The sequence below is a fragment of the Ursus arctos genome, unplaced genomic scaffold (genome assembly GCF_023065955.2).
Source record: "Ursus arctos isolate Adak ecotype North America unplaced genomic scaffold, UrsArc2.0 scaffold_14, whole genome shotgun sequence".
Taxonomy (NCBI): Eukaryota; Metazoa; Chordata; class Mammalia; order Carnivora; family Ursidae; genus Ursus; species Ursus arctos.
The window spans coordinates 13,834,326-14,109,567 of NW_026622808.1; the positions used below are offsets into that span (position 1 = coordinate 13,834,326).

At 47.3% G+C, this 275,242-nt stretch overlaps 7 protein-coding genes, 2 long non-coding RNA genes, 1 other non-coding gene and 1 pseudogene across 22 annotated transcripts; 5 read left to right on the plus strand and 6 right to left on the minus strand.

Annotated features, from left to right (window-relative positions):
* Positions 1-2,703: 2,703 nt before the first annotated feature.
* ZNF556 (zinc finger protein 556) lies at positions 2,704-15,555 on the plus strand. 2 transcript variants are annotated; one of them, XM_048227003.2, is made up of 4 exons: positions 2,704-2,860; positions 10,876-11,002; positions 11,659-11,842; positions 12,639-15,555. In XM_048227003.2, the coding sequence occupies exons 1-4, from the start codon at positions 2,858-2,860 to the stop codon at positions 13,849-13,851; spliced, it is 1,527 nt and encodes a 508-aa protein (XP_048082960.1). In that variant the 5' UTR covers positions 2,704-2,857; the 3' UTR covers positions 13,852-15,555. The 2 variants fall into 2 exon arrangements, with proteins under 2 accessions (XP_048082960.1, XP_044233861.1); XM_044377926.3 differs by having other exon boundaries at positions 2,720-2,860; positions 12,636-15,555.
* An 803-nt stretch (positions 15,556-16,358) lies between these two features.
* LOC113243038 (U2 spliceosomal RNA) lies at positions 16,359-16,549 on the minus strand. The gene has a single exon (XR_003312056.1). It is a non-coding gene; the product is annotated as a U2 spliceosomal RNA (small nuclear RNA).
* A 529-nt stretch (positions 16,550-17,078) lies between these two features.
* LOC123000187 (zinc finger protein 77-like) lies at positions 17,079-93,830 on the plus strand. Of its 3 annotated transcripts, none has more exons than XM_048227002.2 (4): positions 17,079-17,219; positions 82,952-83,078; positions 90,495-90,675; positions 91,092-93,830. In XM_048227002.2, the coding sequence occupies exons 2-4, from the start codon at positions 83,045-83,047 to the stop codon at positions 92,485-92,487; spliced, it is 1,611 nt and encodes a 536-aa protein (XP_048082959.1). In that variant the 5' UTR covers positions 17,079-17,219; positions 82,952-83,044; the 3' UTR covers positions 92,488-93,830. The 3 variants fall into 3 exon arrangements, with proteins under 3 accessions (XP_048082959.1, XP_048082957.1, XP_048082956.1); XM_048227000.2 differs by lacking the exon at positions 17,079-17,219 and adding an exon at positions 70,746-71,418; XM_048226999.2 differs by lacking the exon at positions 17,079-17,219 and having other exon boundaries at positions 81,194-83,078.
* On the minus strand, positions 30,940-43,647 carry LOC113242786 (zinc finger protein 627-like). Its single transcript, XM_044377813.3, is given in 7 exon segments — positions 30,940-33,763; positions 33,765-34,226; positions 34,228-34,800; positions 35,278-35,338; positions 36,199-36,325; positions 41,138-41,623; positions 43,477-43,647. Coding segments are annotated over 7 exon segments (1,974 nt in total). The 3' UTR covers positions 30,940-33,669.
* On the plus strand, positions 57,755-57,866 carry LOC113243048 (small nucleolar RNA U3; annotated as a pseudogene).
* LOC113242785 (14-3-3 protein zeta/delta-like) lies at positions 62,440-66,465 on the minus strand. Its single transcript, XM_044377923.3, has one exon. The coding sequence runs from the start codon at positions 66,218-66,220 to the stop codon at positions 65,483-65,485; it is 738 nt and encodes a 245-aa protein (XP_044233858.3). The 5' UTR covers positions 66,221-66,465; the 3' UTR covers positions 62,440-65,482.
* A 2,458-nt stretch (positions 93,831-96,288) lies between the features above and the next one.
* On the plus strand, positions 96,289-134,656 carry LOC113242775 (zinc finger protein 77-like). 7 transcript variants are annotated; one of them, XM_057312016.1, is made up of 6 exons: positions 96,289-104,538; positions 114,630-114,689; positions 117,830-118,746; positions 125,510-125,636; positions 131,309-131,489; positions 131,905-134,656. In XM_057312016.1, exons 3-6 carry the CDS (start codon positions 118,459-118,461, stop codon positions 133,346-133,348), a joined length of 2,040 nt encoding a protein of 679 aa, XP_057167999.1. In that variant the 5' UTR covers positions 96,289-104,538; positions 114,630-114,689; positions 117,830-118,458; the 3' UTR covers positions 133,349-134,656. The 7 variants fall into 7 exon arrangements, with proteins under 7 accessions (XP_057167999.1, XP_048082951.1, XP_048082953.1 ...); XM_048226994.2 differs by lacking the exon at positions 117,830-118,746; XM_048226996.2 differs by lacking the exon at positions 117,830-118,746 and having other exon boundaries at positions 131,908-134,656.
* An 11,220-nt stretch (positions 134,657-145,876) lies between these two features.
* LOC113242771 (zinc finger protein 57-like) lies at positions 145,877-184,275 on the plus strand. Of its 4 annotated transcripts, none has more exons than XR_007191768.2 (5): positions 145,877-146,535; positions 179,698-179,824; positions 180,257-180,440; positions 181,008-183,413; positions 183,700-184,275. XR_007191768.2 is itself a non-coding variant. In XM_048226991.2 (4 exons), the coding sequence occupies exons 1-4, from the start codon at positions 146,080-146,082 to the stop codon at positions 182,614-182,616; spliced, it is 2,376 nt and encodes a 791-aa protein (XP_048082948.1). In that variant the 5' UTR covers positions 145,877-146,079; the 3' UTR covers positions 182,617-184,275. The 4 variants fall into 4 exon arrangements, 2 of the variants coding, with proteins under 2 accessions (XP_048082948.1, XP_057167998.1); XR_007191767.2 differs by having other exon boundaries at positions 181,008-182,688; XM_048226991.2 differs by having other exon boundaries at positions 181,008-184,275.
* LOC125283775 (uncharacterized) lies at positions 157,952-207,174 on the minus strand. Its single transcript, XR_007191769.2, has 4 exons — positions 206,944-207,174; positions 196,502-196,567; positions 184,340-184,477; positions 157,952-160,943 (listed from the first exon to the last, which is right to left on the minus strand). It is a non-coding gene; the product is annotated as an uncharacterized LOC125283775 (long non-coding RNA).
* A 10,339-nt stretch (positions 207,175-217,513) lies between these two features.
* ZNF77 (zinc finger protein 77) lies at positions 217,514-244,175 on the minus strand. Its single transcript, XM_026481010.4, has 4 exons — positions 243,218-244,175; positions 221,417-221,543; positions 220,199-220,379; positions 217,514-219,776 (listed from the first exon to the last, which is right to left on the minus strand). The coding sequence occupies exons 1-4, from the start codon at positions 243,218-243,220 to the stop codon at positions 218,081-218,083; spliced, it is 2,007 nt and encodes a 668-aa protein (XP_026336795.2). The 5' UTR covers positions 243,221-244,175; the 3' UTR covers positions 217,514-218,080.
* A 5,788-nt stretch (positions 244,176-249,963) lies between these two features.
* On the minus strand, positions 249,964-261,156 carry LOC113242790 (uncharacterized). Its single transcript, XR_008959152.1, has 2 exons — positions 256,984-261,156; positions 249,964-255,872 (listed from the first exon to the last, which is right to left on the minus strand). It is a non-coding gene; the product is annotated as an uncharacterized LOC113242790 (long non-coding RNA).
* Positions 261,157-275,242: the final 14,086 nt, after the last annotated feature.

The window sequence follows — 275,242 nt, forward strand, 5'->3', positions numbered from 1 at the left end:
ATATGGAGTTTTCTTATATAAGAGAAAAGAGTAAGCTACAAAGGAAGAGAATGAGAAATGAAACTCAAACCTACAGACCACTGAAATGAAGAATAAAGGGAGTACAAAGATAAACACAGTCTGGGAGACAATATTTGCAGTACATACAAATGAAAAAGATTCATGTCCAGAGTATATAAAGATATCAGAGGAAACCGATAAACATACAAATGAATTAAAAGTAAGAAAATGACTGATAAATATTTCACAGATGAAAGACAAAAAGTGCTCAATATCATTGATAATTAGTTAAGAGGAAAAGGTAACCACAAGGCAATCCTCTTTCACATGTACTAGAGGCAAATATTCAGCAATTGCCATGTTGTAATCATGGAATAAATGAACGTATGCAAGAATAGTGGGAGAGTCAATTCACTCATTTCATTGGCATTTCCTATAAATTTGAAAATATCCACAGTCTCCAACTCAGTTATTTTTCTCCAATGTATAGAGAATTTCTTATGCATGGTCATTTGGAAACTGAAACAGGAATGATATGAGCAGCGTTTTTCACAAGAGGAAAATAAACTTGAAACAGGACCCAAACCATAAACACTGGAATGGATAAGTAAATTGGGTGACCCGCAGCCTCATATGCCTGCCAGTGTGAAAACAGACTGAGGCAAAGAAACCGGTGAGACCATGTTCCAGGTAAGTCTGTAAATATCCTTTCATGAAAAGCTAAAAAAAAAGGGGGAGGGCAGAGTTAAACAAAACACTACTTAGTGATGAATAAAAGATGGCAAAGCTATGAAGAATAACTGTAAAATTCTCAATAGTCTTCACATCAGGGAGTAGGAGGGAAATGAAGAAGGACGGACACATTGGGAGTCTAATATCTGCCCAAAGGCTATTGAGGATTATGTCTAATCTACGGCGTTTATACAGTATTAATATTTAAGCTTAAGGTAAGACATTTATGCAATGTTTTCGAAGTATGAGATACCACACTATAAAAATTTAAAGGATTATTTACATGTGAAAAAAAGTACAATTTAAAAATATTTGTTTTATCCTATTATCTGACCACCTATCTAGTTTTGGTTTCAGTCAATTTGGAAGTATTCACAAGTCTTTTAACTGGGCCCGTTTAACTTGCCTTTACATTCATTTGGGTAGCAAAATTGGGTGTGGGCCCAGCTCTAAAAAGAACTGGTTGCACAAAATTATACCATCATATGCACCTTGCTATGAAAAGGGCTGCAGGAATTTATTTCCAATTGAAAAGAATCAAAGCATATATCAGTTGTAAACCATTTGTATGTCTAAGGGGCGAAAAAAATGTAGTTGAAGTTGCTTCTCTCTACGTAAAGAAATGCTGACTATGTACAAGAACTAATAAAATTGAAATTTGGAGAGGGCAAATGGACGTGAATGCTAAAGGGTGTGCTAGGAGAGAGTTTTAAGGCAGATTTTTAAATCTCAGGCTGATTTTTTTTTTAAGATTTTTAAATTTATTTGACAGAGAGAGACACAGTGAGAGAGGGAACACAAGCAGGCTTCCTGCTGAGCCGGGATCATGATGTGGGGCTCGATCCCAGGACCCTGAGATCATGTCCTGAGCCAAAGGCAGCCACTTGACTGACTGAGCCACCCAGGTGCCATGAGTAATATATTTTTAATGAGAACCCTCTTTTCTACATGCTACGTCTCTGAGCACTATTTTTTTTATGAAAGTGGACAATACTTTTTAAAAACCATAAAACATGAACTTTTTCAACTTTTAAATAAAATAAGCAATAGAGTTTCCGTCCGCTGGCTTTTAAACTGGTAAGTATTTTCTTCACAGGGAAGCATATTAAATGCACTAGGAATTTTGACTCAATCTGTTAAGCATATTAAATTTCTGGGTCCATTCCAAATTTATTTAAGCTTCTGCTATTTTCTTCTAAGAGTTAAGTGGCCTGAGGGATATCATAGCCATTCACATTTCAGAGTCTCTAGGGACATACTAAAACATGGATCTGCAATTAATTTCTCTTTACTGTGAAATGTGAGCCCGAGAATGTTAATAAACACATCTGGTAACTTGTGGTTGTTCTGAGAAAAGTTCCTGTGCCCAGGGTTCGAATTTCCCGCTGGCGCCGGCTCTCCTCGGCCGGACTTTCCTGATCCGAAGCAGCAGGTGAGTGGGGCTGGGGCAGCACAGATGAGGCCTCCACAGGGTCAACCGCCAAACATCAGAACGTACCCAGACCCTGCGCCGCACGCGCTGAAGTCACTGTCAAATGCCTGTGTGCTTAAAGAACACAGACGCGTGGGTGATCTTGCAGTCCCAAGCCAACCTCTGACCCCTGGAAGATACCAGGCCCTCCCGGCCCGGGCCGCCTTGTCCCAGCCCAGCTCTGCTCAGTCTGTCTCAGCCCCGTTGCTCCGTGGGGAAACGGGGTCTGGAAATGCGGTGCCACCGAGCTGCGGGAGGACGCCGAAGTCCTCCTCGAGGAACTGGAGCTAGCTCTACTTGGATACCAACGTCCCTACTGTGACCAGCCGGAAGAGGCCAGCCACGTGTGTTCTAGTTGTGCCGAATCGTCCCATCGGGGGCCCTGCCGCAAGGGTGTTGGCCTGTCCAAGTGGGAGGGCTGGGGCGGGGTTCGGAGCACTATCCAATCAGGATCCGTGGGCTCGGAGCACCGTCCAATCAGAGCCGGGGGCGGGCGCGCTCCCCGCCTTGTGGCCTAGGCTCTCAGATTGCCCGAGGCCCCAGTGTGCACCTGCCCCTTGCGGCCGCATGTGTCTTGAATCCGCTTCGCTCTCACCTGCACGGGCCGCGGGGTCACGGCGAGGACGCCGAGAGAGCCAGGAGCGGGGCTGAGAGATGGTGAGTGCGCGGGGTCGGACCGACACCCGGAGGGGCTGGTTCCCCCAGGCCGGTACCCGCTGGAGGTGGCCGCGGCCCGGGTTCCTCCCCGCTCCACCCCTGTCCAGGCTCTGACCCGAGTTTCCACCCTTGGCCGCGAGCTGAGGTCCCGGCGTCCTGTCCCATCCGCGCGTGGGTCTGGGTTCTCCGAACTTCCCGGGGTGACCAGATGAGCGCAACTGCTCTCCACGCGGGGTCGGGGAATCTCAGCCCCGGGTCGGCTCCACCCTGAGGCCAGCCTTGGCGGGGCGGGCGAGGAAGTCTGGGGAGACCTGCTTAGGGCCCTGGGCTCGGAGAGATCCCCTGGTAGGTCCTCGATCCCTAAGTGACCCAACCCCAGTTCTCGTTTCCTGGAGGGACTTTAGTCGTCAGCCGACCAGATGCTGCCACTGAGGGGAAGAGGAAGGGTTCCTGCCCTCTGGGTTTTCACAGTGAAGGAAGCAAAACCGAAGGACGGAGAAAACCCACCCAGTGAGCCAGTGCAAGTCTGCAGAGCAAAATGCACTGGAGACCTGCAATGGGACAGGAGCCAGTGCCCTCTGGGAGGGTGTTCCGGGAGCGTTTCAGAGAACAGGTGGTGGGGGGTGGATGTCCCACGTGGTAGGATGGCCGTGCTTGACCCTTGAGTCATCTATGTCTGCGTTCCAGTTCTGCACTGCCCCTGCCTGGGGTTTGTCACCTTGAAAAGATTTATTTGGTTATTCAAGCCTCAGATTTTTCAGTAAATGTAAAATACACTTAACTAATAGACTTTGAAAGATTAGATAAGATATTTGCAAAGAAACAAGGGAGGGGTCAATTTCAGAGGAGGAAAGAAGATCTAGTCTTACATTGCATTTGTTAAAAATTCTTTTGTGTCTTTTTTCTCTCCGGGAGCACGAGTGGTTAAGTTTCTCACATCTGTTGTTTTCTTTTTGGTGATGACAAGTGGAGTTCCAGACCTTAGCCTTGAGGATGCTACTGGGGAAAAGAATCTATGGGAAATAGAGAAACCCTCTGCCCCATTATGAATGCATTTCCACACACACAACGTCTGGCGTATTAATTGGTTAATTACAAGGACTCACCGAAAATGTCAGCTGTTCCTTTACAGGGTGGGGAGTTCATGACCATGGATCATTCTAGTCTGTCTGGTATTACTGGACTTCAGAGATTCACGCTACCGGCTGACTAGCTGGAGTGGGGGTGGGGGCCCTGCCCAGTGACCCCAAGCTAAGCAAGGCCAGCCAAGCAACGGAGGGGGGGGGATGAAATGGTTTCTTTCTGGAGATTCTCTCCGGTGCCTGTGTCCCAGGCTGCCCACACCATCTGGAGGAGGAGCGTGTGGGCCTAGAACCGCTTCAGGGCACCGAAACACGTGTGTGGCTGGAGGAGATGCCCTTTCTGAGGTTGTGCTTGCCACTGCCTTGGGGCTGTTCCTAAATGACATATTTGGGGTGGGCACGCACGGAGGTTGTGCGATCGGAGCGTGGTCTGTGCACACTGAGAGGCCATCGAGGTCAGACTTAGAGAAAGACTTTTTGGGGGTCTGTCTCCTGGAGAAAGAGTTATGAATGTGGGGGTGCATTTGGGGTAGAGTCTTAAACTGACTCCAGCCAAGACTTTCCTGGCTGCTGAGCACTGAAGCCTGGAGAGGGAGCACTCCACACTGCAGGCTGGAGAGAGGAGGGTGTGTGGGGCTCCAGAGTTCATCCCTGCATCTGCTCAGGTCTCCCTACCCTCCGTCACCGGGGACTGACCAGCAGAAGACTGGTATTTCTGCAGTGAAGTCTTGGCCCCCAAGCCTGTGAATGAATGGGTCACCTTCTGAACTTGGAGGGTTTTCTTTGCAGACAGTGGATCAGTGAGTGGCTTTATCTGAGCCGATGGAAACGTTCGGTTTTCTTCCCTTCTGATTTCTGTATCGAATATTGCTGCTGTATGACTCCAGTCTCCCTAAACGCTTGGCCTTTTCATTTCCCTGTTTGAGTGTGTAAGATTTTTATTTTCTTGTGTGAGTAGAAATGGATTGAGAGATAAAATAGAAGAGAAGAGCATTCTGGAAGCATATGACATTTTTCTTCCTTTTTTGACAAGACAACATCCTGATAGGAGATGGGTGTATTTAAACTCTCAGGTTAATTTTTCACTTTTTCCATAGTTTTTTTTTTAATCAGTGATTGTCTCTATAGAGTTATGAAATTTAAAATGTACTATTCCTAAGACAATTCTTATTTTAACCAATATGAGGACAATTACCTTTGCATATGCAAATCCTTGAAAATCATAGTGCATTGAATGGGTTAGGTCCAAACCCCTAATGTGCGAAGTATCCTACTCATTCTTGAAAATACTCCCAAGTGTGAGGGACCCCTTGAGGGTGCAGTTGGTTAGGTGTCTGACGCTTGGTGGCAGCTCAGGTCATGATCTCAGGGTCATGAGATTGAGTCCCCCAGCAGAGTCTAAGTCAGGCTCCAAGCTCAGCATGGAATCTGCTTGCGATTCTCTCCCCCTCTCCCCTCCCTCGAGTGCTCTCCCTTTCTCTCTAAAATAAATAATTTTTTAAAAAAACAAAATACAATTTATGTAGATTTCTTTTATGTAAAGTAAATAATGTATGCAAAGGTTTAAAAACTCTGCAGGGGCGCCTGGGTGGCACAGCGGTTAAGTGTCTGCCTTCGGCTCAGGGCGTGATCCCGGCGTTATGGGATCGAGCCCCACATCAGGCTCCTCCGCTATGAGCCTGCTTCTTCCTCTCCCACTCCCCCTGCTTGTGTTCCCTCTCTCGCTGGCTGTCTCTGTCTCTGTCGAATAAATAAATAAAATCTTTAAAAAAAATAATAAAAACTGCAAAACATTGACCATCTAACATAAGGCAACTCCCTGCCCGCATACCCTGGTCCACGCCAGTCCTACCCAGCCACCCTCAGACAACCAGTTTTAATCATTTCTCATGCATTTTTATCAGTGTTTCTTTCTATAAAAAGAAAAGTGCCAAAGTTTTTCTTTTGTTATAGGAAAGGTAACATGATGTACACAAGGCAACATACTTTTCTTATTTGTTCTAATGATCGTCCTGCAGACCTTTTCATATGTCAAACGTCTTTAATTTTCAAGTTTATGCGACCAGTTCTCTCTAATTAGGCACTTGATCTGATTCTAATATTTTTCTACCCAAGTTTATTAATTAATACTGACTTTTTCTTATTACATGGTAAGCAAACGTACAAAGAGTGTTATTTTCCAACCTTGATTAATGCTTTAACTGTCATGGTGAACTCTATTCTATTTAGAATGTATGCAAAGTTTTATTGGACACTTAAAAACTAATCACAGAGTAAACATCTGTGGATTCACCACCTAGATTCGTAAGTGGACGTTGGGTAGTGATAAGAGACTCCGGACATGACCCTCCCTGAACGCACCACTGTCTTGTTCCATCAATGACCACTGTTTGCTTCTTTGCTTAATCTTCAAACCTTTACCTTTTACGATTTTTTTTTTTTTTTTTTTTTACTAAGTAGTGTCCTGCTTGGTTTTACTTCTTTGGGAAATGCAATAAATAAGTGTTAACAGAATTACACTGGAAAGGCTTTCCTCTGCTTCTTTGCCTTAGTCTGTTTCTTACATTCTACTGAGAGTGCAGTCATTCAATTGATTCTTCCATTCCAGTGCTTATGGGGTTTGGGTCTTTCAAGTTTGTTTTCTTGCTTTTATGAAAAATGCCACTCCTACGAGTCTTGTTTCAGTGTCGGAGGTCAAATGTGTAGTACATTTGCCACATATTGGAGGAAAACTCTAGATTGTAGATCATGGCCACGTTCAAATTCATGAGACAATTCCAGTGAAGTGCACCAGCTGACTCTCCACACACGTGTGCATAACTGCTTGTGTGTTCCATGTGACCGTCCACACCTGCGATCATCTAATTTAGTAATTTTTGCCCTTCTTGGTTTGAAATGGGATCTATTTGAGATTTTATTTTGCTATTTGCTCGTTACCAATGAGGTCGACTCTTTTCTTGTATGTGGTCTTACATCTTTTGTGATACATGTTTTAGTCATTTCCTATTTTTTATTCATTTGTTTGACCATTAATTTTTACTCTGCGTGCATACTTTTATATTTGTTCATGTTGCAAGTATCTTTATCTCAAATTGTGGTTTACCATTTCAGTTTCTTAATCTTATTTTTTTAAGATTTATTTATTTGAGCGGAAACTGGGTGGCTCAGTCAGTTAAGCGTCCAACTCTTGATTTTGGCCCAGGTCATGATTTTGGGGTCCTGGGATCGAGCCCCATGTTGGGCTCCCTGCCCAGCAGGGAGTCTTCTCCTTCTGCCCCTCCCCCCACTTGTGTGCTCTCTCGCTTTCTCTCTCAAATAAATGAGTGAAATTTTATTTATTTATTTATTTATTTATTTATTTGAGAGAGAGAGTGTGGAGGTCAGATCAGAGGGAGAGGGAAAGAGAATCTCAAGCAGACTCCCCGCTGACCGCTCCATCTCACAACCCTGAGATCATGCCCTGTGCTGAACCCAAGAGTTGGGCGCTTAACCAACTGCACCACCCAGGTGTTCCTGTCTTTCACGTTTAAACATAGAATAAAGTGGTTCTTGTTCATGGACTAGATGGGAATACAGTGCATTTTTCCTGGTTGGGTACCAGTTTCTCCCTGCCCCATGTATTATGTGTGCATCATTCCTGCCACTGCTCTGTGATGCTTGTTCTGTCATTTATCAAATTTCCATATACATGGGCGTCTCTTTAGGATTCTTTTCCTTTCCATGAATCTATTTGTTTATCCCTATACTAACAACATATTGCCCTGATTATTGTGGTTTCGAATTCCTTGATGTGTTTGGAGAGCCCCTACTTTGTTCTTAAGAACATTTTGTCTTTTTTGGACATTTGTTCTATTCGGTTTGGAGAAGTTGTTTTTGTGAGGCCCTGGAACATGAGGTCTGAGGATTAACTGGAATTTTATAAAGACTACAGATTTCTTTTTGGGGAGATGACATCTTGGTGACATTGAGTTCTAATTTAGAATAATTCAGAATAATTTCTCTTTATTGACATTATTTGGGGTATCATTGTCATCATATATTCCTTTACATCTTTAATCCTGATTTCCTTTAGTTCTTTGAACGTATTTGAAATAGTTACTTCGAAGCCTTCTTCTGTTGAATCCAACATCTGTTTGCTCTCAGTTTCTGTTGCCTGCTAATTTTTCCGCCGTAAGGATCACAATGTCCTTTTTATTGCATGCCTTGTAATTTTTTATTGGAAACTGGAGACTATAGGTAATATATTGTAGCGACTTTGGGGTACTAGCCCCTATCCTCTGGGGCCTGTGACTGTTGTTTGTGTTTGCTTGGTGACTGGCTGGATTATTTCAATCAAATCTATTTCATTCCCTTCCCAGCCCCTTCAGTGTTAAGCCTCTGATACTCCTCCTCCTCAGTCACCCTGGGATGGCAGTAGTGTTGGCAGGGTTTTCTTCTTTTCTTTCCTTGACTATCCACGGTTAAGCCGTTAAGCTCCACTAATTGTCGCCTGACTGCTTTATTGTTTTGAACCTGCCAGGGTGCATACATTGGTCTATAGACTAATCCAGTCAAATTTGGACTCCTTCGAAGGCATCGTTTCACAGGTCAGTGTCTGTTAATTGTTCAGACCCTTGGAGGGTTCCTCCCAGCTTCCTCTTTCCCTGTTTCTCCCTTGCAAACAAGGTGGACTACAGTTTTGCCTGTATCTTGAATCTCTCCCCTGTTGCCTTTCAGTATAGCTTGGACTGTTTTCGAGAGCACCCTTAGGCTTAAGGTTCTCCATCTTCTGTTGCAAATGAAGTCAGCTCTTTGGGAAGAGGCTGAGAGCTATCTCTTTTACTGCCTGCTTTTCCGCCTTGTCAAAATCTCTGAGCCAGGGAACTGCAGTGAGATGGGGACAATGGTACACTTCTTTCTGAGTGACACGCCAATTTAAGAGCTGAGCATTAAGTGGAGGAAGGGCAGTTCCCTGATGTCTTCTCAGCTGGCCTCTCTTGCATGTGGAACGTCTGCCTTACGAGGCAGAACAAGAGCAGTCAGGTCCGCAGTATTCTCATCAGCCCTGAACCCACTGTAGAGCCCGCATTCCACAGATGGGGGCTGGTGAAGTGGAGAGCCCTCACTGTCAATTGTACCTGCTTGGAGCTTAAACTCAGTAACAGCTAACTGGGGCAGGACGAGAAATGCTGACATCCTCCTTCTCTGACTAGGAACTGTGGGGACAGAGAGTCTGTGTTTTTGGCTGCAGCCTGGGAAAGAAGTCTAGGGAGAGGGAGAGTGCTCTTGGTTCAAATACCAGACTGTTAACTTTTCTTACTGAATTCTCATAGTTTCTTGAGTACCTGTTTCCTCAGCTGTATGCCCTCAGGACTCTTTCCAGAGCTTGAAACGATGGTTTTAAAAGTAATTTCACCAGCTTCACTGGAAAGCAGGTGCACAGGGTATTTCATATTGCCATACAGTCGTGTTTGCTTTTTAACATGACTTTTCCAACTTTGCGTTGTTATTAAATGGAAAGGTAATGAGTTATATTTTCATCTTGTGTTTTTATTCTAGAATCTTGCTAAAAATCTTTTTCTTTGGTTCTTTTTGTTCTGTTGGGGCCCTATGCATATGCTTGTTAGTGCTAAGGATAACAATGATCTTCTGGGGGCGCCTGGGTGGCGCAGTCGTTAAGCGTCTGCCTTCGGCTCAGGGCGTGATCCCGGTGTTCTGGGATCGAGCCCCACATCGGGCTCCTCCGCTGGGAGCCTGCTTCTTCCTCTCCCACTCCCCTGCTTGTGTTCCCTCTCTCGCTGGCTGTCTCTCTGTCACATAAATAAATAAAATCTTTAAAAAACAAACAAACAAACAAACAATGATCTTCTGTTCTTTTGTAATTCTGCATATTTGTTTATTTTCAGGCGGCACTGGTTTGGATTTCTAGTACAATGCTGACCAGGAGTGAGGCAATGGGAACCTAGTTTTGTACTTCTTTTGACAGAAAATAATGAACTTCACTCTATTTGTATGTTCCTTTTTGAATAATCTTTTTTTAACTACACCCTTTATTGGGCTATGCATCTTACCATTGATTCCCCTATGGTATGTGTTTTTCATGTGTTTCATTGAGTATTATAAAATCGCTTTCTATAATTCTTAAGATGATTTCAGGTAAATTATATTAATTGATTATAGAGTTTCATTGTAAAGTACAACATACTGCAGAAAAGCACATAAGACATCTTGGACAGTTCATAGAAATAATAAAAAAAATAAACACCTGTAGGGGCGCCTGGGTGGTGCAGCGGTTGAGCGTCTGCCTTTGGCTCAGGGCGTGATCCCGGCGTTATGGGATCGAGCCCCACATCAGGCTCCTCCACTATGAGCCTGCTTCTTCCTCTCCCACTCCCCCTGCTTGTGTTCCCTCTCTCGCTGGCTCTCTCTATCTCTGTCGAATAAATAAATAAATAATCTAAAAAACAAACAAAAAAAACACCTGAAAAATAAAATCCAGCCCTAGATCTAAAACAGTTCTTGACACCAGACACTCCACTGGAAGTGATTCCCTCCTCTCCGGATGTAACCAGTATCTTGAATCATGTGATGATAATATCCATGCTTTTATCACCTGTGTGTGCATCATTAAATAAAGACACTATAACTTTGGATGTTTTATAAGGCAGGTAAATGGAATCACAGCGTACATGCTATTTTATGTCAGACTTTTTTTGTTTAAAGTTATTTCATGGTCTTCTACGAAGAATAATAGTTAATTAACCTTTACTTCTCTCTTGTATTCACTTGTAAGGATATAGCATTATTTTTTATTAACTCTATTACTAGTGGCTATTTGGGTGTTTTCAAATTTTTGCCAGTGCTCCTAAAAACATTATTATACATGCGTTTGAGTACACCTTCCCTGTGTTGTCAGTGTCACCCACTCTCCTACAATTATGTGGTTTGTTTTAGGACTCGGTGGTCTTCGAGGATGTGATTGTGGACTTCACCCAAGAGGAGTGGGCCCTGCTGAATCCTGCTCAGAGGAGGCTCTATAAAGATGTGATGCTGGAAACCTTCAGGAACCTGGTCTCAGTAGGTAAGGAGGCATCAATCCTTCACTTAGTTATTTAAAGAGTAAGTATTTCTTATTCATTAAGCCTATTTCAAGATTTGGAATAAAGAAGGAAAACACATTGATAAATAAAGCAGGCATGATCACAGCTGTCATGGATCTAGAATCTAACAGTTTCTCTGACAGTAAAAATCTATATATTAACCTGTGTTTTCCTAACCTGTGTATTTCCTTCTTTAAAATACTTAGGGTTCTTCAGTGTCATCAGTCTGGGTATATATTCGTGGGTCACTTTGTGGGCATGGAGAAATTTGTTGTTTTGAAACCTTGTGATTTTTCTGTGCATATTAAATCACCTCCAGGGGCATCTGGGTGGCTCAGTTGGTTAAGTGTCTGCCTTCAGCTCAGGTCATGATATGGTCCTGGGATCGAGCCCCATGTTGGGCTCCCTGCTCTGCATGGGGCCTGCTTCTCCCTCTCCCTCTGCCTGCTGCTCCCCCTGCTTGTGTTCTCTCTCTGTGTCAAATAATAAATAAAATCTGTTAAAAAATAAAAAATAAATCGCCTCTATTTTGACCTCTTGTGCCTCTTAGTAGTGAAGTTTTGAAACAGCTAAACTGAATGTATTTCTTTGGTCACAGGTGCCTTCCTTATAAGATTTATTCACTGTTTTGTTTTAGATGATGACACTCAACTTAAAACCAATGGGTCCATTTCTCAGCAGGATATTTTTGGGGAAAAATTATCCAATGAACAGAAAATAGCAAGCTTCATAAAAAATGATTACTGGACCTCCATTTTTGGAGAAAATTGGGAAGACCAGTGCATAGAAGATAAGCCCAACAATGAGGGGAGACATTTGAGGTGAGTTGCACTTAGGAGAAAACACAATATCCCAGTAGAGAATCTTACTATTTCATGAAATTAAAAAAAAAAAACAACTGATAAACCTAGCTCCAGATTTGTTTATTCACAAGTCATTCCCTCCCTTTTTTCCTTCATGTGACTCAGACACTGAGCATTTGAAAGATAATTTAGTGGGAAACAATGATCAGGGAACCCTATATGAGAAATGCTGTTGTAGTAATGGGCTGTGCTTAATCCCATTCCCAAAGCAGATAGTTTATTCCACTTTGAAATAATTCAAACGAGACAGAAAATCTACATTTATGGGGCACCTGGGTGGCTCAGTTGGTTAAGCGTCTGCCTTCAGCTCAGGTCATGATCCTGGGGTCCTGCCCAGTGGGGAGTCCGCTTCTCTTTCTCCCTCTGCTCCTCCCTGCTATGGTACTCTGTCTCTCTCAAATAAATCAATAAAATCTTTTTTTTTTTAAGATTTTATTTATTTATTCGACAGAGATAGAGACAGCCAGCGAGAGAGGGAACACAAGCAGGGGGAGTGGGAAAGGAAGAAGCAGGCTCATAGCAGAGGAGCCTGATGTGGGGCTCGATCCCATAACGCCGGGATCACGCCCTGAGCCGAAGGCAGACGCCCAACTGCTGTGCCACCCAGGCGCCCCTCAATAAAATCTTTTTTAAAAACCCCTACATTTATACAGAAAATGGTAGAAATGTAATCCTAGCATTCATTAACAAATATTAATAAATGGTAAATACACAAACCATTAACAATGTGCTCCTCCCACCCTGTTTTTAGCAGAAGTCATATAGTGGAGAGACTCTGTGAAAGTAACAAAGGTAATACATGTGGAGAAACCATCAGCCGTATTCCAAATATTAAGCTGTACAAGAAATCTGCAAGTGGAGTAAAACTGTATGAATGCAGTCAGTGTGGAAAAGTCTTCAGGCATCGTTCATCCCTTAAGAGACACAAAAGGAGTCACACTGGACGCAAACTATATCAGTGTGAGGAATGTGGGAAAGCCTTCAGTTGTTCTTCATACCTAAGGAATCATGTGAAAACCCACAGTGGAGAGAAGCCCTATGCATGTAAACTTTGTGGGAAAACATTTATTCGTTCCCATTCCCTCACTGGACATATAAGGAGTCACACTGGAGAGAAACCCTATGAGTGTAAGCAGTGTGGGAAAGCCTTCAGTTGTCCTAAATCCTTTCGAGTACATGTGATGATGCATAATGGTGGGAAACCCTATGAATGTAAGCAGTGTGGAAAAGGCTTTAGCTGTCCCAAATCCTTTCGAGTACATATGATAATGCACACTGGAGAGAAACCCTATGAATGTAAGCAGTGTGGGAAAGCCTACTGTTGGCTCACATCCTTTCAGAGACATGTGAGAATTCACAATGGAGAGAAACCCTATAAATGTGAAAAATGTGGGAAAGCATTTGGTTGGCCCTCATCCTTACACAAACATGTCAGAATGCACACTGGAGAGAAACTTGTAAATGCAAGCAATGAGGAAAGGCCTTCAGTTGGCCCTCATCCTTCCAAAAATGCAAGAATGAAGACCGGAGAGAAACCTTATAAGTGTGAAAAGTGTGGGAAAACATTTGGTTGGTCTTCATCCTTACACAAACATAACAGAAAGCACACTGGAGAGAAACCCATAAATACAAGCAATGTGGGAAAATTTTCAATTGGCCCTCATCCTCCCAAAAATCTAAGAATGCAGACTAGAGAAAAACCCTATAAGTGTGAAAAATGTGGGAAAACATTTGGTTGGTCCTCATCCTTACACAAACATGTCAAAAAACACAGTGGAGAGAAGCCTATAATTGCAAGCAATGCGGGAAAGACTTCAAATGGCCCTCATCCTTCCAAAACAATAAGGATGCAGACTAGAGAGAAACCTCATACATGTGAAAAATGTGGGAAAACTTTCAGTTGTCCCAAATCCTTTCATAGTCATGTGAGAACTCATAGTCAAAGGAAAACCTATAAATATAAGTAACATGAGAAAACCTGATGCAAATTAATTTGTGTAAAACAGTTTGGAAAATTCACACCAGAAGAGAAATCTTATAAAGGTTACAAAGATGGTATTGCTCAGTATCTCATCCTTAACATGAACCTCTAGCAAGTGAATTTCCATATCTTTTTCAACTAAACATTGACATGAAAATTCTCAAGTATTCTAAGTACATCTATATAGAACATGAATTTTGATATATTATGGGTTTTTTCCCTCATGAATTCAGGTAATATTTCTGTTTCCATTTTGAAGTGTGATACAGCCATGGGTGATTTGATGTGTGTTTTGAATATGCATTGGGTTTAATTTTATATAGGTTTTTAAAATTGTTCGTAAGTATGAGGCCTTTAGACTAATGTAACATTGGTGTTTGTTTGGATTTTCTTACTGGCCCAGTGTGTTCCAAACTGGGTGTCACTTTCCCATTACATATATTCCATCTTATTATCTTCCTGAGAGAACCTACAACTTTTAAAGCTGGCACTTCTTTGCTTACATAAGGTATGTATTCTCAACACCCCCCCCTTTTTTTTTTTTTGCCAGAGTTTCATTATTCCATTTTGCTCGCTTGCAATTTTGTAAGTATGTAAGTTGGCAGAAATTTGTAGGGATGCAATGGTCTTGAAAGAGTATAGTTTCAGATGCACTATTATTTCCATCTGTTGCTGTATGCTCTTTGTCCTGGGTTCTGGTTAGGAAGTGGACAATATGTTTGAATTAAGAAAGAATGAAATCTAGAGGTGGAAATGGTTCTGTTGGATTGTGTTCCATCAGCATAGGTAAGGCTAGGAACCACATTTCCCAGGATGCCTTCTCTATATGGTTCCATGATAGAATTCTGTAAGAGCCCAGCTTGCATGAGATTTGCAAGAAGCAATTTTCAGTTTATTGAGCCACCAATATTTAAGGAGATGGGCAGATACACAGGGACTTTGTGGGCACCATCTCCAGCCTATTTTCTTGATTGCCAGTCTTGCCAATCAAAAGTATCCTCAAAACAAATACCAACTGCATGACTTCCATTTTGTCAGAGGGGTGGGCATTCACAGACACCCTACCAGCTTTCCCATCTTGGATGTACCTCCATGGTTAGATGTCCACAGTTTGCATTTTCCTGCAAGCCCTATACTGTCCACCAGGCCACTGATTAGGATGTCATGGCTGTGGATGTTACCTAATGCTCTGACCTCTTTTCTCTAGATCTTAACATATTCGAATAACGTCTGATTTGTATGGTGAACACCTCATTCTCTTATTTCTCATGCTTCTGTGTTTCTGATCCCACTAGAACAGATGCAACGGTGCATCCATAACAACATATGGGACTGTGTCCTCGCAGCATCATTGAGCAGGTGCCCTGACCCAGTATTTCTGTGAAATAAAGAAGCATTACCGACATATTGGGCAGACTGTGTGGGTTTTCTGTTATCAGCACTGAATACAACCCCTCAGGATATGTCGTTATTAAGATTGAGTATGTGTGGTTAGACACAGTGTGTTGTTTTTGGTTGAACAAATGCTGTGTTTCTGAGAAATATTCTATTAACCGTTTTCATATGAGTTATGTACTTTATAAATGTATAAAATGTTTCTGAGAAATATCCTATTAATTGTGTTTTCAAATGTATATTAATGTCAATCTCTTTAATTTACTGAAAAGATATTAAAATATTTCAACTATGAGCTGGCAAATCAACTTTGTAACTGGGAACGTAAGAATTATACATTCTGAGTCGATCTTACCAGGTGCATACAAATTTAGGCATTTTTCATGCTAGTAAATTTTATTTTGTATGTTGTTACAATTTTGTCAATATAACATCTTATTCATAATAGTAAAAACTTAATAGTTTTAGCAATTTGAGTAGTAAATAAGTCTAGCAAATGATATAAAAAGATTCTTATGGGAAAATATTTTAAGCTTCATTGCATAATATAAAAGCAAATGAAGTAAAATATAAACTATGACAAGAGAGATAAAAGGGGATGAAGAACGAAGGATGGAGGCCTCAGTGAATGAGGATATCATCCATTCATGTATACTTACGCCACCTAATATGCCTTAGATCTTTTCTGGAACTGTTCAAAAGTGTTAGTGAATAGTGGGTGGTGATGCAGAAACAATTCTCCACTCATGGAATGAACATAAATATTTCCCATAAAAGTGAAGATATAGTTCAGCCACATTTTTGCAATGGTTAAAAATTTTAGGGCATGTCATATGTTTGTGAGACTGGACATGGATATTTGGACATGGACAGTTCGCATGGATTTGAAGCATATTGTATAGGTGTTTGTATTGAACATCCTCGTGAAATAATTTGAAATGGCCTCATATATTTGGTATTATCATTTTGGAGCTCCTACCCATTGGCTGAGATTTGTTCTACAGAAAAGCAGACTTCCCCATAGTTTAAAGAAACTTTCTGGTGGGTTTTTTGTTTTTTTGTTTTGTTTTGTTTTTGCCTGCTGAACCTTTAATTAGGCTGGGGTGCACCATTCCCAGAAGTACTGCAATACCAGGTCGATAGGTGGAGTGGAAGGAGCAAGCTCCTATTACATCTCCCTGTTCCAGAAATCCATTTAATATATTGTCCTTGGATAGAGGACATATCAGATATTAAACTGATAAGAACAGATACTACACTTGATCTTAGCCAAAAGGCTGAGAAGCGATAGGAAGCTTTATGGTTATCCACACAGTTCTAACCCCTCGATGAGCATAGTGATATCTATGCAAGTCCACTATGATTTCCTAATAGAAGCAAAGAGAAGAGGTATGGGTGGTAAAAAGGAAAACCACCCAAGGAATAAGTGAAGTAAGCTGCAGGCTAGGGGTATCCTTTTGAGTGACATCCCAATTTATTTATTTTTTTAAAGATTTTATTTATTTATGTGACAGAGAGATAGCCAGCGAGAGAGGGAACACAGCAGGGGAGTGGGAGAGGAAGAAGCAGGCTCCCAGTGGAGGAGCCCGATGTGGGACTCGATCCTGGAACGCTGGGATCACGCCCTGAGACGAAGGGAGAAGCTTAACGACTGCCGACTAGCCGGGCAGCGTCGCGCATGCGCTGTCACGGGCTTCCTCGGATCCAAACTCAACAGCTCCAGATAGAACCTTCCCGCTGCAGACCGTATTCACTTCCTGACCGCGAGCCACCGCGGATCCCGCGTCCTTTGGGGAAACGTAGTTTAGAGTAAGAGCCTCCTCAGACACAATCATCCTGCTGCCCAGAGTGTTCCCAACATGCAGCGCGGTTGGCTCCTGGGTCCCCGAAGTCTTCGCTTGCAGCCCAGAAACCGGATGCCCGAGATTGAGAGACCTTGGCTTTCAGCCGCGGGATGTGGTGAGTACGCTGGGCTGCGACCGCCGGCAGGCGAGGCCGCAGGGTCGGCTGCGGGAGCCGGCCCTGGGAGACCGGGGCGGGAATGCGAACCCTAGGGGAGCGCGGCAGAGAACCCTGTGGCTGAGCGGGAGTGCGAGGGGCTCCCCTCGCCGCTGGGCATGCGGGGGAAAGCGGAGGAACGAAGGAGGAACCCCCCTCCAGATGTCAGGGGGTGAGGAGCCCTCTCCCAGCAGAAACCTACAGCACAGCGAGGCCCTAGAGGCTGTTTGGTCTTGACTGGGGGGGAGGGTCGCCGGCTCTTGGGTAGCAGAGGCTGAAGACACACCGCCCGCCGCAGGTCGTGGAGACAAACTAGGGTAGGTGCAGGCGGGCTTTGTAGACAGTGAGGCTTCTGCGTGTGATCGCCACTTTCCAGCAGGTGAGCTGAAGGATCCTTTGGGAATTCCTTTGGGGGCCAACGGAACCCTATAGTGTTTGGTATGGGGAATGTAATCCTTCACTCTGGGCAGATCAAATGGATGTGAGCCCCTGGGTATATTAGGATAAATTGTGAAAGCCCCCAGGGGAAGGTGTGTGTGACTGTGAACCTGGCCTTGCAGTAAGCATTTAGGTTTTGAACTGGGTGCTGTTGATTTAGCAGTCATCAGGACAGAGGGATTATCTATTCCCACTTGGAGCTGAAATTCTAAGGAAACAGAAGTGAAATATAAGGTGTATGGGACGGTGATAAGTTCCAAAGGGAAAAAGAAAGCCAGGGAAGTGTGCAAAGGGTCTGGGCTGTGTTGATGCCTCTTGGAGGTCAGTGTCCGTTATTTCTGAGAGTGTGTGTAACTTTATCGCAGGTTTCAAAGTCTAGGTGATTGCGTCTGTCTCGGGGGCCACGTGGGTTATGGCTGGGATTGTCTGTGTGGCAGAGTTGTGTTCAGGCAAGAGTGTCTGAGTCTCCTGCATTACTGTATGAAGACAGTTCTTTCTCACTGTGTATGTTTCGCATTCTGTGTGTGATAACCTAATGTTGGCCGTTTGGATTTCTTCTTTGGAAAAGGTGTCTATTCAATTCTTCTCCCATTTTTAAATTAGATTGTTTGTTTCTTACCCTCTTGAGTTGTGTGAGTTCTTTGTCAGATACAGGACTTGCAATTATTTTCTCCCATTCTGTTGGTTGCCTTTTCATTTTGTTGATGGAGAAAAGTTTGTGGTAATTAAAATTGCAACTGTCTTACCACCTAACACCCATTAGGATGGCTACTTTAAGAAACCCAGAAAATAACAAGTGAAGATGTGAAGAAATTGTAAGTCTTGTGCACTGTGTGTAGGAATGTAATGTGCGGTTGCTAAGGAAACCAGTATGGCCGTCCTCAAAATATTAAAAATAGAATTACCATATGATCCACTAATTGTACTTCTGAGTATATACCCAGAAGAATTGAAAGCAAAAAAAAAAAAAGAAAGAAAGAAAGCAGGGACTAAGAGACATATTTGTACATCCATGCTCGTAGCAGCATTATTGAGAATAGCTACAGAATGGAAGCCACCCAGGTGTCCATCAATGGACGGATGGATAAATGAAATGTTGTGTATATATACAGTTGAATATTATTCAGCCTTAAGGAAGGAAACTCTAATACTTGCTACAAAATGGATGGGTCTTGAAAACATTATGTTAAGTGAAATAAGCCAGCCACAAAAAGACTGATGCATGGTGGTTGCCAGTGGTGGGGTGGTGATGGGGGGCACTGGGGAGTTCTTCTAAAATGGGTGTAGAGTGTCACTTTTGCAAGATGAAAACAGGTCTGGAGGTGAATGGTGCTGATGGTTGCATAACAATGTGAATGTACATGGTGACCCTGAACTGCACCCTTAAAAATGGTTAACATAGTATATTTTATGTTGTGTATTTTACCACAATTTAAAAAATATGTAAGTATCTCAATTTAAGAACCAAATTCATGCTTCATACAATAATAATCTCCTCTGGAATGAAGGAAAGGGCGTGTCATCTTATGCTAGAGTATTTGTTATCTGCTGCTGCGTAAGATCACTTCAAAAGCTACGGATCAAAACAAACATTTACTTTGCTAACAAATCTGCTATTTGACCAGGACTGGGTATTGACATATCTGCTCCACTCCACCACCACAGTAGAACCAGTTGCAGTGTCCTTTTGGCCAACTACTTTTTACAGTTCCTACCATCTCTTTTTTTCCTGGAGATCATAGGGAACTTTACAGCAAATAGCAGTGTTGACACATAAAACATTACAGTATCAATTTTCATCCCTTTTAGCAAAAGTGCCCTTTTTAGTTCACCATCAGTAAATCTGGTCTTTATCGATTCTGAAAGAAAATCAAAATCAAGTCATAAGAGACAAGGTTATTATCTTTGGTTGGACTCTGGAAATCACTGTTGATTGTCTTTTCCTATCTTGTAAAACAGTTTCTTTAGTTTCATGTTCTGGGGTTTGAGGGTATATGTTATTAGTAGATGGTAGAGAGAGCATCAGTCAGATTTCAATAGAAGATTAAGCCAGTTCAGGTATATCCAGACAGCATATGTTTTTGGAGGCTTTAGGATGCCACTTAGGCCAAGGCTGCTGCTGAGGCACCTCCCCCTTGCATACAGGAGGGACTTGTGAGCCCCTACAAAAGCCTCTACCTATGACGCTTGGGTTCTGCCAAATGGCTGCTAGTGTATCTAATGCTTTTGTGGACAACAGGCTACCATTTTGTGCTTCGGGATCACAGCAGTTTCCCCATTTTTACATCCCTTTCTGTATATGGACCTGAACCAAGCCAACTTGGTGGCTTCATTCCCTTTTTCTGAGAGCATTCCTAGCCATAAACATGGGTCTGCTAGGTCATGTGTTTACCTCTGTCCCTTAGGAATTTTATATGGAAGTGAAATATATGTAAATTGCCATATCGTGCCCTACATATAACTTCTTTCCAAACAAACTGAAGATAAATGTGAAAACTTAAACAACTGAAGAAGAAACCACAAGAAATCATCTTCATGAATTTGGAATAGGCAAAAATTTCTTTCTTTTTTTTTTTTTAAAGATTTTATTTATTTGACAGAGACAGAGACAGCCAGCGAGAGAGGGAACACAAGCAGGGGGAGTGGGAGAGGAAGAAGCAGGCTCATAGCAGAGGGGCCTGATGTGGGGCTCGATCCCATAACGCTGGGATCACGCCCTGAGCCGAAGGCAGACGCTTAACCGCTGTGCCACCCAGGTGCCCCTGGAATAGGCAAAAATTTCTTAAACAGAACACAAAAATAGGGGTGCCTGGGTGGCACAGCGGTTAAGCATCCTCCTTCGGCTCAGGGCATGATCCCGGCGTTGTGGGATCAGGCCCCACATCCGGCTCCTCTGCTATGAGCCTGCTTCTTCCTCTCCCACTCCCCCTGCTTGTGTTCCCTCTCTCGCTGGCTGTCTCTGTCTCTGTCAAATAAATAAATAAAATCTTAAAAAAAAAAACAGAACACAAAAATAATCATGAAGAATAGACTGTGCTGTAAGTAAGAAGTATATATAAAAAAGACAGCAGTGGTAGAGTAAAAGAACAGCCCATAGAATGGGAAGAGGAACTTTCAATTTATATATATATGGCAAAGGACTTGTACCCAGAATATATTACATACCCCTATAAGTTAATAAGAGAAGGGCAGGCAATGCAAGAGAAAATGAATCATTTACAAAGGAAGATATTCAAACAACTAATATAGATTTAACTCAGCTATAATTAATAATAATTATAACATAGATGTGTAACTAGAATAGAGGTGTTCTATTTGGTTAGTCAGCAGGAAAATGCAAATTAAAAGCACAGTGAGATACCAGTACCTCCCCACCAGAGTTGATAAAATGAATATGTGTGAAATGCTTGTAGGAGAATGCCAGTGAAGATGTAGAGCAACTGGAATTCTCCTGCACTTGTTGTGGAGTGTAAGTTGATACAACCCCTTTGGAAAAGTGTTTCCAGTATCTACTAATGCTGAGAATATGCACTCCCTTTGTCCCAGTGTATATATAGAGGTATATATCTCAAATAAAAAAAGCATATATACTTTTACCAAAAAGGCACTTGCTCGAATGGACAGTGCATTACTATTTATAATAGCCCTAAATTGGGAACTACTCAGATATCCATCAACAATAGAATTGATATTGTGGGGTAATAACAGGATGAGAATCAAAACAAAACAAACAAACAAAAAACAACCAGAGACTGACTTAAAGTGTTGCTTGGAAACCCAGATACACAAAAATACATGTTGTGCAAATCTAATTAAAGAAAATACAAACTAGTCACATGCAGAAGAATGAAACTGGACCATTTCCTTTCACCATACACAAAAATAGACTCAAAAATGGATGAAAGACCTAAATGTGAGGCAGAAATCCAACAAAATCCTTGAGGAGAACACAGGCAGCAGCCTCAACCTTGGCCACAGCAACAGCTTGATAGACATGTCTCCAAAGGCAAGAGGTTCAAAGACAAAAATGAACTATTGGGACTTCATCAAGATAAAAGGCTTTCGCACAGCAAAGGAAACAGTCGACAAAACCAAAAGACAGCCGACAGAATGGGAGAAGATATTTGCAAATGACATATCAGATAAATGGCTGTTATCCAAAATCTATAAAGAACTTACCAAACTCAACACCCAAAGAACAAATAATCCAATCAAGAAATGGGCAGAAGACATGAACAGACATTTCTGCAAAGAAGACATCCAAATGGACAACAGACATATGAAAAGGTGGTGCCCATCACTCAGCATCAGGAAAACACAAATCAAAACCACAATGAGACACCACTTCACACCAATCAGAATGTCTAAAATTAACATGTCAGGAAACAACCGATGTAGATACACACACACATACACACACACACACACACACACTGGAATATTATGCGGCCATCAAAGAAAAATGAAATCTTGCCATTTGCAACAACATGGGTGAAACTAGAGAGTATTATGCCAAGCGAAATAAGTCAATCAGAGAAAGACAGTTATCATATGATCTCACTGATACGTGGAATTTAAGAAACACAGCAGAGGATCACAGGGGAAGAGGGGTAAAAATGAAACAAGATGAAACCAAAGAGGGAGACAAACCGTAAGAGACTGTTAATCTTAGGAAACAAACTGAGGGTTGCTGGAGGGGAGGGAGGTGGGGGGGATGGGGTAACTGGGTGATGGACGTTGGAGAGGGTATGTGTAGTAATGAGCACTGGGTATTATGTAAGACTGATGAGGGGGCGCCTGGGTGGCGCAGTTGTTAAGCATCTGCCTTCGGCTCAGGGCATGATCCCCGCGTTCTGGGATCGAGCCCCACATCAGGCTCCTCTGCTAGAAGCCTGCTTCTTCCTCCCCCACTCCCCCTGCTTGTGTTCCCTCTCTCGCTGGATGTCTCTCTCTGTCAAATAAATAAATAAAATCTTAAAAAAAAAAAAAAAGACTGATGAATCACAGGCCTGTACCCCTGAAACAAATAATACATTATGTGTTAATTGAATTTAAATTTAAAAATTAATTTTAAAAAATTTAAAAAAAAAAGAAAAGAAAATACAAACTAGGTGAAACTCATTCATGCTCTTATCTTTTGAGGATAGTGACCAGAAGGGAGCACAAATGGAGCTTCAGGTGCTGGCAGTTTTCTGTTTCTTGATCTGGTGCTGATTACTTAGGTGTATAACAGTTTATAACTTTATAACAGTTCAGTGAGCTGTTTTATAATATGTTCATTTTTCTGTATGCCTGTTGCATTTATATAAAAAGTTAAAAGGAGCAAACGGAAAACATGACTCTGAATAGATCAGCAAAATCAAGAACTCCCAGGATGAAGTACCAGCAATTTACATACACCTGAAGAGAGACTTAGTGGAAAGCAGGAGAACGTAGAAGAAAATGTCAAGGTTGAAGCCCACAGAGTCAAAATTGGTGGCAGGTACAGAGGAGAGAGTATGAGATATTATGGTATTCAAAATTATGGACCCTGGAATGTGGCAAAAGGGGATAAAATTATACTTATGGCAGAACTCTTTTCCAATAACTATGTAAGATATCATTTAAATGTTAAAACTGTATCCAACTTCAGTAAACCCTGCAGCTCACTCTGTCCTCTCCCCCTGGAATACAAAATCTTGCCTGTGAGGAGCCTGGAGTACAAACTGTCTTACTTTCAGTAAACAGGTCAGTCCAGCAGGAGGATTCTTACCGTTCACAATATCATACTGTTCCCTATATGCCTTTCTTCTAAGGAGCCAGGTCAACAGTGCTGTTATTTAAAATAGTTCTTCCTCAGAGGAAGTGGAGCTAAAAACAGATGCATAATTTGTAGTGGAAAATGAACTCAGGAAAGCAAAACATTTCAGATGGAGGCATAACTTTGAGATATTTCATCTGGTGCACCAGGCGATGATCACTTCCTTCCAGCAGACTCAAGTGTAAAAATATCTAATATCCATACTAGCTACAATGTCCAATTTTTGTGAAAGTCAAATGAGACAATATAATAAATGCATGATAAACTAACGTGGTACATATCAAACACATGAAAGTAGAGACATTAAATTTATATCTATGTGTTAATTGAAATGCCATGTACTCTCTCTAATGCTCCAGGACCATGTGTAATCTATGAATGTCATGTGGTTTCATAAAAATCTGTATTTGAAATCTAGGCAAACCTGTGAAATGGGCCTATGATATTGAGTTAGTTGAATTACTCCTTTTAGTTTCAGTGTCATCATCTATAACTGGAGAAGGCCATTACCTATCACTGATGGTATAGGATTAAGTGAGGCGGAAATGGAAATTAGTCCACAGAGTGTGTTTCACAGAAGGGTTCAAAGAACTCAACTTTTTTGTGGAGTCATTGAAAGACATCATAGGTAGGATTGGGAAATTAATGACGTTGGGAAAAGGTTTGGCTACACTGGGCAGTGACTCCTCCATTAAAAAATTGCTCCAACTGGTGATATATTCTATTTGGTGAAAATTCCAACATAAATGAAATAAAGTTAAAGCTACTCATGTTCTTGGGAACTTTTTACATTGTGAAACATGTACGGATACAATTGTAACACTGGAGAGAGGACATCAACCTATTTTACCTGAGCTCTTCGAACTTTTCAGGACTTCAGAGCGAGGATCATGTACCCAATAAATTATAGACCTGGGGCTACAGAAAATAATGGGAATCATTACCTGTCAGGGAACAAACTGTAGACTCTTAGCATTCCCCACATATTCTACTTCTGCTTCAATGAGGAGCGTCTCATGAAGGACATTGTAGACCGTGTAACTGGCATCCACAATGGTCCTGTGTAAAGGGTACAAAGACATAATCCTCAAGGAAGCAGCAAGTGAACATTGCTCTAAAACTTCATAGTCAAAACCAGAAAAAAATAGCACTGGAAACAGAAAGGCCATAATTACCCCAAGAAAAAAATCTGGATATTTAGAACAATCAGCTGTCTATAGAAATGTTTAAGCCAGGAGTGTCATGGTTCAGGCATGAAAATGTGAAAGTCCTTTTGAAAATGGCATGAACTCTTTCTTGCTGGTAGAGAAATCCCACAATGCAGTCATAATCTACACCTCTCATATTATTACAGTGTTCAGTGCAGCTGTATGGAACCTGTTAGTGTTCTAGTGTCCCCGTAAACAGGGGTCACATTGGTTGGTGAATCTATGACTTTGGAGAGTGAAGTTCATTATAACAATGATTGGAATCACTCAGTAACTCAGGCATCGTCTGTAAAGTTGTACTGTTTTGCGCCTAACCATTTCCTCCCTCAAGACCCAGAGAACCTGCTTGTATCATCTGAGGCAAACAGCCCAGCCAGGTACAACTAAAATGCAGCAATAATACCATCATGTCCAGGGGCAACGAAACATCCCTGAAAGCCGTCAAATACAGAGATGAAAACTGACCTTTGGCAATCAGAAGGTGACAAAAATCACAGGTGATCTGAATGAAAAGGAAAAGGCAGGGTCCGTTTTTCAACTGGTGTTGATCATGCAGTGGGGAACATTGTAGGTAGTAACATCATCGGATAATCACCCACAAGAACTCCAGGAAAAATTTGTTTGTATGTGTATATTGTGAAATCACTAAAATAAGTCTAATTAACATCCATCTCCATCCATAGATTGGAAATTAAACACTTTTTTCTTGTGATGAGAACTTTTAAGATCTACCCTCAGCAACTTTTAAATATACAATACAGTATTATTATCTGTAGTCGTCATGGTGTACGGTACATCCCCATGACTTAGGGGTGTGTGTGTATTCATTGCTGCATCTCCAGCATGGAGATGTCCAGCACAGGATCTGGCATACAGGTGATCAAGAAATGCTTGTTAAACAATCAGGTTTGGGATACCTACACATTCACACACAAACAATGGGGGTTTCATTCAAATCTCATAAAAGATGCATACCTACTTGCACTTTAAAAGGGGACAGATCTCACCCCTCTTCCCATGTGGCTACATGGTGTCCCCCAGCACCCAAGACAAATCACAAGTGAGTGTCTTTTAGCTGACCTGGTGGGAAGGGACCTCACACTACTGAGTTCACGTTGTGCATACAATTTGACCGAACCTTCCCCATCCCTAAGAAGCTGTCAAGGGGGGTGTCACCACTACATGACAGGAGCCCGAGGCGCTGTAAGTCAAGGGCCAGTATCCTCGGTGGAATGCTCCAGCCGGTCACTCTCTTTTCAGTTTCTTGCACTGATGCGCCGCTCACTATCTGACAGGAGAGTTTCGGATGTCCCTTTGCTTTCAGTAGGGAACCGCCGGCAGGCTGTGGAGTCTGTGGCCTCCTCAGCCATCGTGTCCTCCGCTACGTCTCTCCGAGTCCAGCACTTGGCCGCCGTTCCCTTCGCACCTGGCGGGCTTTGCTGTCTTCAGACGCCTTTCCCGGGCATCCAGTCAGAGAAAGGGAGAAGGTTGAAGCTGGGAAATGGCCCAGAGCCCTTCTTGGGCACCCACCGGAAGTGGCTGTGAGTTCCCTGGGGCGGGGATTTCGCCACTTCCGGAGGCCCTCCGTCTCTTCCGGGAAACCCGCGGGCGCTGCTTCCACGACAGGAAGGAGATTCCCCCCTGTGCCGGGGCACTGGCCAAGGTCTGAGCTGGCAGCTGCCTCCGGAAACAGCTGGTTTGGAGGGGGCGCTTTGTTGCCGGGAGCAACCCTGGGGCAGAGTCTGGCCTTGGAGGCCCATCTTTCTTTGAACTGCTTTTCCTAAGGGGCTTGGGATCCCGGGGGTGTGCCCCAGGAAGTGAGAGAGCAGGGCACGAAGGAGGGGGCTCTGCAGACATAGCCTGGAATCCACGAGACTAGGGAGCCAAATGACAGCGCTGTGGTTCCAGGCGTGGATTGCACATGTGCCGCCATGAGTCTCCGGCACAAGGGCCCAGCCAGGAGACAGTGGGCTGTGGCCCAGTGTTGTGACTGCACGTGTACATCTGCGCGGAGGGATGAGGTGGGGTGAGACCGTGAAGTAGGCGTGGCGGCGGGGTGTTGTGCTGCTGAGCTGCGGGTGCTGGAGAGCCGGTTTCTCCCACCGAGGGGTGTAGGTCACTGTCTGAGCTTTCACTCCCCGTTTTCTACTCCCTCTCGCAGCACTGCCACGTGGTGCTGCTGCAGGGAAGTAGTTCCAAGATGGGGAGAGATTTGGATCCCTCAGTGAACTCTTTCAGTAAAAAGCACAAAAGTGGGTTTGGGATGGGGATTCCAGAGCTTCAGTGGCCTCAAGACAGGCCCTGGATTATGATGCAGATGGACAAAGATTTGAATCCTGCCCAGGAGAGCCCTCCTTGAGAATTCTAGGTCCACCTTTGTCTCAGACCCACAATTCTCCCAGAGCTCAGATTCCCAGGACTCTGTAGGACAAATGCTGTGTCCTTTATGATGTGGGGCTATGGAGTGGGCAGGCAAGAATGAATTCTTGTGATGTGCACAAATTTTCAGTGCAAAAAGGAGTTCTTTTATTAAGGCACGGGGACAGGACCTGTGGGCAGAAAGAGCTGCACTGGGATTTTGAGGAGTGACTGATCATATACTTTTTAGTTAGTGGGGTTTAGGGATAGCGTAAGTCTCTAAGGAATTTGGAGGCAAGGCTTCCAGGACCTTGAGGGGCTAGCTGTTGTTAAGATAAGGTTATTTACTTCTGTCTAATAAAACATTAGTCATAAGACACTTCAGATATACATTAATGGGCCATATGTGAAGGATGACTGCTAGCGTATCTTCTGGGTGGGCGGGGGTGCAGTTTACAGGTATCAGAGTGAAGTTACAATAACCAGAGCAAAGCTGTAGCGGTAAAACATTAAAGGACGTCCTTGACAGAGGTGCAGGACTATTCTGATCTTTATGCCTAAAGAGTCCTGCCTGGAGACTAGGAGCCACACACAGTCTGGCCTTTGCTCCTTTTCTGCCATCACCTGCCCTCTGGCTAAGTACCTGAGGTGAGGGCAAGCATGGCCCAGGGGGGCGTGACTAATTTCCAACTGGATGCCGAGAAAGGCCTGATGGCTCAAGATTCCTTCTTTCCTTTATCTGCCATTCTTTGTAACATTGTCGATGTTACAGAATCGTTTTGCTTACCTAAAAATTGATTCTGGTGTTTGTTTTCTTCCTTAAAAATAAAGATTTTATTTAATTACGAGAGAGAGAGAGCACACACGAGCAGGAGGCGGGGGACTAGGGGGAGAGGGAGAAGCAGACTCTCCCGTTGAGGAGAAAGCCCCACTTGGGGCTCAATCCCAAGACCCTGGGATCATGATGTGAGCTGAAGGCAGATGCTTAACTGACTGAGCCACCCAGGCGCCCCTGGTGTTTGTTTTCTGCTGTTGATTTAGGAATATGCTTAACAGTAAAATTCAGTCTTTTTAAGTGTAGTTCTGTGAGTTTTCACAGTATACAGTGGTATCAAAATCATAATACAGACTAATCCGTCACCCCAAATAATCACTCTTGCTGCCCATTTGTATGTAGTTAAGCCCTTCCTCACCCTTACCGTCTGATCTGTTCTAGATTCCAAAACCATAACTGTTGAAAAAGCCCTGTAATGAAATCAGACATTATGTAGTATGTTGAGTCAGATATATTTGATGTCACATTTATAAAACTGAGCAATTATACTTGCCTTTCAGTGTTGTTCTGAGGTTTGGATTTCTACAGTGTCAGTATGGTCATGAAACATATAAAAACTTCAAAACTGAGATTCCATTCATTATAAGTTACATAAGCTGATGTCAAACCATGCTCCCAGTGCTCAGCTTTCTTCTTTGGAGGTTGGTTGGGAAGGGGGGGATCAAATAAGATAATGATGGTCAAATTATATTGAAATATCTGCAATATTATAAAATATTAATGTTGGAAAAAGTGGACACAGATTTGACTTCATTTGTTGTTTAAGCAAGAGGTACTACATTTCTTCTCTGCCCTAACACACTGGAGGACTTACATGGAAGTAATACCTGCAAAAAACTTTATGATCACTGAAACAAAAATTCTGCATCTCTTTCTATACAAGGGCATTAAAATTTTCCATGTTTAAGTGTACTAAATATACCTTCTGGGGCGCCTGGGTGGCACAGTCGTTAAACGTCTCCTTCAGCTCAGGGCGTGATCCCGGCCGGCGTTCTGGGATCGAGCCCCACATCAGGCTCCTCTGCTGGGAGCCTGCTTCTTCCTCCCCCACTCTCCCTGCTTGTGTTCCCTCTCTCTCTGGCTGTCTCTATCTCTGTTAAATAAATAAATAAATAAAAATCTTAAACAAAAAAACTAAATATACCTTCTTTCACACTAAGTTGGATAGTACTCAAAAGGACATACTGTATTTGCAGCTCACCTTCATTTTTACTAGGAAAAATCTCCTCGCAAGCTACAGTTCTTTTCCTTGCATCTACCAGATCACCAAAAGCTTGCATAGGTATCATTCTGCTTATAGAAAAGGACATATGATGGGGTAAAACTATGCAGATGATCCTATCCCTTTTTCAAACTAGGGACAACTCTATGATTTCCAGGATACAAGTTCTGTTATTTGGACTATAATAGCATTGAAATGATAATGCCAAACATATAGTGCAATTTAAAATTTTTTAAAAGATTTTATTTATTTATTTGACAGAAAGAGAGAAAGAAAGTACGAGCAGGGGGAGCATCAGGCAGAGTGAGAGGAAGAAGCAGACTCCCCACTGAGCAGGGAGCCCGACATGGGGCTCGATCTCAGGATCCTCTGATCATGACCCAGGCAGAAGGCAGACGCTTAACTGAGTGAGCCACCAGGCACGCCTACAATTCTTAGAAGAGGATTCTTAACAGCTACATTCTCTAGCCCAGGTACATGTGGACTCTGGTGACTGTTGAAATTCTCAATCATACAATTACATTCACTTCTTGTATAAGAAGCCCCCAAGAGCTTTTTCTCAGGCTTGATGATTCACTTGAAGGACCAATAGGATTCAGAAGAACTATTATACCATAATTACGGTAAAAGGATAAATTAAAATAAGCAAAGGGAAATAGTACATAGGGTGAATGAAGCCTAGGGGAAATCAGGTGCAAACTTTCAACTGTCCTCTCTCAGTAGTGACACAGACAGCACTCCCAGCAATGATGGGTGACAACACATGGGAAGTGTTGACAAACAGAGCACACCTGACCTTGGTCTTCAGGGTTCTTACTGGATGTCAGTCATGCAAACATGTAACATCCACATAACTGAGCTTAGCTACTCAGCCTCTAGTCCCTCGTCAGAGGTCAGACTGGTACAGCGTCATCTAAGCCTTACGCGTACAAAAGCAGGCATTCACCGTAAGTCACAGCGTTAGCATAAACTACGCAAACTGTTACAGTGTGGCTCAAGAATGTAGGCATACAAAACACTCTTATTTGGCAGAATATTCCAAGGACTCAGAATTTATCTCCCAGGAGCTGGTCAAGGACCAGTGTTTTCTTTGTAAAGTGCACAATTCGAGTAACCAAAGCCTGCTGAATTAACATTCTACGGTCCATTTCCTGGCGATGTCCAACCCAGTGCAAAGACTGCTTCTTTGATGCCCCCCCCCAAATCAACTGAAATAAATCCAGTTCCTGTAGGTTCTTTCTACTCTGCAATTTCTGAGATGTTCCATTGTTCCTCATGCTAAGCAGTCTCCCTATTGCAGGAAGTCCACAGATCTAATTTTCTTCAACTGCATGTGTTTCTCATGGGTTCTGGCCGGTGGGCATTGACCTAGGCAATTTGTAAGTTTTTATTCTTACAAATGGATTAAGTCGTTTTAAAGGGGAAGCTGCTTAACATTATAAGAATATGAAAATTCACATTAAAAAAACCCTAAAATATGGGGACACCTGGGTGGCTTAGTCAGTTTAGCATCTGCCCTTGGCTCAGGTCATGATCCCAGAGTCCTGGGATCAAGTCCTGCATCGGGCTCCTTGCTCAGTGGGAAGCCTGCTTCTCCCTCTCCCTCTGCTGCTCCTCCACCTGCTTGTTCTCTCTCTCTCTCTCTAACAAATAAATAATCTTTTTAAAAAACTCAAAAAACTAAGATATGTATTATGGCTTCAGAATGTATGTTTAAAAAGACAAACTCACAGTATTGTTTTGACAATACATAATTGTATTGGAATATTTTAACATATCCTTTCAGTACATGAAAGACAATATTTTAAGTATACAGAAAATATAAAATCAGTTTTACTAGGATTTTTCCAAGAATTTTGTACCAAATATTTGTTGGACCAAAAAGCACAAATTATTCTGCAAATGTAGAAATTGTAATTGAACACACATTATCATTTAGAGATTGCACTCGGCTGTAAGAGAAGACTCCCGCAGTCCGCTTCATGTATTTACAAGGTACCTATTTCTCATATACGACTGTCCAGAAACAAAAAGCACAGCGTAAATGCTACCACTCGACAGTGCAATCAGGAAACAAAGTCCTTGTGTTTTCTGACACAATTATACATTTCAGAAGTTCCTGTGGAGTCAGGTACACAGGGCCACTGGACATATTATAGGAGGATGTTTATGACAGAAATTCAACTTAACACAAATATAGTAACATGGGAGAAATGAGGGAGTGTCAGAAAAGGTCACCAACCAAAAAATAAATAAATCAGTGGTCTGGGTGGATGTGTTGGAGCTTGCAGGAAAATCTAAATTGTGGATATGTGAGAATGGAAGTGGGTCCATGACAGGAGAGCTATGGGAGATGCCTGTGGATGGCACCAACTCTGATGAAATGAAGTCAAGTAATTGAGGTTTGGTTTGTAGACACTTGATTACCCAGAAGGCAGGAAAACCTGCGGGACACTGGTGCTCGCCAAGCTCTGATGCACACGCTTTACTGTATGATAGTTCCCCAAACGAAGTATGACATATTGTTTATTTCTACCTTCTTGATCTCATGCAAAGTTTGCCTCTTTGCCATCTCTAATCTGGGACAATTCGGCAAAAAGATTCTGGGAAATCTGGTTCCCAGGTTTACCCACACTGACACATCACAATCTATCACAAAATAGCTACTGTAGTTTTTTGTTGTTGTTGTTGTTGTTGTTGTTTTAGCTACCCTAGCTTTATCATATTCAAGTAACAAGGTCTCTCTTTTCTTTTTTTTTTTTTTTTAAAGATTTTATTTATTTATTCGACAGAGATAGAGACAGCCAGCGAGAGAGGGAACACAAGCAGGGGGAGTGGGAGAGGAAGAAGCAGGCTCATAGCGGAGGAGCCTGATGTGGGGCTCGATCCCAGATCGCCGGGATCACGCCCTGAGCCAAAGGCAGACGCTTAACCGCTGTGCCACCCAGGCGCCCCCAAGGTCTCTCTTTTCAATTCAAAGCCCTGTATCCAGTTTCTGCCAAGAACTAGGGTGAGCAAAAACGGCAAAAGAGGAAAGTAAGTTAGATGAGGGTGTCTTCGTTCAACAGCTTTACACTGGGGAATCTCTGCCAGAAAATAAAATATTGTGTCCACTAACTAGAAGAAATGCCAAACATACGTTTTTAAAAAAATACTGAAGACTGAGAACCTCAAAAATACTGTTTTTCTTAGAAAGGAGGAAAGAGCATTGATGTAAATAAATCCCAGTATGTGCAAGAAACAAAATTCCACTGACACCAAAGCATCATTATCATAATAACCACATGCTTGAAACCTAATGAAAATTAAGACTAAATAAAATGGATCTAAAACCCCAAAGATTACAGATTTAAATATACACTTCAAGAGCTCTGTTGGTCCAAAAGACTTTGTAGGGTAAATAATTTCTATATAAGAAATTCATAATTAAAACACTGTATATCAAAAGGTATGTAATTTGGCTGACAGGGTATATAGTGGGTAAAATTGTGCCCCCCCCAAAAAAAAGATATGTCCACTCTGAATCTGTGAATGTGACTTTATTTGAAGAATCCTTGCAGATGTAATAAAGATCTCAAGATGAGATCATCCTGGATTAGGGTGGGCACTGAATCCTATGGCACATGTCCTTAAAAGAAAAGGGGATAAAGCAGGTAGAAGTGGTGGCATTAAGAGGGGCAGAAATTGGAGTGTCTATAAGTCAAGGAACACTAAGGGTTGCTGGTATAGCCACCAGAAACTTGTAAAGTGGCATGGATCAAGTTCCTCCTCAGAACCCTCAGAAGGAACTTTATATATATATATAAAATATATTTATGTAATTTATATAAATTACATATAATATAAATTAATATACATATAAATATAATATATTTATGTAAATAATAGAGCATGAGCAGACGGTAGGGAAACCGAGGGGGAGAGAGACTCTTAGGCAGGCTCCATGCCCAGCGTGCAGCCCCATGTGGGGCTCAGTCTCACAACTCTTGAGATCATGACCTGAGCCGAAATCAAAAGGCAGACGCTTAAACAACTTAGCCACCCAGGGGCCCCAGAAGGAACCAATCATAATGACACCTTGATTCCCAACTTCTAGCCTCCAGATCTGGAAGAGAATAAATTTCTGTTTAAGTTACTAACCTTGTGGCAATTTGTTAGGGCTGCCTTGGCAAAGTAATACTTAAAGGAATTATTTATCTCCTAAATGTTTTTCTCAGAAAGAATTGGAAATAATGTGGGGCGCCTATGTGGCTCAGTCGGTTAAGCATCTGCCTTCGGCTCAGGTCATGATCCCAGGGTCCTGGGATCAAGCCCCACATTGGGCTCCCTGCTCAGCGGGGAGCCTGCTTCTCCCTCTCCTGCTCTCCCTGCTTGTGCTCTGTCAAATAAATAAAATCTGAAAAAGAATTGGAAATAATGTGATAGGAGTCTATTTTAAGAACAAGGCACCAGTAAAGCCAACAATATAAGATGCTTATAAAAATTTTCTATTAGTATGCAATTTTTTGTGCACAATATGTGATGTAATTTACATGAAGGTTTTTTCACATTTACTGACATCGGGTTTCCCTCCTGTGGGAGTTGCTGTCTTTTTTTAAGGATAGGGGACTACAGAAGTCTTTCCCACACTGCTTACATTTAGAGTTTCTCTCCACTGTGAATTCTCACATGTCTTTGTAAGGATGAGTGTCTACTGCAGGCTTTACCACATTCCTTACACTCATAGGGTTTCTCTCTACTCTGAGTTCTCAAATGTCCTCGAAATGACAACGACCAACTGAAAGCTTTCCCACATTGCTTACATATATAAGGCTTCTCTCCAGTGTGAATTCTCACGTGTGTTCTAATGTACGAGAGACTGCTGAAGGCTTTCCCACATTCATTACATGTATACGGTTTTTCTCCTGTGTGAGTTCTCAAGTGTTCCTTAAAGGATGAAGGGGAACTAAAGGATTTCCTGCACTGTTTACATTTGTAAGGCTTTTCTCCAGAGTGTGTTCTCATGAGAATCCTAAGGTCCGAGAGCCAACTGTAGGCCTTCCCACATTCCACACATTTATAGGCTTTCTCTCCAGTGTGCATTCTTGCATGTATGATCAGGTAAAAAAGAATGAAGAAAGGCTTTCCCACATTCCTTACATTCATAGGCTTTCTCTGTACCGTGAACCTTCGCATGTTTCCTAAGAGACGAGGGAGAAGAGAAGGATTTCTTACATTCTCTACAGGTATAGGGTTTCTCAACAGTATGAGTCTCCCTATGTGTCCAGAGGTTTGAGGGAGATCTGAAGGTTTTCCCACACTTCTCACATTCATAAGGCTTCTCTCCAGTGTGGGTTCTTATATGGACCCTAAGTTTGGAGAAGTATATAAAGGCTTTTCCACATTCTTTACATGGGTAGGGTTTCTCTTCAGTGTGAGCTCTTAAGTGTGCCCTAAATGATGAGTAACAAATGAAAGTTCTCCCACATTCCTTACACTGATAGGGTTTCTGTCTATGTTGAGGTGATGTTATGGGACTCTGAAGGGATTTAGTATCCATGATGGCTTTTTCAAACTTAATGTATTCATAGGATTTTACTCCAGTAGACAGTCTCTTGTGCATAATAAAATTTGAAATCTGGTTGGTTTCTCCACACTGATTACTTTTAATATTTTCTGAGGGTATCTCCACCGCATGACACCTGTTAAAAATAGGCATCATGTTACCAGTGGTTAGCTCACAATTCATTGATGGCTTTTAATGATTAATAGGATTACATTTTTACCATTTTCAGTGAATGTACAGTTCCTGCCCTGTCAGAATTGTTGTAAAGTGGTATATAAACTGAATGCTCTGAGGGCTCAATCCCATGTACCATTTTCAGCGTTTTCTACAGATTGGGTTTTGTTTCCCGAAAGCTGTTTGCAGTGGAACTGTCTCAAATAATCAACATGTGCACCACATTTATAAAATTGGTGAAAATTCTCTGTGAATACCTAACATCTGATGTATACCTACATGTACACACACACACACCAACAAACCCAGACACACACACACACACATTAACACACACCAACAAACAGACACACACACACACACACACACACACATATTTCTATCATGGCATACGCAGACTCTCCCAAGACCTACTTTCTTTCAAGTCTATGCCACTCACCTCATACGTGTCCCCTGATTCTTGTGCTGATGTTCAATGCCGGGGCATTTCCAGATTTTACCTACAATGAAGAACCAGGAATATTCCTTCTGAATCTTTCTATATTCCATTCATGTCATATGTCTTCCCTAAACATATGCTATAAAGGATCTGACCTACTGATTTTAAGTTGAGTGTCATTATATGAAAAATAGCAACAAAATTTACTTTCTTTCTTTGGAAAGAACTGGTGAGATGAAGGCAAAAAAATACGTTGGAAACGTACATTTCCTTTCAAATAGTGATCCAAAAATTAAACAAATTTTATAAGGAAGAATGTCGTTTTGAGCAAAAAAAACCACAACAAACGTTGAAGAGCTTTGGCTGTTTCAGGACATTGACAACAATAAGGACAAGAGGCCAAAGTGGTGGGCAATTTACTGGAAATGCTTCCATGAAGATCGGGACCTATGGTGACATAAATGCCCTGTTGTTAGGAAAGCAACATGGGAAGGAATTGGACAAAATGCACATGCTCAATACTGTAAAAGAGAAAACATGAAAGGTTTTTCAGTGTGACCAAGGACATCTGTGAGGATGGATGAAAAGTAAAAAAAAAAAGATGCTGAGGTATCTGAAACAATTCAACGTCCTCAGGAAGAAGAGTAAGTTATGTTCTAATCAACATTTCCAAATGTAATGTTTATTCCTCTTAAGGCACAGAGTTATAATCCTTATAGAGGCTAAAAACACTTAGGAGAGAAAGTAGCAGGTTCAAATATGTACATTAGAAAGTTATTAGACTATATGCTCTAGTGATGTGACCGTGTCTGTCTTCCTTAGCAATAAAGTCCCATTGTTCAGCTCAAGTTCTGGAACAAGCTCAAAGCTTGCAGGAACTTATAGTCTAGAGAGTACATGAAGGGGTGGAGCCATGCTTACCCAGGGAGGCCAGGTTCCTGCAGGTCTCCAGCATCACGTCTCTGTAGAGCCTCCTCTGACCACCGTCCAGCAAAGCCCACTCCTCCGGGGTGAAGTCCACCACCATGTCCGCAAAGACCACTGAGTCCTGAAACATCCCACAGATTCTGGTTCAACAAGGTACCATTCTCCACTGGTGTGTGCAGGAGGAAGGGAGAGGTTGACTGGGGAACCAAGACTTGATTCACAGCAAGTTCACACATAGTTCTGTGGCCTCCCATCTACTCTCGGGCTTTGTCATTCTATCTCCTCCCCTGTATTAAGCACTTGAACCTTCAGGGGTGCCAGCTGGCCTTATAGATTTAATAGCATCTCTAATGATCTCATCCTGCCACAATTTGTGACTATTTTCACTCTTCTGAAGGGTCCAGAACAGTCCACAATATATCAGAGATATGAAAGAAATACTATACAAATAAAACAAGGATTTCTTGTCTTTCTTCACTGTCCACTACAGGCCTCAGCACTAACATCGGACCTAGATGAGGTTTTAATGAGTGGAAACATGTCAAGGGCCTGGGAGCATTTCCGCTTTTCTGCTCACCAACCATTTGATTCTTAAGGAGCCTGGTTATGCCCAACCTTCAGCCCAGGCCTGAGATAGATCTATGTCCTTGAACTCCAACGCACTATAAACTGGCAGGTCCACCTAGTGGAATAATATTCTGTATGAGAGGCAGTAATATTTATCTGTCTCCTGTTTTTCTATGAAACAGCAATCCTTCCTGTCCTACATCCTCTCTAGGAGACAGGCAGTGTATCGACAAACTGGAGCTAGACAGGAGTTCAGCCCTCACCACGGGGCCTGCATTCATGGCCTGGGTGCTGATAACCACCAGCTCCGGGCGATGGCTCTCCCTCAACACACAGACTGACCTCCCAAGATGCCAGAGCAGCCTTGTCTGTCCCAGAGAAGTGTGCCCTGGTTCTCTCTGCCTGTGAAGAGGCAGTATGAGTTCCACTGTAGAAGTGAATTAACCGAAGTCCACAAGGGTTTGCCTGTGAATTTACTGAGATCATAAAATGCATAAAGGATCAGGCAGCACCTTCCTCCAGAACACGGATTCCCACTGTCTGAAAATCCAGAGGCACTGACTTATACACCAGCCTCTTGGGTCTCTCCACATAACAAGCATTCCACACCTTTGGCATGCCGAAAGGATAACTGCCCAGCCCCGGAACGTGGATTCCGCTGGCCTGCAGGATCCCCAGAAAGCCTGGCCTTTGAGAACGTGCATCATTTCACTGCTTCCACAGGCACAGGTGCGCAGCAAAACCAGAAGGCTCAGCACACTGCTATCCAGTGCCGCACAACAGATTTTTATCCACAGACAAAATCAACTCTTCCACTGCTGTGTGGCAGGTGATATTTTGTTTGTTTGTTTTTAAAGATTTTATTTATTTGACAGAGAGAGAGAGACGGAACACAAGCAGGGGGAGTGGGAGAGGAAGAAGCAGGCTCCCAGCGGAGGAGCCTGATGTGGGACTTGATCCCAGAACGCCGGGATCACACCCTGAGCCGAAGGCAGACGCTTAACGACTGAGCCACCCAGGGGCCCCATGTGTCAGGTGATATTTTAAAGCCATCAAAGCCCACAGCAGTCTCAAGGCAATAGTAACAATACTATGTACTACTGAGCATCCCTGATGTGTGAAATACTTTATACAGAGATTTCCAACCATTAGCGTATTTGTTTCTCATAAAAATCTCCCAAGTAGATATCATTATAATTAGTATATAACAAGGGAAAGCTAAAAGGACAGTCGGTAACACACTCAGTGTTACCCAATTTGAATGTCGTAAGCCTGGTTCCCTTTAAAGCCTAAAGTCCCAGTAGCGGCATTTCTGTACATACATATACCTTACGATATGATTACGGCTGTTACTCAGCAGAGGTCCGCAGGCTGTATATAAAGGTCAGACAGTACGTCATTTAGGCTTTTCCAGCCACGTGGTTTCTGTTGCAACATGCTCAGCGATGCCTTCGTAGCACAAAGGTAGCTACAGACAACAAGTAAAGGAATGGCTGTGGCTGTGTGCCAATAAAACTTTATTTATAAAATAAGCGGCAGGCTGGATTTGGCCTGTGCTCTGCCAGCCCCTGATCTAGAGCAGTGCCATCAGACAGGAAGACAATACAATGTATCTAAATTTGAATTTTCTTGTAATCACCTTATAAAAAGGAAGATGTGTTGAAATTTATTTTAATTATATATATTTAAAGATTTTATTTATTTATTTGAGACAGTGAGAGAGAGCATGAGCAGGGGGGGGGGGGGGCAGAAGGAGAGGGAGAAGCAGATTCCCCGCTGAGCAGGGAGCCCGATGTGGGGCTTGATCCCAGAGCCGAAGGCAGATGCTTAACCAGCTGAGCCTCACCGGCGTCTCAGGAGAGTTGCTTCTCTATACACCTGTAACTCTGATTCATTCATTTGCTAACAGTCTGTTCAGGCGGTAATTCCTACTGCGTGAAGCTACAGAGGTGCAGTGCTTTAAAGAAAGAGGAACATTCTGAACCACCTGTGTCTTAAATTCTCATGGGGGAGGAAATAAGGAAATCTATAATCTAGGTGAAGGGTAAGTGCTGCAAATACAATACAGACAGTGAAGCCATATGGAATGAGAGGGTGAGCAAGTCAAACTGGAGCAGGGTAAAATCAAAACAGTACAAGTAACAGATCCATAAATCCAGAGAACAGACTGATGGCTGCCAGAGGGGAAGGGGTAGGAAGATGGGCAAAATGGGTGAAGAGGAGTGGGAGGTACAGGCTTCCGGAATAACTCATGGGGTTAGAAGGTACAGCATGGGGGCTCCTGGGTGGCACAGTGGTTAAGCGTCTGCCTTCGGCTCAGGGCGTGATCCTGGCATTATGGGATCGAGGCCCACATCAGGCGCTTCCGCTTCTCCCACTCCCCCTGCTTGTGTTCCCTCTCTCGGTGGCTGTCTCTATCTCTGTCGAATAAATAAATAAAAATCTTAAAAAAAAAAAAAAAAAAAAAGGTACAGCATGGAAATACCGTCATTGGTATTGTAATAGCTTCATATGGTGACAGATGGTGGCTACACTTGTGAACATAACCTCATGCACAGCATAACGTACAGACTTGTAGAATCACTATGTAGTAAACCTGAAATTAACGTAACATTGTGTGTCAACTATACTTCAAGAAAACCCATGGGGCGCCTGGGTGGCTCAGATGCTTAAGGGTCTGCCTTCAGCTCAGGTCATGATCTCCAGGTCCTGGGATCAGCAGGGAGTCTGCCTCTCTCTCTCTCCCTCTCCCTCTGCCCTCCCCCCACTAGTTCTCTCTCTCTCTCTCTCTCTCTCTCAAATAAATAAAATCTTTGAAAAACAACAACGAGTGCCTGGGTGGCTCAGTCGGTTAAGCGTCTTGCCTTTGGCTCAGGTCGTGATCCCCGGGTCCTGGGAGCAGGCCCCACGTTAGGCTCCCTGCTCAGTGAGAAGTCTGCCTCTCCCCCCCACCTTGTGCTCTCTCTCTTCTCTGTCTCTCTCAAATAAATAAATAAAAATCTTTAAAAACAACAACAACAAAACAAAAACCCCCCAAACAGTAAAATAACCATGTGAGTAACACGGGAAATGGATACCTTGGCTTGATTGTTGTTTTGGGGGGCTTGATTTATTGTTAAATACCACTGCATTTTTCAACTCTTAAGAATTAGAAGCTGAATGTCACAATTTCACAAGGTCTCAAGAAAGATCACAAGTGCTGGTCAACTTCACCATGTCCCAGTGGAGAGACACTGGAATCATAGAAGTCTGGTCCAAGGAGGCACTGGAATCAAAGTGTCCTGAGCCAAGAGCAGAAAGACCATCTGTATCAATGGGCTACAAATGAGCTTCTGGGTTTGAAAAAAGAGCAGCTGCATTAAAGAAGAAAGAGTAGAAAGAAATGTGAAGGGCAAAATTAACAATATAAAAAGGAGGCAAAAAATATATCTCCTGAAAATGGATCAAACTGACAAACCTTTGACAATTTTCTTCACGAAAAACAAAGCATGGGCAAATAAAGTTATGAATGAAAACGCAGGCACAGGTAGGAATGTTCTAGGGATTAAACATAAGAAGAGGGGAATGATCTAACATTTCAAAATTATGAGTACCTCCAGGGGCACCTGCGTGGCTCAGTTGGTTAAGCACCCAACTCTTGATTTTGGCTCCGGTCATGATCTCAGGGTTATGAGATCGAGCCCCATGTCGGGCTCCATGCTCAGTGCTGAGTCTGTTTGTCCCCCTCTCTCTGCTCCTCCCGCTCACAGGCGCACTCTCTCTCCCTCAAATAAGTAAGTGAATAAATGAATAAAATCTTTAAAAATAAATACATAAAATTCTGAGTACTTCCATAGTATTCAGTTGTTGAAAGTTTAAAGTAGCTTAAAGAAAATAAAAGTGTTTTAAAATATTTACACAAAGAAAACAAAAATCCCAAACTGTTTTACAGGCCAGCTGTACTAAATACTAAAGGGGTTAATGATTCTACATATAGAAAATAATTCCTTTTTCAGAGATATGCCAACAGCAGAGCAATATAACTAGGGGGGGAAGTTAAATATAACAAATATAAGTGCAAAAGTCTATAAAAAAAAATTCCACATGTTACTGCCCTACATAGAGTAATGAATAATGTGCATAATAAACACACCTAAGCTCCAAACTCGTTTTATTTCAGGAAATGCAAGAATGTCTAAAAACTGATCCAAAAATTAGTACATTTTACTCAATTAATAGAAAATATAGAAAAATCAAAATTCATGTCCTTGCATCTTAAGCAATGAGCGATATAATATTAATGTATAGCAATATTTAATACACCGCGGCCGCCGCCAGCCGGTTCGAGTCAGCCCCTCTGGATCTCGGCCCGGGCCGGCGCACTCACCATCTCGCGGCCCCGCTCCCGGTCCCCCTCCCCGCGCCTCCGTGGCTCAGGCAGGTGAGAGCCAAGCGCACCGGACACCTGGGGCCGCGCGGGGCACGTGCCCAGGGGCCCGCCGCGGGAGGAGAGCGTCGTCCCAAGCCAGGGCGATCGGACAGTGCTGATTGGACAGTACTCCGGGCACACCCTCTTCCACGGCTCCTGATTCGACACTGCTCTAGGTCCCAGTGCCTGTGATTGGGCAATGTTCCTGTGTGCACCGCCCCAGTCTGAGTGACGGGAGGGGGCGGAGGTCACGTAGCCAGGCCGGGCAGAAACGCCTTTCTGCTTCTGAGCCCTAACCCTGCCTGGCGTGATCTCCGGGATGCGCGCTCTGAGCAGAATCAGCTCACAGTGCAGCGCTCCCGGCGTCTCCCCGCAGCGGGGCGCTCCGCCTGCGTCCTCCTCCTGGGCCGGGATGTCCCGACTCAAGTCCCCGCGGAGCGCCCGCTGCGTGGAGCCGGACAGGACAGGAGTTGATTCTTAAAAATGTGTATTAAGTGCACTTAAAGCATCTTACTCTGATAGGCTGCTTTAAGATTTCATTTCTGTCGTTTTAATGTGTGATCAGGGTTTTTCCTGCGAGTGTTCCATTTATATTCTTTGTCCTTCCCTCGGTGATTTTCTGGGCAGTCTGTGTCCGCAGCAACTCAGATCTCAAGCCTCTGCATCCGTAAGGATGATCAGTGTACACAATAGGACAGAAGCAGGGGTGGTGGTTAGAGGTGATAGCTTTGCTTTCTTCAGGAAACTAAAGAGAAAACTATAAAACCGTGAGAGCTGATGAAAGAGTCAATTTAGTAGATACCATTAAATATTTACAATATATGATATATTATTGGACTAAAATTGCATTTTCATGATATATACGCACACACATGTATATATGTATAAAATATTGAAGAATAGGCTTAACACCACGTGCAGGATCTGTGTAAGAACAATTCCAAGTGTTCCTGATGAAGTGACAGAGGTGTCATTTTCATGGTACATAAGCAACTTTGTGGGATTGAAGACTTCTCAATGCAAAGACGCACACAGTCATAACATTTAGAGAAATTTCCAACGAAATTTTCATCAGGAACTTCTCTGTGCCTCATAATAAATTAATTCTAAAAGAATCTCTGAAAAGTAGTGCAAGGAGTAGCTAGGCAACTATTGCAAATGAAGAATGAAGAATTTTCTGATCAGATGTACCAATTAAAATAATGAATGAGTACAAATAATTGAAATGGTCTATTGCCATTATAAGAAGAGACCAGTAGTTCCCAAGCAGGGCTGATTTTTCCCCTCGGGGATATATGGAAATATCTGGAGGTATTTTTGGTTCACTGCTGGGGATGTGAAGAGGGAATGATAAACGCATCTAGTAAGGAGACACCAGGGACGCTGTGAACATCTTAAAATACCCAGGATCAGCCCCCCAGAAGAATTATTTGACCCAAAATGCGAATAATGCCAATGTTGAGAAATTCTGTAACAGATAGCCCTTGGAAATGTATAAACAGATGCAAGAATATAATAAAATATATAATTTGGGGGCGCCTGGATGGCTCAGTTGGTTAAGTGTCTGCGTGTGGCTCAGGTCATGATCCCAGGGTCCTGGAATCGAGTGCACATTGGGCTCCTTGCTCAGTGTGGAGTCTTTTTCTCCCTCTGCCTGCTGCTCCCCCTACTTGTTCTCTCTCTCTGCAAATAAATGAATAAAATATTTAAAAAATATAAAAAATATATAATTTATGGCAAGAGATGATTCAACCTATAGCCCTCTCTTCTAGTACAACCAAGTAAATTCCAGATGGACTAAAAAATTAGATATAAGAAAACAAAAATCCTAAAAGAAAACATCAGTGTTTCTATATACTTAGGAAGTGAAATTTATGACATCCAAAAAATATAAATAAAATGATTATTTGAAAAATAAAAAGTTAAAATGTCTAATAGTAGAAGATGAAAGAAATGCCAACTGGGAAATGTTTTTAATTATATTATAGTAAAAAAGGACACTATCATTAATATTTTTAAGAGCTATTCTAAATCAAATGCAAAATGTAGAAATCCAATAAAATGTGCAAAGGCTATGCACAGAAAGTTAGAAAAATTATAAATTACAAATGCCTAATAAAAACGTGAGAATAGGTTAGTTCCTCGGGCCCAGAATGGATAATGGGAATAGGTGGACATATTAACTAGCAAAATAGCAGTTTTGATTTCCTAACTGATTCCTTGAGGCTTATTACAAGGAGAAGGTCAAAGGGATGCTTCTACAATTGCTCCCTAAGATCGTAAAGCTGAAGCAGCACCTCATTCACGGAGGGGTTGCAGATATTAGTACTGCCATCCAGATACTCAGAGATGCAGGTTGGTGTATTTCTCACAGCTATGTCTCGAATGCGGCATCTCTGCTGGTGCAGGTGAACCAGCTCCTGGCGTCCGCCAGGTGGCTTTCGGGTTAGCAAATGCTTTCTGCCCATTCTGCTAGCAGATACAGTCAGGATCAACTTCCCTTTATCTGGCAGGCACTTCACTGCACTTGTCTGTGTTGTCTTCCTGCTACATCAACAGTCCTGATCTTTGTCCAGATAGAGTACAGACAGGTGCGTGTCTGACACTGGGAGTGCAGGGGAAATGCAGGGAAAGTTGGTGAGCCTATTATATTATTGAATTGTTCCATATATCCTATATCCAGTTTGTCCTATGGTTAATATTTTATCTTATTTTGGCATATTGGTTACAATTAATGAACAATGTTGACACATAATCATTAACTAAAGTCCATGCTTTATTCATACTTCCTTAGTTTCCACCTGATGTCCTTTTTCTGTCACAGGACCCCATCTAAGACCCCACATGACATTTAGTCATCATGTCTCCCTAAGTTCCCCTGGGCTATGACAATTCCTCAGACTTTCCTTGTCTTTGATGACCTCGTTATGAGGAGGACTGGGCAGGTATCTTGTCCCTCTATGGAATATGACGGATACTGTTCTTCATGACTAGAGTGGGGCTATGGGGTTTTGGGAGGAAGACCATACAGGTAAAGTTTTAGCCGTTTTCATCCCATCATGTCAAGAGTACATGCTACCACCATGACTTATCACTGTCATTGACCTTGGTCACCTGGCTGAGGTGTGTTTGTCAGGTGTCTCCACTGTAAACTTTAAGCCCTTCCATCCTGTACTCTTTAGAGGGAAGTCACGTGGCTTTCACTTAGGAGTGGGGAGTTGTGTTGCATTTCCTTGAGGGCTGAGTATCTTAGTAAGTTTTCTTGAATTCTTCTGCATCGGAGTTTTGCCTATTTACCCCCTTTATGTATTTATGCAATTAGTTATATCAATATGAACTCATGGATATTTATTTTATACTTTGGGTTATAATCCAAAACGTCATGATTTATTTTGTTGCTCAAGTTTTTCCAGCTTTGGCCACGGGGGGGGGGGGGGCTCTTTTGTTCGGCTCACACATCCTTCTGACATGCCTCCAACTTTGTGGGGGGTTTTGTTTTGTTTTGTAGCACTTGTATAATTTCTGGCTGTACATGCTTCTCCAGGTTCTCCTCATCTTGTGTATTTCTAGTCCTAGCCCCAGTCCTAGAATCAATACTTTCTCCAGGGAGCCCTGGTTCTACTGGAGAATGGTTTGAGAAACCAGGATCCGGGCCCTGGGTGTGCTCGTGGCTATCCGAGTGCCGTTGGCTCTAGGCTGTTGTAACTTTTTATAATTATACATATTTTGTATCATTTGCTATGTGTCTTCCTCAACCAGAAAGCTGTACTTCGCTCTTTTATTAATACTCCCTTTTTGCTATTTAACAGTGTTTGTAATTTTGTTCTGTTGTCTTTGTACTTAATGCCTCTTTATTTTTTTTTATTTTTTTTTTTTTTTAAAGATTTTATTTATTTATGTGACAGAGAGACAGCCAGCGAGAGAGGGAACACAGCAGGGGAGTGGGAGAGGAAGAAGCAGGCTCCCAGCAGAGGAGCCCGATGTGGGACTCGATCCTGGAAAGCCGGGATCACGCCCTGAGCCGAAGGCAGACGCTTAACGACTGCGCTACCCAGGCGCCCCTTAATGCCTCTTTAAAGCACTTAGTTCTGTGTTTTTTTCTTTATCTTTTTACTGTCCAGTTTATCGGGGTCGCTTTTGTATGCTTTAATGTCTTCCCATTTCCTAGGCGGCAGTGAGTCCACTGCTTCCTTTTCTCATCTTCCTTCTCCCATTCTAGTTGCGTTCTTTCTACTTGGTCATGATCCATAACATTTGAACCTAGTCTTCCACCCCCTTTCCATCTTTGCTCTATTATTAGATGTATATTTATATTTTTTTAAAATGCTCACCATCAGTGCCTTGGCTGAATTTTCTCAGATATCACTTGCTTAGATGAAGTTCCTGTGCTAGTGGGTCACAAGAGGGGCCTAAGGGGGCAGATTTCCCTAAGTTCTTGTACGTTGAAATGCTTTTCAGTAGCCTTGGTATTTGAAGGACAGGTTGGGTGGATATCGAATCCTTGGCTCACACTTACTTTCATTAAGCTGTTCTTTTAAAAATGGTGTCTCGCTGTTTGCTTTTTTAGCATGTTAGTTTGAAACTCCCGATTTCAGTTCCTTTCGCTTTTGTAGGTAAGCTAATTGTTCTTTCCCCTCCACCTCCTCCCCTTCCTCCTCCTCTGTCTCCTCCTCCTCTGTCTCCTCCCCCTCCTCTGTCTCCTCCTCCTCCTCCTCCCCCTCCTCCGCCTCCTCCCCTTCCTCCTCCTCCCCCTCCTCCTCCTCTGTCTCCTCCTCCTCCTCCTCTGTCACCTCCTCCTCCTCCTCCTCCCCCTACTCCTCCTCTGTCTTCTCCTCCTCCTCCTCCTCCTCCTCCTCTGTCTCCTCCTCCTCCTCCCCCTCCTCTGTCTCCTCCTCCTCCTCCCCCTCCTCTTCCTCCTCCTCCTCCTCCCCCCTCCTCCTCCTGTCTTCTCCTCCTCCTCCTCCTCTGTCTTCTCCTCCCTCTCCTCCTCCTGTCTTCTCCTCCTCCTCCTCCTCTGTCTTCTCCTCCCCCTCCTCCTCTGTCTTCTCCTCCCTCCTCCTCTGTCTTCTCCTCCCCCTCCTCCTCCTCCTCCCCCTCCTCTTCCTCCTCCTCCTCCTCCTCCTCCTCCTCCTCCTCCTCCTCCTCCTCCTCCTCTGTCTTCTCCTCCTCCTTCCCCGTCTTCTTCTGCCTAGAGTCTTGGGGATTTAAATTTGTCCTTGAAATCTAATGTTTTTTTCTTGGCTGTGTGTTAGAATTCATTGCTTTAAGTCAATTTACCCAATGGCCTTTTCAATTTGTAGATTCATATCCTTCTCTATTTCTGGAAAAGTCTTTTTGCATTCTATTAGCTCTGTTCCATTGTTTATTTTCCTTCCTCAGGGATTCTGGTAATATGCATATTTTTTCTTGTCTTTCATTTCTGCTACCTTCTCTTTGATCATTTTTTTTCCATTTTTAAAATATCATTTTCATTCTTTGTTTCTCAGCCTATCTTCATTGAAACTATGAAAATCCTGTGTTTCTTCAACTTTTTTTTTTTTAAAGATTTTATTTTTAAGTTGTCTCTACATCCAACATGGAGCTTCAACTTACAACCCTGAGATCAAGAGACCCATGCTCCATCGACTGAGCCAGCCAGGCGCCCCTCTTCAAACTATTTTCAATAGTTGTTGATGGCACTTGCCTGAATCCATTATGAGTATGACATGTATGAAGGAATTTTTCTAACACCATTATTTTTTTTCCATTCTTTAGTTTGCTTTCTAGTGTGTAGAAGACCTTCCTTTTCCCCTATTTATTTATTCCTATTGGATTTTGGCGCATGGTTTCTTATATTATTCAATGGGCTGTTGCTCTCCTTGTTGATTTTGACACTTAAAATTTTACCAACCTTCCCAGTGGAAGCCCTTTCAAAGTAGTTTTTATTTCTGGGGCACATGGCTGGCTCAGTCGGTACAGCATGTGACTCTTGATCTTGGGGTTGTGAATTCAAGCCCCACATTGAGCATAGCTTTACTTAAAAGAAAAAAAATAACGTCTTATCACTAGCAGTAGTAGTTAGGGAATAACTGTTCAGGCATACCTCAAAGATACTGCACGCTCAGTTCCCGACCACCACAATAAAGCAAATATTGCAATACAGTGAGTTAAATTAATTTTTTGGTTTCCCAGTACATATAAACGTTATGTTTACAGTACACTGTACTCTGTTAAGTGTGCAATAGCATCATGTCTAAAACCATCCACATGACTTAATTAAAATTACCTTACTGCTAAAAATGCATAATCTGAGCTTTCAGCAAGTCCTCATCATTCTACTGCCAGAGGGTCTCTTCCTGATGTTGATGCCTGCTGACTGAGCAGAGTGGGGGCTGCTGGAGGTGGGGTTGGGGGGTGGCAATTTACTGTAATAAGACCATGAAGTTTGCCACATCCGTTGACTCTTCCGCTCATGAATGATTTCTCTGTAGCATGCAATGCAGTTTGATAGCATTTTACCCACAGAACTTTCAAGTTCGATCTAAATCCTCTGTTGTCCCGTCAACAATCTTTCCAGCATCTTCACCAGGAACAGCTTCTGTCTCAAGAAACCACCTTCTTTGCTCATCCGTAAGAAGCAACTCCTCAGCCGTTCCATTTTTATCATGAGGTTGCAGCAATTCAAATGTAAGAGTAATGACGAAGTTTGAAATATTGTGAGAATCACCAAAATGTGACACAGAGACGTGAAGTGACCAAATGCTGTTAGAAAAATGGCACCAACGCACTTGCTGGACACAGGGTTGTCACAACACTTCAATGTGTAAAAGCATAGTTTCTGCAAAGTGCAATAAAGCAAAGCAAAATAAAACGAGGTGTGCCTATATATAATGAATGCTAAACATACTGTGTCTTAGTTTGTCAGGCTACTTCCATAACAAAACAACACAGTCGTCGGTGGCATAAATTTATTTCTTCACAAATCTATTTCTTCCTAGACGCTGGAAGTCCCAGACCAAGGTATGCATAGGGCTGGTTTCTTCTGAGGCCCCTCCTTGGCTATCAGATGGCTGTTGTCTTGTATCTTTTCATGGTCATGTTTCTGTGTCTGTATGGCCTTATCGCCTCTTTTTATAAGTACACAAGTCACATTGGATTAGGGCCCACCCCGGTGGCTTGTTTTAATGTAATCTCCTCATTCAAGGCCCTGTCTCCAAATACAGTCACATTCTAAGGGTCTGGGGGTCAGAGCTTCAAATTTTGGGGGCAAACACAATTAAGTCCATATCGTATTCTAATGAGGCATATAAAAAACCACAATGGGATAATAAAAACTTTCATTGATGTAGGAAAGACCTTAAGGTTCAAAGCCCACAGCCAGGAAAGAATTCTTGAGGCATCCTTGGTGCAAAAAGGTGGTTCTATTAGAGCACAGGGACAGGCCCTGGGGGCAGAAGGAGCTGCACTGGGGTGATGAGGAGTGGCCCATTATATACTTTCAAGTTGGGAGGGGTTAAGGACAGCATAAGTCTCTAAGGAATTTTGGAAGCAAGGTTTCCAGGACCTTGAGGGGGTAGCTGTTGTTGGGAAAGCGTCATTTACTATTGTCTAATAAAACCTGAGTCACGAGACCCTTCAGATATCATATGCTTGGGGGATGATTGCCAACATGTGTCTTGGGGGGTAAAGGTAAAGGAAGTTTCCAAAGGAATTTTTATATGTTAGAGTAGCCGTACAGGGTCATGTGTCTTGGGGGGTAGAGATAAAGGAAGTTGGGTTAAGATTGCCTCTTGCCCTAGAAACAACAATTGTTGGAGAGGATGTGGAGAAAGGGGATCCCTCCTACATTGTTGGTGGGAATGCAAGTTGGTACAGCCACTCTGGAAAACAGTGTGGAGGTCCCTTAAAAAGTTAAAAATTGAGCTACCCTATGACCCAGCCATTGCACTACTGGGTATTTACCCCAAAGATACAGACGTAGTGAAGAGAAGGGCCATATGCACCCCAATGTTCATAGCAGCAATGTCCACAATAGCTAAATTGTGGAAGGAGCCGAGATGCCCTTCAACAGATGACTGGATTAAGAAGTTGTGGTCCATATATATGATGGAATATTACTCAGCTATCAGAAAGAACGAGTTCTCAACATTTGCTACAACATGGACAGCACTGGAGGAGATAATGCTAAGTGAAATAAGTCAAGCAGAGAAAGACAACTATCATATGATTTCTCTCATCTATGGAACAAAAGAACTAGGATGATCGGTAGGGGAAGAAAGGGATAAAGAAAGGGGGGTAATCAGAAGGGGGAATGAAACATGAGAGACTATGGACTATGAGAAACAAACTGAGGACTTCAGAGGGGAGGGGGGTGGGGGAATGGGATAGACCGATGATGGGTAGTAAGGAGGGCACGTATTGCATGGTGCACTGGGTGTTATACACAACTAATGAATCATCGAGCCTTACATCGGAAACCGGGGATGTACTGCATGGTGACTAACATAATATAATAAAAAATCATTAAAAAAAAAAAAAAAAAAGATTGCCTCTTGCCCTTAGCATGGTATTAACATTGAGGCAGCTGAGTCCCTAGAGGAAGGTCACTCTGCCTGTCTCGAGGACTTGTCAATGGGCTGTTAAGTAGTAAGGACATTTAATACTTCTCTTCTGCCTTTGTTTCCCACATCATCAGGACATCAAAGCCAACTGAAAAAAAAAATAGAAACATGAATAATATTCTTAAAAAAAGAGAACTCAGGGGCGCCTGGGTGGCTCAGTTGTCAAGTGTCTGCCTTCAGCTCAGGTCATGATCCCAGGATCCTGGGATCGCCCCCCCCCCCCCAATCGGGCTCCCTGCTCAGCGGGCAGCCTGCTTCTTCCTCTGCCACTCTCCCTGCTTGTGTTCCCTCTCTAGCTGCCTCTCTCTCTCTGTCAAATAAATAAATAAATAAATAAATAAATAAATAAAATATTTAAAAAAACAAAAACAAAAAACAGAACTCAACGCTGCTGATGCGGGAACAGAAGGCAAGCTGGGCACACACTGGAAGCTGACATCCCACAACTTCTGCCCCCAGATGGGGTATGTGTGGCATTCCTCAGGCACTCCTGGCTGCCGTAAAGGAAGAACAAATGGTTGACTTGTAGCGATCACAATCCTGCAAGACCTGAGTTTCTCCCTCAGGTTACAAAGGTCTTAGCAATCTCCAAGAACAAAGCATCTCTATCAATAACCCAGCTTCCAGAAGGAAATGTAGATACAATTAAATGTCCTTATAACTGGCAGCCCATTGGCAGATACTGGAAAGGGGGCAGAGTGTAACGTTCCTCCAGGAAGCTCCCAACTATCTTCAGGTTAATGTCTCTCTAGAGGGGTAAACAACCTTAACGTGACAATGGCAAGGCCTCCGGTGTCCTGGGAGGCTTCTTTAACAAATGAAAATCCTTTTGAAACCTCCCTTTTCCTCACCTCCCCCAACCCCATAGTATACAATCAGCCACCCTCACAACCCGGGGCAGCAGCTCTTCCTGCCCACCCGCCCTGTCCCCGGGCTTTCATAAACCACCATTTTGCACCAAAGACGTCTCAAGAATTCTTTCTTGGTCGTCGGCTCCAGACTCCACCCCACTGAACCTCCCCTATACTCCAAAACCACATCACTGCCATGGTATCAGTTCTAAACAAATAGATCTGTAGTTTTCATTAAATTTCATCAAAACCCCAGCAGGGAGTTTTTGGTACTTACAAAAACTCTCTACAATTTCCGTGGCAGAACAAGTACCCAGGAATACCCAGAAGCATCCGAAGAACAAGGTAGTAGTGATGAGGGAACAGAAGGCAAGCTGAGGACAAAGGAGAAACTGACACCTTGCACCCCCCCCATGGGATGTACGGGTCCTTCCTCAGGCACCCCTGGCTGCCCTAAAGCGAAGGAAAGGAAAACAAATAGTTAACAGAGATCACAGTCCCGCAAGACCTGAGTCTCCCTCCGTTTACACATGCCCTGGTGGTCGACAAGCAGCTGAAGTAGAATCGTTTCACAGGAAGTTACAAGAAGCACTTTTCTCACTTGAGTTGGGAGTTCCTTCTCAGAAGAAGAAAAAAATGTAAGCAACAAAGAGATTGGTCAACTCAATGCTACTGAAGTTAAGACCAGTCCGTCAGGGTGTAGAATAAAAGGCAAGAAAAGAGAAGCCACCATTTTAGAGGAGATATTTGCAGAATCAAGAAATGAAAAGGATCCACACCCAGAGGATGTAAGCTCAGGATGGAGGTGAAAAGATGACTGAAGGCTTCAACAGCTGGTGAAAGACAACAGAGGAACAATGCTTGATCGTTTCAGTAATGAGTTAAAAACAATGTAAACTGGAAGAGGGAAACTGCCCAGAGCAGGCCCAGGCCAGGAGGCCCCAGAAGACGGAAGGTTACTAACGATAAGCCAGAGATAACCAGAAGCCCTACTGCGAGCAAGAGAGAAGCAGCCCTCGCTGCCGCTGTAAACAGGCTTCCTGCCGCAGGCTCCCTGCGCTCCTGTTCCCGCCTACAGCAGCCCCCACTCCCCCAGTTCAAACCCATCTACCACCGGTCAGCATGGCGCTTGGAGCCTGACTGCCTGGGGTCCCCTATAAAAGCCCTGTAACCCCGTTGCCCGGGTCCCAGAATTTGGAGCACGAGCTCCCTTGGGTCCGCCGGCGTAAAATAAATCCGAGGTCTCCTACTTCTCCGAGCGTCACTCGGTCTCTCCCCGGTCTGATTCTTATTTTTCCGCAACAAAATCACAGAGATCCTTTTTCCCATTCTCCATGGGCAAAAATTCACACATTAGGTTATTCTGCAAGTGGACAGTCCTAGGAAGTTAGGGACGACATATACATAATGGTAGGGGGTCAAATCACAGATTCCACTGGCATTTCTTAGTAAATGTGAACGTTACTGATGGGGCCCGGAGTGGTGGTGGGGTCCAGGGCTGATGGCCAAGAAAGAATTCTTGAGACGTCTTTGGTGCAAATAGGTGATTTTATTAATGAACAGGGACAGGACCTGAGGGGCGGAAGGAGCTGAATTATAAGTGAGGGATGACTGATTGCATACTTGGGAGGTGGGGCAGGTAAGGAGAAAGGGAGGTTTCCAGAAGGACTTTGATATGCTAAAGACGACTCGCAGGATCCCCGAGGCCTGGCTATTGTCACGCTAAGGTGGTTTTCCGTTCTCATGCGGCATTAACGTGAAGACCATTGGCGGGTCCGGGAGGAACGCTACCACCTGCCTCTCTCCAGTATTTGTCGCCGGGCTGCAGGTTATAAACAGATTCTATTTTATTTACATTCCCTCCTGCTTTTGTTTCCCACATCACTACGGAGGGGAGGGTGATGTTAGGACTCCAGGAGATGGTCTGTGGGTCTCAGGCTATTGGTACGAATGCTTTTTCCTCGTCAGTCACTAAGACGTTGGTGAATTGCCGGAGACTCAGGCCTTGCAGGACTCTGATCTCTAGCCGTTAACCATTTGGGTTTTTTCCCTTCCCTTAGTTTTAGGGCCGGCAGGAATGCCTGAGGAATGTCACCCTTATACCACGCGGGAGTCAGACGTGGGGGCGTGGCGTGGGGAGGGGGGTGCTGGGGTGTCAGCCTGTGCCTTGCCCTCCGCTTGCCTTCTGCTCCCTCATCAGTTATGGTTCTCCAGTGATGAGGGAACGGAAGGCAAGCAGAGGACAAAGCAGAAGCTGACACCCTGCAGCCCCTCCCCCCGGGATGTATCCGACATTCCTCAGGCGCTCCTGGCTGCCCTAGAGGACAGGAAACAGTTAACCTATAGATACCACACTCCTGCAAGACTCGGGTCTCCCTCAGTTTACAGATGTCTTAGCAGTTGACAAGAACAAAGCCATCAGTAACGTAGCTTCCAGAAGGGAATGTATGTAGACACAGTTAAGTTTCCTTGCTACCTACAGCCCATTGACAAGTCCTTGAAACAGGCACGGTGACATTCCTCTAGGGACTCAGTGGCCTCGATGTTAATACTTTGCTAAGGGCCAAAGGCAGTCCTAGCCTGACCCCCTCCCCTCCACCAGGATCCTGTAAGTCTGCTTTAACATATAAAAATTCCTTTGGAAACTTCCTTTATCTCTAACCCCCACCCCCCAAGATACATGTTGGCCATCATCCCCCAAGCATATGGCCCACCGATACACATCTGAAGGGTCTCATGACTGAGGTTTTATTAGATGTTTCCCAACAACAGCTAGCCCCCTCAAGGTCCTGGAAACCTTGCTTCCAAAATTCCTTAGAGACTTACGCTATCCCTAACCCCCTCCCAACTTGAGGGCATATAATGGGCCACTCCTCATGACCCCGGGGCAGCAGCTCTTTCTGCCCACGGATCCTGTCCCCGGGCTTTAATAAACCACTGTTTTGCACCAAAGACGCCTCAAGAATTCTCTCTTGGTCGCCGGCTTCGGACTCCACCCCGCTGAACCTCACGTATAGTCCCCAACCTCATCATCCAGCATGTGGGAAAACTAAAAATTGTTCGCTCTTGGATACAAAACCAGGAATGATCGTCGCAGCAAGAGTCCACAAGAGTGTAAACAGTTTTGAAAGAGCGCACGCTGCAAAGAGCTGGGATAGAGGAGTTCGGTGGGTGACCAGGGCCTCAGACACCAGCGAGACAGACCAGGCGGAGGGGCTGCAGAACAAGCTTCCTTGTATAATTCGACTCTTTTCCTGCAAGTTCGAGAGTCAAAATTAAGCCAAACCCCACTTCCTGATAAGCAGTAGGTGGCGAAGATACAAGAACTAGGCACCACACACAAGGGAGTCCTCCCCCGTTGGGGCAGGAGGGGGATGGGCTCGGGGTGAGAAACACCTGTGAGGTGGGGCCACAAGCGAATGGTTAAGGAAGAATTCTTGAGACATTCTCTGTGCAAAAAAGGGTGCTTTTGTGGGTGCCTGGGTGGCTCAATTGGTTAAGCATCTGCCTTCGGCTGAGGTCATGATCCCAGGGTCCTGGGATCGAGTCCCACATCGGGCTCCCTGCTCACTGGGGAGTCTGCTTCTCCCTCTCCCTCTCCCCCTCCCCCGGGTTGTGCTCTCTCTCGATCACTCTCTCTCTCTCAAATAAATAAATAAAATCTTAAAAAAAAAAAAAAGTGCTTTTGTTATAGCACCAGGACAGGACCTGTGGGCCAGAAGAGCTGTGCTTTTGTCTGAGGCTGCGGTTATTGATGAGGACAAAGGCAAAAGAAATGTAGAGAAGATTACATGTTCTTACAACCTGCAGCCCATCCACACCTGGGGCAGGGAGAGTATGACATTCCTCGAGGAACTCACAACTGCCTTAATGTTAATGCTTTAAAAACACTGTTTATCTGACAAAGTGAGAGCGTGAGTGGAGGGGCAGAGGGAGAAGCAGACTCCCCGCTAAGCAGGGAGCCTGATGCAGGGCTGATCTCAGCACCACGGGGATCATGACCTGAGCCAAAGGCAGCCGCTTACCGACTAAGCCACCCGGGTGCCCCAATGTTGATGCTTTGCTAGAGGCAAAAAGCAATCTTAGCTTGACTTTAGTCATTCCTCCAGGATCCTGTAAATCCTCTTTAGCGTATGAAAATCCCTTTGAAAACTTCCTTTATCTCTACTCTATATGCTCCCCCCAAAAGATATATGTTGGCAATCATCCTCCAAACATATGGCCCACTGACAGACAGCTGAAGGTTCTCGTAACTTCTGTTTTACTGGACAGTGGTAAATAACCTTATCTTAACAGCAGCTAGCCTCGCAAAGGTCCTGGAAGACTTCCTTCCAAATTCCTTAGAGGCTTCCGCTATCCCTAACCCCCACTAACTAAAAAGTACATAATCAGTCACTCCTCAAAATCCCCGGAGAGCTCTTCCTGCCCATGGGTCCCATTCCTGTGCTTTCATAAAAACACCTTTTTGCACCGGAAATGTCTCAAGAATTCTTTCCTGCCCTTTCACTCCCAGACCCCACATGACATCAGTCCTATGCTTCGTCCTCAAGGGGGAGGGGACAAAAGGGAGCATTAGATCATAAATGTCTTTGAATTTTTACTCATAAAACTACTTTGCAAGATTTCTCTGGGGCTTATCATTCATTCGGTATTAACAGAGGTGAGATGTACAGCTGTCGGTAGACCTCTGGAGAATGTAGCGCCCAGTGAGTATTTGATCCTTATCCGCATGATGCAGGCTGTGGGCCAGCCTTCTGGGCTGGAGATGAACTTTTGTTTGCTTCTATCCCTCATCATTTCCCCCCTGATCAGTTTTCAGTCCTTAAATCTTTAAGGTTGTTGAACGGTTAAGGGCTCATCTTTTGTAACTTCTTCAAGCCAATAGAGGTCAGAGATGTCCCTATGATGAGGGAGCAGAAGGCAAGCCGAGGACAGAGCACAAGCTGACACCGCAAACCAGCCGCCTGCCCAGGAGGGACATGTGTGACATTCCTCAGGCACTCCTGCCTGCCCTACAACTAAAGGAATGGAAAAGCTAACGGTTAACAGATAGAGATCACAGTCTTGCAGGACTCAGTCTCCCTCAGTTGACAAATGTTTTAGTGATTTACAAGAAAAAAAAAGCATTCTTATCAATAACCTAACTTCTAGAAGGAAACTCCCAACTCTCTTAATGTTAATGCTTTACTGGAGGGAAAAACAACCTTAACTTGACAATGGCAAGTCCCCCAGTATCTTGTAGGTCCTCTTCAGCATACAAAAATTCTTTTGAAAACCTTTTTCCTCACCCCCAACTCCCAAGTATATCATCAGTCACCCCTCACAAGCCCGGTGCAGCAGCTCTTTCTGCCCATGGGTCCTGTCCCCGTGCTTTCATAAAACCACCATGTTGCACCAAAGAGGTCTCAAGAATTCTTTTCTTGGCCATCAGCTCTGGGCCTCACCCCACCAAACCTCACCTACATTCAAAAACTACATCATCTACCTCGGGGCCAAGATTGGTCACTATCTGTCCCAACAAGTAACTATCACAGAAAGCCATTGCTGTAGAGCTCGGAGTAGACATTGGGGTGAATTTGTTTCCAGTAGTAAGGATCGTGGTTGCCTGGGCAAAGGACTCAGGAACTGCTTGTATCTTGACAACAGGAGGGAACAAAGGGAAAGAGACCAATTGGGATTAACATTATAATAAAAAACAGGAAATGTGATGAGAAGACCTCAGTCCACCTCCTGATCAGGATTGTGACCAATCATGAAGAGACAGTGTGGGATCTGTAAGAGCACCGATTTGATTATTCACACCCGTAGGTAATCCTCTTACATTTTTGTTACGATCTGGAGTGTAGATGCAACATACAGCTTCAGTAATGCCACACGTTCCTCCTGTGTCGCGTGAAGACATTCGGTGTCATCCTATTTTGTAGAATTGCTTTATGCGTTTGGGTAATGTTAATGTTTACTAATGTAATGCTATTTTGAGAGTCATTTAAGGCCTTATTTGTCTATTTATCAAGGGCCTCCATGTGCCACATGACATCTTCTAAACCTACTGGTGAAGAAAAATAGATACCACATGCTCATACCGATGGAACGTGGATCTTGTCCACTGTTAGAGGCCCATCTGTGGGTTGGCATATTCAGTTAAAATTTTAATAGCTTGAGGGGCGCCTGGGTGGCGCAGTCGTTAAGCGTCTGCCTTCGGCTCAGGGCGTGATCCCAGCGTTATGGGATCGAGCCCCACGTCAGGCTCCTCTGCTATGAGCCTGCTTCTTCCTCTCCCACTCCCCCTGCTTGTGTTCCCTCTCTCGCTGGCTGTCTCTCTGTCTCTGTCAAATAAATAAATAAAATCTTAAAAAAATTTTTTTTAATAGTTTGAGCATAAGAGAAGGGCCTCTTATGACCTGGAGAGTCCCATGTAACGTTTACCATGGGCCAGCAAGAAACGTTCTTTTTAGTAATAGAAATAATTGTTGACAACAAATACTTGTTGTCAGACTTGCCGGCGATACCTGTAGACGTGGGTGAATTCCTCTTCATGCCGCCCCCAGGAGCCCTGAGGCTCCTGCACCTGCAAGGAAGTCACACTCTCCTCACCTGGTAAAGCCGCTGGGAACTCGGTCAGCCAAGCAGCAGGCCAGTATCTCCAAGGGTCCACAAAGTCAAGCTTAGTCCCTTAAAGCTGTCTGGTCATGTCTCTCTCAAATATGACACATCCTTGGTAGGATAACCTGTGTTTCCAAGGGTGTCCTGTAGCAGAGAGAACAGAGTCTCATTGAATTTATGCAAATGATTATAATATAGTCATATATAACATATATGTGATATATTATATATCATACATACACAATCATACACATATGTGATATAATCATATATAAGGATTATAATATAATGCTCACTGAGGGTTTCTGAATCCTGGAGGGTTCAGATAGGGAGAAAATTAAATGTTTCAATTTGTTCATAAAGGAATATTTTATCATCTTCCTCATTTCATTCAGTCCTATGTTAATTTTTGTTCTGTTTGGATGCAGCTTTTTCTGTTAGTTCTGAAAATTTTCATTCAGCTTAGTTTTATGATTTTAAAGATAGCAGAAACCTGGATGTGTCAAAAGTCCTTCTTATGAAAGACTATACTTTCAGGGATCATTTCTATAGTTTGTTACTAGAGAAGTTAAGGGATAAAGAAAGGGGGGTAATCAGAAGGGGGAGTGAAGCATGGGAGACTATGGACTCTGAGAAACAAACTGAGGGCTTCAGAGGGGAGGGGGGTGGGGGAATGGGATAGGCTGGTGATGGGTAGTAAGGAGGGCACGTATTGCATGGTGCACTGGGTGTTATACGCAAGTAATGAATCATCGAACTTTACATCGGAAACCGGGGATGTACTGCATGGTGACTAACATAATGTAATAAAAAAACATTAAAATTTAAAAAAAAAAAAAGTCCTTCTTCTGAATCTCCTTGAGGAGGAAACACAACTTGTAAGAACATCAGAACAATAACGATAAATGACAAAAAAGCCCTCAGAGATGGCCATGATTAACGAGCTGAGAGAAGAGTTCATTATAATGCAATTGCCAAGGAAATCGGGTTATTTCTGTGACACACATTTCAATAATTCAAGTACTGATCTTATACCAGGACACCTTAAAGTTTCAGGAATTTCATATATTTTCTAGAATAGTTCTAGCATTTACCCATACAATGCAACCTAAGGCTTATCACCTAAGGCTTGACAGTACTATCCAAGTAACTTAACATGCAAAATAGACAAGCCTAATTAACTTTACCATTTCAATCTCAGGAGGTTTGTTAATAACCTTAGACAATTTTAAAGCACAAGCCTAAATAGGATTACAGATCATTATAAATTTAATATTTGTATTTAACCAAGGTGGCAATAAGGGTTTTATAGGAAGCTATGTAATTGTTGGCAAAGTTTAGCTCCTTTAACACTGAGAAGTTTTAACTTTTTCTTTTCTTTTTTTCTTTTTTAAGATTTTATTTATTTGACAGAGAGAGAGCACAAGCAGGGGGCGCAAGGCGGGGGGGGGGGGAGGCTCCCCGCTGAGCAAGGAGCCCAGTGTTGGGCTCCATTCAAGGACCTTGGGATCTGACCCAAGCCAAGGCAGACGCTTAAGGGACTGAGCCACCCAGGTGCCTCCGAGCAGTTTTAACTTTCTTAAGTAATTGAAGACCTGATAAAGACAAAACAAAGCTTTGGTTTTCTGGGCAGATAAAGAGAAGAGAAAATTTTTAAAACTTCGCTAATCAAGAGCAGACCAACAATCAAAGAAATCTTTGTCTTTTTAACCCAGAGAAGAGCAGAATTTCAATGTTAGACTAGTGTACTTTTAATATCCATTCATTTCAACCTGAGCCCTGACCACACATAAAATTCTTTTCCAAAGCTTTCCCTTCACAAACCTTCTACAACTTTCTTTTTCAATCAGATTTTGTCGTATGCCTTTTCTCTCCAAACAACCGGTCTCATTTTAGGGCAAAATTACTTTCTTTTTCCCTCAAGAAAATGTATTCCAAGTTCTGTACCTTTCCTACACATCTACTTTCCTACAGAGTTGTTTTCCTCATCGTTTCCATCAGGCTTAATTACATTTATTAGAATTTTAACTCTTGGAAACCTTAGTCTCCGGTGAAAACTAACCCATTGTGAGCAGCTGGTTAGGCCAGAATTCTTTAGTTGGCAAATTTAGAAACCACTCCGTAATTTCTAAAAACACACATTTTCCCGTAGTACACACTTTCAATCAAGCACAAAGCGTATTTACTAACAGACCCAAGTATCCTCAGGTTCTCTACAGTAAGACGCCAAATGTGCAGACCTGCGTTCAATAATCAGTTCTTCAGTAGTTTATCTTATTTGGAAAAGGCAGGTAACCAGTCCGCTTAACCCAGTTGGACATCTCATGGAGCAAAACCTCAAGGTTTCAGGTTACCGAAGACTTTGAAATCTAGCCTACCAATCACCCGTGAGAACTTTATGAGACAGACAAAATTAACCGTTATTTCAAGTCCATCTGTTCGCTGACTCGTTGCAACAGAGGTCAATAAGCTTCTCTGACCTTCCGTAAACCTTGGCGGAATAAGCTTTATGTCTGATGCTGGCAGCTCTACCTTAATGAAACTAAGAAACTTAGCTTCAATCAGTCTGTTCCCCGTTGTCAGTTTTTTCCTGGGGCACCCGTCGGGAGGTCTGAATTGGGGGGTGTGCGTCCGGGGAGGGATGCTCTAGGCTCCTTCGCAGCGAGGGCACGAGCTGGAGCCCATGGTGCCGGAGGCGCTGAGCCCGCCGCACCCCGGGTGTTGCAGAGACAGGAAGGGGGAGGAGGGGAACAGCAGGGGGAGGAGGGGCAGAAGCGGCGGGCGGCCTACAAGCCCGGAGGGCGGAACGAAAGACTTCCCTGCCTTAAAGCTCCTGGGCTCAGACAGATGAGCGGGCCCCTGTTTTTCCCCCAAAGTGGCAATCGGCAGCCCGCGTCAGGCGGGAAGAGACAGGCAACTTCCCTGAAATCAAAGGACCTTGGGCAGCTGTTTGGGAATATTCCTTAAAGCCCCCATTCTGAGACGGACCCCGGGATACAGCTGGCTGCAGTCATCACAGCCAGGAACTCCCGAAACGAATGAGGGAGAAGCCCCCATGCTGAGGTTGTGGGATATCGGCCAGGTTCAGTGGGGTGGAGTCCGGCGCCCACCACCAAGAAAGAATTCTTGAGGCGCCTTTGGTGCAAAATTGGTGGTTTAGGGGCGCCTGGGTGGCGCAGTCGTTAAGCGTCTGCCTTCGACTCAGGGCGTGGTCCCGGCGTTCTGGGATCAAGTCCCACATCGGGCTCCTCTGCTGGAAGCCTGTTTCTTCCTCTCCCACTCCCCCTGCTTGTGTTCCCTCTCTCGCTGGCTGTCTCTGTCCAATAAATAAATAAAATCTTAAAAAAAAAAAAAAGAAATTGGTGGTTTATTAGCATGGGGACAGGCCCCATGGGCAGAAAGAGCTGCTGCACTGGGGCTGTGAGGGGTGGCTGATATATACTTGGGAGCGGTGGAAGTGAGGATAAAGGGGGTGTCCAGAAGGACTGTCTTATGCTAAAGAAGACTCCAGGATGCTGGAGACCTGGTCATGGTCAAGCCAAGGCTGTCCCTCCCTCTCATATGGCGCTAACCGGAAGACAGTTGCGAGTCTCCCATTCCTCCCATCACAAGTCCTTGTCAATGGGCTGCAGGTTTAAAAGAAATTCTATTTTATTTGCTTCCTTCTGCCTCAGCCTCCCTCAATTTTATGGAGGGGATGGTCATGTTAGGGCTCCAGGAAACTGAATTATGAGTCTCTGGAAGTCAGGCTATTGATAAGAAAACTGCTTCCTTGCAAATCACTAGGACATGCGTAAACGGAGGGAGACTCAGGTCTTGCAGGACTGTGATCTGTTAGTTAACTATTTGTTTTTCTTTCCTTAGCTTTAGGGCAGCCAGGAGCCCTGAGGAATGTTCCGTACATCCCATGGGGTGGTGGTGCGGGGTGTCCGTTTCTACTTTGTTCTCCGCTTGCCTTCTGTTCCCTCATCACCCATATGCAAGAGTAACCTGGGTCTTTCAGGAGGAGGAACAGTGAGAGAGTCAATGTCCCCTTCGTTAGGGATGGCCTGGGTTTCCTCCGGGTTTATTAGGAGGAGGCCTGTTTAGACAATCACCCAATAAATCAGGAGGGGGTTCATGGACAAACACATTCTGCAAGAGGCCCTACGGTTGGGGTCCTGATTTAGGGCCATGCAGGGCGGGATATGTGGTCCCTCCACCCTGTTTCCTGCGGAGGAGATCTGACTGATGGGTCATATTGAAGTTTATCGTCTCGTTCATGGGCCATTTTTCCTGGTCTGCTAAGCAGTGCTGAGGCCATGCAGAGTCACGGGAGATCAGTCCTTTCTTGCAATCTGAGTGGTTTCCGGTGGGTTAAAAGGCATTCCAAGGGAGATCCGTGGGAACTGAGAGAAGGTCCATTATCAAGAAAATCTCCCCTGAATCCCAGGTGGCGTCCAGTGCAAAACATGTCAGAGGCTCCTTGGTGTCCAAGTGACTAGAGGCGTCCCTCTAAGAAGTGCTGTGATCGCCCTTGCCCTGTAGGAGGGAGGCTGGTGTCCCTCTGCTTCTCCATCGCATTCTAGACTACAAAATGGGTGCCGGTGAACAGACCAAAGAACCCTGCCGTGAAGAACCCGCCGTTTTTAACCCACGGAAAACACTAGAAAAGTTTTACAAGGGGAAGTTACCGGATGTTGTAATTTAAGTAGTCAGTAGGGGGCACTAGTGAAAAATAGTCACGAGAGAGGTCCATCACGGCCTGAGCCATGTTCCAGCACATGTCGTCCTTACAGCCAACTGCCCTAGGAAACCGTCCCCACTGGGGTTTTAGTCCAACCGGGTACTGGTTTCGGCTTCCTCTGAGTGGAGTTCTCCCGGCCAGAGTGGCTATGTGGAGGGGATCCCATTACCCCAACGAGGAGGAAACCTCACACGGGAGTCTTAAGATTGGCAGCCGTCCTGGGAACTTTGGTGGCTGTCCCCTGCCCAAGACAGACAACTTTGTATAAGGACAGGAATAAAGAGAGGGCATTACGTTTCTGGGTCCTGTTACCATCCCAGCCTTGGTGCTCACTTCCAGCCAAAAGTCAGGCTTTCTCCTCCCCGCAGCCTGAGCGCTGGGCAGGGGCTTGTTCCAATAAGACCGTAGGCCTAGCAGAGCCCCTAAAGTGAAAGTAGAAGAAGAGGGGGGTCACTCACCAAGTTTGCACCAAGCCTCGAAGTCCAGTGAGAAGACAGGCCCTACGTTGGGTGCCAAAATGATGTGGGGCCATGAGCGAACGGTGGAGAAAGAATCCTTGAGACATGTTTGGTGCAAAAAGGTGCTTTTATTAGAGCACAGGGACGGCCCGTGGGCGGGAAGAGCTGTGCTTTTGCTGCACGAAGCTGATGATTATGTGCTTAGTGGAGGGGAGGCACGTGCCGGGAGTATTAGATCATGGATGCCTTCTTTGAATTTCTACTCCTAAAACCACTTTTGCAAGATTCCTCTGGTGCTTACCATTCAGTTGGACATTACGGATGGTGCTTATCGTTCAGCTCGAGATGTATGGGTAACCATGAGACCCTTTAAGAATATTGTAACCAGCACATATGTGATCTTTGTCAGAAAGATGCAGGCTGTATATGGTCAGCGTTCTGGGCTGCAGGTGAACATTTTTCTGTCTCTACCCCTCACTGCTAGGACACTAACAGCTGCCTGTCTCTGTTCACAAGTGCGGGGGCCCAGGCTAAAAGAACGTTACCCACTTTTATTAAACTGAACACAAAATATCTAACACATTCTTTTCTGAGTATGACGCATGTCACAATAACCTTTAGCGAATTACATAAGCATGTACCAATATGCAATTTTTACATAATCCAGCAATTCTGAGTCTGTACCCAAAAGAATAAAGAACAGCGTTTTGAAGAGAGACACTTGTACACCCGGGTTCAGAGAAGCATTATTCAGCCGTGCTCAGGAATTTCAGACTCAGTTTCCCCGTGGAGTAACCCCTCGTCCAGAGCAGAGGGGCACCCAGGCCAATGCAGGCTGAAACAGGAGGGCCTGGTGTCCAGGGGGTCAGGGGTTGGCCTGGGAGGGAGGCCGCCAGTGGATCTGTGCTCTTTTATGGGTCTGTGGCCTCCTCGGGAGCTTGCTGGGTGTGATCTGAAATCAGCCCCTGTGTGCGGAGGGCAGAGAGACCAGGAAAGAGGCAGGTCCCTCGAGCTTGGTAGGTGGCAGTTTTCCCAAGCAAAGGGACCTTACATACAGGGCTTGTGCTGGGCGGCAGCAAGGTGAGCAGATCCCCTCACCCACCCACCAAATCTTCACAGTTTATAGGGAGGCCTTAACTGCGCTCAGTCATGGGGCCACGTCACCATCGAGGCTCTGGGGACAGGGGAGGCAGGCGGAACCCACACTCCAAGGACAGAGGAAGAGGATGAGCCTCTGAGTGCCTGCGTCCAGTTCGTGGACCATTTGGAGGTCATGTCTTTTTTTTTTTTTTAAGATTTTTTAAAAAAGATTTTACTTATTTATTTGGGAGAGAGGGAAAGAGAGAGCACGAGCAGGGGGAGGGGCAGAGATGGAGAAGCAGACTCCCCACTGAGCAGGGAGCCCCTCGATCCCAGGACCCCAAGATCACAACGTGAGCTAAAGGCAGACGCTTCACCGCTGAGCCCCCCAGGCGCCCCTGGAGGTCTGTCTTTTTGACGATTTCCCGCAACACTTTTGTTTAAGAATAAACACGTGAGCAGTGATGTCACACAGGCAGTGGAGGTGCCCTGAAAGGAATCTGTTAAAGTCCCCTCTCCTCCCCTCCGCCTGGCTTGGCCCTGACTCGGGTTTTCCAGGTCACGGTGCCCGACATTCCCAGGAAGTCAACCCCAGCTGCGAAACACACTCTCCCCTAGTCTGAGCACCCCTGCTTCCCAGCGGAGCCCTGCACAGAGCCCCTCGGAAACCTGCCCCCTCCCACTCTACCCTGCCAAGAACCGACCCCCTCTGCACCCCCCCACCACGGGCACAGCTGCAATCCTGTCACACCCTTAAATGGCCCTTCCGTGTTTCTCTGCTCCCTCTGCCATTCTTTGCCACCCGCGTCACGGCCCCACCTAACAGGGATAGCATACCTTTTACACTTCAAGTCCTTTAGGGACACACTCGAAAAGTGATCTAAAATAAATTTCTTTTTTTTTTTTTTTAGTTGAAAAGTCCATTCATAAAACTTTTATTCCACTTACATGAACTTAATACACGTGTTCTTAACAATTATGCTTGGATTGTTCATGAAAATTTCATAAGACATTAAACAAAGCTAGCCATCATCTCAAGTTATTTCCCTGTTAACTATTTTTACAGCACATGCATGTTAGGCAAGTATCAAAAAAAAAAAAAAAATCACAAAAGCAAAAAAACCCCCCAAAAACAAAAAACCCCCAAAACAAAAACAAAAAAACCCCAAACAAAACCAAAAACCAAAAAAAAAAAAAAGTTAAATACATGGGATTTTTATTTTGCCGCTGTGCTTGATATACATAAAGTAATGGATATCAAGCAATTCATTTTTACTGCATCTTTACTTGTACATTTGTTCTTAGGTTGCCTAAAACATTTAAATACAAATAAAAGGAGTGTAGCAAAAATAATGAAAGCAAACAGCAGGTAACTTTACAAATAATGGAATGTGAACCGTTTCTGCCCTTATCCAGAGTAAATTGGGTCACGACTAAAGGAACACTCCTGCAACTGTAGTCAAAGGTGTGCACATTGAGAGTGAGTTTTCCACAGATACTCATGGTTCAGTATGTGGTATCTACAGAATACCCATTTCTACTACAGCCTCGTGAGTGCTCCGAACCTTAAAGTACCCGCAAAAACTACACCTGTTATCTGGAACCAATTATCCCTTTTATTCCCCGCCAGGACAAACCAATATGTAGGCAGTTTTCTTTGCTTAGACATGGAAGCAGTTTTAACACTGGCCCTCGTGAAGCCACAATGTACCAAAAGTACTATGCCAAACATTTATAACTAGTATAAAAATTCCACATCCCCATATTGGCCACCTCAAGATGAAAACAGATAACTCCCTAAATGTTAACTGGCTCTACTCCCCTAATATTCAACATAAAACCACATGGGAAATACAGAAATTCAAATAGAAGTAACATAAACCTGTCGTAAATCGTAAACAAAAAACTATTTGTGGGACAGCATGGATGACAAATGGTCTACTGTGTAAATTTTAGAATGAGGCAGACAAAAGTTGGAAGGCCGGTTAATTTTCCCCTCCTTCTCCTGCTTCAGCTTCGTCTCCCTGGGTGTCCGATGTCCACAATGTCAAGTTGTCTCTCAGTAATTGCATTATTAGCGTGCTGTCTTTGTATGACTCTTCACTTAATGTATCAAGTTCAGCAATGGCTTCATCAAAAGCTGTCTTTGCAAGAGAGCAAGCTTTCTCCGGGGAGTTCAGAATTTCGTAATAGAACACAGAGAAGTTAAGGGCCAGACCCAATCTGATAGGATGTGTTGGTTGCATTTCCTTTTTGCTGATCTCAAAAGCTTCCTGGTATGCTTGTTGTGACTGATCCACAATCCCTTTCTTGTCATCACCAGCAGCAACCTCGGCCAAGTAACGGTAGTAGTCTCCTTTCATTTTCAAATAGAAGACTTTGCTCTCTGCTTGTGAAGCATTGGGGATCAAAAACTTTTCCAAAAGAGACAGTACATCATTGCAGATATCTCTTAGCTCGGTCTCAATTTTCTCTCTGTATTCTCGAGCCATCTGCTGTTTTTTCTCAGCACCTTCCGTCTTTTGCTCAATACTTGAGACGACCCTCCAAGATGACCTACGGGCTCCTACAACATTTTTATAAGCAACTGAGAGAAGATTCCTCTCCTCATTGGATAATTCAGCTCCTTGCTCAGTTACAGACTTCATGCAGGCTGCCATGTCATCATATCGCTCAGCCCGCTCGGCCAGTTTGGCCTTCTGCACCAGCTCATTTTTATCCATGACTGGATGTTCTGTGTCCGGAGTGGGTGGCGGCGGACGGACGGGGCTCAGCAGTCTCTGGGCGGCAGCGGCGAGGCTGAGACTCTCCTAAAATAAATTTCTTTCCAGTCTAAAATGTCCACTTGAAACCCTTAAGTACATCTCACGTCTGTGGTTGTCCGAAGAGTTCCTGCTCCCAGGCCTGGGTGCTGTTAAAAGTAAGACAACGAGGCCAAAATGGAGCCACTTACTTAGCTCCTTGTCACCAAACCAAGACTTAATTGCCATTTCAGCCTCTCCCAGCAATGGAATCTTAAACCCGTCCATCAGGAGTGAGCTGGTCAGCAGCTGCGGGGTCGTCCGGCTGCTAGACCCCTGCCATCTCGGAAAGGAAGGTGACCTACCACGACCCATCCATTATTTCTGTTCTAACTTCCTTTTTTTTTTTTTTTTTTTAAGATTTTATTTATTTATCTGACAGAGAGGCAGTGAGAGAGGGAACACAACCAGGGGGAGAGGGAGAGGGAGAAGCAGGCTCCCCGCTGAGCAGGGAGCCCCATGCGGGCTCGATCCCAGAATGCCGGGATCATGACCTGAGCCGAAGGCAGATGCTTAATGGCTGAGCCACCCAGGCGCCCCCTGTTCTAACTTCCTGCTCCCGCTCCTGATGCCCGAAGTCTTTGATTTTGTGCAGCTCCTCCGAGCTGCTTTCTACCCGCGAGATGGCACTCTGCCGGATTCCTGAATTACTGAATAAAGCCAACAAGAGGGGTGCCTGGGTGGCTCAGTTGGTTAAGCATCTGCCTTTGGGGGCGCCTGGGTGGCACAGCGGTTAAGCGTCTGCCTTCGGCTCAGGGCGTGATCCCGGCGTTATGGGATCGAGCCCCACATCGAGCCCCACATAGGGCTCCTCTGCTATAAGCCTGCTTCTTCCTCTCCCACTCCCCCTGCTTGTGTTCCCTCTCTCGCTGGCTGTCTCTATCCTGTCGAATAAATAAATAAAATCTTTAAAAAAAAAAAAAAGCATCTGCCTTTGGCTCAAGCCATGATCCGGGGGTCCTGGGATCAAGTCCCACATGGGACTCCCTGCTCAGCGGGGAGCCTGCTTCTCCCTCTCCCTCTGCCTGCTGTTCCCCCTGCTTGTATGCTATCAAATAAATAAGTAAAATCTAAAAAAAAAAAAAAAAAAAAACCAACAAGATCTTCAAAGTATTCAGTTGGGGGCGCCTGGGTGGCTCAGTCAGCGAAACGTCAGACTCTTGATTTCAGCTCAGGCCATGATCTCACGGTGGTGACATCAAGCCCCATGCCAGGCTCAGCGCTGGGTGTGGAGCCTCCCTAGGATTCTCTCTGTCTCTCTCTACTTCTTGTCCCACTCTCTCTCACTCTCTCTCTCTAATAAAAAAAGTATTCAGGTGAATTTTGCTTTTTTTTTTTTTTAAGTAGATTCCGCACCTGGCATGGAGCCCAATGCGGGGCTTGTACTCAGCGACCCGAGCTGAGATCGTGAGTCAGATCCTGAACCGACTGAGCCACCGAGGCGCTCAGTTGAATTTTGCTTTTTAAATAGTTCCAACTTCCCATCAGCACCAAGCTCTCCAGAAGCAGTGTGTTCCTGATTTAAAATGCGTGTCTGTCCAATAACAAACAGATCTGGATTTGGTATAAGGAGAAACTTGACTCAAGTAACAACAAACTGATCCGAGAGGTACAAGGATGTCAAGTCAGACAGAAAGGGTCTTGTCTTTTCCACGTAAGGGGAAGTTGGACTGATGGGGGCGTCCAGCGGGCTGCAGGACCAGCGTGGCTGGACACAGTAGGGCCTCCTGTGGTCAATGTGTCCTCATTCTCGGGAGAAATGGACTGATGTGGGAAACAAAGGCAGAAGAAAAATTATTACATTTCCTTCCTACCTACAGCCCACTGACAAGCCCTTGAAACAGGCACGGTGACATTCCTCTAGGGACTCAACAGCCCCGATGTTAATACTTTACTAAGGGCAAGAGGCAATCTTAGCCCAACCCCCAGGACCCTGTACGCCTACTCTGACATATAAAAATTCCTTTGGAAACTTCCTTCATCTCTACCCCCGAAGATACATGTTGGCAATCAGACCCCAAGCATATGACCCAAGGATATACATCTGAAGGGTCTCATGACTGAGGGTTTATTAGACGGTAATAAATGACGTTTTCCCATTAATAGCTACCTCCTCAAGGTCCTGGAAACCTTGCTTCCAAAATTCCTTAGAGACTTATGCTGTCCTTAACCCCTCCCAGCTTGCAAGTATATAATGGGCCACTCCTCATGACCCCAGTGCAGCTCTTTCTGCCCCCAGGGCCTGTCCCTGTGCTCTAATAGAACCACCTTTTTGCACCAAAGCTGTCTCAAGAATTCTTTCTTGGCCGTAGGCTTTGAAGTTGTCTTTGAACCCTAACGTCTTTCCTACATCACGGACCAGGAGCTGGGTTCCAGTATCAGTGTTTCCTCAGTCCTGAAGGCGACCCAAACTTCAGGTCTCCTGAGTGGAGAGAGCCTGGTAACCGTGGGGTAAGAAAGGGGTTGCAGGGAACCCTTGGTCAAGCCCCAGAGCTGCAGGAGGGGAGGGCGAGGCCTCAGCATAGCAAAGGTCACAAGTCAAAACAGAGGGGCCTGCCTTGCATGCGGTGACATCACTGCTGAGTGTCTTTGTTCTTAGAGGAAGGGCACAGAGCCATAAGGACCTCATCCCCAGACTGACTCCCAACACCAGAAGTCAGCAGTCCCTCTTGTCCCATTCAGGCCTATCCCCTCTTGTCCCAGCTCTGGACAAGGGGGCGCTCTGTGGGAAAACTGAGTCAGGACATCCCAGTCCAGGAGGAGGATGATGCAGGAGGGGCTCTGAGCTGTGGACAAATGACGGGTGCGCCCACTGGGCATTCTGCTCTGAGCCTGTGTCCTTGTGGGCAGGAGGGTCCTGTCACAGCAAGGAGGCCTGGCAGGGGAGGCGGAGGCCAGAACCCTCGTGCTTGCAGGCTCAGCCAAGTGCCCCACCCCTGCCTGTCACTCAGGATCCACGGAGCACTATCCAATCGAGTCCGACACTTGAGGGGAGCCAGGAGCCCTGACCAAACCAGCGCCAGTGCCCGAGGGCTGCCCCATCAGGAGATGTGGGGCCGCGGTCCCAAGCTCTTTCAGATCACAGGTTCTAGCAGGGGAGCTCAGATCAGGGTGCGGGGGGCCCAGGACACCATCCAGGGAGGATCGCTCCTCGCCTCTTTTATGTGGCTTTGGGTGGGTCTTACTTTCATGTGCACCTGCCCTTGGGGCCCTCACCAGGGATGGCTGTGAGATGGTGAATGCATAGGCAGGCAGGAAAACCTCGGAGGGGCTGGTTCCCGCCCAAACGGGGCTGGACGTGTCTGCAGGCTGGGTCTCCTAGTACCCTTAGGGGTCCCCACCCCAGTCTCCACCCTTGGCTGTGGGCTGGGGTCCCGGTATTCTGATAGGTCCCCACTTTCCCCAGGGGTCTGCACCCTAGTCCTTGGCCAAATGGCATCAGAGGGACCAGAGGGCCAGCAGCACTGCAGCCAGGGTTTGGGGGGCCTTGGAAGGACCCACTGTAGCTAAGCAGGAGGTAAGGGAGGGGAGGCTCAAGAGACAAGTTGACCAACGTAAAACCATTTTGGTTTTAGGCTAACCCTTAGCCTAAAAGTCATCAGGTCATAAAAAGAGAGTCACAAGATCTGACTCAAGGAAAACCACTAGACCCCACTCCCTATAGCAGTAAAAACCACAAAGCCTGGACATACTCAAAATTGCTCCCTGTGGGTATATCCACAACCCAAGACAAAGGAAAAACTCACTTCAATGTAAATGATGAACCCAAAATTAAAGAGGAAGCACCTCCCTGTAGGGTTAGCTAATTAAACATAAAAAACAGGGGTGCCTGGGTGGGCTCAGTGGTTAAGCATCTGCTTTCCGCTTGGGTCATGATCCCTGGGTCCTCGGATGGAGTCCCGCATCCGGCTCCTGGATAAGCAGGGAGTCTGCTTCTTCCTCTGCCCCTCCCCCTGTGTATGCACTCTCAAATAAATAAATAAAAATATTTAAAAAAAAAATGCAGAGTAGGCAGATCCATAGAGAAATAAAGTATTTCAGTGGTGGCAAGAAGGCATGGTTTCCTAGCTAGTTTGGCCTTTCAATTCATGTTGACAAATGTAGATACAATTCACATACCATATGCTCCCACTTTTAAGAGTAAAACTAGGTTTTCAGTTTTTTGTCTGTGGGCTGTTCATAGCTGTGCCATCCCGACACCATCTGAAGGAAATAGATCCCTTTACATTTCACATTCTCGGGGACTGACTACAAACTAGCTCTGCCCTGACCTTCCTTGCAGAATATAACGCACACCTGAGTTTTCTAACGTGTCCCACCTGTGGCCATGCCCACCTGGGGCCGCGGGGTTCCACGCGGAGACTCAGGGCACATTTGTCTGACCTGAGGCCAGTGAAGGGGGGGACGGAGGGCAGGGCCTCGTGGTGTCACATCCGGTCAAAACCCAGGGAGACCTTGCCTTCCCTGTGGTGACGTCACCGGTTCTTGAGCTGTGCTTAAACACGGAACAGGTGCTCCGTCCCTCCCCCCGTGGTGACCACGGACGTAAGGACCACCGGGTCCTTCTGTCTCATCCCCATCGGGCGCCGCACAAGGGAGGCTCCGCGGAGAATCTGAATCAGATTCCCGGGACAGAAGGATGACGCAGCCGGTCACCCGGCCAGGAGAAAACTGTGCTGGGAGCCCAACTCCTAGTATGCAGATGAGACACGTGTGTAGCGCCGGCTGTCAGTCAGGATGCAGGAGGCGGGGCCTGGGAGAGCTGCCCAATCCAGGACCACGGGGCGGTGCCGGGACTACCGTCCAATCAGAACGTGAGTGGACCCAGGCTGTCCTATCACGGTGCGGGGAGCTCGTAGTCCGGGACGAATGTCCAATCAGGGTCGCGGGGCGTTAACTCCGAAACCCCATGCAATCAGCTGGCAGGACCTGAAGCATCGCCCAATCGGAGCGCGGGGCCTGTAAACCGTCCAATCAGGCCTGAGGGCGGTCCCTGCTAGCCCGGTAGGTGTGGCTCTCCGCTGGTGCCGGCTGCCTGGCCCCAGTCCTGAGCAGCCAAGGTGTGGGTCCGCGCTGCGGGTTAGGACGCCCGGAGGTCCCGGAGCAGGACCCCCGAGATGGTGAGTGCGGGGGCCGGAGGGGTGGCTCGATGCAGCCAGAACTAAGTGGAAGCGGCGGCGGCGGGGGACTCCGCACCCGCACGGGCCGCACCTGAGTCCTTGGCCGGTGGACCTGGGGAGGGAGGCAGCGCCGGGGGGCGGGGGGAGGGGGAGGCCTGGGGTTCGGGAGGGTGTGCGGCCTGACAGGAGCTCGCTGCTTGGTGAGTTGCAGGTAGAGACTAACCGGGTGAGTTGTACAAAGGAAGCTTGATTTGCAGCAAGGAGGAGACCACAGGGAGTAAGGTCACAGGCGCTGCGCCCCTGCGGGGGGTGAGTGGGTTTCTTTGGTTCAGGGTTAGGGCGAGTATTCACAGAGGGGAGCCCGGTCGTCGTCTGTAAAGGTGTTCTAGCATTTCTTTTCCTTTAGTGCCTGTGGTTCTTGGTCACGTACTTGGAAGAATGAAGAGGTAGACCAGACGAAGAGTGGTGGGCAGCAAAGCAGTATTTCTTGAGCGAGAGTATAAAGCTTCCAGAGAGGGCGGGGACCTGAGCAGGTTGCCCTTGGAGTTTCTGAGTTTAGGGGTTTTTTAGGAACTCTTTTGCGGAACTATCTTAAGCAACGAGGGTGTCCCGAGTGGTGCCAGTCCGGGCTTTGATCAAGGCATCTGTCTACCTATTAGGTTCATGTTTAGGTGCTGATATCTCTTTGGGCTGACACCTGCGGGCTTGCGTCTCAACTGCCTCTTCGTCGTAATAGTGACAAATGCTTTGTAGTTAATTGCTTCGTTTTGGGACATTTTGCTGAAGTCATTTCTGCAAAGGCTGCAGAACAGAATGCTAAGGCGGTCCTGTCTAAGCTGCAGAACAGGACGTTCGCGTGGTTCTGTTTTAGCAGTCCCAGCTCCCATCTTCTTGTTGGGGACCCTGGCTGTGACTACCTGACTGTGCAGCTAACTCCTAACACTAACTCCTAACAAGGGCAGGCATAAGGTTGCGCTGGGGTAGTTAGAAAGCGTTCCTGGAAAACCTGCGTCCGAGGTGATGGTAGTGAAGCCAGTGCTCCTCTGGGGGCTGAGACTCCAACATTATAACCCCGCAGAGGTAACTGTTGGGAGTGGGGAAGGGGCAAAGGGCCTGCTCCGGGAGCCGGATCCACTGGATACCACTGGTCTTGCGCTGTTATATCGGGGGCGGGGGAGGTGAAATCGCAGATGTGGGTGCAGCACGTGCTTCCCCCGTCGGGGCTGATTCCCGTCGCTCCAGCGCGGGGAGCTACCCGGCTTAATTTTGTCCGGCTCGGGTGCGGGACACGGGATCCGCTTGGGTCACACGTGGGTTTCTCGGATCCCCGCTGAGGTGCCCCATTGTCACGTGTGGGGCTCCGCCTTCTGTGGAAGCATTCCCAGCGTGTTGTCGCCTGTAACCTGGGTGCCTGCTTCCCGAGTTCCCGTGCGTTCTTCACACGCTGTGGACGTCCGTGCTCTTCCCTTTCTACCTGCTGTTGGTGTTTTCTCCAGGCCAGGGGCTGTCATGTCTCCGTTGTCCGCGTGGATGGACTCTTCACATTTGCAGTAAACTTGCACTTCCCCGTCGCTTCCCGTGCAGATCACGCTAGTTTTGTTCCAGCGGAAACCTCTTCCTTGGCTCAGGTCATAACCTGCTGGGTCTTCCTGCTTGAGTGTTCTCCTTGTTCCCGTGACTGCGAAATCCGCAGGACTCAGATCTGGTCCACAAAGTTGACAAGGGAAATGATCCCCTGTAGAGAAGCAGTCTTCCCAGGGCCCTGCGCCCAAATGTCTCCATCGCTGCCCCTGCCCCGCAGTACCTGCTTCCCCTTCCCTAACCAGGGGGGCCTGTGCCTGCATCCGCTGGTTTCTGACAGGGTATTCGTCCATCCCTCTCTTAATGCCAACTGTTCTAATTACCAGTAACTTGAAAACTAAAACGGTCAGTTATTTTACCCCCAAACTGAGTTTATTCTGCAGTTGCAGAGAATTGCAATTCTGGGCGTATAAGGCCCCACAAAACCGCAGGCAATTTGGAGAACAGAGGGGAGGTAGGCTCTCTCAGAGAGGAAAGGAGGGGCCGGGGTGGCTGTGCGAACACAGGGGTCTTGGAGGAAACTGGGAGCTGTGCTCATGGGCTGGGTGGTGCTGGAGCTGGAGGCTGGCTTCCTCCCACTGGGGCAGTGAAGTCCCAGGGAAAGTAGTGTAGACTTGCAGGGTGCTGGACCTCCTGCTGGGCGCCCAGTGAGGACCAGGGCAGGTCCCGAGGGCGCCCCCTGCTGGCCCCCACTCCATCCCAGATGGGCTTTCCTTGTGTGAATTTCTACCTTTCCTCCATTTGACTGAAATGTTTCCTAGGAAACATCTCTGAGTAAGAGGGAGGTTTGCGTTACTTAGTGGGTTTTCCCTCAGCGCGGGGAAGGACCTCTCCTGGTGGTGTGTCTTCTGTTGGAGGGAACGTTTGTAGCGGTGGAAGCCAGCGGAGGCCACCCCTGAGCAGTGAGGAGGACGGGAGGGCGACACTCTCAGGCGTTGCCGTCTGGTCTGCGTGTTTATCGGGAGTGTAAGACGGCAGAGAATCTGCTCACTGTCTGCATCGTTCTCACAAATTCACAGGCGGTAAAAGACAAAACAGGAGTAACAGTTCCAAATCGTGTGGTAGTTCTAACCCAGGACCCTGGGTGTGGAGCAGCCGACTGACATGTTTCCTGGCCCCCATTCCAGCCTGGGGGACATTCTCGCCGTGGAGGCAAAGCTGTGTGGCTCCCGGGGGTCCCTGCTGCAGGGAGCTCAGGGCGAGGAGGGAACTGGGCCATTTGGGAAGAGGCAGTGTGGGTCAGAACACGGGCTTAGCCGGTCAGGTTTTTGGAAGAGTAGCAGAACTTCGAAGATGTTTCGAAAGGTGTTGTTTTGCACAGAACTGTTTGGAACCAAATGTTGCCCGGTAAGACAGCCTGTGCGGTTGTGCGCTGAGAGACACGAGTTCAGGTAATAAGCCCGCGTCCCCTAGTAGTTCAGGGGAGGGAACGACTGTGATTTCAGAGCCTGACACTTGAGAAAAGGCAAGAGGACGATGACTTTGTCACGGGTGCCAGTGAGCCTGTCCCTGAAAGGCCAGAACCCCAAGAAAGGGTCCCCCGCCTCCCGCAAGGGTCTTGAACATGCAACAAGGGCGTGTGTCTCCGTGGAGGAGGGAAGATGCAGCGTGAGGGAAAGGAACCCGGGCCAGGGCCTGACATCCCGGAAAGCCTGGGGCGCGGGTGTCGTCGGCTGCCATCCAGCAAGACAGAAATCTTGACTGTCCCCTCGCACGCGGTGTGCAGGGCAGGCAGGCTGTGCTGTGAGTCTAGACGTGTCACCTGCATCCAGGAGCCCCTTCCGTGGAGCGTGGCCACACCAGGGTCGGGGGCAGATCCTGACGGGGGCCCTTCCAGCGCGACTGGAGAGAACCTGGAGGTGACTTTTCAGGGGACGAGACTCCAGGTGGCGGGAGTCCCGCTGTCGTCTCCCTCCGCTGAGTGGGCGCCGTGAAGGTCGCTCTCCCAGAGCTCGGTGGTTCTGAATCGAAGCCACCAGTCTTCTCCAGTATTGAAGCCTAGGGCGTTTTGTCTGCTGCAGGTCAGAGGAGGGGGCCCAGGGCCGTGGACGTCCTGCGAGGTCTCCGTGCTGGGAGTAGGGGGGCTCCGGAGGGGAGGGAGTGCGGCTGGGAAGGACCGACCATGGGGCTTGCAGACACCGTGTTCGGGGGGGATCTCTGCACAGCGTGTCAGTTGAGTGTCAGTAATGACGCGAGTGTGTCCCGCTGGGTCCGAGGACCGAGGGTGGTGCGCACTGTGACTGTGTTAACGCGGCCTTACAGAACAGAGCTGCTGAAGGCCCTGGCTGGTGACACGGGCGCCCTGGTCACAGTGACGCGTGCGAGCTGTTACCCAGGTAGAGGTGACGTTTGCTCAGAGAATTGCAGCCACAGGACCGCACTGGCCTGTCGACACGAAAGGCTTCGGTGCAGTGAGAAAACCTAAAACCGTGCCTAAAACATCCCGCCCTCCCTGACGGAGGGAGCTGTGTGACACCCATTTGTGCAGACAGGCGTCCCTGGATTGTCGGTGCACAGGGGGGACCCGGCAGGTGTGCACTCTGTGTGGCTTATTAACGTTTCTGTGCTCATACCCGTTAACGAGCACATGTTGTTTCAGGCCCGTGGGTTCATGACGTCCAGTGGTGACTTGTGGGAATTGTGAACTCCCTGGTGGGGCCAGATTGTTTTTACGTCCAAACCAGACTTCTCTTTTTTACTGGACTAAGAGGTACCAGATTTACAATATTGTGCGTCCTTTTCTGGACCCAGTTGTTGGGTATCTCTTATCAATTTTCTAAAATATCATTTGGGCAAAACATACCTTTTTACCAAGACAGATATTTGCCTGTGGTTTCCTAGAGCAGTGTTTCATTTTTGTTTTTTTTTTGGTTTGTTTGTTTGTTTTGTTATTTTTCAGAGAGGGAGAGAGAGTGGGTGCGTGTGAGTGTGGGGGTGTGGGGAGGGGCAAAGGGAGAGGGAGAGAATCTTAAGCAGGCTCCATGCTCAGCGCAAAGCCTAACGTGGGGCTTGGTCTCCCGACCCTGAAAAATGACCTGAGCTGAATACAATCAGGAGTTGGGACGCTTAACTGACTGAACCACACAGGTGCCCCTTTTGTTCTTTTTTTTTTTTTGAAGAAATATCAGCAAAATGGTTTCTTTTGGCCTCCAGGTAGTCACATCTGGAGCCAGAACACTTCATTTTTAATTAATTAATTAATTTGTTTGTTTGTTTGTTTGTCCGGGGGGGGGGCACAAGCAGGGAGGAGGGGCAGAGGGAGAAGCACACTCAGCGCTGAGCCGGGAGCCCGATGTGGGATTCGATCCCGGGACCCTGGGATCATGACCTGAGCCGAAGGCAGATGCTTCACCGACTGAGCCCCCCAGGTGCCCCTGGAGCCAGGAAACTTCATGATGCCAGAGCAGACAGTTAAAGCACAGCATCTAATAAGTTTGGGTCATAGGCGCCATTTTTAGTTGATCCCCATTGGAGGTAAGAGCACCTCATTGTCTCCGTAATAATCAGGTCATGGGCTCCCTGGCAGGCATGCTGCCTTTCTGCATGAACGTTTGTGGTCTTACACGTGGCGAACGGACAGAGCCCGGACTAAGGGCACGTAACGCAGCGTGTTGCCTTCCAGGGACTTGGAATCACGATATGTACCATTTTCAGTTTCATTTATTTTATCTTTATTTTTATGTGTGTATGTATGTATTTAGGTAATCTCTCTACCCACGAACTCCCCACCCTGAGACCGAGACTCGCATGGTCTGACTGAGCCAGTCAGGCGCCCTGCTGTTTTCAGTATTTAAATAAGACCCATCCATAAGCCACAGGCACTGCGTCAGTGAGAGGCACTCGCCGCAGGTTACACAGGGAGTCGGAAGCTGAGCCGTCAGCGTTCAGCAGTCGTGGGAGTTTCATGTGGGTCTGAATGTAGTGCTCGTTCCCGGATCAGACGCCCTGTGTGTCAGTCCTGAGTGTGAGAAAGTGCAGTTTTTCCTTAGGGACTTTATGTCCTTGGAAGGCAGAAAGCTGTAACAGGTGGATTCTGTCTTCCTGTGAAGAGTCTGGGAAGGGAGCAGAGAATGAAGTCATCCGTGATTCATAACAAAGGAGAGCCTGCAAAATTCTCCATCACCCAGATGGGCTTCTAAGATTCAAGGAAAGTCAGAACGACTGTGCAGCCCTGGGTCTGAGCGCCCCAGTGTATTTCTGTTACTTTCAAATGAAAGCAAATCACATTCGCCATCCTTACAACTGAAATACGAAAAATGCACTGCGTAGTTCCATTACATTGAAAATTTGCTTTCAGTGGGAAGGATGTCAGCGTGTGGGAGTTGGGAACAGCAGGGTGCCAAGAGATAAATAAACCATGTTCAAGAGGCCTTTTCATCCCCTGATGAGGTATTTTGAGTCCCTTCATCCAATTCTAGAGTGACTTTCCCTTTTTGGGAGACTGAAGTCCTGCATGATCCTTTCTGAGGGAAGAGAGCAGGAGGTGAACAGAGGCGCAGGAACTCACGTGGAAATGGTGTCGGTGTCCCAGGATCTCAGTGAAAGGGAACCGGTCCAGACACAGGCACCTGTCGAGGTTCATGAGACCCCCCCCACTACGGGAGCAAAGTGAGCTCCCTGTGACGGGGGCTGCTTGACACCAGGGGCTCGGGCATCAAGAGTGTAGCTCCGGGGTCAACAAGGACGGTCAGAGTCCTTCCCCATCTGGGGAGAGGTTTCTCCAAGCCCATCAAGAGGGAATCGGGGGAAGAGCCCCTGTGGTCGGTGGAGCCCCGCCGGTGGGAATGCGGAAGGACTGGGAATGGCTGGGAGGAGGGCTCCGGGCACCCGGGGCATCGAGGCAGGTAATGATCTTTTCTCAAATGTCCTGGCTTTTTGCAAGAACAGTGCAAACCAGTGGACATGTGGGTTTTTAGGGGGTTTCAGTTGCCAGAGGTGAAAGTTAAGAATTTCAGCTGTCTGTCTTGTGGGCTCTGAGTGAGCTAGTTTCCCAGAGTAACGACATACGCGGGGGACACGGTTTCCCATTCCATCCTGGTGCTTTTAAGTAAAAAGAAAGATCCCGGCTCAGCCCGTCAGCTGCTGCCTGGGTAGATTCCACATGTGAAGAAAGACCCGCGGTTACATGGAAGCCAAGCTGGAGTCCCTTGTAGCGGCCACGTACAGGTTCACGGGCTTGGTGTGCAGGACTGCGTGGGAGTCTGCAGTGTTGGGAAAAGCTTCTGTAATTGCTCCACGGGGATTTCCAGCGAGTGTCATCATGTCTTTCCAGAAGAGAGGCGTCTGTTCCTCTCTCCTGGGTCAGTGTCATCCCTCGCGTGTCCTGGCCTGCACCAACACGCATGGGGAATAACGTGTATAAATCAGGGAAACTGTTGGCAGGTTGCATAGCTGTGTTATGGGGGTGCCTGGGTGGCTCAGTCGGTGAAGCGTCTGCCTTCGGCTCAGGTCATGATCCCGGGGTCCTGGGCTTGAGCCCCACATCGGGCTCCCTGCTCAGCGGGGAGCTTGCTTCTCCCTCTGCCTGCAGCTCCCCCTGCTTGTGTTCGCGTGCTCTCTCTCGTTAAATAAATAAAATCTTTAAGAAAAAGAAAAAAAAGAGAGAAAAGCTGTGTTATGTTCTTCAGCAAGATATGGGGGTTCTCAGTCACTCAGGACACTTCTGCCTCAGTCCAGGGAACGTGAGACATTTGGGAGAAGCCTTATCTTTAAAGATGCTCGGATTTAATAGACAGAGGTGAGGAGGGAGCAAGGGCAGGGTCAGAAGACCAGGGAAGGTCAGCGGAGTTTCTAGAAAGGTGGTTGGAGGCAGAGCCCGGTGCGGAGCCGCTGCTGCGTATCTGCGGACCGTGAAGCCGGGCAGGAGAGCAAGACGCTTCAGAAGCCATTTGTCTTCTCTCAGTTGTTTGCCTCAGTTAATTTCAAATGTCTTTTGTAAGGAGGCGAACTTAGATTCCTGAAAATATTTGCAGGTCTTGAGGTACGATTAAAATGTGTATCGTATTCAGTGTTTTGGAATCGTGACTTCCTAATTTAGTTATCAATTACAAGTTCGGGGAGATCGGAGGTTCCCCATAAAGGCTGTTGTAACTCTTTCTTTCTTTTCTGTGTTAGATTTATTTATTATTTTGGAGGGAGAACGCTGAAGCGAGTGGGGGAGGGGAGAGGGTGGGAATATTGGAGCAGATGCCTGCTGAGCGGGCAGCCACTGAGAGGATCTCGGACCCAGGAGGTCGTGACCTGAGCCAGAACCGAGAGTAGGACACTTAACCAACTGGGCCCCGAAACACCCCACGGCACTTTAGTTCTAAATTACATTTGGGTCAGTTGGTTCATTTTGTTAGAGATGCATGTGAGGAGGGACCATGGTTTTGAAACCTAAAACTGGCCAGGGTCCCCGTCGGGCGCCCTCTCACAGCGCTTTGATGAGTGGAATCCATTTCCTGGTGGTTTTCTCTAGACCCAAAAGAATTTTCTAAACACGGTTTCTAGAGGAGTAGCCTCGTTACAGAAGAAATCACACCAAGGCCCGCGCATTTCCGTCAGGCACGGACCCAAGAGCAACCGCCCAGTTCTATCCAGGCGCTGGAACAAAAGCCAGATGACTAGTCAGAGAGGACAGGCCCCTGACACGGGTCCCCAGAGACCCTGCAGAGCGCAGGCGGGGAGCGGGCTCTGAGCCCAGGGCGACACTTAAACCCCCCCGGCTCAGGGTCGGGAGAAAGCAGTGAGCGCGGTGGGCGCTGGGGGACCCGCACCGGTGCGCTCAGCAGCTTGGAGAGGCTGGGGTCTGCTCTGGTCCGTGCTGATAGTCAGGTAACACTGACCTTAAAGGTAAAACCGTCAGTTACTTTTACGGGAGAAACGCTTTATCTGGGGTGAGTGTGTGGGTCAGTTGGTTAAGGTCGGACTCCTGATCTGGCTCATGGCTCAGGTCGTGATCTCGAGGTCTTGAGACGGACGCGTGCTCCGTGCTCGGTGCGCGGTCCGCGGGCGCCCCTCTCCGGCTCGCTCCGCCCCTCCCCCATGCACGCTCCCGTCCAGACAGACAAGCAGTCGTAAAGAAGAATGCGTCTCTCCGGGAGTATCAGAGAACTGTAATACAGTCTGAGGAAGCCCCCGCAAAACCACACGCAAGGCTGGGGAAGAAAGGGACCACGCTTCCTTTTAGAGGAGAGGGGGCCTGGGGAGTGCCTGCCCGACAAAACATCCAGTGGAGCCAACTGGAGGGGCCACGTGTTGTGGCTTCTCATTGGCTGGCCTGTGGCTGTCTCTCATGGGCTGGCCTGTGCCTGTCTCTCATGGGCTGGCCTGTGAGTGTCTCTCATGGGCTGGCCTTTGGCTGTCTCACATTGGCCGGCCTTTGGCTGTCTCATTGGCCGGCCGGTGGCTGTCACTCGTTGGCCGGCCGGTGGCTGTCACTCGTTGGCCGGCCGGTGGCTGTCACTCGTTGGCCGGCCTGTGGCTGTCACTCGGCTGGCTTGTGGCTGTCTCTCATGGGCCGGCCTGTGGCTGGCTGGCTGTCTCTCATGGGCCGGCCTGTGGCTGGCTGGCTGGCTGTCGTGGGCCGGCCTGTGGCTGTCTGTCGTGGGCCGGCCTGTGGCTGGCTGGCTGTCTCTCATGGGCCGGCCTGTGGCTGGCTGGCTGTCGTGGGCTGGCCTGTGGCTGTCGCTCGTGGGCCGGCCTGTGGCTGGCTGTCGTGGGCCGGCCTGTGGCTGTCTGTCGTGGGCCGGCCTGTGGCTCTCTCTCATTGGCCGGGCTGTTGCCACACAGGGAAATAACCTTCCTCCCTCCTGTGTAGGATGTAATGTAGTGTGGACTTGCGGTGTGCCTTTCTCCCTGTTAAGTCTGCCACTGGTCGTAAGGGAAGGGTTTGGGTGCTTTCTCTGTGCACTCCTGACTCCATTCTAGTCCTGTCTCCTTTATTTTCAGGGTGTTGATGGTCTTCTGGGTGGTTTACATTGTTGGCTGTTAGGAATATGCTGCCGAGGGTACGTGGGAGTTGGTGTTGGTGTCGGCGCTCCTCTAAACTCGTCTGGGGGGTGGGGGATGGGCTGGGCCGGTGGTGGGTATTAAGGAGGGCACATATCGCATGGAGCACTGGGTGTTATACACAAACGATGAATCATGGAGCACCACATCGGAAACTAAGGATGAACTGTATGGCGACTAACATAATATAATAAAAAATTATTACTAAATAAGAAGTAAACTCGTCCTGGGTAGATTGATACTCGGCGTGCATTGCTGTATTGCACGTAACTCGACGTTCATCGTTCCGACCCTTCCCCGGTGACTGCGCGGTTCTCCATCCCCAGCAGCATAGCTGCCTGAGAGTCCCCCTTCCTCACGTCCTCACCGGCACTGACTTGTGTGACTTTATAGCCATTCTACTGGGTTTGAGGGGGTATCTGCTTGTAGTTGGACGTCCATTTCCCTGGGGACTAAGTCTAGCATCTTTTCCTGAACTGTTGGCTGCTCGCATATCTTCTGTGGAGACGTGTCTGCTCTGTTGTTAGCTGTGGGCTTTCCTAGCTGCCCCTTATCAGGACCAGGAGGTTCCCCTTTGTGCCTAGTTGGTTGAGTACTTTCCTTATGACAGGGTCTGGGTTTAGTCAGATGCCTCTTCTGTGCCTGTCCAGGTGATCGTGGGTTTTTGGTTTTTATTCTGTTCATAAGGCTTACGACTACAGTTTTGCTTGCTGAACCAGCCATTTTATTTCCTATAATGGGAAAGACCTGCTGCTGATTCCCAGAGGGTGTCCCACCAAGGAAGGGTTGCAGCACATGGCGGTAGTAATCCCTGCTGGGTTGTCTGCTGCAGTAGGGAGAGCCAGACACCGGGTGGCCAAACCGGGTCAGATACAGAGGAGAGGACTCGCCGTTCAGACAGGTAGGAACGTGTTTGCCTATAGGTCAAGATGGCAGCTGAATATAAGGGAACGAAGAAATCAGTGGGTTGGTCTCAAAGAAGCAAGGCAGCTGAGAGTCAGCAAGCATCCGGAAAGGGTCTCACAGAGTACATAACATGTGCGGATTCACTTCGCAGGAGCTGCCATTCCCACATGTTGGGAATGGGGGCCTCAGGCAATGTAGTGGGAGGGGAGAGGACGGGGCGTGCACAGGCATGCACGGTCCCATCTGTTCGCCAAGACCTTCAGTTGACTGAGGAGTACTAGGGATACACCAGCCGAAGGGCCAAAAAGAGAAAGGAGGGAGTTAAGGATCCCTCTGAAGGGCAAGAGGGGAAATCCCTCACCATTTTGGGCAAGGGCAGTCCATAGGGCTCCCCCTGGGCCTTTGGATCTTCTCAGAGGAATAATTCAGCTGGTGGTCCTCAGTTGCCTAAGGAGTACTAGAGTTGGTCCCCAAGGGAAACTCCCACGAAATTCCTGAAGAATCCGGGGATATGATGGCACAGCAAAGTGTCCCCCATGAAGGCCACCAAATGTGGGGCGACTGGATCACAGTCCACCTAATCCGGGGAAGGGGTCACGTCTGCCTCTGCCGGGGTAGAGGGCACTGCACCAGGCTCCTTGACCCTGTTGCCTCCCAAGGAGAGAGCCGCTCAAGTCAGGTGTCCACAACATCCTGACCTTCTGGTTCCAGTTCTTGGGCTGACAAGGCAATAATCATCTCTGGGCAAGTCAAAGATGTGCTGTCTGATTTTTCATTCTTTACCGAACCGGAGTGCTCAGATCCGCTGTGTCTCAGTAAGAACAGCCTGTATTGGGGTGTATGTAAGTCTGTATCAGCCGTCGCCATCACCCTGTGCTTCGGGTTCCCAGCCCTTCCCGTCAGTGGGGGCATGGCAGTGGAGGTGTTGTCACTTCCCACACGGGTGTGACTCGGGTCCTAGGAGTGGAGTGCAGTTCCCTGCCTATCGCCCCCACCTCCCACACACGTGGGTGAGGAGGGAGCGTTGCTGAGTAGAATCTGTGGGATGTTTCAGGAGGCGGTGGTCTTTGCGGACGTGGCGGTGGACTTCACCCCGGAGGAGTGGGCTTTGCTGGACGGGGGTCAGAGGAGGCTCTACAGAGACGTAATGCTGGAGACCTGCAGGAACCTGGCCTCCCTGGGTAAGCATGGCTCCACCCCTTCACCAGAGTTTTAGGGAACGAATGTTTCTTACGAGTGTCCGATCTTACTGGGGCCGAGGAATGGGGATACGTTGGCGAAGAGACAGACGTGGTCCAAGCCTTCATGGAAACTACGCGGGGTCACAGACCTTTCCCGTGAAGACAAAGTTTCATGTGTTAAATTGACTCTCTCTTAGTCTTGATCCAAGTGGGAGAGTCCCTAGTTGTGTAAATGTGAATGTGGTCTCCGGTGTCAGTTTGGGGCAGGGAGCGCTGCTGAGTGGTTTTCACTTCTATGAAAGTTACACAGCGGTTACTCCATGTTGGGTTCGGTAATGTTGCTCCAATGAACCCCTCACTTAATGAGGAGGGGAGATGACAGCGTAGGAGCACCCTGAGCTCACCTGCTCCCCTGGACACTCTGAGGCAAGAACTACGTGTATTCCAACTCACTCTGAAAATGACCTGAAGACTGCTGGAACAGATCTTTGGCAGCTAGTCACAGCGAGAAGTCCTCATGGAAGAGGTTGGGTGGAGCAGAGATGTGGTTGGAAGCCAAACCCACGTGTGCGGAGGCAGAAGTGGGTGGGGCATCACAGGTACAGAGAAGCGGGGAAACCAGTCCCCACACCAGGCACCCCTGGCCCTGGGGACCGCAGTGCAAAGACCAGGGCCCAGAACACCTGCCTTTGAAAAGCAGTGGGCCTTAAGTTTGGGAGCTGAGACACCAGCAGGGCTCGACAGGGAAGATGGAGGGCTATGGAAAACAGAGTCTTTACTCTTAAGGAGTTAGCTCACTCTTATCGGTTTGCACAAGGCCAAGCACAAAGATGCATTTTGAAGATTTATTGCCTAATTTTAGGGCACACGGTGGAGGCCCAGGGAGCTTTCTCTAGGAACTGACATGCTGGCAGGTGTCATTTATCTTGCCCTCCTTCACCCGAGATAGCCGGATACATCTGGGAGCCAGTTCTGACCCGCTTTATCTACATTGCTTATACTGGTTTCCCCCACTCAGCATTTCCCACCGACCCACCCCATCTAACCCACCTGCCTTAGAAGGTACCCATCCAGAGTCAGTCCCATCCGGCCACCCTTGGTGGCAGCCTCACTCGGGGCCAATGTCTCCCTATTGGGGCTCCTGTCCTACTGCACCTGTCACGCAACCCCAGTTGTGATTATCCCCTCTCCAGCATTACTTCTGTCCCAGGGAGTGAAGGAGCTAACCACACCGACCAGTGAGCCCGCACTAGCTGCAGCCGGGTGTTTCCATCACCTGGCCCCTCAGCTAGCCGAGCTGGGGGCAACCTGCCCACGACTGCACCCACAGCAGTCACCATCCATCATTGCAGGCGGCCATATTGAGGATCACCCCCATCCATCAGTGCATCCAGCACGGCTACAGCAGGACTTCCCAGCCAGCCATGCAGGGCATGAAGCCCCACACACCAGTGTGCATATAGCAGCCGGCTCTCAGGCACAACAGGAGGGCGCACACAGCCCGCACCAGGGCGTGATTGTGGCGTAGGGCACCATAGGATGTCTTCTATGTAAGGCCCCTACTCTGAAGACCCCGAGATGTAGCTGGCTTATCTAATACATGCCAACACAGTGAGTGGACAGAGGAATCGGTTGCAAAGAAAGTAATGGGACAAAAGCACTGAGAGTGAGCTAAATCATATAAACATAAGTAATCTGTCAGATAAAGAGTTCAAAATAACGGTCATGTAGATACTCCCCAGACTTGAAAGAAGAGTGAATGAACATAGTGAGAACTTCAACAAGGAGATAGAAAGCATAAACAAGGGGCGCCTGGGTGGCACAGCGGTTAAGCGTCTGCCTTCGGCTCAGGGCGTGATCCCTGTGTTATGGGATCGAGCCCCACATCAGGCTCCTCCACTATGAGCCTGCTTCTTCCTCTCCCACTCCCCCTGCTTGTGTTCCCTCTCTTGCTGGCTCTCTCTATCTCTGTCAAATAAATAAATAAAATCTTAAAAAAAAGAAAAAAAAAGAAAGCATAAACAAGAACCGACCACAGCTAGGAAATACCATAACTGACATGAAAAATACAGTAGAGGGAATCCATAGCAGACGAGAGGATGCTAAACAGCTACCCTCAGTCTGGAAGATGAGGTGGTGTGGGAAGCAGCCAAGCTGAATACCAAAATTACAATAATGCTGAGAAGGAAATAACTGAGGATAAGTTCAGGGACCTCTTTGACCACAGCAATGATAATAATTGCATTATAGGGATCTAGGGAGGAGAAGGGAGAGAAAAGAGCAGAAACTTCTTTGAAGAAAGAGCCTGACGCTGGGCCGGATCCCAGGATCCTTAGATCTCAGATCCGGGCATGGAACAGATATCCAGGTCTGGGAAGTACAGCAGGCCAAACTGGAAGGAGAAAGGGGATCCACACCAACATTTATACTAAAATGGGAAAAAGTGAAAAATAAAGAGTTTATCTTAAAGCAGCTAGAGAAACCAAACTTTAAAAACTACAAGGGAAATTCCATAAGGCTATCAGCTGATTTTTCAGGAGAAAAAGGGCAGGCCAGTGGGGAGTGGCATGAAACATTCCGAGTGCCAAAAGGAAAAAGCCTACAACCAAGGATATTCTACTCAGGAAATTCATTGCTCATTGAAAGAGATAAAAAGGTTTCCAGACAAATAATAATGAAAGCACTTCATCACCATGACACCATCTTTTAAAAAAAATCTTACTTATATGAGGAGAGAGAGAGAGAGCGTTTGCACACACACAATGGGCGGGAGTGGCGAGGGGGGGGGAGAATCGAAGCGGACTCTGCCCCAAGCACGGAGCCCGAGGTGGGGCTCGATCTCAAGACCCTGAGATCATATGACTTGAACCAAAATCAAGGGTTCGGTGCCCGAATCACTGTGCCACCCAGGTGTCCTGCCATTAAATCAGCCTTACAAGAAATCATGAAGTACCTCTTTTAAGTGGAAAAGAAAAGGTGGTAACTAAAAGCATGAAAATGATGAAAGGAGATATAAATTTGGTGGTAGTAGGAAATATAAAGTTAGTGGATAAACCACTTAGAAAGCGGTTACGAAGGTTAAAACACAAAGGTAGTAAAATCCTTAGTATCTTGAGGTTAATCCATGGATACAGAGAAACAGATGTGAAATATGGGGTGACTGGCTGGCTTAGTCAGTAGAGCATGGGCCGCTTGATCTCAGGGTCATGAGTTTGAGCCCCGTGTTGGGCTTACATATTACTTAAAAACAAAACAAAGAAAAAAACCGCTATGGGGGCACCTGGGTGGCTAAGTCAGTTAAGCATCTGCCTTTGGCTCAGGTCATGATCTTAGGGTCCTCGGATCCAGCCCTGCGTCAGGCTCTCTGCTCAGAGGGGAATCTGCTTATCCTTCTACCTATGCCCCTTATCCAGCTCCTGCTCTCTCACTCGCTCTGTCTCTCTCAAGTAAGTAAATCTTAAGAAAAAAAGCATTTAACAGACTAGCATGAAAAACGTGCTCCTCAATAATTACTTTCAATGTAGGTGGAGTAAATGCTCCAATCAAAAGACATATATTGACTGAATGATTAAAAAAAAAGAACCCATCTATATTCTGCCTCAAAGGGAGACACAAAACAGACTGAAAGTCAAGTGGATTAAAACAGATCTCCCATCCAAACAGAAGTGGGGAAAAAAGCAGAGACTGAAAACTTACATGAGTTACAATAGATGTCGCAGCAAAGAATGTAACTGGAGGGGCGCCTGGGTGGCACAGCGGTTAAGCATCTGCCTTCGGCTCAGGGCGTGATCCCGGCGTTACGGGATTGAGCCCCACATCAGGCTCCTCCGCTATGAGCCTGCTTCTTCCTCTCCCACTCCCTCTGCTTGTGTTCCCTCTCTCGCTGGCTGTCTCTGTCTCTGTCGAATAAATAAATAAAATCTTTAAAAAAAAAAAAAGAATGTAACTGGAGACAGAGACTGCCATGACATGTGGACAAACACATCAGTCAGACAGGAGCAGTGTAACGATGGGATAGATCTGTGCACCCAGCAGGGAACGCCTGAGTATATATAGCAAATATTAAGAGAAATAAAGGCAGAAAATGACAGTAGTAAATAATTGTAGGAGGATTTAACGCTCCACTAATGTGCCTGCATATTTCAGATTTACTGAAAATCAGTAAAGAGGGGATTTCAATGACACATTACACCAGGTGGACATAATGAACATTCCATCCCAAATGGCAGAATACACATTCTTTTCAAGTGCACGTGGAGCATTCTCCAGGATAGTTCAGACATTAGACCACAAAGGAAGTCTCAGTAAGTTTACAAAGACTGTAATCTTCGGAGGCATGTTTTCTGTGCACAGCAATATGAAATTACAAGTAAATAGTAAGAAAAAGAAGAAGCTCAAACATGCTGAGGCTAAGCAGCTTGCTACTAAAAACCAGTGGGTCAACAAAGAAGTCAAAGAGGAGTCACAAAATACTTGGAGCCAAATAAAAATGAATGCATGGTGGAACATTTTTGGCCCGTGCATCACAAGCAGTGGGAAAAGGGAAGTGTATAGTGATACAGGCCTGTCTCAGAAAACAAGAAAAATCTCAAAACAATTGAACCTTATGCCTAGAGTAACTAGCAAAAGAAAAACAAAGAAAGCCCAAATTTATAAGGAAGGAAATAATAAAGAGTGGAACAGAAAGAAATGGAGGTTAAAAAAATAGAAAAAGATCAGGGGCGCCTGGGTGGCTCAGACGTTAAGCATCTGCCTTCAGCTCAGGGCCTGATCTGGGATGGAGTCTCGCATGGGGCTCTCTGCTCAGCGGGAAGCCTGCTTCTCCCTCTCCCGCTCCCCCTGCTGGTGTTCCCTCTCTCGCTGTGTCTCTCTGTGTCCGATAAATAAATAAAATCTTAAAAAAAAAAAATAGAAAGGATCAGCGAAACTAACAGCTGGCCTTTCGAAAAGATAAAATTGGGGGCGCCTGGGTGGCGCAGTCATTAAGCGTCTGCCTTCGGCTCAGGGCGTGATCCCGGCGTTCTGGGATCGAGCCCCACATCAGGCTCCTCCGCTGGGAGCCTGCTTCTTCCTCTCCCACTCCCCCTGCTTGTGTTCCCTCTCTCGCTGGCTGTCTCTCTCTCTGTCAAATAAATAAATAAAATCTTAAAAAAAAAAAAAAAGAAAAGAAAAGATAAAATTGATAAAATCTAGCCAAACTAATCAAGAAAACAAGAAAGAAGAAATGAAAGAAAAGTTACAGTTAACACCACAGAAATACAATGGATTATGAGATTACATGGGAAGTTGTATAGCAACAAATTGCCCCACCCAGAGAAATAGATAATTTTTAGGAACTCATCTGTCAGGATGGGGTCAGGAAGAAACAGAAATGTAAACAGACTATTACTACTAGAAACAAGAGTGAATTACTCATCAAGACACATACGGGAGAAATCCGGGACCAACCACGGGACCTCACAGGTACATTCGACCAAACTGATAAGGAAGAGTTAATACTTGTTATTCTCAACTACTCCAGAAAATAGAACAGGAAGGAATACTTTCAAATTCCTTCCAAGACGTCAGTATCACCCCGATACCGAAACCAAAGATGCTACCCCCCCAAAAAATAAATAAATAAAAATAAAACTACAGATGAATAACCCTGAGGAACATAAATGCAAAAGTACTAAACAAAATATTAGCAAACTGAATTCAAAATACATTGAAAGGAGCGTTCACCATAACAAAGTGGGATTTATTCCAGGGATGGAGGAGTTACTAATATTTATGCACACCAATCAACATGGTATATACCACATCAATGAAGTAAATCCTAAAAATCATGTGATCATCTCCATAGCTGTAGAAAATCGTTTGACAGAATTCAACCTCCATTCCTGATAAACGCTCTCAAAAAGGTATGTACAAGGAATATACCGCAGCAGAACATAGGCCATATATGACAAACCCACAGTAATATACTCAATGGTGAGGAGCCAGAAGCTTCTCTTCGAAGATCAGGAACAAAACAGGGATGTCCGTTCGCACCAGTTTTTTTTTTCAACATAGTGGTGGAAGTCGTAGCCCTACTAGTCAGACAGCGTAAAGAAATGAGAAACATGCAACTGTTTAAGAAGAGAATATTGTCGGGGCGCCTGGGTGGCACAGCGGTTAAGCATCTGCCTTCGGCTCAGGGCGTGATCCCGGCGTTATGGGATCGAGCCCCACATCAGGCTCTTCTGCTGTGAGCCTGCTTCTTCCTCTCCCACTCCCCCTGCTTGGGTTCCCTCTCTCGCTGGCTGTCTCTATCTCTGTCGAATAAATAAATAAAATCTTTAAAAAAAAAAAAAAAGAAGAGAATATTGTCCATATTTTCAAATGATATCAATGTAAACATAGAAAATCCTTAAGACTTCACCAAATACTACTAGAACTAACATGAATTTAGAAATGTTGCAGGATACAAATTTAATATACCCAAATCTGTTGCCTTTGTATAACTCATAAAAAAACAGCAGAGAGAAATTAAGAAAACAATCCTATGTTCAATTTCTTCAAAAACTATAAAATACAGTAAATAAATGTAACCGAGGAAAGTGAAAGACCTGTACTCTGAAATCTATAAGACATGTAATAAAGAAAGCACTCTACATGTTCAGTGATATCCCCATCAACATACTAATAGTATTTTTGAAAGGATTAGAGCAACAGATTTAAAAATTCGTATGGAAACAGTAGAGATTCCAAATATACCAAAGCAATGTGAAAAAAGTAAGAGCCCATCCTCCAGATTGCTGGTTACCCTTCAAATCCTCCCTCATGCTGCACTGTTCTCCAGGGGCTGGGCAGCAGCCGCACGCACATCCGACCTCCCAGGGGCAGGTGGGGCAGTCCAGGCAGGCTTCACAGGGGGCCCTGTGCCTTCAGAACAGTCCACCAAGCCTCGGTTGGACCAGGTTCCGGAGAAGGGAATGCATTTGCACATGTCCATTAGAAACGTGACTCAGTTTTGTTCGAGAAGGGTGATTTTGTCATTTACCTGGCTTCCAAGTTGGACCGTTCATCCATCCTCACCCACGTGGCAAGCCTTTCTGTATTCCTCTTACAGAGGTAGGGTGCGGATGTGTGTGTCTTGCCCAGTTCCTTTCTGCTTTCCTTTCTGATAATACTGATCTCCACATTAGTCTCCATCGCTTTTGACGTATTTCTGAGTAAACGGGCTGCCCTTCATACGCTTTTCCTCTTACTGCCAAAGTCCCAAATCACTAGGATCCTCAGAATTTTTCTTTGGTCGCTTATCTGTTCTTCCTGATGAACCTCATTTCCACTTTGGGATCAGTATATGAATAGAAGTCAACATAGGATCCATTTTCGTACCTTCAAACATCAGATGGTTCCCAAGAAATTAAACTACGCTACCAATTTTTGCAGTTTGTCCCAGTCAGGATAAAAGGAGCGCACCAAGGCCTCAGTGGAGTGTTTTGCAGAATGAGCTACCCAGTGAAGAGAAAACAGGCCTATTTGCAAGAAATGATTCGTGTTCTGTTTTTGGAGAAAATGGGAAATTTCATAGCAGCGGAGATCAGACCCAGACCCAGGAAGGGCATTTGAGGTGAGTGACACTCCCGCAGGAGAAGGACGGGGTCTGGGCAGATTGTGAGACTAACTTGAAATCAAAGGATAGCTGAAAGCACGCCTCAGTAAATGTATAATGATAATTTTCACAAGGTGAAGTTTTCAATGAGCGCATTCTAGATATTGATCCTCTGAAAACTAATTCAGTTGGAAACAGTGGTGAGAAGAACTATATCTGAGAAACCCAGAGTGTTATGACTATATTTGAGTCCTCAGCCAGTGCATTAAGCTTGTTTCACTTTGTTACCGTGGAGACAGTGCCACAAACATGCCCATTCTTTGGAAATGGCCATTATGTAGTCAAATAATGACTAATAAGTATCAGTAGATCATTAGTAAGGAGTTGGGTTATAATCATTATTCCCTAACAGTGTGCCTTCCTGTTTTGACCAGAAGTCATTGGGCGGAGCGTGTGTGGGAGAGCAATGAAGGTAATCAGTGCAGAGAAACCGTAAACCAGACTACAGGTCTTACTGTGCTTGAGGATTGTCCTGCTGGAGAGAAATCCTGTGAATGCGCTAAGTGTAGGGAAGCCTTCAGAGATGGTTCTTTCCCTGAGAATCCAGGAACATCTCAGCAGTGGTGTCACAAACCTAGTCCCTGTGCGGAATGTGGGCCGGCCTGCAGCTGTGTCTCGAGCCACAGCCCTCATGTTGACATAGACCTTGTCGGAAAACCCTACGAACACCAGGACACTGGGAGAGCGTCAAAGACAGACTTGAAGAGTTTCGGTAGTAAAAAACCTTTAGAGTGCAGGAAATGTGGGAAAGCTTTCAGTCGCACCTCATCCTTTCAGGGTCATGTGTGGGGTCACTGTGGACAGAGTGTCCATGAGTGTGACGTGTGTGGGAAAGCCTTTCCCTATAATTCCAATCTTACACGTCATGTGAGAACTCACAGTGGGGAGAGACCATATAAATGTAGGGAGTGTGGGAAAGTCTTTGGGTCTACTTCAAGCCTGCAAAGACATGTGAGGACACACAATGGGGAGAGACCCTATAAATGTCAGCACTGTGGGAAAGCCTTCATTCGTCAATACACCCTTGCAATACATACTGTGAGAAGGCACACACAGGGTGGACACTTGGAATGTAAGGAGTGTGGTGAAACTTTCAGAAAGCATCGACCTTTTGAACGTCACATGGCCACACACAATGTCCTGAAGCCCTATGAATGTAAGGAGTGTGGCAGAGCCTTCAGGTTTCAGAGAGGCCTACAAGACCATATGAGGACACACACTGGGGAAAGACCCTTTAAATGTCAGCAGTGTGGGAAGTCCTTTAAGTCTTCTGCAAACCTGCGAGCACATGTGAGGACACACAGTGCAGAACGACGGTGTAAATGTCAGCAGTGTGGGAAAGCCTTCACCTCTACTGGAAACCTACAAGCCCATATGAGGACGCATGGTGGAGAAAGACCCTGTAAGTGTCAGCAGTGTGGGAAAGCCTTTACCTGTACTGCATCCTTGCGAGTACATATGAAGACACACGCTAGAAGGAGACCGTATGAATGTCAGCACTGTGGCAAAGCCTTCAGCAGTCCATCACACCTGGAAGAACACATGCGGACACACACTGGCGAGAGACCTTTTAAGTGTATGGAGTGTGGGAAAGCTTTCAGTCGTTCTCAGTGTTTTCAAGATCATTTGAAAACGCACATCACAAGTCAACCCTATGAATGTAAGGAGTGTGGGAGAGCGTACAAGTTTTCCTCATCCCTTCGAGTGCATATGAAGAAACACGCCGGGGAGAGACCTTCACTAGTCGCCGCTCCCTTCAAGAACACGTGAGAAATCGCAGTGGACAGTATCCCTTGAACCTAAGGCTCTGGTAAGACCTTCCAGTGTCCCTTATGCCTGCAGGTACGTGTGATGACACGGGGCAGAACCGTGTGAATCTCCACACTGTGGGAAGGCGTTCAGTTGTCCCTCTTTCTTTGAGGACGTGTGTGAAAGCACCGTGATGTGAAACCCTGTGAACTTAAGAATCGTGGAAATGCCTTCAGGTGTCTCATCCATCTGTGAGCACAGACACAATGTGGGAAAGCACTTAATACTCCCTAAAATCGTTTTTAAAATACAAGCCAGTACCTGGAGACAAACCTGAATGGACACAATTTTGGTAAATATTCCAGTATCAGCTTTATGTATTTTGTTCATGAAAATGTCAATGGGCAGAAATTGTTTCATTGTTACAAACTTGGTTTTGTTTTTGCAAGTGCCTCTTCCTTAATAGAGGCGGGAAGTGTCCTAATTCCCAGTTCATGTCACTGGTATGAACACTAATGGTGGTAAGTGCCCTCCTTTGTCCTCTACATCTGGACAGCATACACTTTGTCATCTCAGACTTGAAGTAATCACGTGGTTACGTAAAACATACCTCTTTTCCGTTACAATGTCTCTTGGACTCAGGTCGATAAGAATGTGTCTGTGGGAGGGGTCTGTTGTCTGTCGTGAATACTGGAATTTCCTGACTCTGTATCCCCTCCACATTTCAGTCTTCATATTGAAACACACGTTTTCACGTAAGTCTTATCTTTTTATTGGATGAATAGTTGTTAAATTTCTGATGTTGGTTTATCTTTTGAGAGTCATTTTTTGGTGTCTGTGGTTGGTTTTGTTCTAAATGTGACTTGGAAGAACGTGCCTTTTGACCATGACTCAAGATTGCTTATTTTTTTCGTGATCAGTGATCGTGGTGGAAATATCCATGAGGTCCTTTCTGCTGGCCCCCGAAGGTCAAGTCTGGTGTGCACAGTGCCATTAATAGGAGACGGAACTCCTGCCAAAATACAGTATATGGTAAATTTTGGACATAGGAGCCTTTTCAGTTTTATCCACATTGGATGTAACTACATTTCATGGTTTCCATAATATTGCATAGTCCCGAGGTACCCCAAAGGCATACCAATTGGACCAAATGTTTGTGGTTTTACCCTTGGCAAAAGTAGGGTGTGTAACTCATCCTATTGGGTTGGACGTCAAACAGAAAAGTGTTGGTGTCTCAGTACCTTCAAAAGAGTTTGCAGGTGCTTGATGACTCAGTCAGTGGGTTGTGCAACTCTTGGTCTTGGTCTTGGGGGTTTGATCCCCACATTCTGTTTAGAGCTAATGTAAAATAAATAGTCATAAAATCTTAAAGAAAAAGAATTTGCAGTGGCACACCCAAGATAATATTTATCAGTTTTATCCTTTTAAAAATACCCACCAGTAAACTATGAAAAATCTTTCTTCCTTAGAAGAATGATGTAAAATGCCACAGGGACTCAAAACATGACGCGTCAGCATTAAAAAGTCATGAGGGGTTTTGTCTGGATCCCAGTATGGTCTCATTCCAAGATCAGATGCCCTAAGTATTTATCTTGAGTCCATGCAAACTCTAATTTTTTGAGACTTTATGTCCCTTTAAGGCCAAAAGTTTTAATAAGTAGATGACGCCTCCCATTGAAGGGAGGCCGAGAATGAAATTATCTCCATAGTTTGAAAAAGTAGAGATGCAGAAAACTCTGCCACCCAGAGCTGCCATAGGGGTTTGTCACAAGTACAGAAGACTCTGTGGGTCCCTGGGGCATGACTGTCCATGGGTATTATCCAAGTGAAAGGAAGAACTGGCTACACTTACCAGCTGGAATACTAACAGAGCACTCCGTGGATGAATTACAGTGGAAAGTTGGCGCTAGTGGCAGCGGATGTCAGTAGCCTGTGGGGTTTGGAACAACAGAGTGCGGAGGGATGGAAATGTTGCTTATTGCTGCGCGGTCCTGGACAGACTTCCGTTGTCAGCCGTTGGGCTTTCTCACCAGGAAAACGGGGGTGTTACAGGGCATAGTGCAGGGGATCATGAGATGCTGAGGCTTTTAATCTTCTCTCATGGCTTTGATGCCCTGAGGGCTTCTTTATGTATGGAGTATTGTCTCATTCTGCCAAGAGGTTTTGAAAACTACGGTTTTATCTTGATGGGAGGTACGCTGTGGATTCTGCCTATACCAGCTGGACGTGCTGCCCGTGAAGAACAAGGTCGCTGACCCAGTGGGAGTAAGTGAGCGGTGTCCCCGGTCTCTGCTGTGGTGCCGTCAGAGACAGCATGGAAAAGAGGCCGTGGGGTCGTTTCCTTCTCCTGGTTGGCTGTTTTGGTTACTGCTGCCAAATTCTGCAATTCTTTGCCCGTTTGGGGGGAACCAGATTCTGCCATGTTACTTTCCTAAGAAACGTCAGGTGCACACATGAATAGAGGAGAAGTAACTAAGGAGAAGGTATCTCTCCAAGGGCCTAGACAAAGGGCATAGGCTGAGAGACAGGAAGCTGTGGAGACTTTCAAGAGGCCCCCGCCGTTGGAGCTGTTCTGGTCCTTGTAGGCAGGGGCTGCTTCCCATCAGGGAGTTGGCCACCAGGAGTGTAGTTCCGTCAACAAGGACGGAGACGCGTTCCCAGTGTGGAGGTGGTTCCACAGGCTGATTGAGAGGGAGGACTGGGGTGCTCGCTTCGGCAGCACATATACTAAAAAAGAGGGAGGACTGGGACGAGCCCCTGTAGTTCCTCAGAGCCCTGTCTCTGGGAAGGACGAGAATGTTGGAACGTGCGGCCGAGGGGATGCAGGGGCCTAGAGCGCTTGTGTTTGCAACAAGCTTTCTTCGATATCCTGGCTCTTTGTAATAATAGCAGAAAGTGCAGGTTTGTAAAACTTTGTTTCATATGCTGTAACTGAAAATGGAGAGTTTCTTTAAAGGCAGTTTGGAGTCAGCGTAATCATGAAAATGCCCATCAGGTTTTTGTGTGCAAAAATTTGAATTCTGTTCCACTCAGCAGGCTGAAAGGAAGATAGTATAATTGCTCAGTAGTATTTCCAGGGAGTTTACGGCAATCCTGCATAAACGTGCTGTTCCCCTAATACTTAAGATGTTCCTATCAGGCCAGATTCATCCAGTGTTTGCCCTGGCCCTCACCAAGAAGCATGTGAGCTAATTGTTAAATATCTGAGAAACCAGACTGATAAGCTTGAATAACTACCAGATTCTTCGGCACACCTGTGGGGACCCTCAGTCACGTTGGATAATGCGAACTCTGACTCACAGTTTAGTCTTTTTAGGAGAAGGCAGGAAATTGAGGTTTATTTGGATCCCCAAGTCAGCCTGTGGAAGGATTCGGGAGAGAATCAGGAAAAGGGACCTTCAAGAAGGAGGGCAGGGGTACACAGGAGGTGGGGATGGGGCAGAGGGAGGAGAGGAAGAAGGCCCTGGAGGCCTGGTCTGCACACCAGGTGGCTGCCACCTGTTGGAGACAAAGAAGATGGGGAAGGGAGACAGAGGATCAGAAGTCACTTTGACACCTTTCAGTGGTTTGCCTCTTAATTTAGAAGCAGTATTTCCAGAGAAGCAGCATCAGATCCTGATAGTGTTTGGAAGCTTCAAAATACCCATTGAAATAAGCATCCTATCTGAGTTTGACAATTGTAGAGCCATGGCTGTCCAATTTAGTTTTGATAAGATTCAGTTTGGGGAGACCAAAAATTCCCCATAAGGACCATTGACGCTAAGTCCTGGTCAAGTTAGTCCATGTAGTTAGAAATATGTGAGGAGAGACCCAGCCTTTTTTTTTTTTTTTTTTAAAGATTTTATTTATTTATTTATTTGACAGAGACAGCCAGCGAGAGAGGGAACACAAGCAGGGGGAGTGGGAGAGGAAGAAGCAGGCTCCCAGCAGAGGAGCCTGATGTGGGGCTCGATCCCAGAACGCCGGGATCACGCCCTGAGCTGAAGGCAGACGCTTAACCGCGGTGCCACCCAGGCGCCCCAGGAGAGACCTAGCTTTTAAACAACTACAGAGGGCACCGCAGAATGGGGACCGGGTTCGGGGGCGGGGGGAAGCCCTCAAAGCATTTCAATGTCTGAGATCCCATTTCTAAGCTTTGTCTTTAGAACAAAAAGAGCAATTCTTAAAAACCACTCTATACAGAAACAAAAGGAGTTGGTCCAAAGGCCAGCACAATTGCAGGTAGGAATGAAATGCGGCCTGGAGGCTCGTGGTCAAGAACGAATTTGGAATTGTCTTTGGTGCAAAGAGGGTAGTTTTATCAAAGCACAGGGACACGACCCGGGCAGAAAGAGCTGCTCTGGAGTTGTGAGGAGTGGCTGCTTACGTATTTTCAAGTTGAGAGGCACTTAGAGATAGCATAAGTCTCTAGGGAATTTGGTATCAAAGTTTCAAGGACTTTGGGCCAGCTGTTATTAGAAAAGGTCATTTATTACTGTCTAGTAAAACGTTAGTCCTGAGACCCTTCAGGTGTATATCAGTGGATATCAAGATACCACAGGTTAGAGCCGCACAGCCATTGGGCCCTCTTGGGAGCCAGCCATGTAATTCTGGGCCTGCTTGTCCAGTCAGTAGCAAACCCATCAGTGGCCTGGAGAACAATAATTTGTGAACATACTTCTGATGATAGCCATCGTAACTGCTGTGTGCCGTTTGTTCACGTGTTGTAACTATGGTTTCTTTTTTCCCCAGCCTACAATTGCCTTCTGGCTTAACTTTCCCATTGTGGTGCTAAGCCATAACTCTTCATCCCGGATTTGATATATTCCATCAAGTGTATACCTGGGTTTGGTTCAGGTGGCTGCTGTATGCTTGGCTGAAGCCTCTACTTGCAGTTTTATATCACTAGAGGCAATGCCTGGGACAAATACGGCTAAGGGGTAAAACCATCGAGAAGCCCTCTTTGTTTGAGGTCTAGCCTAACCAATATCCTAATTACGAGGAATCACTGGGAAGTGGGAGAAGACTTGTTGCAGACATGGGGCATCCCCAAGTGCATCATCCAATCCAATCATAAGTATAATGAGGCCACCCATTAGCTCCATCAGACTGTAGCTAGCCACGTGGAGTGGAGTACACTCTGGCTTAAGGAGTGATTTTGCCCTTCCAGCCACAGAATTGGTCAAGGATTCCTTGAGTCATACAATTGTTGGGGGGTTCGTTCCACTTTCCAGCTGTTCAGACAGTCATATGTCCCTCGGGTACTGTTACGATCCTCCCAGAATAACAAGAAGATTGTCTGTTCATGAGCTGTTGTGGATATTTTTCTTAACTTCACCTCAAGTTGACTAGCTTAGGCAAACAACAAACATTCGGAGACAATCAGAAGTAGAATTTAACATCTGTAAAGGTGTGTTACTGAAACACGATTTTTCTTTACTCTCTAAAATCAGCCGCATTTCCTGGGTGATTATTGGCCAAATCAAGACTAACTCATTTGCAATACAAGTCCAGTTTTAACAAATTTGGCCTGATTATTTACATAAGTTCAGTAAGAATGGTGATTGGCCATATAAATCTTTTAAAATTGCTTCACTGGAACTTTTTATATGGAATCTAGATTGAACTTTTAGTATCCTCTCTAGGACAGAAGCCAAGCCACGTATCTGCCATCAGACATGCCTGTAATACCTGTAGATTTGTGTGAATTCCTCTTCTCAGGGTCCCCAGAACATTTCTGAGGTTCCTGCACCTGCCAGGAGGTGACATTCTTTACTCACCTGGGGAGGCTCCTGGGAATTCTGTAAGCAGGGTGTCGGGCCAACATTCCCAAGAGGCTGTATGGCTCCACGTTTTATAAAGTCAACCTCAGTTCCTTAAAGCTGTCTGGTCATATGTGAGTCTACGCACGTCTCTGTCAAATATGACATTCCAGTCAAAGGCTTGGGAAGATAACCAATGTTCCCGATGGTGTCCTGTTACAGGAAGAACTGATTCTTATTGAACGTATGCAAATGACTCATTGCCATGGAAGAAAGAATACTTACTGAGACTTTTTGAATTTCAGGGGGTTCAGGTAGAAAAGTTAAACGCTTCATTTCATTCAGAAATGAACACTTTATCATATTTCTGAGAGTGATAGATACCTTAAGAGAAAGTTTCCTTAAGTCTGGAAGAGCAAACAGTAGAGAACCAGGAATGTTTCAGACAAGAGTCACAAAACTTAACCGGTTGTTTTCTTCAGTTCATTTCGTTCTGTGTTTCTAATTCTCCCTCAGTTTGAACACAGCTTTCGAATTCCCAGAATTCTTACCCATTTCAGTTTTAGGATCTGAAAGATATCAAATACCTGTCTTTGCCAAAAGCCCTTTTTATGAATCTCTTTGATGATGAAACAGACTTTGGAAGAGCATGGGAACAATTATAAATGACAAAAACTCGGAAATGGACATTATTAATGGCCTGAGAGTTCATTATGATGCAGTTGACGAGGAAATTCAGTTATTTCTGTGACACAGCATTTCAGTAGTCAGAATACCAGATGATGTCCATGTCCTTATACCAGAATGTAACATACCAAATAACAAGCCCAAGTATTCAAAAAGACTTTATAGTTTACATGTTGGAGACGTTTGTTAAAACCTTAGGGAGTTTTAAAGCACATGCCTAATAGGATTAGTTTCCATCAAAGACCTGATGAAGACAAAATATGGAAACTGTTTTTTTCTGGGCAGACAAAAGAGTAAACAACTTCATTTACATTTTCTTATCAAGAACAGACCAATAATCCAAGAAGAGTTTGTCTTTTTAACAGAAGGCAGAATTTCAATCTTACATCATCGCCCATTTGTTCAATCTTTGATCATCTTCACCACACATAAAATTCCTTTTCAAAGATTTCCCTTCACAAACTTTCTACAACGTTCCTCTGCATCCAGATATTGTTCAAAGTCATTTCTTTCCAAATAACCAGTCTCACTTGAGGGCAGAACTACTTTCTTTTTCCTTCAAAAAATCAAGAACAAAAACAAACTCTATCCTTTTATCTTCCGTACGTATCTCCTACTTTTCTACATACACAGCTGCTTCCCCAATTTCTATCAGTCTTCGTTACATTTAGCAGAATGTTAACTGTTAGAAACCACCTTGGAAGAAAACAAAGTAGTAACCAATTGTGACCTGTTAACGCTAGAGGTCTTTAGATGGCAAATTTATGAATACTGTTAAGCACTACGCACATTTTCCAGCAGACCCAAATATCCTCCATTTCTGCAAAAAGCCAAAAGCACAAACCTATCTACAGTAATCAGTGTGTTAGGATTTTATCTCATTTGGAAAAGACTTAGATGTCCAATAAATTCAATCCAACTTAGCATCCAAGCAAAATTTAAAGTGTCAGGTTATCAAGGACTTTGAAAGCTATTTTAACAATTACCAATGAAAACTTGGGAGTCAAACAATGTGAACCATCATTTTAAGTATTTTTTTTTAAGATGTATTTATTTGAGAGAAAAGAATGCACAGGGAGGGGCATAGGGAGAGGGAGAGGGAGAAAATCAGACTGCGCTGAGCAAGGAGCCTGATGCTGGACCCTGAGATCATAGTCTGAGCCCAAATCAAGAGTCAGTCACTCAAGCAACTGAGCCACCCAGGTGGCCCTGAGTCATCTTTTGGCTTATAAATGGCAACAGAAATCACAAGCTTATTTGACCTTCAGTAAATCTTGGTAGAATATAAGTTTCATATTTAATGTTGATAACTGTAAAGACATTATCTGTCTAGATTAAACCAACGTTAATTTAGTTGCAATACCCAATTATGTTCCACCTGGGTCCACTTAAAAATCACTGTGTTCCCCACTGTCAATGTTTTTACCTGGGGCACCTGTGGGGAAATATGAAGTGGGCGGTGTTAAGTCCAAGGGGCTGCTCTTCGCTCCTGGATAGCAAGGATAGAAGTAGGAGCTGATGGTGCTGGAGGCACTGAGCATGGTATGGGAACCAGTTATGCAGTCCATACCCAAGCTGGTGTATAGACGAGGAGGGGGAGGCAGAAGAGGTGACGTGCTGCTAGAGGGCAGAGAATGAGGGTTGCTGGTTCTCAGCCTCATCAGCTCAGACAGATGACCAGACACCATGTTTTTCCACCAATGTGGAAATATGTAGTCCATGTTGGACTGGAGAAGACTGGGAACTTCCTTGAAATGAAGGGAGTTTCAGTAGCTAGTTGGGAATATTCCCCAAAGTCATTGCCCTGAGGTTAACTAACCACAGTTGGCTCCAATTGTAGCCATTAACCTGGGAAATGAATGAGGGAGAAGGCCCCACATCTATTAGGAGGTGGAACAGAGAGAGGGTCAGCATGCCTCTCCTTCGGGATGGCTTGTGGTGCCTCCAGCAACCTGGCCTATTTAGGTCATCATTGTCCAATATGTCAGGAGGGAGTTTATTAACTTGGGTAGTAATCAAACGCATTCCACAAGAGGCCCTTAGGCCCAGGTCCTGATTCAGAGCTAGAGGGCCTGGACATTGGGTACCTCTATCTGATTGCCCTGTTCCTTGCAGAAGAGATCCAACTGATAGATCATACTGAGGCCGTGTAGTGTTACAGGAGATCAGTCTTCTCCTAAATTTTGCAATCTGAATCGTTTCCAGGGAGAAATCTTGAGAACCGAAAAAGATGATCCCATTTTCCTAGAAAAGTACAGAGGTCCATTACCAAAACCGCCTTCCCTCACACAGCTCTTGGGGTGGGGTGCCACGCAGGATATGTGAGAAGTTCCTGGTGTCAGAGTGACCCGAGGCCTCCCTTAAATCACTCTGATCACCGCCCTGCTGTGAAGGCCCTGTAAGAGGGATGCTCGTGTCCCCCCACTTCCCCATCCCATCCTAGGCTACAAATGGATGCCGGTGAATGGACCGTAATACTGTGCTGTGCCATGAAGAACCTGCCATTTGTAACCCATGGAAAACACTAGAGAAGTTTCACAAGGGGAAATTAGAAATTTAAGACACAGAAAAGACACAAATCCATCATGGTCTAAGCAACCTTCCAACACAGGTAGTCTCTTACGGCCACCTTTCCTAGGAAACTTCCCTGGTTGAGTTTTAATTCAATCGGTTGTTGGTTTTGGCCAGCTCTGGGCGAAGGCGTTGTGGCCAGAAGTAGCTAGAACAGGGATGTGAAGGGGATCACATTAGACCAACGAGGATAAAACCTTACACGGGAGTCTTAAGATCGGCAACTGTCCTGGTGAGTTAGGGGGCTGTCCCGTGCCCAAGATAACTTTGTATAATGACAGGAGTAAAGAGAGGGCATCAAGTTTCTAGGTCTTATTACCATTCCAGCCATGGTACTAACTTCCAGCCAAGAGGCAGGTTTTCCCCTCCCCAAACAGTAGCCATGGGCTAAAGGATTGCAGCCAGGGCAGTAGACATGAATGTTTTCCCAAAGGACCATACTCCTTGAAAATTTGATGACATGGACGTAAAGGAAGAGTAGAGAAATTACCAAGTTTGCACCGGGACTTGGAGTCTAGGTGGGAAGACTCAAGCTCCATATTTCGGTGCCAAAATGATGTGAAATGTTGGGATCTGGAAGCTAATGGTCAAGAAAGAATTTTTTTAAAAAAGATTTTATTTATTTGAGAGAGAGAGCATGAACAGGGAGGAGAGGGAGAAGCAGGCTTCCCATGAGCAGGGAGCCCGACGTGGGGCTTGATCCTAGAACTCTGGGATCATGACCCAAGCTGAAGGCAGACACTTAACTGACTGAGCCACCCAGGTGCCCCACGAAAGAATTCTTGAGATGTCTTCGGTGCAAAAAGTGTGGTTTTATTAAGCATGGTGATAGGAGCTGTGGGCAGAAAGAGCTCCAATAGGGTTTTGAGGAGTGATTGACTATATACTTTTAAGTTGGGAGGGGCTTAGGGGTAGCATAAGTGTCTAAGGAGTTTGCTACCAAGGTTTCCAGGACCTTGAGGGTCTAGCTGTGGTTAGGAAAAGGTCATTTATTAGTGTCTAATAACACCTTAGTCAGGAGACCCTCAGGTGTGTATCAGTGGGCCATACCCTGGAGGATGATTGCTAACATAGATCTTGGTGGGTAGAGAGGAAGTTTCCTAAGGAATTTTTATATGTTAGAGGAGACATACAGGATCCTGGAGGTTGGGCTAATGTTAAGCTAGGGTTGCCTTTTGTTTTTGGCAAAGTGTTCACATTGAGGCAGTTGAGTTCCCAGCGAAAATCCGCAAGCATGACAGCCTAAAGCAGTGGCCTGGTGGACACAGTGGGGCTGGGTAGAAAACCCAGAGCTGTGGACCTGTGATTACAGAATCTGATCCAGGATGGGGGAGATCTGGAGATAGAATTGGAAGACGGGACTGCTAAGAAAACAGAAGGGAAACAGATGGTATTTGGTTTGAATTCATGCCTGATGGACAGGTTACTCTTTAGAACAATGGGCTTCAGTCTGTTGCCAAAGAAGCCCCTATGCATCAGTCCATCTGTATGGTGACCCCAGCCCTAGATTAGGGCATCTTCATGTGTACTCTCAGTACTCATGCTAGTTACACTGCTGGTGAATTATCACCTCGAATGATCAGACAGGAATTCTGGGACATATGATCAAGCCGTGAGACGGGCCCGCACTCAGTGGGCAGTCGGCCTGAGATTTTTTTCTCTCCCTCTGCCCCTCCCACCCCCTCATAAAAGTAATAAATCTTTAAAAAAAAATACGAGTGAAAAGACACTCAGAAAATGAGAGAATATATTTTTAAATCACATGTGATAAGATTTTATTATCCAGAATACATAAAGAACTCCTATCTGAATAACAAAAACTCAAACGACCCAGTTAAGCACTGAGCCACACTTTGAATAGATACTACTTTTAAGATGACACAGAAATGGCTATAATAAACACATGCAAAGATTCTCAACGTCACTAACCGGTGGGAGACCACTTCCCACCCACTAGGATGGCTAGAATCCAGAATCCAGAAAACAAGCGTCAGTGAGGACGTCCAGAAGCTGGAACACTTGTGCAGGGCTGATCGGAATGTAAACCGGCAGCTGATGTGGAAAAAAAGTTTGTTTTTTCTAAACCAGTTCTAAATTCTAAACACGAAATTACGGTGTGACCCAAGTATCCCGGTCCTGCCTAAATTGAAACAGATCGTGTGCATGAGTGCTGGGTGCAAACCTATTCAATACCCGCAGAAGAGGGAAAGCCCTCCGCTGTCCACCAGCATGGATGCGTGAACAGAGTGCGGCGTCTACACAGGACGGGGATTATTCAGCCTCAGAGAAGAATGAAGAGGGACACGTGCGGGACCCAGAGTTCGTCTGACCTGAGGCCAGAGGAGTCGGGGTGGGACGGAGGGCAGGGCCTCGCGGTGTCAGGTCCGGTCAAAACTCAGGGAGACCTTGCCTTCCCTGCGGTGACGTCAGCAGTTCTTGAGCTGTGCTTAAACACCGTACGGGCGCACGGTCCCTCGCCCCCGACCCGACCACGGACGTAAGGATCACCGAGTCCTTCTCTCGCATCCCCATCGGGCGCCTCACAAGGGAAGCGTCGCGAAGAAACTGAGTCAGATTCCCGGGACAGCAGGAGGGCGGAGGCGGTGAGCCAGCCAGGAGTCCATTCTGTCGGGAGCCTAACTCCCGGCAGGCAGATGAGACACGTGGGTAGCGCCAGCCTGTCAGTCAGGATGCAGGAGGCGGGCCCTGGGAGAGCTGCCCAATCCAGGACCACGGAGCGGTGCCGGGGCTACCGTCCAATCAGAACGTGAGTGGGCCCAGGCTGTCCTGTCACGGTGCGGGGAGCTCGTAGTCCGGGACGAATGTCCAATCAGGGTCGCGGGGCGTTAACTCCGAAACCCCATGCAATCAGCTGGCAGGACCTGAAGCATCGCCCAATCGGAGCGCGTGGCCTGTAAACCGTCCAATCAGGCCTGAGGACGGTCCCTGCTAGCCCTGTAGGTGTGGCTCTCAGCGGGCGCCGGCTGCCGCGCCCCAGTCCTGAGGAGCCCAGGTGTGGGTCCGCGCGGCGGGATAGGACGCCGGGAGATCCCGGAGCAGGACCCCCGAGATGGTGAGTGCGGGGGCCGGAGGGGTGGCTCGATGCAGCCAGAACTAAGTGGAAGCGGCGGCGGCGGGGGACTCCGCACCCGCACGGGCCGCACCTGAGTCCTTGGCCGGTGGACCTGGGGAGGGAGGCAGCGCCGAGGGGGGAGGGGGAGGCCTGGGGTTCGGGAGGGTGTGCGGCCTGACGGGAGCTCGCTGCTTGGTGAGTTGCAGGTAGAGACTAACCGGCTGAGTTGTCGTACAAAGGAAGCTTGATTTGCAACGAGGAGGAGACCACAGGGAGTAAGGTCACAGGCGCTGCGCCCCTGCGGGGGGTGAGTGGGTTTCTTTGGTTCAGGGTTAGGGCGAGTATTCACAGAGGGGAGCATAAGGTTGCCCGGAGGTAGTTAGAAGCGTTCTTGGAAAACCTGCATCCAGGCTGATGGTAGTGAAGCCAGTGCTCCTCTGGGGGCTGAGACTCCAACATTATAACCCCGCAGAGGTAACTGTTGGGAGTGGGGAAGGGGCAAAGGGCCTGCTCCGGGAGCCGGATCCACTGGATGGGGTCTTGGGCTGTTATCTCGAGGAAGGAATGCAGGACTTTGCTTACTTTTGAAGCAGCGCTGAGAGATTTATCAGTGATTTATTTTCTCTTGGTCTGCCCTTTCCCGGCCTGGTAGAGACCGTTAGTCTTTGTGATGCACTTTTCAAATGTAGGTGACGTTTGGTGGGGTGATGGGAGTCGAGGACCAAGAAAGAATCCTTGAGACATCTTTGCTGTGACATTGTGATTTTATTAAAGCAGGAGGACAGAACCCATGGGCAGAAAGGGCTGCAGCCCCGGAATTGTGAGGGGTGGCTGATTATTTTCTTGGGTGCTGGGGGAGGTAAGGAAAAGGGAGGTTTTTAAGGGAACTTTCATATGCTAAAGAAGACCCACAGGCCTTGCTATTGTCAAGGTTGTTAAAGTTGGCTGTTGTTAAGGTTGGTTTTCCCTCTCGCAAGGCATTAACATTAAGACCGCTCATCGCTTCCTGAAGGAATGTCACACAGATCCCACCCAGGAGTAGTGGGGGAGGGGTTTGCAGGGTGTCAGCCTGTGCCTTGTCCTCAGCTAGCCTTCTGCTCCGTCATCATTTCCCCCCTCAACAATTTTGACCTTTCGGTCTTTAAGGTTTTGAAGGTGGATGGTCTCATCTGTAACTTCTTCCTGATGAATAGGGGCGTAGAAATGTTCTCCCTGTGGGTCAGGATTGGTCTGTTGGGGAACATACAGGGGAGTTACTGAAGGGGGAGGCAGCTGAATCCAACGCGCACAACATATATGAACCTCCTTGAGTAGAAAGGATTGTCCGTGGGTTGGACGCTATGGTAGTGAAGGAGTCTTGGCACTAGGCAGGGAGACAGCAGAAATGATAACAAAATAAGGGTAATATTATAATGAGAAAGAGAAGTTTGAATAAAAGACCTTTGATAGTTGACCTTTGATAATTTTCCTCCCATCCAGGAGTTTGAAGCAATCACTAAAGGAAGGAAAGATCATTTAAAGCATCAATTTGAGTATTCATGTCAGTTAGAAACCCAGAAATATTTTTGTGGTACTCTGGCATGTATGCATAAGCATTCTGTTTTTATCATAGCATAAGTTCTATTTCTTCAAGTTAAAACATCTACTGCCATTCTATTTTGTACAACTGCTGTACGCGTTTGTATTACTTTAGTATTTAATAGAGAAATGCTACTTTGGGGGTCATTTAGGGCTTTGACCGTGTACTTGTTATTAACAGAGCTTCCATGTGCCGCACAGCAGCCTTCAGTCCCAAGAGGGGTGGATGCTCGGTGGCCATATCAGTGAGACACAGAACTTGTCCACCATCATTTTAAATTTGGGAGGTTGGCTGTGTTGGCAATGGTTTTAATAATGCGTCTGTGCATCCAGGCAAAACCCCGAGTACAGCGGCCTGTCCAGCCTGGGGGAAGCCATGGACACAGGTTAGAGCCCCATATAACCATTGGGTCCGTTAGGAGTCAGCCATCTAATTTTGGGCCTCCTTGAACTGCAGTCAGGGTTTCAAGGGCTCTTCAGTTTTTAGGGCCATCCTTTGAATTTGTGTAATAATTTCAGGCCCATTTTGGGGGAGTTATGGCCCCTTTTCTTCAAATTGGCCCATGGGCATGTAGGAGTAGGAAGGCATATTTGGAGTCCGTATAAATACTAATTTTTAAGGCTTTTGCCAATTGCAAAACACAGGTGGGCGCTATTAATTCTGCTCTTTTGGGTCAGATGTATTTGCTGACAGGGCTTTGGCCTCAGCAGTCTGATTGAGAATGACTGTAGCATAGCCATCGCATTCCCTGTTCCGTGAAATACCGCCACTGGTAAACCAGCTGTCATCTGCATTTTTAATAGGGCATCTTAAATCCAGTCGACTAGAATAAACAAGATCGATAACCTCTGAACAGTTATGCTATACAGAAGTACGACGGTCAGGTCCAGGCGTAAGGGTAGCTGGGTTTAACGCTTGACAGGTTTTACGTATAATTCCAGGCATATCTATAAGCATGACCTGGTACTTAATAAATCAGCCTTCCATCATCCATTGGTGGCTTTTGGTCTCTTAGACACTCTGGACCTGATGTGATGAAGTCATTACAGTCAGGGACTGTCCCCTAATGAGCTTGAAGGCTCCTTTTACCAACAGGGCTGTTGTATGCTTGGCTGAAGCTTTTGTTCGTAATTGTACCCCAATACAGGTGGCTTCTGGGATAAATGTGACTATGGGGGATGAAACCATCAAGAAGCCCTTTTTGTTTGAGGTCCAGCCTTAACAATATCCTAATTATAAGGAATCACTGGCAAGTGTGAGAAGACTTGGCTCAGGAGATAACAGCCTCCCCAAGTGTACCACCCAATTCAATCATCAAGAAAGTGGGGTCATCCATTATCTCCACAAGCCCATAGTTAACGCCATGGAGTGGGCCGTGCTCTGGCTTTTAAGGAGTGATTTTGTCATCCCAGCCACACAGAACTGGTCAAGGTGATAACTGAGTTACACAGCTGTTGGATGAATCAATCCCATTTTCCAGTTGTTGAAATCATCATGTGCCCATGGGGTCCTGTTGTTATCCCCACGGAGCACCGAGATTGTCTGTATGAGCTATTGTGGCAATTTCTCTGAAGTTACCTCAGGTTGTCCAGCTTAGGTAAACAACAAACATTTAAAGACAATCAGAACTAGGATTTAACATCCACAAAGATGTGTAATTGAAACATAGTTTTTCTCTGAACTCACCCTTATTTCCAGAGATAGCCAAATCAAGACTAATTAGTTTCCCTAAACAAGTCCAGTCTTAACAAACTTGGCCTGATCATTTACGTAAGCTCAGCAAGAATAACGATCGAGCATACAGATCTTCTAGAATCTGCTTTGCCAGAACTTTTAGTAAGGAATCTCTAGACTGAACTTTTAGTATCCTCTCCAGGCCAGAAGCCGGTCCAAGTACTTGCCATCAGACATGCCCGCGATACCTGTAGATGTGGGTGAATTCCTCTTCTTGAGGTCCCCAGTGTATCCTGAGGTTCCTGCACCTGCCAGGAAGTGACAGTCTTTACTCACCTGGGGAGGCTCCTGGGAGTTGAGTAAGCAGGGGATCAGGCCGACATTTCCAAGGGGCTTTATGGCTCCAGGTTTCATAAAGTCAACCTCAGTTCCTTAAAGCTGTTTGGTCATATCTGAGTCTATGCACGTCTCTCAAATCTGACAAATCAGTCAAAGCCTTGGGAAAATAACCCATGTTTCCAATGGTGTCCTGTTACAAGGAGAACGGATTCTTACTGAACTTACGCAAAAGACCATGGTTGCCATGGAAGAAAGAATACTTACTGAGACCTTTTGAATTTCAGAGGGTTCAGGTAGAGAGAAAAGTTAAATGCTTTACTTTGTTTTATTATTGTTTCTGTGTATCACTGATGTCTTTTTTTTTTTTTAAGATTTTACTTATTTATTTAACAGAGATAGCCAGTGAGAGAGGGAACACAAACAGGGGGAGTGGGAGAGGAAGAAGCAGGCTCATAGCGGAGGAGCCTGATGTGGGGCTCGATCCCAGAACGCTGGGATCACGCCCTGAGCCAAAGGCAGGCGCTTAACCGCTGTGCCACCCAGGCGCCCCCTGTATATCACTGATGTCTTAAGAGAAAGGTCCCTTAGCCTGGAAGAGCAAATATTAAAGAACCAGCAATGTTTCAGCCAAGAGTTACAAAAAAGCTAGAATCAGTTTTTCCCAATTCACTTAATCACCTGTTGGTTCAGTTTGAATGCAGCTTTTGTTAGTTCTGGAAGTTCTTACCCATTTCAGCTTTAGGATCTTAAAGATATTGAGTACCTGAATTTGTCCTAAAAGCCCTTTTTATGAATTTCCTTGAAGAGGAACCATTTTACAGGAGAATACGAACAATAACTATAAAGGACAAAAGACTAAAATGGACATGGTTACAGATCTGATGAGAGGTTACAATATGGCTGGCAAGGAAATCCGGTTATTTCTGTGACACATAACCCTTTAACAATCAAAATATTATGTAATGGTCTTTTACCGGAACATATTAAAACTTTAGGACTGTATAGCTTCTCTAGAATAGTTATAGTATTTACCCAAATGTAACCTAAGGCTTATCATGTGTTTAACGGTGTTTCCAGAGTAACTTAACATACCAAATAATAAGGTCTAATGAGTTAAAGAGACTCCACTTAACATTTTAAATTTTGGGAAAATTGTTAAAACCTTAGAAAGTTGTAGCACATGTCTGAATAGGATTACAGATCATTACAAAACTCAATAATTTTTTTTAAAGATTTTATTTATTTATTTGACAGAGATAGAGACAGCCAGCGAGAGAGGGAACACAAGCAGGGGGAGTGGGAGAGGAAGAAGCAGGCTCATAGTGGAGGAGCCTGATGTGGGGCTCGATCCCAGAACGCCGGAACACGCCCTGAGCCGAAGGCAGACGCTTAACCGCTGTGCCACCCAGGCGCCCCAATATATATATTTTTTAACCAAGGTGACAGTAAGAGATTCCAAAGGCAAATATATAGGGTTACATAGTTGTTAAGAAAAAGCTCTTCAATATTGAGAAAGTTTTTTTTTTTTTTAAAGATTTTATTTATTTATTTGACAGAGATAGAGACAGCCAGCGAGAGAGGAAACACAGGTAGGGGGAGTGGGAGAGGAAGAAGTAGGCTCCCAGCGGAGGAGCCTGATGTGGGGCTCGACCCCATAACGCTGGGATCACGCCCTGAGCCAAAGGCAGACGCTTAACCGCTGTGCCACCCAGGCGCCCCGAATATTGAGAAAGTTTTAACCAAGTAATCGAAGACGTGATAACAGCAAAACATAGAAACTGATTTTCCGGGCAGACAAAATAGAAAAAACCTTTGTTTGCATTTTCTTATTAAGAGCAGACTAATAAATCAGGAAAACTTTGTCTTTTGAACAGAGAGAATTTCAGTCTTATACCACTGTACTTTTAAAATCACTGTATTTTCATCTTAGTCTGTCCTGACCACACCTAAAATTCCTTTCCAAAAATTACCCTTCACAAACCTTCTACAACTTTCTTTTGCATTCAGATTTTGTCCCAAGCCATTTCTTTCCAAACAACCAGTCTCGTTTAGGACAAAATTATCTTCTTTTACCTTCAATACAAACGTATTCCTATTCCTTCAATCTTTCTTACATATGGCATTGCTTCCCTTATTCCCATCAGTCTTAATTACATTTAGTAGAATTTTGCATTCTTTAGAAACCTTAGTCGCCAGTGAAGACTTCGTAGTAACTAGTTTTGAAATCCTACAGCAGAATTCTTGAGATGGCAAATTTATGAATCTATAAAGCACAAAGCATGTTTATCAACAGACTCAAATATCCTTCGTTTCTTTGCAATAAGAAGTCAACAGCACGATCCTAGGTTCAGTAATCAAAGATTTAGCACCTTATCCTGTTTGGAAAAGACCTAGATACCCCATGAATTTAATTGCATTTAACTTCCAAGCAAAACTTTAAAGTTCCAGGTTACCAAAGACTTTGAAAGCTATTTTAATAATTTCCCATGAAAACTTTGAAACCGACAAGATTAACCATCATTTTAAGTCATCTTTTTTTAAAGATTTTATTTATTTATTAGAGAGAGAGAGTTCGCGCTCACATGACCCCCAAACAGGGGGGAGGGGCAGAGGGTGAGGGAGCAGCAGACTCCCCGCTGAGCAGGGAGCCTGATGCAGGACTCAATCCCAGGACCCAGGGATCATGACCTGGGCCGAAGGCAGACACTTAACCAACCGAGCCACACAGGTGCCCTTAAGTCATCTTTTTGCTAACAAATTGCAACAGAGATAACACGAGCTTTATTTGACCCGCAGTAAATCTTAGTAGAATAAAAGTTTCACATTTAGTGGTGATAACTTGGAAGACATGTCTATCTTAAACCAACAAACTTAAATTAGTTTGGGTACTGAATAACATCCACACGGGCCCAACTAAAGGTCAATCAGTTTGTTCCCCATTGTCAGTTTTTACCCGAGACACTGGTGGGGACATCTGGAGTGGGTGGTGGTAAGTCCACAGGGTGCTCTCCTTTGCTCCCTGACAGCGAGGAGAGAGGGAGAAGCCAGTGGTACAGGAGGCACCAAGGATGGTACAGAAGCCAGTTACGCGGGCTGCACCCAAACTGGTGCCAAAATGGGGGGAGGGGCACTCGGAGGTGGCGTCCCAAGCGCAGGATATGTCAGAGGTTCCTGGTGTCAAAGCGACCTGAGGTGACCCCAAACAAAATCGCTATGAACACCACCACCCTTAAAGGCCCCTGTAGGAGGCCTGCCCTCCCCCCGCTTCCCCATCGCATTCTAGACTACAGTGGGCGCCTGGCATATGACTGCCTTGAAGGTCGTACCACAGAGGGACATGCCTTATTTTACCTTGCCTTGAAGAACCCACATTGTTTTATTTAAGATTTTAGTTTATTTAACACAGAGAGAGTGTGCACATAAGCAGGGGGAGCGGCAGGCAGAGGGAGAGGGAGAAGCCGACTCCAGGGCCCCCGACGCGGGACTCGATCTCAGGAACCTGGGATCATGACCTGAGCCGAAGGCAGATGCTTCACTGACTGAGCCCCCCAGGCGCCCAGAACCTGCCGTCTTTAACCCATGGAGAACACTAGAGAAGTTTTACAAGGTGAAATTACCTAATTTTGTAGCCTCAGTAGTTATCAGAGGACGTTGACAGAAAACAGTGAAATCCATCATGGTTCTAAGCGACTTTCCAACACTTGCAGTCTTCACAGCCAGCTTCCCAAGGACACGGCCTACGGTTGGCTTTTAGTTCATCCGGGTACTGATTTCGGCCGGCTCTGAGGGGAGGTCCCATGGTCAGAAGTGGCTAGACCAGAGACGTGGAGGGAATCACATTAGACCAATGAGGAGAAGACCTCACGTGGGAGTCTTAAGATCGGAGGCGTCCTGGTGACTTAGGTGGCCGTCCTGTGCCAAGACAGACAACTTTGTACAAGGACAGCAGTCAAGAGAGGGCATCAGGTGTCTGGGTCTTACTACCATCCCCGCCAGGGTGCTCACTTCCAGCCAAAAGGCAGGCTTTCTCCTCCCCGTGGAGTAGCCCCGGGCTAGAGGACCGCAGCCTGAGCGCTGGGCAGGGGCTTGTTCCAGTAAGACCGTGCTCCTTCAAGAGCCCCTGGAATGAAAGTAAAGAAGAGGAGGGAGAGTGCTCAGCACGTTTGCACCAAAGCTCAGAGTCCAGGTGACAAGACTCAAAGCCCCGTGCTCGGGCGCCATACGAGTGTTTGAATGTAGGTGAGGTTTGGCGGGGTGAGGTCCAGACCCAGCCACCAAGACAGGATTCTTGAAACCTCTTTGGTACAGAATGGTTTTATTAAAGCACAGGCACAGGATCTATGGGCAGAAAGAGCTGCTGCCCCTGGGGTTGTGAGGGGCGACTGATTATAGACTTGGCAGCTGGGGGAGGTAAGGAACAGGGAGGTTTTGGTGTTTTGGTTTTTTTTAAATGTTACTTATTTACTTGAGAGAGAGAGCATTCGAGAGAGGGTGTGAGCACCTGAGAGAGAGGGAGAGGGAGACTCCCCGTTGAGCAGGGGGCCTGACGCTGGTTTGGATCCCTTGATTCTGAGACCAGGACCTGAGCCCCAGGCAAACGCTTAACCCACCTAGCCGCCCAGGCGCCCCAGAAAAGCGTGGTTTTTAAGAGAATTTTCATACGCTACAGAAGACCGTCGGGGTACTGGAGCCTTGCCGTTGTCCAGTTGGGGTCGGTTGTCCCTCCAGCAAGGCTCTAACATTAAGGCAGCCCCAGGCTTCCCGGGGGAATGTCTCACAGATCCCACCCAGGACGAGTGCTGGAGGGGTGTGTGGGGTGTCACCTCGTGCTTTGTCCTCAGCTAGCCTTCTGTTGCCTCATCATTTGCCTTCCCTTTGTTCTCTTAAAATTTAAGGACTGAGGTTTTCTCGTTCTTGCTTGTTTTTCCATTTCTTTGTGATACTAACAGCACTAGGAGGTTGTGCAAGTGTGTCCTACGGCAGTTGGAGCGGGCAAGGCATAGATGGAGGAAAGTAGCTGGGGGCCTAAAATGATCTTTCGCGGCACCCCCTAACCCGCTGAGCCCGTCCAGCCTGAGTCGAGTCCTCGGTGAGTCAGAAACTGCACCGGTTGGGTTGTCCCACGGGGACAGCCATTTGCGGAGATGAGGAGATCTCGGCGAAGGCTTCCGGAGCCCTGACTGCTGGGGTGGCAGGTGGATCCTCACGTGGGGGAGCCTTGGCCCGGTCAGTTGGGGCAGGCGGGCCTGCGGTGGGCCTGTACCCTAAGGAAGCAGGCCTGTGCGCACGCTGGATGTTATGTAAATGGGGCCTGTGCCTCTCCTTGGGTGGAGGGCTCAGTATTCTACTGAGGAAAACGTCATTGTTGGTCATTCCAGAGGTCCCTCGTTGGTCAGTCTGTGCAGGGTGAGTCGGGGCTCCTCGCAAACGGGTCTGGGTGGTTTGGGGCTCTGGAGGTCTGCTCAGGGCAGACTCTGGATCCAGGCCGGTTCCCTTTCATGGCCTGAGTGAAGAGATGAGATGGAAAGGAGAGCTTCAGGGACAATGTGGCCGGGAGGCACACACGTGGGCAGTGGAGGTCAGGTCTTGGGTTCTAGGTGCTGACATTATCTACATGTATATTCATTGACCTTTCACAGTAGCGTGAAAAAGTCTAGTACAGTGAAGAGATGAAAGGGAAACGTATTTGGAGATAATATATATATTTCAGAAATATACATGTATATAGACCAAAATATCCGAAGGACAGCTGGAGGCCAGGGTGCCCATGGCAGAGTGAGGGGGAGGAGGAACAGCAGAGGGGAGAGGACGGTGACGGGGGTGGGTCTCCTGCGCTGGCTGCAGAGACTGACGTTGGTGGTGGGTGGCCTGGACCCTCAGGAGGAGCTGCGAGGCAGCCTCACAGGATCCCTCTGTTACCATGACAACGGGCACTAGGATGGTGATGTCAGCCAAGGTGCTGGATCAGACTGGGTTGGGAGCAGAGGCGGTGATGTGGAGGTTGGACCCCAGATGCAACGTGAAGTTAGAGCCGTCAGAATGTCCTTGCTTGGAGGTGGGCTGAGAGAGAGTCCAGGGAGACTCGTCGTTTTGTTCGGGAAACTCTGGCATGATGGGGCTGCATCGGCCGAGATGTAGGTCTTCACACACGGAGAAGCGGCAGGAGAGCACCTTGGAGCCCACTGAGCGGAGGTGAGAGCACACATGACAGGAGAGGGTAAGCTCTTTACAATGTTAATCGAGGTCACTAGATTCAAAACAAATGTGAAAAGTGACGTACTAGAAACATCAGCTTTACAGGCCAAAACTGTGGGATCACTAGAATAGCTGCAAGCAGTGGAATCAGCCCAGGACGGCGGCTGAGCCCTAGAAGGGCAGCGCAGCCCAGGACACGACAGTGACGTGTCGGGTACAGAAGACCGAGCATGTTTGAACAAAGGAGGTTTGATATAAAATGACATGAACCTTTTGACTCTTTTTCACATGCAATATAAAACAGGAACAGGTGTGCACACAGGTGATGAAAATAAGGATCCCGAAGGAAAGGACATTTTCGAAGGTGAGTTATCGCTGTCTGCAGTGGGGCGGTGGGTGGGGGTGGGTTTTCTGACAGGACATCAACCCAGGTAAGATGTGGGGTGTCGCCGCCTCTTTCTCGTCCATGTGGTGATGTCATGGATGTTTATTTTGTTACATTTCTGTCAAATGTACATTTCATGCACTTTTCTCTGTGTATAATTTACAGGAGAGAGGGGGAGGGGCAGAAGGAGAGAGAAAGAGAATCTTGAACAGAATCCACACTGAGCTCAGAGCCCCACACAGGGCTCGATCTCCCAACCCTGAGATCATGACCGGAGCCGAAATCTAGAGTTGGACGCTTAGCCGACTGAGCCACCCGGGGCCCCCAGTGCCGCATGTTAAATAACCTCTCTGACGTGGTCTTAGTGGGCGGGGGCATGTGATAGTACTCAGCCTTCCGCAGGACAAATACACTTCCTAATGTAGGCCTGCGTGAGAGCTCTCACATCCTCTCGCAGCGCATCTCCAAAATGTGGTTCGTGAAAGAATCCGTACGTGGTGTAGACTGACTTGTTCGGTAGAATTGTATACACACCACGAATACCCAGCACTCTGGGCCCGTCAGCAGGATCGAGGATCTCCCAGCCAGCACTAGGCATGTGGGTGTGAGAGTGACCGTAAGAATGAAGGACCTTGTCCTGTTTCATAGCCAAAGCCGACGTGTATATAGAACCTGAAGCCTAAGCGGTAATCAAAGAAGAGAGATAATTAACAGGTCTTGAGGGTGTGTTCAGGTGTCCTTCCATCCATTTCTTTTCTTTCTTTTTTTTTTTAAATGCAGGTTCTGAGTCAGTAACACAGGGGTGGACCAAAGATTCTGCATTTCTTTTTTTTTTTTTTTTTAAAGATTTTATTTATTTATTCGACAGAGATAGAGACAGCCATCGAGAGAGGGAACACAAGCAGGGGGAGTGGGAGAGGGAGAAGCAGGCTCGTATCGGAGGAGCCTGATGTGGGGCTGGATCCCGTAACGCCAGGATCACGCCCTGAGCCGAAGGCAGACGCTTAACCGCTGAGCCACCCAGGCATCCCCTTCCATCCATTTCTAATCACTATCAAAAAGATAGTATTGGAAGGATAATGTTTAAAAGTCAAAGTAAGTTATTCAAGTATCACAATCAGCCTTACAAAGACTAGAGGGAAAACCTAATGTGAAAATTGTACAGTTATAGTCACTGACATCGAATAAGACCAGAACAAATGCAAATCTGGTGCATATTGTAGGAAATGAAAATCAGTGTTGCCATGATGTGCATAAAACCAAATAGCTGAATCATTTTAATAGAATTCCATCAATATTATAAGCAATTTTTTCTTGGAACTTCACAAATCCCATTTCAGAATTATATATATAACAAATGTTGAAACATAGCTATGCTTTTCGGAGTAGTGAAGTGGAGGGACTTACTCTAAAATGATCAAGCATTAAAAACTTGCCATGTTGTAATAAGCAGAATGATGAAAGTATGGGAGCATAGAAGTACATTCACATAGAAACTAAAGGTCATCAGTTAAAATAGAAACTCCGTTACCTTTAAGTTCTTGGCCTTTCCCAAAAAACAGTTATGTAGGGACATGGCGTTATCAGGAGCATCTCGGGTCCAGGCCTTAGAGACAGCTCTGCTGAGAATCCCCAGCCCTGACGAGCTGTCCTGGGAAACCCAAGAGTGAGAGAAGCACAGGGAGACATCTCCATGAATCCTCATTCAGTAAGGCCTTCAATGTGATGGGAAATCACAAGCAGCTTAAGAAAAAGTAGGTAGATCAGGCTTCAGCAAGATAGAATCGTTGGGGCATCAAAGGTCACTATCGAGAGATTGAAAGGACACCCAACGATGGGAGAGCATATTCGTAGATCCCCTACCTAAGATTTTAGTATCCCGAATACACAAAGAACTCCTATCTGAATAGAAATCCCAAACAGTCCAGTTAAGCACTGAACACAAACTTACAGACACATTTCCTTTACGATGGTCTACAAATGGTCATAGACGCTGAGGTGACCCTCACCGTCCAGGGAAACGCAAGGCAAAACCATGATGGGAGACCACTTCCCACTCCCTGGGATGGCTAGCATCCAGAATTCAGACAACCAGGGTCAGCGGGGATGTGGGGAGCTCGGACCCCTTGTGCATAGCTGGTGGGGATGTAAACTCGGGCAGCTGATGTGGGACAAAGTTTGCTGGTTCCTCGAAAAGTCAAACACAGAATTACAGCGTGACCCAAGTATTCCAGTCCTACCAAAATGGAATAAGATACTCAGACATACGTGTGGGAATGCTAGGTGCAAAACTATTCAAAACCTGCAAAAATGGGCCACTTCTCCCCTGTCTACCAGCCTGGATGCATGAAGAGAGTGCAGCGTATACCTGGGAGGGAGGATTATTCAGCCACAAAAGGGAGTGAAGCAGGGACACTGCTGCACTCTGACTGAATCTTGAACGTATCATGCTATGTGTGAGACACCAGACATGCAAAGCCACAGAGTGTGAGTCCACTTAGAAAATACACAGAACTGGCAAATTGGTAGAGACAGAGTTGCTCAGTGGTGGCCAAGAAGCAGGGTTTCCTGGCTGTTTTGGCCTTAAATTTGTTTTTCCTTCTTAAGATTTTATCTATTTGTCAGAGAGTGAGAGAGAGGGCACAAGCAGGGGGAGTGGCAGGGGGAGGGAGAAGCAGGCTCCCTGCTGAGCAAGAAGTGGGAGGCAGGACTGGTCCCAGGACGCTGAGATCCTGACCTGAGCGGAAGGCAGACACACCCAACTGACTGAGCCATTCAGGCATCCCAATGCCTTTAAATTTGTTTTGACAAATGTAGATAAAATTCCCATACCAATAATAATAATAATAATAATAATAATAATTCCCATACCATATGGTCACACTTTTTTTTTTTTTTTAATGATGTTGTTTTACAGACAGCGAGAGCCTGGTAGGGTGGTACGCGGGGAGGGGGTAGGGAGAGGAACAAGCTGATTCCGGAGGCCACTTGCTATGGATCCTGAGATCTTGATCTGAGCCGAAATCAAGAGTCCGCAGCCTAACCCACTGAGGCACCCACGTTCCCCCATATGTTCACACTTTTTAGAGTAATAGTGTTCTGTTTCTGTCTGTTCACAGCTGTGCCATCCCGACACCATCTGAAGGAAATAGAGCCCTTTACATTTCACAGTCTCAGGGACTGACTACAAACTTGCTCTGTCCTGACCTTCCTTATAGAATATAACGCACCCCTGAATTTTCTACCGTGTCCTACCTGTGGCAGTGCCTGGCTGAGGCCGCGGGCTCCCCGGTCCCACCGGGGCGGGGTACCCAGGGTACCTTTGGCTGACCTGAGGCAAGAGTGGGGGGGTGGGTGGATGGAGGGCGGCCTCGCGGTGTCAGGTCAGGTCAAAACCCTGGGAGAACTTGCCTTCCCTGCGGTGACGTCACCGGTTCTTGAGCTGTGCTTAATACGGGGGACCGTTGCACTGTCACGTCACCCCCGTGTCACCACGGACAAATCTGTTCAGTCGCATCCTACTGGGGCTCCGCACAAGGGAGGTTCCGCTGAGAAACTGAGTCAGAGGAGCCAAGCTCTGGGCAGGCGGATGAGACACCTGTGTAGCGGCAGCCTGTCAGTCAGGATGCTGGGGGCGGGGCCTGGGAGATCTGCCCAATCTGGGACCACAGGGCGGTACTGGGACCACTGCCCAATCAGAACGTGAAGGGCAGCAGGCTGGCCTATCACGGTGCGGAGTCTCGGAGCCATGTCCAATCAGGGCCGCAGGGAGGGCTCTGTGTTACCGTCCAATGAAGTCGCAGGGCCTGAAGCAAAGCCCAATGGGAGCGCGGAGGCGCGTATCGCGGTGAAAGGCTCATCCTCCGGAAACTGCCAATCGGGCCTGGGGGGCGGGATCCCGCCCTCGTGGGCCGCGGTCTGCGTCCGCCTGGGGCCGTGCTCACCTGCCCCGAGTTGGCCCAGGTGTTGTGTATGCGGAGCGCGCACTTGTCCAGGCTGCGGTGCCACGGAGAGCACGGAGCGGAGCGGCGGGATGGTGAGTCGCGGGCCTGAGTGAGACCGGGAGGGGCTCGGCTGGAAGTGGCCGCGGGTCCGGGTCTCCCAGACCCCGGGGCCCCGTCCGGAGTCTCCGCCCTCGGCCGCGGGGTGGGCTTCCGGCGTCCTGTCCGTCCTGATGGGGGTCCCGCACGTGCCGACCGGCGTTTGTGCCATGGGCCGCGGGGTTGGGTCCGGCGTCCTGTCCCCTGCCCTCGTGAGAGTCCCGGTGGTCCCACCCGATAACCTGTGGTGGCCGTGGTTACCGGCGACCTGTCATATCCCCGCGTGTGGGCCCAGGGGTCCCGTCCCGCGTCTCTGCCGTGGGCCGCGGGGTGGGGTGCCGGTGTCCTGGTCACGTGGCCGCATGGCGTCCTGGGGACCGGGGAGTTCCATCCTGAGCCTCCAGTCTCGGGTGCGGGGTGGGGTCCCGGCGTCCTGTCCCCTCCCCGCGTGTGGGTCCCGTCCCGAGCGTCTGTCGTGGGTCGGGGGTGGGGTTCCGACCTCCTGTGACATCCCCGCGTGCTGGGTATCCGGGGAGCACCACCCGCGGCGGCGGTAACGCCTGGGCGTGGGGGTCAGGGGCCCCATGGTGGACCTGGGAGATGAGCTCAATCAGGACTTGGCTGAGGACACTTTATTACAGAGAACTTCCAACAGCGACAAGGTCCGATATCAGAGAGCCTCCGGCGTCTCCAGTGACACAGAAGCAGGGCTTTGCTTTTGTGTTGGGGATGAGCAGCAAGGCCCAGAGTCAGGATGGGGCCGCTGCGCGGAAGGAAGGCCTTGTGGCTCAGGTCCCCAGGGCCTTGTTCCCCAGCTGGGTGGATGGTCACAGTGCGGCCCCCACAGTCTGGGGCCTGTGGGCAGGACAGTCTCCTGGGGAAAGTGTGGGCGGGAAAGGGACAGTGTCGGACAGTGGGTCACAGCAGTGTCGGATGAAACATGCGAATTCAGTGAGGAGAGGCTTGTATGGAGAAGGATGAGGGCAGAGGCTGGGGGGCAGGGGCCGTGTAGTAGGGCAGGGGGGCTACATCAGAAGGGCCAACGCTGTGAGCCTAAGACCTGCAAGTGTCTCCAGCGTTGTGTAAAAGGGGTTTCTTTCTTCCAGAGAGGAGTAAGGAGGAGCAGGCATGACCAGGTGTGATGATGCCCCCGGGTTTCCGCCAGGCCAGCCTGTCCCCAGGAGGGGCTGTGTGTGGCCCGGGCAGAGGGCAGGCCCACCACGTTCAGGGTCAGGAGGAAGGAGAGAAACCAGACCAGCGTTGGGGCAGCAGGCATTCTGTGCCCGTGGGTCGGTGGGGACAAGCAGCTGAGCGAGTCGTGGATGAGGCACAGTGTGGCTTTGGGGGGTCTGTGCCCAGCCCTGGCGTGGGTGAACAGGGGACACTTCCCTGTGAGTCCTGGGGTTTCTTGTGCTGTGTGGGCACAGCTGGCTGCTGACCGCTGGCTCCCACTTGCTGCTCCTCCCATACGTTCTGGGAGAGGCTCTTGGTGCCCAGTGAGCCCAGTGTGGTGGCAGGACTTTTGTCTTTGGGCCAAATCTGCAGGAGTAGGCTCTTAGAGTCTCAAGTGTTAGTGTCTGCCACTGTGCTGACCCAGGGTGATCAGTTTCCTGCCCCTTGCAGATGGTAATAACTGCCATGCAAGAAAAAGTACTCGCTGAGGGTTTCCAAATTTTAGAAGGTTCACGTAAGGAGAAAAGTTAAAAGTTTTAACTTGTTCAGAAAGCAATACTTTAAAATAAGTTATAAAGACTATAATCATCTTTAATTCATTCAGTCCTACTTTATTTGTTTATTTGTTTATTTATTTATATTTTCTGTTTGAACACAGCTTTCCCATTAGTTCTGGAAACTCTTATCCAGTTCAGTTTTTTGATCTTAAAGATATCAATAGCTTTATTTGTTACCACCCCCTCGCCAGAAAAGCCCTTTTCATGAATCTCCTTTAAGACCAACGTCATTTTGCAAGAGCATCAGAACAATAAGTATAAGTGGCAAAATTAAAGCTCAGCCACGGCCATGGTCAATGAGCTGATAGCAGGCTTCATTATCATGTCGCTGACAAGGAAATCTGTTATTCCTGTGACATTTGCATTTTAATAATGAGAATGTCAAGTGATGTCCTTCTGCCTTAGCGTAGTAAAACTTAGGGGTTTTATGTAATCTCTAAAGCAGCCGTGGCATTTACCGCACAGTACAACGGAAGGCTCATCATCACTGGACAGCGCTCCCCAAGAACCCTAACAAACGAACACACAAGCCTCGTTAGTCAGAAGACCTCATTGACCATTTCTGTCTTGGGGAAGTTTGTGAAAACCCTCAAAGTTCTAAAACAAATGCCTAAATAGTATTATAGATCATCGTGTATTCTGAGAAGTATTAACCCTAAGTAATGGAAAACCTGATAAAGACAAAACATAGAAACTTTTGTTTTTCTGGGCAGAGAAGGAAAGGAAGAAACTGTTTCTTTTTTTTTTTTTTTTTTTTAAAGATTTTATTTATTTATGTGACAGAGAGACAGCCAGCGAGAGAGGGAACACAGCAGGCGAGTGAGAGGGGAAGAAGCAGGCTCCCAGTGGAGGAGCCCGATGTGGGACTCGATCCCGGAACACCGGGATCACGCCCTGAGCAGAAGGCAGACGCTTTAACGACTGCGCTACCCAGGCGCCCCAGGAAGAAACTGTTTCTTTACACTTTCTTATGAGGAACCAAGTGACAGTCTAACAAAACTTTGTCCTTCTGCACAGAGAGCAATGCATAGTTTCAGTCTTAGACCAGTGTATTTTAAAAATCCATTTATTTCCATCTTTGTCCATCCCGACCACACACACATAAAATTATTTTCTAAAGCTTTCCCTTCACAAACTTTCTACAATATTCTTTTGTGTTCAGATTTTGTCCTAAGGTGGTTCTCTCTAAATAACCAGTCTCATTTTAGGACTTCCTTTCACCACAACGAAATGTATTCCCGTGCCTTGTGTCTTTCTTACACATCTCCTACTCTCCTATGTATACAGTTGTTTTCCTTATTTCCATCAGTCTTAATTACATTTAGCAGAATTGTAACTCTTAGAAACCTTAGTCTCCAGTGACGACCAATTGTTGACTGTCTGATACACCAGGATTCTTTTTTTTTTTTATGATTTTATTTTTTATTTACTTATTTGACAGAGAGGAGAAGCAGGCTCCCCGCTGAGCAGAGAGCCCAATGTGGGGCTCGATCCCAGGACCCCGGGATCATGACCTGAACTGAAGGAAGACACTTAACTGAGCCGCCCATGTGCCCCTATACCATGATTCTTTAGAGGGCAAATTTATGAATACATTCCATACTTGTTGGGAATGGGCAGTTTTCCTAGTTTCTCGTGAGGCAGAAAGCATGTTTTCCAAGAGACCCTAGTATCTTTGGTTTCTCCACAACAAGAAGCCAAAAGGAGATAAGGCTTATGTTTAGTAATTAATATGTCGGTATTTTATCTTACTTAGAAAAGACTTAGATACCCAATGAATTCAACCCAATTTATTAATAAATTTAGCAGAACTTCAGTAGGCCTTTTCTGTGCGGAAGTAAACCTAGGAAGCCAACCTGCTGTTGAATAAATGTTATTTTAAATGGAGAAAAAAAAATTAGCAAAACTTCACAGTTTCAGGTTACCAAGTGTTTTGATAGCTATCTTAACAATTAGGCAAGAGAACTTTCTGAGACAGACAAGACTAAGTATGATTTTAAGCTATCTTTTGCTGACAAATTGCAACAAAGATAACATGAGCTTATTTTACTTTTGGTAAATCTTGGTAGAATACAAGTTTTATGTGTAATGTGAGTAACTCTAAAAACGCATGTTTTGATTACATGAGCAACCTTAAATTAACTTAATACTAAATGTGTTGCAACTGTGTCCCCTAAAAGTCAATCACTTTGTTCCCCACTGTCGATTTTTACTTGGGGTACCTGTGGGAAAATCTAAAGTTGGGGGTTTAAGTCCAGCAGAGTCCTCCAGGGGCAGGGGAAAGATGATGGGATGGAATAAGAGAGAGACCATCTCAAATGTCCACAGGAACAGAGGGGCCATGAAACTAAGCAAGATGCGTCCTACAGGTTTTGTGGAGGTTGGGATTTGGGGGACACTGCCATGAAGCCTTGCAAATATGGTACCTCTGACCATTTGGAGTTCTAGGAAAAGAGGTCAAGCTGAAAAATAGTATAAGAAAGGGTTCCATGGGGGCGCCTGGGTGGCACAGCGGTTAAAGCGTCTGCCTCCGGCTCAGGGCGTGATCCCGGCGTTACGGGATCGAGCCCCACGTCAGGCTCCTCCACTATGAGCCTGCTTCTTCCTCTCCCACTCCCCCTGCTTGTGTTCCCTCTCTCGCTGGCTGTCTCTATCTCTGTCAAATAAATAAATAAAATCTTTAAAAAAAAAAAAAAAAAGAAAGGGTTCCATGGAGGGGCCATACCCTTTGATCTGAGGCCAGGACACATGACATGAAAGGATGAGATGTTTTTCCTCAAGTATCAAGGGCCAATGTTACTCCACTTTTAATACATCCCAAGGGAGAGTCCAAAGGAATAGAGGGGGTTTGTTCCATCGTGGGAAAGCACTTCTGCTGGTTTCCGAAGGGGCATCCCACCAAGGGGAGTGGGGCTCCAACCCAAGGTTGTGATTTCAGTCAGGGTGTCTATTGACCTGAGGAAGGACCAGATCTTACACGGGGTGACTGACCCTACTAGGGTGTCCCACTAAAGAGAAGGTCAGGACAAATAGCACTAGTAATCCTTGCTGGGGTGTCCCCTGCAACAGGGAGAGCCAGACCCTGGGTGGCTTTAATCTGCGTCAGAAAAAGGAAGGGAGGACTCACCACTCAGACGTGTAGGAGCGTGTAGGGCTCACTGTGGCAGCTCGTTGCATGGGAATAAAGGAATGAAGTGGAGGGATCAGCCCGGATCAGGAAAGGCCCCCAGCCAAGTCTGTAACATGTGCGGATTAGCCCTGTACCAGCTGTCCTTGCCAGCTGGGCCACACGTTGGGAACAGACCTTGGGAACAGAGAGAGAATGCAAGGAAAAGGGTCCCTTCACCCTCTCAGGTGTGGGCTATCCCCCTGTTCCTTCTGAGACCTTCAGTCCACACCAGGTTGCCGCCCTGGCCAGAGACCTTCAGTTGTCTGAGGAGCACTCAAAGAGTCTGAAAAGAGAAAGGAGAGGGAGGGAAGGGTCCCCCTCTAAAGGGTAAGAGGGGAAATCCCTCACCCTTTCAGGCGAGGGTGGTCCTGTGGGTTCCCTGGGGGGCTTCAGATCCTCACTGAAGAGTAACATTACCCAAAGGTCATCAGTTCCCCAGTGAGTACTGGAGTCAGTTCACCAAAGGAAAGTCACGAGAAATTCCCGTAGGATAGGGGCACAGCCCTTCAAGGTAGAGGGTCTCCGTAAAGACCACCAAATGTGGGTGCTTGGGTAACTCAGTTATTTAAGTGTCTGCCTTTGGTTCAGGTCATGATCCCAGGCTCCTGGGGTTGAGTCCCACATTGGGCTCCTTGCTCAGTGGGGAGCCTGCTTCTCCCTCCGCCCTTCACCCTGTTTGTGTTCTCTGTCGCTCACTCGCTCTCTCATTCTCAAATAAATAAATAAGATCTTTTTTAGAAAGAGAAAGAAAGAAAGAAAGAAAGAAAGAAAGAAAAAAGAAAAGGCCACCAAAGGGGGGCGACCGATTGGGTGGAGCTGGTGGCATGGGTGGGGAAGAATTCCCCAAGGCAGAACAAGGAGATAGAAGTCTATTGAATACACCACAAGGGAGCCGCACACAGGACAGCAGAGGAGAGTCTGTCTGCTACAGGCGCTGGTGGGGGGCTATAGTAATGGGGGATTGTGAGGGAGTATGTGATCCTATGGAATTTTCCCTGTTTGGTAACTGTGCCTGGTTGTAAGAAGTCCGTTGGTTACTTAGGGCCTCTGGGCCTTTTGAGGTGGGTCCCTTAATGAGCCTGTTAGCGGTCAGCTGTGTGGTCATGTGGGCCCGTTGCCTTGCTGCTTGTCTTTCCATTGCTCAAGCTCATTGCCTGAAAGCGGCCCCTACATTATGTTCCCCCTTCTGTCAAAGTCACCCTGGGCTCTGTTACCATCAGTCTCTCAGGGACTCCTCTTTCTGGTGCCCTTCTCCCTGAATTCTGGGCACTGGGGTGTATACTTGAGGCCCCTCTAACTTCCATGATTCTTCAAGAACCAGAACTCCTCTTATGAACCAGGTGTGTCGGGCCCCTGGGCCCTGTGTCCGTGCTCACAGTCCACCTAATCCGGGGAAGGGGTCACGTCTGCCTCTGCCGGGGTAGAGGGGACTACACCAGGCTCCTTGACCCTGTTGCCTCCCAAGGAGAGAGCCGCTCAAGTCACGTGTCCACAACATCCTGACCTTCTGGTTCCAGTTCTTGGGCTGACAAGGCAATAATCATCTCTGGGCAACTCAAAGATGTGCTGTCTGATTTTTCATTCTTTACCGAACCGGAGTGCTCAGATCCGCTGTGTCTCAGTAAGAACAGCCTGTATTGGGGTGTATGTAAGTCTGTATCAGCCGTCGCCATCACCCCGTGCTTCGGGTTCCCAGCCCTTCCCGTCAGTGGGGGCATGGCAGTGGAGGTGTTGTCACTTCCCACACGGGTGTGACTCGGGTCCTAGGAGTGGAGTGCAGTTCCCTGCCTATCGCCCCCACCTCCCACACACGTGGGTGAGGAGGGAGCGTTGCTGAGTAGAATCTGTGGGATGTTTCAGGAGGCGGTGGTCTTTGCGGACGTGGCGGTGGACTTCACCCCGGAGGAGTGGGCTTTGCTGGACGGGGGTCAGAGGAGGCTCTACAGAGACGTGATGCTGGAGACCTGCAGGAACCTGGCCTCCCTGGGTAAGCATGGCTCCACCCCTTCACCAGAGTTTTAGGGAACGAATGTTTCTTACGAGTGTCCGATCTTACTGGGGCCGAGGAATGGGGATACGTTGGCGAAGAGACAGACGTGGTCCAAGCCTTCATGGAAACCACGCGGGGTCACACACCTTTCCCGTGAAGACAAAGTTTCATGTGTTAGTCTTGATCCAAGTGGGAGAGTCCCTAGTTGTGTAAATGTGAATGTGGTCTCCGGTGTAGCTCTGGGTGTGGCCGGCACTTGCTTTATCCCTCCTTACTCCTGTCATGCTAACTGCCTGCCATTCCCCCCTCAAGAGATTGGCATCCAAATCATTGGGAATTGGGGTGATGACCACTCTGCCTTTTTCAAGCTTGTGTTGTGTGGGGTATTGTGAAGATCTGGGGAGTCCATCACCTCCTGAGTATCGAGGAGAGAAGGTGGTGGTGTCTGTTGGTGTCCTTTCAAGGAACTTCGGAGAGGGAAAATGTCGTAGGCATCTAAAGGTTGATATTCTTGGATAAGGACCAGTTGGAACTTGATGGCCTATAGCCTGGAGGAGACAAAGAATCGCAACATATTGATTAGTTTTGGTCCAAACAGTAACATGAGGAGAGCTCCTAGAGTGAGGGGAACAGAGGGAGTAAGGGTGTAATTGTAAGCACTTGCGGACAGATTACCCAGGAAGACAGGTGTTCCCTTGTTATTGAATCTTTAATTTTTAAGGCAGAGAGGGATGTGAAGACCCTGGATGTAGGGATTAGTAACCATTGGGCCAATGGGTGAAGAAGACAGTTGAGTTATAAAAAGCAAAAGATGGCTATGGCAAGCCCTATTTCTGATAAGATGACACAGGGAAGAAGAAGAAGAAAAAAAAAAAAGACTTGTCTTTCATGGAATCTTTTTGAAGAGTGGTGTTAGATATTTGATGAGATCACAGGATAGGCATCCGTGGTATTTGCCAGGGGATAATTCCAGGATTTGACTGTGGAGCAATGGATCCAGCAGGGACTCCTGGTACCTTGATGGCTGTAGGGGAAGATAAAAGAACCGGGAAAAGCCCTTTCCACATAGGCTTTAGTTGGTAATTAGGGAAGCCCTCTTTTCAGACCTTGATTAGACCTTGATCAGACCTTGGTCATTAGGTTCATACAGAGAAGGTGCCTCTTGTTTGAGAGTGGAAACTGTTAGGCTGTATTTTTTAAAACCTGTTGAAATTTGGATAGAGAGATAATATGACTTCGTATCCTTGAGTCTCTGGATGTACCAAGAGGTCTGTAGTTAGGGAGGATTGCTCACAGAGGACTTCCAAAGGACTCAAACCCGGGGCCCCCCTGGGAACTGCACGACTACAGAGAAGGGAAATGGGCAAGGCTTCTTTCTGGTTCAGTGATGTTTTTTTGTGTGAGTTTTTAAATAATACCTTATAGGTAGTGGCTGGCCCTTTCCTCCTTCCCAGAGGACAGTGGCTTTCAAACACAGTGGAGCTGGTATTTGATACCTCGTCCTTTGGCGACAGATTGAGCTATGGTGGCCACAGCAGAGAGTCCATTGTCACTTCAGATGAGGCCAGATCAGGGGATACTTGCATGCAGAAGTTTGCTGACCGCTCAGTTGCCCTTTCAGTCCATGTCGGGAATGCGTCTGTCCACCCTGGGAAGGTGTCGACAAGCATGAGAGGAGGTATCTGTATCCCTGCGGGGTGGCATCTGAGGAGAGTGTTGGTTGGATTCATTGAGGTTGGTGGACACCGGGGCTGGTATATGTGCAGGGCGAGGGGAGGCTATTTGTTCAGCCACCTGGGAAAGTCCTTTACCTTGAAATATTCTGGAAATGACAGTTCATAAGGCATCTTGTCCTAAAGAGACAGAGTTATGAAGGACTTTAATTAGTTCCAAGTGACTGTTTTGAGGAATGGCCATCTCTTCAGTGGGGGAGCAAATGAGCAAAATGTCCACATGTTGGAGGGTAGTTCCCCCCTCAAGTTGTGAGTTTTGTGACTCTTTAGAGATGGCTTGGCCAGACAGATGGGGGCTGTCCCTGAATCCCTGTGGGAGTACTGGCCCACAAGGGGTTCCCATTCAGATGCAAACTGAAGTTGCAGAAGACGGTGTCTTTTAGGTCCAGGAACATAAAGTGGAGGCTGTTTGGAAGAATGGTGCCAGGATGACATAGGGATTCAGCATGGTTGGGTGTAGGGGTGTGACGCCTTGTGAATGGCTCACAAGTCTTGGACTAGATGATAGCTGTTGTCCTGTTTTTAACTGCTAGGCTGGGAATGTTGTAGGGTGAAGTTGTGGGGATAAGAAGTCCATGTTTTAAAACTTGGCTCAGGTTGTGATCTCAGAGTTGTGAGATTGTGCCCCACGTTTGGCTCTGCACTGGGCATGGAGTCTGCTTAAGATTCTCTCTCCTTTCCCTCTGCCCCTCCCCATCTCTCTCTCTCTCTCTCTCTCCACCTCACTCTCTCCCTCCCCCTGTCCCTAAAAAATAATAATAAAATAAATCCTTAAGACTTTGCAAAAGACTATTTGAACTAAGAAATGAATTTAGAAAAGTTGCAGAACACAAAATGAATACACCAAAATCTGTTGCATTTCTTTCTTCCTTTCTTTTTAAAGTAGGCTCCGTGCCCATCATGAGCCCAACATGGGGCTTGAACTCATGACACTGAGATCAAGACCTGAGCTGAGATGAGGAGTCAGATGCTTAACCGACTGAGCAACACTCTGTTGCATTTTTTATAAAGATTTTATTTATTTAGTTGTCAGAGAGAGAGCACAAGGAGACAGAGAAGCAGGATCCCCGCTGAGCAAGGAGCCCAATGTGGGACTCGATCCCAGGACCCTGGGATCATGACCTGAGCCCAAGGCAGATGCTTAATCTACTGAGCCCCCCAGCATCTCCCTCTGTTGCATTTCTATAACTAATAACAAATGTCAGAAAGAGAAATTAGGAAAACAATCCCATGTTCAATTCTTTAAAAAATAATAAAAAACTGTGAATAAATGTAACCAAAGTTGAAAGGCCTGTACTCTTAAAGCAATAAGACATTTAATGAATAGAATTGAAGATGACATAATAAATACAAAGATATACTTTGGTCATGCCTTTTAAGTATTAATATTGTTAAAAAATCCTCAGACTGTGAAAAGCAGTCTACATATTCAATGCAATCCATATCCTGTACAAAGAAATAGTGTTTTTCAAAGAACTATAGCAAAAAAACCCTCAAATTTGGGGTGCCTGGGTGGCACAGTGGTTAAGCGTTTGCCTTCGGCTCAGGGCGTGATCCCGGCGTTACGGGATCGAGCCCCACATCGGGCTCCTTCGCTGTGAGCCTGCTTCTTCCTCTCCCACTCCCCCTGCTTGTGTTCTCTCTCTCGCTGGCTGTCTCTCTGTCAAATAAATAAAATCTTTAAAAAAAACCAAAAAACAAAAAAAACCCTCAAATTTGTATGGAAAGAGAGAACATTGCACATAAACAAAGCAATGTTGAGAAAACATATTAAAGTTGAAGGTAAAACAATCCCAGATTTCAAACTGTACTACAAAGCTAAAAAATCAAAACAGTGTGGTACTGGCACAAAAACAGACCCAGAAATCAAGGGAACAGAATAGAGAGTCCAGAAAGAAACCCATGTTTATATGGTCAAATTATCTACCAAAAAATGAGCTGAGAATGTACAATGGGGGAAAGACTGTCTCTTCAATAACTGGTGTTAGGAGAACGAGGCCGCGACCTGCAGAAAGCACGAAACCACCTTCTCACAGCTCACGCAGAGGTCAGCTCTGTGGGTTACATCCCCACGTGTAAGACTTGAAACCATACACTTCTTAGGACAAAATAGAGGCATTAAACTCGTGGACGTCGGCCTCAGCTATGTTTTTGTGGAATTATCCCTTCAGTCCAGGGAAACAAAAGGAAAAATATAAAATGGGGCAGAGGAACATAATAGACATTTTCCCAAAGAAGATACACAGATGGCCACTTAGGCAGGTGAAAAGCTGCCCAATGTCACTAGTCATCAGGGACGTGCAAATCAAAACCACAGTGCGATATCACCTCACAGCAGCCAGAACTGCTGGTGTCAAAAGGAAGAAGTAACAAGTGTTGGTGAGAATGTGGAGAAAAGGAAACTCATCTTTGCTGGTGGGAAGGTATGTTGGTGCAGCCACGGTGAGGGAAACAGTATGGAGTTTCCACAAAACAGTAAACACAGACCATATGGTCCTTAATTCGATTTCTGGGTAGTTCACCTTAGGAAAAAAACTAACATGAAAAGGTATGTACGTGACCACGTTCACTGTGCCGTTCATTACAATACTCAACATACGGAAGCAACCCACGTGTCCATCGACAGATGAATGGATAATGAAGACGTATGTCTACATACAAGGGACGGTTGCTCAGCCATATAAAAAGGATAAAGTCTTGCCATTTGTGACAACATGGATGGACCTAGGGGGTATTCTTCCAAGTAAATAAATCGGAGAGAAGGACAAACACCATATTTTATTTGTTTGTGTAATCTAAGTAACAAAATGAACAAGCAATAAAAGGAAAATAGAGACTTTAAAGTATAGAGAACAAATCGGTGTTTACGAGATTGGAAGGGGAAGGAGAGATGGGTGAAACAGATGAAGGGGACTAGCCGTACAGAGCTGCACTTGTTAAATATCATGGGGGTGGTGCCTCACTGGATCTTACCCGCTCTGCCCCTCCCCACCCCGGGTACTCCCTGGCTCTCTCTCAACATAATGAGTAAATAAGTCTTAAGTCATGGGAATGAAAAGTACAGCAGAGGGAATATGGTCAATAATACTGTAGTAGTTTTTTATAGTGACAGGTGGTAATTATACTTAGTGTGGTGGGCATTTTGTAATGTATATAATTGTCGAATCACAATGTTGTACACCTGACACTAATATTATAGGTCAATATACTCCCACTAAAAAGAAAAAAAAGAAAAGAAGCCCACACTCACCATCGTCAAAGAAGTTGAACACTAAAGTAAGAGCCCATCCTCCAGATTGCTGGTTACCCTTCAAATCCTCCCTCATGCTGCACTGTTCTCCAGGGGCTGGGCAGCAGCCGCACGCACATCCGACCTCCCAGGGGCAGGTGGGGCAGTCCAGGCAGGCTTCACAGGGGGCTCTGTGCCTTCAGAACAGTCCACCAAGCCTCGGTTGGACCAGGTTCCGGAGAAGGGAATGCATTTGCACATGTCCATTAGAAACGTGACTCAGTTTTGTTCGAGAAGGGTGATTTTGTCATTTACTTGGCTTCCAAGTTGGACCGTTCATCCATCCTCACCCACGTGGCAAGCCTTTCTGTATTCCTCTTACAGAGGTAGGGTGCGGATGTGTGTGTCTTGCCCAGTTCCTTTCTGCTTTCCTTTCTGATAATACTGATCTCCACATTAGTCTCCATCGTTTTTGACGTATTTCTGAGTAAACGGGCTGCCCTTCATACGCTTTTCCTCTTACTGCCAAAGTCCCAAATCACTAGGATCCTCAGAATTTTTCTTTGGTCGCTTATCTGTTCTTCCTGATGAACCTCATTTCCACTTTGGGATCAGTATATGAATAGAAGTCAACATAGGATCCATTTTCGTACCTTCAAACATCAGATGGTTCCCAAGAAATTAAACTACGCTACCAATTTTTGCAGTTTGTCCCAGTCAGGATAAAAGGAGTGCACCAAGGCCTCAGTGGAGTGTTTTGCAGAATGAGCTACCCAGTGAAGAGAAAACAGGCCTATTTGCAAGAAATGATTCGTGTTCTGTTTTTGGAGAAAATGGGAAATTTCATAGCAGCGGAGATCAGACCCAGACCCAGGAAGGGCATTTGAGGTGAGTGACACTCCCGCAGGAGAAGGACGGGTCTGGGCAGATTGTGAGACTAACTTGAAATCAAAGGATAGCTGAAAGCACGCCTCAGTAAATGTATAATGATAATTTTCACAAGGTGAAGTTTTCAATGAGCACATTCTAGATATTGATCCTCTGAAAACTAATTCAGTTGGAAACAGTGGTGAGAAGAACTATATCTGAGAAACCCAGAGTGTTATGACTATATTTTAGTCCTCAGCCAGTGCATTAAGCTTGTTTCACTTTGTTACCGTGGAGACAGTGCCACAAACATGCCCATTCTTTGGAAATGGCCATTATGTAGTCAAATAATGACTAATAAGTATCAGTAGGTCATTAGTAAGGAGTTGGGTTATAATCATTATTCCCTAACAGTGTGCCTTCCTGTTTTGACCAGAAGTCATTGGGCGGAGCATGTGTGGGAGAGCAATGAAGGTAATCAGTGCGGAGAAACCGTAAACCAGACTACAGGTCTTACTGTGCTTGAGGATTGTCCTGCTGGAGAGAAATCCTGGGAAGCCTTCAGAGATGGTTCTTTCCCTGAGAATCCAGGAACATCTCAGCAGTGGTGTCACGAACCTAGTCCCTGTGCGGAATGTGGGCCGACCTGCAGCTGTGTCTCGAGCCACAGCCCTTATGTTGACATAGACCTTGGCGGGAAACCCTACGAACACCAGGACACTGGGACAGACTTGAGTCTCGATAGTAAAAAATCTTTAGAGGGCAGGAAATGTGGAGAAGCTTTCGCTCACACCTCATCCTTTCAGGATCATGTGCAAAGTCACTGTGGACAGAGTGTCCATGTGTGTGACGTGTGTGGGAAAGCCTTTACGTATAATTCTGATCTTACACATGATGTGAGAACTCACGGTGGAGTGAAACCCAGTAATTGTACAGACTGTGGGAAAGCCTACATTTCCCTCTCATACTCTCAAGATTACTCAAGTAATCAAACTGAGAAACGACTTTTTGGATGTGGGCAGTGTGGGAAAGCCTTCAGTCGTCAGGCCTACCTTCTAGTACATGTGAGGACACACACTGGGGAGAGACCCTATGAATGTCAGCAGTGTGAGAAGACCTTCACAGATGGTGGAAATCTGCGAGAACATGTGAGAACACACACGGGGGAGAGGCCATATGAATGTCAGCTGTGTGGGAAGACCTTCAAGTATAACTCAGGCCTGCGAGCACATATGAGGGCACACAATGGGGAGAGACCCTATAAATGTCAGCACTGTGGGAAAGCCTTCACTGGTCACTATTCCCTTCTAGTACACGTGAGAACACACACAGGGGAAAGGCCCTATGAATGTGTGGAGTGTGGGAAAACTTTCCGGAAGTGTGAACATTTTACCCGTCACATGACCACGCACAGTACAGTAAAACCCTTTGAATGTAAGGAGTGTGACAGAGCCTTCCGGGATCGCACAGACCTTCGAATACATATGAGGACACACACTGGGGAAAGACCCTATGAATGTCATCAATGTGGGAAATCCTTCATACATCTTGGAAATCTGCAAGGACATGTGAGAACGCACACAGGGGAGAGACCATATCAATGTGAGCACTGTGGGAAGACCTTCAGGTATAACTCAGACCTGCGAGAACACATGAGGACGCACACTGGGGAGAGACCCTATAAATGTCCGCAGTGTGGGAAAGCCTTCATTCGTCGCTACGCCCTTCTGGTACATGTGAGAAGACATACAGAGGGTGGACACGTGGAATGTAAAGAGTGTGGGAGAGCGTATAAGTTTTCCTCATCCCTTCGAGCGCATATGAAGAAACACGCTGGGGAGAGACCTTCACTAGTCGCCGCTCCCTTCAAGAGCACGTGAGAAATCGCAGTGGACAGTATCCCTTTGAATCTAAGGACTCTGGTAAGACTTTCCAGTGTCCCATACACCCGCAGGTATGTGTGATGACACGGGGCAGAACTGTATGAATGTCCACACCCTGGAAAAGCCTTCAGTTGTCCCTCTTCTTTTGAGGACGCGTGTGAAAGCACCGTGATGTGAAACCCTGTGAACTTAAGAATCGTGGAAATGCCTTCAGGTGTCTCATCCGTCTGGGAGCACAGACACAATGTGGGAAAGCACTTATACTCCCTATAAGTGGTTTTTAAAATGCAAGCCAATACACTAGAGGTGAGCCTGAATGGACACAAGTTTGGGAAAACTTCCAATATTTAACTTCATGTGTTTTGTTCATGAAGATTCTGACAGGACAGAAATCGTTTCATTGTTACAAACATGGCTTTGTTTTTGCAAGTGCCTCTTCCTTAATAGAGACGCGAAGTGTCCTAATTCCCAGTTCATGTCACTGATATGAACACTAATGGTGGTAAGTGTCCTTCTTTGTCCTCTACATCTGTACAGCATACACTTTGTTATCTCAGACTTGAGGTAATCACGTGGATACGTGTAACATGTCTCTTTTCCATTACAATGTCTCTTGGACCCAGGGGTGACAAGAATATGTCTGTTTGGGGCAGGAGGAAGATACATACAACTTCATATAATTTTAGAAAAGGATTTCTTGAATTGTACATTCCAGCATGTTCCTAGTGTATGATCATGACATGAGACTTGTCCTGTTGAACGTTCTTTTCTGTTGTGTGTTGCGGATACTGGCATTTCCTGATTCTGTATTACCTCTTCTTTTCAGTCGTTAGTATTGAAAGCTATATTTTCAGGGGGCCTGGGTGGCACAGTTGGTTAACGTATCCAACTCTTTGGTTTCAGCTCAGATCGTGATCTCAGGGTTGTGAGATCGAGCCCCACATCAGCTCCGTGCTCAGCTCGGAGTCTGCTTGAGATTCTCTCTTCCTCTCCTTCTGCCCCCTCCCCCCAAAATAAATAAATAAATCTTAAATTTAAAAAGAAAGATATTTTCACTTCAGTTCTCTCTTTTCATTGAATGAATAATTGTTAAAATTCTCATATTGGGGGGCGCCTGGGTGGCACAGCGGTTAAGCGTCTGCCTTCGGCTCAGGGCGTGATCCCAGCGTTCTGGGATCGAGCCCCACATCAGGCTCCTTTGCTGGGAGTCTGCTTCTTCCTCTCCCACTCCCCCTGCTTGTGTTCCCTCTCTTGCTGGCTGTCTCTCGCTCTGTCAAATAAACAAATAAAATCTTTTAAAAAAAATTTCTCATATTGGTTTATCTTCTCTGGGCCTATCTTTTGATGTCTGTGGTCTTTCTTGTTCCAAATTACAACTTGGAAGAAATCCCTTTGCCCTATGTCTCAGGTTTGCCTATTTATTTCCATGGTCAGTGATTCTGTTAGAAATACCAGCAAAGTGTTTTCCTCTAGCCCCCAGGAGATCATGTGTGGAGTGCCCAGTATCCTTAGTATCAGCCAGATCACCTGGCCAAAATATGGTACCTGGTAAATTTTGGACATAGGAGCCTTTTCAGTTTTATCCACATTGGAGGTAAAAACACTTCATTGTTTCCACAATATAACAGTCCTGAGGTACCCAAAAAGGCATACCAGCTATGGGACCAACTGTTTGTGGTCTTACCCTTGGGTAAGGTACATGGCCAAGGAAGGGTGTGTAACTCCTCCTGTTGGTTGGCTGTCAGAGGGACCTGTAGTGCTGCCTTAGTACCTTCCAAAGAGTCTGCAGGGCGACTGGATGACTCAGCAGAGCGTGCAGCTCTTGGTCTTGGAGTTGTGGGTTTGAGCCCCACGCCGGGTATAGGAATAGCTTTAAAAAAATGATTATAAAATTGTAAAAAGAATTTGGAATGGCATTCCCAAGTTAGTACTTACTACTTTCATCCTTTTTAAAAGGTCCATCAGGAAACTATGAAAAATCTTTATTTTTTCGAGGAGTGACGTGTAAAATGGCACAGGGACTCAAGACATGATGTGTCAGCAGTAAGCAGTCATGCGGGGTTTTGCTTGGATCCAAATGTGGTCTGGCTCCAAGATCAGATGCCCTAAGTATTGATCTTGGGTTTGAGCAAACTACACATTTTTGAGACTCTGTCCCTTTAAGCCAAAAGTTTAACAGGGAGATGGTGTCCTGCGTTGAAGGAAAGCAGAGAATGAAATTACCTCCATATTGTAACAAAGTTGAGATGCAGAAAACTCTCTATGACTCAGAGCAACCTTAGGGTTTGTGAAAAGGAAGAAAGATTCTCTGTGGGTCCCTGGGGGCATGACTGTCGAGGGGTATTTCTATGCTTCCAAGTGAAAGGAAAAACTGGCTACACTTAGCAGCTGGAATACTAAAAATGCACTAAAAATAGCCACACATGCACCCCAAAGTTTTCTATAAGGACAATTTGGAGTCCGCTATGATCGTCATGAAAAGGGCCTTCAGGTTTTTGCATGCAAGTCTGAATTTTGTTCCACTCAACAGGCTTAAGGAAAAAACTACAATTGCTCAGTAGTATTTCCAGTGAGTATTCTAGCATCCCTGGAGAAACATGGGTTTCTGTTTCCCTAACATTTTCATATTGTTCCAGTTGGGCCAGCTCCATCCAGTGTGTGTCTGGCCCTCACCAACAAACATGGGAGCTAATTGCTATAAATCTGAGAAACCAGGTTGGTAAGTTTGAATAACTGTTAAATTCCTCAGCACACCATTGGGGACACTCCATCACTTTGGGAAACTCTGGCTCGCAGTTCAGCCTTAGTCCAGGTATTTATTCGGATCCCCAATGGGGCCCATTTTAATAGGTTCAGGAGAGGAAGGACTGGGGCGGGAAACATAGAAAAAGGGAACTTTAGTGGGAAGATTCGAATGAGGGTGGGGGGTACACAGGAGGTGGGGACGAAGCAGAGGGAGGAAAGGAAGAGGACCCTGGAGGTCTGCACATCATGTGGCTGCCACCTGTCTGTAGACAAAGAAGATGGGGGAGGTGAACGTGGCTCAGAAGCCATTTTGATACCTTTCAATGGTCTGTTTGCTTCTGTTAATTGAGAAATAGAACTTTGCAGAGAATCAACTTTAGATCCCGGTAATGTTTGGAAACTTCAAAATACCCATTAAGATAGGCATCCGATTTGGTTTTGACAATTCTAGAGCCATGGCTGTCCACTTCTCTTTAGCTAGGAGTCCGTTTGGGGGGATCAGAAGTCTCCAATAATGGCCATTGATGTTCTAAGTTCTTTGTGATGGAATTAGTCCAATTACTTAGAAACACACATGAGGAGACGCCATAGTTTTTAAACATTAAACTAGAGGGGTGCCCTCAAAGCGTTTCTATGACTGGGATCCCATTTCTTGGGTTTTTCTTTCGAACAAAAAGAGAAATTCCTAAAAGCCACCGCTTCAGTAGGAACTGGCTGTTTCCAAAAGGACTTGTTCCGAAGGACAGCACAGTTCCAGGTGGGAACGGTCGCAGTCCACACATTCGTTGGACCAAAGGCCAGCACGCTTCCAAAAGGCACAGTTTATGACACCAAGTAAGTTAACCTTAACTGTTGGTTATCGTACCAGCAAAAATGGATTAATACGGAATAACAAGCATTGCAAATAAGGACATGCAAGAAATGGCAAATCCAGAGAACAAAAAAGAGGCCGCTTGTTTGGAGGAAAGGGGAGAGTTGGGAGGGCTTATTGTCAAGAAAAAGACAATTTGGGGAAACTGGTCTTTTGAAGATGGTGGCTTCTCATTGGTTGATCCGTGACCATCTCTCATTGGCTGGCCTGTTGGTGCAGGGAGTAAAGCTTTCTCACTGTGGCAGGGGCAGTGAAGTCGGGTCCTCTTGCACCACGTTCCCTGTTGTGTGTGTCCAGCTGGCACGGGGTTGGACAGGAGAGCACCCACTATGGCCTCCTGCCTTCGTCTTAGCAAGGGTTCCCTTTAGCTACCACCTTTTATTCATAAAAGCTATTTAGTCCATCCTAATGGTGAAACCCTTCATATTGCTTATGTAGTGGCTTCCGACACGGGGCACCAGGAGTCATGGCCTTGCCCCTCAAAGACGGGGGGCCTGCCACGCTCATGTTCCCTGCTTGTGGGTCAACAACTAGAACCAACTGCACTCCTGCTGAGGTGCGTCTTAGTAGTGGTGGGAATGACTTACATCTCAGGGCGCCTGGGGGGCTCAGCGGTTAAGCGTCTGCCTTCAGCTCAGGGCATGATCCTGGCGTTATGGGATCGAGCCCCGCATCAGGCTCCTCTGCTGGGAGCCTGCTTCTTCCTCTCCCACTCCCCCTGCTTGTGTTCCCTCTCTCGCTGGCTGTCTCTCGCTCTGTCAAATAAATAAAATCTTAAAAAAAAAAAAAAAAAAAAGGAGTGACTTACATCTTGGTGCTCCAGGCATAAAGGAAACGTTGAGAAAAATAGTTTCAGGAAATGCTGCTTCTCATTGTTGTCCAAATAGCTTTGAAATGATTATGTGAACGTCGATACCAGAACAAAAACATCCCCATCTCTCACTTCCTCTTGCTAGTAATTGTGCTAAATAACCACAGGACATTTCTTCCCGTGATGGATGGGTAAGTGGTTGGTCAAGCTTCACCCAGCATGTGAGGCTCCTTGTATTAATTCCCGTGGAGGAAAGATGGGCCCTGCCTTTCTCTTTCCTTCAGACAGTCGTGCTTCTGTTGATCTGCCCCCAGTCGACACAGGTCAGTTTCTGTCTCCGTCAGATGGCCCCCGGGATGCTTCTCTGGCCGTGGGTGTGGGGTGAGCATGGTTGTATTTTGGGTGGAGCCGGTTGGGCTTCGTGTCTGAGAGGGTGTGTAAGGAGAGCAGTCCCACTGGGACTTGGGGAAGGAAACGTACAGGAGTGTGGTAGCGTGAATGGACGAGAAGGATACCTGTGCATCTTTGCAGAGAGGACTGCTTCTGTCTAATTATTCCAGCCACTGTGGGAATGGGCGTTGTGTGCTCGGTTCACCAGTGTGACCAGTGACCGTGTGGGTCCCACACACGAACGAGGGTCGGTGTAGGTGCACTGCACTGGAACAGCATGGAAGGCGTGCGTCACAACCATGTTTGGATGTCACTACTGGTGGGAAGGAGTCCATATGAGTGACGTGTTCCACGGAACTCTTTTTCGTACTAGTGCCATGAAATCCAATTTCAAACTTTTTTTTTTTTTAACAAATTGTTAACCTTCCATGTACCCAGAGATAGTTTTCCTTGTGATTTTGGGGTCCTTTTGTCTCCAGGTCTCTTCAGGATCTGAGAGCGATGTTGTGCAGGGTGCCCACGTGACGTTTCTTTGTAGGCTGTGAATCTGCCCTGTTCTGTGTCCTTTAGTGGTTGACCAGTTATATGTGGCCAGACAAGGGACTCAGGAAGGTCCAGGGAGACAGTTGCTTATACTCAGGTCCCAGAGGGACAGTCAGTGCTTGTAAAGAAGGGGTGACATTGGGGAGCGCCACGAGAGCGAGCACGAGCAGGCAGGTGGGAAGCGGTGAGCATGGGGACACGTGCCTGCAGTGCCGAGGTCCGTGTGCAGCGTGACGGTTTGCTTTGAGCCGAGTGTGTGGCACACGAGGGAGGCTCGGTATTTGGCACCTGACACCAAGTGTAGAGTCTGGGAAGGGAAGGCTCGATTGGAATCATGACCCTGACTTGGTTCCTTTCTTGCTCTGCGGCCCTTGGAAAATCGCCTGCATCTGTCCGCCTCAGGTCGCTTCTACAAGGACATGGAAACAGTACCTACCTGGTAGAGTTTGCTGAGGAGCAGCCGGGTTGATGTGCGCTGAGTTCCTCTGTGGAGAACACTTAGCGCAGTGCCAGATGTGAGTAAGCAAGATGTCAGCGTTCACACGGTGAACGAGAACGGCAGACATGGCCTCACACAGGGGAGGCCGGCCTGGCGCTCACTCCGGGCTGTGGCTTTCCCTCACGGAGCAGAAACAGTTTCACCCACTTGTCCTCAGACGAAGCACTTTGTCGTCTGTGATGAGTCAGGACACATGGAGACCATGTCACGGTCATGTCGGTAGGAGGCTAAAGAACAGTCCAGTCTGTAAGGATCAGCAAATACTCCGTGCCTCTAGTTGCTGTGCCTGGTGCCTCTCTGTTCCCGGTTCCGCGGCGCTGCGTCCTTCCTGCGCCCCAGATGAGAGCGGTTAAGATCTGCGGGGCGCCTGGGGGGCTCAGTCGGTTAGACGTCTGCCTTCGGCTCAGGTCAGGATCCCAGGGTCCTGGGATTGGGCCCCACATGGGGCTCCCTGCTCAGCGAGGAGTCTGCTTCTCCCTCCCCCCTGCCCCCTCTGTGCTCTTTCTCTGCCTTAAATAAATAAAGCTGAAGAGACTGTTAAAAAGAACTATTAAGATCTTCGGTCATAAAACTGCAGGTACCTCCTGACGGCATCTAATCCAGAGTAAAGGAGCACTTTGCGCTCAGTCCTCATCACACGTCTAATGTTCCATGTCAGAACGTGTCCTCATGCTGTACGTGTCACAGTGTGTCCCCCACACCCACAGCTCTGCAGCCCGTCCTGAGCTGTGTTCATCTGTCACTCTGAGCAGTAGGCTTCTCACCGCAGGTGTGGTCCTGGTGCTCGTTGGCTGGGGGACATTGGCCAAGTTTATCTCACTCTTACTAATGTTCTACAAGTGACGGTAATGACAAAAGTCTTAATATGTAAGATTTTTCAAAATTGACCCAGAAGAGAAACCGTCCATAAAATACTATGTCCCTGGTACCATGACTAAGAACGTGTGACAGTGTTGACCAAGAATAACAGCCAGGCTGATGTGACAACCCGTTCAATGCAAAGGGACAAGTTGACAAAATCTCTCAGCCACTGGAAAGTACAGAGAATTACACTTGTAAATATACGAGTGATATTTAAGCACAGTTCAAGCACTTTCCTGGGAAACTGGCATTGAGTCTTCTGTTGGAGGAAACCAACGCACATTGTTTTTGATCTCACATCATTAGAATGAGTCAACACTTATCGATGACTTGGCTTCAGCTCTGTGTAAGTGAGGAACTCCCACGCTCAGCCCGAGCAACGAGGAAGGTGCTTGTTTCTCGCCTGGAAGGACGGACGTGTGCAGGCAGCAGAGGGTCGAGTCGCGTGGCCTCTAGTTATGCCATTGTATCTGTTGTCCTGAAATCAAGATCCCTGATCTCAAATTATTGAGAAGATGGGTGTTTGCTGTACAAATGAGGCATTTTTTTTTTCCTTTTTAAAATATTTTTTTAAAACTAAGCTTGCTGCTCAATGTGGGGCTCAAACTTAGGAAACTGAGATCAAGAGTGGAATGCTGTGGAATGCGTCTGGCACCCACAAACGCGACCTTATACAAATCTGGTAAGAGCTAGAGAAGAGGGGAGTCGACTTACCAGAGAACATCAACAACCGTGACAGCCGAAATCGGTGGCGTGAGGGACACAGAGGGGCTTGCTGGCAACCCCGAATCTGCTGGCGATAGAATCTGATCCCTGGTGGGGAGACTTTGGAGTTACACGTGGAAGCCAGGACCACTAAGAAAACAGAAGGGAAAAGGTTGGTGTTTGGTTTGGGGACATGCCTGATTGACAGGCTACTTGTGAGAATGATGGGCTGCAAGCTGTTACCCAGCCAGCTCCCATGTATTGGTCCATCGGTATGGTGACCCCAGCCCTAGATTAGGGCATCTTCACTAGTACTTTTAATACTCATGAAAGTTAGGCCACTGGTGAATTGTCACCTAGACTCATCAAGGAGGGAATTCTGGGAAAGAAGCCTGCTGGCCTCACCCACAACGAAATAATACAATTCAGTAGAACGGTCGTTATCTACATGTACATTCATTGACCCTTCACAGTGGCATGAAAAATGTAGTGCAGTGAAGGGATGAGAGGAAAATGTATATGGAGATAGTACATATATTCAGAAATAGCCATGCATATATAGTCCGAATAACTTATGTATGTTTCAGAGACATGTATGTATATGTGGTTGGAAGGACTAGAAAAGCAAACGAGGAATGATTTCAGTTAACACTGCTAGTTGATACCTGAATTGATGATAAGATATAGACGGCACAGGCATACGCATACTCTGGGCTCAGTGTTGTACCCCCAAATTTCATGTCAAATACATCCTTATCCAGAAATAAGGTGAACACACAGGTAGTGACGATGAGACCGTACAGGATTAGGGTAGGTCTTGATCCAGTGATGGGTGTCCTTTTAAAAGTGGGAAATGTGGACACTGGGACCTTCAATTCATTGACAGACAGGGTTGGACCACGTGAGACAGAAGCAGGCAACGGCGTGATGTGTCTTCCCGCCAAGGAATGCACGGGATTGTTGGCCAGACGCTGGGAGAGAGGCCTGGGACAGATTCTCCGTCGAAGCCCCGAGAAGGAACCGACCTTGCAGACAACTTGATCTCGGGCTTGCAGCCTCCTCAATTGTGACACAACAGGTGTGTGTCGTTTCTGCCGCCCAGTGTGTGGCACGTCGTTACGGCAGCCCCAGGAGATGAGCGCAGGTCTCGAGGAGGGAGGGTGCCCTGCATCCCGAAGGACAGCTGGAGGCCAGGGTGCCCATGGCAGAGTGAGGGGGAGGAGGAACAGCAGAGGGGAGAGGACGGTGACGTGGGTGGATCTCCTGCGCTGGCTGCAGAGACTGATGTTGGTGGGTGGCCTGGACCCTCAGGAGGAGCTGCGAGGCAGCCTCACAGGATCCCTCTGTTACCATGACAACGGGCACTAGGATGGTGATGTCAGCCAAGGTGCTGGATCAGACTGGGTTGGGAGCAGAGGCGTTGATGTGGAGGTTGGACCCCAGATGCAACGTGAAGTTAGAGCCGTCAGAATGTCCTTGCTTGGAGGTGGGCTGAGAGAGAGAGTCCAGGGAGACTCGTCGTTTTGTTCGGGAAACTCTGGCATGATGGGGCTGCATCGGCCGAGATGTAGGTCTTCACACGCGGAGAAGCGGCAGGAGAGCACCTTGGAGCCCACTGAGCGGAGGTGAGAGCACACATGACAGGAGAGGGTAAGCTCTTTACAATGTTAATCGAGGTCACTAGATTCAAAACAAATGTGAAAAGTGACGTACTAGAAACTTCAGATTTACGGGCCAAAACTGTGGGATCACTAGAATAGCTGCAAGCAGTGGAATCAGCCCAGGACGGCGGCTGAGCCCTAGAAGGGCAGCGCAGCCCAGGACACGACAGTGACGTGTCGGGTACAGAAGACCGAGCATATTTGAACAAAGGAGGTTTGCTATAAAATGACATGAACCTTTTGACTCTTTTTCACATGCAATATAAAACAGGAACAGGTGTGCACACAGGTGATGAAAATAAGGATCCCAAAGGAAAGGACATTTTCGAAGGTGAGTTATCGCTGTCTGCAGTGGGGCGGTGGGTGGGGGTGGGGTTTCTGACAGGACATCAACCCAGGTAAGATGTGGGGTGTCGCCGCCTCTTTCTCGTCCATGTGGTGATGTCATGGATGTTTATTTTGTTACATTTCTGTCAAATGTACATTTCATGCACTTTTCTCTGTGTATAATTTACAGGAGAGGGGGAGGGGCAGAAGGAGAGAGAAAGAGAATCTTGAACAGAATCCACACTGAGCTCAGAGCCCCACACAGGGCTCGATCTCCCAACCCTGAGATCATGACTGGAGCTGAAATCTAGAGTTGGACGCTTAGCCGACTGAGCCGCCCGGGGCCCCCAGTGCCGCATGTTAAATAACCTCTCTGACGTGGTCTTAGTGGGCGGGGGCATGTGATAGTACTCAGCCTTCCGCAGGACAAATACACTTCCTAATGTAGGCCTGCGTGAGAGCTCTCACATCCTCTCGCAGCGCATCTCCAAAATGTGGTTCGTGAAAGAATCCGTACGTGGTGTAGACTGACTTGTTCGGTAGAATTGTATACACACCACGAATACCCAGCACTCTGGGCCCGTCAGCAGGATCAGAGATCTCCCAGCCAGCACTAGGCATGTGGGTGTGAGAGTGACCGTAAGAATGAAGGGTCTTGTCCTGTTTCATAGCCAAAGCCGACGTGTATATAGAACCTGAAGCCTAAGCGGTAATCAAAGAAGAGAGATAATTAACAGGTCTTGAGGGTGTGTTCAGGGTGTCCTTCCATCCATTTCTAATCACTATCAAAAAGATAGTATTGGGAGGATAACATGTGTAAAAGTCAAAGTAAGTTATTCAAGTATCACAATCAGCCTTACAAAGACTAGAGGGAGAACCTAATGTGAAAATTGTACAGTTATATTCACTGACATCAAGAAAGACCAGAACAAATGCAAATCTGGTGCATATTGTAGGAAATGAAAATCAATGTTGCCATGATGTGCATAAAACCAAATAGCTGAATCATTTTAAAAGAATTCCATCAATATTATACACAATTTTTTCTTGGAACTTCACAAATCCCATTTCAGAATTGTATAAATAAGAACAAATGTTGAAACATAGCTATGCTTTTCGGAGTAGTGAAGTGGAGGGACTTACTCTAAAATGATCAAGCATTAAAAACTTGCCATGTTGTAATAAGCAGAATGATGAAAGTATGGGAGCATAGAAGTACATTCACATAGAAACTAAAGGTCATCAGTTAAAATAGAAACTCCGTTACCTTTAAGTTCATGGCCTTTCCCAATAAACAGTTATGTAGGGACATGGCGTTATTAGGAGCATCTTGGGTCCAGGCCTTAGAGACAGCTCTGCTGAGAATCCCCAGCCCTGACGAGCTGTCCTGGGAAACCCAAGAGTGAGAGAAACACAGGGAGACATCTCCATGAATCCTCATTCAGTAAGGCCTTCAATGTGATGGGAAATCACAAGCAGCTTAAGAAAAAGTAGGTAAATCAGGCTTCAGCAAGATAGAATCGTTGGGGCATCAAAGGTCACTATCGAGAGATTGAAAGGACACCCAACGATGGGAGAGCATATTCGTAGATCCCCTACCTAAGATTTTAGTATCCCGAATACACAAAGAACTCCTGTCTGAATAGAAATCCCAAACAGTCCAGTTAAGCACTGAACACAAACTTACAGACACATTTCCTTTACGATGGTCTACAGATGGTCATAGACGCTGAGGTGACCCTCACCGTCCAGGGAAACGCAAGGCAAAACCACGATGGGAGACCACTTCCCACTCCCTGGGATGGCTAGCATCCAGAATTCAGACAACCAGGGTCAGCGGGGATGTGGGGAGCTCGGACCCCTTGTGCATAGCTGGTGGGGATGTAAACTCGGGCAGCTGATGTGGGACAAAGTTTGCTGGTTCCTCGAAAAGTCAAACACAGAATTACAGTGTGTCCCAAGTATTCCAGTCCTACCGAAATGGAATAAGATACTCAGACATACGTGTGGGAATGCTAGGTGCAAAACTATTCAAAACCTGCAAAAATGGGCCACTTCTCCCCTGTCTACCAGCCTGGATGCATGAAGAGAGTGCAGCGTATACCTGGGAGGGAGGATTATTCAGCCACAAAAGGGAGTGAAGCAGGGACACTGCTGCACTCTGACTGAATCTTGAACGTATCATGCTATGTGTGAGACACCAGACATGCAAGGCCACAGATTGTGGGTCCACTTAGAAAATACACAGAACTGGCAAATCCGTAGACAGAGTTGCTCAGTGGTGGCCAAGAGGCACGGTTTCTTGGCTGTTTTGGCCTTTAAATTTGTTTTTCCTTCTTAAGATTTTATCTATTTGTCACAGAGTGAGAGAGAGGGCACAAGCAGGGGGAGTGGCAGGCGGAGGAGAAGCAGGCTCCCTCCTGAGCAAGAAGCAGGAGGCGGGACTGGTCCCAGGACCCTGCGATCCTGACCTGAGCTGAAGGCAGACACACTGACTGAGCCATTCAGGCATCCCATGGCCTTTAAATTTGTTTTGACAAATGTAGATAAAATTCCCATACCAATAATAATAATAATAATTCCCATACCATATGGTCACACTTTTTTTTTTTTTTTGAATACTGATGTTTTAGAGACAGAGAGTGGGGTAGGGGTGGTACGCGGGGAAGGGGGGGGGAGAGGGACAAGCTGACTCCGGAGGCCACTTGCTATTGACCGGGAGATCATGATCTGAGCCGAAATGAAGAGTCTGCAGCCTAACCCACTGAGGCACCCACGTGCCCCCATATGCCCACACTTTTTAGAGTAATAGTGCTCTGTTTCTGTCTGTTCACACTGTGCCATCCCGACACCATCTGAAGGAAATAGATCCCTTTACATTTCACGGTCTCAGGGACTGACTACAAACTTCCTCTGCCCCCTACCTTCCTTGCAGAATATAACGCACACCTGAGTTTTCTAATGTGTCCCACCTGTGGCCGTGCCTGGCTGGGGCCGCGGGGTTCCACATCCCACCGGGGCGAGGGACCCAAGACGCCTTTAGCTGACCTGAGGCCAGAGGACACGGGGCGAGGGGGGAGAATGGAGGGCGGGGCCTCCCTGTGTCAGGTCAGGTCAAAACCCTGGGAGAACTTGCCTTCCCTGCGGTGACGTCACCGGTTCTTGAGCTGTGCTTAAACACGGGGGACCGTTGCACTGTCACGTCACCCCCGTGTCACCACGGACAAATCTGTTCTGTCGCATCCCGATGGGGCTCCGCACAAGGGAGCTTCCGCGTAGAAACTGAGTCAGAGGAGCCAAGCTCTGGGCAGGCGGATGAGACACCTGTGTAGCGGCAGCCTGTCAGTCAGGATGCTGGGGGCGAGGCCTTGGAGATCTGCCCAGTCTGGGACCACAGGGGCGGTGCTGGGACCACTGCCCAATCAGAACGTGAAGGGCGGCAGGCTGGCCTATCACAGCGCGGAATCGCGGAGTCTCCGAGCCATGTCCAATCAGGGCCGCAGGGAGGGCTCTGTGTTACCGTCCAATGAAGTCGCAGGGCCTGAAGCAAAGCCCAATGGGAGCGCGGAGGCGCGTATCGTGGTGAAAGGCTCATCCTCCGGAAACTGCCAATCGGGCCTGGGGGGCGGGATCCCGCCCTCGTGGGCCGCGGTCTGCGTCCGCCTGGGGCCGTGCTCACCCGCCCCGAGTTGGCCCAGGTGTTGTGTATGCGGAGCGCGCACTTGTCCAGGTTGCGGTGCCACGGAGAGCACGGAGCGGAGCGGCGGGATGGTGAGTCGCGGGCCCGAGTGAGACCGGGAGGGGCTCGGCTGGAAGTGGCCGCGGGTCCGGGTCTCCCAGACCCCGGGGCCCCGTCCGGAGTCTCCGCCCTCGGCCGCGGGGTGGGCTTCCGGCGTCCTGTCCGTCCTGGTGGGGGTCCCGCGCGTGCCGACCGGCGTCTGTGCCATGGGTCGCGGGGTGGGGTCCGGCGTCCTGTCCCCTGCCCTCGTGAGAGTCCCGGTGGTCCCAACCGATAACCTGTGGTGGCCGTGGAGTGGTTACCGGCGACCTGTCACATCCCCGCGTGTGGGCCCAGGGGTCCCGTCCCGCGTCTCTGCCGTGGGCCGCGGGGTGGGGTGCCGGTGTCCTGGTCACGTGGCCGCATGGCGTCCTGGGGGCCTGGGGGTTCCATCCTGAGCCTCCAGTCTCGGGTGCGGGGTGGGGTCCCGGCGTCCTGTCCCCTCCCCGCGTGTGGGTCCCGTCCCGAGCGTCTGTCGTGGGTCGGGGGTGAGGTTCCGACCTCCTGTGACATCCCCGCGTGCTGGGTATCCGGGGAGCACCACCCACGGCGGCGGTAACGCCTGGGCGTGGGGGTCAGGGGCCCCATGGTGGACCTGGAAGATGAGCTCAATCAGGGCTTGGCTGAGGACACTTTATTACAGAGAACTTCCAACAGCGACAAGGTCCGATGTCAGAGAGCCTCCGGCGTCCCCAGTGACACAGAAGCAGGGCTTTGCTTTTGTGTCGGGGATGAGCAGCAAGGCCCAGGGTCAGGATGGGGCCGCTGTGCGGAAGGAAGGCCTTGTGGCTCAGGTCCCCAGGGCCTTGTTCCCCAGCTGGGTGGATGGTCACAGTGCGGCCCCCACAGTCAGGGACCTGTGGGCAGAACAGTCTCCTGGGGGAAGTGTGGGCGGGAAAGGGACAGTGTCGGACAGTGGGTCACAGCAGTGTCGGATGAAACATGCGAATTCAGTGAGGAGAGGCTTGTATGGAGAAGGATGAGGGCAGAGGCTGGGGGGCAGGGGCCGTGTAGTAGGGCAGGGGGGCTACATCAGAAGGGCCAACACTGTGAGCCTAAGACCTGCAAGTGTCTCCAGCGTTGTGTAAAAGGGGTTTCTCTCTTCCAGAGAGGAGTAAGGAGGAGCAGGCATGACCAGGTGTGATGATGCCCCTGGGTTTCCGCCAGGCCAGCCTGTCCCCAGGAGGGGCTGTGTGTGGCCCGGGCAGAGGGCAGGCCCACCACGTTCAGGGTCAGGAGGAAGGAGAGAAACCAGACCAGCGTTGGGGCAGCAGGCATTCTGTGCCCGTGGGTCGGTGGGGACAAGCAGCTGAGCGAGTCGTGGATGAGGCACAGTGTGGCTTTGGGGGGATCTGTGCCCGGCCCAGTAGTGGGTGAACAGGGGACACTTCCCTGTGAGTCCTATTTTGGTGGAATAGGGAAGGGGCCATTTTTGCAGCTTGCTGTTTTCCAGACCCCAGCAGGGGAGGGGAGGCAGTTCCTTTCACCTCCAGAGATGTTTGCCCAGGAGCACAGGGCTCAGGTCGAGCCTGCCTGTCCCCTGGGGCAGCATTGTCCTGTCTAGCTCAGCACTGACAGCTCGCTCTTGGGTGGCCTTTTGCCTCCCTTTTTTTTTTTTTTTTTTTAAGATTTTATTTATTTATTTGACAGAGAGAGAGAGAGCCAGCGAGAGAGGGAACACAAGCAGGGGGAGTGGGAGAGGAAGAAGCAGGCTCCCAGCAGAGGAGCCCGATGTGGGGCTCGATCCCGGAACGCCAGGATCACGCCCTCAGCCGAAGGCAGACTTTTAAGGACTGAGCCACCCAGGCGCCCTCCTTTCTTCTCCTTTATTGTGGAGCGTAGTCAATGGGTCACGTCTTGCTTTTCCTGCTGACTCGTGTTAGTCTGGGGCTTATCCAGAGAACGTCCACTGGGGGAAAAGTGTCTCAGTCCAAAAAATGTCCCTGTTCATTAGGTTTGGGGGAAATATGCAGGGGGTTCCCCACCTTCTTGTCAGGTGACTCTGGTGTTCGCAAGTACTGAAGACTTCAGTGCCGTATCTGCAGGGGTGAGGTTTTTAAACTGTAGTGCGAGCAGCTCCCAGTGCGCTGCCCCAGAACGGCTGTTCTCCTCTTTGGATCTGCAGCTCGACCTTGTTTTCCTCACCAGGCAGCGTATGGCTTGATTGTGCCTCTGTTGGTCCTGCCTAAGCGAACAGTACCAGAGTCATCTTTACTGGTGCTGTGTGGCTCTCAGCCCTTTCTAGCGCTTCTGAGCCTCGGCTGGTCACCGCTACTTCGTTCTTAATTTTAGTTCCACGTGCAGAATGCACCTGAATATTTCTACGCTTGAAAGAAAAATTGTGGGATTGTAGATTATGGCTAACTTCAATTTACTAGGATATGATGGGGGCCTGTATGAAATGTCATGCCCTCTCTTTCCCCCATTTGTACTTGTGTTTAATCCTTCCATGTGATGTCAGCACCTAGAAATGCCTAATGTATTTTTTTCCATCTAATGTGCGAGCCAGAGTTTCCCCCTGATTACGTGTAGTTCTGACTTCTTATAATTGAGGCTGAGCGTGTGGGGTTTCATCTTGTGTGGAAGATTTTCCTGGCAGACCCCAGCTCTAGTTTGTGCGTTGATTTGTTTTCTTTACACACTCTGGACATGAGTCCTTTGTCATTTTAGGCAGTGCAGGCATTTTCTCCTGGAGGGTGGTTTACCTTTCCCTACCTTTATTCGGTGCTACCGAATGGACTCCTCTGAATTTTAAGAGAATCATGTTTGTCAGTGCCTTCCTTTGTAACTTAGTCTTTTCCCCCTTATATTAAAAAACTTTGCAATAGCAAGTCCTAGAATATTTGTGTTTACCTCCTTCTGCAAGTGTTCTGCTTGTAAAATCTGCAGTAAATTGTTTTTTTTCTACGTGAAGTTGGTATGAAGGGCGTTCATCATCCCCCATAGATAACCTCTGGCACCACCTTCTGTGGGAAAGTGTCCCGTATTTCCACCACTGGGCGGAGCCTGCCGGGACTGGGCGGAGCCTGCTGGGACTGGGCGGAGCCTGCCGGGACTGGGCGGAGCCTGCCGGGACTGGGCGGAGCCTGCCCGCCATCTGCATGGAGGCCTGTGTCAGTGGCTTCCATTCTCACGCACTGCTCTTGCACACCGGCCCGATTTGGTTGTTCCTCACAGGCCTTGATGTGTTTTAGGGAACGTCTCTCCCCCTTGTTCTGTAGAAAACTTGGCTATTCATAGACATTTGCCTTCAGTTTCAGTTTTGTGAGGTAGTTTTTCATAAATTCAAACCTACAAAGCCCAGGGTGGTCTGGGATTTCATGGAACGTCATCACGAGTCTGGTTTTCTTTCGGCGAACACGCGCCCCTTCCGTTTCTGCCTTTCCACTCTGATGTCATCCGGGAGCATTTTCGGATGCTTCCTTTATGCTCATTTTACGTGTCTGTTAGACATTGTACTTGGAAAGCCTCCGGTTGCCCCACGTCTTTCCACGTTCACAGAGGACACTTGAGTTCCGACACTCCGGTCACTGGATATGCGGCTGTTTCCCCGCACCGGACAACCGCAGCTGGAGCTGGGTGTCCGGCATCTCGCTCAACTCTGACACTTCGTGTCTGGAGACTGCATCACACCCCTGCGGCTGGCGTCCCGTCCGTAGGGCTGCCTCCGCTCCAGCAGCCTATCGCAGTTAGCAGGGCCCAGGTCACCCGCACGTGTCCGACTTGGCTGCAGGTCAGCGGTTCCCACCACCCGCTCCTCGGAGTTCGTTGCCAGAGCTGCTCACAGAACTCCGGGACCAACTGCAGTTACCGCTGTGTTGAGGAATATGGTGAAGGGTCCGAAGAACAGCCGGATGAAGAGGTGCACAGGGGAGGCTCCTGAGCACAGGAGCTTCTGTCCCTGTGGGGTTGGGGTGCATCATCCTCCTGGCGTGGATCCGATCACCTAGCTGATGCTTTCCGCACCCCGTACTGTTGGGATTTTAGAGGCGTCCTCACCTAGGCACAGTCCGTGATTACCTGTGATCCTAGACCCTCTCCTGAGACTGGAGGGATGCGGTGTGGGGCTGCAATTTCCAAGCCTGTGGTCATGGCTTGATCTTTCTGGTGACCAGCCCCCGTCCACGAGCCCCCCAGTCACCTCATTAGCATAAAAGATGCTCCCAGTGCTCTTACGACTTTGTAATTTACACGGATTTCAGGAGCTCTGCTAAGAACTGGAGGCAGAGACCAATACATATATTCTCTTACCTCACAGACATACTTTAGGACTTAAAAAATCTGTAATAAATTGAAAAATTGTCATTAGGGGTGGCTGGGTGGCTCAGTCGGTTAAGTGTCTGTCTTTGGCTGGGGTCATGATCCCGGGGTCCTGGGATCGAGTCCCACACAGGGCTCCTTGCTCAGCAGGGAGCTTACTTCTCCCTCTGCCTACTGCACCCCCTGCTTGTGCTCTCTCTCTCTCCCTCACAAAGAAATAGGTGAGATCTTAAAAGAAAAGAAAGGAAAAGGAAGAAATTAATTTTTTAAAAAGTTGTCATTAATATTAGTTACATATATTCTAGGTTAGACTCTAAAAATTTTTCTTTGTTATTTTTTAATTTTAATCACCTGGTACTCATCATGATTGCCTCCTTAATCCCCATCCCCTATTTCCCCCATCCCCCACCCACCTCCCCTCTGGTAACCATCAGTTTGTTCTCTATGGTTAAAAGTCTGTTTCTTGGGGCGCCTGGGTGGCACAGCGGTTGAGCGTCTGCCTTCGGCTCAGGGCGTGATCCCGGCGTTATGGGATCGAGCCCCACATCAGGCTCCTCTGCTGGGAGCCTGCTTCTTCCTCTCCCACTCCCCCTGCTTGTGTTCCCTCTCTCGCTGGCTGTCTCTATCTCTGTCAAATAAATAAATAAAATCTTTAAAAAAAAAAAAAGTCTGTTTCTTGGTTTGTCTCTCTTTTTACCCCCCTTCCTTTCTTTGTTTCTTAAATTCCACTTGACTGAGATCATATGGTGTTTGTTTTTCCTCTTTCTCTGATTTATTTCACTCAGCATAATATTCTCTGGCTCCATTCACGTTGTTGCAAATGACAAGATTTCATTTCTTTTTATGGCTGAGTAATATTCCATTGCATGTATACACAGCTTCTTTATCCATTCATCAGTTGATGGACACTTGGGTTGTTTCTATTTCTTCGCTATCAAAAAAAAATACTGCAATAAACATCAGGGTGCATATATCCCTTTGAATTAGTGTTTTTGTATTTTTTTGGGTAAATACCTAGTAGTTCAATTGTGGGATCATCGGGTAGCTCTATTTTTAACTTTTCGAGAAAACTCCATACTGTTTTCCAGAGTGACTGCACCAGTTTGCATTCCCACCAATAGTGCAAGCCCCCCTTTCTCCTCATCCTCACCAACACCTGTTGTTTCCTGTGTTATTGATTTTAGCCATTTGGACAGGTGTGAGGTGATATCCATCCTGTTTTGATTGGCATTTCCCTAATGATGAGGGATGTTGAGCTCTTTTCATGTGTCTGTTGGCCATCTGTAGGCTTCTTTGGAGAAATTGTTAATGTCTCCTGTTCATTTTTAATTTAATTTAATCATTTAGAGAGAGAGAGAGAGAGAGTGCAAATGGGGGTGGGGAGAGGGGGGAGGGAGAGAGAATCTTAAGTAGGCACCATGCCCAGTGATGTGGGGCTTGAGCTCATGACCCTGAGCCAAAATAAAGATTCGGAGGCTTAACTGACTGAGCCACCCAGGCAGCCCTGCCCATATGTTAGATGCATTGTTTTTTGGATCTTGAGTTGTATAACTCCTTTATATATTTTGAATACTAACCTTTTATTGGATACGTCATTTGCAGATATCTTCTCCCATTTTGTAGGTGGCCATTAGTTTTGTTGGTTGTTTCCTTTGCTGTGCAGAAGCTTTTTATTTGGATGTAGTCCCAATAGTTTATTTTTGCTTTTATTTCCCTTGCCTTGAGAGACATACCTAGAAAAAAGTTGCTGTGGCTGATGTCAGAGAAATTACTGCCTGTCCTCTTTTCTAGGATTTTTGTGGTTTCAGATCTCACGTTTAGGTCGCTAATCTGTTTTGAATTTATTTTTGTGGTGTGAGAAAGCGGTCCAGTTTCTTTCTTTTGCGTGTTGCTGTCCAGTTTTCCCAACACCGTTTGTTGAAGAGACTGTCCTTTTCCCATTGGATGTTCTTTCCTGCTTTGTCGAAGATGAATTCACCATATCATTGTGGTTTTATTTCTAGATGTTTCCATCGTGTTCCATTGATCTGTCTACTTGTATGTGAGTACCACACTGTTTTGATTACTACAATCTTGTGACATAACTTGAAGCCCAGAATTGTGATGCCTCCAGGTTTGCCTCTTTTTAAAGCCTGCTTTGACTATTGGAGGTCTTTTGTGGTTCCATTGAAATTTTAGGGTGGTTGTTTCTAGTTCTGTGAAAATGCCATTGGTATTTGATAGGGATTGCATCAAACGTGTAGATTGCTTTGGGTAGTATAGATATTGTAACAGTGTTTGTTCTTCCAGTCCACGAGCATGGGATGTCTTTCCATTTCTTTGCATTGTCCTCAATTTCTTCCATCTGTGTTTTAGTTTTCAGAGTGTAGGTCTTTTCACCTCTTTGGTTAGGTTTATTCCTGTGTTTCTTCTGTATCTTATTATTTTGTTGCAAGTGTAAATGGGATAGTTTTCTTAATTTCTCTTTCCGCTATTTCCTTTTTGGTATATGGGAACGCAACAAATTTCCGTACGTTATTTTGGACCCTGCCACTTCCCTGAGATTGCTTATCAGTTCTGGCAGTTTTTTGGTGCAGTCTTTTAGGTTTACTATGTAGAGTATCATGTCATCTGCAAATAGTGACAGTTTTACTTCTTCCTTACTGATGGATGCCTTTTGTTTCACCCTGTTGTCTGATTGCTGAGGCTGGGACTTCCAGTACTATGTCGAATAAAAGTGGTGAGAGTGGGGGCGCCTGGGTGGCACAGCGGTTAAGCGTCTGCCTTCGGCTCAGGGCGTGATCCCGGCGTTACGGGATCGAGCCCCACATCAGGCTCCTCCGCTAGGAGCCTGCTTCTTCTCTCCCACTCTCCCTGCTTGTGTTCCCTCTCTCGCTGGCTGTCTCTATCTCTGTTGAATAAATAAATAAATAAAATCTTTAAAAAAAAAAAAAAGTGGTGAGAGTGGACATGCCTGTCATGTTCCTGACCTTAGGGGAAAAGTTCTTACTTCTTCCCCATTGAGGATGATATTAGCTGTGGGTTTTTGTTTTTGTTTTTTTAAAGTTTTTATTTAGTCATTTGAGGAGAGTGCAAGAGCACGAGAGCATGAGCAGGGGGGAAGGGCAGGTGGAGAGGGAGAAGCCGACTCCCTGCTGAGCAGGGAGCCTGATATGGGGCTCAATCCCAGGACCCTGAGATCATGACCTGAGCCAAAGGCAGATGCCCAAGTGACTGAGCCACCCAGCCGCCCTTGTGGGTTTTTCGTATATGGCCTTTATTATGCTGAGGTACATTCCCTCTAAACCTACTTCGTTGAGTGTTTTTATCACGAATGGTTGTTGTACTTTGGTAAATGCTTTTTCTGCATCTATTGAGATGATCATATGGTTCTTGTCCTTTCTCTTATTAATGTGATATATCGTGTTGATTTGTGAATATTGAACCACCTTGCAACCCTGGAATAAATCCCACTTGATGGTGATGAATGATTTTTATAAAGATATTGTTGGATTTGGTTTGCTAGTATTTTGTTGAGGAGTTTTGCTTCTATGGTCATCAGAGATATTGGCCTATAGTTCTCTTTTTTTGTGGTGTCTTTATCTGGTTTTAATGCTGGCTTCATAGGGTGAAGTTTTCTTCCCTCTTCTATTTTTTGGAGTAGTTTGAGAAGAGTAGGTATTAACTCTTCTTTAAATATTGGGTAGAATTTGCCTGTGGAGCCATCTGGTCCTGGAAGTTTGTTTGTTGGTAGTTTTTTTTTTTTTATTACTGATACAATTTATTTTATTTTTTATTTTTTTGCTGGTTATAGGTCTGTTTGAATTTTCTATTTTTTCCTGTTTCATGTTTGGTTGTTTATATGTTTCTAGGAATTTATCCATTTCTTCTATGTTGTCCAGTTTGTTGGCATATAATTTGTCCTAATATTTTCTTACAATTGCTTCTATTTCTGTAGTGGTTGTTATTTCTCCTCTCTCATTTGTGAGTTTATTTATTTGGGTCTTTTCTCTTTTTGTCTTGATGCGTCTGGCTAGAGGTCTGTCAGTGTTATTGATCTTTTCAAAGAACCATCTCCTTGTTTCATTAATATGTTCTATTGTTTTTTAAGTTTGTATGTCATTTATTTCTGCTCTAATTTTCCCCCCTGCTCTAATCTTTATTATTTCCTCCCTTCTGCTGGTTTTAGGTTTTGCTTGTTCTTTTTCTAGCTCCTTTAGTGGTAAAGTTAGGTGGTTGTTCTCTGAGATCTTTCTTGCTTCTTGAGGTAGGCCTGTATTGGTATAGATGTCCCTCTTAGAATCACTGTTGCTCTGTTCCAAAGGTTCTGAAACACTGTGTTTTTATTTTCATTTGTTTCTGTGTGCTTTATTTCTTTTATTTCCTGTTTAACCCATTCATATTTAACCTCCATATATACGTGGTCTTTCTAGGTTTCTTCTTGTGGCTAACTTCATAGTACTGCGGTCAGAAAAGATGCATGATTTAGTATCAGTCTTCTTGAATTTGTCGAGGCTTGTTTTGTGGGCTAATATGTGATCTATTCTGGAGAATGTTCCACGTGTACTTGGAAATAATGTGTATTCTGCTGTTTAAGGATGGAATTTCTTTTTTTTTTTTTTAAGATTTTATTTATTTATTTGACAGAGATAGAGACAGCCAGTGAGAGAGGGAACACAAGCAGGGGGAGTAGGAGAGGGAGAAGCAGGCTCCCAGCGGAGGAGCCTGATGTGGGGCTCGATCCCAGGACTCCGGGATCACGCCCTGAGCCGAGAGCAGATGCTTAATGCCTGCGCCACCCAGGCGCCCCTAAGGATGGAATTTCTTAATATGTCTTTTAAGTCCATCTATTCCACTGCGTCATTTAAAGCCATTGTTTCCTTATTGATTTTCTGCTTAGATGATCTGTCCATTGATGTAAGTAGGCTGTTAAAGTCCACTACGGTTACTGGGTTATTACTGGTTAGTTCCTTTAGGTATGTTATTAACTGTTTTATATATTTGGGTGCTTCCAGATATATAGTGCATATATATTGTTGGGTGCATAGACATTTACAATTGTATTTTGTTGTATTGTTTCCTGTATTATTATATAGTGTCCTTTTTCATCTCTTTTTTTAAAAATATTTTTTATTTTTCTGAGACAGCGAGCAAGCACGAGCCACGGGGGGGGGAGGTGGCAGGGAGCAGAGGGAAAAGCAGACTCCCCACTGAGTGGGGAGTCCAATGAGGGACTTGATCCCAGGACCATCATGACCTAAGCCAAAGGCAGACGCTTAACCGACTGAGCCACCCAGGTGCCCTCTTTGTCTCTTGTTTTTTTTTTTTTTTTTTTTTATTGTTTTTTTATTATATTATGTTAGTCACCATACAGTACATCCCTGGTTTCCGATGCAAAGTTCGTTGATTCATTAGTTGCGTATAACACCCAGTGCACCATGCAACACGTGCCCTCCTTACTACCCATCACCGGTCTATCCCATTCCCCCACCCCCCTCCCCTCTGAAGCCCTCAGTTTGTTTCTCAGAGTCCACAGTCTCTCATGCTTCATTCCCCCTTCTGATTACCCCCCTTTCTTTTTCCTTTTCTTCCCCTACCGATCTTCCTCTTTGTCTCTTGTTATAGTCTTTGTTTTAAAGTCTATTTTGTCCCATATAGGTATTTCTACTCTGCTTTTCTTTTGACATCCATTTGCATGATAAATGTTTCTCCATCCCTGTCTTTCAATCTGTAGCTGTCTTCAGGTCTAAAAGCGAGTCTCTTGTAGGCAGCATGTCGACGGATCTTATTTTTCTCCATTCTGTCACCATGTGTGTTTTGATCAGAGCATTTAGTCCTTGACATTCAAAGGAATTATTGGTAGATATGTATTTATTGCCATCTTATTACTTGTTTTGTGGTTGTTTCTGAAGAATTTTTTCTGATCCCTTCTTTCTTTTATGGTTTGCTGGTTTTCTTTAGGGACATATTTGGATTTCTTTTTATTTTTTTATTTTTTTTAAAGATTTTATTTATTTATTTGACAGAGCCAGCGAGAGAGGGAACACAAGCAGGGGGAGTGGGACAGGAAGAAGCAGGCTCCCAGCGGAGGAGCCTGATGTGGGGCTCGATCCCATAACGCCGGGATCACGCCCTGAGCCGAAGGCAGACGCTTAACGACTGCGCCACCCAGGCGCCCCTGGATTTCTTTTTATTCTTTGCATATTTGTTAGTGGATTTTGATTTGTGCCTACCATTAGGTTTGTATGTTACCTCTTCCTCATGGTGTTTTGGACCAACTCTTGACTTCTTTCTGTGGAAATTCACAGTGCCTGGCTAGATAAGATTTAATAAACACATGCCTCCCTGGGTGAGGCCTGTTGAAAAGCAAAGGAGTGTCCAGAAAACTGGGCCCCCTTTAAAAGCCAGCTCCGCGTTGCAGCTCAATCCAGGAGAGCGTAGGAGAAACATTCTCTTTGGGGGTCACGCACTCCACATACTTCCTGTCTGCTCGCCTGTCAGAGCATGGCTTGTTCTGGGCACACAATACTCCCTATGCCACTGTCCTGATTGTTACAGCTTCACATTCCTTCTTGTTTTTCTCATTCCCTTGCTGTATTGATCACATTCACAATAAAGGTGGAGACAGAGTCTGGCTCAGGACCTTTCACCACTAGAGCGTCTGGTTCCCATGCCCTTTCCTTTCTCCTGCTAAGGTGTCTGGAGTGATCTTTTCATTCGTCGCCTCAGGGTTTGCTGGCCAAACCCGACACCTCTCCTCCCCACATTTTAGGTATATGATCTCATATTTTACATCCTTTTATTCTGAGTTCCTTAACTCATGTTTTGCAGAAATACTCACTTTTACTGCTTTTGTTTCCTACCTTCATATTGTCATTTTTTATCTTTCCTTTTCTCTCAGAAAGTCCCCCTTAATACTTCTTACAGGGCTGGTTTAGTGGTCATGAACTCCTTCAGTTCATCTGGGAAACTGTCTCTCTCTTCTTCTGTTCTGAATGATAGCCCTGCTGGGTAGACTGTTGCTGGCTGCGGGTTTTTCCCACTCAGCACTTGGAATATATCACACCACTCCCTTCTGGCCTAGAAAGGTTCTGCTAAAATAAAGGAAGCCTTATGGGGGGGGGGGTCCTTTGTATGTAACTGTCTTCTTTCGTCTTGCTGCTTTTACTATTTTTTCTTTATAACTATCTTTTGGCACTTTAATTACAATATGTCTTGGTGTGGATTTGCTTTTGTTGATTTTGTTGGCAGTGCTCTGTGCCTCCTGGATCTGCCTGTTTCCTTCCTCAGATTATGGACATTTGCAGGTATTATTTCGTCACATATATTCTCTGCCCCCTTTTCTCTCTCCTTCTTCTGGGACTCCTATAATATGAATGTCATTATGTTTGATGGGTTCCTGAAGTCTGTTCTCATTTTGCATAATTCTCCCCTTTTGTTCAGTTTGGTTACTTTCCATTACTCTGTCTTCTGGTCATTAATTCAGACCTCTGCTTTGTCTAGTCTGCTGTTCATTCCATCAAGCGTATTTCTTGTTTTGTTTATTGAGCCCTTTATCTCTGCTATCTTATTCCTTATTTCTGTGTTAATGGTCTCACTGATGTCCTTCACTCTTAAGGCCAGTGAGTATCCTCAGGATGAGTACTTTTACATTCTCCATCAGGCATGTTACTTGTATCTGTTTTGCTTGGATCTCTGGCCATGGCCTTGTCCTGTTCTTTCATCTGGGACAAATTCCTGTGTCACCTCATTTTGTCTAAGTCTCTGAGCCCGTTTCTCTGTGGTAAGAAAGTCAGCTATGTCTGCTGTTCTTGAGGGTAGCGGCTTTATGAAGAGGAGGTCGTGTAGTGCCCTGCAGTGTAGTGTCCCCCTGTTCCCCTGGCCTGGTGCTTCCAGGAGTGTCTCCAGTCTGTGCTGAGTATGCTCTGCTCTTTTGTCCTGGCTGCTTTATCCTTTGGGCCAGTCATCTGCAAGGCCTTCTTTGACTGTTGTGGGGAGTGTTTGGTCCGTGGCCTGATGTGGTTTTAAGTAGGTGTGCTCTGGTCTGCTTGTGAAATGAGACCTGTCACCACTGCTGTCAGAACCAAGGCTCCACAAAACTCCTTAGTGGAGAGATGAGGCGTGAGCAGGGGTTTGGGCTGGTCTTCTGGGGCAGCCCGCCTTGCTGCATTGGGACTGAGGGAAGCATGACTGTGAACGGTGGTTCCAGGGTGTGGAGGCTTGGTGTAAGCAAGTTAGGTAGCGAGTGTCAGCACCGCGCTAGTTCCTGCAAGTGGCTCTGTGCTTATGCTGAGGGGCAGGGAGGAAAACGGCACCAGCCAGCTCCTGTGTTCTTGGAGGCATCTCTCTGTGAATGCTGCCCCTCCGGGACCTGCTCCTAGATGAGCAACTGAGCTCCTGCTGTGTGTCCCAGGAGCTCTTCAGATGCTGTAGGTCTGCAGTCTGTCTGCCTACCAGTGTTCTCTGAGCTCTTGCAGAGACAAGCATGCCGACCTTTAAAACTCCGAGCTTTAAGCCCCCCTGGTTGCAAGAACTCACGAAATTTGGACCCACTCACTTTCCATGCCAATTGTTATGGGAATTCATGTTCCCCGTGCATTCCTCTTGGTGCTAGTCTGTGTCTTGCTGTTCATGACAGCAGCTCCCTCCCCACTGTCACAGCCACCATCTCTCCCAAACCACAGCTCCACACTTCCTGCCTTCTCCGATGTGGCCTCTTTTCTACCTTTAGTTGTGGAGTTTGTTTTGTGAGTCTTCAGGTCGATTTCTGGGGCCTTTAGGATGATTTGGTAGTTATCTAGTTGTATTCCCGGGACGAGGTGAGCCTAAGGTCCTCCTACTCCACCGCCATCTTCTCCTCCTCCCATCTTCTAAAGTTTCTTTTGAACTGTTATTGTTAGTGATTCAAGTGGATAGGATTTACTTTCGTATTGTGCTTGCATTCTGGAAACTTACCAAAAATCTTATTCTTTGCTTATTTTCTAGTTCTTTATGGATCTCCCATTATACTTTTAGCTGTGAATATAGGCAACTTTTTTCTATATAATTCTGATGTATTTTTTTCCTCTGGTGGCTCTGGATGGGGTGTCACCTAGTAGCGGGGTAATGGGACTCCTTTTCACCAAAATTAATTGGGGGAAAGGTTCACTATGCACTCTTTGTATGTTCCTTAATGAACATTCCTTTCTGATGTTCCCATCATCAGGCTCTGCAGGTTGCCACCTATTCTAGCATTGCTGAGAGTTTCTAATTGGATTCCTGTTGAATAGGAAACATCTTTCTTTATTCATCGATTTTGACATTTTTCCTTTAATGTGGCATTGTGTTAAGTTATAACTGATTTCCTAGTATTTAATTATAAAATATATATAAAATGCATAGGCGATTGCACAGCCACTTACATATTCTAAAGGACACCCAGACCAAGACCTGGAGGAAGCCTTCGTGCCAGACATCCCACTTGCAATGACTCCAAGGACAAGCCTCCTGTGTCTGGGTGAATATCAGTGTATGCGTCTCTAAGTCAGTAGATTTTATTTTTGCATGTTTTCTTTTGAGGAAAGCAGAAAAATTCAGGACAGTAAATTCAATTTGTTGCTTGCAAATAACAAATGGTCAAAGACAATTACTCGGAACTAGAATCTAATATCCACAAAGGTGTGTTGCTGTCACATAACTACGGCAAGACTAATCTGTAGACCAAGTCTAGTTTTAATAAACTCAGCCTGATTGTTTACGTAAATGCAGAAAGCATAGTGATTGACCACATAGACCCCTTTAAATCTCCTTTGCTGATCTTCTCTTAAGGAGTCTCAGATTGGAAAATTTAAAAGCTTCTCAAGGCTAAGAAGCCATGCCAAGGACTTGCAATCACACTTGGCCTGCAGTACATATAAATTCAGGTGAATTCCTCTCTTCTTGAGGTCCCCAAAATATCCTGGGATTTCTGCCTCTGCCAGGAAGTGACCGTCCTTACGGACCCGGGAAGGAAGCTGGGAACCCTGTAAGCAAGGCATCAGGCTGACCTTTCCAAGTGACTCTGTTGACTCCATAAAGCCAATCTTGGTTGACTGGTCTGGTCACATCTGAACGTATGCAGTCTCTCTCAAATATGACACTCCATTCCAGCCTTGGTAGTATAACAAGTGTTTCCAATTGTGCCCTGTTACAAAGAGAACAGATTCTTACTGAACTTGTGCAAAGAACTATATTGTCATGAAAATACAAATAGAGTTCACCCTTCGAACAACACAAGTTAGAACTGCTTGGGTCCACTTATATGTGGATATTTTAAAAAAATAGAAAAACGATACTTTAAATTTTTTCTTATGATTTTATTAAAAACATTTTCTTTTTTCTAGCATACTTGACTATAAGAAAACAGTGTATAATATACATAATACACAATATACATTTTAATCAATTATTTGTTATTGGTATGGCTTTTGGTCAACTATTAGTAGTTAAGTTTTAGGGGAGTCAAAGGATATATATGGATTTTTAACTGTGCAGTGGGTTGCTCCCCTAATCTCTGCATTGTTCAAGGTCACCTGTACTCATTAAGTTTCCAAATTTGGGGGATCAGGTAGGGAGAAAAAAAATTATTTTCCATATTGTGATTAGACTAACGTGAATCTGTCCCTGGTCGCAGCAGAAACCAGGGAACTTGAGAGCAGAACCTCAGAAAGACAACAGTCCCATCTCAGTTACCAAATTTGCAACCGAGTTAACATGATTTTGCTTCTTGGTGATGCACATAGAAACTGCCCCGGGTGAGGTTTTGCACAGAGGAAACTTTATTTGCAGCAAATAAGTAGATCGTGGGGAATAACTTCCAGAACAAGGGTGGATGGGTTCCTTTTGTTTAGGGTTAGGGTACATATATTTTTTAAAGATTTTGTTTATTTTATTTTATTTTGTTTTATTTTGTTTTATTTTATTTATTTATTTGAGAGAGAACACAAGTGGGGACAGGGGGCGCAGAGGGAGAGGGAGAAGCAGACTCCCCACTGAGCAGAGAGCCCCGCGTGGGGCTCAATCCCAGGACCCTGAGATCACGACCTGAGGCAAAGTCAGACACTTAGCACCCAGGCGCCCCTAGGGTGGATATTTCAATAGGGAAATCGTATGTCGAAGCAGGCATAAGGTCGTGTGTGCGCCCTCAGGCCACACGCCTATACATACATTGTATGTTATGTGAATGAGGCTTGTGCTTCTCCCTGCATGGAGACTTTAGTATTCTAATGAGGTAAAGGTAATTGTCAGGCATCCCAGAGGTCCCTCTTCGGTCCATCTGTGCAGGTGTGAGGGGTTTAGTTCAACCTGGTCTGGGCCCACTGGAGGTCTTGTCAGGGCAGTCACTGCCACCTCAGGGCTGGTTTGGGGCTTCATTTGTCTGAGTGAAGAAATAAGCCAGAAAGAAGAACTTCAGGACTGTAGTGAGTGCAAGCTGGTGGCCAGTAGAAGTGTCAGGTCTTGGGGTCTCGTTGGTGACGGCGTTTGTTTGCAAACCTATATTTTAGCTTAAGGGAAAGTTTCTATCTGTAATAGCAGACATTAAACAGTAATGTTTCAAACAAGAGTCATAAAAACTATAATTATCCTTCTCTGTTCATTCAGTCCCATGTTATTCTTCTGTTTGAATCTGGTTTTCCCGCTAGTTCAGTAATGCTCACACAGTTCGGTTCCGTAATCCTAAGGTTATCAGAAACCTGTCTTGTCAAAAGTCCTTTCTGTGAATCTCCTTGAAAATGAAGTACTTTTGCAAAAGCGTCAGAGCAAAACAGTAGCTATAAATGACAAAGACTCAGAAATGGCCGCGGATCAGACGAGGGTTCATTCTGCTGCAGCTGACACAGAGATTTGGTTATTTCTGTGACACTAAACACTTCGGTAACTAGCACTGCAAGTGATAACATTCCAGGACATATCGGATGTCTAGGAGTTTCATATAATTTCTAGAACTTCTAGAATTTCTATTTTGTATTCATACAAATAAAGCGTAAAGAAGCCTTAGTATTCCTTATTATTTGACAGTTTTCCGTGTAGTTTAATGTATCCAGTAAGCCTAATTAGTTTAACATAAAGTCCTCTGGAATGTTCTAGGGACCCTCAGGGGAAATCCTAAGTTTTCTTCCAGGTCAAGAAGACTTCATTTAGAATTTGATTTTGGGAAGTTTGTCAGAAACATCAAAAGGAGTTTTGAAGCACTTAGTCAAAGAGGGCCATAGGTCACACTGTGAAACAGCACATTGGTTATGAACCAAAGTGACAATAAAAGATTAAAAAGGCAGGGGCGCCTGGGTGGCACAGCGGTTAAGCATCTGCCTTCGGCTCAGGGCGTGATCCCGGCGTTATGGGATCGAGCCCCACATCAGGCTCCTCTGCTAGGAGCCTGCTTCTTCCTCTCCCACTCCCCCTGCCTGTGTTCCCTCTCTCGCTGGCTGTCTCTATCTCTGTCGAATAAATAAATAAAATCTTAAAAAAAAAAAGATTAAAAAGGCAAATACAAAAGGTGACATGGTTGTTAGCAAAACTTAACTTTTAATATTGAAAAGATTCAGTTTTGGGGCGCCCGGGTGGCTCAGTCAGTTAAGTCAGCCTTCCACTCAGGTCATGATCCCAGGGTCCTGGGATCGAGCCCCACATTGGGCTCCCTGCTCAGCGGGGAGCCTGCTTCTCCCTCTGCCTCTGTGTGTGCTTGCTTGTGCTCTCTCTCTGTCAAATAAATAAAATAAGAAAATATTCAGTTTTCTTAGGTAATCAAAGACCTGATAAACACAGGTAATTATGTTGACAAAACAAAATCCTTGTTTTCTAGGCATAGACCATTAAAAGATAAAAAATATTTTATAATTTCGTATCAGGAGCATACCAATAGTTCCAAGAAAAATTCATCCTTTTAGCAGATAAAAGAAAATTAAGTTGCAGTTTTACCTAAGTGTACTATTAATATTAAAGCTTATTTTTAAAAACCTTATAAGAGGGGCGCCTGGGTGGCACAGCGGTTAAGCATCTGCCTTCGGCTCACGGCGTGATCCCGGCGTTCTGGGATTGAGCCCCACATCAGGCTCCTCCACTATGAGCCTGCTTCTTCCTCTCCCACTCCCCCTGCTTGTGTTCCCTCTCTCGCTGGCTGTCTCTATCTCTGTCAAATAAATAAATAAAATCTTTAAAAAAAAAAAAACCTTATAAGAAATCCATTCCATCTTATCTCTTGATCACACTGAAAGTTCCTTTCCCAAGATTCCTTTCTCATGAACCTACAACTTCCTGTGTCTTAGTTTGCCCCTTGTTCTCTTTCCCATTGAGAAATAATCAGCTTTACTTTAAAACAAAATTAGTTTCCCTCAATAAAAATGCATCTCCATTCCTCATGGCCTTTTTCTCACCAAAATATATTCTACTTCCCTTACATACAGAGTTGATGCTGTTGTTATTTGCAGAAGCTTTAATTATATATATTAATTATAATTCTTAACTTTTAGACACTCCAATTCCTAGTGAAAACTAAGTAGTGAGCACTTGTGAGTCATTACATCAGCATTCTTTAAATTGACAAACTTATGAACACATTTCATAATTTCTAGAAACAGTATGCTCTTCTAGTAAAGCACAAGATGTGTTTACCAACAGACAAAAGTAGGTAAACTTGGACTTGTTTAGCAGTTAAATGTTTCAGTATTTAATTTTATTTGCAAATATTTGTTATTCGGTGAACTCCCATCATTTAATTTAACATAGCAAATTCTTAGCTTTTTTTATTTATTTGTTTGTTTGTTTGTTTAACATAGCAAAAGTCTAAGGATGGGAGTTACCAAAGAGATTTGGGAAGCTATTTAAGTGGACATACTGTAAAACATAATTATTGCTAGAAAGTTCACCTAAAAACTGTTACATCTATATAGATAGTTTGCTTCTGGCAATTACATTTAGACTACCCAGGAATTCTTCATGAAATATTAGCAAAAACTAGCCATCGTTCAAAGTTACGTTTGCTGGCAAATTCTGCAACAGAGTGAACCATGAACTTATTTGATTATTAAACCTGGGGAGGATAAAAGTTTTTGTTTTGTTTTTAAAGATTTTATTTATTTATTTGTCAGAGAGAGAGAACACGTGTGTACAGCAGGGGAAGCAGCAGGCAGAGGGAGAAGCAGGCTCCCCACTTAGCAAGGAGCCTGATGCAGGACTCAATCCCAGGACCCCAGGATCATGAACTGAGCTGAAGGCAGATGCTTAACCGACTGACCCACCCAGGTGTCCCAAGGATAAAAGTTTTATATTTAATGTTATTAACTAAAGACATGCCTATTTCAATTATTTATTTAAGGTTAAGTCTAGATCACATGAAGCTGGAAAACATTTGGGTCAGTTTTTGTATTTCTGAAAGTTTTAGAAGAGCCAACCCTTATCAGTGCCTGCCTTCAAACCAGATAAACAGAGCTCTTCCACACATTAGTTTCGGCATTACCCTTCAGAGGTAGAAAAATACCATACAGCACGTATCTAGACATATAGGAACAGATGCAGAGACCTTACAGTCCCCGGGATTAGTGGAGAGGATGTTTCATTTGTCCGATTTCCAGTTACTTCCTCTCTCTCTTTTTTTTTTTTTTTTTTTGTGATGAGAAACATCTCCCTAAAGTTTGTATTTCAGGGAATGGCCCTAGGTAGATCCTAGAGAAGATGTGGGTGGAAAGTCTACATTGCAGAGGCAGAGTATCCAAGTTTCTCCAAGGACTTTGGTTTTTCACAATACTTTACAAGCCTTTTGAGATAAAGAGGAGAGGTTTTGAAGTTGGTCAAAAGGACAGGTTGGAGGACTTTGATTTGTTTCTGGACAATTCTGGGGCTGTTTTCTAGTTTTGCAAAGACTTTAAAGATTGCATTGCAACTTAAATGACATCATAGGTTTATCTCCCCATCCAACTACATTATCCTCAATTTACCTCTTTCCTTGTGTACCTAGTTTTATTTTAGCTCAGGAGAGAAATCCTACATTCCTATCAGGCTCAAAATATCAGCTTCCAGTGTGGCCAAAATTTTGACTAAAGAGCTACGTAAAAACAAAATTCTTTTGAATATCTTGTCAGTTTTCAGCCAAGAGAAACAGTAAACACTGCTGGCAGTATTGAATAAGCTATCCCCCCTCCTAAGGAGCGTGCAAAGGATACTACCTTCCCAAGATACAGAGTCGCTCCCCAAGAGAGCTATAAGGGAGAACTGACAACCTGCCTGTCCCAGTCCGGCAGACAAAATGAGCCAAGCAAGAAAGCAACAGCTACCCCTGGGAGAGGAGGGATCAATAAACAGTGGGTCTGGGTTTGGAAAGGAGGGGGCATAATGGAATTTCATTCTCCTCTCCTTTCTGCCTCTGAACATCAGCCCTCAATTGGTCATTTGTGGGAGAGCCTAGGAGAAATTCTGGTCATCGGTTTCCTGTGTGATGGCAGAGAGGGGACTTGTGAATAGCCACTGATCTTTCTAATTCTTCTCTAAATTTGGTATAATCTGCTGAAAAGATCTGCTGCTATCCAAGGGACAAGAATTCTTTGGCTGGGGGCCCAGGATAGATCCACAGAGAACATTACGTTGGAAGACCAGAAGCGGGCACGGTGTGTCCAGGTGCTTCTGACTTCCAGCATTTACACGAGCGCCTGCGGACCCTCGGCCCAGAGACCGAAGGGAAGTAAAGCAAGCAGATGAGGCCGGATTTTGAGGAGGGGAATTTAATTTAATTTTTGTTCTAATCTCTGTTCTTTCATCTTGTTGAGGGAGTCCCTAAGGCTAGTTATTACATTTCTTTGTGCTAGTACTCTCCACAGGTGCCAATAAATAATTTAGGGTGACAACTCTCTAAATTTTTGCATTCTTCTCTCAAATACAGCCAAATCAAAGACCTGCCCTCTGGCCACTGATGAGTAGGATCACCAGTAGCAATCCAAACCATTAAGCCTTTTTGTGGCCCAAAGAGGCCTTACACAAGAGACTATGAAATATGCAGCATTCATAAGATCCAGAAAGTTCACTCACAGGAGAGTCTAAGAAAGCAAAGACCTTAATTGCTTAAGCAGTAAGGATGGTGTAGTCCGACTTCCCATGAGAACATGAGACACCTCCAGTCACAAACCCTCTAAGCTGTGAGACACTGGGCAGGTGCTCACCCACAAAATAAGGAAGAATGAAATGACAAAGATCCATTATGGACTGGGACACTTTATGACGTTTCCCCCTGAGAGTTGGCATGGCCAAATAAAAAGTGCTGGTTGGAACCCCCGCCTATTCAACTAGATGCCAAGGTGCACCCCAGTAAGTGCACCTTCCAGATGGTGGGGACCAGAGCGAATGTTCTCACTGGTCGCAAAGCCATGTTCTCAGGATATAGAACAAGACAAGAGTTTTTCTTATGTGCGCATTAACAGCTTTACCTGAGCCTTGGGTCTCTTAGAGCCAAATAAATACCTTTCTACTTTTTTTTTTTTAAAGATTTTATTTATTTATGTGACAGAGAGACAGCCAGCGAGAGAGGGAACACAGCAGGGGAGTGGGAGAGGAAGAAGCAGGCTCCCAGAGGAGGAGCCCGATGCGGGATTCGATCCCGGAACACCGGGATCACGCCCTGAGCCGAAGGCAGACGCTTTAACGCCTGCGCTACCCAGGCGCCCCTCTACTTTTTTTTTACCCATCAATTTTGTAGCTTTAGCTTCCACCTGTCCCTTAGCAACAGCCTTTACCTCATGTGCATGTTAACCCAAAGCCACGTTTGTCTAAAAAGATACCGTCTGGTGAGAACTATAACTCACCAGTCTATGAAGTTGGCTTGAACAACAGGCTTATATGTGTTCTGCCCTATGGTTTCCTTTCTTACGACAAACAACACAACAGACAAAGTATGACCATCTCTGAGAGAAAAAGGACCTCTAGAGTTACTAAACCCAGGGAACTGGTTTCACTAATATTTTTTCCTGCTAATCTAAATTTAGAGAAGAAAAAAAGAATGGGGTACTTTGACCACTGCTTCCACTGGACTGTGGAGACAGACATGCAAGACTCTGACATAAGAATTCTTACTTTCTGCCAACTCTTGTCAGACGTCCTAGGATCTTCCTACTGCAACAGCTTTGGGGTGAACCGTGTCTAGCTGGTGAGGTCTCCTGGTGGGCTTGCCAAAAGTGCTGGGGAGGAAGATTTTTCCTATATGCTTAAAGATACTTCTGGCTGGTCTAAGAATTACATTGACATGAGATAAATTAATAGGAGGAAATCAAACTTAATTTTGTAACATACTAGAACTCAACATACAAGAGAAGTTCAAAGACAGGTAAAATGAGGTATCATGCCATCCTGAACATAGGAATGGAATAGTAGAGATCTGGGGCTTCAAAGGGTGGAGGGCAATTCACAGGCCAATAAGAAGAGCAGATGTTTGTTAATCAGATGTTTGCCCTGCTATACAGATGGGCCACTCAGATAAAATTTATCTCTGGTAATAACTCTTATTGTGGGAAAGACCCCCAACTTGGATTTTTCTAGGTGGTTAAGGGAGGGACAGAAGTTTCTCTTGAACCCACAGGGTCTCAAATGCCTTCAGCTCAAAACAGTCCACATGCCAAAGTAGCATGTTTTGGAGAGATTTGATCTGAACCCCTTCAGGAGTAAAACACGTTGGGTAAATCTAGGACAGCAGAATAGGGGCCCTGAGGCTCTGGGATGTCATCTATCGTCTCTGTAACATTGGGAATGGGAGAATAAATGGTGAGAATCTACGCATCTAAAATTCCATAGTTGTTGAAATCTGTTCGTTGCCACCCAGTTTTTTTTTTTTTTAAAGATTTTATTTATTTATTCGACAGAGACAGCCAGCAAGAGAGGGAACACAAGCAGGGGGAGTGGGAGAGGAAGAAGCAGGCTCACAGCAGAAGAGCCCGATGTGGGACTCGATCCCGCAACGCCGGGATCACGCCCTGAGCCGAAGGCAGACGATTAACCGCTGTGCCACCCAGGCGCCCCGTTGCCACCCAGTTTTAACCTGGCAGATAGGTGATTACAGTATGGGATGGGTGGTAGGCTAATGACCCCAGAATTAAGCATATTTCTAATGATGAGTGAAGGCCCTCTGTACCTTGCTCCAGCTGACACCATACTGCATTTACTGTTTGCACTGACAGAGACAGTTGTTGATCCCATTTGGCATTCCCCAAGGATGACCAGAAGCATGACCCAATCCATCCCGTCTGTAGTGCCAACTGTGATACTGTTAAGTCATCATTTGTTATGTGGAGCCCCAAGGTTTCTAACGAAGAATCCTGGTTCAGCAAAAGTCCACAGGGGAACTGAAGTAGAATTTATCACTCACAGTCCTGGAAGAGGTACATGGCATGCTTGAGGGGCCAGGTGGGAGGTCACTTCAGGTACAAAGCAGAGTGTCTCCAGTAGAGAGAATTTAGTTAGGTCATGTTTCATGATACACTCTGACCACCGGGTTGTGTTATCCATTCACACTTAATGTTATCATCATTGTGATTGTCCTGTGTCCCCATTGACTCTTGCTGTCTCGTGCCTTTGTTTTGTTTTGAAAGACTTTATCTATCATCTATCTATCTATCTATCTATCTATCTATCTATCAGAGAGAGAGTGCACAAGCAGGGTGAGCGGCAGGCAGAGGGAGAAGCAGGCTCCCCAATGAGCAAGGAGCCCAATTCAGGACTCAACCCCAGGACCCTGGGATCATGACCTGAGCTGGAGGCAGATGCTTAACCAACTGAGCCATCCAGGTGTCCCTGCCTCATGCCTTTGTTCCTATACTCCTCTACTTTGTTTTGCATTAATATTTTCCAGTAAAGCATTTCAATTAGTTTAATTACATTTTAAAGTTGTTTTTGTTGTTGTTGTTGTTGTTGTTGTTTTTTAGTTTTTAAAAAATTGGTTGCTTTAGGGTTACCAAATACACCTAATCAGATCAGCTTCGGATGTATGATTGCTTATCCCAGTGAGGTACAGAAATTTTGCTCCTATGTAGTTTTATTCCCCCTTTATAAGGCATTATTTCTCTGTATGTTACAATTATTAATGTTACAGAGCCAACAATGCATGTTTTAATTCTTTATCATTTCAAATCATTTCCATCCCTTGTCCATTAATGTTTGTTCCTACGTACCTGCTTTGTGCTTTTTTCAGAATTAGCTTATAAATATTTTACATCCTATGTGTTATATACCCAAGAATACATTATAAACATTATTTTACACCATTGCCTTTGAAATCAGTTAAGAAAATGAAGAAAAGAAAAATATGCATTTATGTCATTACTTTTGCCATTGTTCTTTATTTTTTCATGTGGATTCAAGTTTCCTTTTGGGAACAATTGCTACTGTTTTTTTGTGGTTTTTGTTTGTTTGTTTTTCAAATTTAAATTTAAATTCCTGTTAACATACAGTGTAATATTAGTTTGTTGTATAATTTAGTGATTCGTCACTTACAATACCCAGTGCTCATCACATGTCCTGCTTAATACCCATCACCTATTCCCCCTACCCCCACCCACGTCCTGTAAAGAGTCTGCTTCCTGGTTTGCCACTCCTTCCCCACCCCCATGTTCATCTTTTTTTTTTCTCAAATTCCACATATGACTGAAGTCAGATGGTGTTTCCTCTTTCTTTGACTGACTTATTTTGCTTAGCAAAATACATTCTAGCTCCATCCATGTTGTTGCAAATGGCAAGATTTCATTCGTTTTTATGGCTAAGTAATATTCCAGTGTGTGTGTGTGTGTGTGTGTGTGTGTGTGTGTGTGTGTGTGTGTATACACACACAACATCTTTATCCATTCACCAGTTGATGGATATTTATGCCCTTTCCGTAATTTGGATATTGTTGATAATGCTGCTGCAAACATTGGCATGTGTGTATCCCTTCAAATCAGTATTTTTGTATACTTTGGGTAAATACCTAATAGTGCAATTGCTAGCTTACAGGATAGTTCTATTTTTAACTTTTTAAGGAACTTCCATGTGGCTGCACCAGTTTAGACTCCCACCAGCGGTGTAAGAGGGCTCCCCCTTCTCCACGTCCTTGCCAGCACTTGTTGTTTCCTGTGTTAATTTTAGCCATTCTGACAGGTGTGAGGTGATATCTCATTATAGTTTTGATTTGTATTTCCCTGATGATGAGTGATGTTGAGCATTTCTTCATATGTCTGTTAGCCATCTGTATGCCTTCTTTGGAAAAATGTCTATTCTTGTCTTCTGCCCATTTTTTAAACTGGATTATTTTCTGGGTGTTGAGTTTTATAAGTTCTTTATATACTTTGGATGCTAACCCTTTCTTTATCAGATATGTCATTTGCAAGTATCTTTTCCCATTCCAGAGGTTGTGTGTTAATTTTGTTGACTGTTTCCTTTGCTGTGCAGAAGCATTTTATCTTAATGAATTTCCAGTTTAGTTTTGCTTGTGTTTCCCTTGCCTCAGGAGACGTATCTAGTAAAAAGTTGTGCGGCTGAGGTAAAAAAGGTTTTTCCCTGTGTTCTCCAATAGGATTTTGATGGTTTCCTGTCTCACATTTAGGTCTTTCATGCATTTTGACTTTATTTTTGTGTATGGTCTAAGGAGTCGCTCGGTTTCAGTCTTCTGCATGTGGCTGTCCAGTTTTCCCAACACCATTTATTGAAGAGGCTGTCTTTTTTTCCATTGGATATTCTTTCCTGCTTTGTTGATGATTAGTTGACCAGAGAGCTGTGGGTTCATTTCTGGGTTTTCTGTTCTGTTCCATTGATCTATGTGTCTGTTTTTGTGCCCGTACGATGGTGTGATGACTATTGCTTTGCAATATAGCTTAAAGTCGAATTGTGATGCCTCCAGCTTTTCTTTTCTTTTTCAGGATTGCCTTGGCTATTCAGGGGCTTTTGCGGTTCCGTACACATTTTAGCACTGTTTGTTCCAGCTCTGTGAAAAATGCTGGTGGTATTTTATTTGGAAACGCATTAAATGTATAGGTTGCTTTGGGTCGTATAGACATTTTAGCAATGTCTGTTCTTCCAGTCCATGTTCCCTTTCTTTGTGTCATCTTCTATTTCTTACATCACTGTTGTATAGTTTTCAGAGTACAGATCTTTTACCTCTTTGGTTAGTTTTATTCCTCAGTATCGTATGGTTTTGGGTGTAATTGTAAATGGGATACATTCCTTGATTTCTCTTACCGATGCTTCATTATTGGTGTATAGAAATGCAATAGATTTCTGTACACTGGTTTCCTTCAATTTTACTGAATTCATGTATTAGTTCTAGCAATTTGTTGGTGGATTGTTTTGGGTTTTCTATATAGAGTATCATGTCATCTACAAATAGTGAAAAATTTACTTCTTTCTTGCTGATTTGGATGCCTTTTATTTCTTTTTGATGTCTGACTGCTGAGGCTAGAACTTCCAATACTATGTTAAATAACAGTGGTGAGTGTAGACATCCCTGTCCTATTCCCAACTGTAAAGGAAAAGCTCTCAGACTTTCCCCATTGAGGATGATATTACCTGTGGGCTTTTCATATATGGCCTTTATTATGTTGAGGTATGTTCCCTCTAACCCTACTTTGTTGAGGGATTTTACCTTGAATGGATGCTGTATTTTGTCAAATGCTTTTTCTGCATCTATTGAGAGGATCCTATGTTTCTTTTCTTTTCTTTTATTATTGTGGTGGATCACATTGATTGGTTTGCAAATATTGAACCACTCTTACAGCCGAGGAACATGGAGTTATTCTTAGAAAATATATTGTAAGCACTAAGGGATGACTGCGGAAGCAGCTGAAGCATCAGCAGCATTCCTGCTCTCGGGCTGTTGAATGCAACGGCCCTGTAGGAGCAGGATCCCACACTCCCCAGGGATAGGGCATATGTTAGGAGCTATGAAAGAATGTAACCCTCAGTCCTCCCTTTCTGCACCTGGTGATTGCTAGCCCAAACATCCCACTCCTCCGTTATCCCATGACTCCCTGTGTGCCTGCACATAGGGGAGAATGCAAGCCTGCTTCAAGATACTTACCATCCCTTTGTACTCCTTTACCACACTTTGGTGCATCTGTCCTTGCTTTTCTGATTAAAAAAAAAAAAAAAAAGCTGCGTGCAGAATTCAGCTGCTTCTACTCTCCCTTGCAGAGGCAGCCCTGCACGGCTGCTCATATTGGGGTCTGAACTTTATTTCAGTGTGCGATGACACAGGAATGAATCCTACTTGATTGCAATGAATGATTCTTTTAGCATACTTTTGGATTTGATTTACTAGTATTTTGTTAAAATTTTTTGTATCCTTGTTCATCAGGGTTATTGGCCTGTAGTTCTTTTTTAGTGGAATCTTTGTTTTGGGAATCAGGGTGATGTGGGCCTTGTAGAATGAGTTAGGAGGTTTTTCCTTCCATTTCTATTTGTTGGACTAATTTGGGAAGAATAGATATTAACTCTTCTTTACATGTCTGGTAGAATTCACCTGGGAAGCCACCCGGCCCTGGACTTTTGTTTATTGCGAGATTTTTTATTAATGATTCCATTTCTTTGCTGGTTATGGGTCTGTTCAAATTTCCTATTTCTTTCCTGCTTCAGTTTTGGTAGTTTATATATTTCTAGGAATTTACCTATTTCTTCCAGATTGTCCAATTTGGTGGCATTTAATTTGTCATAATAGTCTCTTATAATTGTATTTCTGTGGTGTGAGTGGTCCTTCTTTTTTCTCATTTGTGATTTTATTTGAGTCCTTTCTCTTTTCTTTTTTATTAGTCTGGCTAGGGGTTTATCAATTTTATTAGTTTTTTCAGAGAACCAGCTCCTGGTTTCATTGATCTGTTCCACTGTTTTTTGGTTTTTTTTTGTTTGTTTGTTTGTTTTTAGTTCTGTATCATTTATTTCTGCTCTGATAGTTATTATTTCCCTTCCTCTGCTAGCTTTAGGCTTCGTTTGTAGCTCTTTTTCTAGCTTCTTTAGGTGTAAGATTAGGTTGTTTTTCTCTTAGATTTTTCTTGTTTCTTGAGGTAGACCTGTATTGCTAGAGACTTCCCTCTTACGACCACTTTTGCTGCATCCCAGCGGTTTTGGACTGTTGTGTTTTTGTTTTGTTTCCATGTGTTTTTTATATTTCTTCTTTAATTTACTGGTTGACCCATTCATTCTTTAGTAGAATTTTTTTTTTTTTAAGATTTTATTTATTTATTTGACAGAGATAGAGACAGCCAGCGAGAGAGGGAACACAAGCAGGGGGAGTGGGAGAGGAAGAAGCAGGCTCATAGCAGAGGAGCCTGATGTGGGGCTCGATCCCATAACGCTGGGATCACGCCCTGAGCCGAAGGCAGACGCTTAACCGCTGTGCCACCCAGGCGCCCCTAGAATGTTCTTTTTAAAGATTTTATTTACTTGTCAGAGAGAGCACAAGCAGGCGGAGCAGCAGGCAGAGGGAGAAGCAGGCTCTCTGCTGAGCAAGGAAGCCCTGCACGAGACTCAATCCCAAGACCCTGGGATCATGACCTGAGCTGAAGGCAGACACTTAATGGACTCAGCCACCCAGGCATCCCTAGTAGGATGTTCTTTAACCTCCATGTATTTGTGGTCTTCCAGATTTTTTTCTTGTAGTTGACTTCAAATTTCATAGTGTTGTGTTCTTTTTTTTAAGATTCCTTTTTTTTTTTTAAGATTTTATTTATTTATTTGACAGAGATAGAGACAGCCAGCGAGAGAGGGAACACAAGCAGGGGGAGTGGGAAAGGAAGAAGCAGGCTCATAGCGGAAGAGCCTGATGTGGGGCTCGATCCCATAATGCCGGGATCACACCCTGAGCTGAAGGCAGACGCTTAACCGCTGTGCCACCCAGGCACCCCTCTAGTGTTGTGTTCTTAAAACATGCATGGTCTGATCTCAGTCTTATCTGTAATTGTTGAGGCCTGATATGTGACCCAGTGTATGACCTACTCTGGAGAACGTTCCATGTGCACTCAAAAGGAATATGTACTCTGCTACTTTAGGATGAAATGTTCTGAATATATGTTAAGTCCATCTGGTCCAGTGTGTCATTCAAAGCCATGGTTTCCTTGTTGATTTTCTGCTTAGATGATCTGTCCATTGCTGTGAGTGGGGTGTTACAGTCCCTTGCTATGATTGTATTGTTATCGATGAGTTCCTTTATATTTGTTATTGTTTTATATATTTAGGTGCTCCCAAGTTGAGGGCATGAATATTTACAATTGCTAGATCTTCTTGTTGGGTATTCCCCTTTATTATGATGTAGTGCCCTTCCTTGTCTCTTGTTACAGTCTTTTGTTTAAAATCTAGTTTGATATAGGTGTCGCTACTCTGGCTTTCTTTTGATGTCATTAGCATGATAAGTGTTTCTCCAAAGTCTCTCAACTTTCAATCTGCAGGTCTCTAGGTCTAAAATTAATCTCTTATAGGCAGCATTCAGGGTTTTGTTTTGTTTTTAAGCCATTCTGACATCCTGTCTTTTGATTGGAGCATTTAGTCCACTTACATTCAGCATAATTATTGATAGATACGTATTTAATGCCATTTTATTACTTGTTTTATCATTGTTTCTGGAGATTTTTCTCTGTTCCTTTCTAGTCTTTGTTATTTTGGGTCTTTTTTCCTCCACTCAACACTCCCCTTTAATATTTCTTGCAGGGCTCGTTTAGTGGTCATGAACTCCTTTAGTTTTTGTTTGTCTGGCAAAGTCTTTCTCTCTCCTATTCTGAATGATAGCCTTGCTGGATAGAGTATTCTGGGCTGCAGATTGTTCCCATTCAGCACGTTGAGTATATCATGCCACTTTCTTCTGGCTTGCCAAGTTTCTGTGGAGAGATCAGCTGCTACCCTTATATGTCTTCCCTTATAGGTTAGGGACTTCCTTCGTCTTGCTGCTTTTAGGATGTTTTTTTTATCACTGTATTTTACAAACTTATATACAATATGTCTTGGTGTTACCCTACTTCTGTTGATTTTTATGGGAGTTCTCTGTACCTCCGGGATTTGGATGTCTATTTCCTTACCCATCTTAGGGAAGTTTTCAGCTATTATTTTTTCACATAAATTTTCTCCCCCTTTTCTCTCTCTCCTTCTGAGACTCCTATGATATTATGTTTGATGGAGTCACTGAGTTCCCTAAGTCTCTTTTCATGATCTCTCTTTCTCTATTTTGTACAGCTTCATTATTTTGCAGAATTTTATCTTCTAGGTCAATTATTTATTCCTCTGCTTCTTCCATCTTTGGTCATTACATCCACTTGGTTTCAAATCTCACATATAGCATTTTTTATTTCAGCCTGACTAGTTTTTAGCTCTTTTATATCTGTGGTATCTCCCTGATGTCTTCCATGCTTTTCTCAAGCCCAGTTAGTATCCTTACGATTGTTTTAAATTCAGCATCAAGCATATTGCTTATATCTGTTTCAGGCTGTGACCTTTTCTTGTTCTTTTTTGGGGGGATGAATTCCTCTGTATTGGCATTTGGTCTAGGGGTCTGTCTTCTTCTGTGTATTAGGAAAGCCTGTAATCTGGGGTGCCTGGGTGGCTCAGTTGTTAAGCGTCTGCCTTCGGCTCAGGGCGTGATCCCAGAGTCCTGGGATCGAGCCCTGCATCAGTCTCCTCCGCTGGGAGCCTGCTTCTTCCTCTCCCACTTCCCCTGCTTGTGTTCCCTCTGTTGCTGTCTCTCTCTCTGTGTTGAATAAATAAATAAAATGGAAGGAAGGAGGGAGGGAGGGAGGAAGGAAGGCAGGCAGGCAAGCCTGTAATCTTTCCTGCTCCTGAGAGTAATGGCTTTATGAAGAGGTCATATAATGTTTAGGGTCTGGTACTTCGGAAATTGTCTCTGGTGTGTGCTGCGTGCACTCACTGTTGTGTTTTGGTTGCTCTGTTCCTCAGTTCAGTCATCTACAGAGGGTGTCTTTGCCTGCAGTGGGGCAGTTTGGACCTTTGCCAGAGTTGGGTGAGATTTAACTAGGCGTGCTCTGGTTTGCTTGTTAAATGAGACCTGGTGCTATTTCCACTAGAACTGAAGCTTTGCAGAAACTACTGTCAGTAGACATTGTGTGTGTGTGTGTGGGGGGGGTGGTTGCGCTGGTCTTCTGGGGCAGGGGCCTGCTGTGCTGGTCCTTATGCATACTTGTTTGACAAAAGCAGTACCCGCAGAGTGCAGGGAGGCAGGACTTGGTGTAAGCAGGTTAGGCAGTCAGTGTTGGTGCTGTGCCATTTACTGAAGTTGGTTTATGCTGAGGGGCAGGGTAGGGAAATGGCACCAGCCAGCTCCTTTGTCCCCTGAGAGCGGAGTTCATGCTTGTCGCTCTGAGGGAATCCCTCCTAGAAGAGCAATTTCCCCTCACGTATCCTAGGTGTTTTTCAGATTGCTGTTCTCAAACCATGTCCATGTTGACTGTCTGCCTGGAGTAGTGCAATGCACTTTGGGCTCTACACCCAGCCACGTTGTCTTTTAAAACTGCAAACTTCAGGAACCTGGTGTGCTGGGGACCTGTGCTGGTCTTCTGGAAAAGTATCTCACTGTGCTGGGATTGATGCTGTTTGATCCAGAAGGGCAGCGGCATCAGATCACAGGGGTGTGGGATTATGAGCAAGCAGGCTAAACAGCCAGTGTCGGGCTTAGCTGCCCTCAGCAGGTGTCTCTGCTCCTATGCTAAGGGGTTGGGGAGGGACATGGCACCTGCAGGCTCTTTTGTGCCCTGAGAGGCAATTCTGTGAACGTCACCACTCACAGATGCACTTCAAGAAGAGTGAACAGTCTCTCCCTGTGCCCATTAGATGATCTTCAGATCACGCTGTCCACCCTGGGACTGTTTGCATGCCTTCGGTGCAGGAGTAGGGCAGTGCCCTTAGGGCTCTATCCCAGTCAAGCCTGCCAACTTCTTTAACTCCAGCCTTTGACCTGTACTGGTTGCAAAAACTCGCGGAAATCAGCCCCTCTCGTTTTCCCAGCCAATAGCTTTGGGGAAGTGTTCTCCTTGTACATTCCCATGTGTTCCTGTCTCACCTTTCTCTGCAACCATGGCTCCCTTCCCTCTGTAGCACCTGTGATCGTTTCCGCTAAACCACACCTCCACACCTCCTACTGTCCTTAGTGTGACCTCTTTCCTCCCTTTAGTTGTACAGTTCTGTCAGCATGCAGGTCAATTTCTTGGGTATTCAGAATGATTTGATACTATCTAGCTGTGCTCTAGAGATGAGGCAAGACTGGAATCCTCCTACTATGTTGTCATCTAAGCTCCCTGCCTCAATTGCTATCAGTTTAAAGAATTTTCTTAGTATTTTCTTATGAGGTGCTTCTCCTGGGAAAAAAATATTCTCGGATTTGTTTATCTGGAAATGTGTTCATTTTGCCTTCACTTTTAAAAGAAGCTTTTGGGATATAGATCCTTTATTGGGAGTTGCTCATTCTCTCAGCACTCCAAATACGTTACCCCATTACCTTTGACCTCCACTGTCTCTGCTAAGAATCAGCTCTTGTCTTATTGTGGTTCCCTTTAGTTGACAGGTTTCTCTCTTGCTGCTTTCATGATTTCTCCTCATATCTGGCTTCCACAATTTTCACCATGATGTATCTGTTCGTGGATCTCTTTGTGGTTTTATTCTGTGGAGTCCATTGAGTATCTGGATGTGTAGCTGATTTTCAACAAATCTAGGACGTTTTTAGTCATTATTTCTCGAGTATTCTGTTCCTTCCGCACCCATTCTCGTACGGCCAGCGTGTGTGTGTTGGTACACTAAACAGTACCGTACATTTCTTCTGTCTTCATTTTTATTCTCTCTGTTCTTCAGATTGCATAACCAGTCTGTCTTCACGCTCACTAATTCTTTATCTTGGCAGTTTCAATCTGCTGCTAGCCTCTGTGGTGAAGTACTTTATAACGCAGGGAGTTGATGGTGCTCTGTGTCAGGAGTCTCCAAACCAACCTCAGGTATGAAGACTCACTACAAGGGCTCACAGAAATATTTATTCCACAGAAGGACTTATTTCAGAAAAGCTGTTATACGCAGTGCTCCAGTTAAGTACGGGGAAAGGGTCTGTATTAAAATTAGTGAATAGAAAAGAACATGAAGCAGAATCCAGGAGAAACCAGGATCAAGCTCCAAGTCATCCCTTCTCAATGCAACTGTACAGACAGAGCTTAATGTCAGACAACTTTTATGAAATACTTCTAGCCAGGGGCACTCACCCAGGTGTTGGACTGTGGGGTTTTCATTAAGGGTTAATCATGGGCACTTCTGTGTGACTGGTCTTAGCTTCTCAGCATCCAGCTCCTCTGGAAGTCTGATACAGTATGTGCCATGGCCCAAGGCCCCAGCTATATACACAGACACTCTTATTAGTCCACGTATTCTGAGGGCATGCAGATTTCCTCCCAGAAGTGGGTCAAGGGCTAGTCCTAAAGAGTATTCAGGGTTTGGACAATTGATATCTGTTACCTTTTTTCTGCATACTTTCCAACAGAGTATTTATGTCACGTGCATGGCTTATCTCTCTGGGTCCTGCTGACAGGAGTAAGACGAGAGTGGTCATGGTAAATACTGCATTAAGATTGGCTCCTCAGGGGCGCCTGGGTGGCGCAGTCGTTAAGCGTCTGCCTTCGGCTCAGGGCGTGATCCCGGTGTTCTGGGGTCGAGCCCCACGTCAGGCTCCTCTGCTATGAGCCTGCTTCTTCCTCTCCCACTCCCCCTGCTTGTGTTCCCTCTCTCACTGGCTGTCTCTCTCTGTGTCAAATAAATAAAATCTTAAAAAAAAAAAAAAAAAAAGATTGGCTCCTCAGTGGTACAGGTAAGCCTGTTAGAGTCAAAGCACATATAGTGAGTCCAGAGGATCTGATTTGAACTTCCAATGAATTTAGTTCCCCAGGGCTTTCAGACTCACCCTTCCTCCTGCACACATTCATTTGTTTCAGGACTCGGTGGTCTTTGAGGATGTGGCTGTGGACTTCACTCTGGATGAGTGGGCTTTGCTGGATTCTATGCAGAAGAACCTCTACAGGGATGTGATGCTGGAAACTTTCCAGAACCTGGTCTCAGTGGGTAAGGATGGCTTCAGGCCTTCACTTAGTCATTTAGTAAATAAGTATCTCTTGTCAGTGTTTTTTCCACAATTTGAAATGTGGAAAAGGAACACACTGGTTTTCCTGATATGGTCACAGCCATCACGGACCTACAACCTAATAATGTCTCCATGACAGTGGAAATGTATGCATTAAACTGAGGTTTTATTTTTGTCTTGGTTCAAAGACTTGAAGCTCCTTTGGCTTCAGTAATGGGGTTGGCTGCATGTGTTGTTCTGGTTCACAGAGAGGTTTCTTGGAAAATTTGTGATAGTCGTTAGTAAATTGCCTACCATTTTGACCCCTCCTGCCTGCCATTGATTAAGTCCTGAAAGCACTAAAGTCCTCCAAGGCTTTCTTTACTCATAAGTTCCTTCTTCCTTTAATATGTTCATTCACCTTTTTGTTTCAGATTATGAAACACTGTTTAAAGCCAGTGGGTTGGTTTCTCAACAGGATAGACATGAGGAAAAAAACGCTAGTGAACAGAAAATGGCAAAATTCACAAGAAATCATTCTTGTGCCTACATTTTAGAAAAAAATTGGGAAGACCATAGCATTGAAGATCAGCATGGAAACCATTCAAGACACTTGAGGTGAGTTGTATTCACCACATAAAGCAGTACTAATCCCAGGACAGAGTTTTGGTATGTCATGAAATTAAAAAAAAAAAAAAAAAACAAAAAAACCCAGGTCCAAATCTGTTTGAGAGAGCACAAGCGGTAGGGGGTAGTGGAGGGACAGAGGGAGGGGATGAAGCTGACTCCCCGCTGAGCAAGGAGCCCAATGCAAGGCTTGACCCCAGGACCCTGGGATCATGCCCTGAGCTGAAGGCAGACGCTTAACTGGCTGAGCCACCCAGGTGCCCCCAAATCTATTTAGAATTCTAAGAAAGTTTTAAAAAACTTGACTGAGACATTTCATGTTTGAAGCATAATTCAGTTAGTCTTCTAGGAAGACCCCATACATGATAAACAGTATGAACAGTGAACATGATAGCGGTCACTTCTAGGGCATTTAGTTAACTCTAAGACAATCCACAGAGGGTAGAAAAATTTCCTGTATACTAAAATGCAGTTAGTCATCTGGTTCTAATACTTATTAGTTGCTAATAACAAGTCATTAATAAACATAACATTGATAAAGTGTTTAACTTTTAACAGAAATCCTGTGACAGACAGATTCTGTGAAAGTAATGAAAGAAATCAACACAGAGAAACGTGCAGCCAGTTTCCCCATTTTAATTTCTGCAAGAATATCTCTACTGGAGTAAAACTCTATGAATGCACCAAGTGTGGGAGAGGCTTCATGCATCTTTCTTCCCTTAAGAGGCACGTGAGATCTCACTGTGGACAAAAACCATATCCATGTCAGGCGTGCAAGCAGGCTTGCATTTGTCGTGCACACCTACGAACTCACACTGGACAGAAGCCCTATGGATGTAAATTATGTGGGAAAACCTTTCCTTATTTCTACTCCCTCACCCAACATATCAGAATTCACACTCCAGAGAAAAACTATGAATGTAAGCAGTGTGGGAAAACCTTCCACGAGTTCTCCAGTCTTACTAGACATGCGAAAACTCACAGCAGGGAAAAGCCATATAAGTGTAAGGAATGTGGGAAAGCTTTCATTTATCCCTCAATCTTTCAAAGACACACGGTAACACACACTGGGGAGAGGCCCTATGAATGTAAGTTATGTGGAAAAGCCTTCCACCATTCTTACTCCCTCACTCAACATATGAAGATTCATACTTCAGAGAAAACCTATGAATGCAAGCAGTGCAGACAAGCCTTCAGTCAGTTCTCCAGTTTTACTGGGCATGTGCGAACTCACACTGGAGAAAAGCCATACAACTGTAAGGAATGTGGGAAAGTCTTTATTTATCCCTCAGTCTTTCAAAGGCACCTGATAACACACACTGGGGAGAAACCCTATGAATGTAAGTTATGTGGGAAAACGTTTCGACATCCCTACTCCCTCGCTCAACATAAAAAGAGTCACACCGCAGAGAAAACCTACGAATGCAAGCAGTGCAGCACAGCCTTCCACGAGTTCGCCAGTCTTACTAGACACGAGAGAACCCACACTGGGGAGAAGCCATATAAGTGTATGGAATGTGGGAAAGCCTTCACTTATCCCTCCACCTTTCAAAGACACATGATAACACACATTGGAGAGAAGCCCTATGAGTGCAAACAGTGTGGGAAAACCTTCAGTTATCCCCAGTCTTTCCAGCGACATGAAAAGACTCACACTGGAGAGAAGCCCTATAAATGCACAGAATGTGGGAAAGCCTTCAGTTGGCCTGAAACCTTCCACGTACATGTGAGGACACACACTGGGGAGAAGCTGCACAACTGTGAGCATTGTGGGAAAGCCTTCAGTTCCCCCAAGTCCTTCCAGGGCCACGTGCGGACCCACACTGGAGAGAAACCTTACGAGTGTAAACAGTGTGGAAAAGCCTTCAGTTGGCCCTCAACCTTTCGAGAACATGAGAGAATTCACAATGAAGAGAAACTATATAAATGTGAGAATTGTGGGAGAGCCTTCACTTCTTCCAGATCCTTCCAAGGCCACATGCGGACCCACACTGGAGAGAAGCCTTATGAATGTGCACAATGTGGGAAAGCCTTCAGTTGGTCCTCGTCCTTACAAAAGCACGTGAGGACGCACACTGGAGAGAAACCGCATACATGTAAACACTGTGGGAAGGCCTTCAAGTGGCCCTCGTCCTTCCGAAACCATGTCAGGACGCACACCGGGTAGTAGCTCCAGAAATGCTGGAGCATTTGAAAAAATTTCGTGAGGTTATACTTTCTAGAGAGGAGTTCCATAATTGTAAGTAATGTTGGAAAATCTTGCACTAATCCATGCATAGTACTCCAGGAAGGAGTATGGACGTTATAAATATGGTATGGTGTTTGTCACTGCTTTATTTAAAATTGGGTCTCTAGGTAGTGAACTTCCAGTTCTTTGACAAATAAATGTTCACGTGAGAAGTGATTCTCTAAATCCTCCTCCAGCTAGAGTGCAGAATTTCAAAAAGTAGTTACCCCCCCCCCGATCTTTCAGTTAGTTTGAGCCATAGTAATTTGAAGTGTGCTTTTAATGTGACAGAAAGTTTAACTCTTACATAGTGTATTGTAGTATAAGTGCTTGACGACGAGTGTTTGAGACATCCACGGCAGAGACCTCCACCTGGAATAAACGTCACTGGCTCTAGAATACAGGTGCCAGCAGAACAGCTGGATACAGAAGAAGGCCACCCCCACCAATACAGCATCAACCTGCAGAACCCTAGGCACCCCACCCTTGACCCCAACATACATAGAATACCAGCTCTGCATTCTCTCTCTACTTGCAGCCTTGCTGTGTGGCCCCAAGTATGCTGCGTCCTTCCCAGGACTTATGAGCAATAAACCTTGTTCTTCTAGGTTCCGTGATGGCTGTTGCTAAGGTGGGTCTTACAAGTATAGTAAGAACCACAGGGAGCGGTCCAGTCACAACGCTGGGTCTGGATGGGGGCATGTCTGTGGGAGCTCCCCACAAGCAGTGTGGCCCAGGTGAGCATGCCTTGGCTCTCCTAGCCGACAGCATCACTACTGACAGGCTGAGACGAACAAGACAGTAGTTTTTCTGTATCATTAGAATAACAGGACTTAGGTAATTTTGCAGTTTTCTTACTGTTCTAGTTTGGCACATAGTGGGTATCATTACTTACGTATTTCTTTTTTCTTACTGAAATACTCGTTTAATGCAAAAATTTCTAAGTATGCAAAACTCTACAAAGAGTGATCTTTAGCTCCTCCAATTTACTCTTTTCCTTGATTTTGCATGTGACTTGGACAGCAAGCTTTGACTGAAGAAGAGACCTGTGACATACTGAAATGTGTAGACGGAGATGGTTATACTGGATGTCGTTGTGGAGATGTGGATAAGACTGGGATTGTACTTCCCTAAATGTCTCCCCGTATACTTCTAGGTGAACGTTCATTCATTGACTAATTTGCATGAGACAAAGAAAGCAGAATGGACACTGACTTTGAGACCATCACACTGATTCCTGCCGCTTTTAATCAAGAGTCCGCTCAAAACAGACAGCAAGCCCTTGACTTCCATTCTCTCAAGCCTAACCTGTCATCTCCATGTTCTCCACCGACATGGATACTAAGAAACGTTCTTTTTACTTTTCACTCAGGATATATTAAAATAGCCCATTGCAATTATGGAGTGTGAAATCAATGTTATAATTTTGCCAATTTAGGCACCACTTTTTCTGAGTCAGTGTTAACAGGTTTGCACAAATTCATGTACTTTTCTTTCTGGTAAGTTGTGTGTGTTTTTTTTTTAATGTACTTAAAACTTCTGACATTAACATGATTTCGTGCTCATTCGTGATAGTAAAAACTTATTTTGTCCGTGTAATCCAGGACCATGCCTTTCGACAAGGGGAGTGGGTATGTCGTGCTACTGTGGTGGGGACACTCACCAGGACAGTCTGGAGGATGCATCAGTTTTAAAGGATGGGCCGGGCTGCAGTTTCTGTGACTTGGGGGAGCACTGAGTGCTGTGGAGTTCGTTCTGGATTGGCTACTCAGGGCTGGTTGGGAATCTTCCTAGTTCTTATCTGGAAGAGACAAAATTGAGTGGAACAAAAACTGGCAGAGAGCCCACAGTCTGGACATTGTTCTTTGTTAGCCTTTTAGAGACACGATCACAGCATGATCATGGCCTTTCTGACGTGATCCATCTGCTGACTGAGGTGCCGTGTCTGGGGACAGACGGGTGAAGTTGTTTTTCAACAACAAACATGGCCAGCTTCCCATTTCCTGGGGGTACTTGGGTCTTCCTCATTATCTGAGTACATTGTATGGTGTGTTAGGTATTGTTTTCTATAAAGTAACACTTGAAATATATAAATTCTGTCACTCCCCAAACATTATATGGGAAATGCTGAGGGTGTTATGTTTTCTGTAATCTGCAAGAGGTCACAGACTAGGGAAGGACACACACGGGATCACAACTCAACCAGGGCCTCCGCACAGACGGTGCTCCTCACGCGATTCCGGTTTCTGAGCAGCCCTCAGATACCCAGCATTTCAGTCTCCACATACACAGTAGGCATAAAGCGAATCATGACCTCCCAGGCTGCGCGTGTAGAGGCATGAAACAAACAAGTGTTTACGGTCCTGCTCTTATGTTGTGAGAAAAGAGATCATTAACACTGCAAAGGTTTGGTTTATAAGGAAATAAGGGCCTTTCAGGAAAGTCAACTATGACAAGCCAGATAACAGGAAATGCGTCGGATGTGATGTGTATTTTCTCGACGGACAGGAACAGTAGCAGCGAGGAGCTCATCGGTAACGCATACGAACACACTGAATACATCATGAATTAACTATTACGGGTACTGCTTGGAAATATTTGTAGATTCTGGGGAGCAGTATTTACAGAGCTGTGCATTCCTAGACTTTACAGCAATGACTCCCCATAAAAATAAAGGTAGGAGCACGCTTCAGGCTTCATTTCTTGATGGTTAAGAGTTGGAGGGCATGGGATGTGCACTCCTGACTCTCTAAATGGCTCTCACGGAGCAGGGTTCCCAGCGATGTGCACACAGGGAGCTGCACTTGCAACTGGCCCCTGCAGCACCAAGCCACTCCTCAGCCTCTCCCGCACTCCAGCCAGGATCTTGCTTGGCTGCTGTAATGTTAACACTATAAATGCTGGATTTACTACTGGGATCTAATTAAATTTGCAATGATTAAAAAGAAGGGGGGGTAGCAGTCTTTCTATTTTGTGCCCCTTGCATCTGGATGGATGGCGTAAACGAACATAAATGTTTAATGTTTACAGTTACCATCAATGGCACAGCGATCCTACAGACTGACTGTATTGCTAACTTATGATTCCTACCAAAAGCTGTTCGTGTGGGGAAGGCACAACACAGGCACAGTGGCCTCTCCACCCACTCCTGACCTCGGCCTCATGGGCTGGCCCCTGCTGAGCTGAGCTCTGCTTCCTGGCACCTGAGCCATCTCCCCTCCCCTTTCTCCTGGTACACTTTCCGTACTAAGGTGATGGTCTCCAGAAACAGTCATCTCTGGGCCACTCACTGGATAAATCATCAGGACGAAATGAGTGGAAGGTTGTGCAAATCCATTTTTGAAGACTTAGCATTTTGTCCTGAACAACTCTTAAATGGTATGTGCCTGAGTTAAGTGGTATCAAAATGTTTTTCTGTGGAAATGTTTTTTTTTTTTTTAAGATTTTATTTATTTATTTGACAGAGAGAGACAGCCAGCGAGAGGGAACACAAGCAGGGGGAGTGGGAGAGGAAGAAGCAGGCTCATAGCGGAGGAGCCTGATGTGGGGCTCGATCCCAGAATGCCGGGATCACGCCCTGAGCTGAAGGCAGATGCTTAACAGCTGAGCCACCCAGGTGCCCCCTTCTGTGGAAATGTTTTTACTCCTCTTCCACACACCCTTTCCACAGGAAAGGTCTGGATGAGAGTAGGGGCTTGTGCCTTGCTTTCCCAGCTTGGGCCACTGGGCCTATTCCTCTCATTAATCTGCCCAAGTCCTTTCCCTGTGAGAAGTCTTGGCAGTGACTGTGACCATATGCTGAGTCCCGTCTTTTGGGAAAGCTGTGGCTAGGAAACACAAGATCAGCCCAGTCTTCCCAATAGGGACCTTGTCTGGGGGCATTGTAATCCTTGGGTATCAGCAGCTTGTCTCTCCAGGGCCTGTCCCGAGATCTCCAGCTCTGAAGTTCCCATCTCAAGAACAGATGTGTCCTCCTGCTGAGAAGCATCATTGGAGATGGACACCTGCACCCATTAGGGAGCAGGTCTCTAAGGCTGGAAACAGTGGTAGGATCCATGTCACAAGGACACACACTCCTTAGCCACAGCAGTCTGCACAGCCATACAATCAGCTCAGCACATGCACGATCGCATACAACAGTGTTAAAACTGCCAATGATACCACAAAGGTACATGTTGCCATGTGCCCGTCCACCTGGTGTCCTTCAATCACCCACTATTGGTCACACCCCAGCCTGACCACTTTCTTTGTAAAACACCAAAGAGAAACATATCTGGAGAGGGCATAAAGACAACTCATTCTCCAGTCTGAACTTGTGTACTCTTTGAAACATTATTATTTTCTCATTATTTAAGATTTTACTTTCAGGTATTTCAGATTGATATCAGTTTACTCAAACTCAGAGACATGCACGGACAGACGTAACCGTAACTGCATGAAGACGTTCTTCATTCTCGTCAACCTTGACAGCATATGGTTTTCCCTCAGCAGCAGCACCTTTTCTCTGACAGTAACGTTAATTATCATACTTCAAAGTAATTCAGTGGACCACAAAAGGCATCACAAGGGGAATTTAAAAGTACTTGAGAAGTGAAAAGGAAAATAAAACTTACGAAAACACGGAGTGCAGCAAAAGCGTCGCTAAGGGAGAATTTATGTTTGTAGATACTTATATTAAAAAACAAGGAAGATACCAATTCAACAACCCGACTTCACAGTCTAAGAGGTGGAGTAAGAAGCAAATTGAAACCTAGTAGAAGGAAGGAAATAATAAACATTAGAGCAGAGATAAATGAAAAGGAAAACAGAGAAATAAGAGAAAATCAATGAAATAAAAACTTGGTTCTCTGAGATCAACAAAACTGACCAGCCTTTAGCTAGGTGGACTAAGAAAGAGATGACCCAAATTACTAAAATCAGAAAGGAAACGAGGACACTGCTACTGAGTCTACAGAAGTAGAAAGGACTACAGGAGAACATGAAGAAATGTCCAGCAACAAACTGGACGAGCTAGATGGAATGGGCAAATTCTTAGAAACACGAAACCTGCTGGGAATCAATCGTGAAGCAACAAAGAATCCAAGCAACTATATTAATAAGGAAATTGAATCACTAATCGAAACTCTCCCAAAGAAAGAAAAGTCTTGAACCTGATGGTTTCACTGGTGAATTTTAGCAAACATTTAAAGAAGAATACAAATCCTTATCAAAATTTGCCCCCAAAAATGAAGAGAAGGGAACACCTCTTGAGTTATTCTATGAGAACAGCATTACCCTGATACAAAAGCCAAGGATTCTCCAAGGAAACAAAACCGCACACCAATATCCCGTATGAGTTTGTGTCCAAAACTCCCCAACCAAATATGGGTAGATAGAATCCAGCTGTTGCACAGCACGATGAAGCGGAATTTATTACTGGAATGCAAGAATGGTTCAGCGTACAAAAACGGATCCACGCAATGCACCACAGTAACAGAATGAAGGGGGGGAAATTCAAATGATTATCTTAAATTGATGCAGAAGCAGCACATGATGAAATTTGACACTTTTATAACACTCCATCAACTAGGAGTAGAAGGGAACAGGGGGCGCCTGGGTAGCGCAGTCGTTAAAGCGTCTGCCTTCAGCTCAGGGCGTGATCCCGGCGTTCCGGGATCGAGTCCCACATCGGGCTCCTCCGCTAGGAGCCTGCTTCTTCCTCTCTCACTCCCCTGCTGTGTTTCCGCTCTCGCTGGCTGTCTCTATCTCTGTCAAATAAATAAATAAAATCTTTAAAAAAAAAAAAAAAAAAGAAGGGAACCACCTCAATATAATAAAATCCATATATGAAAAACCCACAGAGAACATCACACTCAGTGGTGAAAGACTGAAAGCTTTTCCTCTAAGATCAGGAACAAGAATGACTTTCACCACTCCCATTTAACATAGTATGGAAGTTATACCCAGAGCAATGAGGCAAAGAAAATAAATAAGCATCCAACTTGGAAAGGAAGAAAAATAATATCCGTACATCTTACATGTAGAAAACTCTGGAGTCCACATATGTACACAAAACCATTAAAACTAATAAATGAATTTAACAAAGTATCAGGATAAAAAATTAACACACAAAAATTAGTTTCATTTCTAAACACAAAGTATGAAAAGGAAATTACAAAAACAATTCTAATTAAAATAGCATCAAAATGAATAAAATGTTTAGGACTTAACCATGAGGCAAGAGACTCATACAAGGTAAAACTACAAATCATTGCTGAAGGAAATTCGAGACCTAATAATGGAAACACATCATATGTTCATGGCTTAAATACAGTGTATATTTTTTAGATTTTATTTGTTTGTCAGAGCACACGCACAAGCAGGGGGAGCAGTAGGTAGAGGGAGAAGCAGCCTTCCTGCTGAGCGAGGAGCCCAGTGGAGGACTTGATCCCAGGACCCTGGGATCATGACCTGAGCTGAAGGCAGACGCTTAACCAACTGAGCCACCCAGTCACCCCTAAATACAGTATTTTTTTAAATGCCAGTACTACTCAGGAAGGCACAAAAGATGGCGGAGGAGTAGGGGTCCTCTTTTTTCAGCTGGTCCCCTGAGTCGAGCTGGATAGGTACCAGACCATCCTGAACACCCACGGAATCAGCCTGAGACGTAAGAAGATGCATCTGGATCTCTACAAATGAACATCTCCAGCGCTGAGTATTGAGGTACGAAGTGGGGAGCCGTGAATCTGCACACAGATATCGGAAGATAAACAGAAGGGGGAGGGAGCCGCCGCATTCGGGCGCCGGGAAGCGGTAGCCACTTGCACGGGGGAGCGGGCGGACTCGCGGACCGGCACCCGCGAGAGAGCAGACTGAGACCTTGAGCCGGGAATGCGTGAACCACACTGAAACGGACTCCGGTGTGCTCACTGGAACCAGACTGAGACCGGGAGCTCCGGGAGCGCAGGGGCAGCTGGCGGCTGGCGGCGTTAGAAACACAAAGGACAGAGACGCGCCGGCCCTGGAAGTGAGGGCTGGGACGCCGGGTGTGGGGCGCACATCCCGGGACGCTGCAGGGTTGAGCAGCACCAACAGAAACAGAGTTAAAGTGGCCAGAACATCAGTGGAGAACAGGCCGCAATCCCTCTGTTCTGTGACAGAGGCTGGGATTCGGCCGCTGCTGCTCTGACTCTCAGAAGAGGCACAGCAAACCGCCAGGGAAAGCCGCCAGAGAACAAAAGCCTGGAAACACCGGCTCACATTGTGCCCAGCCCCATCCCCATCCCCCCTCGCAGGAGACACGGAGACTCTACCCAAACAGGGTGGCCTGAATATCAGCACGGCAGGCGCCTCCCCCAGAAGGCAGGCTGAAAAATCAAGAAGCCCACATCCCTAAGGTCCCTATAAAACAAGTGCACACTGCCTGGGTCCCACTCAATAATTTGGGCTCTGGGCAACCCCGCAACCTCTCCTCATCAGAATGATGAGGAGGAGAAATCCCCCAGCAAAGAAAAGATAATGAGTCTGTGGCCTCTGCCACAGACTGATGGATATGAATATAACCAAATTGTCAGAAATGGAGTTCAGAGTAACAATGGTCAAGATGATGTGTAGACTTGAAAAGAATATTAACAAAAATATTAACGAGAATATAGAATCTCTAAGGGCAGAAATGAGAGTGAATCTGGCAGAAATTAAAAATGCTATGAATCAAATGCAGTCTAAACTAGATGCTCTGACAGCCAGAAGAACAAATTAGTGAACTGGAGGTTGGGATGGTAGAAGAGAAAGTTAAAACAGAAACTTGGCTCAAAAAAATCCAATCTCAAGAATGTAGATTACAGATTACTCACTCAATGAAACATTCCAATGTCAGAATCATCGGCATTCCCGAGGGGGTGGGAAAATAAGTCTAGAAGAGATATTTGAACAAATTGTAGCTGAGAACTTCCCTAATCTGGCAAAGGAAACAAGCATTTGTGTCCAAGAGTCAGAGAGGACCCCTCCCCAGGTCAATGAGAACAGCCCTACACCACGTCACTTCATAGTGCAATTTGCAAATATTAGATCCAAGGATACAGTATTGAAAGCGGCCAGGGGGAAGAAAATCCTTACGTACAGAGGGAAAAATATGAGAATTATGTCTGACCTGTCTACAGAGACCTGGCAGGCCAGGAAGGGTTGACAGGGTATTTTCAAAGCTCTATCTGAGAAGAACATGCAGCCAAGGATCCTTTATCCAGCAAGGCTGTCATTCAGAATTGATGGAGAGATAAGGACCTTCCAAGATCGGCAGAAACTGAAGGAATTTGTAACCACCACCAAGCCAGCCCTACAGGAGATATTAAGGGGGGTTCTATAAAAGTAAAAAGGCCCCAAGAGTGATACAGAACAGAAATTTACAATCTATAGAAACAAAGACTTCACAGGCATCATGATATCATTAAACTCATATCTCAATAATCACTCTCAATGTGAATGGCTTAAATGCTCCCATAAAATGACACAGGGTTGCAGATTGAATAAAAAGGCATGACCCATCCATTTGCTGTCTACAAGAGACTCATTTTGAACCTAAAGATACATCCAGACTAAAAGTGACGGGATGGAAAACCATTTTTCATGCCAATGGACCTCAAAAGAAAGCTGGGGTAGCAATTCTCATATCAGAGAGATTGGATTTTAAACTAAAGACTGTAGTTAGAGATACAGAAGGGCACTATATTATTCTTAAAGGATGTATCCAACAATTATAAATATCTATGCCCCCAGCAGGGGAGCAGCTAGATACACAAGCCAACTCTTAACCAGAATAAAGAGACACATAGATAATAAAACATTAATAGCAGGGGACCTCAACACTCCACTCTCAGCAATAGACAGATCACCTAAGCAGAAAATCAACAAAGAAACAAGAGCTTTGAATGACATACTGGACCAGATGGACCTCACGGATATATACAGAACACTACACCCCAGAACAACAGAATACTCATTCTTTTCAAATGCACATGGAACTTTCTCCAGAATAGACCGTATACTGGGTCACAAAACAGGTCTCAACAGATACCAAAAGACTGAAATTATTCCCTGCATATTCTCAGACCACAGTGCTTTGAACCTGGAACTCAATCACAAGGAAACATTTGGAAGAAACTCAAACACTTGGAAACTAAGAACCATCCTGCTCAAGAATGATTGGGTAAACCAGGAAATCAAAAATCAGTTTAAACAATTTTTGGAAACCAATGAAAATGAAAACACATCAGTCCAAAACCTATGGGACACTGCAAAGGCAGTCCTAAGGGGAAAATACATAGCCATCCAAGCCTCACTCAAAAGAATAGAAAAATCTAAAATGCAGTTTTTATATTCTCAAGAAGCCGGAGCTGGAACAGAAGAACAGGCCTAACCCATGCACAAGAAGGCAGGTGATCAAGATTAGAGCAGAGAGCAATGAATTAGAATCCAGGAGCACAGTAGAGCAGATCAACAGAACTAGAAGCTGGTTCTTTGAAAGAATAAATAAGATCGATAAGCCACTGGCCAGACTTATTCAAAAGAATAGAGAAAGGACCCAAATTAACAAAATTATGAATGAAAGGGGAGAGATCACGACCAATGAAATAGGAAGGATCATTAGAAATTTTTTTATCAACAGCTTTATGCCAATAAATTAAACAACCTGGAAGAAATGGATGCCTTCCTAGAAACCTATAAGTTACCAAGACTGAAACAGGAAGAAATTGATTATTTAAACAGACTGATTAATTATGAAGAGAATGAAGCAGTGATCAAAAACCTCCCCAAAAACATGAGTCCAGGGCCTGATGGATTCCCTGGGGAATTCTACCAAACATTCACAGAAGAAATAATACATATTCTTCTGAAGCTGTTTCAAAAAATAGAAACAAAAGAAAAACTACCAAACTCATTCTATGAGGCCAGTATTACCTTGATCCCCAAACCAGGCAAAGACCCCCTCAAAAAGAAGAATTACAGACCGATATCCCTGATGAATATGGATGCCAAAACTCTCAACAAGATCGTAGCTAATAGGATCCAACAGTACATTAATAGGATTATCCATCATGACCAAGTGGGATTCATCCCTGGGATGCAAGGGTGGTTCAATATTCTCAAATTGATTAGTGTGATACATCATATCAACACGAAAAGAGTCAAGAACCATATGATCCTCTCAATTGATGCAGAAAAAGCATTTGACAAAATACAGCATCCTTTCCTGATTAAAACCCTTCAGAGTGTAGGGATAGAGGGCACATTCCTCAATTTCATAAAAAACATCTATGAAAAGCCTACAGTGAATATCATTCTCAATGGGGAAAAGCTGAAAGCCTTTCCCTTAAGATCGGGAACATGACAAGGATGCCCACTCTCACCACTATTATTCAACATAGTACTAGAAGTCCTTGCAACAGCAATCAGACAAAAAAAAGGGATAAAATGTATTCAAATTGGCAGAGAAGAAGTCAAACTGTCTCTCTTGCAGATGACATGATACTCTATATGGAAAAGCCAAAAGACTCCACCCCCAAACTACTGGAACTTATAGAGCAATTCAGTAATGTGGCAGGATACAAAATCAATGCTTAGAAATCAGTTGCATTTCTGTACACGAACAATGAGACTGAAGAAAGAGAAATTAGGGAATCCATTCCATTTACATTAGCACCAAAAATCATACATTATCTCAGAATTAACTTAACCAGAGAGGTAAAGATCTATATCCTAAAAACTACAAATCACACTTGAAAGACATCAAAGAAGATACAAAAAAATGGAAAAATATCCCATGCTCGTAGATCAGAAGAATAAACATAGTTAAAATGTCTATGCTACCCAGAGCAATCTACACTTTCAGTGCCATCCTGAGCAAAACACCAATGACATTTTTCAAAGAACTGAAACAAATAGCCCTTAAATTTGTATGGAACCAGAAAAGGCCCCGAATCGCCAAGGAACTGTTGAAAAGGAAAAACAAAGCTGGGGTATCACGTTGCCAGATTTCAAGCTATACTACAAAGCTGTGATCACAAAAACAGCATGGTACTGGCACAAAAACAGACACATAGACCAATGGAACAGAACAGAGACTCCAGAAATTGACCCTCGACTTCATGGGCAACTAATCTTCGACAAAGCAGGAAAAATATCCAGTGGAAAAAAGACAGTCTCTTCAATAAATGGTGCTGAGAAAATTGGACAGCTACATGCAAAAGAATGAAACTTGACCACTCTCTCACACTATACACAAAGATAAACTCCAAATGGATGAATGACCTCGATGTGAGACAGGAATCCATCAAAATCATAAAGGAGAACATAGGCTGCAACCTCTTTGACATTGGCCACAGCAACTTTTTTCATGACACATCTCCAAAGGCAAGATAAACAAAAGATAAAATGAACTTGTGGGACTTTATCAATATAAAAACCTTCTGCACAGCCAAGGAAACAGTCAAAAAAACTAAGCAGCAGCCCACGGAATGGGAGATGATATTTGCAAATGACACTACAGATAAAAGACTGGTATCCAAGATCTACAAAGAACTTCTCAAACTCGATACACGAGAAACAAATAAATCAAAAAATGGGCAGAATATATGAACATACACTTTTCCAATGAAGACATACAAATGGCTAACAGACATATGAAAAATGTTCAAAATCATTAGCCATCAGGGAAATTCAAATCGAAACCACATTGACATACCACCTTACGCCAGTTAGAATGGCAAAAATTGACAAGGCAAGAAACAGTAAATGTTGGAGAGGATGTGGATAAAGGGGATCCCTCTTACACTGTTGGTGGGAATGCAAGCTGGTACAGCCACTTTGGAAAACAGTGTGGCGGTCCCTTAAAAAGTTAAAAATAGAGCTACCCTATGATCCAGCAATTGCACTACTGGGTATTTACCCCAAAGATACAGACTTAGTGAAGAGAAGGGCCATATGCACCCCAATGTTCATAGCAGCATTGTCCACAATAGCTAATTTGTGGAAGGAGTTGAGATGCCCTTCAACAGATGACTGGATTAAGAAGATGTGGTCCATATATATAATGGAATATTACTCAGCCATCAGAAAGAATGATTACCCAACATTTGCAGCAACATGGATGGGACTGGAGGAGATTATGCTAAGCGATATAAGTCAAGCAGAGAAAGACAATTATCATATGGTTTCACTCATTTATGGAACATAAGAAATAGCAGGAAGATCGGTAGGAGAAGGAAGGGAAGAATGAAGGGGGGGTAAGCAGAAGGGGGAATGAAGCATGAGAGACTATGGACTCTGGGAAACAAACTGAGGGCTTTAGAGGGAAGGGGGATGGGGAACTGGGATAGGCCGGTGATGGGTAGTAAGGAGGGCACATATTGCATGGTGCACCGGGTGTTATATGCAAACAATGAATCATGAAACATTACATCAAAAACTAAGGATATACTGTATGGTGACTAACATAACATAATAAAAAAATATTATTAAAAAATAAAATAAATAAATGCCAATACTACTCAAAAACAATCTACAGATTCAATGGAATTCCTATCATGATCCCAATGGCTTTTGGTTGCAGAAACAGAAATATGCATACTAATATTCATAAAGAACTTCAAGGGACCCCAAATGGCCAAAACAATCTTCAAAAGGAACAAAACTGGAAGTCTCCCACTTCTTGGCTTACAACTTACTACAAAGGTATAATCAAAACGATGTGGCACACAGACAGACACAGAGCAATCAGACAGAACAGAGAACTCAGAAGTAAGCCTTTGCATACATGGTCGACTGGTTTTTTTTAAAGATTTTATTTATGCATTTGAGAGAGAGGGCAGAGAGAGAGAGGGAGAAGTAGACTCCCCGCTGAGCAGGGAGCCTGATGTGGGGCTCGATCCTGAGATCATGACCTGAGCCAAAGGCAGATGCTTCACCGACTGAGTCACCCAGTCGCCCCTAGTCAACTGATTTTTTGACAAGTGCGCCAAGACCATTCAGTGGGGAAAGGAAAGTCATTTCAGTAAATGGTGCTGGGAAACTCGACATCCACATGGAAAAGAATGAAGTGGAACCCTCACCTAATAACATATACAGACATAACTCAAGATGGACCAAGGACCTACATGTAAGCCCTAAAACAATAAAACTCTTAGAAGGAAACAGGAGAAAAGCTTCCTAACATTGGACGTGGCAGTGATTTCTTAACTATAACACCAAAGTCGCAAGTAACAAAAGAAAAAAATAGACAAATTTGGCTTCATGAAAATTTAAAATTCTGTGCATCAAAAGAGTCAACACAGTAAGACGTCAGCTCACAGAATGGAAGAAAATACTTGCAAATCCACATATTTGAGGAGATTAATATCCAAAGAATATATACGTCTAAAATGCAACAACCCCCCAAAAAAACTAAACCTGTTTGAAAATAAAGGACTTCAACAGACATTCTCTAAAGAATATATATACCTGTCCAATAAGCACATTTAAAAACACATGACATCATTAATCATTAGGGAAATGCAAATCAAAACTATAATATGGTACCACCTCAAACCCAATGGGATTGCTTCTAACAACAAAACAAAGCAAACCAGAAAATAATTGTGGATGAGGATGTGGAGAAACTGGAACCCTTGTGCACTGCGGATAAAATGGTAAAGCCACTGTGCAAAATACTCTGGTGGTTCCTCAAAAATTTAAAAAAGAATTACCGGATGACGCAGCAATTCCGCTTCTGGGTATCTACCCACCGGAACTCAGAGCAGAGTCTTGAAGAGATATCAGCATTATGCACAAAGCCCAAAACGGGTAAGCAACTCACATGTCCACCAACGGATGACTGGATAAGCCAAACGGAGTACAGCCACACAGTGGGATATTTTTCAGCCTTAAAAAGGAAGGAAATTGCAATGTGTGATAAGACAGATGGATCTTGAGGACATTATCCTAAGTGAAATAAACCAATTAGAAACAAATACCGTATGATTCCACATGTATGAGGGACTAAGGGTAGTCAAAATTGTAGAGACAGGTAGTAAAATGGTGGGAGCCAGGATTTGGGGGGAGGTTGGGAGGGTGGGGAGTCAGTGTTTAGTGGGAACAGTTTCAGTTTTACAAGATGAAGAGTTCTGGAGACGGATGGTGGTGATGGTTGTACAACAGTGCGAATGTATTTAAAACTTCTGAACTTTACACTGAAAAAAGTTAATATGATAATTTTATGTGTATTTTATGCAATAAAAAGTGGGGCAAAGTAGGCTGAAGGGCATAATAAAACTATATATTCATGACCTGCTTTTATCACATTTCTATCAGGTTTTATGTCCAGTCCACCCCATCATTTTTCACCAGGTAATTTTGAAGAAACTCTCAGATACTACTATTTAATCCATGAATATTTTGGAATGTAATTTTTCAGCATAACCCAAAGGCCATGATCACACCTGGAAATAAACTGTTTTCCCTTAATATATTCAAATGAACATGTGCAGGAATTTCACTAATCATCTCCATAAGTATATAGGATCTATACATATCAATTTATTGAAATTTCCTTTATCTGATAAGGGTCTAGAATTCAAAACGAAAAAGCTTTCAATTCAACAAGCCAACCCTGTTCAAAAATGTTCATTGCATTTGGTCACTTACGAAACGCAAATCAAACCCACAGTGAGATATCACTTCGTACCAACCATGAATGCTACAGTTCAATAAGAAATGAAAAATAGGATTTGACAAAGATGTAGAGAAACAGGAACCCTTACACACTGCTGGTGGGAATGTAAATGGTGCAGCCGCTGTGGGAAATGTCGTGGTTTCTCAGAGTTGATCGCAGAGTTACCATATAACCCAGAACTTCCCCTTCTGGGTGTGCACCTTTGTGAAAATGGAAGGAAACCTTGAGCCTGAAGTAGGGAGGCCCACAGCAGGGGCGCTAACCCCCTACCACTTCTCAACGCTGGACCTAATGGGGAGAGAGGGACCTTGAGTGCAGACACGGCCCCCAGCTGCAGTGAGAAAGTTTTCCTCCGCCCTGGCAACAGCCCAGCCAATGGGAGGCCATCATAGCTCAGCCAATGAGAAGCCGCTACACTCCGTTTACTCTCCCGGACTTCTCTTAGAACAGCCCCTCCCAACTTCCCCGCACTTGCCTGCTTTGGGGTACCTGGCTTGTCCCCAATTGCAATTCTCTGCTATTTCCAAATAAATCCATTGTGTTGCTGGTAAAATAGCTAGCACGTTTATTTTTTATGGTTCTATTATCTGGTGGTCAGAAGGGGGTGCGGGGGACCCTTAAAGACTCAGGCTGGTGAGCGAACAGGTACCAGAACCCGCAGAGCGGACTAGACTCACTGCTTTCTCACCCACCCTGGAGGCTGACGGGGAGTTTTCTTCTGCATTTTGAGCTCTTGGCCGTTGCAGGCTTTCTTCAGGGTCTTCAGGCTTTACGGCCTGTCCTTTCTCGGAGTCTTTGTAGCCTATGGAGCGCTGAGGGGAACACCGTGATTGTTGCTCGGGGATCCTAGACAAACTCCTTGACGACTGGGTTTTGTCGCAGTAAGATCAGGGTGTTACAGGGACTGCTGCAGGGGATGGTGAGGCCCCGAGCCTTAGAATCTTCTATTATGGTTTGATGCCTTGAAGAGCTGCTGTATTTATAGGGTATTGATTCGGGGGAGAACTATTTTTTAAGATTTATTTATTTGAGCGAGAAGAGCAGGCGTGGGAGGGGCAGAGGGCGAGGGAGACTCTAAAGCAGACTGTGTGCGGAGCGCAGAGCCCGACCTGGGGCTCCATCTCACGACCCTGAGATCAGGACCTGAGCCCAAACCAAACCCGGGGGCCTAGCCGACTGCACCACCCAGGCGCCCCTTCCGGGGAGAACTCCTGAAGGATCTGTCCGAATCTGACGGGAGGCGCGCTGTGGGTTCTGCCAGTGTCAGCCCGGAGAGAGGATGGTAGCTGATCTCAAGGAACAAACGGTCAGTATCCCCAGACTGTATCAGTGTGTCAGATATGGAGCAAATGAGAGATGCTGAAATGTCCTTTACCCCCATTGTTGGTGATTGTGATTACTACTGTCAAATTCTAGAATTGTTTCCCCTTTGAGAGAAGGAAATTCCAGTGTGATACTTTCCTAAGAAATCTCAGCTCCACACAGGAATAGAGAAGTAGCTAAGAAGGGGGTGAACATCGCTCCAAGGGCCTAGACGGAAGGACTAGGCTGAGGGACAGGACCTGTACAGGTTCATTAGCGGCCCCACTATTGGAGCTGTGTCAGTCCAGCCACGGGCAGCGGGGTGGCCACCAGGAGTCTAGCTCCAGAGTCATCAAGGGCCGAGACTGAGTCCCAGTGTGGACAGTGGCTTCTCTGAGCTGCTTACGAGGGAGGACTGGGGAGAGCCCCTGTGGTTCCCCGGAGCCCCGACACTGGGAATAAGGAGGACGTGGGAAAGGCCGGATGGAGCACTTACGTCTGTCACAAGCTTGCTTCAATATCCTGGCTCTTTGCGTCATCAGGGATATCAGGAGGTTTCTGGTTCTGTTTAGGGGACTTCGTTTGCCAGAGTTGGAAGTTAAGAATTCTAGTGGCCTTTTGTTTTCTAGGAGAGTTAGTGGGCACTGGAGGTGGGGCCGGAGCCGCAGGTGGTTGCCACCCAGCGTGTCTGGTGACAAAGATGGGGGAGGAGGGAAAAGAGGCTCAGAAGCCACGCTGGCACCTTTCTATGGTTTACTTGCCTCTGTTAATTCAGAAATAGCATTTTGCAAAAAGGCAAACTTGGAAACCTAAAAACGTTTGGAAGCGTCAAGGCACCAATGAAATAGGCATCCATTTGGTATTTTTTCCCTCTTTTTCGCATGTTTGTCTTTTAGAATCTAGGGCTTTCTAAGTTTGAGAAAAACAAGTTTGAGGGGATCAGAAGTTCTCCGTAATGGCCACTGAAGTTCTAAGTTACTTTGGTTGTTGGTCCTTTTAGTTCGTGTTGACCAAGAGCAAATTCACGGGAACTTAAAGCAGAGACACGCGGATTGGGGCGACCAGAGGGCAGTCTGGGGGACGGGTTCAGACAGAAGCTGGCTTGTGTTCTGAAGACAAGGGCACAGTTATGAATGGGACGCGTCGTGTGTGCCGTTGTCACACAGGTCCCTGGTGCAAAATGGAAATGGAAACGAGTTCACCTGGAAATGGTTGCATCATTTTCCTTCTTCTGAGAGTCTTTGGCCTGACTCCTTCCTGGAGCCAGACTGACCCTGCTGGAACCGTGCCGCTGGAAATGTGGCTGGCCTCTGAGGGGACACCTGTTTGGAGGCAGGACTGTCCCTAAGGGAACTGCGCTGGCCTTTGGTCTGACTCCCTTTGGAGACAGGCTGCTCCTCTTGGGACTGTGCTGTAGAGGACATCATCCGAGACATGCTTCAACGGCACCCCCACTTCCAGGACCCCCGGCCAGTTTTATGTGTAAAACCTGTACCCTCCTCATATGCACGTGTAAGTAAATGGACTTCACCGAACGTAATTTGGAGCTTCAAAGGCCACTCGGGGCAACATCCAGCCTCCCCAAACTTGTTTTCCTCAAAATTAAGTAAGAAAGCTGTACCTCCAAAGAACAAACAGAAACGAAAAGTAAAGGGGTGCCTACTCTAATCAGTGCCTTGGAGGCTTCCAGATGCTCTCAGGACCCCATGTTTGCCTCTCTGCAAAATACCATTTCTCAGTCACAGAGGCAAACACACCACTGAACGCTATCAACAGGGCTTCTGAGCCTCTTTCCCCTCCCCCATCTTCGTTGTCCCCAGACAGGTGCAGACCTGGTGTGCAGACCAGGCCTCCAGGGCCCTCTTCCTCTCCTCCCTCTGAATGCCCCCTTTCCCGTGAATCACGCCCCAATCCTTCCTCTCCTGAACCTGTTAAAACCTGCTCCTTTAAAATTAAATCTTCTGAGGGTCCAAACAAACCCACTTTCCTACATACCCTGGAGGAAAGCTGAACTGCCAGCCGGAGTTAACAAGTTTCCCACAGTGACGGAGGCTCCCCATAGGTCTGGTGAAGAATTTAACATAGTCATTCAAACCTACAACCCCGGTTTCTCAGATGCATATCAATTAGCCCACATGCGTGTTGGTGAGGGCCAGACTGGACGAAGCCGGTCTGGTGGGACCTCCCGGAGAGGGATTGAGAGAAACAGGCTCCTAACTTCTGGAGAGACACTAGAACCCACACTGGAGTCTCTACCAAGCCATTACAGTAGCTTTTCCTAAGGCTGCCGACTGGAACAAAATTCAGGGCTGCATACAGAGCCTGCCGAGCCTGTTCATGCCAATGACAGTCAACTCCAGATTGTCCTCAGAGAAGATCCCGGTCTTCCTTTAAGACATGGAATCCACTCAAGTAGCCTTTACCCACCGCTGTGTTTGCTAAGCGTCTGAACCAGGATCATACTCTTCCGATTCAAAGGACCAGGACGGGAAGGGAAACTATATCCGCTCCAGCTTGAGTTAACGTGGCAATGGTGACAGGTCACCGTCGGACGGGGCAGCGCACGGGAAGCTACCCAGCGCACGGCTGCACGGTTTACAGCAGGTTTTCTGGAAAGGCGTGGGTGTCGCGTGCGTGGGGTACGCTCCTGCAGCTCCTTGTTGAAGTCACTGAGGCAGCCCTTCCCCGGGACCACTTCGCCCCAGGCGTAGTTATCCCCCCTTCTCACTAAGGGGACAACCACAAACTATGCCAATAGTCGGGGTGCCTTTGGGGTGGTTGGTACTTTGGGAATATTATACAGAGTTTGTGATTTCCTTAACTCCAATGCGGATAAAATTTGAAATGGCTCCTATATCCAAAATTTACAAGGTGCCATACTTCTGCTGGCTGCTCTGGCTATTCCTCAGGTTCGTGGGCGCCCCAGACTCAACTCCCAGGAGACCCCAAAAAAACCACCTCACCGATAGTTCCACAAAACACTACTCTCAAGAAGACCAATAACCAAATATTTGCCTTGGTCCAAAGGGTTGCTCTCCCAAATGATAATTGGGAAAAAGTGACAAAAGATACCGAGTAACTGGCCTCAGAGAGGGAAAAACAATACAGGAAATCTAATAATTATTGGATCAATAGAAAGAGAGAACTTTAGGGGCGCCTGGGTGGCTCAGTCATTAAGCGTCTGTCTTTGGCTCAGGTCATGATCCCGGGGTCCTGGGATCCGGCCCGCATCAGGCTCCTTGCTCAGTGGGAGCCTGCTTCTCCCTCTGCCTCTGCCTTCTGTTCCCACTGCTTGTGCTCGCTCTCTTTCTCTGTCAAATAAATAAAATCTTTGAAAAAAATAATAAAAGTTAAAATTAAAATTAAAAAAGAGAAAGAGAGAGAACTTTGGTTTGAACCAAATAACAATCTGGCCCCAACAAAAATTCTACGATTCCCACTACTCACCACCTGTCGTGCATTAAACCACAGCCCCCACAACACAGTGATAACGTTCATGAACTAATACCAGCAAGGAAACGTTAATAAGCCACACAGAGTGCGCACCTGCCAGGTCCCCCCTGTGCACCGACAGTCCAGGGACGCCTGTCTGCACGAATGGGTGTCACACAGCTCCCTCCGTCAGGGAGGGCGGGATGTTTTAGGCACGGTTTGTAGGTTTTCTCACTGCACCAAAGCCTTTGGTGTCAACAGCCCGTGCGTGTCCTGTGGCTGCAATTCTCTGAGCAAACGTCACCTCTACCTGGGGAACAGCTCGCACGCATCACTGTGACCAGGGCGCCCGTGTCACCAGCCAGGGCCTTAGCAGCTCTGTTCTGTGTGGCCGCGTTTACACGGTCCCAGTGCGCACCACCCTCGGTCCTCGGACCCAGCGGGACACACGTCACTACTGACACTCAACTGACACGCTGTGCAGAGATTCCCCCCGAACACGGTGTCTGCAAGCCCCATGGTCGGTCCTTCCCAGCCGCACTCCCTCCCCTCCGGAGCCCCCCCACTCCCACCACGGAGACCTCACAGGACGTCCACGGCCCTGGCCCCCCTCCTCTGACCTGCAGCAGACAAAACGCCCTAGGCTTCAATACTGGAGAAGACTGGTGGCTTCGATTCAGAACCACCGAGCTCTGGGAGAGCGACCTTCATGGCGCCCGCCCAGCGGAGGGAGACGACAGCGGCACCCCGGCCACCTGGAGTCTCCTCCCCTGAAAAGTCACCTCCAGGTTCTCTCCAGCCGCGCTGGAAGGGCCCCCGTCAGGATCTGCCCCCGACCCTGGTGTGGCCACGCTCCACGGAAGGGGCTCCTGGATGCAGGTGACACGTCTAGACTCACAGCACAGCCTGCCTGCCCTGCACACCGCGTGCGAGGGGACAGTCAAGATTTCCTGGATGGCAGCCGACGACACCAGTGCCCCAGGCTTCCCGGGATGTCAGGCCCTGGCCCGGGTTCCTTTCCTTCACACTGTCTTCCCTCCTCCACAGAGACACACGCCCTTGTTGCATTTTCAAGACCCCTGTGCGGGGGGACACCTCTTCTTGGGGTTCTGGCCTTTCGGGAACAGGCTCATCAGGCTCCTGCGAGCTTTCTGAAGGGACGAAAGTTCAGAAGTCACCAGTCTTTCCTTCATTTGAAATACTAATTTTTATCCAAATTCACGTTCTCTTCAGTTGCAACCTTACAGGCTGTGTTATTGATAACACATTTGGTTCCAAATAGTTTGAGATTAAAATACTGTTTAAAACATATTTGAAGTTCTGCTATTTTTGCAAAAACCTCCCCCACTAAGCCCGTGTTCTGACCCACACCGCCTCTTCCCGAATGGCCCGGCTCCCTCCTCGCCCTGAGCTCCTGCGGGACCCCCGAGGCCGCTCACATGCTCCCTGCAGCAGGGACCCCCGGGAGCCACACAGCTTTCCTCCACGGCAAGAACGTCCCCCAGGCTGGAATGGGGGCCAGGAAACACGTCAGTTGGCTGCTCCACACCCAGGGTCCTGGGTTAGTCAGAAGACTCTAACAGTCGTCTAACAGATGAGTCACATTACTTCTGTTTTGTAAACTTATTTCAGGTTCGTATGTTGTCACCTGTCAGACTTTTGTGAAAAGTTTGTACATAAGAAGTAGATGCTCTCTGGAGCTTAGGATCCTGATAAATTCAGACCAGATGGGAAGTGCCTGAGTGGGATACTTGAAAATGGTGAGTTTTATAGTATTGAAATTACATCTCAATTTTAAAACATGAAACTAACTGCCTACACTCAGTGAAAACATCTCTCAAAATGATGAGCAAAGCAGAGGCTAGGTCAGACAGCAGAAAGCTAAAGGAATCCACCCAGGGAGACGAGAAAGGCAGTCTTTCTGGCAGAACAGACCTGATACCAGCCGCAACTGAGCTCTTCATAAGAGCTCTTTCTTGTCTTGTAACCCTAAGAATTGTTTGATTATCACAATGTCAGCCCAACACACATTGTAGGGCTCGTATATGCCTAAAAGTAAAACAGATGGAGGCAATTCCAGAAAGACCACGAGGGAAGAAATGAAGAGTTCTCGGTAGCACTGGGCTTTCCACTTCTCCCCACTGGCTGATTCCCCCTCCAGTTTGCAGCCTGCAGTATCCTCTTTCCTTGGTTTCTCTGCTGCACGTGGGTATCTGTTCTGACCCTGATGTTTGCTTTGCGTTAGGATGTGGACGGTAGGAGGGCCAGGGAATCAGCCTCTGGGGTTTCGCCCCTCACCGTGGAGAAGCAAGCATGGGTCAGGGTCAGTGCTTTGACAACAGTATGTCCCTGGCCCCACTGTCAGGGCCACGGGCAGAAGCACCGCATCTCTACCAGGAAGGTCAGGCCCTATTCAAATGTCCACTCCCAAGGAGACTTTTCACAATGTGAAATAACTGAGGGATTTATAGACCCACAATCCACAACTCAGCAATCTCTCTCCAATTTGAAGAAGATTCATGGTCTCTGCAGTTAGAGATAAAAGCAAGAATGATTGTAGCTCCATCGTCTACCACATCAAAACAAAAGGCATTACGTGAAACACCAGAGGCCCAAAAACCAAATGGATGAGCTAACTAGGCAACCCACAGGCTCACACACCAGTGTCTGTCACATACACGGGTCTAAGACACTGCAAACCCTTTCTATGTAATATTAATGCTGTATAATTGATAATATCGATTGACCAAAACTTCAAAGAAAACAACATGAAAACAAACACCGCTTAGTAATAAATATGAGAAGGTCATGCTGTAAGGACTAACAACGACAGTCAGGGGATGGTCACCACTGGGGACAACAGGGACGTGCTAACAAATGCCAGAGGGCAATTTATTTTTCTGGGTGGAGAGTCTATGCTGTTTATCTTTTTACTATTTAATCTTAATACGATCCAAATATTACTCTATTTCTGCAATTCTCTTCGCATTCTCAGACCTTCATACCATCAGATTAACCCAGAAAATAAAAATCTTACAGATGCAAATATGGCACAAAAGCTGTAACTGTCGCCCGCACCGGACTCACCGGGCAGCCAAGAGCCTGTCCGGGACACACGCGGGAGCAGACGCAAGTGGGAGCCAGCGCAGGTCAGCCGCCGGCTGCGCCCACACAGCACAGGAAACCCCACGGCAGAGGGTCAAGCCCGGTCCCGCAGTGGGGGCCAAGCTCTCCCTGCTGACACTAGCCCAGGGTGGCCGCTGCCAGGGGAGGAGGAGGGACCCTGAGCTCCCGGAACGAACCCTGCAGCTCCACACACCGGGGGCCCCTCCCCCTCCAAGCAGAAACGGCCCCTCCTCCAAGGTCCCAGTTCTCACCAGGGAGGAAAACCTCACAGCTAGGTTCTGGCCCCTATAAGCTCCGCATTCATCGCCGTTCCAACGGCACCTGAACCCAAGGAGCCTTCCCTGTGTCTGACCTTCACAGACGTCCTCAGTTTCCACAAATCCCACTTAACTCCACCAACTCCATGGCCGAGGCCAAACCCATCATCAGGGAACAGCCCCAGGGCGGCCCCAGCTGGCCCCACCAGGGGCAGGTGCCTCTCCTGTTCCACGCTCTGCGGCTTCTCTGGGCATCAAGGGCTCCTTCTGCAGGGGTCCTGGGGGCTGGAGACCGCCCGCAGGGGAGCAACACCCCACTGCCCCTTCCTTCCCCTCCCACCAGGCCCAGCTTTAGGTGTGGCTGGTCCTCAGCCCAGGCGAGGCACCTGCTTCCAGCACCCTGGGTCATTTAAATGGGACAAAAACCCCAACCTAGAGTGTGAAGGGCAAAGTGCAGAATCCGTCTTCCCGCCCTGTGCTCAAGGATCACGTCGGAAGAGACGTTCCTGGGCACTGACAGTTTTACATAAGTGGAAATTGCTCACATCTTTCACAAAAGTTATCCTTTAACTTTATCCTCATGGTAACAAATTTTACAGTAGTGACAATTGACCACATCTCCGTTTCCTGAATTTGCAGAGCCCCTATGAGTTTATGATCTTTCATCCCACTCCCTCAGCCACCGCGCTGTGTGCATTCGCCCCGTCAGCACACGGGAGGACAGGACGGTCCGGAGACCCACCTCTGCTGCGTTCCCACACTGAGCCCCACAACAGCACGAGCAGGTGCTTTAACGACGGACGCTTACATTCCATGGAGAAGAGCAATGGACAAGGACCCGGCATGCTACGTTTACTGAAGCCTCAGGGCTGCGGGAGGGCAGAACCCTCAGTGCCGCGCGGGACACAGCTGTCGGTGCAAGACGGCCCGCGGGCCGACCCAGAACCACACCCTGAAGCGGAGGTGGGCCCCTCCACCCTCTGTCCCCCTACCATGTCAGCAACTGGTGTGGGGCCAGGACTAGCACGCCGGGACTCCACCCCACAGGCGAGGGACAGACTCGGGTCAGGACCCCGGGGGACCCCCACGCAGGATGGGTCGCCGGGACCCACCCCACAGGCGAGAGCAGAGACGTGAATCAGGACCTCCAGTGACCGCACGCGGGAACCGGACGCCGGGACCCCACCCCGCGCCCACAGCACAGACTCGGGTCGGCAGCCGCGGGACCCCCACGAGGAGAGGGGACAGGACGCCGGGACCCCACCCCGCGGCCCACAGCACAGACTCGGGTCGGCAGCCGCGGGACCACACGAGGTGAGGAGACGGACGCCGGGACCCCACCCGCAGCGGAGGGCGGAGAATTGGGTCCGGACCCCCAGGGTCTAGGCGACCGGGACCCGCCGCCACTTCCAGCCCGATCCAGCCGGTTGGACCGAGCCCCTCCCGGTCTCACCCGGGCCCGCGACTCACCATCCCGCGGGTTCGCTCCGAGCTCACAGCGCGTCTTCCCAGCAGGGCTGTAGCAGGTGAGAGCAACGCAAACCCAACACCTGGCGCGGCGCAGGACACGTGGTTCACACCCAATTGCAGGTGAAGACCCAAGTCCGCAAGGCTGAGATAGCGCCCGCCCCCCCGGGCCCAATTGGACGGTGTCCTGCGATGATACAATCGCAGGGCTAGAAGCGCCGCCGCTCTGCAATTAGGCGTTGCCACCTGATTGGATGGTGTTCCGAAGATAACGCCCCGCGACCCTGAGTGGACATGCCTCCGAGCGCGATCCCTCACCGTAATAGGACAGCCTGCGGCCACGCACGTTCTGATTGGACGGTAGTCCCGGCAACGCCCCTGTGGTTCCAGATTGGGCAGCTCCCCTAGGCCCCGCCTCCTGCATCCTGACTGACAGGCTGGCACTACACACGTGTCTCATCTGCCTGCTGGAAGTTAGGCTCCCATCACAGTTTATGCTGGCTGGCTGACCCGCCGGCGTCCTCCTTCCCTCCCGGGAATCTGACTGTTTCTCCCTGAAGCCTCCCTTGTGCGACGCCCGATCGCGATGCGACAGAAGGACCCGGTGATCCTTACGCCCGTGTTCGGCTCAGGGGCGAGGGAGGGAGCACCTGTTCCGTGTTTAAGAACAGCTCAAGAACCGGTGACGTCACCGCAGGGAAGGCAAGGTCTCCCTGGGTTTTGATCGGACCCTTTGACACGGCGAGGCCCTGCCCTCCGTCCGTTCCCCCAAACCCTCCTCTGGCCTTAGCTCAGCCAAAGGTGCCCTGGGTCCCCCGCGCCAGTGGGACGTGGAACCCCGGGGCACCAGCCAGGGACGGCCACAGGTGGGACACGTTAGAAAACTCAGGTGTGCGTTATATTCTGCAAGGAAGGTCAGGGCAGAGCGAGTTTGTAGTCAGTCCCCGAGAATGTTAAATGTAAAAGGCTGTATTTCCTTCAGACTATGTCGGGATGGCACAGCTGTGAACAGACAAAACCAGAACACTATTACTCTACAAAGTGTGAGCATATGGGGGCACGTGGGTGGCTCAGTGTGTGAGTTCGGGACCCTTGATTTCGGCTCAGAACATGATCTCAGGGTCCATAGCAAGTGGACTCCGGGGTCGGCTAGTCCCTCTCCCTCCCCCATTTGGCCCCCCCTCCCCTCACACGCTCTTGCTGTCCAAAATAAATAAATAAAATATTTTTTAAAAAGTGTGAGCATATGCGGGCGCCTGGGTGGCACAGCGGTTAAGCGTCTGCCTCTGCTCAGGGCGTGATCCCGGCGATCTGGATCGAGCCCCACATCAGGCTCTTCTGCTATGAGCCTGCTTCTTCCTCTCCCACTCCCCCTGCTTGTGTTCCCTCTCTCGCTGGCTGTCTCTATCTCTGTCAAATAAATTTTAAAAAATCTTAAAAAAAAAAAAAGTGTGAGCATATGGTATAGGAATTATACCTACATTTTTCAACACAAATTTAAAGGCCAAAACAGCCAGGAAACCGTGCCTCTTGGCCACCACTGAGCAACTCTGTCTACGGATTTGCCAGTTCTGTGTATTTTCTAAGTGGACCCACAATCTGTGGCCTTGCATGTCTGGTGTCTCACACCTAGCATGATACGTTCAAGATTCAGTCATAGTGCAGCAGTGTCCCTGCTTCACTCCCTTTTGTGGCTGAATAATCCTCCCTCCCAGGTATACGCCACACTCTCTTCACGCATCCAGGCTGGTAGACAGGGGAGAAGTGGCCCATTTTTGCGGGTTTTGAATAGTTTTGCACCTAGCATTCCCACACATATGTCTGAGTATCTTATTCCATTTCAGTAGGACTGGAATACTTGGGTCACACTGTAATTCTGTTTGACTTTTCGAGGAACCAGCAAACTTTGTCCCACATCAGCTGCCCGAGTTTACATCCCCACCAGCTATGCACAAGGGGTCCGAGCTCCCCACATCCCCGCTGACCCTGGTTGTCTGAATTCTGGATGCTAGCCATCCCAGGGAGTGGGAAGTGGTCTCCCTTCGTGGTTTTGCCTTGCGTTTCCCTGGACGGTGAGGGTCACCTCAGCGTCTATGACCATCTGTAGACCATCGTAAAGGAAATGTGTCTGTAAGTTTGTGTTCAGTGCTTAACTGGACTGTTTGGGATTTCTATTCAGACAGGAGTTCTTTGTGTATTCGGGATACTAAAATCTTAGGTAGGGGATCTACGAATATGCTCTCCCATCGTTGGGTGTCCTTTCAATCTCTCGATAGTGACCTTTGATGCCCCAACGATTCTATCTTGCTGAAGCCTGATCTACCTACTTTTTCTTAAGCTGCTTGTGATTTCCCGTCACATTGAAGACCTTACTGAATGAGGATTCATGGAGATGTCTCCCTGTGCTTCTCTCACTCTTGGGTTTCCCAGGACAGCTCGTCAGGGCTGGGGATTCTCAGCAGAGCTGTCTCTAAGGCCTGGACCCGAGATGCTCCTGATAACGCCATGTCCCTACATAACTGTTTATTGGGAAAGGCCATGAACTTAAAGGTAACGGAGTTTCTATTTTAACTGATGACCTTTAGTTTCTATGTGAATGTACTTCTATGCTCCCATAATTTCATCATTCTGCTTATTACAACATGGCAAGTTTTTAATGCTTGATCATTTTAGAGTAAGTCCCTCCACTTCACTATTCAGAAAAGCATAGCTAGGTTTCAACATTTGTTCTTATTTATACAATTCTGAAATGGGATTTGTGAAGTTCCAAGAAAAAATTGCGTATAACATTGATGGAATTCTATTAAAATGATTCAGCTATTTGGTTTTATGCACAACATGGCAACATTGATTTTCATTTCCTACAATATGCACCAGATTTGCATTTGTTCTGGTCTTATTCGATGTCAGTGAATATAACTGTACAATTTTCACATTAGGTTTTCCCTCTAGTCTTTGTAAGGCTGATTGTGATACTTGAATAACTTACTTTGACTTTTACATGTTATCCTCCCAATACTATCTTTTTGCTAGTGATTAGAAATGGATGGAAGGACACCCTGAACACACGCTCAAGACCTGTTAATTATCTTTCTTCTTTGATTACCGCTTAGGCTTCAGGTTCTATATACACGTCAGCTTTGGCTATGAAACAGGACAAGGTCCTTCATTCTTACGGTCACTCTCACACCCACATGCCTAGTGCTCGCTGGGAGATCCTCGATCCTGCTGACGGGCCCAGAGTGCTGGGTATTCGTGGTGTGTATACAATTCTACCGAACAAGTCAGTCTACACCACGTACGGATTCTTTCACGAACCACATTTTGGAGATGCGCTGCGAGAGGATGTGAGAGCTCTCACACAGGCCTACATTAGGAAGTGTATTTGTCTTATGGAAGGCTGAGTACTATCACATGCCCCCACCCACTAAGACCACGTCAGAGAGGTTATTTAACATGCGGCACTGGGGGCCCCGGGTGGCTCAGTCGGCTAAGCGTCCAACTCTAGATTTAGGCTCCGGTCATGATCTCAGGGTTGGGAGATCGAGCTCTGTGTGGGGCTCTGAGCTCAGTGTGGATTCTGTTCAAGATTCTCTTTCTCTCCTTCTGCCCCTCCCCCTCTCCTGTAAATTATACACAGAGAAAAGTGCATGAAATGTACATTTGATAGAAATGTAACAAAATAAACATCCATGACATCACCACATGGACGAGAAAGAGGCAGCGACACCCCACATCTTACCTGGGTTGATGTTCTGTCAGAAAACCCACCCCCCACCCACCGCATAACTGCAGACAGCGATAACTCACCTTCGAAAACGTCCTTTCCTTTGGGATCCTTATTATCATCACCTGTGTGCACACCTGTTCCTGTTTTATATTGCACATGAAAAAGAGTCAAAAGGTTCATGTCATTTTATAGCAAACCTCCTTTGTTCAAATATGCTCGGTCTTCTGTACCTGACACGTCACTGTCGTGTCCTGGGCTGCGCTGCCCTTCTAGGGCTCAGCCGCCGTCCTGGGCTGATTCCACTGCTTGCAGCTATTCTAGTGATCCCACAGTTTTGGCCTGTAAATCTGAAGTTTCTAGTACGTCACTTTTCACATTTGTTTTGAATCTAGTGACCTCGATTAACATTGTAAAGAGCTTACCCTCTCCTGTCATGTGTGCTCTCACCTCCGCTCAGTGGGCTCCAAGGTGCTCTCCTGCCGCTTCTCCGCGTGTGAAGACCTACATCTCGGCCGATGCAGCCCCATCATGCCAGAGTTTCCCGAACAAAATGACGAGTCTCCCTGGACTCTCTCTCTCAGCCCACCTCCAAGCAAGGACATTCTGACGGCTCTAACTTCACGTTGCATCTGGGGTCCAACCTCCACATCACCGCCTCTGCTCCCAACCCAGTCTGATCCAGCACCTTGGCTGACATCACCATCCTAGTGACTGTTGTCATGGTAACAGAGGGATCCTGTGAGGCTGCCTCGCAGCTCCTCCTGAGGGTCCAGGCCACCCACCAACGTCAGTCTCTGCAGCCAGCGCAGGAGACCCACCCCCGTCACCGTCCTCTCCCCTCTGCTGTTCCTCCTCCCCCTCACTCTGCCATGGGCACCCTGGCCTCCAGCTGTCCTTCGGGATGCAGGGCACCCTCCCTCCTCGAGACCTGCGCTCATCTCCTGGGGCTGCCGTAACGACGTGCCACACACTGGGCGGCAGAAACGACACACATCTGTTGTGTCACAATTGAGGAGGCTGCAAGCCCGAGATCAAGCTGTCTGCAAGGTCGGTTCCTTCTCGGGGCTTCGACGGAGAATCTGTCCCAGGCCTCTCTCCTAGCGTCTGGCGGTTGCCAACAATCCCGTGCATTCCTTGGCGGGAAGACACATCACGCCATTGCCTGCTTCTGTCTCACGTGGTCCAACCCTGTCTGTCAATGAATTGAAGGTCCCAGTGTCCACATTTCCCACTTTTAAAAGGACACCCATCACTGGATCAAGACCTACCCTAATCCTGTACGGTCTCATCGTCACTACCTGTGTGTTCACCTTATTTCTGGATAAGGATGTATTTGACATGAAACTTGGGGGTACAATACTGAGCCCAGAATACACGCCTGTACCATCTATATCTTATCATCAATTCAGGTATCAACTAGCAGTGTTAACTGAAATCATTCCTCGTTTGCTTTTCTAGTCCTTCCAACCACATATACATACATGTCTCTGAAACATACATAAGTTATTCGGACTATATATGCATGGCTATTTCTGAATATATGTACTATCTCCATATACATTTTCCTCTCATCCCTTCACTGCACTACATTTTTCATGCCACTGTGAAGGGTCAATGAATGTACATGTAGATAATGACCGTTCTACTGAATTGTGTTATTTCGTTGTGGGTGAGGCCAGCGGGCTTCTTTCCCAGAATTCCCGACTTGATGAGTCTAGGTGACAATTCACCAGTGGCCTAACTTTCATGAGTATTAAAAGTACTAGTGAAGATGCCCTAATCTAGGGCTGGGGTCACCATACGGATGGACCAATACATGGGAGCTGGCTGGGTAACAGCTTGCAGCCCATCATTCTCACAAGTAGCCTGTCAATCAGGCATGTCCCCAAACCAAACACCAACCTTTTCCCTTCTGTTTTCTTAGTGGTCCTGGCTTCCACGTGTAACTCCAAAGTCTCCCCACCAGGGATCAGATTCTATCGCCAGCAGATTCGGGGTTGCCAGCAAGCCCCTCTGTGTCCCTCACGCCACCGATTTCGGCTGTCTCGGTTGTTGATGTTCTCTGGTAAGTCGACTCCCCTCTTCTCTAGCTCTTACCAGATTTGTATAAGGTCACGTTTGTGGGTGCCAGACGCATTCCACTCTTGATCTCAGTTTCCTAAGTTTGAGCCCCACATTGAGCAGCAAGCTTAGTTTTAAAAAAATATTTTAAAAAGGAAAAAAAATACCTCATTTGTACAGCAAACAGCCATCTTCTCAATAATTTGAGATCAGGGATCTCGATTTCAGGACAAAAGATACAATGGCATAACTAGAGGCCACGCGACTCGACCCTATGCTGCCTGCACATGTCCGTCCTTCCAGGCGAGAAACGAGCACCTTCCTCGTTGCTCGGGCTGAGCGTGGGAGTTCCTCACTTACACAGAGCTGAAGCCAAGTCATCGATAAGTGTTGACTCATTCTAATGATGTGAGATCAAAAACAATATGCGTTGGTTTCCTCCAACGGAAGACTCGATGCCAGTTTCCCAGGAAAGTGCTTGAACTGTGCTTAAATATCACTCATATATTTACAAGTGTAATTCTCTGTACTTTCCAGTGGCTGAGAGATTTTGTCAACTTGTCCCGTTGCATTGAACGGGTTGTCACCTCAGCCTGGCTGTTATTCTTGGTCAACACTGTCACGCGTTCTTAGTCATGGTACCAGGGACATAGTATTTTATGGATGGTTTCTCTTCTGGGTCAATTTTGAAAAATCTTACATATTAAGACTTTTGTCATTACCGTCACTTGTAGAACATTAGTAAGAGTGAGATAAACTTGGCCAATGTCCCCCAGCCAACGAGCACCAGGACCACACCTGCAGTGAGAAGCCTACTGCTCAGAGTGACAGATGAACACAGCTCAGGACGGGCTGCAGAGCTGTGGGTGTGGGGGACACACTGTGACACGTACAGCATGAGGACACGTTCTGACATGGAACATTAGACGTGTGATGGGGACTGAGCGCAAAGTGCTCCTTTACTCTGGATTAGATGCCGTCAGGAGGTACCTGCAGTTTTATGACTGAAGATCTTAATAGTTCTTTTTAACAGTCTCTTCAACTTTATTTATTTAAGGCAGAGAAAGAGCACAGAGGGGGCAGGGGGGAGGGAGAAGCAGACTCCTCGCTGAGCAGGGAGCCCCATGTGGGGCCCAATCCCAGGACCCTGGGATCCTGACCTGAGCCGAAGGCAGACGTCTAACCGACTGAGCCCCCCAGGCGCCCCGCAGATCTTAACCGCTCTCATCTGGGGCGCAGGAAGGACGCAGCGCCGCGGAACCGGGAACAGAGAGGCACCAGGCACAGCAACTAGAGGCACGGAGTATTTGCTGATCCTTACAGACTGGACTGTTCTTTAGCCTCTTACCGACATGACCGTGACATGGTCTCCATGTGTCCTGACTCATCACAGACGACAAAGTGCTTCGTCTGAGGACAAGTGGGTGAAACTGTTTCTGCTCCGTGAGGGAAAGCCACAGCCCAGAGTGAGCGCCAGGCCGGCCTCCCCTGTGTGAGGCCATGTCTGCCGTTCTTGTTCACCGTGTGAACGCTGACATCTTGCTTACTCACATCCGGCACTGCGCTAAGTGTTCTCCACAGAGGAACTCAGCGCACGTCAACCCGGCTGCTCCTCAGCAAACTCTACCAGGTAGGTACAGTTTCCATGTCCTTGTAGGAGCGACCTGAGGCGGACAGATGCAGGCGATTTTCCAAGGGCCGCAGAGCAAGAAAGGAACCAAGTCAGGGTCATGATTCCAATCGAGCCTTCCTTTCCCAGACTCTACACTTGGTGTCAGGTGCCAAATACCGAGCCTCCCTCGTGTGCCACACACTCGGCTCAAAGCAAACCGTCACGCTGCACACGGACCTCAGCACTGCAGGCACGTGTCCTCGTGCTCACCGCTTCCCACCTGCCTGCTCGTGCTCGCTCTCGTGGCGCTCCCCAATGTCACCCCTTCTTTACAAGCACTGACTGTCCCTCTGGGACCTGAGTATAAGCAACTGTCTCCCTGGACCTTCCTGTGTCCCTTGTCTGGCCACATATAACTGGTCAACCACTAAAGGACACAGAACAGGGCAGATTCACAGCCTACAAAGAAACGTCACGTGGGCACCCTGCACAACATCGCTCTCAGATCCTGAAGAGACCTGGAGACAAAAGGACCCCAAAATCACAAGGAAAACTATCTCTGGGTACATGGAAGGTTAACAATTTGTTAAAAAAAAAAAAAGTTTGAAATTGGATTTCATGGCACTAGTACGAAAAAGAATTCCGTGGAACACGTCACTCATATGGACTCCTTCCCACCAGTAGTGACATCCAAACATGGTTGTGACGCACGCCTTCCATGCTGTTCCAGTGCAGTGCACCTACACCGATCCTCGTTCGTGTGTGGGACCCACACGGTCACTGGTCACACTGGTGAACCGAGCACACAACGCCCATTCCCACAGTGGTTGGAATAATTAGACAGAAGCAGTCCTCTCTGCAAAGACTGCACAGGTACCCTTCTCGTCCATTCACACTACCACACTCCTGTACGTTTCCTTCCCCAAGTCCCAGTGGGACTGCTCTCCTTACACACCCTCTCAGACACGAAGCCCAACCGGCTCCACCCAAAATACAACCATGCTCACCCCACACCCACGGCCAGAGTAGCATCCCGGGGGCCATCTGATGGAGACAGAAACTGACCTGTGTCGACTGGGGGCAGATCAACAGAAGCACGAGTGTCTGAAGGAAAGAGAAAGGCAGGGCCCATCTTTCCTCCACGGGAATTAATACAAGGAGCCTCACATGCTGGGTGAAGCCTGACCAACCACTTACCCATCCATCATGGGAAGAAATGTCCTGTTCAGCACCATTCCCAGAAAGAAGGAATAAGGGAGGAAGGACATGTTTCCATTCTGGTATGGATTTTCATGTACATATCTCAGAGCTATCTGGACAACAAACATTGAGAAGCAGCATTTCTAGAAATTAGGAATTTCCTCAAGGCAGTTATGCCTGGAGCACCGAGTCGCAAGTCATTTCCACAACTAAGGCTCACCTCACCACAAATGTGGTTTGTTTAGTTGTTGACAAGTAGGGAAGACAGGTGTGTCTGGCTCCCTCTCCCACACTCTTGAGCTGTGAGACCAAGACTCCTGGTGTTCTTTGTCAGAGACCATTACATAGGCAACATTAGGGGTTTCACCATTGGGAGTAAGTAATTTTTTGAAAAGACTTATTTATTTCAGAGAGAGAAAGAGAGAGAGAGGAGAGCATGAGGTGGGGAGGAGCAGAGGGAGAGGGAGAAATTTTAGCAGACTCCATGCTCGGCATGGAGCCCAAGTCAGGGCTTGATTCCACAACCCTGAGATCATGACCTGAGCTGAAACCAATAATTGGAACTGAACCGACTGCACCACCCAGGTGCCCCAGGAGTAAGTCATTTTAATGAGACAGTGAGGGCAGCTGCATGGGTATTGAAGCAATCCACAGCAGAAGGAAAATGTCAAATGTTCACGTACTTAGTCCTATTAACCCAGAACAAGTAGTTCAAAAAATTGAGATAATTAGAAGAAAAAGTTAATCCTCTACAATAGGATATTTTAAAAGAACTCAGTTGTGAGGGACAACTAGGTGGCTCAGTTGTTTAAGTGTCTGCCTTCAACTCAGATCATGATTTCAGGGTCCTGGGATCCAGCCCTGCGTCAGGCTCCCTGCTCAGTGGGGAGTCTGCTTCCCCCCTTCCAGTCATCCTGCTCACACTCACTCTCTCTCTTTCTTGCTCAAATAAAATCTTTTAAAAAAAGAACTTCTTAGTTCTAAAACATAAAACAATATTGTTTGCAAATATGCAACAGATTTGAAAACCTCAGTAATGTGGCTTCCATGAAGCAATGTAGAGAACCACATGACAAAACAAACCAAAAAACCATTGTTTTGAATCACATATTAAAAATAAAAAACCACTGGGAAATCACATGTAACAACAAAGTAATTAAGCACACTGGGTTTGTCTCTTAGATAGCAGTCAGCTAGGCAGCTATAGAGGGGAATTCCCACAAACTGCCAAATACACTCACAAGTGCTTATTCCAATTATGGAAACATCCAGAAGGAAAATACGGGGTCAGGGCAGCCTCTACAGTGCAACCAGGGAAGGAGGTTTCCTGCATCTGAGGTTGCAGCATTAAATCTTGTCAGGGGGGAGGCAGGACACAGATCTATCCTGAGGGACAAGATGCTTACCACAGAAATCATGTATTAGAAAAAGCATGGGAGATGAAGGGGTGTCAGGATGAGAGAGATCCACACACACGACAGCCTGAAGAGGTGGCCTCATGGACACAAAGGGCCACAGGGCAAGGCACGGAACTGTGTGGCCCTGAAAACCAAGACGGTCCATCGCAGAAGAACTTGTGGAAAAGTCTCTGGAGTATGCTAACAAAAACTCACGTCAAACTTGTGTTAGGTTGGGGGCTGCTCTAGACAACAGGGCAGAGGTCAGGAAAATGCACTGTGACCCAGGCCCACGTGGGTCCCCACACATCTCTGCTTCCTGACTGAAAATCATGGCTTCTTCATGCAGTTTCTCTCCTCAGGGCCTTCATCTCAGAACCGCAGAGGGAAGGGCTCTGGGACATGTCATCTCCCGCCTCACCATGCTCACGACATCCAGTAGAACAAGCCAGACACTACTTTAATCTTCATGCCACAAGGTTTCTCCTCTCGATGCGTCACGACTGACGAACAACCAAGATAAAGGGCAATCAGCAGAGGTCAAAATAAGAACATTATCCAAGGACACTGTCAGCTTTCCAACATCCCTGCACATTTACTAATTTCTGTGGGGAACACAGGTGTGGTATACAGCAGCAACAAGCAAATGTAAAGATACATCGTTCAATCATAAAGACTGAAAGGAAGGGTAGATACAGAGTCAGAATTTCCAGTATCCACAAGAGGGGACAATATATATACACAAATCACTTATCACCCCTGGGGCCAAAGACAGTGTAATGGAAGTGAGATAAGTTTTATATAACTGTACAATTTTTTTCATTTGTGAAATAACAAAATATATTTCATACAAAGAGTGCGTAGAGGAATATTTTATTTTAGGTATTCCTGTCAGCAACATGCAGGGGAAACGAATACAACAGAGATCCCTGTTATGGATGAGGCACTTACGAGGCACAACCGTGCTTGTAACAAATAAAGACTGCTGTCCAGCCCTGAGTTTCTATGTACAAAATATACGAGGTGCTACACCTGAAAGTTTTCCAGCATTCTTTACATTCATAAAGTTTTCTGCCAGTGTGTCTGATTGGATTTACGAGATTTTAAGGACAGATGAAGACTTCCCCACAGTCCTTGTATTCAGGGTTTCTCCCCAGTGTGAGTTCTCACGTGGGCTCGCAGGTTTGTGGGGTACCTGAAGGCCTTCCCACACTGCTGACATTCATAGGGTCTCTCCCCAGTGTGAGTCCTCACGTGGGCTCGCAGGTTTGCAGGATACCTGAAGGCCTTCCCACACTGCTGACATTCATACGGTCTTTCCCCGGTGTGAGTCCTCACGTGGACCCGCAGGTTTGCAGGACACCTGTAGGCCTTCCCGCACTGCTGACATTCATAGGGTCTCTCCCCAGTGTGAGTTCTCACATGTGCCCGCAGGTTTACAGGATACCAGAAGGCTTTCCCACACTCCTTACATTCATAGGGTTTCACCCCGCTGTGCTTTCGCACGTGAACTTGAAGGGAGGAGTGACAGCTGAAGGCTTTCCCACAGTGCGGACATTCATAGGGTCTCTCCTCAGTGTGCGTCTTCACATGTGCTCTCAGATTGGCTGGGTACCAGAAGGCTTTGCCACACTGCTGACATTCGTAGGGTTTCTCTTCACTGTGCGTTCTCACGTGTTTTTGTAAGGACGAGGACCAACGGAAGGCTTTCCCACACTGCACACATTCATAACGTTTCTCCAAACTGTGTGCCCTCACGTGTCCTTGAAGGGAGGAGTGACGAGTGAAGGCTTTCCCACACTGCTGACACTCAAAGGGCCTCTCCCCGGTGTGTGTCCTCACATGTTCCTGCAGCGAGGTGGAGCTACTGTACGCTTTCCCACACTCCTTACACTCGTAGGGCTTCACTCCACTGTGCATCCTCACGTGTCTTTGGAAATATCGAGGATGTCTGAAAGCCTTCCCACACTGCTGACACTCATAGGGTCTCTCTTCGCTGTGCGTTCTGACATGTTCTCGAAGGGATAAGGAACAACTGTAGGCTTTCCCACATAATGTACATTCATAGGGTTTCAGTCCACTGTGTGTTCTCACGTGTCTTCTAAAGTATTTGGGACAACTGAAGGCTTTCCCACATTGCTGACACAGATACGGTCTCTCTCCAGTGTGTGTCATCATGTGTCCTTGCAGGGACGCAGGATACTTGAATGTCTTCCCACACTGCTTACATTCATAGGGTTTCTCTCCACTGTGCGTTCTCACATGTTCTCGAAAATATGAGAGGCAACTGTAGGCTTTCCCACACTCCACACATTCATAGGGTCTCTCCCCAGTGTGAGTTCTCACGTGACGTGTAAGGTAGGACTGATACAAAAAGGCTTTCCCACACACGTCACACGCATGGACTCTCTGTCCACAGTGACCCTTCACATGACCCTGAAAGGATGACAGGCAAGTGAAAGCTTTTCCACATTTCTTGCACTCTAAAGATTTTTTATTACTGAGACTCTTCAAGTCTCTCTTAGATGCTGTCCCAGTGTTCTGATGTTCGTAGGGTTTCTCTACGGGGTCTGCATCCGTGTGAGGGCTGAGCCTTGAGACACAGCTGCAGGCCGGCCCACATTCCGCACAGGGACTAGGTTTGTGTCCAGGCTGAGATGTTCCTGGATTCTCAGGGAAAGGACCATCTCTGAAGGCTTCCCTACACTTAGCGCATTCACAGGATTTCTCTCCAGTAGGACAATCCTCAAGCACAGTAAGACTTGGAATCTGCTTTACGGTTTCTCTGCACCGATTACCTTCATTGCTCTCCCACACACGCTTCGCCCAATGACTTCTGGTCAAAACAGGAAGGCACACTGTTAGGGAATAATGATTATAACCCAAGTCCTTATTAATCATCTACTGATACTCATTAATGGTTATCTGACTACATCATGACCACCTCCAGGAACAGGCAGGTTTGTGGCACCATCTACACAGCTATAATGTAGAAGCAGCTAAATGCTCAAAATAAGGGCCCCTAAGAGCCACAACTGTCAGCACTTTTTACGTGTGGGTTTTCCTGATAACTGTTTTGAACTGAATTGTATTTCTGATGGTCAGTACCTACATCACATTTATTACGATACCATGCTGTGTGATTCCAACTACACAACTGCCGAGCTAGGTTTATACCTTTATACCTTCTTTTATTTCAAGTTATTCTAACAATTTCCCAAGATCCCCCTTTCTCCTTTGGGAGAGAGAGGCACTCACCTTAAACATCTCTCCTGAGACTGGGACTGATCTCCAATGTGATGAAACACCCAGTTTTCTCCAAAAAGAGCCCAGGAATCATTTCTTATAAATCTTACTATTTTCTCTTCACTGGATAGTTCATTTTCCAAAATACTCAGCTGAGTCCTCGATCCACAAGGTTTAACTTGAGTGCAACAATCTGCAAGAATTGGGAGCAAAATTTAATTTCTTGGGAATGATCTGATGTTTAAAGGTAAGAAAATTAAGAAAATAGGCCATATGTGGATTTCTATTCATATACTGATCCGAAATGTAAATGAGGTTCATCAGGAAGAATGAACATGTGATCACAGAGAAGTTCGAAGGATCCTACTGATTTGGGATTTGGGCAGTAAGAGGAAAAGTGTATGAAAAGGCAGCCCATTTACTCAGAAATACTTCAAAATCGATGGAGACTAATGTGAAGATAAGTGTTATCAGAAAAGTAAAATAGGAAAGAAATGGGCGGGATACATACATGCACATGCTACCTCTATGAAGGATTACAGAAAGGCTCACCACGTGAGTATAGATGGATGAACTGTCTGACACAGAAGCAAGGTAAGGGACAAACATCACCCTTCTCAAACAAGGACTGAGTCACATTCCTAGTGGACATGTGCAAACGCCATTCCCTTCCAAGGGTAGCTGGAAGGCATCGAGGCCCTCGGTGAAACCTGACTGCACTGTCCCAGCTGCCACTGGGAGGTCAGACAGTAGGTGTGGTTGCCGCCCAGCCCTTGGAGAACAGCCCAGCATGAGGGAGGATTTGAAGGGCAACAAGCAAACTGGAAAAGGGGCTGTTAATTTGGTCTTCAAGGTCACTGAAGATGATGAAATGTGAGTTTAACTGCAGCATGACTATCACGAGAAATGTGGATTAAGCACAGTGCATCTTTCACAGAAGTGAGAACCACAGAGCAGGGCTCACTGCCCCAAAGCAACACTGGAGACCACATTCACATTTACAAACCTAGGGACTCTCACACTTGGATCAAGACTAATAGAGAGTCAATTTAACACATGAAACTTTGTCTTCACGGGAAAGGTCTGTGACCCCGCGTGGTTTCCATGAAGGCTTGGACCACGTCTGTCTCTTCGCCAACGTACCCCCATTCCTCGGCCCCAGTAAGATCGGACACTCGTAAGAAACATTCGTTCCCTAAAACTCTGGTGAAGGGGTGGAGCCATGCTTACCCAGGGAGGCCAGGTTCCTGCAGGTCTCCAGCATCACGTCTCTGTAGAGCCTCCTCTGACCCCCGTCCAGCAAAGCCCACTCCTCCGGGGTGAAGTCCACAGCCACGTCCGCAAAGACCACCGCCTCCTGAAACATCCCACAGATTCTACTCAGCAACGCTCCCTCCTCACCCACGTGTGTGGGAGGTGGGGGCGATAGGCAGGGAACTGCACTCCACTCCTAGGACCCGAGTCACACCCGTGTGGGAAGTGACAACACCTCCACTGCCATGCCCCCACTGATGGGAAGGGCTGGGAACCCGAAGCACGGGGTGATGGCGACGGCTGATACAGACTTACATACACCCCAATACAGGCTGTTCTTACTGAGACACAGCGGATCTGAGCACTCCAGTTCGGTAAAGAAAGAAAAATCAGACAGCACATCTTTGAGTTGCCCAGAGATGATTATTGCCTTGTCAGCCCAAGAACTGGAACCAGAAGGTCAGGATGTTGTGGACACCTGACTTGAGCGGCTCTCTCCTTGGGAGGCAACAGGGTCAAGGAGCCTGGTGTAGTCCCCTCTACCCCGGCAGAGGCAGACGTGACCCCTTCCCCGGATTAGGTGGACTGTGAGCACGGACACAGGGCCCAGGGGCCCGACACACCTGATTCATAAGAGTTCTGGTTCTTGAAGAATCATGGAAGTTAGAGGGGCCTCAAATAAACACCCCAGTGCCCAGAATTCAAGAAGGGCACCAGAAAGAAAAGTCCCCGAGGAATTGATGGTACCAGCCACTGAAGACTTTAATAGAAAAAGAAAACAAGGCTAAGCCATACCTTCAGAGCAACAAGGGATGACAACACACTCGTGAAATACAGAATTTAAAAAATTATTTTTTTAAAAAAAATCAGAGATTGTCTACAAAACTATGTTCTCAAACCTTAATGAAAAAAAAAATCCAATATGCCAACCATATCACTTAATAGGAAGATAAATTCTACTTCAACTGTGGCTATAACTGGGGTTTGCTTATCACACACCTGGTAAGCCCTGTATTTTAAATATATTTTAAAAATTCGTATGACAACCATGAAAAATAAAAGACAACAATATAAAGAAAAATAATATGGTCAAATAGTGGGGAAAGAATATGAGCAGATACTTTTCCACAGAAAATATGCAAGCGGCCAACAGGTTCAGGAAAAGATGCTAGACGTTAGTTATCAGGGAAATGGACGTCCAACTATAAGCAGACGCCCCTTCAAAACCACTAGAATGGTTATAAAGAAACGAGTGTTGGTGAGGACATGAGGAAGGGGGAATTCTCATGCATTTCTGCTGCTGGGGATGCGAAATTTCCTTTGGAGGAATCTGGTGCACCCTCAAAACGATGAACACCGAGTTACCATGCAATACGGCAACTCCACTCCCAGTACCGATCCACCCAAGCCAATTAACCAACACCAACACTAATTTCCATATACTCTCAGCAGCTTGATTCAAAGTAGCCAGCAAGTGAAAACCACCCAACAGCCTACGAACTCTCTGAAAATGAACAAAGGAGATGTGACTCAAATGAAATTAGAAGGCCACAGGGGGAGATCCCACCAGTACCACTCATCCTCCATTGCACTCAATAGAGACAACCCTGGACACACTACTGCCCCAGTAGGAGAAAGGAAGGAAGATGTCCTCCTACCCTGGCAACAGCCCAGCCAGTGAGAGATCGTCACAGCCCAGCCAATCAGAGACAGTCACAGCCCAGCCAATGAGAGAGTCACAGCTCAGCCAATGAGAGACAGTCAAGCCCAGCAAATGAGAGACCATCACAGCCCAGCCAATGAGAGTCACAGCTCAGCCAATGAGAGACGGTCAAGCCCAGCCAATGAGAGACAGTCACAGCCCACCATATGAGATGACGCTGCAGGCAAAACCCCCAAGTTTGCTCCAGTGGATGTCTGGTTTGGAACAGTCCCTCACAACAGCCCCTCTCCTCTATAAAAGAGAAAAGAGAGGTCGCCCTTTGTTCTCCAGACCCGCCTGTGGTTTTACATAACAGAACTGTAAATCTCGGGGCACCTGGGTGGCTCAGTCCATTGAGCATCTGCCTTTGACTCAGATCATGATCCCAGAGTCCTGGGATCGAGTCCCGCATCAGGCTCCTTGCTCAGCAGGGAGCCTGCCTCTCCCTCTGCCTGCCTCTTTCTCGCTCTCTCTCTGACAAATAAATAAAATCTTAAAAAAAAAAGAATTGCAAATCTCTGCTATTACCAAACAAACCCATTTTTGCTAGTAAAATAACTGGCAGGTTTACATTTAACCAACTGAGCCACTCAGGCGTCTCTGGTAGGTTTTAACTTTTAAAGTTAACATTACATGATCATCAGCCATTCCCTGACTCTTACAAATCAACTCCAAATTGTCTTTAAAGAAAATTCGGGTCTTCCTCTAGATGTGGAATCCACCCAGGTAGCATTTAAGTCTATGTTTATTAATGAGCAGAACCAGTATCTTTTTCCTTTAGTTAAAAGAACCAGGATAGAATACGAAAATATGTCCACTGCAGCCAATTTGGCAATTTTGCAAACCACTCACACATCCTAGATGAGTCATCTAAAAGAAAAAACGCTATAATTTTTTTAAATTTAATCACTTTTTTTTTTATAGTAAACTCTATGCCCAAGCAAGGTGGGACTTGAATTCACGACCCTAAGATCGAGAATCGCACACTCTACTGACTGAGCCAAATAGCCGCTTCAAGACCACTAAAATTCCTAATTTTCAACTCTGGCAAATGGAGGTTCCTAAACAAATCCCAAACCTGACTCATTTCTCCTATTTTTGCAGATGCCCAGGACATCAGAAAAAAGATCACTACCAACTTCAGCGCTCCCACGTCTGCATCCCTGCAGCCAGCCTTTCCAAGGCCTCCTCATTCCCAATGATCGAGCTCCCAGGAAGGACAGGGGCCCTTCCCGGTCTTCCCTTGTAATCAGCTCGAAGAAACCACTCTCCACATTGGGAATGAATCTCTGTCCTTGTTGGCACATGCCCAACCCCTTGCTGTACACCAACCCGCACCTAGGAGGACAACACAACAAACAGTAGGAGCCCCTGACGAACCCCAACAGGTTCCTGTCTCTGAATCTCTGAACCCACTCCCTTTTGTCTGGGTCCTTTGAGAGACACACCATTTTCGACTTAGTTCCTAAGCCCCTATGCATTTAACTGGGCGGACACTTTTTAAACAAATGTTTTTGTCCTAAAAGGGGGAAATTATTCTAGAATTTAATAACAGTAATCAAATAGCCAACCAAAGGAAATAAACGACCCTTCCACATCCTTCATCTGCTCTGTCTCTGACACACTATAGTGGAGACTGGGGACACCGATGATTCGTCTCACTTAGATCACCTGCCATCCTCTTCCTGGGCAAAAGCCTCAACTGATAATGGCAGAGTCACAGTGTGCCTCCCATCAAGATTAAAATAGATCCCTCAAACCATCTCCCCAGAATTCATCAATAACCTATAGATAAAGAAGTCCTTTAAGACACCAAGCCCATAAAAGAAAATTACAAGCTCAGAGGCCCATCATCCCATACACTAGTCCCTGTAATGGCCTGTTTTCACCTGGGAGAAAACCCAATGGCCAAAGATGGAGGTTTGTCTAGAACCTCTGAGCAATATATACCATTGTTAACCCTTGGCACCCTGTTCTTCCTAACCTCCATGGCTACGGACTCAACTCCTTCTCTATGCAAATTCCAGGAGGACTACATGACTCCACGTTTTTACCAACAGAATAAATAAAATTAATAAAATCAATTTAATAAATTTAATAAAAATTAAATAAATTAATAAAAATAATTAATAAAGTAAATTTAAAAATTTTCCCCAAGTCTGAAAACTGCCAATATTCAACCGGCTACTTTCAGACCTAGGGCCCTGGTTTAGAACCATCATACAATTTAGATTTTCACGTTACTTTTGCTTTCATAGTCGTTACCTGTCAAAGCATTATAAAAGTATCCAACAAGGAGATAATCTCCAGGGATTACCACCTTCATAAATAGGGACTGGATATGAAGTGCTTGAGACTCCTCCCCTCTAATCCTTCTTGTTACTCAAATATGGTCTGAGCTGCTTTCCAACTGCTATGCACTTTCCCTATGATGTGGGACATCACAACGAGGAAAGGTCTTTCCTGGCACCAAGGAATAAAACCGGTAAATATGGAAAACTGATTCATAATCAAGGATGCATTTGAGAAAAGATCTCTATCAAAAGAGGGAAATGTAAAAATTAATATAGGGAAACCTTGCTAAGAATGGAGTCAGGAGGGGCACCTGGGTGGCCCAGTCGGTTAAGCAACCAACTCTTGATTTCAACTCAGGTCACGATCTCAGGATTGGGAGATCAAGCCCTGCATCAGGTTCCACATTTAGCGGGGAGTCTGAGAATTCTCTCTCTCTCTCTCTCTTCCCTTCCCCCCCTTCAGGCTCTCTCTCAAATAAATAAATCTATTTTAAAAAATGGAACCAGGAGACCAGCAGGTGGAGCTCCCACACCCTACCACTCATGTCAACTGCAGACCCAACAGTTGCAAGTGGATACCACTTTACTATGATAACAGGAAGATTATTTCCCCACGTGGCAACAGCGCAGCCAATGAGAGACAGTCACAACTCAGCCAATGAGAAGCAGCGATACTTCCAAGCCCAGTTTGCTCCAGTGGACTTTTTGTTTACAACAGCCCCTCCCCAATTCCCAGTTTCCTCTATAAAAGAGCTGTCGCTGCTCTGTTCTGTGGCTTGCCTGTGGTCTCACTGTAGCCTGCTTTTCAGAATTGCAATTCTTACGTATTTCAGAATGAGCCCATTTTTTCTGCCAAAATTAATGACAGTTTTACTTTAACTCACTTCAATAAGCAAAATGGGGTATATTCATACAATGGAATATTATTCAGCAATGAGCAGAATTGAAGTACTGATCCAGGACACAAAATCAATGAACCCTGAGAACATTCACAGGCTTCACAAAGACCATACACACATGGTATGATATCATTAATACGGAATGTCCAGAATAAGCAAATCAATAGAGAGAACGATTAATAAAATGTCTAGAAGCCAGGGCTAGGATGCATTAGAATGTGGAGTGACTACCACTAAATACAAATTTTCTTTACGGAATTATTTAAATATTTTATTTTTTTAAGATTTTATTTATTTATTTGACAGCGAGAGAGACAGCCAGCGAGAGAGGGAACACGAGCAGGGGGAGTGGGAGAGGAAGAAGCACGCTCCCAGCGGAGGAGCCCAATGTGGGACTCGATCCCAGAACGCTGGGATCACGCCCTGAGCCAAAGGCAGACGCTTAACGACTGCGCCACCCAGGCGCCCCAGGCACCCCGGAATTATTTAAATATTTTTAAATGAGAGTGTGAGGATGGTTGAACAATTCTGTAAATACAATAAATACCACTGAACTTTATGCTTTAAGCAGATAAACTTCAAGGTATGTGATCCGTAGCTCAGTTAGAGCTATTTAAAAAAAGATAGTTATAGAGGGGCACCTAGGCGGCTCAGTCACTTCAAGTGTCCAACTCTTGATTTCAGCTCATGTCTTGATCTCAGGGTCATGAGACTGAGCCCCACGTCGGGCTCCAGGAGTCTGCTTGAGAGTCTGCCTTCTCCCGCATCCCCTCCCTCTACTCACATGTGCTGGCTTGCTCTCTCTCTGAAAAAGAAAAAGTCATAAAAGCTAAAAATATATCCTCCTTAATCTTTTGGCAATTTTATTAAAAAAACAATCAAATTTAGGCAAATAAAAGGAAGTATGAAAAAGAAACAAAATTACAATTTCAGAGACTAAGCAGATGGAGGAGATAGTACAAACTAGCTGTGGGAAGATTTTTTTTAGATTTTTTTAAATTTATTTGGGAGACAGAGAGAGAGAGAGAACGAACGATTGGGGGAAGAGCAGAGGGAGAGGGAAAAGCAGACTCCACACTGGGTGCAGAGCCCAATCCCACGACCCAGAGATAACAACCTGAGCCGAAACCAAGAGTCGGATGCTCAACTGACTGAGTCATCCAGGCACCCCAATTTTTTTTTTTTTAAGTAGGCACCATGCCCAGCATGGAGACCGACACGGAGCTGGAACTCACGACCCAGAGATCAAGACCTGAGCTGAGATCAAGATTTGGATGCTTAACCAAATGAGCCACCCAGGGCCCCACGGGAAAAGATGTTTTAGAATAGAAGAAGAGGAATAAATGTATACAAATTGGTAACATACCTGAGATGATTCAAGGTAATAAGGACGTCCTTGGTCATTACGGAAATGAAATCAGTAGATTCAAATATCCCTACACTTTATCTAAAGGCATCTCAAACGGTACGTAGGCCAGGTACCCAGCATTTAAACATCGGTGACTCCCAATTGTAGAAAGGGATCACAGAGTATTACCAAGATGGGAAAAGGACCATTCAAGCAGTACTGAAAGGCAACATTCATAAATATAAAGGCAAAAGTCTGTTTAGAAGACAATCTTACAAAAAAAAAAAAAAAAAAAGAAGACAATCTTACACATATATGATAGATAACATTAGAAGACAAAACCAAGTCTGTTTTATTCTAGAAATGGATTTGATATTGACTCCTCTATGAGTACCATTTGCTCCACTAATGGAAAGACGAATGAACCACAGGCTTCCAATCCACACATGCTGAGGCCATGCCTGTCTCATGTCATGGTGCACTAATGACAACTGACTCAGAGACCAGCTGGGAACGTGCACCATCAGGGAAAAAATGGTGTCTAAACGAGACCTAGAGCCAACCCCCTATGTGACTGGTACCTTCCAAGGTCAGGAACAAGTGATGAGGAGGCATATCCACAATTCTACGCCTGTGAAGGCCTGGCCAGTGCGGCAACGGAAAACAAGAAACTGGCGAGAGATTTACAAAAGGAGAGGAAAACTTCATGATCAGCAGGTGATCAGATGTAGTGTTTAGAAACCCCAGGATCCTACAGGCGAAATTATTAAAGCATACGGGTGAGCCTAGCAAGAGCGCTGGTGAAGGACCTATCGTGGGAAATCGAACGCAGCCTATGTGTGGTTACTGGAACAAAGCGACGTTTTAAGAGACCATTCAGTCTCCTTCTCACCAGGGACCCGGGCGCCTGCCAGGCCACTGACTGTCACTGCCGCGACAAGTGCCGTCAGGCTCTGGAGGGAAGAGGACCAACACGACGTCCTGTTTCCGCAGGAGCTGACAGCGTCTGGGGTTCAGAGGCCTTCAGAGGCTTCTGGGATAGAAGCAGCCCGACAGCACCACCAGGCGTCAGCCGCAGAGCAGAGCACCCCAGCCAGGTGACAGGACAGAGCAGCACTCGCTCCAGGAACCGCCACGACCTAAGTGTTGCTTGCATCTGGCCAGGACAGTTCCTGGAGAAGCACCGTCCCACGGATCCTGCGACGCTCTGAAGCGGGATCATCAGCGCCCATCAGGTCAGAAACCAGACGAGAACAACTTTCGGAAATTGCAGAATCGGCCGCCAGCAGACAAAGGATCGGCACAGAGAGCCCTGAGACCGGGCTGTGTTGATGCAGTGCAGCCTTGTAAAGCAGCACCTGCACTCTTCCTGCTTCTGAGCTGCGAACACCTGCTCCTCCCTGCTGTACTTCTTCCCTCTGTGTGTCCTCCACCTCCCCAGAGAACGCTTTCCTTCTCTGTCACCTGTCACCACACCCACAGAGGCTTTGCCCCACACCGCAGAGTTCCGGGCGACGCCAGCTGAGGGTCGTACATGGAAACTCACCCTGAGGCCAGCGACCCGGAGCCAGGATCGGATCCCACAGGTCCGAGCTCAGCCCCCCGAGACGGCCCCCACCCTCCCACACACACACGTCAGACCCCAAGCGCAGGTGACACCCGGGTTCCCATGCCCCTTCCTTGGGTTCCAGTAATTTGCTGGAAGGGCTCACAGAACTCAGGGAAACACTTACCTATGCTTTCCAGTGTAGGAAAGGATGGATAAAGGATACAGATGGACAACCAGACAAAGGGACGCACAGGGGGGAGGTATGGGGAAGGCGCGTGGAGTGTCCATACTTTTCTCTGGATGCCCCACCCTCCCCACACCCCCACGTGCTCACACACCCGCTTCTACTGGGATTTTTATGGAGGCTTCACCCCGTTGGCATAACGGACCATTAACTCCACTTTTAGCCCCTCCCCTTCTTAAGAGAATGGGAGCAGGACAGAAGCTCCAGCTTCTGATCACCGCAGGTCTTTCCGGCGACCGGCCCCCACCAGGAGCCATCCAGGAGCCCACCCAGAGTCGCCTGATGCAACAAAAGATGCTCCTATCCCCCAGCAAGTGACAAGGGTTTCAGGAGCCCTGTTATCAGGAACCGGCGGCAGAGACCAGTATGTACTTTCCAAGTCTCGCGAGCCCGTAAACACAACGGGTGCTACAGGGCAAGGAACGTCATCGGACCCGGAGACGAGGAAAGAGAGACCATGAGTAAACCGGGCTCAACATCTCTCGGGGCGCTTTCCTGGTCTGGAGGGGGCTTCCTGTCGAACACAGTGTGGGTCATTTCTCAGGCAAGAAACGCTGAGAGCTCCAGGTTCATGAAGAGATGTGGCTGTATGAGGTTATGTTCACAAACCTGCCTTAATAAAAGGTGAACACACCACGCTCCTGCATTTTTCGTGAAGGCTGCTGAGCTCGGAAAATGGACAAATACGGGGAATATCACGTAACCAGTGTTAACCATCGAGATCTTACTTTAGTGGATGTGATCAGTTTTCAAAGATGGATCGAGTCTGTTTCAATCACTCGTCTCAACGGAGCAAAATACTAAGTGAACAATCGTTCGACTACATTGTCCAAGTTTCCAATTAATGGAGCTCTCGTGCTACATAAAGCCTTCACCTTGTCTTTCTCTTGATCCCTGAGGCATAAATTGCTTCAGAGAAGGTGAACCAGCAGGTGGAGCTTTGTAAATAATCCTCCTTGTAGCTTCTTTTTAGTCTTCAATGGTGAACTGCTTCTCTGTAGTACACAGATACGGTCTACCCTTGTCTCTTGTTTGGATCAAGGTGCGTGTGCTCACAAGAGCGTTCACAGCACGTGGAACAGGAGAGTACAGTCACCAGTCTGCCAAACACAGCTGAGGAGAACGCTGGTTCCTGCTGAACACACGTCTCTGCTGCACGTAGCAGGATGGGAGCAAAAGATGCCTTCACGTGTCACTGTACTGTTAGAGACGACGAATGTAATAACTCCCTCGTTACCTTCTCCTCTGTGTTTTTAGTTGTTAGGTAAGTTAGCTTTTCCTAAACGTGAAACCCCATTTCAAGTCTTATTTCTTTTCAGACTCTTTTCAAGCATCCAAATGTTACTTCTCACCCCGAGCGACTAACTGGTAATGATAGACACAGACCTCTCTCGGGGCGCCTGAGTGGCTCAGCCATTAAGCGGCTCAAGTCATGATCCAGGATCGAGCCCCACATCGGGCTCCCCGCTCGGCAGGAAGCCTGCCTCTCCCCCTCTAACTCCCCTTGTTTGTGTTCCCTCTCTCACTGTCTCTGTCAAATAAACAAATAAAATCTTAAAAAAAAAAAAAAAAGACACAGACATCTCTCTACTGCTGAAAGGCAGTACATGCTTGATTTTTTACAACCCCTTGTAGAGAAAACTGATGATGTAGTTTTAGTTAAAGACAATATTGTAATTCTTCCTTTACTCATAACTCAAATTTGATTATGTAGGTCACACCCAAAAAGAATAGAAAGATAATCATAGAATCAGATTTTTAGGAAGTTTCCAGAATGCAAACTCATCAATCTCAGGGTACACTTAATCACTAGAAACAAGCAGTTGGAAATTAAATATTAAAAAGAGACTTTTTTAAAAAGACTGTATTTATTTGAGAGAAAGAGAGAAGAGCATGAGTGGGTGGGAGGGGCAGAGGGAGAGGGAAAAGCAGATTCCCCACTGAGCAGGGAGCCCAACGTGGGCTCAATCCCAGGACCCTGCGATCATGACCTGAGCCAAAGGCAGATGCTTAACAGACTCAGCAACCCAAGTGCCCTAAAAAGAGACTTAACATTAACCTTTATAACTGCTATTAAACTAATTGTCCCCATGGCTGAAAATATGTCTAATGGGAAGATGTAAGCTGATTTAATGGAAAACCTACAGAACGTTATTCCATGACACAGGGCATAAAGAAAGAAATAGATGCCAAAATGAAACCATAACGTCAACTCTCTCAAAAGGTCAAGAGTTTTAAGAAAATTTCAGTAAATCTACAACCAGGTTTGTCTGGGGTTTTGTTATGGAATTTGTTCATTTGTTTGTTCTGTTTGAACTTAAAAGACACTACTTCTTTTTTCCTTTTGTAAAAGACTTTAAGTCATCTCTATGCCCAACGCAGCTCCAGCTTGCAACCCCAAGACCGAGAGTCGCGTGCCCTACCAACTGAGCCAGCCAGGCAAGACTTCCTGCACTGAAATGTAAGGGAATTTCTAAGAATTGGGGAGCTAGGTTACAGAACAAACTAGGGGATTTTACCTAATAGAAATCACAGCCTTTTAAAGTATATTAATATGAAAATACAAGAAAACCTCACTTAGAACTGAGTGGGGAGGCCGCAGGGGAAGCTCTCAATCCCTGAACTTCCAGAGCAGCACCTCGCAAGTCTACACTTTAGGTACGTTACTGCTCCAAGAAGAGGATGGAGGAAGGTTTCCTCCGACCCTGGCAACAGCATGACCGATGACATGGTCACAGCTCAGCCAATGAGAGACATATACAGGCCAGCCAAAGAGAAACAGTCAATGCACAGCCAATGAGATGGTCACAGCTCAGCCAATGAGAGACATATACAGGCCAGCCAATGAGATGGTCACAGCTCAGCCAATTAGAGACAGTCTCAAGCCAGCCAATGAGATGGTCACAGCTCAGCCAATGAGAGACATCCACATCCCAGCCAGAGAGAAACCAAGACACGTGGAACCCCGTTTGCTCCAATGGACATTTTCTTTGGAAGAGCCCCTCCCAAGCCCTCCTCTCTCCTATGAAAGAGCTTCCTTCCCCAGACTTGCCTGTGGTTTGGTTGTGGCTTACATGTCCCATATTACAATTCTCTGCTATTCCCAGATGAACCCAGTTTTGCTGGAAAATAGATGATGGTTTTACCTTTAAGGTCAGTGTTACCTGACTATCACCACGGACCAGAGCAGACCCCAGCCTCTCCAAGCTGCTGAGCGCACCGGTGCGGGTCCCCCAGTGCCCACCGTGCTCACTGCTTTCTCCCGACCCTGAGCCGGGGGGTAAGCGTCGTCCTGGGCTCAGAGCCCGCTCCCCGCCTGCGCTCTGCAGGGTCTCTGGGGACCCGTGTCAGGGGCCTGTCCTCTCTGACTACTCATCTGGCTTTTGTTCCAGCGCCTGGATAGAACTGGGCTGTTGCTCTTGGGTCCGCGCCTGACGGAAATGGGCGGGCCTTGGTCTGATTTCTTCTGTAACGAGGCTACTCCTCTAGAAACCGTGTTTAGAAAATTCTTTTGGGTCTAGAGAAAACCACCAGGAAATGGATTCCGCTCATCAAAGCGCTGTGAGAGGGCGCCCGACGGGGACCCTGGCCAGTTTTAGGTTTCAAAACCATGGTCGCGGTTCGCCTGGGTGGCTCAGTTGGTGAAGCAGCCGACTCATGATTTGGGCTCAGGTCATGAGATCCAGCCCCAGGTGAGGCTCAGCGCTGGGCATGGTGTCTGCTTGGGATTCTTCCTCTCCCTCTGCCCCTCCCCTCTCCTCACCGTGGCCTGCTAGGAAGCTTTCTCTAAAAACACAAAAACAAAACAAAACAGAAAGGAAAAAAAGAAGAAGAAACATGGTTCCACCTAAAATGCACTGCTAACAACTTAACCAAATGAACTAAAGTAATTTAGAACTACGATGGCCTTTATGGGGAACTTCCGATCTCGATCTCCCCAAACTTGTTTTACTGAAAATTAAATTAGGAAGTCATGATTCCAAAACACTGAATACGATACACATTTTAATCGTACCTCAAGACCTGCAAATATTTTCAGGAATCTAAGTTCGCCTCCTTACAAAAGACATTTGAAATTAACTGAGGCAAACAACCGAGAGAAGACAAATGGCTTCTGAAGCGTCTTGCTCTCCTGCCCGGCTTCACGGTCTGCAGATATGCGGCAGCGGCTCCGCACCGGGCTCTGCCTCCAACCACCTTTCTAGAAACTCCGCTGACCTTCCCTGGTCTTCTGACCCTGCCCTTGCTCCCTCCTCACCTCTGTCTATTAAATCCGAGCATCTTTAAAGATAAGGCTTCTCCCAAATGTCTCACGTTCCCTGGACTGAGGCAGAAGTGCCCTGAGTGACTGAGAACCCCCATATCTTGCTGAAGAACATAACACAGCTTTTCTCTCTCTTTTTTTTTTTTCTTAAAGATTTTATTTATTTATTTGACGAGAGAGAGCGCGCGAACACAAGCAGGGGGAGCTGCAGGCAGAGGGAGAAGCAAGCTCCCCGCTGAGCAAGGAGCCCGATGTGGGGCTCGAGCCCAGGACCCCGGGATCATGACCTGAGCCGAAGGCAGACGCTTCACCAACTGAGCCACCCAGGCACCCCCATAACACAGCTATGCAACCTGCCAACAGTTTCCCTGATTTATACACGTTATTCCCCATGCGTGTTGGTGCAGGCCAGGCCACACGAGAGATGACACTGACCCAGGAGAGAGGAACAGACGCCTCTCTTCTGGAAAGACATGATGACACTCGCTGGAAATCCCCGCGGAGCAATTACAGAAGCTTTTCCCAACACTGCAGACTCCCACCCAGTCCTGCACACCAAGCCCGTGAACCTGTACGTGGCCGCTACAAGGGACTCCAGCTTGGCTTCCATGTAACCGCGGGTCTTTCTTCACATGTGGAATCTACCCAGGCAGCAGCTGACGGGCTGAGCCGGGATCTTTCTTTTTACTTAAAAGCACCAGGATGGAATGGGAAACCGTGTCCCCCGCGTATGTCGTTACTCTGGGAAACTAGCTCACTCAACAGCCCACAAGACAGACAGCTGAAATTCTTAACTTTCACCTCTGGCAACTGAAACCCCCTAAAAACCCACATGTCCACTGGTTTGCACTGTTCTTGCAAAAAGCCAGGACATTTGAGAAAAGATCATTACCTGCCTCGATGCCCCGGGTGCCCGGAGCCCTCCTCCCAGCCATTCCCAGTCCTTCCGCATTCCCACCGGCGGGGCTCCACCGACCACAGGGGCTCTTCCCCCGATTCCCTCTTGATGGGCTTGGAGAAACCTCTCCCCAGATGGGGAAGGACTCTGACCGTCCTTGTTGACCCCGGAGCTACACTCTTGATGCCCGAGCCCCTGGTGTCAAGCAGCCCCCGTCACAGGGAGCTCACGTCGCTCCCGTAGTGGGGGGGTCTCATGAACCTCGACAGGTGCCTGTGTCTGGACCGGTTCCCTTTCACTGAGATCCTGGGACACCGACACCATTTCCACGTGAGTTCCTGCGCCTCTGTTCACCTCCTGCTCTCTTCCCTCAGAAAGGATCATGCAGGACTTCAGTCTCCCAAAAAGGGAAAGTCACTCTAGAATTGGATGAAGGGACTCAAAATACCTCATCAGGGGATGAAAAGGCCTCTTGAACATGGTTTATTTATCTCTTGGCACCCTGCTGTTCCCAACTCCCACACGCTGACATCCTTCCCACTGAAAGCAAATTTTCAATGTAATGGAACTACGCAGTGCATTTTTCGTATTTCAGTTGTAAGGATGGCGAATGTGATTTGCTTTCATTTGAAAGTAACAGAAATACACTGGGGCGCTCAGACCCAGGGCTGCACAGTCGTTCTGACTTTCCTTGAATCTTAGAAGCCGATCTGGGTGATGGAGAATTTTGCAGGCTCTACTTTGTTATGAATCACGGATGACTTCATTCTCTGCTCCCTTCCCAGACTCTTCACAGGAAGACAGAATCCACCTGTTACAGCTTTCTGCCTTCCAAGGACATAAAGTCCCTAAGGAAAAACTGCACTTTCTCACACTCAGGACTGACACACAGGGCGTCTGATCCGGGAACGAGCACTACATTCGGACCCACATGAAACTCCCACGACTGCTGAACGCTGACGGCTCAGCTTCCGACTCCCCGTGTAACCTGCGGCGAGTGCCTCTCACTGACGCAGTGCCTGTGGCTTATGGATGGGTCTTATTTAAATACTGAAAACAGCAGGGCGCCTGACTGGCTCAGTCAGACCATGCGAGTCTCGGTCTCAGGGTGGGGAGTTCGTGGGTAGAGAGATTACCTAAATACGTACATACACACGTAAAAATAAAGATAAAATAAATGAAACTGAAAATGGTACATATCGTGATTCCAAGTCCCTGGAAGGCAACACGCTGCGTTACGTGCCCTTAGTCCGGGCTCTGTCCGTTCGCCACGTGTAAGACCACAAACGTTCATGCAGAAAGTCAGCATGCCTGCCAGGGAGCCCATGACCTGATTATTACGGAGACAATGAGGTGCTCTTACCTCCAATGGGGATCAACTAAAAATGGCGCCTATGACCCAAACTTATTAGATGCTGTGCTTTAACTGTCTGCTCTGGCATCATGAAGTTTCCTGGCTCCAGGGGCACCTGGGGGGCTCAGTCAGTGAAGCATCTGCCTTCGGCTCAGGTCATGATCCCGGGGTCCCGGGATCGAGTCCCACATCGGGCTCCTGGCTCAGCGTTGAGTCTGCTTCTCCCTCTGCCCCTCCTCCCTGCTTGTGCCCCCCCCCGACAAACAAACAAACAAACTAATTAATTAATTAATTAATTAAAAATGAAGTGTTCTGGCTCCAGACGTGACTACCTGGAGGCCAAAAGAAACCATTTTGCTGATATTTCTTCAAAAAAAAAAAAGAATAAAAGGGGCACCTGTGTGGTTCAGTCAGTTAAGCGTCCCAACTCCTGATTGTATTCAGCTCAGGTCATTTTTCAGGGTCGAGAGACCAAGCCCCACGTTAGGCTTTGCGCTGAGCATGGAGCCTGCTTAAGATTCTCTCCCTCTCCCTTTGCCCCTCCCCACACCCCCACACTCACACGCACCCACTCTCTCTCCCTCTCTGAAAAATAACAAAACAAACAAACCAAAAAAAACAAAAATGAAACACTGCTCTAGGAAACCACAGGCAAACATCTGTCTTGGTAAAAAGGTATGTTTTGCCCAAATGATATTTTAGAAAATTTCTAAGAGATACCCAACAACTGGGTCCAGAGAAGGACGCACAATATTGTAAATCTGGTACCTCTTAGTCCAGTAAAAAAAGAGAAGTCTGGTTTGGACGTAAAAACAATCTGGCCCCACCAGGGAGTTCACAATTCCCACAAGTCACCACTGGACGTCATGAACCCACGGGCCTGAAACAACATGTGCTCGTTAACGGGTATGAACACAGAAACGTTAATAAGCCACACAGAGTGCACACCTGCCAGGTCCCCCCTGTGCACCGACAATCCAGGGACGCCTGTCTGCACAAATGGGTGTCACACAGCTCCCTCCATCAGGGAGGGCGGGATGTTTTAGGCACGGTTTGTAGGTTTTCTCACTGCACCGAAGCCTTTCGTGTCGACAGGCCAGTGCGGGTCCTGTGGCTGCAATTCTCTGAGCAAACGTCACCTCTACCTGGGGAACAGCTCGCACGCGTCACGGTGACCAGGGCGCCCGTGTCACCAGCCAGGGCCTTCAGCAGCTCTGTTCTGTAAGGCCACGTTTACACGGTCACAGTGGGCACCACCCTCAGTCCTCGGACCCAGCGGGACGCACTCACGTCACTACTTACACTCAACTGACACGCTGTGCAGAGATGCCCCCGAACACGGTGTCTGCGAGCCCCACGGTTGGTCCTTCCCAGCCTCATTCCCTCCCCTCTGGAGCCCCCCCACTCCCACCACGGAGACCTCACAGGACGTCCACGGCCCTGGCCCCCCTCCTCTGACCTGCAGCAGACAAAACGCCCTAGGCTTCAATACTGGAGAAGACTGGTGGCTTCGATTCAGAACCACCGAGCTCTGGAGAGCGACCTTCACGGCGCCTGCCCAGCGGAGGAAGACGACAGCGGGACTCCCACCACCTGGAGTCTCGTCCCCTGAAAAGTCACCTGCAGGTTCTCTCCAGTCGCGCTGGAAGGGCCCCCGTCGGGATCTGCCCCCGACCCTGGTGTGGCCACGCTCCACGGAAGGGGCTCCTGGATGCAGGTGACACGTCTAGACTCACAGCACAGCCTGCCCGCCCTGCACACCGCGTGTGAGGGGACAGTCAAGATTTCCTGGATGGCAGCCTACGACACCCGCGCCCCAGGCTTCCCGGGATGTTGGACCCTGGCCCGGGTTCCTTTCCCTCATGCTGCATCTTCCCTCCTCCACGGAGACACATGCCCTTGTTGCATGTTCAAGACCCTTGCGGGAGGTGGGGGACCCTTTCTTGGGGTTCTGGCCTTTCAGGAACAGGCTCACTGGCACCCATGACAAAGTCATCGTCCTCTTGCCTTTTCTCAAGTGTCAGGCTCTGAAATCACAGTCGTTCCCTCCCCTGAACTACTAGGGGACGCGGGCTTATTACCCGAACTCACGTCTCTCAGCGCACAACCGCACAGGCTGTCTTACTGGGCAACATGTGGTTCCAAACAGTTCTGTGCAAAACAACACCTTTCGAAACATCTTCGAAGTTCTGCTACTCTTCCAAAAACCTGACCGGCTAAGCCCGTGTTCTGACCTGCACTGCCTCTTCCCGAATGGCCCGGCTCCCTCCTCGCCCTGAGCTCCCTGCAGCAGGGACCCCCGGGAGCCACACAGCTTTGCCTCCACGGCGAGAACGTTCCCCAGGCTGGAATGGGGGCCAGGAAACACGTCAGTCGGCTGCCTCCACACCCAGGGTCCTGGGTTAGAACTACGACACGATTTGATCCTGTTTTGTCTTTTACCGCCTGTGAATTTGTGAGAACGATGCAGACAGTGAGCAGATTCTCTGCCGTCTTACACTCCTGATAAACCTGCAGACCAGACGGCAACGCCTGGGAGTGTCGCCCTCCCGTCCTCCTCACTGCTCAGGGGTGGCCTCCGCTGGCTTCCACTGCTACGCACGTTCCCGCCAACAGAAGACACACCACCAGGAGAGGTCCTTCCCTGAGCTGAGGGAAAACCCACTAAGTAACGCAAACCTCCCTCTTACTCAGAGATGCTTCCTAGGAAACATTTCGGTCAAATGGAGGAAACGTAGAAATTCACACAAGGAAAGCCCATCTGGGATGGAGTGGGGGCCAGCAGGGGGCGCCCTCGGGACCTGCCCTGGTCCTCACTGGGCGCCCAGCAGGAGGCCCAGCACCCTGCAAGTCTACACTACTTTCCCTGGGACTTCACTGCCCCAGTAGGAGGAAACCAGCCTCCAGCTCCAGCACCACCCAGCCCATGAGAACAGCTCCCAGTTTCCTCCAAGACCCCTGTGTTCGCACAGCCACCCCGGCCCCTCCTTTCCTCTCTGAGAGAGCCTACCTCCCCTCTGTTCTCCAAATTGCCTGCGGTTTTGTGGGGCCTTATACGCCCAGAATTGCAATTCTCTGCAACTGCAGAATAAACTCAGTTTGGGGGTAAAATAACTGACCGTTTTAGTTTTCAAGTTACTGGTAATTAGAACAGTTGGCATTAAGAGAGGGATGGACGAATACCCTGTCAGAAACCAGCGGATGCAGTCACAGGCCCCCCTGGTTAGGGAAGGGGAAGCAGGTGCTGCGGGGCAGGGGCAGCGATGGGGACATTTGGGCGCAGGGCCCTGGGAAGACTGCTTCTCTACGGGGGATCATTTCCCTTGTCAACTTCGTGGACCAGATCTGAGTCCTGCGGATTTCGCAGTCACAGGAACAAGGAGAACACTCAAGCAGGAAGAGCCAGCAGGTTACGACCTGAGCCAAGGAAGAGGTTTCCGCTGGAACAAAACTAGCGTGATCTGCACGGGAAGCGACGGGGAAGTGCAAGTTTACTGCAAATGTGAAGAGTCCATCCACGCGGACAACGGAGACATGACAGCCCCTGGCCTGGAGAAAACACCAACAGCAGGTAGAAAGGGAAGAGCACGGACGTCCACAGCGTGCGAAGAACGCACGGGAACTCGGGAAGCAGGCACCCAGGTTACAGGCGACAACACGCTGGGAACGCTTCCACAGAAGGCGAAGCCCCACACGTGACAATGAGGCACCCCAGCGGGGATCCGAGAAACCCACGTGTGACCCAAGCGGATCCTGTGTCCCGCACCCGAGCCGGACAAAATGAAGCCGGGTAGCTCCCCGCGCCGGAGCGGGGGACGCACAGGCTGCCCCCACATCTGCGGGTCAATTTCACATCCCCCGCATCTACAATATGCACATCCCCCAGCGCGCCAGTATTTATTGTGCCTTTACCCTGGGAGACAGCAGTGGTGCCGACAACAGCAACGGATGAACGTGGGGACCCCGCGCCCCTCAAGGCCCAGAATGCAGGAGTTCACTGGGTGACCCAAGCTGCAGACACCTGCCCGAGAGAGACACACAAGGGTTGAGCAACCACACGGCAGCCATGACATGCACAGGGGCAGGGCTGACATTCTCCGACCGCACCTTCCACAGGGCGAAGTCCTGTGACACGAGGACGGTGGTGAGGACTACCATCAAGCTCCATCTGCAAGGGGCAGGACACTGGCCACCTTGGGGCAGCACAGTGGCGGACGCTCACACGCGAGAATATAAAGAGCCTAGTCCTGCAGATACGGCCCGAAGACAAAAGCTGTAAGTGTCGCCCGCACCGGACTCACCGGGCAGCAAGAGCCTGTCCGGGACACACGCGGGAGCAGACGCAAGTGGGAGCCAGCGCAGGTCAGCCGCCGGCTGCGCCCACACAGCACAGGAAACCCCACGGCAGAGGGTCAATCCCGGTCCCGCGATGGGGGCCAAGCTCTCCCTGCTGACACTAGCCCAGGGTGGCCGCTGCCAGGGGAGGAGGAGGGACCCTGAGCTCCCCGGAATGAACCCTGCAGCTCCACACACCGGGGGCCCCTCCCCCTCCGAGCAGAAACGGCCCCTCCTCCAGGGTCCCGGTTCTCACCAGGGAGGAAACCCTCACAGCTAGGTTCTGGCCCCTATAAGCTCCGCATTCATCGCCGTTCCAACAGCACCTGAACCCAAGGAGCCTTCCCTGTGTCTGACCTTCACAGACGTCCTCGGTTTCCACAAATCCCACGTAACTCCACCAACTCCATGGCCGAGGCCAAACCCATCATCAGTGCACAGCCCCAGGGCGGCCCCAGCTGGCCCCACCAGGGGCAGGTGCCTCTCCTGTTCCACGCTCTGCGGCTTCTCTGGGCATCAAGGGCTCCTTCTGCAGGGGTCCTTGGGGCTGGAGACCGCCCGCAGGGGAGCAACACCCCACTGCCCCTTCCTTCCCCTCCCACCAGGCCCAGCTTTAGGTGTGGCTGGTCCTCAGCCCAGGCGAGGCACCTGCTTCCAGCACCCTGGGTCATTTAAATGGGACAAAAACCCCAACCTAGAGTGTGAAGGGCAACGTGCAGAATCCGTCTTCCCGCCCTGTGCTCAAGGATCACGTCGGAAGAGATGTTCCTGGGCACGTTTATGGTTTCCAATATATGGACACTGTTTATCCTTTTCACAAAAGAGGTACCTGTTAACTTTACTCTCATGATAGCAAATCACACGTCAGAACTGATCACATCTCAGTTCACAGAATTTCCATGTATCTCTGACCACGAGCAATAAACCGGAAGTGGGTCAGGATCAGTGTCCCAATCGCCGACGCTGTATGAACGCTCACTAGCATTTGGACGAATCCTTTAATCCATGCCTCCACCCACCCAGCATGAAGGTGTGGAACTCCATGCAGTTTACCCCCAAACCCTAATGCAGAAGGACATTTTCTGGACTGAGGCACTTTTCCCCCACTGGATGTTCTCTGGATAAGCCCCAGAGTAACACGAGTCAGCAGGAAAAGCAAGACGTGACCCACTGACCACCCTCCATGCTAAAGGGGAAGAAAGGAGGCAGAAAGCATGCCATCATTTTACACCTGCTGAATGTGAGCTGCCCAAGAGCGAGCTGTCAGTACTGAGCTAGACAGGACAGTGCTGCCCCAGAGGACAGGCAGGCTTGACCTGAGCCCTGTGCTCCTGGGCAAACATCTCTGGAGGTGAAAGGAACTGCCTCCCCTCCCCTGCTGGGGTCTGGAAAACAGCAAGCTGCAAAAATGGCCCCTTCCCTATTCCACCAAAATAGGACTCACAGGGAAGTGTCCCCTGTTCACCCACTACGGGGCCGAGCACAGACCCTCCAAAGCCACACTGTGCCTCATCCACGACTCGCTCAGCTGCTTGTCCCCACCGACCCACAGGCACAGAATGCCTGCTGCCCCAACGCTGGTCTGGCTTCTCTCCTTCCTCCCGACCCTGAACGTGGTGGGCCTGCCCTCTGCCCGGGCCACACACAGCCCCTCCTGGGGACAGGCTGGCCTCGGGGAACTCCCGGGGGCATCATCACACCTGGTCATGCCTGCTCCTCCTTACTCCTCTCTGGAAGAAACCCCTTTTACACAACGCTGGAGACACTTGCAGGTCTTATGCTCACAGTGTTGGCCCTTCTGATGTAGCCCCCCTGCCCTAGTGCACGGCCCCTGCCCCCCAGCCTCTGCCTTCATCCTTCTCCATACAAGCCTCTCCTCACTGAATTCGCATGTTTCATCCGACACTGCTGTGACCCACTGTCCGGCACTGTCCCTTTCCCGCCCACACTTTCCCCAGGCGACTGTCCTGCCCACAGGCCGGACTGTGCCTCCCCCCCCCACCTGGTCAGAGCAGGTACTGAGAAGCGGAAGGAGCCACTGCCCACCCGAGCAAAAGAAGCTCTGAGCACAGGGAGGCCAGTCCTCTCCAACCACCTTTCTGCCACCGCTCCTCTTAAAGAAAAGCCCCGTTTCTGCTGACTGGAGGTGCTGGAGGGTCTCTGAGACTCGTCTCTCCTCGAGCAATCTTTGGAATGTTAAAAACAAGACAACAGACCCAAAATGGAGTTCCTCCTACTCAGCTCCTTGTCACCAAACCAAGAGTTAACTTAATTGCAGTTTCGGCCTCTCCCAGCAATGGAATCTTAAACCCGTCCATCAGGAATGAGCCGGTCAGCGGCAGCGAGCTCGTGGGGCAGCTAGACCCCCGCCATCCCGGAAAGGTGACCTGCCACGACCATCCACTATTTCTCTGTTCGAACTTCCTGCTCCCACTCCTGGTGCCTGTAAAAGTCTTTCATTTTGCGCAGCTCCGCCGAGCTCCTTTCTGTCCGCGAAATGGCACGCTGCCCGATTCCTGAATCACTGAATAAAGCCCATTACTCAGCTGAATTGTTTTTTATTAGGAACAAAGTGTCCTTAACCAAGCACGGATTTGATATTGTCTGTCAGGTCGGGGGGGCCACCTCAGCCGCCCCCTTCTTGCCCCGAACCCTTGACCGTCTGCGCTGGGGTCCTCCCGCCCTCCCTCGAACCCCCACCCAGAGGAGGACACGGCTCTGGACCGGGAACAGGGGGAGGGGCAGGGCGCTGAGACCCCACCCCCGGCCGAGGGCACAGGCTCGGGTCGGGACCCCCAGGGGCGGGGCCGCCCGGGCCAGGGCCACCTCCAGCCGGTTCCGGCCGGTTCGAAGCGGCCTCTCCGGGCTCTAGCCGAACCCGCGCACTCACCATCTCGCGGCCCCGCTCGGGGCTCTCCCTGCGTCCAGCCCGCGGCTGTGCGACCCAGGCCGCTGAGACCGTGGAGGACGGGACAGTAGCGGCCGTGCGGGGCAGGTGCGCACCAGCGCCGGGGCAGCAGGGGAGCGATGGACACGAGACTGGAGCGCGCCCTCCCCCGACCTGATTGGACGGCGCTCCGGGCCCTGCGCTCTGATTGGACGGCACTCCGGGCCCCTGCGCCTCATTGGCTCATCTTCCGGGCACCGCCCCCGGAGCCGGGGCTTGCGGTTAACCACCGACTGGGCTTCTGCGCCTCGGCACCGCCCCTGCAGCCCCTGATTGGACAATCCTCCCAGACCCTGCCCCTGCGTCCTGAATGACAAGCCGTTCGGACACACGTGGCCTACTGGCTTGCGCTTGGCTCAGAATCCTCTCCTAGCGGTCGGCCCCCGGCCGCTTGCGTCTTCCTCCTGGACCGTGAAATCCTGACTCAGTTTACCCGTGGAGCGCCCCTTGTTGGGAGCTTGGAGCGGAGGGGACAGACCGAAGGGGTTAGTGAACCCTAGGGTCAAGGGTTGGACTAGGGGCAAGGTCAGAGCCTAGATGGGCCTTTTGTTTAAGAACAAAGATCCTCAACAGTGACGTCACTGCGAGCTGGGCCGGGTCGGTGGGTTTTGACCTGTGACCTTTCACAGCGAGAGGCCCCGACCTCTCTCCCCGTCCGCACCTCTGGGGCTTGAGGTCAGCAAACCGCGCCCTCCCCACCCCAGAGAAGTGGGAACCCAGCTCTCCAGCCTGGCACAGGATCCCACTCAGCACAGCCACAGTGTGAAATGTTAGAATTCCCAGATGTGCATTTTCCTCTTCACAGTCAAGAGCGCAAGACTATAAAACAAGTAAAAGCATGTACTGGGGGTCTTGGGCATTGCACTCTGGGAGACAGAGTCAAAACCCAAAGTGTGCTCCAAATTGCTAGCGAGGAGCGCAGGCTTATAAAGGCGAAAAATACAAGGTTACATAAGTTGTTTTGAAAGAATTATGATTGGTGCTGGCAGAGTTTGAACTGACTATCTAATACCTGATTGGCTCTTCGGCTAACAGGCATTACATTATCTCTATTTCAGTCCCCAGTAGGAAGATGTGTTCCAGGAGCTGGTCCAGTGGCAGTCGACAAAAGTCAAAAGTTCATGGTGTTCTGAACATTGAAACAGGAGATGTGCATAGGTCCTGCTTCCTCAGTGTCCTTCCGACTTTTTTTTTAGTGACTCCTTTAGGGATGCCTTCTTCATATTAAATCTTCACACCCTACAAGGAAATGTTTTCAGATCCATTTCTGAGTGTATCTCTAGACAATTTTGCAATATAAAAGGCTGTGATATCTTGAAAGCAATTGAATTCTTATTTTAACCTATTTAAAAGCCATAAAACCTGAAACACATTTATGTTGGACCTGAAACTCTTTAACACACCAACAGCAGCATTTAATAGGACTGCTCATTTCAAAAATATCCCCCAGTTTTGGATAGAGAAGTACAAACTCCGGTATCCTTGACCATTTTACTTACAAACGTAATTATAAAAATTCATTTTTCTGTTTTGCAAAAAGGTGTTATTCACTTTCAGAAAAATGAGTGTTCTGGGGCATTCAAAACAGAATCCATTTGAGTACATTTGAATATGTAATTGGCTTTATTTAATGATTCATGACTCAGACAACATCCCATCTTAGCAGATGGACAGGAGCTCCCAGGAGCTATAAAATAGGCTTTTATAGGCAGAAGGGGACGGGAAAAAGAAGTTTCTAGCAACAAATGGATTGTTTCAGGCAAGGTTACCTTCCTTCGGGGAAAAGGGGGTCTACCCGGCAGGTTATCTCACTGGTGCTGACCAGGCAATTACTGAGTGACTCGGAGAGGCCAAAACTGCAATTAGATTAGGTGTTAAGTCTCAGTGTGCTGATGTGGAACTTGGAACCAGTGACTCCATTCGGGGCCTGTTGTTTCTTTTTTAACAAGAGGAACATATTTGAGAATGATTTCCTGTGTAGAAAAGTGACTTCCAATTAAAAATAAATCACATTTGAATTATAAACTATTTAAACATTTTTTTCTTGTCCACGTTAATAATGAGTGTCACATATTAAAAAAAAAAAAAAAAAATCAGCCTGATTTAGAAACCTAAGGCTTGCTGGGAGCATGTCCTTCAGCAATTGGGTTTCTTGTCCATCTGGTCAGTGTTTATGCAAAAACAGGTTCACCCACCTGTTTTGTTTTCTTTGTTATAAAAAAGTAACACCGTGTACACATTGCAATACACTTTGCTTTTCCGGTTCAATTAAAAAATAAATCCTACGGCTTCTCATCTCAATTGGTGACTTTTGTGATCTTCCTAAAGGGGTGTAAACCGATAGAAACTTAGGAACCAGTTTTTAAATATACGCTGGGCTGATTTCCAAACTCAGGCTACTTGAATATTGCTCTCTGTTGGGAAATATAATTGAAAACAAAACCTCCCGCCAACCCAGAAAAAACCCTCACGAAGCTAGGAGAGAATGAAAACAGTTTTATTTCTGAATCAGCACTAGACCAGAATGTGACCTGAGTCCCAGACAGTCCTCTTAAGCGATTGCAAAACAGAAAGAAATCTCTTCCACCTGCTCAGACAAGCAAAGGCGAATCATGACATACATGGTCTCAAGCTGAGCCGCCACCAGTCTTCACGTGACAGAAACCAACAGCCTTTGGGGCGCCTGGGTGGCACAGCGGTTAAGCATCTGCCTTCAGCTCAGGGCGTGATCCAGGCGTTATGGGATCGAGCCCCACATCAGGCTCCTCCTCTGTTAGCCTGCTTCTTCCTCTCCCACTCCCCCTGCTTGTGTTCCCTCTCTCGCTGGCTGTCTCTATCTCTGTCAAATAAATAAAAATTAAAAAATCTTAAAAACAAAAAAAACAAAAAAAAACCCAACAGCCTTGTCCTGGGATCGCGATCGCGCCTCCTCGAGCCACCTGGGAACTGGGTGACCCTCTGTATTAGTTAATCGGCTTTATGCAAAGAAAAGAAACAAACTTCTCTTATCTTTATGACTGGTAGTTTTGCAACTGAGTCAGAGGCCCCCACTGCAGGTTAGGCTCCCACCCTCCCCACAAAGTGGAGGAACCCCCCCCTTGATGATTGCATTTCAAAGTGTTAGCTCCCAGCAAAGACTCCTGGTGGGAAAGCAGGCAAGTGCCCTCCTTAGCTTTTACAGAGGTTTACTTACATCTCAAAGAACAGAGAAAGGGTTTATAAACACAAGTCTCTAAAGAAAACGCTAAAAAAAAAAAGAAAGAAAGAAAGAAAAGGAGAAATCTGTTTCCTTATTTTTAAAAGGGAGAATGAAAGCTCTTCCTCTAAGTGTGATCGGCCCTTATAAACAAAGTAAATGTCAAGGCCTCCGGAAAAGGCCTGAGAACCTTCTCCAAACTAAGTGTGAAATCAAAACTGGGCAAGCGTCTGCCTTCGGCTCAGGGCGTGATCCCGGCGTTCTGGGATCGAGCCCCACATCAGGCTCTTCCGCTGGGAGCCTGCTTCTTCCTCTGCCACTCCCCCTGCTTGTGTTCCCTCTCTCCTTGGCTGTTTCTCTGTCAAATAAATAAATAAAATCTTTAAAAAAAAAAAAATGAAACAGGGTGCCCGGTTGGCTCTCCCGGTAGAGGCTGCGACTCTTTTTTTTTTTTTTTTTAAGATTTTATTTATTTGACAGAGATAGAGACAGCCAGAGAGAGAGGGAACACAAGCAGGGGGAGTGGGAGAGGAAGAAGCAGGCTCCCAGCAGAGGAGCCTGATGTGGGGCTCGATCCCATAACGCCGGGATCACGCCCTGAGCCGAAGGCAGGCGCTTAACCGCTGTGCCACCCAGGCGCCCCGAGGCTGCGACTCTTAATCTCTGGGTCACGAGTTCGGGCCCCATGTTGGGCAAAGAACTTATTTAAAAAATAAAAAAGGAATCAGTCTCAGCTGTTCTTGAAATGTGGGTTTTACTACAGTTCAGGTGTGATGAGCCGGTGATGGGCACTGAGAAGTCGGCTTGTCTGTCCGTCTGTCTGTCTGAGGCACAGCTGACACAGAAGGTGGTTTACTGTCAGGTGTGGGACCTTGTCAGGTGTGGGACCTACGATTCAACAGCTGCATGGCCCCGAGAAACCGTCACCGCCCCAACCTGCTCACCACCCGTCACCACACAAACCTACCGTGAGAAGGTCACCTGTCACTCATGGCTCCCAGCCACACATGGCCACTCAGGGAAGCACCAGCAGCCGTGGGGAGGACATGGATAACCGGGAAATGGGGGCAAGAGCATTGATTGCGGTCCCATCAGGAAGAAGCAGGCGAGGCAGGGATGCAGGCCGAGGACGGGCTAGCCCGAATAACCACAGCTAGTCTGGGGGGGGGGGCTACCCCCACTCGCGCAGGCCTGGGCCTGGGGTGTTAGAGCAGGGGGACAGCGACCCAGGGTGCAAGCCACATAGAGGAGGGGGTGGGGGCAGGCTCTGGATCGGCTGGTTTGCATATAAAAGGTGAGCTGCGGGCAAGCTGTTTCCCGTGTGATTGACCCCTGAGGGGCCCAGATGTGCAATCCTCTGAATACGGAAAAGTAGGAGGCGTGAGCTCACCTTGCTGAGACGTGGAGCAGTGGCAATGGTTGCCCGGGGCTGGTGGGAAGGGGAACGGGTGCAGGGGCGGTGGAAACGTCCGGGGGCTCCTCAAGCCGTTAGACAAGAACGGACCTGTGCCCCAGGGATTCCAGGGGTAGGTATACACCCACAGGAGCCGGAAACGGGGTTGCAATCGATACTCGTAGGTCAGTGGTCCTTGCAGCGCGATTCACAAGCAGAGATGAATGAAGGGATGCGCACAGCGCAGCCACCACCCTCGGGAACGTCTCTCAACCGCGGACAGGAGCCCAGCCCCAACTCTGCGCCCACCAATAAAGTCCCCCAGCCTCCACCCCTCCCCAGGGACCGGTCACAGCTCCGGCTTCTCCCCCTGCAGCCTCGGATTCATTCCAACAAGCCAAGCTCATCCTCCCCGGGAACCAGGGCGGCGGCGCCATCACTGCGAAGCCCGCCTCCTGCAGCCCCTGCGGTCACTCTGTCCCTGACTGCGTCCCCCGCGTGGCGCGAGGGGCCTGTGGTGTCCTGCACCCCCAAACTGTGAGTCTGTGAGGAATAAATGGCTTCAGGTCATCTGCCCCGTGTCGGGTGCTGTGTGTTGGTTGTCCCCGTGACATTGGGGTGGGAGGCCCCTCGCTCACCAATGGGTCAGAGGGAGGCGATGAGAACAGATGGTGTCTCACGATGCCTGTGTATTCCTTTGGACCAGCCGATTCTGCACAACAATGGGTCCTGAGACCGCTATGGGTCACCACGTGCCCTCAGCCTAGGGAGAGTGGGGTCAATGCAGGACGGGACATCGAAAGTGGAAAACAGGGCCGCCTGGTGGCTCAGTCCCCTGAGCACGTTTGTCCCAAGCGATGTGCAGTGGTGACCCCAGCTCTCGAGAGATCCACTCTCGTTCAGGGGGCTCCCTGCCCCATGTGCGCCCCCGCTGCACCTGCTGACAGGGGAGGAAAGGTGGCTGCAGGGTCCCCAACCGGCTGTGAGGGGGGGGGCGCCGCCGGCCTGAACCCCTCCTATGCCCTGGGGTGAAAGTCCCCGGCGTGGGCTGTCTGCACGTGATGGTTCACTAGAAGGATCCATCATACTCGTGACTATCTGAGATCTTTCATAATGTGGCTTTTGGATCACGTTTACTCCCGATTTCTCTTCCAAACACTCATTTAGTCCAAGGAATGTTGTGGAAACGTTTACTTGTGGGAATGCTCCGAAAAAAAGTCTGAGTTAGCTTTACGGTGGAGCTGGCAAAGGCCGGCATGCGGGCCAAATCCGACCCACTGCCTACCTTGGTCCAAGTGGCCCTGGGACACAGCCAGGCCCTTCCTCTCGGGCTGTCCGTGGCTGATCTCAGGGTGCGGCAGCAGAGGCCCCAGAAAACACGCGGCAGCAAGCCAGAAGAAGCTGCCAGCTGGCCTCTGACGGGAAAAGTGTGTGTTCATTTCCTCCTGATTCATACTTTTCACAGACTTGCTCCTGAGATGCAGTACGTCTGGAACAAAAGCCCCGTCTCTCACATTTCTCTCCTACTCCTTTGCTTCTTGCCTAACTTCTGGTACTGACGTCTCCAACAGCAAAGGGCAGGACCCGCCCCATTGTGAAGCTTACCGTTTGCATGCCGCTGAACATCTGTTCTCCAAAAATACCCTGTTTAGAAGTTGGCTCCTTGACTTTTTTTTCCTAAGCAAACTCTGAGACCAATGGGCTCAAACTCATGACCCTGAGATCAAGAGTCACAGGCTCCATTGACCAAGCCAGCCGGGCACCCCTGGCGCCTTGATTTTAAGTTGTTCCCTCCCTCTAAGATAAAACGACAAAGAAAAAATATTTAAGGTCTTAGAAAAAAGATGCAACACTTAACAACAAAAAGACCAAAACGGGGGCATTTGGATGGCTCAGTCGGTTGAATGTCTAACTCTTGGTTTCCGCTTAGGTCACGATCTTGGGGCCTGGGATCCAGCTCCGTGTCGGGCTCCCCACTCAGTGGGGCATCTGCTTGAGATTCTCTCCCTCTGCCCCTCCCTCAGCTCATGGGCTTGCTCTCTCTCTTAAATAAATCTTCAAAAATTTTTTTAAATAAAATAAAAAGACCAAAACAAATGAAAAATGGGCAATAGATTTTAATAGATATTTCTCCTAAGAAGACATACGAATTGCTGATAAGCAGATGAAGAGATGCTCAACGTCATTATTCATTAGGAAAATGCAAAATTATAACAACACACTACTGTACACACACACTGGGATGGGTATTATCAAAACGACGGATGATAACAAGTGCTACCAGGACCCGGAGAAGTTGGAGCACTTTGTACACGGCTGGTGTGACTATATAAATGGTGCGACCCTTCGGGAAACAGTTCTGCGATCCACAGAAAGTCAGACATGGAGTTATGACATGATCCAGCAATTCCACTCCCAGATATATACCCACAAGAATTACAAGCCAGGACCCAGGAGAAATGAAAACATTCCCACACAAAAACGTGTTCATGCCTGTTCACAGTGGTACATTCACAACAGCCCAAAAGTCGAAACAACCCAAACGGCCATCAACTAATCCATAAATAAAGGTGTCCATCCATACACTGGAATGTTATTCAGCCATCAAAAGGGAGTGAAAATTAATAAAAGAAAGCCTTATTAAAATGGAGGCCAGCAGGGGGAGCCCTCCTCCCTGTCCTGGTCCTCAAGGCAGACCCGGGAGGAAGCCCAGCACCCTGCGAGTTCACACTACTTTAGCTGGGACTTCACTGCCCCAGCAACAGCCCAGCCAATGAGACTCAGCCAGTGAGAGACACTCACAGCTCAGCCAATGATACAGCCCAGCCAATGAGAGATGATCACAGCCCAGCCAATGAGAGACGGTCACAGCTCAGCCAATGAGAGACACTCACAGCCCAGCCAATGAGAGACACTCACAACTTAGCCAATGAGAAGCCATGACACGTGGAATCCCCAGTTTGTCAATGGATATTTTCTTTGCAACAGCCCTCCCCACGTCACCTTCTCTTCTATAAAAGAGCAGTCCTCCCTTCCTTCTCCAGACTTGCCTGTGGTTTTGTTGTGGCTTATGTGTCCCATATTACAATTCTCTGCTATTCCCAGATGAACCCATTTTTCCTGGAAAAATAACTGATGGGGTTCTTTTTAAAGATTTTTATTTATTTATTTATTTTGAGAGAGAGAGAAAGAGCAGTGGGGAGGGGCAGAGGGAGAGGCCAGGAGCAGACTAGCAGAGAGCCTGACATGTGGCTGGATCCCAGTACCCTGGGATCACCACCCCAGCAGGAGGCAGACACTTGACCAACTGAGCCACCCAGATGCCCCACTGACAGTTTTATTTTTAAGGTCAATGTTACTTGATTATCACGCATGCACCCAGAGCAGACCCCAGCCTCTCCAACCTGCTGAGCACACCGGTGCGTGTCCCCCAGAGCCCACTGTGCTCACTGCTTTCTCCCCGACCCTGAGCAGGAGGGTAAGTGTCATCCTGGGCTCAGAGCCCACTCCCCGCCTGTGCTCTGCAGGGTCTTTTGGGACCTGTATTCGGGGCTTGTCCTCTCTGACTACTCATTTGGCTTTTGTTCAAGCACCTGGATAGAACTGGGCTGTTCCTCTCGGATCTGTGCCTGTTGGAAATGCGCGGGCCTTTGGTCTGACTCCTGTTGAAACGGTGTTCTTCGACATATTTTCCTTTTTCTTCTAGAGAAAACCCTCTAAGAAATGGGATCTCAGTCATCAGAATGCTTTGCGGGCATCACCTCCTTCTTTCAGTTGTAAAAACTGCGCCCCCGCCTCATGTGCATGTCTAACTACGTGGACTGAACCAAAAGAGACCTACAACTTCAGTGGTCCTGCCGGGGAAACTTTCCATCTCCCCAAACCTGTTTTACTCAAAATTAAATGAGTAAGTTTTGGTTGCAAAACAACAACAAAAACGGAATGGATGCCCACTTTAACTGGTACCTGAGCTTCCGAACACTTTCAGAATTCTAACTTTGGCTCTTTGCAAAATACTGTTTCTAAAATAACTGTTGGGGGGGGCGCCTGGGTGGCTCAGTCGGTGAAGCATCTGCCTTCAGCTCGGGTCATGATCTCAGGGTCCTGGGATCGAGCCCCTCATTGGGCTCCCTGCTCAGTGGAGAGCCTGCTTCTCCATCTCCCTCTGCCTCTCTCCCCAGCTTGTGCTCTCTCTCTCAAATAAATAAATAAAATCTTAAAAAAAAAGAAAAGAAAAGAAGTTGCTGTGGCCAATGTCAAATTTAAAAATAAAATAAAATAATAAAATAAAATAAAACAAAACTGTGGCCAAAGATAAATAAATAACCGTGACCAACAAACCATCGAAAGGTGTCAAAATGGCTCCTGAGCCTCTTTCCCCTCCCCCACCTCTGTCACCAGACACGCTGGGGGGCAGCCACCTGCTGCTCAGGCCCCACTTCCAGTGCCCTCTTCCCTCTGTCCCATTCCCCCCTCCTGTGTACCCTGCCCTCATCCTAAATCCTTTCCCGGAGCATCCCTCTGCCTCTGAATCTTGCCCCGATCCTTCCTCTCCTGCACCTGTTAAAACGGGTCCCCATACAGTGAAGTCTTCTCAGGATCCCATCAAACCCCGTGTTTCTTATGTCCCTTGGACTAAGGCCAAATTCTGAGCCATAAAGCGTTTCCTAAAGTGATTGAGGCTCCCCATAGGTTTGATGAAGAATTTAACAGAGTCATTCAAACCTACAACCCCGGTTTCTCAGATGTGTATCAATTAGTCCACATGCTTATTGGCGGGAGTCAAGCCACACACGGGATGAAGCCGGCCCGACCGCAACTCCCTGAAAGGGACTTAAACGAGCAAACCCCTAACCTTTGGCAAATGTTAGAACACTTGCTGGAAATCTCCGAGAAATTAAAGCAGCTTCTCCTAAGCCGGCTGAACGCAACAGACCTCCAGCTCCCACAGAACCCGCTCTGAGACCACGACAATCAACTCCAAACTGTCCTCCAAGGGAACTCTGGTCCTGTAGACGCTGATCCAGCCGGCTAGCACTGAATCTAGGTTTATTGAGGGGCTAAACTGGGATCTTCTCCTTTAGTTCAGAGGACCACTGTGGGAAACTACGTCCACGGCAGACTGGTTCATCTGGTGACCCAGCGTGCTCCCACCACACATGGGACATCTAAACGAATGCTAAAACTCACTGTGCCTGGTCCTTTCAAATCTTGCACCCTTCCCTCCGGAGCCCCCCCACTCCCACCACGGAGACCTCGCAGGACATCCACAGCCCTGGCCCCCCCTCCTCTGACCCGCAGCAGACAAAACGACATACGCTTCAATACTGGAGAAGACTGATGGCTTCGATTCAGAACCACCGAGCTCTGGGAGAGCGACCTTCACAGCGCCCGCCCAGCAGAGGAAGATGGCAGCGGCACCCCGGCCACCTGGAGTCTCGTCCCCTGAAAAGTCACCTCCAGGTTCTCTCCAGGCTCACTGAAGGGCCCCCGTCAGGATCTGCCCCTGACCCTGGTGTGGCCACGCTCCACGGAAGGGGCTCCTGGATGCAGGTGACATGTCTAGACTCACAGCACAGCCTGCCCGCCCTGCACACTGCATGCGATGGGACAGTCAAGATTTCCTGGATGGCAGCCAATGACACCCGCGCCCCAGCCTTCCCGGGATGTCCGGCCCTGGCCTGGGTTCCCTTCCCTCACGGTTGTGTCTTCCCTCCTCCACAGAGACACACAGCCCTTGTTGCATGTACAAAACCCTTGCGGGGGGGGGGGACCCCTTCTTGGGATTCTGGCCTTTCGGGAACAGGCTCATCGGTACTCGTGACAAACTCAAGGGGTGAGCTGCTGTCACCCCAAATGGCACAGGTGGTAAACACTTGGGAAAGGATTATCTTACAAGCGAGGCTGATCCTGAAGAAATTGGGGTGACCCACACGGGAGGGCAGGGTGCGCAGACCCCCGTGGAGCTGAGCTCATGAGGAGCGTGCTGCGGGGGTCTTCCTCCCAAGATCACTGTGTGCACTGGACGGGGTCCCCTGACATTCCCTCGTTCAAGTCCTGACCCCAGCGTGGATTTATTTGCAGATGGGCAGCTCTGACACCTGCCAGGAAACTGAACGTGTCATTCTGCCATCAGCCGGGGGGCTCGGCCAGCCGCACCCAGAGCTGTCCGTGTCCCCCAGGGGCCGAGCACACTGGGGGCCTGGAGGCAACGCTCCACCCAGGGAGACGTGGCACGAGTGGGCAGGAGGTCTGAGCAAGACCCTCCATGTCCAGGCAGCAGCGGCCCTTCCACCTGCTGTAAGGCCCAGAGACGGGAGGGGAAGTGGAGCCCAGCCCTGGCCACCTGCCCAACTCCAGGCCTGGGAAAGAGGAGCCTCCAACTTTGGGGAGAAGGCAGGCCCTTGTGAGGAAGGTGGGATTGATTTTCCACTCCCCTGTGACCACCTCCGGAGAAACCAGCAACCCTCCATCTTAAGGCACAAGGCGCTGGCAGGCAGGGCTGGGGGCAGGCGGGGAGGGAGGGCCAAGCAGCCCCAGGCCTCCCCTAGCCCTCGAGGCCGCCACACTCAGGGCCTGCCCGGCGCGTGGAGGGGCCGCAACATCCCTGTTTTGCAGATTAGCTCGGAGACATCTGGCTGCTGACTAGGCCAGGGTGGCCAATGAACTCATGAATGGGGTTCCGGGATGGTCCCCAGCCCCCAGAAAACTCCCTCCCCATCTCAGACACCAGCCAGCGGGGCACCAGGGCCTTCGTCCAGCCAGCCTCTGGCATGACCATGAAGCATCCCCCACCACGTGATGGGACGGTGCCCACACGCCCACACCACCCAGACCAGGGACCTGCTGGGGGCACCAGTCTGGGGACGTCAGCAGCTGGATCGCCACTGCGCTGGACAGTGACAATGCCGGAATGCTCCCCCTCATCCCATGGCCCCTCTGGGGAGTGTGCTTTCTGGAGTCCCGTCTGAGCCATTAACACTGATCTACGGCCATCTATCAGACACCAACCTCAGATCCTTCCCCATCCCAGGGAAGTAGGTTTAACGTGAAAGCCACTTAACCTTGAGAATGGAGCACAGCCTTGTTAATAAGGCACCACTGCTGAGCAGCGATGAGGTCATGGGGGTGTCAACCGAGCACGGGTGAGCTCATTAAATTTTCATAATAAGCCAGTGCAATTAGTCGGCTGGGGCCACCAAGACAGAACACCATAGACAGAGCGGCTTAAACAGCAGACACTTGCCCTCATGGCTCTGGAGGCCTGGGGTCCCAGCTGAAGGTGTGGGTGGGGCTGGTTTTCTGGAGGCCCCCCCTGGCTTGCGGACAGCCCCTCCCGTGCCTCTGTGCACCCCGGCCCCGGGAGTCAAGGTGTACCCTAATCTCTTTTACTTCTAAGGACACTGGTCGGATTGGATGCCCCCTTACCGTAATCACTCGTTAAAGACCCTTTCTCCAAGTAAGGCCACACTCCGAGGTCCTGGGGGTCAGGGTTTCCACATATAACCTGTGGGGGACACAAGTCAGCCCATAAGCCCTGCAAAGGGGAGACTATGATTTTGACTCGAGGATGAGAAGGTGGCCTAGCCCAGCCGGGAGGCGTAAATCCAGGTCCATCCAGACACCGGGCACGGCTTCGCCTCCTGCGGCAGCTCCAGGTGCCACTGGGGTGGGAGACTGGCACACAGACTTTCCCCATCTGAGAAATGGGTACTGTCTCAGTCCTAGGAAGTCCAAGGTCAAGGCTCTGGTGGACTCGGTGTCTGGGGAGGGCCCACTTCCTAGTCCCAGATGCCCATCGCCGTCCGGTGGAAGGTGTGAGGGAGCTCTCTGGGATGGCTTCCGGGGTGTTAATCCCTTTCCCGGGGGCCCCACCCTCATGACACCCTCGCCCTGGGGGTCCGGTTTCAACACAGGGATGGGGGGGGGGACACAAACCTTCAGACCACAGCAGATACTAAGCGTGGATATGAAAGGATCAACGCGATGAGTTTACAGTTGCACAAACACTGCACGAAAGGGCCAAGGAGGAGAAAAATTTCACCCGACTGCGTGCTGGATACTACCCAGCACAGCCCCTCGGCGAGAATCCACGCGGGTGCACGCGGTGCTGGATTCATAAGAAATATGCATTGTAGGGGCACCTGGGGGGCTCAGTCGGCCTTCAGCTCAGGTCATAATCTCGGGGTCCTGGGATCGAGCCCCGCATTGGGCTCCCTGCTCAGCGGGGAGTCAGCTTCTCCCACACCCTTTCCGTCTGCTGCTCCCCCTGCTTGTTCTCTCTCTCTCTCTCTCTCTCAAATAAATAAATAAAATCTTTAAAACTGCTGGGAGCCTGCTTCCTCTCCCATTCCCCGCTTGTGTTCCCTCTCTCGCTGGCTGTCTCTCTGTCAAATAAATAAAAATAAAATCTTAAAAATAAAAATCTTTAAAAAAATAAATTCCCTACCCTAAACAGTTTTCTCTTCCCTTCATTCCTAAAAACAAACAAAAACCAGAAGGAAATATGCATTTTCGGGGTGCCTGGCTGGCTCAGTTGATAAGAGCACAGGACTCTTGATCTCAGGGTCCTGAGTTTGAGCCCCACGTCAGGTGTAGAGATGACTTAAAATAAATAAATTTTATATATATATATATATATATACACCCATATACATTTTATTATTCAGGTCACCAAAATACATATTCCTCACATGTATGTGGTCTCGTCCGTGGCTTGTGGCCCACAGCTGCTAAAACTCTTGGCATTTCCGGGAAGGTTGGTTATGCTGCCTTGTTATGCTAAGGAGGTGACTTTTGGAAAGCCCTTAGGTGACCTAAGGAGGGGGCTGGCTGCCGGAGAACTTTCAGTCCCACCCCACCCCAACCTCAGCGGGGGGGGGGGGGGGGGGGGGGGGGGGGGGGAAGGGCGGGAGTTGTGCTGGAGGCTGCGGCCGCCAAGGCCTACAACTTAGTGAATCAGAACTACCTAACAGAGCCGCCGAGAACACCCAGGACGCTCGGTTTTTGGCATTTTTACAGCTTTCCCCTGTGGGAACCACAGCACTCCCATGTGCCGCTGTGCCGGCCCCAGCTCCGCGGGGACAGAAGCTCCTTTGTTGGGGACCTCGCCCTACGCACCTCATCTCTTCATGTGGCTGTTGATTCACAGGCTTGAACAAATTGGGGGCCGTGCTTCTCTGAGTTCTGTGTAAATTAATGGAAACTGAGGAAGAGGTCGTGGACCCAGCTGGGGTCTGAGAGCTGCTTGGGGTAATGCGTGAGGACCAGCCCCCCCCCCCACATGGGAATTGGGCCCAGGAACCCTAAATGAATGTGGAAAAGTGTCCAGATGGGAGAACAAAGGGAGGAGACCCAGGAGGGCCTTCGACCGCCGCCCCCCACCCTCCAGCCTCCATTCCGCGGACCCTCTCCTGCCTTCGGTCTTGGGCCGGTCTGCAAGGAGCACAAAGGCCGCCACCGCACCCCCTCGGGGAGCAGGAGACCTAGTCCTGGCTGATCCCCAAAGGCTCGCCCACCCTGCTGGGCTATTCTCCTGGGACAGCCTCTCCCCACTGCCGTGCCCAACTTCCCGTCTGGTCTCCGTCACATACCCCTCCCCTGTCCCACTCCACTCCTCCTTCTGGCCGACTCCCACCCTCCAACCTGCAGCATCGAGGGTCCCACCGTCCCCGACGGGAGGACCCCGTGCTCCGTCCTCCCTGCCCGCCCTGCCTCGTCATCACCTGCAAGGCTGGCCCCTCCGCTGTGTGAAACGGTTCAACTGCTAAGCGTCTGCTACCTGAGCCCGCGATCTTCCTTAGAACCAGGGTCTCTGCAGAGGTCACTAGTTAGGAAGACATCACACTGGAAAGGGCGGGGCTCTGTCCAGTGCCTGGTGTCCTTATCAGACCCAGGATGGCCAGCAGCCTGCGGAAGCCGGGAGAGGCAGGAAGCACCCCGCCCCCCACGCCTTCAGAGGGGCGTGGCTCCGCGACCCCTGGATCTGAGACCCGCGGCCTCCAGAACCGGACAGGCTAAGTTCCTCTTGCTCCACACCATCCCGATCGGGGGCCTTTCCATGCCCACACCTGCCGTCTCCTGACCCAGAACCCCCAGCTGACCCCCTTGTCCCTCCAGCCATGCCCTCCCTTCCTGGCACACAGACCGTCTGAAAGGCCCTGACTGCCAGCCACCTTCCCAAGCGCGATCCACACCCACCGCAGCAGCCCGGGCTCAGCCACCTGTGCCGGCCCCCTGCCCCCGGGCCCCCGGGATCCAGGAGAGACAGAACTGATGGGCCAGACTTGACTCAAATCAAAACCTCCGGGTCTGTGGGACGGACGCTGAGAGAGGAAAGGCAGGCTGGAGACTGGAGAATACCCTTGCGAAACATACATATTGATAAAGGACGTGTACTGAAAACACACAAGAATCCTTAAGACCCAGCAACAAGAAAACAAGCGTCTCCAGCAAAAACAGCCAGAGACTCCTCGCCAAAGATGCAGAGATGGCGAAGAGCACATAGAAAGATCCTCCGCCGTCCATGTCATCGGGACACGCGAATTAAAGCAGGAGCTGCCAGCACCTGTCTGCTAGAATGCCCCACATCCGACGCCGACATCCCCGAGGGCCAGGGAGGATGTCACGCAGCAGGGGCTCCGCCCACAGCCAGGAGCAGCTCGGGGACCAGGAACTGGCCGGCCACGCCGCACTCACTCATGACTTCTTACACAACCGCACACGCTCTTACCCTAGGATCCAGCCGTCATAGTGCTCCTCGGTGTTTACCCGAAGGAGCTGAGAACACGTCCTCGCAAAAACCTGGTACAGCAGGTCTGTGCATAACTGCTAATACCAGGTCTGTGCATAACTGCCAAAACCTGGAATGTTCGCGATGTCCCTCGGTAGGTAAGTGGATAAACGAACCGTGGGACATTCAGACAAGGGTTACCATTCAACACTGATAAGAAACAAACTCGATCTCGGGGTCGTGGGTTCCAGCCCCACGTTGGGTGTAGAGATTATTTAAAATCTTTAAACAACATTTTCCTGTGTTGTCAGATAATCTACAATTTTAATGACTGGTTGATAGTTTTCAAAGAGGACAGCTGTATGAAGGACAATACCATCTGCAGTTAGGTAAGCGCTCCAAGACCACTCGAAAGCTCCATCCCCTGTTCAAGGATGAGGACACAAGAGGTCAAAGGAATGACAGGAATGACACGAACTGGAAAGATGGGCTAGCGTACTCAACACCGCATTCCCCTGGGGAGTCAGGAGGGTGTTTCAGAGAGAGCTTCAAACACAAACTTCACATTTTTATGCATCAAAAACACCCAGTTACACTTTATTAAATCTGGGTGGCAAATACAGGGGATTTGTTATATTAGCCTCTGAGCTTTCCTTTGTTTGAATTACTTCACACTAAACAAGAAATAACATGCAGCTGGAAGGAAGTATTTTAAATGCCCTGAACACAGGATTCAAGAATTAAACTAGCGTTTGAAGTAATTTTGTGACGAAAATTGGCTACTGAATAATAATGAGGATTTGCCACGTGTTGGGATTTGCTCTGCGCCCTTCTGCACGTGACGGAGGACTATAGAAATCCCAGCTGCACGGTGACAATGCCTAAAACATGCGGAAACTGCCGGAAGTCCTTCCTATTAGCCCCAGGCACTGCTTTCCCACGCGAAGACCACCAGGAACACACCTGCCGCTGAGCACAGTGCTTTATCGCCCCTGGCAGCCAGAGAGAACACACAGCATCACCAACCGAAGGACATCGCAGTAACAGGGTGCTGGAAAGGACTCATCACAGGGTTTAGGTTTAGGGTTGGAAATACTGAGGAAGGCTTGAGAGAGCCAGGCTTTGCTCTGGATTTTGGGGGCTGTCTCGAAGCTGGAGTCATTCTGTGATGGCCGATCTCATCTACAGGAAGGGGAAGCTGCGATTGGCAAAGCAGCAGCCCTCCTCACGCACACCAGCAGGGAGAGGGATGGGATGATCTTTGCTGTGATTCCAGCAGCCTGCCTTCTCATGTTCTGTGTTTGTCCTAATCCATAAGGGTCAAAGGGTGGCTTCGCCTGATGTTGACAGCCTGTTAAAGTGTTTATGCTCAAAAGGAGAACATCTCCACCCAGCTGTGCCCGGGTGGGTTCCCCAAAGTTAGAAGCTGCTTCTTACTCATTTAATCACCACCACGACCTAAGAGGCAGGTACTGTGAAGCCCATGTTACAGTCGAAACACGGTCAGAGAGGTCAAGTGGCTTGCCCAAAGCCACACGGCTAACAGGTGATAGTGGTGGGGCTTGATTTCCAACAGCCTGGTTCCAAAATCCAGGTTCTCACCATTTCAAGGCTTGGGTCTGACCAAGTGTTCACAGCTGCCTGTCTCTTAGCCTCTGCTTTGTCTCGACCCAGACTTTATTCAGGAATCTGTCATTCCCACAGGACCCTGAACTTGTCCCCAGCCCCCACCACGCATTAAAAAAGTGGACCCTAGGGGCGCCTGCGTGGCTCAGTCGGTTGGATGTCTGCCTTCTGCTGGGGTCATGATCCTGGGGTCCTGGGATCGAACCCAGCGTGGGGCTCCCTGCTCAGCGGGGGCCCTGCTTCTCCCTCCCTCCATCTGCCCCTTCTGCACACACACACACACCCCGCTGCTCTCTTTCACTCTCAAATAAATAAAATCTTAATAAAAAAAAGTGAACCCTAGTCCCGCTATCAGCTTCTCCTGGGCATCGGCTGGACACAGCCAGACTTCACTGCTCATCTCTGCCTTCCCCTCCTGACTCTCCCCCCCCGCCCCGTTTTAAAGCTCCTTCTAATTCTGAGACGCCTGCAAGTTCTGAGATGGCAGCGCTCCCCCTTCCGCAATAATCTTTCTTCCGCATGAGGTCGCTCCCTCTGCTCGGACAGGTACCCAACAGGAACACGGATTCACAAGGGCAGCGCCTGCAGCACGCCGCCCCGTAACTCCTCTGGGCCTCCGCGAGGGAGGGACAGCGACCCACCCGCCCTGGCGGAGGGCCCCCGGGGCCGGCGCGCCTGCCAAGCCGTCTGGAGAGAACGTCAGGGGGTCCCGGGAGAGACCCCCCAACCAGGGTCCCCGCAGCCCACTGGCCTCCGGAGACTCCTCCGCACGGTCCCACCGAGGCTTGCCGCCAAAAAGACCCATCCTGCTGCCCCCAGAGCCCCACCCTACCCTTCACTCGCCCTCCGCCGGTACGGCCAGCTAGCCCGCCCAAGCAGGGGCGCGGGCTCCGGGCCCGTGCAGTCACGGGCCACCAAAGTGCCTCCGCTTCCGGCTCCCGGGCCGGAAGAGGTGAGGCTTCCGGAGATCCGGAGAGGCGGAAGCTTAGAGCTGGGAGGGGCGGGCCGCGTCTTCCAGTCACCGCGTGGAAACACTCTAGTCCCCGCCTACCAGGAGTGCCTTTGTGCTCAGGAAGGAATCCTGCCATCTAGGGCGTGTCTGGGGAAACGAAACGGCCCGTGGGCGTGGCTTGTGACATGGCTCCTCCTCCGGGCGTGGCTAGGGCCTGGTCTCCTCGTGTTAGGGGAAGAGCCTTTAGAATTTTTTCTATGGCCTTTTAATTTAATGAAAGTGGTATCATTTCATACACACTATTTCTGCAATTAACTTTTCTTAATAGATAGTACAATATAATAATCTGTTCAAACCAATACAGAGGTATCCTTTAAGAGTTAATGGATTTTTTGTGGCAATCCATTGTCAAGAAAAAGTCCCTCTTAATCCAAATATCTGATTCCCCAGAACCCTTCCTAAAGACACCGTTAGCAGCGCTTTGCGTAACCTTCCAAAGATGTTCTGTGTATTCACGAGCAAAAATGAGTATACATATTCCTCTAATAAATACAGTTGACCGTTGAGCAACGTGGGGGTTATGGGCTCTGATGTCCTGCACGGTCGAAAATTTGTCACTTTTGACTCCCCCAAAATTTAACTAATAATCGCCCACTGTTGACCAGAAACCTTACTGATAACACAAACGGCTGATTAACACGTATTTAGTATGCTGTATGTATTATAGACTGTATTCTTACAATAAAGTAAGCTAGAGAAAAAATACTAAGGAAAATACATTTACAGTACTGCACTGTGTTAATTAAAAAAATCTGCATGTAAGTGGACCTGTGCAGTTCAAACCCATGTTGTTCAAGGGTCAACTGTACTCGTTAAACATCTTCTATGACCCAGACTGTTCTCTGCACTTGGGGATAGAGTAAATGACCACAAAAATCCCTGCCTTCATCCTTCTTAGATTCCAGTTGGGAGCAACAAAAAAGAAAAACCCATATTAATAAATAGCATATGTAATAAATAATATATCCCAATGTGAACAGGGAGTGACTGTGAGTGCCAGTCCCTTCTGCTGCCTCCCTCAAGCCCTGCACAGCTGTTTGAGTCCCATCACTCCCAGGGAAGCCCCTACGCTTGCCCCCCTGCTCCCTACACACTCCCCACACTCCCTACTTTCCCTTCTGGGGACCAGCCCCCGCAGTCTTCCAGATTCCAGGCAGGATGCTTCTGCTGTGGGGGGTTTGGCCCAGGGTGCCCGGAGGAGAGGCTGGGGCAGGCCTGGGGATATGTTTACAGATTCAAGAAAGTGAAAAGACAATCCACAGACTAGGAGAAAATATTTGCAAATTATATACCTGACAAGGGGATTATATCTAGAATACATAAAGAACTCCCACAATTTAGTAATAAAAGGATAGGTCATCCAATAAGAAGAGGCAAAGGATATGAATGACATTCCTCCCAGGAAGATATGCAGAGGGCCAATTAGCACATGAAAAGATGCTGACTGCCATCAGCCACCAGGGAAATGCAAATCAAAACCACAAGGAGGGGCGCCTGAGTGGCTCAGGTCATGATCTCAGGGTCCTGGGATCAAGCCCCACATCAGGTTCCCTGCTCAAAGGGGAACTGGGTTCTCCCTCTCCCTCTGTGATCTCTCTCACTCTCTAATAAGTAAATAGAATCTTAAAAAACCCACAAAGAGATATCACTTTGCACCCCCTAGGATGGTCAGAATCAAAAAGACAGACAGTACCAAGTGTCTACAATGATGTGGAAAATCAGAATCTTCATTCACTGTTAGTGGGAATGTAAAATAGTACAGCTGCTGTGGGAAACAGTCTGGCGGCTCCTCACATGATGAAACACAGAGTTTCCATAGAACCCAGCCATTCTATGCCTAGGTATTGTTAAAAAAAAAGAGAAAAAAAGATTTATCTGCATAAGTTTTAAAGATCTTACTGGCTTTATTTAATGACTCATGACTGGGGCAATGTGTCATCTTAGCAAACAGAAAGGAGCTCCAGAGAGCTGTACAAAATGGAAGGTTTTCACAAAGGCAGAGACACAAGGAGGTTATTATTAGCAGAGTGGACTGATTTCAGGCAAGGTCACCTTTTGGGGACACAAGGGGTCCATCAGGCAGATCACACGGCCGGGAGTCCCCCAGCTGCCTGAAGGAGCTCAAGCTCCTGGGAGAGGCTGAACTGCAGTTTGGTCAGCTATCCCACTACCTCCCTTTGGTGGCATGGGCTTGGCACAGGGGACTCCATTCTAGTCCTGCTGTCTCTTTTAACAGCATCTAACAGAAGAATTGGAAACAGATTCAAACAGATACTTGTACACAAATGTTCACAGTAGCATTGCTCACAATGGCCAAAGGGTGGAAGGAACCCAAATGTCCACCCCAGGGGAGTGTTGAACAAATGTGGCCCAATCACATCCAGAAATATAATCTAGGGTTTTTTTTTAATTTTATTTATTTGAAAGAGGGACAGAAACAGCACGAGCAGGGAAGAGGGCACCAGGGGAGGGAGGAGGAAGGAGTGGGGAGGGGGGAGGCAGGAGGGAGGAGGGAGAAGGGGGCACTAGCAAGAGCAGGGAGGAGGGAGAGGGAGACGAAGGTTCACTGAGAGCAGGGAGCCCAACCCCAGGACCCTGGGGTAATGACCTGAGCCAAAGGCAGACGCTTAACTGACTGAGTCACCCAGGCGCCCCTGTCTTCAGTTTTAAAAAGAAATAAAGCACTGATACACACTGCAATGTGGAAGAACCCTGAACACTTGATGGAAGCAGCCCGTCACAGAAGACCACATATTGTAGGGCTCTACAGCTATGAAATACCCCAAAGTGGGAAATCTCTAGATAGAAAATAGATGAGCGGTTGCTTAGGGCTGGGGGCAGGGGCCAGGGAGACAGGGTACAGAGTTTCTTTGGTTAGTGATGAAAATATTCTAAAATTGTGGCCCTGGTTGTGCAATTCAGTGGATGCTGAAAGCCACTGAATTTTACACTTTATATTTCAGTAAAGCCGTTTAAAAAAAAACAAAACACATACGCTGAACTCCTTTAATAAAAATACAACTTTCTGAAACGGCCTCATGTGGCTACCACGCGGGACAACACACATTGCTGAAGGAAACACCACAAAAATCACAGCTTGCAGGGAACACAGAGAATCTTGCCGTAGAAAGCAGCTTCAAAAGAGACAGGAGCTTCAGTGACTAATTTGAACAGCCCCACCAGTGACAATGAGTCAACCCTTCCAGGAGACCACGAAATCAGAGTGATGGTACTTTCATGTCTTGGCCAACACTGGTAAAAACAGCGCTTCTCGGGTCCTGCAGGCTGCTCCAAGGACAATCTGGCAGTTTTCACTGCCATTTAAAATGTACACACTGTCTCCTTGCACTAGAAGGACATAAAGTTGTATGTGCGCAGGTGTGAAAATCCACACAAGCAACGGGAGGTTTGGGTGCCTTTCCAGGGGCTCGACTAAGTGACCGGGGACTGGTGTGGAGGGAGACCTGCTTTTCACAAGACCCCACGTGGGACCGTACTTTGCCCAGCTGTTCTCAAGGACAATATGCACGCACCGCTGCCCCAGTCACGTATGTGTTCCGGAGAAATCGAGACTTGTAAACGTGCAGCACCCAAACAGAGCCGCCAACCTGGGCAGTTCCTCCCCGGGACCCCTCCCACGGCTGCCCGCAGGATTCCGGAGCAAGGATGGGCGGTAGGTGCAGAAGTCAAACACTGACAACACAGACTAAACCACCACCATCAAGACAACGGTTCAGTCAGTCACGTATGTGCAGAGAGCGTGTTAAGGACCTAACCACACCTCCGTGGCATAGTTAGTACTTGACCAAGCGTGAGTTCGCCCTCCAGGGACATTGGCAACGTCTGGAGACAGTTTGGGTCGTCACCAGTGGGACTGCTACCAGCATCTGGTGGGTGGGGGTCAGGGAGGTAGTGAGTTTGAGAAACCCTGATGTATAACCAACACTAAATCCGATGGACATTAAGGAGGGCACGTGATGTCACGAGGACCGGGTGTTATAGAAGACTGACGAGGGGGACGCCTCGGTGGCTCCGTCAGTTAAGCGTCCGCCTTCAGCTCAGGTCATGATCCCAGGGTCCTGGGGTCAAGTCCCTCATCGGGCTCCTTGCTCATCGGGGAGCCTGCTTCTCCCTCTGCTGCTCCCCCCTGCTTGAGCGCACACACACATGCTTTCTCTCTCTGATAAAAAAAAAAAAAAAAAAAGACCGATGAATCACTGACCTCTACCTCTGAAACTAATACATTATATGTTAATTAATTGAATTTAAATTAAAAAAACACTAAATCTGAAAAATTATGTTGAAGGAAAAGAAAAAGAGCTGCCGATGGATATATGGGTAAGATTTTATTATGGCAGTTAAAAAAAAAAGCACAAAAAAAATTAACATGTATTGTCTAAGGGCACACACACACATGCAAGAAACAACAACAAACCAGGGTGCCTGGGTGGCTCAGCTGGTTAAGTGTCTGCCTTGGCTCAGGTCATGATCCAGCTCCTTGCTCAGCGGGGAGCCTACTTCTCCCTCTGACCCCCCCCCATGCACTTTCTCTCGCTTTCTCTAATAAATAAAATCTTAAAAAAAAAAAAAAAAAGAACAAAAAAAAACAACCCTACCTAAACATGGACTAGAAGGGTACATGTCAAATTAGAAATGCCTCCCTCTTGGGGCGCCTGGGTGGCACAGCGGTTAAGCATCTGCCTTCGGCTCAGGGCGTGATCCCGGCGTTATAGGATCGAGCCCCACATCAGGCTCCTCCGCTATGAGCCTGCTTCTTCCTCTCCCACTCCCCCTGCTTGTGTTCCCTCTCTCGCTAGCTGTCTCTCTGTCAAATAAATAAATAAAATCTTAAAAAAAAAAAAAAAGAAATGCCTCTCTCAGAAGAGTAAGAATATCTGTGCTGTTTTTAGTTTATTTTTTATGTACTCTTTTGTGTACTGTTTATCTGTACAAACATTTGTAGCAAATATGGGTATGGGTTGAAATTGCATCTCGCTTTTGTACTTTTGTTTGAAAATTATTTCGTGAAAACGCAACTATACTAATAGTCTAGCTGCCTCGCTGAGATTAAGGAAATAACCTGGATCTGGAAAACCATTTATCCACGAAAATACATCAATAATATAATAATATTAGTAACAATGATATATGCCTGGTGAATGTCTAGTCCATGCAAACACAGCATCTCAAGGCAGGCGCATTAAACACGTGGGGCGCTGTCCTGCTCACTGGGGGGCGGCGAGGGCCGGAGCCGCATTCCCGGCTCCCACCCACCCGCCGCGAGCAGCACCCCTGTAATCCAGGTGTTACCACCACAGTATCTTCCAACACTGTCAAACGTCACCCGGCTAAAATCGTCCTCAGGGTGGTAATCCCTGGTCTCATTTGACCCTTTATTTGATCCTAGAGTCTTTCCGCCAAAACCCACGGTCATAACCACTCGTCATTCTGCTACCTGCAGACAGGGGTCTAAGACTTTGATACGAGGATGCCCGTGCTGATGAGCGGACATTATTAACAATAACCAACACAGGTGCCCTTACGTACTTTCATTTCAAAGATGTGGAATCTGAGGCTCTGAAGGGCTCGGCAAATTGCGTGGTATCAGCGGAGAACCGATTAAGGCTTGGGGCCAGGACGGGCACACAGCCGAGCACGTCTCTGCCTTGGATACGAGCGATAGTAAAAATCGGCTGAGAACAGAAGTCCCTGCCCTGACATTCAGAGGCCGGGGAGGGCAGCAGCAGTAAAGCTAGCTGCGAAACTAACAGGAAGCATTTCCACCAAGGACACGCTGCAGCGCCAAGTGTCACAGCAGCCCCGGAGGGGGCCAGCCCCCTCTTCGAACTCGCTGGAAACTCTGTCCGTTCAGTTAAGAAGGAAACGTCCGCTCTTGCCCGGACGATCTCATTCCCTTGGACACTCGAGAATCGGGCTGCATTTCCCACCAGGTGCGGAGGCTCAGGTAAGGGGCCTCCGGACACAACAACCCACATCTCTCCTGTCTTCGTGGTTCCCAAAGAAACGGGACCCGGGTCCACCGCGCAGGCCAGACGCGACGCTGCCCTCTGCAGGCGGTCCTGCTCTGCTCCGAGCCCACGGAAGCCTGGCTGCATTGACCCCGCACCCACTCCCGCCCTTCCCCCAGCTTGGGCTCTGCAGGGCGCCAGCGTCCACGGGGGTCCGGAGGCGCCCCGCCCCAGGGGCCTCCACCGGGGCTGGACCGCGCCCTTTGACCCAGCCCAGGCTGTCGAGCAGACACCGGGCCTGACCCCGCAGTGCGCGCGGAAACGTCCATCCCCAGGAAAGGCGAACGTCCTCAGAGAGGTACCACCGCCGCCGCCGCTCACGGCCGGATCGGCGCTTTCGCTTCCGGTTCCGGGTCTGCCGGAAGCGGAAAAGGAGGCAAGTCTGGGTCTCGGGACTGGAAGAGCCTCGACGATGGGCGGGGCGAGCTAAGTCCTCCAATCGGCGAGCAGACAGCTGCTACTATCCCCCGCCCTCTGGAACGCGACTGGGTCCAGTCTCCGGATCCGCCCCCTGAGGGCTTGTCTGAAGCCAGAATGACACTATGGGCGTGGTTGAGACTGGAACCGCCCCCAGGGCGTGGCTAGAGGCGGAACGAAGCCCAAGGGCGCGGTTGGGGGCGTGGCCACCGAGCAATCCCTGAGAGCCTGTTACGTTGGCAATAAATGCTTATTTCCCCAACACTTTCCGCATGCCAGCACATTCCCGTGAAGAGATACTCACATCATTGGAATGTTTGTCCCTGGAATCTCTCTTATTTCTTCCAGAAATGGGGTCATATTTTGTGCATTTCTCTACATGCTGTTTTTCTTCCTAATGGGTGTGGTATCCTGTCCTGGCCACTGGATGGCGACCTAGATCACATTTTCACGTTTGTGAGTATTTGGTTGCGCCGGGTAGACTCAGGAAACGCATGTGGGTTCCTCCAACACGTACTCATGAGGCATCTTTCATATCCCAGGCTCGACTCTCTGCCCTGGGGTATGTGGCAGTAAATGAACACAAAAATTCTTGGCCTCATCCTTCTTGGATTGCAGTTGGGAGGGGCAAAAACATTAAGCATGTTAATAAATGGCATAGAGATAAATATACTATAACCCAGTGTGGACGGGGGAGTGACTGCGAGCGTCTGTCCCTTTGCTCCCTCCCCCAGGCCCTGCACAGCTGTTTGAGTCCCATCACTCCCAGGGAAGCCCCCACCCTACCCCACACACTCCCCACACTCCCCACTTCCCCTTCTGGGGACCAGCCCCAGCCTTTTCCAGGTTCCAGGCAGGATGCTTCTGGTGGGGGCTGGCCCAGGGTGCCTGAGGAGGGGCTGGGGCAGGTCTGGGGACTCTGTGGGCAGCTCCTAGCTGTGAGCTGCCATCTCAGACACCTGCAGAAGCTCAGATGTGCTATGGATGGTGGTTGGGATGTGCTGGGACAGCTGGTTGCAATTGCATTAAATTAACAGGCTCAATTTAAGGAGAACTGAAAATTCTTACAGGTCTTCCTTTTAAGAACATGCCCGTCTATTCACAATCAGTGACTTCATCCTAATATAGTGTATGCAAATTGGTTTTGAGCCAAACCTGGACCTGAGTGTAGGATCTGAAACCCTAAACATCTCGAAGAAAACACAGGAGAAAAATCTTGTTCACCTTGGGCCAGGCAAATATTTCTTAAATAGTACGCAAAATGTGACAAATACATACAAAGAAAAGATCAAGTGGGTCATTAAAATTTTAAATATTTGCTCTTTGAAAGCCACTTTGAAGCAAACAAGGAGGCAAGCGACAACAAGGAGAAAATATTTGCGAAACATAACACTAACAAAGTGTTTCTAGAGTACGTTCTAGAGAAAAAGTGTGACCACAAGAGGGCGCCCCTCACTCTTAAAACCAAGTTTGCTGAAGTATTTCAGGATAAAGGGGCACAGAATGCAATTTACCCTCAGAGTTAAGAGGAGGGATACCCATAATTTGTATATGTGTATACACACACACATGCACACCCATACATGCACACCCGCACACACGCGCGTGCACACAGAGACACAGCCGTGCACACGTATAAACACACATGCAGACATGCACACACACGTACACATGCACACGTGCGTGCTCACACACAGACACACAGACACATTTAACACACATTCGCACACACATGCACAGGTGCACACGCACGGAGACACAGCCACGCACACGTATGCACACGCGCACACACATGCACATGCATACACGTGCACACACGCGCTCACACACGTATAAATACACATGCACACACATGCACACATGCACACACATACACATACACACACGCGTGTGCACAGGTATAAACACATGCGCAGACACGCACACATACATATGCACACGTGTGTGCACACATGTATAAACACGTGCACACAGACACAGACAGGAGTTCTTGGAACTATTCTTGCATACATTTGAAACGATATCAAAATAAAAAGTTACCCCAAAATAGTTTCCTAGTTTGTCCTATCAAGTATGTAGGTAGCCAGTGAAAGATCAAAGAATAACACGTGAGCAGTTCTAACTGTCCACAACCATTTCCTTTCATTCTTTTGCCTGTATCTTTGGCTCTATTGCTGTTTTTCAAGAATATACCTGGTAAGATCATTCTGTCCAGGAATTTTAGAATGGCTTCTTTGTCGTTGAAAACAGTGGGTCCCAAATGAAGCCATTTCCCTAAGTCGCCTGGCCCCATTCACTTTGTTTTTCATCCCGAATTTTATGCTCAGATTTACTTCTGTAAGGCTGATTGGACGATAACAGGGAAAGTCACCAGTCAGCTTCACAAGATCACTGCTTGGAAACTGCAGCCCACAGATTCCTCCATTTAGCCTCCCGTGGAATCGGCACGTCCACTGTGACACTATTTTCCTATGTTCCTGTTAGTATGTCTCTTTTTTAATTGAAATTTTTATTGGGAGAATGGCGATTCACCTGCAGTTGTGAGAAATGGTGCAGAGAGACCCCGTCTCCATTTTGTTCACTTTTTCTCTAGTGGTAACATTTGCGAAGGCAGAGTTCAATGTCACAACCAGGATATTGACAATGATGCAATCCATCCATCTTGCATGTGTGTGCATGTGTGTACGTTCCATACACTTACCTAACCAGGTAGCTTCGTGTAGCCACACCCAAGATACAGAACATTTGTGACACCACAAGGATCTCCCGTAATACCCTTTACATTCATGCCCACCTCCCTCCTGGCTCTCAGGCCACCCTGTCCCACCAGGAAGCTTTTTAAAAAGATGCTCACTCTCTGGAGAATCGCTCATATCCTCTCCCCCACCTGCCAGGCTGGGGCTCAGAAATCTGCATGTTTACGGAGAGGATCCCAGGGCTGGGACAGGAGGGGACCAGGAGCCTGGGCCATCGAGCTCTGCTGGAAAGCCAGGAGGCACTCGAAGAATGCTGGGGCGTTTCAGAAAAGCAGAGAAGCCAGCTCGAGATCTGGCCAGATCTCAGACAATGGGACCATCAAAATAATTAAGGAGAACGATGAATTATAAGCCGTTTAAAAAATGGGGCTCTATGCGTCCACACCAATAATAACTAGATTCACAGGGGGAAAGGGAAGGCTCTCACTTACAGCCGAATACCAAGGGCCCACTGGCAAATGTGGGGGAGCGCTCGGGGTACACAGACTGTTCCGGCACGAAGCCTCCACCGTAACAGCGTCCGGAATGATTTCCAATGATTCTTGCCTCATATACTGTTGTCCAACGGTGAAATTGGTGTGAAAACAAAAGAAAACAAGGTAAGGGGACTAGAAAGCACCTCCTTGGGCAGAGGTAGGGAGAAGATTCGTGGAGGTACGAGTCAGGGAAGGCCACTCTGAGAAGGTGACATTGAGCTGGAAGAGGAAGTACTTGAGGGAGTGAGTCACAATGCAGTCAAGGAGAAGAGTGTTCCAGATGGGGAGACAGCCCATGCAAAGGTCCTGTGGTAGCCTGTGAGGAAGAGCGGAAGGTCTGCGCGGCTGGCGTGAAGGGACTGTAAACCGGGATTAGTCAGAAGGGTGGTAAAGACCCTGCAGGGCTTTCAAAAGCCATCTGCAGACTTCAGCTCGGAGTCGGAGTGAGAGCCTTGCCAGGAGATAGGCAGGGAAAGGACAGGATTCCACTCTATGTTTAAAGGATTGTCCGGATGTTTATTAGGAATATATCGTAAGGAAGGGTACCTGGGCGGCTCAGTTGGTTAAGCATCTGCCTTTGGTTCAGGTCAGGATCCCAGGGAACCACATCGGGCTCCCTGCTCCTTGGGGAGCCCGCTTCTCCCTCTCCCTCTGCGTGCCGCTCCCCCTGCTTTTGCCCTCTCTCTCTTTCTGTCAAATAAATAAATAAATAAAATCTTAGGGAAAAAAAAAGAATGTGCTGTAAGGAGAGAGAAAAAGGAAGATAAAGGCAACTACGCACCAAGATGAGCACCGAAGTGGCCATCAACTGGTGAGCAGACGGACACACGGGCAGGTCCCTCGGCCGCAGACAGGAGCGCGGCGCCCACGCGCTGCCCCGGGGCTGGACCCCGAGCCCACGACACGGAGGGAACCAGACACAGAAGGCCCCACAGCATGTGAGTCCACGTGTGTGACACGTCCAGAACAGGCTCCTCCACGGACAGGAAGGGGGCTCGTGGGGGCCGGGGGCTGGGGAGGGGGGAGAGGACAGTTGATGGGGATGGGGCTTCTTTTGGGGGAGAGGGAATGTTCTACAGTTGATTGTGGTGATGGTTACACAACCCTGTGAATGTACTAAAAAAAAATACTGAATTCTACACTAACTAGGTCAATTGCATGGTTTGGGAATTACAGCTCGATAAGTTTCCTACTAAACAAACCACGAGCAGAACAGAGGAAGACGAGGCTGAGAACCCGCCATCTGGAGCAGGGACGTCCGAGGAAAATGTGTTGTGAGCTACACATGCAGTTAAACATTTCCTAGGGGCGCCTGGATGGCTCAGCCGGTTAAGCGTGTGACTCTGGTTTCGGCTCAGGTCATGATCTCAGGGTCCTGGGATCGCGCCCACCGTGGGGCTCTGTGCTCAGCGTCGAGTCTGCTTGTCCCTCTCCCCCCACTCCTCCCCCTGCTCGTGCTCTCTCTCCATTTATCTCTAAAGGGAATAAATAAAATCTTTTAAAAAATTCTTTTTCTAGACATATTTTTTAAAAAGAAAAAGTAAAATTAACTTTAACAGTATATTTAATCCAATTTGTCTGAAATAGTAGCCTTTCAAATGTAATCAGTATGAAAACTATTCATGAGCATTTTACCCCCTTTTTTTGGGTACAAAGTCTTCAAACTCCCAAGTGCATTACACACTCAATTCAGACACTTACTCTTTTTTTTTTTAAGATTTTATTTATTTGACACACAGAGAGAGACAGCCAGCCAGCGAGAGAGGGAACACAAGCAGGGGGAGTGGGAGAGGAAGAAGCAAGCTCCCAGCGGGGGAGCCTGATGCGGGGCTTGATCCCAGAACGCCGGGATCACGCCCTGAGCCGAAGGCAGACGCTTAACAGCTGCGTCACCCAGGCGCCCCCCAGACACTTACTCTTACTCGTCATTGCAAATCCTTGATCTGCAGTTAGATTCCACAGACTCTACCGTCAGACAATCAGATCTGCACACCCTAAACTGTCCCCAGTAGAAACATTTTCATATACGTGTGTGGTGATGGCCTGGTCCTGGTTAGCCCCGCGCACCCTGCCAGGCATACAGGGATGCTTAGCCATCCTAATCAAGGGTCATTCTTAAAATTTTAATTTTAACTAATTGAATTCAAAGAAAATTCGTCGCCCCTGTCCTTGGCTCCGCAAGCACATCGCCGTTGGCTCCCGGACCGCAGAGCTCAGAGGCCAGCCGTGTGTGGTGGTCTCGGTAACGGTGACACCCAGCGTGCATTTAACTAAGCCCGACGGTTGAGAAGGGCGGAGGGAAGCGGCCGGGGAGACAGGGTTTGGTGCGGCAGAGCCGAGCCATCGTCACGTGAGCCGCCGGCCACCCATGCCACGCTGCGGACAGAAGGGTTCTCAGCGGGTCTCTGCAGCGGCTGCATCAGCGTCACCAAGGATCTTCCTAAAAATGCGCATTCCTGGGCCGCCCTGCTCATCTCCTGGGTCAGAAACTCTGGGGGTCGGGGCGCAGTGATCTGCGTTTCAACAAATCCCCCGAGCGACCCTGGGGCCACTGACTTAGAGGCCAAGGAAGCCCGCAGAGGACCCAGCGGTGACGGCAACCTTCGGGGCTGTTTGGTGTTTAGAAGCAATGCGTCAGTGCAGTTCTTTGCACGGCCCCTTTAAAAACGTATCAACAGACCGTAGTAACGGAAAGATGGATAAACAGAGAGACTCACGAAGGGCCAGGTCCTCACCCACCACTCGGAGCCGCGGGGCTGGGGCATCGCTGACCCACCTGCCTCCCAGCCTAGCGTCCAGTCTCAGAGGAGGGGCAGGGATGAAGCTCGAACTCAGGCCTGGAGCGGATGAGGGCCAGCTGGCCCCTGGGAGACCCTTCTGATGAGGAAGACGTTCCTGCCACCACCGGGAATCCCCTCATTTAGACGTTTTCCCGGTGTGAGCACGTGGAACAACTCGGGCCTCACACACCGCGGGTGGGAAGGCCAGGCCGTGCCGCCACTTTGGGGAAAAGCCTGGAAACTCCAGAAAAGGGTAGACGCGTTATCATCCCACAGCTCCGGATTCCACACAGAGGCGTCTACCCGAGGGAGAAGAGAGCACATGCCAACACGCAGACCTGCTCGTGGGCGCTCCTGGCGCCGTGTTCATGACTACCCACGCTGCCCACAGCCAGACCCCCCCCAAGGGCCCGGAGAAGCAAGTGGGGTCCAGCCACACAATGAAACACTGGGCCGCAGCAAACAGGAACCGAGCACCAACACGCAAAAAACCACAGATGAACCCAAAAGACGACGTGCGGTGAAAGAAGCCGGACAAAAAGACACGTATTTATAAACCCATGGCTATGACGTTTCTAGAAAAGGAGACAGTTCCAGGGAGAGAAAGCTACGGGTGGGAGGGAGGCGTGGGTTCACAACGGACCCGAGGGACAGGTGTCCCGAGGTGTGACGGAAATGTGCCAGGAGTGGGCTGTGGTGACGGCTGTGCAGCCGGACAGATTGACCGAAGGTCCTGGAACAGCATGGGCTTTTGAAACCGGTGACCTCGCGGTAGGGGAAGGACGCGGCGACGGCGCTGCAATCAAACGCTTCGCCAGCAGAGGGCGCCAGAGACCACAAGTTCAACCCCGAACCGGCCGGGGTCAGGTTTGGCGGGGATCCACCTTCCCCTCCTCCCGCCTCCTGGAGGCGATGGACTGGGCGCTCAGGAGGGCGCCTGCAGCCTCTCCCCGCCTTGGGGGTCTCACTGGGACCAGGCCGCGGCCTCCCTGGGATGATTGCGCTGGAATTAACGACGGGCCACCTGGGAGTCCGCTGGGCAGCCGGCCGCAGCTCGACGCGCCCGATGAACCAGCCACGGTCACTGTGGGTCTTAAACGCACACCAGCGGTTTGGCTGGGCGAGTTGGGAAGCGTTGGTGCTGGGACCTCCTCGGGTCACATCTCTCCCCCAAGCCCCAGAGCAGGCAACATGTAAACTGGGACGAACGTGCACTTTGGGGTGGATGTGACAAGGGCTATGGCTTGTGGGTCACCTGACCACCCGGGCACCACCCCTGCCCAAAGTCAGAAGCACGCTGGTTCCGGGAGGGGGTGGGGAAGCCACTTCGGCCCCCACGACTAAGACACAGATGTCTGCGGAAAGTAAGCACAAAAAAGGCCCAAGGATGGATGCAAGTGTTACCCACTCAGCCACATGCACACACACACACACACACACACACACACACACACGCACACGACAAAGAATTAAGTAAAACAACAGCAAAGCACGGGTGGTGAGTAGGATTAGGGTCGAGGGAGACAGAGCGACCAGATGGGGCTTCACTGA

Excerpts from the sequence above, each read along its gene's own strand:
- ZNF77 (XM_026481010.4), bottom strand. Across the intron at positions 220,380-221,416 it reads CAGGAACCTGGCCTCCCTGG|ATTGTTGCACTCAAGTTAAA; the intron begins GTAAGCATGGCT and ends CAATTCTTGCAG. Across the intron at positions 219,777-220,198 it reads TCTCAGGAGAGATGTTTAAG|AAGTCATTGGGCGAAGCGTG; the intron begins GTGAGTGCCTCT and ends TGTTTTGACCAG.
- ZNF556 (XM_044377926.3), top strand. Across the intron at positions 11,003-11,658 it reads CAGGAACCTGGTCTCAGTAG|ATGATGACACTCAACTTAAA; the intron begins GTAAGGAGGCAT and ends GTTTTGTTTTAG. Across the intron at positions 11,843-12,635 it reads AATGAGGGGAGACATTTGAG|CAGAAGTCATATAGTGGAGA; the intron begins GTGAGTTGCACT and ends CCCTGTTTTTAG.
- LOC113242771 (XM_048226991.2), top strand. The coding sequence starts at position 146,080 with ATGAGACACCTGTGTAGCGGCAGCCTGTCAGTCAGGATGCTGGGGGCG. Across the intron at positions 179,825-180,256 it reads CCAGAACCTGGTCTCAGTGG|ATTATGAAACACTGTTTAAA; the intron begins GTAAGGATGGCT and ends TTTTTGTTTCAG. Across the intron at positions 180,441-181,007 it reads AACCATTCAAGACACTTGAG|AAATCCTGTGACAGACAGAT; the intron begins GTGAGTTGTATT and ends AACTTTTAACAG.
- LOC123000187 (XM_048226999.2), top strand. The coding sequence starts at position 82,943 with ATGTTTCAGGAGGCGGTGGTCTTTGCGGACGTGGCGGTGGACTTCACC. Across the intron at positions 83,079-90,494 it reads CAGGAACCTGGCCTCCCTGG|TTTGTCCCAGTCAGGATAAA; the intron begins GTAAGCATGGCT and ends CAATTTTTGCAG. Across the intron at positions 90,676-91,091 it reads ACCCAGGAAGGGCATTTGAG|AAGTCATTGGGCGGAGCGTG; the intron begins GTGAGTGACACT and ends TGTTTTGACCAG.
- LOC113242775 (XM_057312016.1), top strand. The coding sequence starts at position 118,459 with ATGTCCAATCAGGGCCGCAGGGAGGGCTCTGTGTTACCGTCCAATGAA. Across the intron at positions 118,747-125,509 it reads CGGAGCGGAGCGGCGGGATG|GAGGCGGTGGTCTTTGCGGA; the intron begins GTGAGTCGCGGG and ends GGGATGTTTCAG. Across the intron at positions 125,637-131,308 it reads CAGGAACCTGGCCTCCCTGG|TTTGTCCCAGTCAGGATAAA; the intron begins GTAAGCATGGCT and ends CAATTTTTGCAG.
- LOC113242785 (XM_044377923.3), bottom strand. The coding sequence starts at position 66,220 with ATGGATAAAAATGAGCTGGTGCAGAAGGCCAAACTGGCCGAGCGGGCT.